This window comes from Tyto alba, unplaced genomic scaffold, assembly GCF_018691265.1.
Source record: "Tyto alba isolate M040663 unplaced genomic scaffold, T.alba_DEE_v4.0 Super-Scaffold_9, whole genome shotgun sequence".
NCBI lineage: Eukaryota > Metazoa > Chordata > Aves > Strigiformes > Tytonidae > Tyto > Tyto alba.
This window is the reverse complement of record NW_024881330.1, coordinates 1,784,617-2,071,108: the sequence shown is the minus strand read 5'-3', so window position 1 is coordinate 2,071,108 and position 286,492 is coordinate 1,784,617. Positions and strand designations below refer to the sequence as shown.

The 286,492-nt window shown below is 50.9% G+C and overlaps 2 protein-coding genes and 2 long non-coding RNA genes across 5 annotated transcripts; all 4 read right to left on the bottom strand.

The window, feature by feature from the left end:
• Positions 1–10,520: 10,520 nt before the first annotated feature.
• LOC122152635 lies at positions 10,521–23,778 on the bottom strand. Its single transcript, XR_006164701.1, has 3 exons — positions 23,327–23,778; positions 20,107–20,156; positions 10,521–14,914 (listed from the first exon to the last, which is right to left on the bottom strand). It is a non-coding gene; the product is annotated as an uncharacterized LOC122152635 (long non-coding RNA).
• Positions 23,779–57,716: 33,938 nt separating this feature from the next.
• LOC116961705 lies at positions 57,717–59,524 on the bottom strand. Its single transcript, XR_004407107.2, has 3 exons — positions 59,293–59,524; positions 59,109–59,178; positions 57,717–58,814 (listed from the first exon to the last, which is right to left on the bottom strand). It is a non-coding gene; the product is annotated as an uncharacterized LOC116961705 (long non-coding RNA).
• A 17,937-nt stretch (positions 59,525–77,461) lies between these two features.
• Positions 77,462–80,291, bottom strand: MAFA (MAF bZIP transcription factor A). Of its 2 annotated transcripts, XM_042786259.1 has the most exons (3): positions 79,984–80,067; positions 78,832–79,848; positions 77,462–78,389 (listed from the first exon to the last, which is right to left on the bottom strand). In XM_042786259.1, exons 2-3 carry the CDS (start codon positions 79,692–79,694, stop codon positions 78,299–78,301), a joined length of 954 nt encoding a protein of 317 aa, XP_042642193.1. In that variant the 5' UTR covers positions 79,695–79,848; positions 79,984–80,067; the 3' UTR covers positions 77,462–78,298. The 2 variants fall into 2 exon arrangements, with proteins under 2 accessions (XP_042642193.1, XP_042642191.1); XM_042786257.1 differs by having other exon boundaries at positions 78,832–80,291.
• Positions 80,292–84,322: 4,031 nt separating this feature from the next.
• On the bottom strand, positions 84,323–278,632 carry ZC3H3 (zinc finger CCCH-type containing 3). Its single transcript, XM_042785719.1, has 13 exons — positions 278,558–278,632; positions 275,067–276,477; positions 272,600–272,796; positions 195,482–195,632; positions 143,888–144,081; positions 131,817–131,898; positions 127,929–128,084; positions 125,344–125,413; positions 119,484–119,615; positions 101,418–101,593; positions 99,551–99,759; positions 85,681–85,761; positions 84,323–85,499 (listed from the first exon to the last, which is right to left on the bottom strand). The coding sequence occupies exons 1-13, from the start codon at positions 278,601–278,603 to the stop codon at positions 85,468–85,470; spliced, it is 2,937 nt and encodes a 978-aa protein (XP_042641653.1). The 5' UTR covers positions 278,604–278,632; the 3' UTR covers positions 84,323–85,467.
• Between the last annotated feature and the right edge of the window lie 7,860 nt (positions 278,633–286,492).

Here is a 286,492-nt window from a genome sequence, read left to right as displayed (position 1 = left end):
GAGGGTGGGATGTGGAAGCAGCACCCCAGCTTTCCACCACAAAGTCATCAGTGATGCTCTGCCAATGTCTTTCTTCACATAATCTGTCAAGTGGCCTCATCCTGCCCCTTTCACTGGTGGTCATAACATAGAAACATAGAATAATAGAATCACTTAAGTTGGAAAAGACCTCTAAGATCATCGAGTCCAACCATTAACCTAACACTGCCAAGTCCACCACTAAACCATGTCCCTAAGTGTCACATCTACACACCTTTTAAATACCTCCCAGCATGGTGACTCCACCACACGCTTCGGCAGCCTGTTCCTTTGTTTGATAACCCTTTTGGTGAAGAATTTTTTCCTAATATCCAATATAAGCTTCCCCTGGTGCAACTTGAGGAGATTTCCTCTTGTCCTGTTGCTTCTTATTTAGGACAATGCCCACCATAACATTCCTCACACTGCCCTAGAGGGATCTCTGCCATGTTGTACAGGAGAACTTGAGATCCTGAGAGACAACAGCTGTAAAACAAAGCAGATATTTGAAGAAAAAATTAATTGCAAGAACTTTGAGTTTCAGAAATAATGAGTTTCAGGCAGTTCAGAAATTTTCAAATGTGTTCATGTGAATGTTCTTTTTAAGGGCAAAATTTCCAGGGTGGTTTGCTATTCTTTCTAAAATCCAAGGGGCAGGGGTGGAGATGAAGTGGCTGGGTTTTCTCCTCAAGCTTTTCCAGCATATAGATGTGAAGGTCAACATGCAAAGGAGCTCTGGTTCACTCTATCTCAGGCAGATTGGGAGGCAGGACTTCCTAAATGGTCTTCAAAACTGCATGAAAAATGGGGTTCGTTCCCCTAATGTCACAAATCTCAGCACAGCCCTCCTTAAAGCCCTCACAAATGAACAGCTACCCATGTGAGCACTTTAGGAAGCCAAGCCCTGATCCTGGCAGCAAATCTGACAACCTTTAGTTTTAATGAGGGAATAATCCAGATGAAAGAATCGCTCTTCACATGCAAAACATCACAGAGGAAAATAACCCATGTGTTGGCTGTACACAACTCCAATGAACGTCCTATTTTCCCAGGCTCAAAGCTTATTGATTTAAGTCTTCTCCTGTAAGGCTCATCCCATGTCATGTTTTGATGTCCCAGAACAGCAGCTTCCAACACCCAGTATTACACTACAGCTTCTCAGAGGAAAAAATCACTATTTTTTACATGAATTTGGGAAGTAGGTGGAAACATATTTGGGGGTTTTGTTATTGTATTGAAAATACCATTTTGTTTTGAACTGCCTGGAGTATTTGTATTGGACTAAGAACAGGGTTGGAAATTTCAGCTGAGGAGGTGAAAGATATTAATTATGAGCAGGGCTGGTCAAGAAAGGGGTTTGGCTTTTTTTCTTTAATTTTTTTTTTTTTTTCTTTTTTGGCCAGAAAATTGCAGATAGTGAAGACAAAAATTACCTCTGATCAACCTGGTGCTTAGAGTAACCCCTCTTGATCCTGGAGACCCTTGCTGAAGTCCTTGATCTAAATCAAGGTGAGCAAGGACTTAATGTTTGCAGGATCAGCATCAGCACTAAGTGGTCCATAGGTGAAGGACAGGGAGCAACCAAACTGGTAGAGTGTTGTGTTTTGTTGTGTTGTGCTTTGACAACGATCCTATATTTACTGTAAAATAAATGTATGCACAAGTCAGAGTTGTTTAACCCACCATAGAATTATCCTGCTCCTTCTCCCTTTCCTTTCTCCATGGGTGTACACGAATGTGTGTGTGAGCTCAAGTCTTACACTCGTTTCACATAATTTATGTCCCCATTGTGGAGTGCATGAATGACAAGGCAAGCAAATCCCATAGCAGCCTCTTAAACAACTCAATAAAGGGGACAACATTTTCATTTTATTGTTGTTCATAAAATTTTATGGGTTGGAACTTGTTATTTTTGTTCCATAGAATGAAAGGAAGTGGTCTTTTTTTATTATTATTATTTTTGCAAATCTGCAGTCACTAATGGAACAGCTCATAAATGCAAGATGCCTGGTTCCCTTTCTCTGCAGGGAGCTGGGCATCAGGGCAGGAAAGGCCAGAAGGGAAAGGAAGAGAAGAAATCCTCCTTTAAACGTCTGCAAGGGAGATGCTCTGTTATGCCAAGCTCCCAAAGAAGATGTAGGACCAAATTTAACTTTGTGGGTTGGTATGTCCATGCATGCAGGTGTCCCTGAGACCTAGCAAGGGACGATATTGTTATACAATGAATAAAGACCATCTCGAGAGGTTGAAGCAGCTCCCCAACCTGCCGTGCTCTTTCCCACGAGCTGCCCGATCCACCCAGACCTGCCAGTTCACACGCAGCAGACAGGGAACCCTCTGCCTGCGACCAAGGCTGGACTTGCTAGTTAGACTTGCTCGTTGGCTCAGGGGCATGGGAGATGCCCATGTGGGTTTGGGGGATAGAGTAGGGCTGGTTGTGCCTGCAGGACTTTGCACATGGAGACAGCATCGATGCATACTTAGAAAATGTGGGTCCGTCAGTGTGAGGTGACACATGACATCTGTGAGGGCAAAGTGTGTGTATGACAGTGCTTAGGGAGTGGGAGGGAAGTCAAGAGCTGGCATCCCCTGGCAGGCACTGGCTTTATATTCTTGGCTTGCAAATCATCCCCATCCCTCTTCCCCTCTAGCAGCTCAGCAGTTGCATATGACTCACTCCCGTTGCGTTTTTAGCGCCACAAGTGCTGCTTGCTCAGAGCCACACACACACTTTCTCTGGCAACCCATGTGTTGAAATCTAGAGCCCGTGGACAGATAACCCCAGCACGCAGTTCACATGCGCAGGGTGTCACAGGCAGAGCAGTCATCTCCTGTGACAGTGGGACTAGCAGGATCCCACCACAAACCCAAGTACTGGACATCCCCTTCTTGGGATTTGGTCTCTACAGTCACCTAGAGATATGTGCCCCTGATTGGAAAAGAGAGAGGCCACAGCTTCTGGTGTTGCCCAGGGAAAGATGCCAGAACCAGGGCTGACATCCATCACCAGCCAAGGCTGGTTCTTACACCAGAAATTGGGCCAGGCTCTGGCCCCACTGCCTTGCTCCCCTGACGGGCACAGCGTCACCATCCTCAAGAGAGAAAACCTAAGTTGAAATGAAAGATGGTCCAGTTTGATATAAGGAGAAGTGATTTCATGAGCAGGGGGGTCCCAAGTTAGTACAGGTTGCCCAGAGAAGTTGTGATGAAGCTTGTTGGAGCAAGAAGTTGGAGTAGAAGACCTCTTGCTCTCTTCCAACTTGAATAAGCATTGGGATAATTAGGATTCAGGAAGTGCATAACCCTTAGGCAGGGATCAAAATCACCAGCTGAACTGGATGCACCATCCCCATTTCAATTCATATTCATAGTTACGGTGGCATATCCTTTTACCTCCACTCCTTCTCTAGAGGGGCTGCACAGAGGGAATGAAGGCCACTCCATCTCTCCATCACTGTGATCTCTGCTAGCCCATGCTTTGTGCTTCCCCAGTCTTAAATCACCTGAAGGAGCAATCCCCTGGTTCCAAGAGATGGTGCAGGAACCAGGGGAGAAATTCACCTCTGGGCACTATGAAAGGTCACCCCAATGGCAGCAGAAAAAGGACCTGTGATAACCTTCAACTTCTAAACACCAAAAACCCAGGCATCTCTCATCACCTAACCTCCATCAGAGAGAGCTGCCACAAAAGAAAGCTCAAGCAATGGAATGAAATTAAACCCAAATTGACTATGTGGCAACACAGGCTATAAATTGTGGTTATTGTGACCAGTGCCTGGGCATTATCCAACTGCCTATTCATCTTCTCCTTTGATTAAAACATCCCGTGCTAATTCCATTTCCAAAGCCCAAGTTTATTTATGCATAATCAAATTAATTACATTGTCTCACTCAGTAACCCGTTCACATCTCTCGGATGAAAATGCAGCCCCAAGATTTGACACAGAGATATTCCTGACAGGAACTTGGGATCTCAGGGAAAATCCTGTGGAGTGGGGAAAATGGAATAAATTGCATCCTTCGCTTCATCCTGACTCCCCATGCCTTGGGGGTAGGTTTTCACTGATGGTTTAGCTAAGATGAGTGTTACCTCCTCACATTACTGCCACCTCCACTGATCTTCTCACCCTGGTTTGAGGGTGCTTTAGTCCCTGCCCTGCTAACACGGCTGAGGGCATCAGTGCAAATTTGAATATCATCCCAGCTCCAGATTTGGATGGCTGCTCATCCTCCCATGTCTTCCCGTGGTCCCAGAAGCTCTGGCCTCTCTTGGCCAGCCTGGCTCAGCAGCAGAGGACCCTTCACCTGCTTCTTCAGGGAGGGCAGATCTTATGCATCCTTAAACCACTGCTCATTGTTCTTGTTTCTTTGTATCACCGTCAAGAAACCTCAGTCCCTCCGTCTGAATATGTTTTCAGAATCCTAGGGCAATTAACATAAGCCCATTTGCAAAGATGTTTTCAGTGCCTGAATGTAGGCACAGGAATACTTCTTTTCTCCTGGAAAACAAGCAAAGGGACAATCCTGGAGGACCTGTGAGTTCCACCAGAGTGCAAAACTTTCCTTGTCCTCCCTCCATCTCTTTCTCCTCCTCTTGGGCTGCCAGAAGGCAACAAGTTTTTTCCTGGGAAGGGATGAATGCGGCTGCACACGTTTTCCATGTTCACCCACAAGGTCTCACCGTGCCACCACCTCCACCAGGACCCTGCACAGTCGCTACGAGCGGGAGCCCTCCCACGCCTGCCCCCACAGCCATCCCTCCCAAGCACGCAAACATGCACAGCTGCAAAATGTTTCCCGCTGCAATACGTGACTGGGTTCGCCACTAATCCCCCCACCCTCCTCAATACCTGTGCTTGTCCGGGCGCCTGAGAGGATTTGGAAAGGCAGGGGAAATATAATTAGACGCAATGTTGCCCTCGGAGTCAGAGACAGGGCCGGCTCGTTGAAGGGCAGCGGTCAGCAGAAGGAGCGAAGAGGAGTCAATTTAGCACGGCTTACAGTGCCGTTCCGGCTGATTAGGGATTTGATGAGGGAAGGGGTTTGATTTTGGTAGCCAGAGTGACAGAAGCCTTACGGTCAGTTGAGATCTTGTTTAAGGAGGGCAAGTGGATCTGGACTGGGGATGACAGATAGGGAGATGGGGCCAAGCGAGCCAAATTGGTATGGTCCCCCCTCCTTCTTGTTGTCTCTGCAGCCCCCTGACCTAATCCAACCAGGGCTGGCCACCAGCAAGGAAAGGCAGCCAGGAGAGCTGCAAGGAGCTCAACAGAGGGAGAGAGGGTGGAAGCAGCAGCGATAAAGAACAAGAGGAGGCAAGAAAGACAGGGAGAAAGTGAGTCTAAGTGACATCTTCCCTTGGAGCGTGTCTCAGCTTCAGTTATGCCAGTGTGTTCTGCCTGTGGGCTCGCTGCCCATCACCTCTGCCTTCATCCTGCAGCCCTCCATGCACCAAGAGCAGGTAGGAGATCAGAGGCGGAAAAGGAGACTCAACCTCTTTTGAGGCCTGGCCAACCTTGCCCTTCCTGGCTATTGGTTTGGGGACTTGACTTCTGGGAATGGAGGGGCTGTTGCACGCCCATACTGCTCCCGTATCCTCTGGGGCCAAAGCACAAGAGCATGGAAGGCTGTCCCAAGGACCACATCAACCTTGTGGACTTCCACTTGGTCCTTCCAGTGGTTTGCAAATAGCTTAGACCTATTAATCCAGCAGTTCCCTATTTATACCCCTTTTGGGTGCATGTAATTGCTGACATAGTCATGTCCACATTAGCCCCATGCTCATATAGTTAGATCCTCCACTTGGGGGAAGTCTTAAGAAGCCCTGAAGCATAGTGAAGAAACAACCACAAAGAGGCGAGTGTTAACATAAATTATCATAACAATGAGCCAGTGGGGGGTGAGGAGGGGAACAATGGCCTAGCAAGCTTTCCCAGATGGATATTAAAACCATTGCAGAAAAGGGCAATAGAATCTCCCTCATCTCTGCCCCTATCCCAAATACAGGCCACGAAGGGATGGAGTTTCAGGAATATGTCAACATGCCTGCCCTCTTCTTACACAGGTCCCCTGCATCTGCTCTTCATTGCTCTTGGAGATGGTCAGGAGGAGGTAAAATGTCCCATGAACAGATATGTCACTGGCCACGCTCTAAGACAAATTTTCACCTTGAGGTGTTGAACCTCCTCATAAAATGTGATTCCACCCTAAAATATCTCACCCTCCATCCCCCTCTGCAGGCTGACCTACAGCCAGGGACATGAAAGTTAATCTGATACCATGTTTTCACTTCAGGGATGGAGGCTGATGGAGAGGTTTACAAATCACTTAGAAATTTATGTGAGCCACGCGACTTTGTTTGGGGGCTCATGATGAGAGTGTCATGAACACAGTCACACCTTTCTTGCAGATAAAGAAGCAGAATTATTAATCGCAGTTGTTGTAGAGAGGGAGAGATTCTTACCCTCCCTTGATCACACAGGTAAGACTCACCAAGGAAACTCTGCTACAAAGAGTACCTATCAGGCAGAGCTGCTGAAAGCAGCCCCAACTCCATTTTCCATTGTCACATGGAGATTAAGCAACTTTCCCAGCTGCCCAGCCAGGACTCCAGGTGTCATACCCAATCTAAACCCCACACTGATGCCCTGATCATGGGAAAAACCCTCCTCCGTTAGCAAGTTACTCATCAGGTTCTGGAAAGTTAAACTATTAGGAGAAAACCCACGCAGTGTGGCCAGGCTTGCAACCCCTCCTGACTTGTCAGAGAGGGGATACTGTCCTAAATGTGTTTTCAGTATTATTAAATGTCAGGGGATTTCATCATGCCTGAGCAGGGAGCTTTGACCCATAACACCCTGTAAATCACTCGCATGAGGAAGAGGATGCTCAGGGATGGAGGCCAGATGGGGTACATCACCAGGGGAAAAACACAGCCTTCAGTGCCCCAAAAAAGCAAAATCCTCACAGTTCCTGGTGCCATAATCCTCACTCCCCAGCACCCAACGGTGCTAAAATGAGGCTAGAAAAGGTTCAGCGTGGAAGTCAGCAGGAGTGCAGTGGCAGCACAGCTGAGCCTTTAAGAAAGAAAGAAACTGCAATCTCCAGCCAGAAACCAAAGTAGGGAAATATTCTGTGCTAATAAACAAAATGAAAGAGAAAGTTAAAACCATCCTTCTCCCTGTTGTACTTGTGATGTGTTTGGCTTTCAGTTCTCTTTGACAATCCATAAGAAATTAACACCACAAGATATACAATTATTGTCAAATGTGAGCAGGGCAATCAAAGCATTTCAAATCAATGTTTTGTCAACAAAAATAAATGAATGTATTTGCCATGAAAATTCCCACAAAATATTGGCCCTTTTTCCCCTGCAAAGCTAGGAATCTCATTTTATATCATCTCTGAAGTTCCTTTTCATCTGTCATCATATCTTGAAACGATAAGAATTACTCTCAGTAGGGAGTTACTTCTTTGCTTCCCTTTCAGCTCAAAATAGAAAACACTTTCTTTATTTTTTTTTAAATAATTTGAAATAAGCTTAATATCATCAGTGAAAATTCATCATCAGAACAGAGAGATCAAATCTTTCCACAATTCATAATAAAGCAGGGAGCTCTCACCTGGTAACTGGTGCCTACCAGCTTCCAAATGCAGCTTCAATATAATTAAATAATAATAATCCAGAAGATACAAAGCCAAGAATCCTGGAGCAGTACTTAAAACTGTGCCACCACCATTTCAGATGACTGAATGTGAATGTGAGTGATTTATTTGATTAATTAGTTAGGTAGGTTTCTAGCAACCCTCCACTGCATTTTCTAGAGGCTCCATCCAAAGCCCACTTAAGCCAGTGTAATAAAATCTTTTGCCTACAAAGGGCCTTCAGATAAATCCGTGGGCATGTGCCAAGGGTTAAATTCTGTTTCAACTTATGCTGGGTCTACTCCGCTGCAGTCCTCGGTGATTTCACTGGAGTTATTCCAGATTATCCAAAATGAAGGCTAACATGAGCCAGCCCTGCGAACACACACCTGACTGTGCAGAGGAGATATTTCCAAAGATAACCACCCTCAGGGACAATATTTTTTCCTGCAGTAGCATTCCCCTGCTCCCTGCTCCTCCCAGGGTGGGAGAGAGCCCTGGAAAATACTTTGGGGGGCAAATAATGGGGAGGGAGGTGAGCTCTAAGCAGCACAGTTCCCCCCAAAGATGTTACACTATTTACATCAACTGGAACAGAGTGGTTTGGCTGACATGGAATGCCATCTCCCTATCCTGGGTGGGCTAGCATCCCTCCAGAGCTGTGATCTCATTTCTCCCACCTTCGCAGAAGTACCCCCATCTGATACCCTCATGATGACTGTTTGCTGCTTCCACCTTTTCCCCAGGCTCCATGTGGGCAGGCATCTCTCTCCCCGTGATCCAACCCTCTTCCCTGAAATGAAAAGCTGAAGGGGGTTGGTGGTTGCAACCAACCATCCCATTGTGCTGGGGTGGCATGTGTGGCACACCCATCCCCGTTGCATCCCCATCTCCCCACTCCGTCACCCTGCGAGGTCCCCAGCCCTCCTAAGCACCATGGGGGAACCAGGGACAGCTGGAGAAGGAGGATGGCAAACGTTGGTGGTCCCTTTTGGGGACAGATCCTTCAGGTCGGGGCAGGTCCTGGGGTCTGGCCACAGGCAGCACTGCAGCCAGGGACAGCCACTACGGCTGGATGCAGGTGGCCACGATGCCAAAACGCAGGCAGCTGTCTTCCCCAACAAGCCAGCTTGCCATCGTTTTACATTTCCACTCACAGCACATGGCTGTTTGGGGAGGAAGGAGAGGGTCTTTATCTTATTTTCATTTATTGGCAGCAAAGGAAGAGAAACCCCCCTCAGCCCTCCTGCACTATGCAACAGGGATGGGAGCTGCGCTCCCTCGTTTCTGAGCCCAGGAAGGTAATTGCCTCTCTTGCTCCAATCCCTGAGAAACCTTTAATATATGTCTCCGCCAACTTTGAGGCCTTGTCCAATCTTGACAAATTGTAGTGGAACAAATCCTGTTTGGTTGTAATACAGCGATTCGAGGGAAGATGAATTCGAGAGAGATGGCAGGTCCCGCGCAGCCGTTTAATGTATTTTGGCTGGGGGTGCTCGGCAGCAGCAGAAGAGGTGAAGCACGATGCTCAAGAAATGTCCCCCTGCATGGGGAGGGACAGGTCAAGACCCCAGCCCGGATGCTGGCAGGGACGGAAGGAAATTCCTCGGGGACATTCTTCTCCATCAGCCAGTGCATGCAGGGAACTTCAGCTATGTTCCCAAAAAAATGCCTTTGTAAACGAGGCGGGTAGTTGTCCCCATCTCACCAGGGAGGAACGTGGCGATAGTTATTCCTTCCTCGACATGTCTCTTGAGGACTTCATATCATCCTCCCTCCACCCCAGGATCCCCTGGCCGTCCTGGGATTTATTTTTAAACTGAGCCATCCAGAGGAGATGCCCGGGGTGGGGAGAGGCATTGCCATCAGCTGTTGATCATATGTTTGTCCAGGAGAAAAAGCATCTATCAGATGGCCAAGTTATCCCCCAAATGGACCAGGGACTTGGGACCAAGACCTAATCCCACCAGCTGACATGGAAACTGAAGGACATCAGAAATCTCCTGCCAGATTCAGTCTTATTACTTATACCAAAAAAAAAAAAAAAAAAAAAAAAAAAAGGCATGAATCTGGGGAGAAGGGGAAAGAATTTTCACATTATCATATACATAGTCATATGCATATAAAGCTGGAATTTGATTTTTGACAATTAAAGCAGCCTATAGGATTGCAGGAAGAGGATATTTCAGTTTTAAGACAGTAACAGAATTGTGCTTCTAACAGCCTTCTGCATACAGGTATAACCTATTTGTCAGGAGATGAGTGTTAGTCCCCATTGCAGAGCAAATAAAAGAAAATCCAAAAATGTACCACATCAGGAAATTGACAGGGAATAAGCTGTTTTACTAAATCTATGACGGAAAATATATGGAGCGATACTGCCAGTATTAGATTGGGTCACAGTTTCAAATTCCCTATCCTGCTTCACCCCAAATCAAGATATATGTATTTATTTATAAAAATAAGAGATATGCATAGGCACACATGTATGTATTTATAATTGTATGTGTGTGCATGTGTATACATATATATACATAAGAATTTTTATGAAAGGAACAATCTTAAAATATTTCTTAATCCATCTATGCTTTGATTTTTCTGCACATTGAAATGTACTGTAAATCATAAAATCATAAAGAACCTCTCTGACTTGATTGAAATGCCACCCCAGTGCCATACAAATACAGGGATGAAATCTATGTGTCCTTCCAAAAGCTGTTTTCTCCCAATTTCTGTTGAGTTGGCCTCTCCCAACTGAAATCTCCCATCTGAACATGTTCAACAAGCTCTGTTCACTTAATGCAAATTATATAAAAATTTGATATTTCTTTTAGATGTTTAATGCTGTTTTGTTTTTGTTTGTTTGTTTGTTTTTTTTTAACAAGGGAAAACTAGAAGAGGACACACATTCAGATGGTTTTCAGACAGAGCCTTTTATTCCACAAACCTGTCTCAGAATCATTTGGCCAAGTTTTGTCATCATTAGACCCAAACAGCAAATATCATAAATATGTCTGAGACCAGGATTTACATCCTCACTTTGCCTAACCTATTATCAAGAAGGAACATTAACAGAAAAACTTTCTAACTACTAGTTTACACAATTAATTCTTCCTCAATTTTTGGTTTGCATTCGTACTGATAAAGATCAAGATTTACCTAAGTATTTTTGATCTACAAATCTTCATTTGTTAATTACTGAAGAGAATTTTCTGTTGCAATGAAATTATTAAGAACATGCTTTTTCTGATTCTGATTAAATAGCAAGGTTGGATGACTATATTGGCAGAATACACAAATCTGATTTTATGTTTCCTCCTCAAAAGTGTTAGTTGTGGATATTTGGGGAAAGATTATATGAAATAGAGCAAGTGCAGCACAAGCCTTCCCCGAAGAAATCATCCCAGCTCCCTGCAATGAGCGGGTTACAGATCACCAAAGTTGTGGGTTGCTCTGATCTCTCTGTTTTCAGGGACATCAAGACAAATTTCTTACTGAAAAGTGAGAATTTTGACTATTCAGAATGCGATTCCTTTTTTTTTCAAGGAATATTCTGCAAATTATGGATAATCGCATGTTGAAAGGCTCAGCCTTGCACAGGCATCTCTACCTGGAGATTCTCAGACGAGAAACAGCTAGAAATGAGGCATGCACAGAAAGTTTGTTTGCAGGGTTTTTGACGCTGCTTGCTCTCCCCGTGGGGGAGGCAGACTCTGCTGCAGAAACCACCTTGTCCTTTAGGGTTTTAGAGGCCCTGGCACAGGAGGACCCTTTTGCCAAGGCTACAAAATGCAGCTGATCATTGGGTTGTTTCACAGATGTAAACGAGCAGAATTTGAGTACCTGACTGCAGAGCAGTTTTACTTATTAGCTTGTGGTCAAATTCAGCGCAATTATGTGGTGAGATATTGGAATGTGGTCTGAGCTTTACCCACAGTGGCACTATTTGTTTGAAACCGAAAGCAATCGGAAGGAAAACAAGCTATCTGGCCACAGACCATTGAAAGCAATAGGCAGTTGCAAGGTCAAAAGCTTTGGCTGCCTGAAGTGAATTTAGGAGAGAGGGGAAACTGCTACAGCATTTATGAAATTCAGGCAGTAAAATAAATACTGGAGGGCAGAGCTGGTGGATGCTGCCCACAACATCAAGGCACTGTTTATAGCCATTGGGGTGGATGCAATTTTTTTAGCGACACAATTAATTCTGGTCAAAATAGGGAGAGTGTCAACAGCTTGCGTAGAAATGTGATATAAAACATTTTTTAGATTGTGCATGTTCGGTGTCTGTAAGCACACAAGGGATGGGAGGAGGGATAGGGGATGAGGGCCTTTTTACTGTACATCCCTCCTGATCTTGAGCTGAGAAATTTGGGGAAATATCTGAGCAGTCCTCCCAAGGGAATGCCAGACTCCATCTCCATCATGTGGGAGGCTCTAATCCTGAGGCACACTGCATCCTCAATGACATAGGGCACTAAGATTATTTCTAAATTACCACCTCCTGTTCAAACAGCCCACATTTGCTCTCCACAGGCACCAGGTCCACTGGTAGCTCCCTGGTCTCCAAGACATCCAAACAGAAGCAAAGTTGAAATAAAGACTCATCTCTCCCTACCCAGATACTGGGCTTGGTTTGGGTCTGCTTTGTTGTGTCCAACACTTGAATTCCCCTGGGCATGTTCAGATCCTCATGTTGCAAAAATGGAATTGCAAATCCAGATTAAATATTCCTTAATTTCCTAGGTGCCATGCCTCTTTTCCCAATCCTGCCACTATAATGCACATATAAACTAACTTGAGAGGTCCTGAAGGATCTCTTGGACATTAGCTGGTTGAGGAACTGAGATACAACACCCAACTTCCCTAAATCCAGCTTCCCTAACACCATCCAGAGAGCCAGGACTAGAGTCCAGATCTCAGCTGAAGACCCTCCTTCAGCTGCACAATCTCTATTCTTTTCTTGATGCCTTATGAAAGACTCCTAAAAACAGAAAGGTAAAAATCTTTTCTTCGTGGGTCATGAGGATAGACCAATAAGTCCTTAGGCTTAAACCATGGCAGGAGGCTTCGGGTTAGGCGAATGCTTTCTAAAAATGAGGATTTGAGCATTGGGAATTAGACACCCCGTCACCAGAGGACTGAAAAAGAAGTTGGGCAGGAAAAGCCGATAAACTGCCACTCTCAGGAAACTTATTGCATAAGTATGACCCATCACATGTCCCATATATCAATTGGCAGTCCAGAAGGGAAATATGGCAGCCCTGCTGTCCCTAGACAGAGCAGGGAATGCGGCAGGCAGCGTCAGATGAGGACTGAGGAGACAGCCGAGTTAGGCTGCAGTGATGGACGAGCTAGAGGAATGGGTGAAAAATGGGAGCAAAGGCTAAGGAACCTTAGCCACGGCGAAAAGAACTCAGCAAGACCAGCACGACCCTGTTCATCCCCATCTCTGGGTGTTGCTCAGAGTCCATAAATCTACATAGCCACGGATTTTTTCTGGCTGTCAGGGGAGAGGGAAGGGAGACGTACTTTATTTCTAGTCCCAGTGCTTTTGATGAGCTGCAGTATTGCCCTTCATACTCCTCCAGTCTCAATAAACCTGGCTAATTAGCATCCTGACCACTCAATTAATTAGGCAGTACACTTAATTATGACAAACTACATTATTCGCTATAGCCCAGAGTCCAATGGACATTAGCGTCAGGTTATGTTCAGTAACAATTTGATTTGAGAGGGAGTTTATTGACCAGAAAAGACATATGATGAGATTAAAATAATCAGTAGAACTAGCTCAGTGCTATTGGCTTGTCGTAGCTGTGGGCTTGGGTTATAAAGACATCGAGGATGGCCAAATTAGTTGCTTCATTCTCATTAAGAGCCACTGCATAAATGGAAAGATATTGGCAGAGTGGGAAGGGAGAGGCAGCCAAGCTACACGAGGGTCTCAAATAAGATGCAGGACAGTGGGTTTGGTTTGGCTGCTTCTTTCTCTTGGTCATGACCCTGCTCTTTGCCAAAGATAAAGGAGAAGCCCAGAGACTTTACTGCTCCTATAGCACAGAAGAATAAGACTTGCCCATATACAAACCTCTTTTGGGAAGGCAACAGCCATTTTCCCCCGCAAAATATCTGTCACTCTTTCTGAATAGATGGCATTGACCTGCCAGTGTCCCAGTGGGAGTCACATACATAGTCAAAGGGCTGACCTAACCCAACAAGGGTGCATCTGCAGAGCTGCGCTGGAGCAAGCCAGGCTGATCTTTACTGCCCCTCCACCCTGCTCATCTTCTAGCAGGAGTGCCCAGCACTGCTGATCATCACAGCATGCACAGGAGTGCATGGACCAGAAAGGGGATGGGGCCCAGGTTTTGGTCCATCCCATCTGTCTTGAGAGCATCCCATGCAAGAAGATGGAAGGTGACATGCAAAAGGCTTTTGTTGTAAGGGTAAATAGGATTGATGGGCAGCGTGAACTAAGGAATTCAAGTCAACATGAGCACAAAATATTGGGGGTGGTTCAGGGTCCTTCAGTAATGCTGCTAAACCTCCCCTTTTCTCCCCAACTCAGCTAAGCAGCAAAACTACTATTCTGCCTTTTTTTTTTTGATACTGCCTGTTGCTTCAAGAGTGATCACAGACAATTCAGGCAGACGTAGGAATGAACTCTTCATTGCAGGTTTAATTCCAATGCAGATGATGGGCTCTGTGGGTTTTTAAAGGTAGTTCCTGACCTAAAAACCTGGCTTGCAAGCACAACCTTGCACTTCTCAGTCAGCCTTGATGTTTTCCCCAGAAAGGGTCTATGGCAGCCTCCAGGTCATGTCAGTCATCTGTGGTTACTCTTCCCCAGTTCACCAGCCAAGGATAAGCCCAGCAGAAAGGCTGATGTTGCCATCAAGACTTCGTGCAGAATGTGGGATCTGCCAGCATCCCCAAAGGCTGTGCGCTTCACCACCAAAAACACTGACCTGCTGCAAGTCTTGACTGGCACCAAGACAACAAAAGTACTTTTATTGAGGTGAAGAGTTTTGAGAATCCCTGTAGATGTGGACGAGGGGTGAAAGAACCACAGCTGGCCCCTTGGAAAAGGAGCATATACATTACAGTATCAAAGACAGAGAGTGGGTTCTTCTTGGATTTTCTTTTCCTCAGAATCAAGAAACAGGGAGAATAAGGCCCTTCTCTTTGAATTCAGAAATGTATTTTCTCCACCAGTATTAGCCCGGAGTCAGTTTCCTGATTCAAGGCTCTTCTGTGGAAAGAAATCAGTGAAATGGTCAGAACAGGGAGAGCTGGAACACACCTAAGCTGAGTGATATGCACATCATCAAGTCAAGGGATAATCCCCATGAAAAACAAAACAAAACAAAACAAAGCAAAGCAAACCAAAACCAAACCAAAAAAAAAAAAAAAAAAAAAAAAAACAAAAAAACAAAACAAAACAAAACAAAAACAAAACAAAACAAAACAAAAAAAAAAAAAAAAGAGAAAGATTATTCCTCAGTGAGGGGAAGGAAAAAGAAGAGATTCACTGGGAAATCAGATTCGGCTCTTGGCATTTCCATCACAGCTTTGTTCTCCCAATATCTCCTGGTTACAGTGGCCAAAAAGGTGGGAGCAGCCTACAGTTGTGGACTTTTTCCATCATCCTCAAACTCTGCAGATTGAAGTTTTCACAGAAGTGTTCCTTCCCAGCTGGAAAAGACACACCAAAATGCCATTTTCATGGCAGTTTGGATGGGACCATCCTGCTCCAGGAGACAAGAAGTTCAGCCACAGAGATATGGGTTGCCCTCAGGACCAAGGAAGGGGGTCAGCTTTAGTTTATTCATCATTAGGGATGTTGTCCATCCCAGGTCACACCTGAGTATCTCACCACAGTACAAAGCTGTCCCCAGTCACTCTTAGTCCTTTCCCTCCCATTCCCATTTCCTTCCCAGGTTCACCAGGAGATGTTCATCATCCAGATCTCTTAGCTTGGCACATGCAAAGTGGAAACTTTCCACAGGACAATGAATCAGCCATATCTGAAGAGAGTTTCCCAAAAGATTGTACCTGCTGCACAGTTTCCCCCCAGCTAGTTTTTCCTCCTAAATTGTGCAGAAGTTTAAAATACTTGATTATATTTGATTTGATGAAGGAGGAGGTATTATTATTTTAAATTTCTTCATACATTTTTTTGACTTTATTTGACATAAACATTTTCCTGTCCTGTAGAAACATACTTGTCCCTCATCAGAAACTTAGGAATCAGAGAAGAAAATAAACTTAGTTATTTTTAAAAGGCTTTCCTGTGTGAAAGAATATAGGGGGGGAAATATTCATATTCATCCTCAAAAAACAAATATAGATTCTATATCAATTTTCAATGACTTGAAATGTGATTGGAAGTCTAGGAGTCTGGTCAAAGGCAGAGTTAAGGCTCTTTGGATACTGGGAAACTTTACACCTTAACATATTGGATTTCTTTTAAGTTTAACATTAACTCTGCATGTCTAGGTTTATAGCCCTTGGCTCCAGGATAATTCTAATATCCCTGTAATTTATTTTGCCATAATTACTGATATGCACTGCCAACTTTAACTGTGTTTTAGGACTGGTGCCACAGTCCCATGAGAGAAGGTGGTGATCCCTTATGTTGTGAATGGCCTGGTCCCATTCAGAAAAAATAATAGGCACACATAATTTTCTCAAAATGACTCCAGTCTAAGGACAGGGCCAGCTTCAGTCCTATCGGGAACAACAAGGGGACCAACACTTTAGAGAGAGGGAGGTCTTCGTCCTAGTGAATGATTGAAGGGGAATATTTCAGTTATAAGGAGTAATGGAGAAGAGGAGGAATAGCCATTAGTCTTAAAGAAAGCCTATTCGAATACAGTGCATGCCCAGTTCTGAATGGAGCCTCAGCAATACACGGGGTCCAGGTCTACCTTATTCTGCTATCAAGATCACTGAGGGCAAAGAAAAAAAATAATTGGCACCTGACACCAGTCTAAATTACTATTACATTCCTGGGCTAATGAACAGGTTTCCTGTTAATTCTCATAAAACATCACCAGTTCCCACAGAGCAAGGACTGTGATTTGGGAAGGACTGGACATATTCTGTGCATGGGGTAGGGAAGCTTTAGATCTCTGTTTCTTAGAAACAAATGTCAGCTGCTGCCTCTCCTGTGAGATGTGTATGCATAGGCTCTACATACGTGGGCTGCACTGACTTTATGTTTGCCTGGCTCGTGGTCTCCAACTGGTGTTGACCCCTGGGGTTTGGGACAGCCTGGCCCCAGGGCTGACACCTCACACACCCGGACTGTTCTTCCCACAACAACATCTCATGCAGGCAGGAATTTAGCACAGCGTCCAGGTAGGACTGCATCCAGAGGTAGATCCATAGATCCACACCCTCGAGTAGCATCACATCCAGGTGCACGAGAACCTGTCCTGTGCTCTGCCAGAGAGAAACTCCATGCCTTTCCCTAGATGTGACCTTCCTAAGCTGCTCTCTAACTCCATCTCCTCTAACACACTTTGCTACAGCGTGGTCTCAAGCATGAGGAAAGCAAGCACTTGACATGAGAGTGCAACCCTCCTCTGGGCTACTAAATTAGCAAAGTGTTTGACACATACAACCTCCAGCGTGGCTTCCATGTAGTGTCCCAACCAGAATTCACATGATGGCTACGCTTATCACAGCTCGCTGTGAAGAGTTGAGGCCACCTCAAGCTATCCAGGCTTGGCAGAAGCAGCGTTGTAAATGCTTGTCCCAGATGGAGAGGACATTTGCTCAGGCTAACCTGCGCTCAGTAGTTCCAGGAGCTGTCTGAACCATGAATACCTCACAACATGTCTCAGAATCCCTGGTTCCATCCCCAGAAAACAGATGCAAAACTCAACTACATGGGCCCAAGAGCAACACATTTCATTTTCTCATGAATGATTTCCCATGGGTAAGGAAATCTGGACCAAACAGAGAACTGCTTTAGCTCTGTGAAATGGAGGGAGATGGATGGGTTGATAGACAGAGACACTCACATGAGAAAATCTAAGACCTTCATTTCTCTTAACAGCTAATTTGCAGAAATGAAGCCCAGGAGAAAATGCTGAACTCAGAGGTAATCCCTCAGTGAGGATGAGACACAAATCAGGAGATAGGAAGAGGATTGCTCTTCTCCCCAGATCTCTGCTTCAAATGGTACAAAGACACCAGTTGGACTACACGTAGCTATAGAGTTTATCACTCACTAATCTCCCAGAGAGCAGAGCTTGGGGAGAAGTTTTCTTACTGAAAATCTCTTATAGCCAAAAAATGGAGTTTTAATGATATTGAAGCATTTCTCAGATACATTTCAATTTCACTGAATTTTTGGTGCTTAAGTTCCCTTCTTAATTCCAAGAAATTAAAAATAGAATGAAATGCATTAAAAGAGACATTTTCATTTTGCAGCTGGGAACAACTATTCAAATTCATTTTGAAAAAAAGGCAAAACTTACAGCCAACTTGGAGTGTTCCTAATTGAAACAAAATATTGCAGCCTGCTCACAACCAAACATCTCAATTGACCAAAGACAATTTTTTCCAAATAGTCAATCTGCTGAAGTACATAAAGAAATATTCATTTCCATTCCAATCCAATTTCAAGAATACTGATGTTTTTATATCTGCCCTGCTTTAAGAACAGACCCAGAATATCTGCCTCTCCAAATTTCCCTTCTGGGTTTCTGCTGCTCTCCCTGCAGCCCCATCTCCCACTGGATGAACCCACCGATTTGGCCAGGCTGGTTGCATCGCTACCAAGGGCACTGCACACCAGCAGCCATGTTCATCCCCCCACGACTTCAGTCCATCCCCAGCTTCAGCTGATCAGCTTCAACCCCCCTCCAGTCCCTTATACTCACATGGTGCTGGCTCGGGCACCAATTCCAAAGAGACTTGGGCCAACAGCTTCAAATCTGGGATGGACTGTTTCCCAGTTCCCTTCTCCCAAGCAAGGATTGCTGGCTGCACCTTACTCACAGATAATCAGATCATGCTATGGCTTATTTTTCGCTCGAGCACAGCTCCTCATTCTGGCATTGAATTCAGCCACAGAGAAAGCTTTGCCATGGACTTTAAGACAGGACAACGGCAGGGGAACATTTTTTTTTTTTTTCAGAGATGCTCTGAACATGGAGCCTTTCAAAGGTTCATCCCTTGAGGTCCCTCTTGCCTGCAGAGAAGGACCCAGAGGGAAGGGCCATCATCTGGCCAAGACTGGGCTGTCTCGTTGTCAAGTGCAGCACACTCAGGATTTATCTGCTGGATGGTTTGCGTGGCAAGGTGTGGGCAGGAGAATAACAGGAGTCAAGGACTTCTCCCCAGCCACATCTACCCAGCACCTTGGTATGAGCAGCTTTTCCCTCCAAGCCCATCCTCCTGCCCTACCCAAAGTGTTCAACAGAAGTGCTACTGACTGCCTAGAAACTGGAGAGACTCGGGCAGCCTGGGACATTAAAAGGGAAGAGATTTCATTTGTTTTATGGTTTTTAATGACAGCATTTCACCCACACCATCTCTTCAACCACTTCTCATCTGAAAAAGTCACTCCACCTCACCAGCTCCAAATATTATCCTGTGTATGAAGCAGGAAAATTGGGAAGGCAATCATGGGTGGATTCCTAGAGCACCTCTTGAAGCAGCACCGCATCCAGACCAGCTATGGGCAGGGGAGGAAAATACGTCAGTGAGGTAACACGAGTCCGGTCCACAATCCCACCACCCTCATGATCACAGACTGTAGCCTGTGGTAGCTGATCCGTGGCCATTCTCCTCTCCCAGCGGCTTGCTGTCTGCGGCATCTCCACACTCTGCACCCAAAGGTGTTAACGGCTGAGCATAGCTGTGCCGTAACACCCTGGCTACCACAGAAACCATCACAGAGGTACCACTGCCCACTACTCCCAGGGCTGATTCAGCTTACAAAATGCAGCCTGGAAGGGAGCTCAGACCCCTCACAGCACCACGCCACCCTTACTAGGGTGCCCATGCCCCACAAGTCCCTGAAGCAACCAGAGGGACCACGCACAGAGAGCTGGCGTTGAGCCATGGTCCTTGCTGTCAGTCAGAGAGGGCTGAAAGCCACTTTGGAGGTCTGCTTTTTGCTCCCCGCAGAGTGCACCCATGCCAAAGAGGAGGAGGGAATGGTGCAGAGTCCGTGCGTGGGCCTATCCCAAGTCTGGGAAGGCTAATAGTCACTTTTTAAAGGAATACACAAAACCAGAACTGACCGGAGTAAATTCAACATAGCAATAACTGATGGAAGCCACCCCATGCTGCTGTAGTCAGGAAGACGAGCAGTAGGAGCACAGAATCTCTTTCTCCTTTGACTTTACAAGGTTCAGAGCATGAAAGAGCCTCTCTTCTAGGTGTTACTATTACCCACATCATTAAATGCAGCAATCCCCCCACCTGGGATTCCTGGAGAGCAGCTCCCATGAAGGACATAGGCCACGGTCCTGCTAGAAACAAGATATATAATGCAAAGTGAGTGCAAAAAGGTGCCTGCAGGAGAGGCAATCTTCACCGTCGGCTTCATCCAAGTGGAGAGCCTGATGGTGGTCAACAACAAAAAGCATCCAACAGGCAAAGTAGAAACTCATGATAAAGGGTGAAAATGGGGGAAGTGAGTTTGCAAAGGAGACAATATAACAAAGAAGGCAAATTTGGTAACTGGTAGAAAAGGGAAGAAAGGGATAAGGGACATATCGCCTTACAGAGCAGGAGGCACTGAAGAACATTCTTCAGAGCTCTGTGGGCTGCAGAGGCACAAGAAGCAATAATTTGCTCTACTGACCATTTGGGAGGGGGGAGAGGCCCGTGACACGGTCCTCTCTCTGTCTCATTCCTTCTCTCCCTCCCTCCCTCTCAGACAATCAAGTGAATTAAGTTTGCAGAGTTACGTAGGAGGCATTGGGCGTCAGATACAATTACTCACCCGCTGCATCATAATTACTGCAAATGGTCCATTAAAGGAAAATTATCATCAATATGATATTATCAGACAGCGGGTAAATGAATAAAGGAAAGTGCTTATTCTTCCATTGTCCTGTTAATAGAGACGTCTTTGAAATTGATAATGTGAAGGATGCCACCTCACTGGGGACTGTGGGCCAGAAGGGTGCCGTGGGGAACTGTGGGTGTTGACACACAAACAGGACCCACCTTTTGGGATGGAGGTACAAATGCAGATGTTCACCTTCCTCTGATTGTCCAAGCAGTGGAGGAGGAGAATAGACTAGGACTATTGGGCAAGGCGTTATCTCTGTTCAGGACACCACTGTCCCTTTGGCCCAAGGGATCCAGGATCATATTCTGCAAATGGTCCTTCAAACTCAGTGCCAACAAACTTCAAGGGACACAAATCCAATCCAACATGCAAACCCAGACCTGGGCCAGATCATTAACACAACCTTGCTCTTAGGAGACCTTTTCCTCGATGGCTGCACCTGGAGATGAGGGGATCAGAGTTTCTCATCATGAAAGCACTTTTGCACTCATCATGATGAAATCAGGCCACAACTGCAGAAAAGCATCAACTAATTGCAGCTCTGGATCAGCAAAAGCGATGGTTTTGTGCACTGTTGGGCTCTGAGTGTTGGATATCTGTAAAAAGCTCAACCTTTACCTTCACAACTGGGAACTGGTATTTTAGAGTTAGAGGGTTGGGGACAACTGTGCTGGAACAATGAGTGACACATGCCCAGGACAATATGAGGTGTCCTGCTGAATGATAAAAATAAGGAGAAAAGTAGATGAGATCTGGCTCCTGTGGATCACCAAGAGGTGTCCTGGATGCTCAGACCACCCTAATAAAGTCTGTCGGCATGACACAGCCCAATTATCTGGCTGGGAATTCCCAAGGTTTAAGGCAGGTTTGGGGCTGTAGCACCCAGTATTATGGTTGCAACAGTCTCTTCAGCCCTTCAAAATGGTGATCAAAACACACAGAGCACTGCAGGGAAAGAGAGCAGGGTCCTTCCAGAGCAGACAACATGGGCCTTGCAGCTAGCATATCTGGATTTTGAATAGTTACTGCTGCAGAGGAATAATGCAAGAAAGGTCAAATCTCTTGTTTCATGCATTAAGACAGTGGTTTTCCACCTGAGGCCCCCAGGCCACAAAAGCTAAGTCTACCCTAGGAAATTCTATGAGTGCAGAACTATTTTCTAGCAGTAAGGCCCAAACCTTTCAGCCTTACCAATGTAGGCAGTGGAATTCCAGCAGTCTGTGAAGTTCTGCTAATTAACACTGGCTAGTTAATTACAGTAGACATAGCCAAATGTTAGTTCTGAGTGATTTTTGAAGAGTAAATAAGTAAAGAACCTGCTAACTAGCAGTTTACATTTACTAGATTAGAGGTCTGAACTTCCACGAGAATAATTTAAGGGCCACAAATTTAAATACATAAACAAATCCTGCTGCAGCAAACTTTTTCCTGGCAGGAGTCAGAATGAAGGTCCATGGGATGCATTATACCATCTCGGTTCCTTGTGGGCTCTCTTGAGCTATTTCCAGCTGAACTATTTCTGAATCTGCATATACAGAATTTGGGGGAAAACACACCAAACTTTTTCCAGCTTCCTTGCTTCCACATCTGGGAGACCTCTTGTGCAATCAGATGCCTCCAATCCTATAGTAGCTGTGTTTCACACATCATGTCATGGAGATCTGGATAAAAGGTGTTTTGATGGGAACCATCCGGCTAAAAGGTGTTTTGATGGGATCCATCCGGCTAAACAGGGTGTCTGCACTGGAGACACCGCCGTGTCAGACCCCCTTTCCCATTGATGGAGAATGAGTTGTACAGTTAGTGGAGCTGAGAGAAGTTTTCCACTCTTCCTAAAGCAGAAAACTACATCTGAGGAAACAACCTACTTTCTCAGCTCTGTGGATGGCACAGATCTAAACTTCTGGTTGTAACAGGACCATAAACACCCTACTCAGGTGGAGACACCTATGTGAAGACTCTCAAAACAGAAGGGATGGATCCCAGCCTTTAAGTGACTGGTAGGACACCCATGAGCTCCCCCACTCCAGTGAAGTAATATCCAGTTGTTGTGACTCCTGGTCTCACTGTGATAACAATGTGATAACCCATTTGAGTGCCAGGAGCAGCTCAACAGACCCAGAGTCTGGTTGCAACCCCTTGCTCCAAGCTCTAGCATGCAGCGTTTTCACCTGGCTATTTACAGTGTCCTTCTCTCATCTTCCTCCAGAAATCTTTCTTAGCATGAAGGGAGATGGGACATTGTGGCCCTAAATTATCACAAGGTCTACACTGCAACATGCACATCCTCATGTGAAAGCACGGTCTGAACCATAATGAGACCCGCTTGAAAGAGAAGGAAGTGCACTAGGACACTCTTGACCCTTGGAGGCTGCTGTATGCCCCATGGTCTGCCCATTAGCAAGCTGGTGGGTCCACCTCTAGCACTGGGAGACATTATCCACATCCCTAGAACTGTGATCAGGCGCAGACTGGGATGTCCACGAACAAGCAAGAGATGTCACTTGCAAGAGGTGGAGCGGTAGCAAAGCCAGCCAGAGCCAGCCCCAGCTGCAGGACCAAGGAGCATCCTCAGTTTAGTTGCCTAACAGACGCCCGGCGAGAAGCACTAGAAACACTCACCGCTTACACGCTGCTGAGGTGACCTGCTATAACAGGGCTGCCTTTTCCCTCCTCCAGCACATCGGTGACCAGACACTGGGGTGACAAGGACCCTTGTAAGGCCATGGTGAGGTAGATGGACTCTGCCTGGGGCAACCAGTCCCACTCTCTGGTTCTTCATGCTCTGCCAAGAGTCCTCTGTCCCAAGAGGGCCTGAGATAGGTAGCCTTCACAGAAGAGTGAGCATCTGGCCAGAGCAGGAATACGCCTGCGGGGCCAGGTTTGGTAAAGCGGCACGGAGCTGCATCGGTCTCAAGTGTAGAAAATAGTCAGTGAAGGGAGTAAAGCGGATCTGCTGCTATTCATTTCACAGCTGTAGTGGGATTAGTGGAACGAGGGCGATGGGGTAAGCTGCCCCTTTTATCTCATTCAAACATGTTGCTAATTCAGCAGAGCACCGCAGCCAGGAGCAGCTCCCAGCCTAATCCACTGTATCATTCTCACCCAGCGTGAAGAAACGAGAATTTTAATCCGCTCCCCACCCCCTCCACCCCATCAGCTGCTCCAGCGGGCTCTGCCTGGCCTAACCAGGCATGGGGACCCACTCCATGCCTGGCACTGCTTCCCCCGGCCCTGTTGACTGGCTCTCTGGGAGCTGGGAGAGGTAGATTCTCAGCTACAGCTCCCACTCTCCGCTTCATGGGCTGAACTGGGCTGTTGGTGGTCCCACGCAACCCCAAGCTCCTGGATGGCCACAGGAACAGAACACCAAGAGCATCAAGGGTAAACGCATCTTGAGAGACTTCAAGTGGCATCTTTGATGTGTGAGTTGGGTTGTTCTAAGAATTTTCTTTCATGTCCAGAAAGATGGCGGTGGAGAGGTGGTGTTTCTGTGTCAATGAGCAAAGCACTATGCAAGGTGCCACAAGGACAAACATTGGCCCAGACAGACCTCCAAACCTGGGAAGTTAGGAAGAGGACAAACCAGCAGATGACAGAGGATGTGGTGTCCAGGGCTCATCATCCTGCAGCTCTCCTTTGAATTCTGCAGGGGAGGTCAGAGCTTCCCTTTTCAGGCAACATCAGCCTCTCAAAGAACATGCAACAAACTGTAAGATGTCTGCCTTCTGCTGGAACCACAGTCCCTGAACCATTTTCCACCACAAGAAATGCCACTTGAGATTCCTCCCTTCTGAAACTCTTCTGCACTCCCAAACCTTTCAGCCATGCCTTTGTTCCCAAGGAAATACTGATCCACAACCCTGTCCCAGGTTTTCACCTGTGAATCTCAAAGCACTGTAAGAACTGAGGGGTCATGGCCTGATGTGGCAGATGGCAAAAGTGAGATGGAAGGGAAGTCTCTGAGCTTCCATAGGTCACACAACTGACAGACTCTGGAACCCCAGCAGAAATACAGAGTCTGAGCACAAAGAAGAACACAGATTTTTTGGCTCTGAACCTTCAAGGCCAGGCCCGAGTATAAATTTTAATTAACAGTCATGATTTTCAAAACCTGGTGTAGAGCTTACACAGATATTTGTCTGGATAGCGGGCACTTATGCCTTGTCCTCACCACTGATATGCTGACATGCATCTAGACATGTCTGAGCACATCAGAACGGACCAACAGCACCTTCCCCAGGTCCCACTGTGTCTCTGATTGTAATGCCTCCAAATTCAGTCTTAAGCACAACTTAGTAAAATTCTTCCAGGCTTGTGTACAACAGGTTAGAGCCAGGAGGGTACCACCACGCCTCTGATTCCTTCTTTGCAACAAGCAGCATCTGCAAACAAGGCGGTGACAGCAGAGCCTCCAAAAGCATCAACATTTATGAACATTGAAGTCAGCTTCAGCCTACTCTGGTTCTGTGGGACATCCCTTGATATCATTGATGTCTAAGTTCCACATATTGTTTCTCTGGCAAAGAGCTAGGATATGCCCCCAGGTTGCCTTGCACTACCTCAAGTGGAGCCCTGCTAGGTCTTTCCTCGCAATGTAGAAGCTCTCCAGAGCTGCCCTGGTTCGAGCCAAGTATGGAGCTGTCAGTGCTGGGATTAGGGGCCACCTGAAACCCTATACAATGTTAAACCAATGTATAAATTGTACTTATTATCCCACCAAACCCCATAGGCACAGGAAAACCTGATGGCTCAGCAAGAGATCATACCACTGATTGAAGAGAGGACGAGAAACAAACGCACAACATAACGTGATAAGTTTTCCTAAATTTCTGTAGCAGTAGTACTGTAGAGAGGATCATGTCTTCAATGTGGGGACTGTATCTAAGAGCTTTTAGATAGGAAGCACTCCTTAACAAAACTGGTGGAAGAATCTCTCCCCCAGGGACATATTTGCCCACTTTCTCCTCTAGAGGAAACAGTAAAAGTGTTTTCTGGTGGAATCTAAAAAAAATAGAGTGGCAAAAATCAGCATCAGCTCAAATCTGGCACGCAGCTCGGGAAATATCAACCAGTTTGGTGAAAGTCTGTCTTCAGGAAAACAGGGCTTCCCTGGGGGGCCTAAAGCAGAGTTGTCCCCACATGTGATGGGAGGCAGAAAGGATGCATAACAGGCTGCTGTACAAGAAAACAGAAGTCCTTGTCCTGAGTTCAGGCATGCCTGACTGTGCAAGGTGAATGCCCTCCTTGCTCTCTTGCGGAGAGAAGATGCACAACCCACAGCAGAGCAAAGCAAGAATGAGAAGCCAACGCCTCTGCCCCACACCAGACCTGGTGCATTGTAGCTACACACAGTCCTAAAACACCTGGAAAATATCCAAGGACAGGTAGATGGATCACAGAGAAGGACTGGGCTGGATGCTCCTTTGCACAGCACCAGGGCAGGCTGAGTCCCTAAATCCCTTGGGGACTGACCCAAAGACGTGGTGCTCACATGGGATAAGTGCCTCAGGGACACTCCACCTGATTTACCATGGGACACCCCCCATCCCTCTCAGGACCTTTGGGATTGAAGCTAAAAAACTCCAGATTCACCCTCCCTGATCCCAACCCCCCTGCCTGGTCCAAGGATCCTCCCCAAATGCTTCCTTCCCCACAAATCCCCTGAACCTCTTCCAATTGCACACCAATAAAAAGTACATTATTAACACCCCTCTGTCTCTGCTCCCTCACGCTCTCTGATGAGCAATGAAACCTCCCTGAATTATGCTGCTCGGCATGCTTACAATTTAATTACATTTAAAGTCAATCAAGAGCTTCTGGATCTGAGTGGCTGTTTAAAGGGTTGGAGGGGAGGGGTGGGAGGAAAGGATGGGACAAAGACCCCCAGAGCTGGTGTGCACACACACACACATACACACAGACACAGAGGCACCTTCTGCAAAATAATTAGCATCAATCTATTTTCTGTCCCTCCTCCCATTCCCCCTCCCCCCTGCCCATTTTGCTGAGCTTTCTGGGGCTTTCTGGGGAGCAGCCCCATAGCAAAGTCCCACAGGGAACCTGGGGGAGGCCAGGGAGGGAGGTGGAGGAGGTCTGGAAAGAGGGGGGATAAGGCAGGCAGCAACAGCCTTCCCTGGTCCCTGCCACCTCCACCCCTGTGTCATTGAGGGATGGCACGCGCCTTGGTTTTAATTAGAAGGCGGTAATTGCCTTGGTGCAGAAAAACATCGTTCGCCCTGGTAGGAAGGGAGAGGGGCTTCAGGCTTGGTTGCCCCCAGGAGCTGGGGGAGGGAGGGTTTCATTGGGTGCTGCTCCAGGAGATGAGGACCTGGATTGAGTGATGAGACTAATCCGTTGCTCCAAGAGGACAAGGGCAACTGGGGTGTCTTAACCCTTGCACCCCCATGCCATGAATAAGACTGCTTGTGTCCAAAATCAGGAGGGGAGACGGTCCAACCTTGGGGCACGGGTAGGTCTGGTGGCTTCCCAGGGTCCCCTGGGGCTCTGCTGTGACTCCCCATTGTGTGTCCCTTTGAGGAGGCTTAGAGCACCCCAAGGAGTGAAACAGGGGGAGGAGAGTCTGTCCACTAGCAGAAATCAAAGCGATATTCTCCCAGAGTTTCAACAGAGGAGAGTGGGAAGATTGTCTGGTGCCCCTGCACGTTGCAAGGCACAGCCCGGGTGCCGCACCACGCAGCAGGGTCCCCTGGGACAGTGCAGGGCATAGCCACGGAGCCCAGCATGTTCACACACTGTGCCAAAAAAGTCTGTAACACGGGAGGAAATTAGGTCTTTGGAGCCCAAACCTACCCCATGCTCCCTGGCCTCCCAGTCCTGGTGGGAAAACCCTTCATGATCTCTGGAGAGACACAGGTTGAGCTCTGGAGTGTGACATTTGATTGTCTCCACCGGCAGATCGGTATGGTGGCATCACCCATAGCGCCTGCTGGAGAAACCACCCTGGCATCTGTTAGCCCCTGACCATGTCTACATGCCACCCAGGTCCACGGCAGCCAGCCTGGGTGGAAAAAGTGCTAAGCCCTGTGCTGACAATTAGGGATGGTGACTGAAGGTCTGTGGTCCTGGTTAGTATGCAAATCCAGATGACAGTGACTGCACGCCAACGTGTTCCCGGGTGTGTTTCCTCCCCGGAGACTTCCGTGGCAGCAGATCGGAGCTGACTCAGGAGCTGCACTTTGCCCTGAGCACACCAGGGCATGGGGTCTCTTTGAAACAAGTGCTCTGAAAACTCCCACAAAGGCTGTAGATAGTCAAACATCTCCTCCGCGGCTCCAGCAGCTGGGATAAATATTTATGAGGGATGTCAGTGTTGTGTTTCAGGACACACGCCAAACACTAACCACTTGAGGTTAGCAAGAAACTGCCCCCATTGGCATATTATTGGATAAGTGTCCATTACAGGGGCTGACTCCTTCCTCCGAAGCAGATGGGAGGGGATGCTCTCAGAGACAGGATATTGGATGAGATAGTGGCATCCCCGCGTTCCTTGATGATTGCTCATAAAATTAGCCATCCCTTAAAAACAGTCCTCCCTTGTCGATATTTAACTGCAGGCTGCCGGAGGGGGAGAGGCCATGCCCAGCTTCCTGCTGCTTCAAACGGGCACTGAGCAGGTTGCCTGTTGGTTTGCACAGCCCTGTTCTAGTCTTGGTTTTCCAGCCTGGTCAGGATTTCTCCCACCAGCCATGAAGCCATCCACGGTGTGACTGCCAGCTTGTGCCAGATGCTGGAGCGCCGTCCAACATGTAGCAAAACCCCCCTTGGTCATCTTCCCCCTCTGCAAAACTTGATGTTTCCGGGTCCCATGAGCCTGGTGGGTACCACCCACATCACGCAGACCACTGTATTGGGTGCCCCACTGGGACAGAGCAGTTCCAGGCTCAGCGATTTAAAGATCATTTGGGAACATCTTCCACGCAGTTGAGTCGCTATGAGGGTTCCTGGAACGGTGTTAGCCCAAGTACAGAGTCTGCAACGCCTGGGGTGGGTGTGCAGCCAGGGTGGTACCCACGGGCAGTGTGGATGGGATGTCCCAGTTGGGGATGGGGAGGGAGCATAGCTGGATAGCGTGACCTGTTCAACGCCACTGTGGCTCAGGGCCATCAAATAACACCAGGTCCCCAGGCAAGGGGGCAGCTGTCTGGGTGGGATGCCCTGGGAGGGTGCTTCTCACACTCCAGAGCCTGTTTTACATCTTGCAGTGTAGACACAGCCTGGGTCTCCTCACCGGCAACACAGGGAAACCAGCAGCCATCTGGTTTGGGGCCAGGAGATGGGTGTCCATCAGCTGATCACCAGCAAGGAGGAGGAGAAGGGAAGGTGTTAAAGTTTAGTCAGTCTTGCTGAGGGATGGAAACTCTTGCAGGCACCTCTGAGATGAGATACAGTCTCTGCCAACACTAAGGCTGTGATTCTTGCAGGGACAAGGACGTAACCCATCAACCATAACAGGGAAACTGAGGTACAACAAGGCAGTTTAGCCAAAGCAAGGAAGAGAAGCACCTCTGCAAGACTAATCTTTTATGAACCGACTGCCTGTGCTCTGTGTGCAGAGCCAGATTCAGGAGGACAGGAGAAGCCAGGACCAAATCAACAACGAGGAGGGGAAACAGCTGCTGTGTTTAGGAGAAGGACCCAGGCTCGGAAAACCATGAGCAGGGGTGGAAGGGGGCCTTAGGGAGACACATGGAGGAACAGACCCAGTCCAACCCGCCCAACCCCAGCAGAAGGAGAGGGAGAAGTGGGGAGGGAGCATTTCACTGGCAAAACATCCCCCTGGAATCATATCCAGGAACGACAGGGCTGACACCAGACCACCGCAACTCTTTTACAGCAGCATCTGCAACAGCCTGGGAGATGCAAAGCTGGCAGCCTTGGTCAGAGGAGCTAAATGGCTCAGGTGTCCTATCAGGGTCTCATCAGGGCAAAGGGGGCAAGGAGGCATGTTCTCAGTTGTGGCCCACGCATGCTTTTGAAACTTAGCCTCTGCCATGAGGAATCTGCGTGGAAATGCCTCCAAAGTCACTACACGGTGGCCGTGAAAGGGGACAGACGCTGAACAGGACTCTGGGCTTGAAGAGCTGCTCTGTTCTGTATTACCTTTTCTGTTTGATAAGATCTTGGCCCCAGTGATACCTCCTATGGATTTAAATGTCTTTCTTTAGTAAATAGCAGTGGGTCATATATACGTATCTAAATATACATGCATAAAATTCATTTGCAACAATAATAGAAGTGATGAGCTGGCACTTTCCCTCTCCGCCTGTCAAACCTTCCTCTGCAGCACTGAGAGGATGGATTAGAAATGGTTTGATGTATGGATGGGTGAACGGATAAACTAACCAGAAATGGATGGAGGTGAGATGGATGGGTTCCCCATGCATCCTGACTATTGTCAGTGCATTTCAGTTCTCAATTTATACAGACCTAAAACATTTAGGCTGCCTAAAGCTTTTCTGCTTTGAAAGGCGGCTGCATGTGCAGTTGCTCTGCAAGTCTCAGCTACCTTAAACTACACTCACCCATTTTCATTGCTTTGTTAAATGCACCCAACCTTGCTCGTCCCCACAGCCCCATCTTAATGCTGATTGTCATCGGGGAGCAACGGGACTGGTGCAGGCTCACCCCAGAGTAAAACCCCACTGAGAACTGATCCCTCCTGCAATGGAGAACAATCTCTCTTTCAGAAGGATGCTTCTATAAAATGCATCTCTTGCAAACTCTAACAGTACCCCCAAGAGACTAAATATCCCTGGAGAAGCTCTCTGCTTCTCCAGTTCCTCCACTCCTACCCCAGTGTTACACCCACAGCCACCACCACAGGAAACCAGTAAGAGAGATGAGTACTGGATGGCAGAACATACCCAGGGACGGGTGGCAGTCACAAGATCCACTGCTTGTCTATTCCATGGACTCCTACACCAACTTTATGATGCTACGTCTTACTTTTGGGATCCCAAAGCATCACTTTTTGGCTCCCAAGCCAAGCTGGGCCAGGCAATGGAAGGCTAAGGCTGAACTCTGTTTCAGAATGGTCTAAGCAGGGCACCCATGAACATGGTGGAGAGGGTGATCCAACTCTCACTCTCCATGCAGAGCAGCTACCTCTGAGCACTTAGAAATCACCTGCACTGCGCTCCTGAGCACAACTCCATCACAATAGCTATGGAGGGGCCAGAGATGGAGACAAGAAAGGGAGAGGGAGGCCAAAGGATCAGATGATGAAGCTCTCTTCCCACTCAGTAAACACCACACATCCCTAACAAGCCACAGACCAACTGCACTGCACCACGGAAAGGATCACACGAGAATAAAAAGATAGCTGTCAGAAGATGTACCACCTCCATCACATCCCCACATTTTCCTTTCTAACCCATACATTGCCCAAAGTAAATTTTGATCCATCCTTGGAGAATTATTAGCTAGCTTAGAGTATTTCCATAGCTTTCCTGTTGACGCTTATCTAACAGCTTGTCCCAAAGCACTTTGCAGGGGCTGAAGGTAGGTGTTTATCCCTGGAAATCCCAGCTGAGGGGGGACCATAGCTCTTCTAGCAGCCCACAGCAACATGACAGAGCCAAACAGTCACTAAAGACTATATACCATACAAGAACCTGCCGAAGAAAGTTTTTGGAGCAGAATAATGTTAAATCTGTAAGTATCTATATGATGCTTTCCTTGCCTTACCCATGGGCTTGGGATGAAGTCAATGACTCCCGGGTGTCCTTGCAGCTAAGGTTTTCACTGTGTAAAACAGGGATGTACCTGCAAGCAAGGGAAAGATGGGCGGAGGGAAGGGTTATGCAGCAGCAGGGATGTTCTCCCTTACCCCCAGAGAGGTCGTGCATGAATCCTGCCACCGCTCCTGAAGCTCTGCCAAGCATCTGGCACGGAGATCTGGCCCCTCCGTCCGCCTGCAGCAGTAATATAGTAAGTGCTCTTTCACGTCGTGTTGCTCTGGCTTTCCAGGATCCGAGGGGGACTCTGACACACAGCATTTATCTCAAGCGGCTATTGATCCCCAGCTCTATAAAAATGATTACACTTCACCCAAGGCTGCACTCGCTTCAGTGTCTGAGCTGGAGAGCAGGGAGAGGCTGCCCAGCCAGGCACGAGCTGTGGAGGGAGGGAGAGACCACAGCGGAGGAGACGATGCTGGGAGATTTATTCAAAGATGAGCAGATAAAAGCTGCAGGGCTCTTTCCTTTGGAAGAGGATGTATGTGGGAAAAGGCTCACCTGATGGAGCCACTCAGTTGCTGTGGGACCATGGGGATCTGAGCTGAGGGTTAAAAGGCAGTTTTGGCCAAAGGCAGCATTTTTTAAGTAGCTCAGACAAACTCACTGCAGTTAGGGATCAGAAAAATTCAGGATGCTCCTGTGCACGTGGGATGATCAACACAGGGCTGGTGGTACTCCTGGAGAAGATAGTGGGTTGTAACAATTGCTTTCCACCAGCACTAAACCTCTGCAGACCTGGGCAGAACGAGGGAGATGAAACAGGAATCACCGTGGAAATCAGTGTTAAAACCAGAAAAGCAGCCAGACAGCCCAGCCCAAGGGTCCCTCCTCGCGAGGACTCCTTGGGATTAGGAACTCTTGAGTTCATTGGGGCAATGTGGGAAGGAGCAGAGGAGCTGGGAGAAGACAGCAAGAAATCTGGGCAAGAACAAGCAGGGCAGATACTCACCATGGAGTCCCTCAGCATGTTGTGAGAGGTGCTGCCCCTGGCATGGGAGTGGGTTTGCTTGGACTCAGCATCATGGTCTCCATCAGAGCCACCAGCCCTGGGGTCCCTCTGCAGTCATGGTCTGCAGAGCCAGTGGTGTTTGGGGAGCTTTTGGTCAGATTGCTACACCCTAGTGAAGGTGCAAGCCCTGCTTGCCGTGGCAGGACAGTTGCTGAAAAGATAGAGCCTCCTCCATCTGCCCAACCCACTGGAGCACAAATGCACCCATGAGTTGGTACCCAAACTGATGTGTCACAGCGTTTACCTGCCTCTCTCCTCCTACTTCTCCAGGTTCGGGCTGACGCTCTTGCCTTGCTCCTGGTCCCCATCAGACCCTGCATGACTTTCCATTAGATAGCTTGAACAGGCCATGCACTAAACGTCAGAGCCCAGATGAAGAAACATCTGGAAGAATATGGAAGTGGACTTTCTGACGGCCAACAGGCTTTGAAGATATCCTTGGAAATGCAGTCCTTTATCCTAAACTAGTGCAAGGGCTTGATGCAGGGCTTCAAGCCAGGAACCTACACCAGAAGCCAGCAACCAGGCAAACAAGCCATGGAACAAGTTATGGAATTGCTACTGGATTCAAGCGTGTTGATGGTGATCAATGGAGAAGCTCATGATATAGTAGGAGGGAGACCATGCGACCTGCCCAAGAGCGTGGGTCTCTTCCTGAGCTTCATCAAGAACTGCTGGAAGAAGTAAAAAGCTTGGCTTGCAAAGCATGGGAGGATGCTTGGAGAGCTGGGACTATGAAAAAAATCACCAGCACCATCGCTGAAGGGAGGCATGGATGGGGCTGTTCCCAAGAAGCAGTTTCGAGCTGTCCCAAGAGGCCACATGGATGGAGCCACTGGCATTTAGGATGCAAAACAAAGAGTTTGGCAGTACCAAAATGAGCTGTACCATGCACTTGCCTCCAGGGCCAGAGAACAGCTGCTGGGGGCTGGAAGTAGAAAAACAACAATGGGGATAGATATCCCTCAGCCAGGCAAAGATGAAGGGTGAGAGGAGATGAAGGGGTCTGAGAGGCACAGCCGCACCTGTGGATGAGGTGCAGAGATGGTCGCTCCTCAAGTGCCTCCAGGCCTCCTCCAAACCAACCCTCAGACAAGGACAAGTAGAGAGAAGAGACCTCCGTGCAGCATGATGTTTGTCATGAGCTGTACCGGCAGTAGCTCAAGCACCCGGTATGACAAATGACTTAAAGTGTTCCCATACAGAGCTGGACTTAGGCTGTGCCTTACCCAACAGTGACTCTGGGGCTATCAAGCTCACTAGATCTGGTCCAACACCCGCCTGATCCCACTGACACCATCACAGGCTGCCAGTTTAACTGGATACGGGAAGGGACCCTGCAAGGCTCTTCTCTCCCTCAGCCTGTTTCTGCCTAGATATTACCCTGGAGCACGGAAAAAACCTTCAAACAGAAGGTAATCCCTTTGTAAAATGCCCTGAATTAGGACCCAAAAAAAGAGACTGGCTCAGAAGTATGGCACTTGCCTGGAGCTCCCAACCAGGGAGGGGTATCACTGAAGCTGATGTTCTGCAGAGCTGGCTGTGCACACTTATTGGTGCTCTGAGTTGGGGAGGGCTTTGCTTCCAGCACAGGAGGGTTATCAAGGGATTTGCTGCTGTTGCAAAACTTCTGCATGGATTGGGAGGGAGAGGGAGAGGTTTTTCCAGCAGTCAGCAGAGCACGATTTAGCATCTGCAGAGTTGAAAATGACCCTTGCGATTACACTTACTTTCGGGGACCTGGATTTTAGATTTCCACGTGTGCTGGATAGAGATGCATGCACTTGCTGCTTTGGGGGAGGGTTCTGTGGGAGCACAGAGGACTGGCGAGGGGACAGGCCATTCCTGCAAAAGTCGTTACTCCAGAGGGAAAAGGCTGTGCTGCTCACAGCTGTAATTAACGGATGATGGAGGCACTCATCCCTCCCTTGACTGTAGAAGGAACCAAGAGTGATTCATTTGGTGCTCAGTCTAACTCTGATGAAACCCCTGAATGTGAGGATCTGGACAACCCATACGTCCCTAAGACATTTCTTTAATCAGGCAGCAGGAGGGCCAAGGTGCCAAGAGGTTTCATGAAGCACATTTCTATAGTCCCTGTGCACAGACAGGGTCCTGCTCATGGCTGACCCAAGGAAACCTTCTTGGGCTGCTAATTGTAAACACAACCCCAAAAGGGGAGCAGAGCCAGGCCGCAGGTTATATGTAACCAAGAAAGCATCTTTTCCCCACAAAGGTGCAGAAATATATTCATCTGCTGGAATAAGACAAAGTTCTATTGCTTTTGGGGTAAATTCCAGGAAAAGCCATAGAGACACCACATGGGCACAGGAGTGATCCCAAAATGGTCACATTATATCCCTCCTAGTAATCTGTGTGTAGATTTCCTGGAGATGAACATAAGAAAGATGGAGTCTTAAGAAGAGTTTTTCTTTAAAGAACAATTTAGCTAAAATTTTAGTTATCTCAGGGTGAAGCGTCCTCTTCTGGAACGTAGATAAGGAATTGCAAAGGGGAAAAGCAAAATTATGAGATGAGGACAAAACCCTTCTTAGTGACAAGAAAGATCTTTGCAGAGAAACATCACCATCTCAGCTAGATGATGTTGAACACAAACAAGTCAGGGATGCAATGAACAAGAAAAGAGAGAAAGAAGGAAACCTCTGGTCTTATTTCCAGTACAGAGACAGCTTTAGGGCAGCCAGGATTTTCTGAGCTGACTTAAATGTTGCTACAGTCAGGGGGAAATATCTGCTTTTTAAAACAAAGAAGCCACTGAGGTCCGTACCCAAGATTAGGACATGGTTTGAAATGGGATTGTGTCTGTCTGCGCACAAGAAAATTGAAAAAGCAAGTGACCTGAGTGAATGCTGCAAAGATGTGTCAGACACCAGCCTGGGTAGCATGGCTTGGAGATGCTCCGGGAAGAATTTGCTCACTCCCATGGAAATTGAACCCAAAACCAGCTGGGCATGCACCCAGGCATTGCACGGGGCAGCAGCTTGTCCTGCACAGCACAGACCCAAAGCGTGCACGGCCACAAGCTGTGCACAGGGACTCACGTGCAAACGGATGCTTGCACACTCCACGTGTCCTGTAAGGACTTCACAACCTGCAGCTTCTCAGGCACCCTCGCACCAGGGAGCCAGGATTGTCACAGAGAGAAGGGCAGGACCCCTGGAAAGGACAGTGTTTGTGAGAGCCTGTGGTGTCCAGCAACAAGAGGAGGGGGTGTTTACAGGGAAAGCCGGGTTCCAAACCTGTCATGTGGCTGACCCGAGGGGGAAAGCTGCTCCAGAGCCCAGCTGACCATGCATCCAAACCCTCTTGGCCTTTTCCCAGTGCTGGGGAAGGGAGATGTGCATTCTTTCTGGCCTGCGTGTTAGGTACATCTCAGCCAGGCGTTCCCCCCAGGGCTGCCCTCCACTGCTGGGGTACAGGGAGTTGGGTGCAAGCCGTGCCTGGTTCTCAAATATCCATTCCCCCCCCCCCCTCCCCGATCTGCCCCCCAGCCCTCCCCTCCTTCAGGGCACCTGCCACGGGGCCCCCTTGGCTTCCTCGCCCCGAGAGCAGCGCCAGGTCCCCGGTTGCTGTTAGAAGACACCCTGGCTGGCACCCAGGGCTGACACCCGATGCATCGCCACCCCCCCCCCCCCGCCGAGAAGACACGGAGCTCAGCCCCCACCCACGGGCTTCCCCCAGGGTTTGCCACCAGCCCCGCAGCAGGAGACTCACCGGGGCACGGAGCTATCCCCACAAGCAGAACCTTAACCATGAGGCAACCACGTTCGCATCAGCCCCACCATTCCTGCACAGCCCACCGTAACGGAGTCGTGCATCCCCAGGAGGTCCCGGGTGGAGAAGAATTAAGGCTGCATGGTGCAACCAGCTTTACAGTAGGGGTATGTGCCGGGGCAAGCCCTTTGCAGAGCAGCCGGGCAGGGAGAGATTTGGCTCGGCAAGGGCTTACGTCATGGAGAGAAGATGCCATCTCTTACCCAGGGGCCTCCCTGTTGGAAGGAGCACCTCCAAATTCCTGGAGGTGCATGCTAACCGGCACAGACTGTGCTGGGAAATGTAACAAGCCACGAGCTGCAGGGATCCTCTTACACCATCGGGGCTGGGGACCTGGCAGCAGGATGCGTGAGGCTCCAGCAGCAGATATCTTCACATGCTGGGGGACAAAATATATCAGACCCCAAACCGGCAGAGCCAGAGGTCCCAGCGCCAGGCTAAGGTTTCACCCTTGAGGGACAGGTCAGTCAGGGAGCACAGCTAGACCATTAGGCACTGCAGGCAGGGCTGGAGCAACACAGCAGGGCTGCAGGTTCAGGGCAACCACCCATGCAGAGGAGATGCTCAATCTACTCACAACATGAGAGCAAGCAAGCCAGCCTTGACCACATCCCCCTTCCTATCCCTCTGTCTGTCTTTGCACGCAGCCTGTCCCCATCTCCCTTTCTCAAGCTGTTAGACCTCCTGCCCCGTCTCGCCGTCCCTACACACACACTACTTCGGGGGTTGCACCACCCTGTAGCACATCCCCAGCACATCAAGGTAGCACGGCCAGCCCTTGGGTCTACCCTGGGGGCAACCCACAAGACTCCTCCTTCCTGCCAGACCCTTCGCATCCCAATGCTCTTATGTCAGTCCTGGAGCTCAACCAGGAGCCATTGCCTCACTGCCAGGGCATGGGACAGCCCAAAATGTCCTTGGCAAACAGGTACCAGCACCAGCTCTCCTGGCCATCCCTCGTTCCACAGCCACTTCTCTGTGAGCAAGCAGGGGCTCTGAGCCAAGGCCCTTAATGCACTCAGGCTGGCTGCTGGCTCAGTCACTTAATAGAGTCCAATTGTCTATTTTTCATTATTGAACAATTCCCTTTATTGGGCTTTTTGGCTTGTCCAGGAAACTCAATCAATAGGGTTCCCGAGGCAAACGCTGGCTTTGCATCCTCTTCCTCTCACCAAAGGGACCTGCCATCCCGTCTGTGCCTGACCACCCCACTGACACTGCTGGGGCCAAAGGTTTGGGAGCTGGAGGTGATCTCTGACTGCCTGATCACCGCTGCGTGCCGTGCCAGTGAGGATGTTGCCTTCCCAGGGTGGGAAGGCAATGCTGACTGCTTCCCCAGGGGTGATAACCATCCCCTGAGGGATTTGGGGGGCTGCTGATTCAGAGGGGAAGGGGGACCTGCAGGGATGGGGGATATTGGTGCTGACTGGAGCATGAGAGCTCTGGTGAAACAGTCCCAGCTAGAGCTTCCAGCTCCAATCCTCTGAGTAGCACAGCCTGGTTGTCACGCCAAATCCCTGCTCACCTGCTTTTGGAGGTGACCTGGGGGCTTTCCAACCCAAGCACATGACAATATGCATTAATTTGTTGTGTAGAGGGACTGCCATACCTCCTAGAGAGGAAACCACGTGTGGCAGCGCATCTACACAGCCCCAAACGTCCTTGGTGATGCTGATCTGGGCACTGTTGTGTGTGCCCAAGGGTCACATCCACACTTCCCAGTTAAACAGACCTAGGACTGTGCCTCACAGAGCATCCTGTAGCCACACTGCAGCTCTCTTACCTTCCAGCAAAATGTGGTTATCTCCATGCTGCACACTGCAAATAGTCCTCAGCCCACTCTAATACCCGAACCACACTCACAAATTGCTGGAGACAACATCCTCTGGCCTGGGCCCAATGGAGCAGAGCAGATGATGGAGTTCCACTGCCCAGGAATGTCCTCTCGTGCTGTTTAAATGATCACTATGAATGCAGCCGATGGCAACCACCAAAGGGAGAGGGCAAGGGAGGTGAATCCCTGCCCTCACGGCACATGGGGAAAGGCATAAGGGTTAGCAGTGCACGATCCATGCTGTTATTCCCCTTCTCAACCAGTGCACCTCATTTTACCGGGCCTGTCCTAAGCTGAACAAGCAGCAGAGAGCAGAGGCAGGGAGAGCTCTTCTCAGAGAGGAACTGCAAGGGTTTTCAGCCCAAATCGATAGCTGCACTGCATGCCCTGGCTCGTTCATCTTTCAGACCCAGCTTCTGGAGTCAGGGGAAGATGCAGTTTCCAGCACGGCACCGTCTGCCACCTTCCTCACCGCATCTGCTGCTATGGCATTCCCATCCGTGTGAAGAAAGCATGTCATCGTGTCAGGGGGGAGAGACCCAGTGCCAAAGAGAAGGGAAGGATCGTGCCCAGGTAAAGCCACCATCAGATATCACCAGCCCTATTAGCAACTGGGAACACTCGGCATGAAACGCGCTGGGAAACCAGGCATCCTGACCGAACAGCCAGCTCTTCCAGGACATTTCCACCTTGTGAGGCTGCAGGGAAATGATGGAAATCTTGCTAGGAGTGACCCCTAAAGGCTGCGAAGCTGAAGAAACACAAAGAGAGGGATTTTCTTAAGAAAAGGAGAGGGTGTCTGAGCAGAACAGGGAGAGAGGTGAAGCCTCCCAGTTGGGATATTTGACAGTCACCGTAGCGAGATAGTGCATTTCTGTGCGTGTATGTGCCTGCACGGGATGCACAGTGATGCCTGTGAGTGTGTCTTCTGGATAAGGATGAAGTTTGCTGGAACAGGGTCAGCTCAGATGCAATTTTAGAGGGTGCTGCTCCTCGTGTGTCAGAAGCCCTTTTCTTACCCTGAACGGCAAGTTCAGAGCCATCAGTGGTGGCAAACGGGGCAGCATTCAGCCAGCTGCAACCTTTAAGGCACCTGCAAGGCTGCTGCTGTGCTTGTGATGCACAAGCGGGTGCTCACCCCCCTTCTCAACACCACCTCGTGCCTTCCTGATGAAATGCATGGCTTTGCACACGTGGCCTCGTGTGCATGGTGCCATGCACATGCACACACACTCACAGACATCCGCCCAGGGCCGGATCCAGGCACCCCGTGACCGCACCACAAAGCCCAATTTGGGTTGGAGTGGAGTGGCCGTGGGTCAGAACCTTGCATGTCTCAGTGAAGGGCTTAGGGCCATCACGGTGCTGGTTTCCCTGCAAGATGCCGATGTTTGGGAGTCATCTGGGCTCTCTCTGGTGCTGTTATCACAGCTGCAGAGTGAAGGAACAGGATTCGGCCCTTGGAGACTTCAATCCTAGAATGGGAAAGTCAAAATGCCCCATCCCAGGGATGTTTTTAAATGTCCCCGTGGCTCAGGGTAACCCGAGAACCAGTAAAATTAAAATCACTCATCGCAGGATGTTGGCGGGGGGAGATTAATGCACTTGAACCATGACAGCTCGCAGGCCAGAGGGACATGTGCTCCCAGAACTGTGAAGTGAGAAACTCATCACCTGGAGGCCACAGCCAGGAGAGTCCCAGGAACGGGCAAAGCCAAGTAGCCTGGGCAGCGAGGGGGTGTTTTGCATTCCTGCTTTGGGGTGTGATTGCTCTTCTTCTTTTTCTCCTCTAATCACTCATCAAAACATCCTGTTCCTTTCTGGGCAGGACTCTTCATCTGCAGTTGATTTTGGCACTGCTCTGTTGCACAAAGCCCCCCTTCTGCCTCCAATTCATTTGGCTTCCCGGTGCACAGGGGATTGTTTCTTTTCCCTGGTGGAAGGAACCAGATTTGGGGGAAAAAAAGTGCCTCTGAGTCTCCCAGAACACAGACTGCAAAAATTCTCTACACTGCATATGATACAAGACACTGCAAGCGGTTTAGGAGAAATGGGGAAAGTAGACCAGAAAAAGAAACGAAAGATCGATTGGGAGAGGTCCCTGCTCTGCAGAGTGCAAGGCAGCACATAGAAGGTGCTCTGGGGGACAGGAGGCCACAATGATGGGTAAATTAAAACCCCAAGCATAGCCAGATGCAGTTCCCACACTACACTCCACCCAAACTCACTAGGATTAATCCTCCTGAAAAATCAAATCCCATTTAAAAAACACCCCTGGGCCAGAGCTCGGTTCTGCCTGCGGGACCACTCTCCTAGGCTCTGCGTCTGCCAGGGACCATGTCTGGGGGTGTTTGCAGACCTCTGGAGCCACCACGGTCATGTCGCAGGGTCCCTGCACTTCTGCAGGACCCTGGCACATGGGGAGAGACCCTCACTGGGATGGGGCAGCAGCCAGGCAGGAGGGTAGATCCTGTGGATGGACAGGCTTACACCGTGAGGCACAGGTCCAGACACTGAGCTATTCTGGGATTCTCTTTTTCTCTCCCGTGCTCCGTTGATCAGTTTTCCTTTGGCTCTTCCCCAGTAGGCACAGCCTTCCTCTTGACGGGGTGGAGGTGTTCTTCTTCCCTTCCAAAGGTCATCTCCCCCTCCAAGCCATCTGTGACACGGGTCACCTTGAGGACATGTGCAGGGAGGTCTGAGCAGCCACCACCGCTCACGTCAACATCCCCTGGAGCCACAGGTGTCTTCAGCCCTGAACAACTGAAGGGAAAAGGGGGCCACCAGAATGAGAAGCTGTCATTGAAGCATGAAAGTTTCTGCTATGCAGAAGCAGCTGAGGCACACCTCAGACCTTAGCAGACTCATGTTAATGTGAAGTATCTTCTGCTCTGCCCACCTCCCACCAGCCCAGATTAAACAAATGAAAACAGTGCCACCAAAGTTAATCATTATATTGATTTTGTTTATGGGACCTCCATGCACCAGGTGCGTGCCCACAAAACCCTCTGGAAGCTGCTTTGCAGAGATATCTTCTCCTTATCAGACCCATCAGGCTCCCTCTTGAATCCGTTTGTCAAACTCTCCTCCGAGGAGAGGCAGGAGCTCTGAGAGAGACAAGGAGACACGTGTCGGCATCGCCACCGCTCATCACTTTGCTGCCTTTCATCACACCATTCACTGCTCATGCAAAGCCCATTGCCTGACACCACCCTTTTCACCGGGTGGCTTGGATGAGTGGTGTCAGGAGCACCATCCACTTTGCCAAATGCCCAAGGGCCAGATCAGCATGATCTTGCTGCCCGGACAGGCCGTAAGCAAAACCAAGGTCCCAGGTTTGGGCAAAAATATATTCCAGGTGTTTGCCTGCTCTTGGAAATCCAGAAAAGACTCTGTGCACCTGAAGGACCAGTGGGAGGGATGGGTGGACCCTGGGGAACTGTCTGCTCTTTTAGAGCCTCCGAGAAAACTGTCTGGGCCAGGAGACTTATGCAGACCTCAGGGCATCCAGCTAACCAGCCAGCCTGCCTGGAGCCCACAGGCCATTAGGAATGGGCACAAATTGTGGTTTCTTCTCCAAAATAGGAATTTCAGCTCTCAGGTCCAGATAAATGTGACCGAAGGGGTGCATCCAGGCAAGTTGGGCACTGAGATGTGTGCACAGAGCACCACCTTTTCCTTAGCGCACAGCCAAGCGCTTGAGCCGTCTGTCAGAAGGGACTTGGTCAAAGACATGCGGAGGGGACACCAGCTGCCCCATCCTGCCATCCCACCCCTTCCAGCTGCTTCAGCAAGCCCCTCAGACCTGCACCTATCTTCCCCGCCATAGCCTCTTCCCCATACTTGTGCTGCCTCTTGATTTGTGTGGCCATTGAAGAGCTGTTTAGGGTTGATGCACGTCTTGTGTTAGAGCCAGAGGCTGGCAAGAGGGAGGCTCAGGCAATTTGAGGATTACACACACTTGGGTTTATTGGTGGAAAGCAGATCCAGAGTTGGTATTTTGATGGGGGTTACCTGCTGAGACATCTCTGCCATATGTCCAGGGAGCTTGGGGTGAGCCTGGCTTTGAAAAGTCTCAATGGGATTGTCCCGTTTCTGCTGGTCTTGGAGCAGGACAGCAACCTTGGCAGCATGGTCCTGGCCGCTAGTTTCCTCTCTGGTGGGGACAACTGGTGCCCAGATGCTTCAGGCTTTGGAGAGGCTGGGAAGTTAACAGCCTTGCCAAAACTGAGTGTTAGGAAATAACCCCGTGGAGGAGGTCAATGAAGATTGAATGTCACAGGCACCACAACCCAACGAGTCTTGACTTGATCAGCTAAGTGCTCTCCAGTATAAGTCCAGGATAATGTCGGGGTATTTGGAGGGCTTTTTATTCATCCTCTGGTTTCTGAACTGCCACCTATGCTTCTTCATCTCTTTTTCCTGCAGGCAAAGAGATGTGGCCATGGGCTTCGTGTCGAGATGATCCTCTCCCTTGAATCTCAGTACTCCAGTATCAAGGCAGAAGAATAAAACCCTTCAAGCTAGAGTTGAAAGGCTGCTCATACCCCAACTACAACCCCCCATTACTGGGGCTGAATTGTCCATAAGTGGTCTTGGAGTCAATCCTGTGAGATCCCTGCAGATCCTAGACCAAAGGAAGTGGCAACCTTCTCCCTCTCCAACAAAGGTTGGCTGGGATGCCAGGGCCTGTGTCGAAGAGAATAGATGAGTAGATGACTCACAGGGACTGGCCAGGGACTTTTCCTTGGGCCAACATTGCCCCTCACCCCTCAGCACCAGGATGATGGGGAGAGTGGGGGGAGAGGTTGCACTGGTGGTAAGTTGTAAAAAAAAAAAAAGTGTGTTTTTGTCAGCGTAAATGCTGAAGTCACTATTTTTATGGGGTGGAATCACACTTGGAAAGATGCAAAGTGTGATAGTAGCAGCACTGCACAGGTGGTGTTGGTCTAAGGATGCAGACACACAGCAGGGAGGGGAAATGTCTTTCATTAAAGCAAATGACATTACCAAAACCAACCCAGCCCAGTGTTCAGGTGCAGCAGCCCTTCCCTCTCCTTCCCACGTGTATGAAAATCCCTTCCAGTGTAGGATTAATTTAATAGCACCAAATCCCTGGATCATCCCCAGAGGAGTGGTCCAGCTGGATGAAAACAGTTCAAGGCTCTTCTTCACTTCCAGTCCCAAACCACTGAGCATGGAGCCAGGCGGTTGCCCTGTGTCTTTCTCCTCTGAGCTGGCCTAGGTGACATTTCAAGGTGCTTCACGGAGACAGAGGGATGTTGTCAGGGAAACAACCCTCTCCTCACCCTAATGCACATGAGTGTCAGAGTGATATTATTTGGGAGAACCCATGTCCTCCCAGGTAAGGACAGCCACGGTGGGTTGGCATCCATGTGACATGGAAAGAGGGCTTGGCTCCATCGCACCATGAATCACCTACTTTTGCCTTGTTCAGATCCCACTTTTCCTGTTTTTCAGAGGGGCTGCATTGACTCTAGCACATGCAAAACACCTAAGCAGCAGTTTTTCACACCAGCTCTCCAACGAGCATCTCACAAGTGGCCAACAGGACCTCAGAAGGGCTTTGAGGATGGACCGCTTGACAGCAACCCTCCCAGCACTGCCTGCTGGCTTGGAGGAGTCCAGAACCATGGAGGGAATTGGGGAGGGGGTAAGGAGATAAGCTCAGCAAAGAGAGAGATCAAAGGATGGACCAGAGAGACCCCACAGCCAGATGATGGATAGCCAGAGAGGTACAGTTGGCAAATGGATGCAATCCTGAAATACCGTACAGTAAAAGAAATGTGTCAGGGAGATGAACAAGCAAATCGAAGATGTTTGGTGTAGGTGGATGGATGAGTGATAGATCCATGGCACTGCTAGATGGGTGATGAATATCAGGGTGGAGGGATACGGTAGACAGGCGGAGGGCACGTATGTGCCACGGGAGCCGTGTGTAATCTCTTTTCCTGTGTGTGAGTCACTTGCCTGCAGTCCCCTTGGGTCCCCTTTAAAAGAGCATTTCCAGAACCTGCTTCATAAACATTACTGGGGGGGGGGGGGGGGGGGGCGCTCAGGAGGAGGGGTGGGGATAGAGGAGTTTGTTTCCAACTCGCCAGGTTGTCTTCGACAAAAAATGATCCTTAAACAAATCAGGCTCGGTTTATCGGGGCTTCAAACACCCGTATGCGCTCACACACGCACATGAAGAAAATCTCAAAACCAAAACAAAAACTAGGGGAAAAAAATCAAAAGTAAAAAGAAGAATTAAAAAAAAAAAAAAAAAGCCCCATATTTTAGAGTCAGCTGAGAAGTGACAAAGTAATTTGCTCCTGGCAGTCTATCACGGCAGTCTAATTCCCAGTGACACCATTCAGCTGCTGACTACACTAACTGTCAGAGTCAATTAGCCGGGAGCCAGCAGCGCAAAGTGTTTACGGGTGCTAAAATTCACTCCACACGCTGTGCGGAAGTGAGAAAAAATTACTTTGAGGGAAGGGGGGAAATTCAAGCGGCTGGTTGAATGCTAACAATTGCCTCTGCCGCACCCCGAGACGGCAGCAGGGCCTGGAGGACGCCAGGAGAAGAGGGAAGGTAACGTGGCCAGGACCGAGGGCATCCAGGGATGTCACGGGCGCCTGGGCACATTCACCCGTGGAGCTCATTGCCACGGGAGGTGGGACAGATCCTGCAGTGGAGCTGGGATGCAAGCCAGCTGGAGGAGGCAATAGAGCTGCGGGCTTTCCCCATCCCTGCAGAAGTGGTTTGGAAAGCCAAGGAAGGGGGAGGCACCCCTCCACGGATGGCGTGAGCTCACTGCAGGATGCTCAGCAGAGAAATAACCCGTTTTTCCTGCCATCAAGTCCACGTGCCTGGCACAGAGCTGCACGGACACCATCCCCTCCCTACCCTTCACATCTCACGAGGGGAGCAAGGAGAAGAAATCTGGCCAGATGGGTGACAGCAATGCAATCCCCCAAAGTCAGGATCTCTCCAGAAGCAGCGAGGAAGAGGAATATTGATGCCGGAGCACATGCCTGGATGAGGAAAGCATTGCTGTGACTGCACAGAAACAACCCAGAAGCACCAGGGCACAGATGGGCACCAAGAAGTTATCTCCTTTTGCTGATATTGCTCAGTGATAGACAAAGGTCTTCACAGCCCTGCCTGAGAAAAAATGCTGCGTGGAGGTGAATCGCAAAGTCTGAGGGCCATTAGGCTTCCCTGCACCCTTCAAACCTTGACATTTTTGCTGTTATTGCCTCTGGATGGGGATGTGGGATAGACACATCCAGGGCTTTTGCAGCGTGATGCAAGCATGTAAAAATCATCACGCAGGAGCTGGATGATTTTCTTGTTTTGGGAAGTTTCAAGATTTCTTTCTTTTTTTTTCTTTTTTTTTTTTTTAACTCTTATTTTCTTTTCCCCCAGTCAGTAAACAGGAAGAAAAGTTGTAAAGAAATTGCAGATCACCCTCCTCTCCCCAGTCACAACTCACCTGGGGCCAAACTAAAAATGTTCTCTCTCCTCCTTTTGCAAACGCATTGCAATTATTACTTTTTCATAGATATTTCAACAGCAGCGCTTTCACCTTCCCTGAGATGAAGACAAAGGGCTGAAAGTAAAGTTTGTGTGAACAAGGGCCATCTTGACAGTTAGCAAAGCTTTCCATGAAAATTTGATCAAGAAGTATCTGGGACTTCACTTTACTGGGAAAACAATCAGTTCTAGCCAATTATCTGTTGTTTCTCTAGAGCAAGAAGGTGCTGGCCAGATGTTGCGTGTACCCCAGAATGCCCAAGGCAGTGTGGCTAACTTGGGCTCTACCCTAGGAAGGATCTCAAGCCCATCTCCTCAAGCCAATGGTAACACTGAAGCCAAGCCCAGAAGAGATCACTTCTTCACCACCCTTCCTCCTTGTCATATGAAATGTGCTCAGACTTCTGTGGGTTTTTCATGTTTTTTTCTTGAATCAGGCATGAAACCAGAAAAAAAAAAACGACCCCAGGGGCGAGTTGCCCCCACAACTGCTGAGATGTGGGGTGTCCCACAGGTGCTGCTGTGTTCATCACTGCTCAAAGCAGGATCCGAGGCTCGTGGAGTCAGATCTCTCCCTACTTGTTTCGCTACAATCTCTTTTGCTCTGGTCTGAGGCTGGATGAGAACCAGGGAGGCAGGTAGACAACTTTCTGGTGTCTTTATGTCCTTCTAGCAAGAGTGCATTGTTGAGGAAAAGAATATTGAGCTGGATTCAGCCCAGAGCCCTGCCCTTTAAAGCTGCCCCTTTCCAGGGTTGCCTGGCCTCCCTCCATAGAGGGGAATTCTCCTTCCCACCAGAACGGGGTGATTTCAAAAGACAACTTGACACTGGTATTTACGGATGTAGCTCTGCTATTGCTCTCGAAGCACCAGCTCTCTAACAGGATTTACCAGCCCTTATGAAATCGGGCAACGCTTCCCTCTCTCCTTTTAGAGATGGAGAAACTGAGGCAGGAGGTAAGTGAGCTCCCCTGACATAGGCAGCTCCAGCTGGGTTTTTCTCACGGAAGAAAAACAGGCTTTGTATGCATCACATCGCCCTCAAGGTTTGGAAATGGGTCCGACCCTAAAGCCGATGATATCGCACCGTAGCAGGATTTGGGGCTGGTCAGGTCATCCCACACAAATCCCACTGTAATAGTCCAGCAGGAAAGATCTGAGAGTCCCAGACTCACACCCTCTGCTCTCCCACCTTCTTCAGGGCATGCTTGAATGTTGGCATCTCATGTTGAGCCTGGCTGCACTCGTATCTCCACTGCAGAGAGCAACCAGCAGCAGGCAAACACAAGTGGACAGACCAGAGTGCTTTGAGCAAAACCCTGTGCTTTGTAGCTCAGACCTAAACTTGTTCCTCTGCCCATTTCCCACGCGCACACACACCCACTTTCAATGCCATGTGAAATTAAAAGTGGCAAAATCCCTCCTGAAAGAGGTAGGCAGTGTCCCAACTAACCCACAACAGGAGGAAGGGGCTGCTGCTCCCAGGCTGGCTCTTGGGGAGAGATCGTAAAATCACAGCGGACACAAAACACCAGGTCATGGTCTGTGGCTGTGACCTCAACCTTCTGGCTCCAAATCACTAAATGCAACTTAATAGCAGCTATTTCTGCCCCTAAGCAGCAGTAACATTAAACGTTGGACCCCTGGTTTGCTCACGCACTGCTCTCTGCCTACTCCTTTTCCCAACCTTCAACAGATTGTGCTCAATGAGCGCTCCCAGGAAAAGGATTCGAGTCCCAGACTTGTTAATGTTGATTACACTGGAGTCATCTCATCTACCTTCAAGTTGCGTGCTCTGCTGTGAATTTTTTGCAGTTTTAGCTGTACCAGCTCTAGGCTGTGGTCCGTAGCCTCTGTGAGCAGTTCTGTAAAGCAGCTAGCAATAGTGGCTGGTGCTCAGGACAAGATACATCACTCAACCAAGGAAGAGAAGCACCTACCACAGCGCAGGCAAGAGCTCCCACCCCCTCAAGAAAGGCCTGGGCAGCTCAACACTTCATTTTGGGGGGTTTAACATCCCAACAGCACAAACCAACAGGGTTTCCTTTGCATCAGTAAAGTTCCTGGTGAATGGGATTATGCTGGCCAAGCTGTCTTTTCTGTCCAAGGGCAGTTGCATTGGCAGGATCCTTATTGTTTTCGTTACAATAGGTCCCAGCATGATCCCCTGGCAAAGTGCTTCACCCAAACAGGCCACTAGTGTACAAACTGAGCCCACAAACCTTGAACCTCCTACCCAGGACAGCGATGATGACACCAGCAGGTCAGCATCTTACCATGGAGCTTGTTAAACCTCTGGAGTTTGTAAAGGTTTCATAATAGAAATGTCTAGAAACCTCAGTGGGAGGAACAGAAGGGAGTTGTTTATTTACCAGGTTTTCATTTCATGAAATATTTTCTGCAGTACGATCCTTTTGAAGAAATCTCACTGGCAGCCTAAGGTGATGACACTCACCATCCACTCCCCACCTCCAAGCGGGAGCAAAGCCTTTGCTGGCTGATGGGGGTTCCCCATGGGAACCGTTTCCCATCATCATGGAGGGTTAGGCTGGGCTGTATGTTCAGTGAATGTCTCACATCCAGAAACACCCACACTGGAGTCCTGGGCCCTGCCTCTGCCAACACAGCCAGATCTGCTAGGGAGCAGGAGAGAGCTTCATGAGCAGATAGACCATGCTGAGTCCTTGTACCATCCCAAGTACCGGGAGCAAATTTTCTCCCTGAGGACAACTAGAACAAAACCCACCCATCTTGAAGGGGGATGGATCCAAATCCATCTGTTCTGAGCAATTACTGATGAGCTATCAGGAGGCTACTTGGCACACTGTCCTTCAGCAAAGTGGAAGAGGACACCCCAGAAGAAGCTCTAGGTCCTGAGCACACTTGAGATCACCTCATAGCAATATGAGAGGGCTGGCCAACAGTAGATCTCACCTCCCGACCATAGAAGTGGTATTGAGGCAACGGGGATGCAAGCAACAAAAATGAGTCTTCTCAACTACTGGGCAAATGTTGCTCCTCCCTTTTCTCAGCGTCACACTGCATACCTTGTTTTATATACCGAGTGCATGCGGAGGGTCCCACATGCTCCACAGGTAGCTGGACACCCCCTTGCCTGTCCCCAAGGCTACTAGTTTTAGTTGGGCATTAACCAAAGACAGATATATCCTGGTGCTCAACTTCTGCCTGTCCTACACACCGAGTGGTGCAGCTTGGTAGGACACTCCAAGGAAAGGGTTTTCCGAGAGGCAGGGCTCCCTGGAGCTCAGCAAGTAAAACAGGCTTACATTTCTCAGGTGTTTAGCGAAAACACAGTAGTTCAGAGAGGGGACTTGGGCTCCACTGATCTGGAGATATCTCTAGAGCATCCTTCTGTAGGTACCAACACGCTCTGGGGAATGGCATGGCTGAATTACCAAATATCCTTTGAGTTAAAGGATGCAGCTGGTCCTGGAAGACAAGTAGAAAAACTTAGCTCTGACTAGGACCATCCATGTTGGAAGCAGGTCCTAAACCAATGACTGTTTTACAACCAGAGGTTGAGCTCTATGCTGAGTCCATCTCTTCCACCTCGGGTCTCTACATCCTGGGTGGGAGCACACAGTGCTGAGAAACCTCTGCAGTGAGTCTACAGGACATTGGCAGCATGATGTTCATGACAGAAGAAATGGGGCTCTATCAAACATTGCAGAGAATCCCCATGGGATGTTTCCATCATCCTCCAGAGCTCACCCATCAGCTCCTTCCTGGAAGCCTCCATGCCAAGGTCTGAAACCTGGACCTACAACATCTCTAACGTGAGAGATCTCCAGGATATATTCCCCCACCAGATCCTCACAGTGTAGGATCATGACACAGGGCAGTTGCTGGCAGCAGGGCATTGTCATCCTCCTGCGACATCTCTGGGACAACTTCTGGCCAAATGGGCCTGAATGTCAGATTGATAGACCCTGTTTGAGACTTGATAATCAAAAGGCTGTTCACTCTGATGCATTTTTAAAATGAGAAATGGAGTACAGAACAATACAAAAATGTCTGTGTCAATCAAATTTCTTTTATTCCGCATCAAAGCAAAGTAGGGGATTTTTGGAGATTTCATTTTCGACACAAAAAAAAATACGGGGAGCATTTTTCTATTGCAGAGATCTTTTTTCTCCTTTTGTAATAATTACTTTTCCTCCCTTTCCTCCTCCTTTGCTAGTGGAGAAAAAAGAGAGAGACTGCTTTCGCTTTTTTTTAGGGAGGAAAAGAAGAAAGAAAAAAAAGGAACCAAAGGACAAATATAAAGGCAATTTCCAGCAGGAAATGTGTTCAAAAAACACAGTTGCTTTTTTTCTGTGGAGATTTTGATCAGAAATGCTTCCTTTTCTGAAGCAGACCCCAAACGCAGGAGTATCTTTGGCTGCTGCTAACACTGTCTCCAAAAACAGGGTGCTGACTGACATGCTCTGGACTGCACTCATCCTTTATTTTTGCACAATAATCTGTTTTCCCCTCTGAGTAGCAACTCAGGGGCTTCAACCCTCCAAGGAGTTTAGCAGAGGGCTCCCCAGAGGTCCCGCGGGAGAAAGGAGGGCTCTGGCAGGGCGAGCACATCTCTCTCACTGTTGCAGAGCAGTTTTTGTCTCCTCCACCGGCATCTCATGCTCTGTCACTGAAATCACCGGAGGTCACCAGTGCCTGTGGGACCTGCAGAGATTCAGTTTCCTGCTGCTCTGTCACCAGCCATGTGTCTCCTCACAGTGTCACTTCAGGTAATCAACCAGGGAGAGCATCCCTTGGACACCGCCAGTGCAGTAGAAGTTTGGCAAAAGTTTTGTAATTATAGGCAATAAACTTCCCCCCTGGGGAAGCTGTGGTGATTAGAAAATTTCACCCTTTTTTTCTTTCTTAAAAATGTGTATATCTAGCCTGAGAAATTCAAAGCCAGAACCCAGATCAGTGTGAAACTGCAACTGAGTCATCACGGAGCTGCGGGAACCTGGCTACGTGTTGTCATCTGGTTTTTTATACAACTTATCTTAGAGCAGACAGAGTCTGCAGGATCCAACAGCCAAAGGTGAAGCTCGACCAATGCATACTGGAGATGCACAGCAAGTTGTTAATAAAGGGGGTAATTAACCAAGGCAAGAAGGAAGCAACACTTTCATTACCGTCCCTTCAGCCTTTGAGGATACTGCTGTAGGTGAGATGGTCCTGTCCAGCCAGTAGTTATGGATTCAAAGGAGAGCTCATGGCAAGGGAAGATGACCAAAAAAGTTGAGTTAGAGCAGCTAATGAGCTCCCCACCATCAACTGGGCTGTGTGTACTTTTCACCTACCACTGTGTGGTTTCACTTGAGCACTAACCGACATCATTCACACTAAAGCATTTTGCTGGCTGAGATCCCCAAGGACAGGGGGTTACCACAGCCCAACTGATGAATGAGAAGAGGTTAAATTGTAGTAACTCCATCACGTGCTTAATGCAGTGATGACTGCTTTGAGGTGTCCTACCAACTCCGTGTAGAAGATGCTGGTATCAACGTGTCTCACTCCCAGTGAAACGCGTGAGAGTTTGGCACCTAAAGCCTAGAGAAGATCTACCCTCCACGACTCTATGTCCTAACCTCAGGGCTACTTCTCCGTGCAGGAGCACTCCAGCATGTCCAGATGTTCATCAAAAGCCACCTTTTGACTGTAGGATGATGGAATGAAACACATGAAAAAAACCTCACAGGCTGTTTGCAGGTGATTTATCAGCGAGCACAACAGGGACTTATTCGTTTCATAAATCCACTCCAGTGAAGAAATTGATCCACTCCATCTACACAAAATCCTACAAGCAGACCCAAAGGACTCTTGATAACAGTGACCTCTTTGTGCTACTTGGTGACAGGATGTCCAGGTGTCACCCAGAGGCAGCTGAGCCCACACGGGCTGATGGTTCCCAAAACAGAGATGACATTGGGTGTGTTGCCTTCAGGCAAAGCTTAAACCAGTCAGTCCTATGCACCTGGTTATCTGGGGCAACAGGGTACAAACACTTCTGGGACTCCAGTCTCTGGCCTTTTGGGCATTGTGGCAGTTTAAACACATCTTGGACTATCACCCAGAATTGACCTTTCTGTACTGCTGACACTCTGATACTCATCAGCAACAGAAAGGAGTGATTAGGAAATATTCATGAAGCTTTTTGTTATGGCCCTGCAGTACAAAGGGCCTCAGATTGTCGTTTCCAAATGCTTTAACCACTTCAGATAAAGAGCAGTCCTGTACTGCCCTGCCGGGTTCAGGAGACACAACAGGCTGGGTGAACCTAACTGGGAGGGACAACACACCTCCCAGCCAGCTTGAGGCATGGAGGGGAAAGAAAATTTGACGCCAAGTTACTTAAATTACAGCCTTGGAAGAGGATGGATGGGTGGGTGGGTGGGTGGATGGATGGATGGATGGATGGATGGATGGATGGATGGATGGATGGATGGATGGATGGATGGATGGATGGATGGATGGATGGATGGATGGATGGATGGATGGATGGATGGATGGATGGATGGATGGATGGACACAAGGATAAATGGACTGACAGAAAGGTGGATGAACAGTCAGATGTGTAGGTTTTATATTTTGCAAAGTCTTAGTGGCATGAATAGTTCCACTTAGGGTCCTAGATCCCACCAGACAATGCATAGCTCATTAAAAGGGGTTGTGTCCCATGTCCTTCGTGCATGTAAAGTGATGACCAGGTCATCTGACAGGTTGCAAACTGTCCCCACATTGTGCCTAGCAGCTCCCATGCCCACAAACCAGCCCTAGTGAGCGCTGTCACTGCCCCTACTCCTGAGTTAAGGCTATGCCTGAGAAGCAATTAGTTATTAAATAAGATGTGACAGCTGCCAGCCAGCAGCATCCCACCTTGAGCAAAGGACCGTTTGGAGCTGCATGATTTCCAAAACTCTCTGCTCCCACCACTCTGGGGCTGGATGCAAGCTCAGCCTGGAAGTGCTCGAGGATGTAGAGATCTTGGGCAAAATTTAGTCCCAGGTCCAGGCGTGGGGCTGGAATGAGCACCTGGCAACACACACCTAAATATAAGTGGGGAGGGTCCACACCACCTCCCCAAGGATATCTGTGGAGCAGGAGGACACCTCTGGGAGTCACACCAGGTTCTCTTGGAGTCGTTAGGGAGAAGCAGGCATTTTCAGGTGTGAGTCATCAGGCTTTCTGCAGACATCAAAGTTCAGATCAGATGAATTGCCCCTCCAGCAGGGCCTATTTTTCTCTTTGGCAGCAGAAGCAGCCACGATGAGCACAAATAGCAGCTTTTGGAGACATGAGTCCCTCCTGCCATTTCTTGTTTTTTTAAACGAGACTCAGGTAGCACATGCACTTCCTCACTGAAAACACCCATCACTTTCAAAATCCCCCATGGGAAGAAGCCATCAAAGTTCACTGTCACCTTTGTCTGCACACAGGTTTCCTCCATTCTTCGAAAAGCTCAGCTCCAGAGGAGGACCACCTCCCCTCTCTCCCACTGGGTTTTCACCTGGGGAAGAAAAGTGTTCCAGCCGCATGGCAGAGGGATTACAGCCCAAAACTATGCTAGCACCTACCATTTATTGAAGCACCTACATCCCTTCCTGGATTTGGATCAAAATTGCTGGCTTGAGGGGAGGCCAGGAACCTGCAGCAGAGGCGGCACTTGAGTTGCTCCTATCATCTCTTGGGTCCCAAGCCGACAGCATCAGCAAAAGCCCACCTTTCTCCTTCCCATGTACCTGCCACTCCAGGACCTGTGCTTGCCCCAAAAGGAGACAGGAGACAACACTCCCCAAATTATTCACAACACAACCCGTGGCAGGAGCTGGTGAAATGAGGTGGGAGGGAGAGAGGGAAGGAGGGAGAGAAGAAAAAAAAAAACGCATACGACAAGCTTGTCAGTTGACTTCTTAAGCAAAAGCCAGCAAACCATGCAGTCAGGCACCGAGTTGAGTTTCTCCCAATTAAATTTAACAAGTGACGCCCCTGAATCTTTCATGAGCATTCGGAAATTTTAGCCCATCTGTCTTCACGCGCACACACAAGTCTCGCTCCTGCTCGCGCTTTTAAACGCCACGATACCCCAGCGATCAAGCCCTGCCTTTTTTGTACTGCATCAGCAGCACCCGGGGGACTTCAAACCCTTCTACGCCGGGTGGTGAGGGGGGAGAGGGTGGCCACACAGCCAGGTTGGGGGGTGGCCAAAAGGGGTTTCGTCTGAGCCATCTGCTCGGCATGGCTTGATGATATTTCCGCGACTTCCTCGGGGGAGGCATTGTTGCCTCTGTCGCCCCTGCGTCCCTTCCCCCCCCACCACCTTTCCCTTCCTCCCGCGTGATCGATTGTCACTTTAATTATCTGTCGGCCCCGCGATGTGCCGGCAGGTTCCCCAACCTGAGTCAGGCTTCAGAGTGGCTCCTGGGTCTCGGCGTGTTTGTGTGCCGCCTGTGCGCAGCGTCGGGCTGCTTTCAATTAAAGCTCAGAGGTAACCTGAAAGGGGCTCGCTGGCTGCCGGCGGGGGCGAACGCCGAAACGGGGAGGGTGAGGAGAGGAGGGAGGAGGTTGCCACCGGGCTAACTGCAGAGGGCTGCAAGGCTACAAATACCGGGGTGGAATGGCAGAAGACGGAGGGACCTAGCCCCGTGAGCTGGGGAGAAACACCAGCATCCCAAAGATGCTTTGATATAAGATGTTTTTGATTCGAGCCCCTGTGTTGTCCCTCCCACAGGCTGCCTCATCCCGCTGCTTCATCAGCAACACGATGCCAACAGCACGAGGCTGGCAGATACGGCCCAAGAACTCCTTGGTCCTGGGATCGGGGGGGTTTGAGACATGAGGGAGTCCTCTGCGATTGCAACTGCGTGGTCCTTGCCTCACCTGGCCCCCCATTGCGTGCAACAGGTCTGCACAGTGATGGGGAGGGATGAAGGCGATGCCGGCAAGCAGTGGGAGCGAAGCAGAACCCAAACAAGGCAGGTGGAAGATGCCTCTAGGGCTTTGGGACCACAGCAGTTTATACCTGCAGCTTCCTGCAGCTTTGGAGGCTGAAGGTGCAGCAACGGCAAAGGAGAGGCTCAAGTATGGCCATGACGATGAGCTCAGATAGATAAGCCAGCACAAGGGTGTGGGGGAGTTAGCAAGGTGGTCGTGACCTCATCTTGGTGGCACGGTGGGTTTTGCAGGCCCCTGTCTCACCCACCCAGGCCCACCAGAGCTGGGTGTGGAGCATTGCAGAAAGCCCACACCATGCCAGACCCACCTCTGCCCTCCCTGCCCTCAGAAGATCGTCTTCCCAGGAGGTTCTTCAGCTGCTTCGGCAGCAAACCGCACTGAAAAACAATTCAGCTAATTTTACTCCATTTTGATCTGGGAATGATAAATCCTCATGGGTCTGACTGATGCATTGGTGTCCTCGTGTTGGATTCATGTCCTTCTCCAGGACACAGGCAGCCTCCGGAGCCCTCAGGGCTACTGTTCAAAGATCTTCATGAGTGCTTTGGTTGGTTACTGCTGTCCTTGTCCCCATGCCACTGGAGCCCAGGCCCTCACCATGCTCTGTGCAGCATATGGACAGAAAAAGTCAGGTCCTTGTTGCCAGCAGCCAGCTTTCTAAACATTTTACAATTTAAATTGGATTGCACACATTCACAGTCTAAATACACCTTGGTTATTTCTGGAGTTTGTTGGGGTTTTTTTATTTTTTTTTTTTTTTCCCAGGCTCTAATGACTCGGCGCTCCAATAATGAAGATTTCGCTGCTTCATCTGGGTGTGTTTGGCATAGGAGCTGCTGGAGCAGCAGGGGACAATCTCTATGTCTAAGCAAAACAATGCTCATGCGAACGTGGGTCATTTGGTCAGGGGAGCCTAGGTGGAAGGAGGTGTGATGGGAACAGCTTTCACTTCAGTGGGAAGATCTCTACGAGCTCTGATGGGCACTGGATTCAACTAGCCATAAATTCCTTCCCAGCCTGGGCAGAGCCAGGCATAGGCTGGCTACTGAATGATCTCCAACAAGGGAAAAAACAGACATTGTGTGGTGAGCCCATGTGCAGAGGTGTTGCACCAACCCCCCCGTCCCCATTCCTCTGGCTCCATACAACTGTCCAAACCTTCCGGCAGACACAGCACCCACTGTAAACCTGAGAGTGTCTCAGCTGGGGCCTCAAAGTTTGTTTCCCTCCCCTCTTGCAGAGAGCTCAACTCCCCTGTTTGGCCAGGGGAGCCACAGCCTTTCTCATCCCAATCTCCCCCCAGCTCTCAACCCGTCGGGCTGCTGGGTTGAACCATCCCCACCCTGACCCAGTCCCCGTTCTCAGCCCTCCAGCTTCGACACACACGCTGCATCCTGATCCCTTAGTGGCACGGGTTGTCCATTTGGTAGCAGATTTCCCCAGGGAAAGGGACAGTGGTGGCTTTCAGCTCCTGGGAAACGTGGTGCCAGCCTCAGGAGGATGCAGACTCAGAGGAATGGAGAAATGAAATTGCTTGATGTCTTTCAGAGGGGGAGTTTCTAAGGGAAAACAATCCTCCTTGGACACCCTTTCTCTTTGTTTGCATCCTACCCAATCGCTCGACTGTCATTGCTGCCCCTTGTCCTGCCCTAGGGACTGGAAGGACCCAAAGGCCCAGCAATGTCCCTTGCAGGTAGACACCAATGCTGCAGGGACCTCAGTAGACAGACAGATGGGTAGACAGATGGAAGAAGGGTGTCTTGTACCTGGAAGGCAGAAGTCCCCTGGGAAAAGGGGGATGCTTAGGCTGCACTAACTAGAAGCAAAAGGTAGAAAATTCACCGAGTTTCATACATTGGCAGGGAAATGTGCTGGGTTTTGCTGTTGTTCCCAGAAGACCACCATGAAAACCCCTCAACAGCAGGCATTTCCATCCCAGCCACCTCCGGGGGACAATCCTGCTGGCCCTCCTGGGGATGGAGCAGATGATCTAATGGGTCTTTAGCATTTTCCAGCTCTCAGCTTCTCCCCCGCGAGGCTGAGCTTTGCATTCAGAGACCAGGCTTTGGCTCCAAGTCCCATCCCAGCAGTCAGGGCTCCTTTCTCCTGAGTGATGGAGAGGGCAAAATCCAGCCTTTGAGTGAGGAGGGGGATTGAGAAATTTCCCCAAGCTCAACTGGTTTCATAATGTCCCATGGAGTTTCTTGCAACTTCCTTTGGGCTGCCTGCTGCCACCAGCAGTTTCTGCGCTAAATGCTCCCCAAGCCTGTGCGGACACAGCTGTTTCTGAGGATATAGCTTGATTCAAAGCCATCATCATTCTTGGAGCCCCTTATTTGGGGACAAATAAGATTCTGGACCCTCCCTTTTCTGCTGTGCTGGGTTGAGAAACCAGCTCCGGCAATTCAGGGCAAGGGCATGGGCTCTTCAAATCCAGACAGCTCTTTAACCCAAAGCTCCCTGATGGATAGAAATCCATCTCCCCAGTTCAGTTACACCATATACCCTCCAGCCCTCTACAAGCACTTCTGGTGAGCCTCATCAAGGAACAAATCAAAGTTGAAGTGACACAGGGGGGAAAATTCCAAGGGACTTTTCAGCCAGAAAAACACAGAGGAGTTAATTCACACCTTTGGAGCAGCACAGCCTCCTCTGAGAAAAGCTGGACGTCTCGGACAACAACTACCAAGAAGTAAAATACCCCTTCTGACATGCCTAGTGGTTACCCTCGTTGGCTTCCCTTGGATCCACAGCAACAGAGTTTCCTTACCTACATCTTGTAAGAGACTGTATCTAACAGTTTAATTCACATTCCCTTAAACCAGTCATTCAGGCCATCTCCAGTGAGCTGACCTCCAGCCTTTGCTATGCCAAGAGCATCCCCAGAGAAGTCTCAGGCCCTTTTCTGGAGAGACAAGCTTCAGAGAAACCCTCCCTGGTCAACATTCAACCTTGACAGAAGTGAAAAGGAGGAGATAATTATAAGCTCGTTAGTTGGACAACAGGTCAGAGGCAGGAGGTCAGAGATACAGAGCAACACAGAGAAACAAAACAAATCAATCATAATGTGAAAAAAAAAAAGGGTTTTAAGGACAGGTTAGAGGCAGGAAAAAGAGAGGCTGGGACGTTATAAAAGACATCCCATCAGCCTGCTGTATGCCTAGAGATGTAGGAGGTAAGGTGGCTCCACTTCTGAACCATGCTTCTGGCACTCTCCTGTGCACCCAGGATGACGGTTTGGAGCCAGCACTGTTGGTCCAGCCATGCTCTGCTGCCCTCAGGGCTGGCATATGTCTCCACCTTATCAAAAACATTAGGCACTTTCTAACTCAGACTCTGGGAATGGGGGTAGGAAGATCCCTTCCACCTTCCAGAAAGTTTGGAAGTTAGATTTTTAGCTCAAATGGCCCCAGTGACAGGCTCTGGGCAGGTCCTAAGGACAACTTCATTAACACAAGGTGGTAGCATGGCCTCAGGGCAGAGGCAGAACATCCTTGGTTGACTTCTCCACCTGGGAACATGATTTATCCAGCTGTAGGTGCTCTGGGGAGGTGTTTCCATGTCCTCGGAGGGATCCAGCTCATGAGAGCTGATGGCAGAGAAGGAGCCAAGAGTATCCCCGTTCCTGAAATCAGCTTTGCAAAAGACAGGAGCCAGACAAATAGCTAGTTGCCGCTCAGAGGGGCAGTCCTACCCTCTACCCAAACCCACCCATGTGGCCTGGTACCAGAGTTCATCCAGCCCCACTGAAGGAGCTAAACCAAGGGAAAACCATCTTACAACAAAAGTGATGGACTTCGTGTTGGGGAGCATCCCTGAACCAGCTCTCCATGGGCTCAGAGGGTGGTCAGTGTTGGTCCAAGGGACAGGGCAGGACTACATAGCTGGGGTAGAAGTGGTGTGAGATGGCTTCTTTTAGACACTATCATCACAATTTAGGTGGAGCACGAAACCCTATACTCACCAGCATGCCCCCATGATGTGCTGGGGCAAGTCACGAACACCAGCCCCTGTTGGCAACCTCATCTTGGTGGTCAAGGGAGGAGGAGAAAGCAAACAATGCCCTAACTGCTGGAGGTGTTTCTTCCACGTGAACAACACAAGGCCTCCAGGGACTTGTCCAGCACGTCAGTCTCCTTGGCACTCAGATGACCTCATCTCCTCCTTGGCTGTGGTTACAAACCCACTGCTGGCCTGAAAGAAAATAATAAAGAATTAATCAAGACAAAGCTCTCATCAGTGTTAATGCTTCACAGCTTCTTAGCCACTGTACTTGAGCATTGAGCAAACACCTGGCAGTTTGCTTTGCCTTATGAAATAATCAGGATGGAGAGGCAGCCAGCACAAACCTACTTCTGGGAGTCACAGCATTTCCACTCTACCCACAGCAGCCATCAGAGGGCAAAAATACTGCAAACAGACCCCACACATCACTAGTCTTGGCCCAAGAGAAGATACTCATGTTTCGTCAGATGAAACCTATGGTACCTGACCACGAACCAGGCAGCATCATCCGAATGTAACGCATCCACCCCACAAACCTGGGCCTCCTTCAGTTCTGGAAGTGGGAAAGAAAGGAGGAACTTTAGGTTGAGGCTTAATTGTTCTTGATTTTCTTCACCTCAAGCACATTTCTTGTTATTCCACTGATAGCACAGTCAATATTTTTTACCTTCATCACTGGCTCACAGTAGCTCACAGTAGCAGGGGTGTGCAGCTTAGCCTCTGCCAAACTGCCCAGGAATACTGTGTCTTTCCCACCAAGCAGACACAAACAAATGAGAGGTAGCACACAGCCTCCCGGGCATGATTGCACGCAAAAGGGAGGAAGGACAGGCTGTCCTTCACCCTCATCATCTCCCATAACTTGCCACCCACGGCACCAGCCAGCAGTTGGCACACATTGCAACTGGACCTCCAGCAAATCCACCTCCAACATCTCGACCCTAAATCGTCCTGCCAGGAAAAGCAAGGTCAGTTTGGAAGAGTGAGAAATTTGGGATCTGCGGGCTCCTCCTTTTCATTTCTGTGTGGCTTGTTTGCCACTGCAAAGTCAACCTCCACGTGAGTGTCGCCAGCAGTGAGCAGAAGCTCTGAGGACCTCTGCAAAGGCTGATGCAGAATGTTTTCAAGTCTTTCTCACCTGTCATAGGAGACATTGCCTATTGCACTGGCTTCCTGAAATCACCTGTATTAAGATGTGTCCCTGGTACCTTAAGCAGCTTCCAGTGGATTTTAATGGAGTGCACAGACTTGGAGGCTTTCATTTCTAAATCCCTCACTCAGAGCAACTGTTGAGAGCCCTGACAGCGTTTCATATAGGCTGAGAAATGGGAAAGAAGAGGGCTTGGAAGCAACACAAAAAGCAGTGTTAATTATTTCACAGAGGAAAAGACACGATGGAATGAACCTGCAGTGAGCACACCCCAAAAACCAGCCCTGGAAATTCAACGGTCAAGAGGCACCAAGATCTGGATCCTTGCTCCAGGGTGCTGAGCACCTCCATCTCAGCCCTGCTGACACAGCATTAGATGAGCCCTTGGGGGATGAGCAGAAGATGTTTTGGCCCACACAGGATTGGATCTCCCCACTGGGGATCTCTGGGCTTTGCCACTCGCCAAAGCCACCATTCACAGCTTGCGCAGGACCTGGGTCGAGATGCAAACTGCAACGGCAGTAGAAAGCAACATGGATTTTGCTGATAAGCTCGTTTTAAACCCCAGCTCACCCTTCCTCTGCCCAAGACCTCCCTGTGCTTCCCCCAGGCCCATCACCGTAATGGGAAGAGTTATCGGAGACATGCTGAAGCCTGGCCACCTCCTCCTGCAGGCTTAGAGAGCTGCACATGCAAAAACTAGTAAATGAGCCCATGTCAGGGACAATTCCTGGGTACAAGGACTAAAAGGCACATTGGACAAGGCCCACCCCACGCTACAGCTAAATTTGGCTGGTTGGACACAAGCCCTGCCATGCCAGCCACCATCAGAACCAGAGGTCTGTGACCCTCTTGAGCTTAGCGACAGAGATGTAGCCAAAAACCCAAGTATTTGGGGAAGTTTTAGGTGCCTTTAGGAGCTACGTGGCTCCGTTTCGAGATGGAGATTGTTTTCGTCACTGCGCTGCTTCTCTCTCTGGCACGTCAGTGCAGAGCAAAATGTTGAACCCACAGTCCCGTGCTCCCAGCCCTTGCTCCCACACCGCCAGGAAAGATCACCCCGACTGCAAACCCAGCGCAATCAAACCCGAATCGAAACACGACCGGGAAAGACAGCAGGAGAGGAGCGGCCTCGAGTCGGTGCTGAATGCTCAGCGTGTTGTAAAATCGGCCTCGGCTGCGTATGCAAAACTCGCCCCACGGAAACGATGCGCATTAGGAAACCAGAGCTGCCCCTGGATACCACACATGTTACGGGGAGATGATTTACATCAAGTCCTTTCTAGAGGAAACTGCCAGCCTTGACAGGCAACAGATTTGACCTCCCTTGACAATTGCCCCAATTTGCTCAGCTCTTTGCTTTATGGATCCCGGCCAGGTTTTGTTTTGGTTGCTTAAATTTTTCTTCTTTGTGGGTATTTTTTTATCTTTTTTTCTCCAAAGTGAATTTAGCACCATTAGAAGATGCCTGACAGACGACCCTGGCCACCAGGGACTCTTTAGCCACACGATGCATGTGTCACCATGAGGTGCAGAGGAGTCTTCTGCGTAAACAGTGGCTGCTTTTAAAACCATCAGCAAATATTCAGTCATGAGAACTGTCCCCATACCTCTGCTTACTTCACGACCTGAGCTAGAGAAGCCTGAAAATTGGATATCTTAGTTGTGGTGACTAAAGAGGCCTTGGGGTTCATCTCACATCATTTTATCCCAATTTCCCATCACATCAGTGATTCTGCCTTGTTCGAGACTTTTGGAGTTTGGTTTGTTTTTTGGTTTTGGTTTTTGGTTTTTTTTTTATTTCCTAGAAGCACCAGTGATTAACTAGGAACCAAGCAAAAGGGAAAGACAATGCCAAGGAGCACAGAACAAGGGCCAGTGATCTCTGTTCACACAGCTACCAGCTCCATGTTGGTTTTAGTCAGCATCTATTTAACTCAAACATCCCACTCACCATCAGAAGAAAAAAAAATAATAAAAAAAAAAAAAAAACCTGAAATCTGTTTAAACTGCAACTTTCTTGCTGCAGCGCTTAGGAGCTGATCCATTTTTTTGCATCCTCTGATGAGTTTTGGGGAAAAGATCAAAAAGGTTGAGATTGAGCATTCCTGATAGCCTTGGGTGACAAACAAGTAGGGAGAGAAGCGCACACCTCCCCAAGTACTGGAAGAACAGTCAGCCTGTCTTTACCCATGATGATTTTTTTTTTGCATTTACAAAGTCACCTTCATGTCTTCATGGTGTTATTTCTCCTAAGCCAACCCTCGCTTCGGGGAGTGGAGGTGAACCTCTGAGGGCAAGTGCTTTTCTCTGAGGGCTGAGGGAGATGTTAGGACTGTGGGACAAGAGCAGCTCGGTGGGGACAGGCGGTGGATGGGGTGGCCAACAGCCCCCCACCACGCTGGTGTGAGCATAGCTACAAGGAACCCAGCCCACTGTTGTCCAACAGCAGCTGAACTTGCATGCCGTAGGATCCTGCTGCTCTCTCTGTGCTGGACACAATTTCTCACCCTCGTATTTGACCCATAGATCAGCCAGATCAGACAAGACCAAAGCAACGCCCAAGAGCCAGAGAGCATGCTCCTACATGGGCTCTGCCAAAAACCTGCTCTGTGCAGCAGGGACAGCCCTCAGCATGATGCATGGGCTCCAAAAAGGTCTAAGGGACGTGGTGGGGGTGTTCAGACTCTCCCAACGAGATCGTCTCTGAAGAAAATGTAGGAACAGGAGAGCAAAGCCAGCAATCCCGATGAGAGAACCCAAGCTGCCATGCAGAAATTGGGCTCTCATGCTCAGGTGAAAGGAGCAAACAGATCTGCCTCGTCTCTCCCTACCAGCACATGAACAAAGCCAGGAATCAGAGAAATGCTTTGTTCTCCCATAACAGTACTCAGGCAGAGTGAAGCTGGGAGAAGAAGAGCCTCCCAGTGCTGCCCAGGCCACATCTGAGCATACATCAGGCATGGTGCGGTCCCTTCTGCAGGGTCTGGCATGGAAGAGTCCTTCAGCCTCTGCCCTGCGCTGAAAAAGTCAAATATGGTCCTTTTCTGGGACTTGCCATCAAAGAAACAAGACTGTATTTCCTTTGCCTTGCTTTCCTTTCTTTTTTTTTTCCAGTATTCTGTAGTTCGTTTTCATTTGGTCCAGCTGGAAAAGAATGTAGAGCTTTTTCCTAGCCCTTCACCTCCATTATCTGATAACAACAGAGCACCTATTATCCCATCCTTTACCCCAGATTGCCTTGGTGCCCCTAATCTCACCCGCTGTCCCTCTATCGCCATGAGCCAACGGGTCTAATCCTGCTATCCCCAAACACCTCCCTGCCCACGGTGCCGCCCAGCTGCTCGCACCTCCACCCCTCTCCCTGAAAAGACTTCTGCCCCAAATTCTGCTCCAATTTCCACCACCACCACCCCCCCCGCCCCAATCCTTTGGTGTCCGTGAGTCTGTCGCCAGCATCCCAGGAGATTCTGCTGCTCACAGCACCACCATGCCTCTATAGGACACCTCCACAGGACAGTCCCACCCCGTTACCATGAACACCCCAGTTCCCCCCAGTATCTCAGAGTACCTCTGTGTGTTAAAATCCAGCCCAAAGCCCCAGAATACCTTGCCACTCTGTTGCTCTGGCTTTGCCCATAGCGCTGGGCTGCCTGCAAACCTACCTTATCATCTTCCAGTGTCCCGTCCTACCCCTCGTTCCCCCCACGGCTACTGCAGCCGGGTCACCCCAAATCCCTAAAAGGGCAATAAATCCCCTGGCCACCTCCCAGTAGAACATCCAGCATCCTCAGTCTGACCACTCAAAGGCTACAAAGCTGTTTTCTCCAGCCCAAAGTCCCCCGAACTAGTCTCTCCTGGCCCTTCTGCTTGCTGGGGATTTTTGCATGAGGATCTGCACAGGGGCAAGGGGGAATGTGTGGAGCATTGCTCTCGCATCTTGGGTAGGGTTAACAGCTTGGAATTGGTGGCGGGAAGATGCCACAGCAGGAGACCAGTGACCCACTAACAGTCTTTTGCAACCCGAATGATTCCTGGTCTCAGGTTTCTGGTGTATCAGAGGGGAAGGGGGGAGCCGGGGGAGGCGGGGCGGGCAGGAAGAAAACTGCCGACATGGTGGAAACATGAAAAATAGCAACAACAAAAAGAACAGGGGAAAAAAAAAAATAAATATCAAAGAGAATAAGTGAGTGCTGATAACACCACAACACAAAGAAATCGCGAGTGAACGGCAGCCTGCACCGAGCCCCCCCTCCCTCGCACCCCTCCTGCTTCCAACCCCCAGGGAGAGCCAATGCCCACGGGGAAGGAGCACAGCACAAAAAAAAAACCCACCAAAACATATTGGTCCATCAAGGGTTGAATAAACCCACTCTGTCCTCACCGGCTGCCACTGAAGAAGTGTCTCGGTGCCTGTGGGGTGGCAGTTCCCCAGCTCCCACATCCCGTTTCCCACATCTTTCCCAGCTGTGCTGCCTCCCCCCCTAACCACGACTGCTGCGATGAAGGTGTGGGAAAGGAGGCTGGAAACCCAGGTGATGGAAAACCAGGCTCGAAAGCACATGCACACAGCAGTCCCTGCCCCAAAAGTCCCTTGGATGACATAATATAACCCTCGGCGAGATGGGCCAAGCCACAGCCCTCCCCCATGCTGGCATTTGCAACCAGGGAAACTGAGGCACCGGGAAAGGTTAATCTCCAAGCACAGGTCTGGCGGTCCTTACTGGGAGAAGATCCTCCTTCACCTGTCCCGCCAAGGTTAAATTCATTAGGGCCCGTAAAGAGCTCAGCGCTGCCTCGGCGGGGAAGTGCTGCGTTAGTACAGTGCCTCATCTTAATTATCCACGTGGCCTCATCCAGCTTCTGCATGATTACAGCGCGACGGCGCAGGAGCACAGCTGAGCACCACGTGCTGGGTGAGACCCCCCCCTCCTCCATGCTGTACCCCATTCCAGTGAAGCCCCCCTCCCCGGCCCTGAAACACCTTATTCCCCTTCTCCGAGCATCGTGGGGAAGTTTGGGGACCTTGAAAGTGCTGCTTGGGCCAGCCCCCCGGGCTGCGCAGGATGCTCTCCTTGGCAGGCATAATGTCTGAAGATGCTCCAAGGAGCATCGACGTGTCCGAGAAGGGATGGGGCATAAGTTTCTTTATGATTAGGGAGGGGTGTCAGCACAGCACCCCCCATCACCAGGGCATTAGCAGCATCAACCCTTCCTCCGGCTCGCCCGCCCCAGCGGCACACATCTGGCCCCACGGCCCCAAAAACACCCGGGGACGGGGTGCAGACCCCAGCAGGCATCGAGGGCCCCATCGGAGCTTTATCTCCCAGGGCGCAGGCACAGCTGCGAGCGCAGGGAGGCTGCCAAAGTCCGGGAGAAAAACCACTGATTAATATCGTCCTCCGGTGCATCCCGCGCTGCAGATGTGCAGGCTGCTGACTCGGCAGCTCCTCGCAAGGAGACCCGGAGCCAGCAAAGCCGGCGGGAGCGAGCGTGTGTGTGCACGGGCCCGCACGCCACGTAGCTCCTGGGGGACTGGGACGGGAGGGATGGCATGGGGAGGGGGGAGAGGCTGGCACTGGGGATGCCTAGCATGAATGCTGCCTTTCCAACCCATCAGGTATCCATAGCAAAGAGTCGCTCTGTCCCCTAATACCTGGTCGCATTCACCATCTCAGGAACAGTGCCCCAACGAGATGCCTGCGACGGGCAGCTGGCTGTGGAGAGGGCTGGGGCAGGCTGCCTGCGGGCTCAGGCAGGTGGCAATGAAACCCCTTACATCAGCTCCCATGCCGGACACTGCCCTTGCAAGCACAAAGACCAGAGACCTTTTATTTCAAGTTGTTTTGTTTTGGTTTTTTTTTTTTTTTTTTAATTTTATTTTAAGAAATGCTGAAACTCCCAGCACGCTTCCGCAATAACCCACTGCTGGACAGCTGCATGATAATACGCACTCATATTACCCGTTTCTAATTAAACCGGAGAGCCTCCTTCTCTGATGAACTAACCCATTGGAAATTAATCAGCGGATGACCAATACCACAGCAAAAAAAGCAGGGAGAAAGACGCTGCCATCACCTGGGCCCTGCCTGATTAGACGGAGAAGTAAAGTCTACCAGAAAACGGGAATCGACTGCCGTGCGTTGGCCCAGCACCGCATCGATCCGCGCCGTCGTGTTTAGGAATGCTAATGAGCTTGCACGGAAAAAAAAAAAAAAAAAAAGGAAATCATTTGTGTAAGAAAATACAGCTCTTGATGGGCTGTTATTTCTAGGAGGAGTTGATTCAACACCAGCTCAGGAATTTCATCTTTGGGGCTGCTCAGGGGGCTTCCTGGAGGAGATGTGGAAGCAGGGAATGAAGGTTCTTGGGCAGGGGGGCTGGTTTCTCTGCTGGACACGGTGATGGATTTGGGAAGGATACTTGGTGCAGACCCCACAGGCAGCAGCTCTGCCTCTGAGCTGCTCATGCAGAGAGGGCATGGAGGGGCCAAAGGGGATACACAACTGTCCCAAAAAGAGACATGCATTCTTCACCTGGAGACAGGCCTTCACCTGAAGGCTCCATCCCTTGCATCCAACCATCTCCATCCCATTGCCCATTCTTCTCATAGTTCATCTGCCTCCTATTGCCCACCCCTCCAACCGAAATATTTCAGTTCCATTGCCTATCCCTACCAGCACGACCACTTCCATCCCTCCTGTCACGATCAACTCCATCCCGTTGCCCATCCCTCCAACTCAACCACCTCCATCCCTCCCACTCAATCACCTCCATCCCATTGCCCCTCACTCCTGGTAAACCACCCCCATTCCATTGCTCGTGCTTCCCACCAACCACCTCCATCCCATTGTCCATCTCTCCCACCCAACCACCTCCAGCCTCTCGCCCATCTTTCCCACACAGCCACCTCCATCCCATTGTCCATCTCTCCCACCCAACCACCTCCAGCCTCCTGCCCATCCTCTCTGGACAACCACTTCCATCCCATCACCCATCCCTCTCACCCAACCGACCCACCACCAGAACCACACCCAGTGCTTCCCACAGGGTCCAGCCACACTGGGGCCACCACGTCTCTCCTCCCAGTCCCACCACCTACCTTTTACAGAGCGCAGGAGGGGAGCACCAGGGCGACGTGGTGCCAGATGAGTCCTGCTCTTGCAAAACTAGGCTCATACATCTTTAACCACCGCCCAAAATCTTTGCCGGGTCTGCATTTGTGATGGGCGAGAAGGAAGCCAGACCTGCCTCACCAGGACCTTCACACCTCCCTTCCAGCACAGCACAGCCCCATCAATATTTCATACCTGACCTTGCGGCTTCGGCAGCATTTTGCTTGGTTTTCACTGAAGTTTTCTTCATTCTTCCTCTGCTGTCTGTCCGGTGCTTCCTCAGCCTGCACTAATGCTCCATCCCAGAAGACCCTCGGGACCACCACGCTGGCTCCTGAAATATTCACAGGGCAGGAACCTCTGTCCAGGGAGGCTGCACAGGGTGACCTTGCTGCGATGGCAGTGTGAGCATGGCCCCCTGCACATGGGGATGGTGGAGCATCCTTCCTTCCTCTCCTTCCCCAGCCTGTCCCAGAACAGGGCAGGGGAAGGGCAGCACCCAGCAAAAACCCTTTTGGGGAGAGCATTAGCTGAGCGCTTAATTGCAATTAAAAATGAGCTCCTGAGTGTCTCCTGTCTGCCCTTGCAAGGAGACAAGAAGAGGAGAGGGAAGAAATAAGCAGCAGAGCCCTGGTTTTAGGGACTGTGGACAACCACAGAGGAAAATTATTTTAATTTTGGTTTATTCCTTCTTTTTCCTAATGGCAATGCTGTCCTGGGAAGGCTCCGCTGTTGAAAGGAGACACTACCTCTGCAGCCACCAGGCTCTCCAGGGATGGAAGACCTCATTCAGGTCACCTGAGGCCTTTTTCTCCTTTGTGGTCACAGCGGCAACGTTTGTGTCTCCTCGCCTGAATTCAGCTCTTTCTGGTGTGTTCTGGAGGTGCTGGCCTTCGCTGTGCATCAAGTCACCTCCCCAAACGGGACCTGAGCCCAGCCTGGTCCTCCCCCTCCAACTACCCCACAAGGATTTCTTACAGGGACCCCAGCCAAGAGCAGGGAAGGAGCAAAACTCTCCTCATCCCCCTGCCAGAACAATCCAAGGGGACAAACCCCGCTCCTACAGCTTTCCACCCCGATCCTGCTGCCTCTGGGCAGCTGGAGCACGACAACCCACCTGGGCAACATGTCCCTTCCTTAAAACTTAAACAGCAACTGATGAATACTTCATAAAGACAAACAGGCCAGGTAGATAGGGTCAATTTTTTATTCATGAGCCTCGGGGAAGGGAATGCTGTGGGCAGAGAGATCCAGGCTCAGCCAGGTCACGGGCATCTCTCAGTGAAGACCTTCTGGCCGAGATCTGTTGCGTGGCTGATGCACATCCTTGTCCTGTGGCCATCTCAGCAGCATCCACACCGGGAGGTGGAGACGTCCCACCAGGCCCTGCCGTGGGGACGTACAACCACGTTCCCCCGCTGATTTTCCCCGTGGCACCAGCTCAAGGGATGAGGCAGCATGAAAGCACCAGGAAAGCAATGTGGGGTGAGATGACCTCGGGGATGGGGCACACCAGAGAACCTTCCACCAGCCCAGGAAGAAACCCAACCGAAACCCTCACCCTTTGGCTCAAGATGAGCCTAAGATTTGCCTGCACTTCCGCGGTGATAATTTTTGGAGTTGCAGCCAAGGCCAGGCTTGCTAGGGGACTGTGGTCACAGCTGCTGGCCAGTACCTTGCCCACCTCACTGTGCCCATGTCCGCGTCAGGAAGCCCACGGTTTTGGCCACTTTTTTGGAAGCCCAATTTTTAAACCCAAACCCTGCTCTGAATCAAGCAGCGATGGACCGACATTGAGCTGGGCAGTATCCTGACGCTCCTGCAAGGCAAAAAAATGCCACCTCCTGCATCCTGGCTTGTGACCAGTCCCCAAATCCCGTTTCCAAACCATTCCCAAACCCATTTTACATCCGCAGCCCAGGCAGAGTGGGAGCCACACACTGCTCAGACCTGGTTCTATTCACATGTAACAGACATGACTCCCTCTGTAATAACATGTTTAATTAAACACAGCCTGGCCACAAAGGCTGGCCTGACATTTAACTGGCATCTGAAAAGATGCTAACGAGAAAGACGTTAATTATCCAGCTTATTAGATGTCCGCATTATTAACATAGCCCTGACGGAATTAACTTGATACAAACTATCCCACAAATATTAATTGCCTAAAACTTCCTCGTAACTTGAAGGTATTAATAAGACAGTAATTATGTATGGATTGTATAGCTGCAAGTTAATGACATGGCAATTTGATTTGTCTCTGAGAAACGCGATAAACCCAAGGAAGTGTTCTCCGAACAATCAATTGATATTTAATTAACGGACAGAACCTGTCGGCGTAAATCTAAATTAAACGCCCGCAACGTCTTGTTCAAAGTGTTATGACAAAGGCTCCCGGGATGTGCCAGAATGACAGGGGCCTCCCGTGCCACGTGGTGGGGATGCTGCTGGAGACAGTGAGCACCAGCATCTCCAGTCTTCACCCCCTCCAATTCACAAGACCATGGATGTGGTCCTCTTCCTCCTCCTCTTCCTCTCTGGCCCAAGGAGTCCTTGGGCCATCCCAAGTTGATGAGGGAGGAGCATTCACAACCCCCTCTGCTATTTAGTGCCACGCTCACCTCCATCACAAGACCAGATCCAGCAGACACATCCCTACCACGTGCCCTTCCGCAGCTCTGGCTTGAGAAAATTGCTAAAAGTCTCAAAGACAGGAAGACCTTCAAGACTGTTGGAAGTCACGAAGGTCTTCCTGTAGGAAGACCTTCAGGATGGCCCCTCCAGCCACCCCATCAGTTGAGCAATAAGAACAAGGGCTAGCGACTCACTGCTGGTGTCCAAATGAGAGACTGGCCAACTGAGCAGGAGTGGGAGCAATAAATTCCTGGGGTGAAAGGTGCTTGGGCATGAAAAAGCCCCCCAAAAGGCTTCAGAAAGCAAAGGACCTGCACTACGAAGAGGGATGGTGAAATGTGGGGTGTCCCCTCAGCTTGAGTTCCCGCTTTGTCTCTTGTGGTTGTCACTGACCAGGCCCTTCTTTTTGATCCACGTATGCCACGGCCAAAGCGAAGACCCCGAATAAACCTACCTCAGCCCCCCCAAAAAGTGGCTTGACACCAGCAGGTCTTGCCTTTGAGCCAGCTGATGAAAGCAGTTGTCCTCTCCCTTTGGGTTCTGTCCGTGTTCACACCTCACATCTGGGCCAGCAGCCCTGTCCCCGTGGCGAGGAAGATGATGGCCCAACCCCTCCATCTCTGTAGCCGTCAACTCCTCCAGCTACCAACATCATCCCCCAGACAGGCAGGATGAGACCCACAGGAGCAGGGGAAGAGCTGGTCCTACAGCGAGGTTGGCAGAGCGAGGCTCCCCCTTCGCCCTCCCCCGCCTCTCTTCCCTTCCCTTTATGCAAATTGAAAATAACAATTAGTTTATTTTTGCTTGTGCAAATTACAGCTCGCGCTCCCAGGGAGCAGACAGCTGCCAGGGCTGCGCTGAGCTGCGCCCCAGCCTCGGCCTGTCACATGAATAAATAACCTGGTGTTGGGGGGTGGGGAGGATGCTCTACCTGCCCCAACCCCCTTCTTCCTCCTGCTCTTATCCACGGAAAGGGAGGAAGTGAGGGGCGGGGAAAACCCGAGGATAATTAGGCACTAAGCTGATGACTTAATTGGGGAGCTCGGGCAGGCAGGGAGGAGGAGTTGGGGGGGCCAGCGCGGGGACGAAGGGATGCCTGGGTGTTGGGGATGATGGCACCGAGGAGAGCTGCACTGCATGGGCCAGCAAAAGGCCGTGGCTCATGGGACCTCGTCACCACCAGACCAGAGGACCGCCACTGTCCTTGCCTCTTCCACACTTGGCAATGCAGCGGGTTTGCCTATGCACACACGTGGATACGCATCCTGCACCCCATATCCAACCTCCTGCACCCCATGTCCCACCTCCTGTATCCCATATCCCATCTCTTGAACCCCATATCCCACCTCTTGTAGACCATATCCCACCTCCTGCACCCCCTATCCCATCTCCTACACCCCCTATCCCACTTCCTGCACCCCATATCCCACCTCTTGTACCTCATATCCCACCTCCTTCACCCCATATCCCACCTCCTTCACCCCATATCCCACCTCTTGTATCTCACATCCCACCTCCTTCATCGAATATCCCACCTCCTGCACCCCATATCCCACCTCCTGCACCCCATATCTCACCTCCTGCACCCCATATCCCACTTTCTGCACCCCATATCCCACCTCTTGTATCCCATATCCCACCTCTTGCACCCCCTATCCCACTTCCTGCACCCCATATCCCACCTCTTGAATCCCATATCCCACCTCTTGAATCCCATATCCCACCTCCTTCACCCCATATCCCACCTCCTGTATCCCATATCCCCTATCTCACCTCCTTCATCCCACATCCCACCTCCTGCACCCCACTACCTGCAGACACCTGCACAGTCACACATAGGTTTACGCACACGTGGATACCCGTGCACACACATGCAGGCAGTGATGGGTAGGGAGGAGCGAGAGCATCCAATAAATTGTTATCAAACAAGCCTGGAATGAGTTGACGCTGCTGGTTACTGTCAGTGTTGCATCCTCGCTGGAGTTTTTCCCGTTGGGGAAGGGTGGGCTGGGCAGTGCCGGGCTCCTTCTCACTCCTCACGCGTGATCCAGCGCTTCCGCTTCCTCCTGGAACAGCAACAGCCACTCCACGGTGCCCTGGCATAGCTCACACAGCCGCAGGGGAGCATCCCATAGCCCATAGCCCATAGCCCGTAGCCCATAGCCCATAGCCCATAGCCCGTAGCCTGTAGCCCGTAGCCCATAGCCCATAGCCCATAGCCTGTAGCCCGTAGCCCATAGCCCATAGCCCGCAACCCATAGCCCATAGCCAGTGGCCCACAGCCCATAGCCCATAGCCCATAGCCCATAGCCCATAGCTTGTAGCCTGTAGCTTGTAGCCCGTAGCCCATAGCCCATAACCCATAGCCCATAACACGTAGCCCATAGCCCGTAGCCCATAGCCCGTAGCCCATAGCCCGTAGCCCATAGCCCATAGCCCATAGCCCGTAGCCCATAGCCCATAACACGTAGCCCATAGCCCGTAGCCCATAGCCCGTAGCCCATAGCCCATAGCCCATAGCCCATGGACCATAGCCCATGGACCGTAGCCCATAGCCCGTAGCCCATAGCCCATAGCTTGTAGCTTGTAGCCTGTAGCTTGTAGCCCGTAGCCCATAGCCCATAGCCCACAGCCCGTAGCCCATAGCCCATAGCTTGTAGCCCATAGCTTGTAGCCCATAGCCCATAGCCCACAGCCCATAGCCCGTAGCCCATAGCCCATAGCCAATATCCCATAGCCCATAGCTTGTAGCCTATAGCCCATAGCCTGTAGCCCATAGCCCATACCCTGTATCCCATATCCCCTATACCCTATCCCATATCCCTTATTCCCTCTCCCACACCCCATATCCTATAACTCATATCCCCTATCCCCTCTCTCATATCCCCCTATCCCCTATTCCATATCCCATACCCCATATCCCACTTCCCATTTCCTATCCCCATCTCCTATTTGTCACATCCCTTATCCTGCATCCCACATCCCGCATCCCACATGCCATATCCCACTACCTGCATCCCACATCCAGTATTCTGCATCCTTGCATCCTGCATCCCACCTCCTGTACCTGCTCTCCCATATCCTGCACCTCCTGCATCCCATATCCCACCTCCTGAACCCGACCCCCATCTCCTGCATCCCACATCCAAAGTCCTGTATCGGTTCATCCTGAATCCCACCTCCTGCGCCCCATCTCCTGCATCCCATATCCCTCATCCCACCTCCTACATCTCACCCCCTATCCTTCATCCCACTACCAGCATCCCACCTCCAATGTCCTGTATCCATGCATCCTGCATCCTATAATAACCCACCTCCTGCATCCCATATCCCACCTCCTGCATCCCACATCCTTCATCCCACCTCCTGCATCCCACAACCTTCATCCAACACCCTGCATCCCATATCCCACCTCCTGCATCCCACATCCTGCATCCTACATCCTTCATCCCATATCCCACCTCCTGCATCCCATACCCCACCTCCTGCATCCCACATCCTTCATGCCACCTCCTGCATCCCATATCCCACCTCCTGCATCCCACATCCTTCATCCCATATCCCACCTCCTGCATCCCACCCCCCTACCCTGCATCCCACCACCTGCACCCCAACATCTGATCTCCTGTATCCCTGTATCCCGCAGCGCCATCATCCCTGGGCGAGGCCGACCCACCCGAAATCGAGGGGTTTGGGATCCAAACCCAGCGGTGCTCCCGGTCACGGGGTGCGTGGGGGTTTCCCTGTCGGGAAGGACCTCAGCTCCCGCCGGATCGGGGAGAGATCGGGGCAACAGGGATGCGCCGGCTGAGGGGAGGCAGAGGGCTCTGCATTTCTCCCAGCCGCAGGGACGAGCCGTGCAAGAGCCAAAGCAAGCGAGCCCACGAGCAAATGAGCTCTGTTTTGCTGAGATGCTGTGCGTGTATATATATATATATATATATATATATATGCATTTTTATATCTATATGTTTTTATATATGGTGAGCGAGGCAGTGTTTGGCTCCCAGGGATGTCGAGGAAGCAGCCAGGCCCGGATCACGGGAGGGAGGGAACGCGGAAAAAAACAAACTTTGGCCGAGCCAGAATATCAAGATCCTCTTGAGCCAAAAAATATCAGCTCCAACCCGAGCCCGGGCACGGCTCACAGCGTCATCCCCGAGGACGGTTCGTCAGAGCCAGCACCGAGGGCTTTTGATTTGTCGGGGAGGATTTATTTTGCCGGGAATCTTAATGAATTTACGCTTTTCGAGTGAACGGAGCCCCAACTTCATGCGTGCCCAGCAGCCCACCCCGCTTTCCTAACCATGATTTAATATCCCCGGGCTGGAGTTATCACGTTACCAAGATGTCGGGATTTGTAGGGAACAGGCTGCAGCGGTTCGGCGGCAAACCTGCCGGGTAGGAGCATCAATAATTGAGGAGGAATGAGCGAGGGGGTTACTTTGGTGATGCCGCATTGATCGGCCCGTTGCAGGTTTTCTGCCTGTTTGCAGAAACCCGGTTATCCGCAACGATCCAGCTAATCGTTATTTGGGGGTGGCGGTGGGTTGGGGGGGGGGGGGGTGTTTGTAACCGGTTCCCGGCACCCACGTGTGCTCGGGACAAGGTGCTCCGGGGTGCTGCTGGTTTTGGGACGGTGCATCCCCCCAAAATCATCCTTTTTACCTGCTGGAAAAGGGGGTGTAAAAATCCATCAGCGGCGAATGCTGGAGGAGTTTTGGCTGTTTCCCAGCCCAGCCATGTCCACGGCGCCGCCGAGCGCAGGCCGAGGCGCGAGTAAAGCTTGAAAATGGTTTTTAAAAAGCTTCGGCGGGAGGTTTGTCCCCACACCCCCCGCCCCAAGAACCAGCCACCCCTCGGGGGCTGCTGCTTTCACCCCCCAAAAGGCTGCCGGAGCTGGGGGGCAGAAGGTGCCCAGGGTGGGTGGAGGGGCTGCAGAGCCTCACAGGAGGGAACATGAGGTGGCTTAAGGTGCCACAACCCGCCCCCCCAAAGAGCAGCAACTGCCTGGGGAAGGGGCCTCCAACCCCCTCAGAGATCAGGAGGAAGGGAAAAAAAAAAAAAAAAAGAAAAAAAAAAAAAAAAAAAAGAATAAAAAAAGGTTTAAGAAGAGGTCAAAGCGACCCCAAAAACCCACGCACCCTCCTGGAAGGCGCAGCTGGGGCACGCCACGAACATCCGCAGCCCTGCAGCACGCTACACGGGTGGCACATGCTGACATGTCACCCTGCCCCATAACACACCACCCCCCCCGCCCCAAAAATAGGTGCCAACATGCTCTGACACATGCCGCTTCCCCCCCCCCCCCCCCCCCAACACGGCACAAACCCCGGGTCCTGCCGCGAAGGTCACCATAACGTGGCCACCCCAAAAGATGCTGCAAAAGCAAGCAGGGAGCACCCAAACACCCCCTCCCCAGCCCAAAGAGGGGGGGGGGACACTCACCTCTCCAAGCCCCAACAAGGAGACAAGTCATAAACCAGCCCCAGTGGGACATAAACAGCTTCAGTTTTTATTATTTATTCACCAAACAGGAGCACGGCCGGATCCAGGATAGCCACCCCTAGGCAGAGCTGGGAGCAGGTTGGGGTGATGGGGATTGTTGGGGGGGGAGGGGGGGGGGCCCCCACTGCACCCCAACAAGGGTAGAAGGGTGTGGGCTGTGCCCCCAAATCTCCCCAGGGAGCTGCTGTGAAATGGGGGTCCCCCGCGGAGGATCCACGGGTGGCAGGAACGCCCCGTGCCCTGCTCTGGCTATTCCCCTTTTTAGGGGATTTCCAGGAGGTGCTGGAAAATAAAAAATAAATCAGTGGGGAACAACAACAACAACAAAAAAATAATCACAGCCCTGCTCCCCCCCAAGCTGCCCTTGGAGGATTGGGGATGAAGGGGAAGGCATAACACCACAATCACCAAGATAATCTGTTCCTGGAGCAGCAACACAGCGAGACCCAGGTTGTATCCCACCCCCCCAAAAAAAATTATAAATCAAAGAGGAGGGGGACAGAGGGGCCAAGTGGTGCTGGGCACCGAGGAACGGGGGAAAAATCAGGGAAAACCCACTGCCTTTGCTCTGGGGGGAGGAAAAACGCAGCATGGGGCAGGAGGTGATTGCAGCTACCCCACGAGCATCGCAGAGAATCGCGCTGGACCCCGGGGTGAGACACCCCCCCCCCCCCCCCCCCCCGCCAAAAAAAATCCCTGCACAGCCCCAAATCCAGCTCTACTGCACTCAGGAAAGGGGGCACCAGCCTCCAGGGACACTGGGGACATGCCCACGGGGAGCACAGATCACAGCAGGAGGAAATAGATTGGGGGGGGAACCAAGGTCCTCGGGATAATTTGGGGAACGCCCCGGCCCCAACCCCCCCCTTTTTTCCCCTCCCCAAACTCTCCTTGTTTAGTCCAGTGCAGGCAGCTGGAAGTGCCCTCCCCCCCCAAAAAAAAATGTGCCAAGGAAGGGGCTGTTGGGAGGAAAAGTTGTGGATTAACCCACGGGGGAGCTGTGATTCACCCACCACCCACCCCCCCCCCCCCCAAAAAAAAGCCAAACAAACAAAAAAAACACCAAAAAACAACAGGCAGAGGGGGCAATGTCCTGCGAGAGGCTGCGCAGGCAGCAGGACAGGGTATGTTTATTTAGAGCCGGGTTTGCAAAGCTTCCCCAGCCCTAAATAAAAACAGGAATAAGGGGTAAACCCCCCCTTTCTGCCCAGCCCTGGCGCATCAGGAATGGGGGGGGGTCCTCTCCGTGCACCCCAGCTCCCATCCCCAAAACCGAGCCTGATACCAAGCCGAGCTCAGGCTGCTCGAAAACCCTCTGGACACAAAAACCAAGACACCCACAAGCCCAAAGCGGCTGAAGAAAACGGGAGTGAGGTCGGGGGGGTGCAAGGGGAAGCAGAACCAGAGGGCCCCCGGGGCCACCTGCACCCCCAAAAAACCCGGGGAGAGCTGGTCTTAGGTGGGGGGGGGTTGCAAAAGCACAGCAGCAATTTATGGAGGGCGGCAGGAGAAAACACACTGCAGCCAGCGTGGCGGGGCAGCTCCCGGCTTGGGCAAAAATAATATAGATTAAAAAAAAAAAAAATATATATATATATATATATGTGTAAAATGCCCAGAAATATGTTGGACCAAGGGCTGTATTGCAAATTGCCCCACTGAGAGCCCGGCCGGGGAAAGCTGCGAGCCATGCTCAGGCTTCCCAGCAGCGTGGAACAAACACTGGGGGATCTACCTCCCTGCAAATGGTCCCCCAAAACCCCCCAAAATTTGCAAAAATACCAACCCTAAAGCTTTCCTTTAGGGAAGGTGGGTGTTTGGTTTGTTTTTCCCCCCCCACTCTTCCTCCCTTAATTAAGAAGTCAAAAGGAAGAAGCCAAAAGGGGAAAGAAAAATTATTTATTACCGTTTAAAATCAAGCCAGCAGCTCACTGGGATGGTGTTGGAGAAGCTGGGACCAAACTGGATCCGGGCTGGGGAGGGGGGAAAAGGTGACTTTTTAGCAGCCACGGGGACGAAGGTCTCCACGGCGCCTTGGGACCCTCCGGCCGGGGAAAAAAACAAACACATAAAAAAAAAAAAAAGAAAAAAAAAAACACAACCACAAAAAAAACCCACAACACAATACCCAGCTGGAAAAAAGTAAAAATAATAATTAAAAAAAAAGGCAGGAAAAGTGAAAAGTCAGAGTTCAGTGGGGCTGAGTTGATGGTGGTCCCTGGCTCGCAAGTGATGGTCACCACTGGATTTATCCCGAGCCCCCCCCGAGCCCCCCCACGCCGCGACCCCTCGCCTGGCGGGAGCTCGGGGAAGGTTTCGCATCCGTCCCGGGACTCAAAGGGAAGAAGCAGCAAACCCCCCAAACGAAACGGCGATTCTGTGGGACCCCCCCCCCAACCCCCCCAGTTGAGAGAAAACCCGACCCAGGCTCTAGTTGAATATAAGTTTTTATCTTGATGCAACATCGTTAAAACCGTCACAAATCGAAACAACAGGTCGTTAAAAACGCTTCGCACGATCAGTACCTAAAATGCACCAGGCTCCCGAGCTCGCTTTATCCGCAAGACCCTTGTGTTTCCCCCATGATTTTTTTTTTCTTTTTATGGTTTTTCTTTTTTAAATAAGCAACTTGTTAAAAAAACAAAACAAAACAAAACAAACCCGCTCCTCCACGCAGGATCAGCCCCACTTTTGCTCCAAGCACAATTGCACGATTTCTTATTATTTTTTTTACTTTTTTTTTTTTTTTTTGCGCAAGAAATAATGTGCATTTTCTTTCCTTCTTTCGACATCGAGGTTAAAATAATATTCCGTTTCCCGAGGGTTAATAAATAAATCTGGTGCATAGTGAGATAGCAGCCAACCGTTTGCAGTCCATATATTACTATATTGCCTTTCAGGTCACCCTAGAATTGTTACCTCTCCCCCCCACTATTTTTAAGAGCATAGATAATTTTAAATCTCTATAAAACAGTATTATTTAACCCAATTGATTCCTGTATATAGTGCATTCGGCTTCTTCCCAACATCGTTAAATTAACTCGGATATTATTTGCATGCTATTACATACAAACTTTTAAGACTCGTGTATTTTTTTTTCTTTTCTAAAGGATTTTGGTTGTTTTTTTGTTGTTTTTTTGTCTTTTTTTTTTTTTTTTCGTAAATCACCAAGCAAAATATAGGCTCAAGGGAAAAAAAAAAAAAAAAAAAGGCAGAAAACTAACTAATTTCTACATATTTACAAGGGTGAATAAGTTAAATGTGGCTCAGGTTTGCCGGCCGGGAGGGGTTGCGGGCGGCGGGGCCGGGCAGGGCGCAGCGCTGCCGGGGCCCCCCCCGGATGATCCGTGGAGACCCCTTGGAAAAAAAAAAAAATAATAATAATAAAATCGGGGGAAAAACACGCAGGATAAGAGGTGGGGGGGGGGGGGGGGAAGCCACCTGGATGGCGCTGATGCTCTGGGAGGGGAGGGGGGCTGCGCGCCGTACACGTCCCGCATGCAGGCTGGCTCCAGGTGTCCGTGTGTCCCCCCCCCAGTACCCCGGGACCCCCCACTCCGAGTCCCGATGGATTTGAGGAGGGGAGGGGGGATGGTGAGGGTTCAACTTCCCTCCTCCCCAAAAATTTCAGTGGTGGGGGGGGGGGGAAAAAAATATTATTATTATTATTTTTTTTTTTATATACAAGCCGAGGATTTGCTCTCTCTACGTGGAGGGGTGGGGAGAGGAAAAAGGGGAACCCCTCCACCACCAACCCCCCCCCCCCCCCCCCAAATCCCTCCCTGGGTTTACGGCTCACATGAAGAAGTCGGCGGCGGGTTTGGGGGCGGCGGATGGGGAGGGCTCCCTTGGGAAACCCCGGCCGGCTAACTTTTCGTATTTTTCTTTGTACAGATCCCTTTCCTTGGCCAAGCGGGTCACCTCCTGCTTGAGCTGCTCCACCTGGCTCTGGAGTTGACATTTCTCGTTCTCCAAGATGTGCCGTTGCTGGACCCGCTTGTAACGGCAGGATTGAGCGTAGCCCCGGTTCTTCAAGGTCCTCCTCTTCTGCTTGAGGCGGATCACCTCCTCCTTGCTGAAGCCCCTCAGCTGCCGGTTCAGCTCCCGTACCGACATACTCACCAACTGATCGTCGGAGAAGCGGTCCTCCAAGCGCAGGTGGTGATGGTGATGATGGTGATGGCCGGGATGGTGATGGGCGGCCGGCGGGAGCTCCTCACCACCGAAAGGTTGAGGTCGGAAAGGCTCGTAACCTTGATGGTGATGGTGATGATGGTGAGGGGCACCGATCAACGCTTCCACCGCGTCCTCCGGCGTCAGGTTGAGAGCTTCGGGATTGAGGTGATGCTGGTAACCCGACATCCAGTACAGCTCCTCCAGCTGCGGTTTGGAGCCCAGCGAGGCGGCGGTGGTAGTTGGGGGGCCGGGGGCCGGTTGCCCACCGGGACTCGGGGCGCAGAAACTGGGCGAGGAAGGCACGGAGGAGCAGGGCGTGCTGAGCGGGGTGGAGGAGAGGGAACCGGCGGGCAACCGGTGGCACAGCCTCTCCGCTTCCGCCGGTTCCTTCTTCACCTCGAACTTCATCAGGTCGAAATCGTTCACGTACTCGATGGCGAGGGGGCTGGTGGGCAGCTCCGCGCTCATGGCCAGCTCCGAGGCCATCTCAGTCCATGGAGGGACCGGGGGGCGATCCCCCGGGCACCGCCGCTCACCGAGGGCTGGGGGGGGGGTGGTCCCCGACGGGGCTCCGGGAGCTTCCGACGGGGCTTCGTCCGCGCTGCAACCGGTTGCCCCCGACGGGGCTTCGCTCCCGGGGGTCAGCCGGGCTCCGGGAGCCTCCGACGGGGCTTCGCTCCCGGGGGTCAGCCGGGCTCCGGGAGCCTCCGACGGGGCTTCGCTCCCGGGGGTCAGCCGGGCTCCGGGAGCCTCCGACGGGGCTTCGCTCCCGGGGGTCAGCCGGGCTCCGGGAGCCTCCGACGGGGCTTCGCTCTCCGGTTCAGCCGGGCTCCGGGAGCCTCCGACGGGGCTTCGCTCTCCGGTTCAGCCGGGCTCCGGGAGCCTCCGACGGGGCTTCGCTCTCCGGTTCAGCCGGGCTCCGGGAGCCTCCGACGGGGCTTCGCTCTCCGGTTCAGCCGGGCTCCGGGAGCCTCCGACGGGGCTTCGCTCTCGGGGTTCAACCAGGCTCCGGGAGCCTCCGACGGGGCTTCGCTCCCGGGGTTCAGCCGGGCTCCGGGAGCCTCCGACGGGGCTTCGCTCTCCGGTTCAGCCGGGCTCCGGGAGCCTCCGACGGGGCTTCGCTCCCGGGGTTCAGCCGGGCTCCGGTAGCCTCCGACGGGGCTTCGCTCTCCGGTTCAGCCGGGCTCCGGGAGCCTCCGACGGGGCTCCGCAGCGGGCTCCGGGGCCGGTCGTTCTCCCCACGCCGCCAGCGGGAAGCGGAGCCCCGTGGGTGCGGGACCGGGCGCTCTCCAGCCCGGCTCGGTGAGACGCGGAGTGGGGCGGGGAGGGGTTGTTGGAGGAGGTGGGGGGGGGGGGGGGGGGAAGGAAAAGAAGCTCCGCCGCTGCCCGCGGCCGGTTCCCCAATGGCGAGGAGCAGGCAGCGCCCTGCCCGCCCCTTCCTGCCCGCCCTGGCACCTGCCCCAGCCCCACCTCCCCGGGCTGCGAGCCTTCTCCTGCCCTCCTCTTCCTCCTCCCCTCGGACACAGCGCCCTGGGGACCGCGGGGGGGGGGGGGGGGGGGGATCCCGCACCCCCAGCCCGTGCTCGGCGCTGCCGCTGCCGGGCGGCTGAATGGAGCCCGGCGCTTTATATACGGGGGAAACGCGGCCCGGCCACGCCTTTTAAGGCGGGTTCAGTCCCTTTCCGCCTATCAGAGAAACATTTTCCCGTCTCGATTTGCATATCCCCATGGCAACGCCCCGGGGCGGCTGTCAATCTTCGGCGGGGAGAGGGTTCGGCAGCCCCTTTGGGGGGGGTGGAGTGGGGGGGTGTGTGTTGTCCCCCATGTGCCTTCACCCCCGCAGCTCCCACCAGCCACCCCGGCCCCAAGCCGGGCTGAGGAAAGAGTGAGGAAAAATCGACCAAAAAAAAAAAAAAAAAACCAAACCCAAACAGAAAAACTCTTAATTTTCTCCCAAAGAAACGGGAAAGAGCCAAAACGGGGATTATTGAGCCCAAATCGGCTGAGACCCCCCACGGCTTCCCACTCCCCTGAGGATGCCAAGCAAGACTTTTGGGGGTGCAGCCCCTTCCCCACCTCGCTTTTCCCAGGCGGGAGCAGCCCAACATCCTTCCCAGGGCACGGCGAGCGCCCACCACCCTTGCAGAAAGAAAAATATATATGTGTGTTTTGGGGGACTTTGGTTTGTTTTTGTTTTTGGTTTTTTTTTTGGGGGGGGGGGGATGTTCCCACAAGCCTCCACCGGGCCTGGATGGGTTTCGCCGCTGCTTTTTTTTGGCTTCGTGCGACAAGGAGGTGACATCCCCCCCGCCTGGCACGTGGCGGGGAGCGTCCCCAGCTCGAGGACGAGGTCCTGGGGTGTGGAAAAGAAACGCGGGGGGGTGTGGGGGGGTGCTCAGCCCGGCGCAGGATGAAGCCCTTGGTCTGGATGCGGCCGCGCTGGCTCCGAGCCCTGCCACCTCGTGGTTGCTGCAGCTGCAGCACAAGAGGGAGGAGGATTTTTGGGGTGCTCGGGCCGGATTTGGGATTAACACCGGCGCGAGTGTTGGAAGGGAGGGAGACGGGACACACAGGACAGGGACAGGGACAGAGCTCGGGGGGGTCAGGGGTAGCGTGGGGACACACACAGAGGTGGGGGGTGGCGCACAACAGCACCCTGGTACAGCTGTTCCCCACGCCAAGGTGGGAAACTGAGGCACGGGGCAGTCGCCGTCGAGTTGTCCCATGGAACCTCGAGGGATGACCGGCTTCACCCCCCCCCCCCCCCCCCCCCGGGGCTGTCGGATCCCATCCACCATGTAGCAACCCCCCCCCCTCGTGTTCCATTACATCCCAGTCCGGCTGCATCTTGGCCAAATGGGATGGGGGGGCGTGGGGTGGTGAGGGGTGAAGGGGGGGGGTGAGGGGTGAAGGGGGGGGGGTGACAGTCCCCTCACCCACCTGATGGCCAACCCCTCTTGGGGGACGCCTGCCCTCCACAGGTGCTAACCCGCTGTTCAAAACCTGAGATTAATCAGGAGAAATTAATGCAAAAATGCTTTGAAGGGGGGGGGGGGACACAACCCCCCATCCCGCTGCATCCCCAGCAATTAAAACCCCACATCGTTTCTTTTGCTGGCTCTGGAGGACTTGAGGTGCTTGTTGTCCCCCTTTTTCCGTCCTTCTCAAGGTAAAACTGAGACTGGGCAGATGGGGGGGGTTGTGTGTGTGTGTGTCCCCCCCCTCAGGGAGGGTCACGGATGCAGGCAAAGCCCCACGTGTGTCCCCCGGGATCCCGGTGATGCTGGAAATTATCCCACATTGGATAACCTGGGACACGCATATCCCATATTAGAGACCCCAAACTTGGGCAGGCGATAATGGGGACACCCCCCACCCCCCCCCACGCTGCAACCTGAGGGAGGGGGACAAAAAAAAAAGGCTAAACCGGGCATCTTGATGCTTTTGCGAGAAAACCCTTTTACACCGGGTGTTTTTAACCCTTATTTGCGTAACCGCGGTGACCCCCGAGTGTGGGGGAATCAGCGGGATGTTGGGGGGGCCCGCCCTGGGAACCACCTCCCCGCCCCCAGTTCCGAGCTGTTCGCACCTTGGGGGGGGGGGTGGGTGGGTGGAAACCCGGCCCCCCCCCTCAGCAGCTGCCACCCACGATGGGACAGGAGCCACGGAGGGATTAGGAGCGGGCTGGGCTCCAACGGGGCTGTCGCTCCCCTGAGACAACACCCCCCCACCCCCCCCCCACCCCCCACCCCCCAAATTTGTGGTATTTTTAGCGGGGTGGCTGGGGGAGCGCGGCCGGGCCCCGTGGCATGTCCCCAGCCCTCCCCGCCACACCGAACCGGTCATCTAAGTTTACTCGCAGGCGGGTCGGGTGACATAACCAGGTTGGTGGCCGCGGGATGGCAGCGGGATGGCGTCACTTTTTTGTTTTTAGAGCTCCTGCGCCCCACCTTTAACCCTTGGAGCGGGGCCGGGCGCTGCCTCAGTTTCCCCGGTTGGTCGATACCGACGTCCAGCGCCCAGGCTGGCGGGTGCTTGGTGGCTTCGGGGAGCCCCTCGTGAAAAACGTCACCCCCGCGCCGCGGCCCCCTCCGGCAACCGGTGGGTCCCAGCTTGGTGACGTCCCGCCAGCAGCCGCCGCACGAAGCCGGGATGATTTGAGGAGGGGCGGGGGGGGGGAAAAAAAAAAAAAAAAAAAAAAAAAAAGAAAAAAAATCACGCAAAGAGGGTGCTGGGACCACTTAGGGGCACCGAGGAGGAGGAGGGCAGGGGACAGCCACCACCTTGGTGACAGAAAAATGTTGCTAGCCCGGCAGGCGACCAAGAGCTGTGCCAGCAGCACCCACGGCAGAGGATTTTCCAGGAAATGTTGACGCTGCCATCCAGAAATGCCATCCCCCCCCCCCCCCCCCCCCCCCCGCCACCCAAGGCACGTCCTTGCTGGGGCCGCGGGCCAGCCCAGCCACGCACCCACCGCCCCCCCCCCAGCATCCCCAGTTTCACTGGGAGGTTGGATCAAACCCCCCCCCCGCCCCCCGCAGAGGGGCCCATCACCGAGGCGTCGTGGCTGTTGGCAGCAGCACCGAGGTTGGCGTTCGGGGGGGGGGGAACCCACCGGGGGCTCGGCGACACCTCTCCAGGGGCCGCGTTTATCCCTGCTCAGAAATTAATCACCCCCAAGCAGCGCTTTAACGACAGCCGGCAATAAATTACAATCCATCCCCGGGAAGGGAGCAGCGGTGCCGGTGGGCGGTGGAGCCGCGGGTCTGGGCGAGCTGCTCGTTGCCTCGTTTAATTAGCGCAGCGCGGAGCCTTAAACCCCGTTAGCTCGCTAATTAGGGCCCCGCGGCCACGGGAAGCGCGGAAACTCCCGGCCACCATCACCCCGCACGAGGACTCGCAGCATCGTCATCACCTCCAAGGTGATTTTTAGTGATTTTTTTTTTTAAGGAAACCACCATGCGAAGAAACATCCTTTCTGGGTAAAGAGGAGAGGAGGGGGGAAAAGTTTTAATAATTCGAGACTCGAAAAGATTTGGGGAGCAGAGCGGCCCGTCAGCTGGCTCCTCGAGGGAATGTCCGTGCTGAAAAAAAAAAACAGCAAAGCCACGCTCTGACCGGGCATCCCGGGGGGAGAAATGCTTTATTTACATATCAAAACGTACAGGTTAATAAAAGACATTTAATATCAAGGGAGACGGCGAAGTTTTTATTAAAAAAAAACAGCTCGCTGGCCACACACTGGGATCTGAGGGGTAGCGGTGGGGTGGGACCTCGCGATGGTTGGGGGGGGGGGGGGGGGGGGGGATACTGGGGACACAGCCGCCCCCCCCAACTGGTGCCCCCCGACCCCTCGGGGACAAGAGGGGACAAGACCCCTCTGTGGGGGGGGGGGGGCGGGAGGAGAGTCACCTGGCTTTGCTCCTGTTTGGATTTGGAGTGACACCCCCGCCTCCCCCAACCTCTAAAAACCCCCCGAAGAATTGATTTGGGTCCCGTCCCCCCCCCCCAAAAAAAGGAGGGAGCAAGAGGGGAGAGGTGGGGGGTTCAGGGCGCAACGGGCCACGCCGGTGTGCCGCAGGAGCGTTTGGTGGGAGCTCAAAGCTGCTCCCAACCGCCGTTTCCACTCTCTGCACGTGGCTCCACTCTGAGAAATCCTCCCCAAACCAAGGGGATGGAGCTGGGGGGGGGGGGATGCAGGTGGCCTCTTGGCCCCGGGGCGACGGGGGCTGAGGCACGCTTTCCACCCCCCGACACGGTGCCTTGCCCCCAATATAGCGGCTGACTTGGCTGCGAGCACGTCGGGCGACGGCATGAAGCTCCTCAAGGGTCCCCGTGTCACCTCGTGTCCAGGACAGCAGAGCGGCGATGCGCGGGAGGATTGATGGGGATGGGACCCCCCCCCACCCCCCCCACCCCAACCCCCCAGCCCCACCACGAGCCGGGCGGCCGGGCTTGCCTTCGATAAACTGGCTGAAAAGAGAATTCATCGGCCAGTTAAAATATTTCAAACGAAGCTGCTTCCCTGCAGGAACAGGGGGGGCGCGTTTCCCCCACCCGGCTTCCTTGCCAAAATGATGTTCTGGAAAAGCAAGATGAGGAGCTGGGGTGGGGGGTGGGGGGGGGGCGGGTGGAGGCGGGGGGGACCACGTTTGGCCACGGGGGCCGCGTTTGGCCGCGGCGTCCTGAGGTAGGGGCCAGGTCGCGCCCGGCTCTGCGGTTCCTGAGCTGGTCGGCTGTCACGGATTGGGGGTCTCGCTCACAGCCGGGGTTTGATTTGCAGCTTTTTTCCTGGAGGGAGGAAAAGAAAAAGCGACGGCGGCGGGAGGTGGGCGACTCACACCTGGACAACCCCCCCCCCCCCCCCCCGGGGGCTTCTGCTCGCCCGGCTGCGGTGGGTTAACGCACCGGAGACGGACACGGGCACCGGGGGTGGGCCCCCCCGCGCCCTGGCAGCGCCCACCGCCCTCACCTCTGCCACCCTCCTCCAGGCGGGTGTTTTCGGAGTCCCGCGAGGACGCCGGCAGCAAATTCCTCTTCCATTTGGGGCCGCCTGGGAGCGGAGAGGAAGAAAAGTGGCGAAAAGTCATCGAGGTTGGCTCGGGGCGCTTGGGAAAACCCGCAGGGCGCAAGCGCAGGAGCACCCTGACCTCCGCCTGCACCCGCGGCCCCGGCCCTTTGTGCTTCAAGGGTGGGAAAAAGGAATAAAAGCGGCCCCAGAGGGCACGGTGCTGGAGATGAGAAGGGTTAATTAGTGAGCAAACGCGAGAAAAAATAAACGAGCCCACCTAATTAGAAGCCGGGCCTTCCGCCCTGAAGCCCGCGGGGATGGTTGTGGCTCCCCCAGTGCCCTGCCAGCTCGCCGGTGGGGACACACGTGTCCCCAACGTGGTGCTTAGCCTGGTTTTGCTGCCCCCGTGGCTCTTTCCGCAGGCTTTTGGGGGAGAGTTGGTCCCTTTTGGGGTGTGGACGTGTCTCCCCGCGAGCCCGGAGCTGATTGTCCCCGCCTCGGCTCTGGCTGGATGGTTCCTCGAATCCCTGAGCACCCTCAGCGCCCCGCGAGGCGCTCACAGGTCCCTTCCCACCGCAGAGCAGCGAGTCTCCTGCAAAATCCCTGAGTTAAGGGTGTAAAAAGGGAAACAAAAAGTCGCCAAACCTTCAAATTGCAGCAGGTGGTGAGCATCACGACCTGCCCTGGGGCCGAGTTGGAGCAGGGATGAGCGGAGCACCGGCAAGCGAGAGGTTAACTCATCCTCAATGCTCTGGCCATGCCTGATGGCCATCCAACCACCCCCGAGATGCTCCGGGCGATGAGTTCTGCTTGCTGGAACACCGTGTCTGCCCCAAAACGAGGGTCCCAGGCACTTGTACAAAGCTGAGACGCCGCGAAGCGCCTCCGGGAGTTGACGTCTTTGCGGGACGAGCCCGGGCACATCCCAGGGTCCAGGATGGACGTCGTGAAGCCCTCCTCCATTTCACCCGCGACGCCGGTGTCTTGGGGTTGAGTGAGTGGTGGGGTTTTTTGTTGGGTGGCAGGGGAGGGGGGCTGCAGGGACAACCCCCTGTGAGAAGCTTCTCGGAGCTCCCCCAGCTCCACGTCAGCTCCACTTGTGTTTGGGAAATTGAGCCAATCGGCTGCGCCTCTGTGATAACGTATTTAAGAAGGGACGTGGTGACGGGCAGGGGGACTGGTGAGGAGGAGTTGCTGCAGCTGTGTGAACACCAAGGTCAGTGGAGGAACAGAGGAAGAAAGGAGGGGGGAGGTGTGCCGGAGCAGAGACCCCGCTGTATCCTGTGGGGAGATGGCAGGGTGGCCCCCCTGCTGCCGCCCATGGAGATCTATGGTTGAGCAGACACCGATTTATGGTCTGTGGCTTCCGCCTGGATGATCAAGGTGCTATGACTGAAGAAGGCCGGGGTCTTGTGGGAAAAAGTAGCCCCCGCTGCCGCAACTCAGTGCTGGGAGGATTGCAGCATGTGGGGGTGTCCCACGCCGGAGCAGCTCGGGAAGGGCTGCAGCCCGTGGGAGAGAGAGACTCCTGCGGAGGACTGTCTGCTGGGAGAGGGGGACCACGCTGCAGCAGGGGGAACAAATTCCAGAAAGCTCCCCCCCCCTCCGAAGATGGAAGAAGCAGCAGCACTGCCTGCACCCCCCATTCCCTGCCCCTGCACCACTGGGGGAGGAGGTAGAGATATCGGGAGCAGAGCTGAGCCCGGGAAGAAGGGAGGGGTGGGGGGGAAGGTGTTCTCAAGACGTGGCCATGCTTCTCACTGCCCTACTCTGCTACGTGTTGTTAGTGTCTGTAATAAATGTGTGGTTTCTGTCCTTCCCCTAACGAGTCTGCCTTTTGCTCGTGACCACCTGTGGTGGTTGGCCGCTAACCCGGATTGTGAGAAACATCGGTGTGATTCGTGTCAGGATGGAATACGGTGTGATAAGTGTAATTGTTGTATTCTGTGCGGATCTGAACCGAATTGGGATGGCTATTAACCTATATAATAACTGCGATGAACGTTGGAATCAAATCGAGAACGGGTGGGAATATAAAATGTGCCTTTTGCTTGGGGCAATGTAACCACCGCCCTAAAACCCGCCGCCCCCCCCCCCCAACTCAGAGCTGATGCAACAGCTGCTTAGAAAAAGCCCCCCGAAAGCTGAGACCCCGAGACTTTCGAAGGATCCAATAAGAGGAAAGCGCGCCGAGAGGTGGACACCTTCAGACTTTCAAAGGATCCAACGGGAGGAGGACGCGACTCCAACAATTCAAGTAACCCGACAGAAGAGGAGCAGGACGACTATCTGATGGGAAGAGATTGGTCGAGATGCTTGTGAAAGAGTGAAAAAGACCCCGCTTTTAGAACTCGTGCGTGCGTTGCGGGCAGAGTTGCGGCTCTCCGCGCACCCAGCGCTGCTTTGCCTATTGCTTCTCACCCTGAATTCATTAAACCCTAAGAAAACGATCCGCTTTTTTCATAAAGGTTGGCTTCGATCATTTATGTCAGGATCAAACCACTACAGCCCGACGCACCTTTCCGTGGTTTCTCCTCTTTTCCCCAACCCTGAAGGATGCGGAGAGGGGGTTCTGGGGTTTTTACCTACCAGACTAATGCGTGGGCAGGAGAGCGGCGGCCACTTGGCCAAGAAGACATCGACAGGAACGCGGACGGGAAAAGGAGGAGGTTTCCCAGAATAAAGGACCCACAGCTTGTCGAGCGATGAGGTTCAACGGGAAAAGTCCCCTCTTACTCGGGATTACAGGAGGTGGGAGATGTTCAGGAAGAAGGTGGGAGGGAATCCAGCCCCAAGCCCCTCCGGGCGCACATGTTCCGCGCGAGCTGAACCCAACGTGCTCAGGTTCCTGCAAAAACCCGGCCGCCGGCTCCCAAACGCCCGCCGCCCAGCGCGGAGCCGGGACCACGGGCACCTTCGTGCAGCCCCGAAAGCCCGAAGGAGAAGGTTTTGGGGCAGGGGAGGCAGGAGGGGTGAGGACCCCAAGCAGCACCCGACGCCGGGGAGTCACCGAGAGTTTGTCTTTGCTTTTAAACTTGGCGTAAACAAACTTGCGCGGCGTCTACGCCGTCGTGGCAGTGATACATAGCTTTTGAGCTAATTTATGTAAAATAAAGAGGGCTCATTTAGCACCTTTCCACCCTTAATATAACACCCATATATCAGAGGGCTGCACGGCAGCCACGATGGACTCGGCTATTAGTCACCGGCGACGCAGCCGAATCCGGCTCTGGGGAATGGCAACACCGAGCAGACGCCCATCGCACCGCGCTCGGCCTCTGACCACCCTCCGAATTTTCCAGCTGGCCCCACGTATCCCTTTTGCATCGAGCCAGATGTTTGTTTGGTTGTTTTTTTTTTTTTTCCCAGCCTGGAATTTCCAAATCCTGCCCCGGAGTTGCTGTAATTCGGGTCCAGCAGAGCTGCTGCCCATCAAGCCCAAGGGGTCAAAATCAGCATCTCCTCGTTCCTGCCCCACCGGCAACCGCGGCCCCGATCCAACGGGGACGGTGAAAACGCCTCAATTCCCCCCAGATGAGCTGGGGAAAATCTCATGAGCTAATATCCACGCAGTGGCACGAACCCCGTGCTTTGCAATTCAAAGCAAATATGATTACAGAAGTAGAAATATAGATTTCTTTCTTTTGGGGAGAGAAAAAAAACCCAAGGTGATATTTAAATCGACCGTAATTAGCTTCCCGACTTCGGGACAGGGTTGCGTGGGGCCAAGATGCTTTCAGAGCGTCCCTGCCTTATTTCAAGCATATTCCTCCAAAAACTGAGGAGGGGAATAATGAAAGAAGCCGGAAATAGGTTGTAAAAGGACTAAACGAGTCCAGTTTCTCACCCCGGACGGAGGAGGTGCTGCTTCTGGAAAGGATGGAGCAATGGGTGCGGCAAGCACCGCATCGCAAAACGCCCCCCCCCCCCCCCCCCCCCCGCAGTGAAAGCTGGGTGGGGCCGTGGGGGGGGACCTGGAAAAAACAGGGGTGTCACTTAACCCACTCCAGCAAACGAAAATATATTTTCCGCTTTTGTGCATGGGAGATCCTGCAAATGGCGTGATCAATCTTGGGCCGCATCTCGCGCGCCTTCACTCTCTCCAACCCCCTCCCCCCCCCCGCCCCTTTCTCCTCTGCATTTCGGCAGCTGCACAATCCATCTTCCAGGAACCAGGTATATAATTTCTAGTTAGCGAAAGCCGGGCTCAGAAACCCCTTTTTCATTACGATGATTGAACTGCTTCCAAAGAGAAGAACCGGGGCTGGATCACGAGCTCTCCGACGAAAGCCGGGCGGCTTTTGCTGAGCTTGTCAGCCTCGCTGGAGAATGAGGACTTCCAGCGCTCTTCCTCCTGATGAAAATCAACATTTATTTTGCCTAAGCCTAAGAAGGTGTCAGGCAGACAAGAGAAACTTGCCGCTCTTCACGAGGAGAAGGAAAGGAAAAGAAGGAAATCTAATAGAAATATATTATCAAGTCCGAGGAGTGGACAGTGCAGTAAATCACGCTTCAGGTGGCACCATTATATTTTTCAATAAAACCTGGCCTTCCCCCAGACGCTGCCGAGCCGAGCGGCTCCAGCTGCACCCGACGGGCAAGTGAAAACAAAATTTGTTTCATCCAGATGCTGATACACGGGGATTTAAAGGTGGGGAATCCCCTCGGCTGGCGGGGGGGATAAAAGGAGGTGGGTCTGGTCCTTCTCCCCAAATCATCTCCCTGCCCACCGCTCCTGACAGGTTTAAAAAACGGCTTTTCTTCCCCCGCTGGGAGGCAGCTGGGGAGAGGGAAAGTGGCTGGAGACGCCCCACGTCACCGGGGGAAGATGCTCGAGCCCCGAAGCCAAAGGGATGCCGGGGCAGTCGGCTCGCTTGCAGCTTTCCCAACTCCACCATCCAGCTGTAAAAAGCGTTTCCGGAGGGAATTCCGCTTATATTGATGATTTCCCTTCCCGACCAACCTCCAGCCCGATGGGATGTTTGGTCTCCGTCGCTCTCCCGATGCTGCCAAGGGGTTTCGTCCTCTCCTGCCTCCAACCAGGCTCCAGGAAGGGGCTTCACGTGGGGCGCGCTACCCCCCCCAGCCGCCCCGCTCCACCCCGAGAGCCGACCCCCCGTGAACTGGCCCCGAATCAAAAAATATAACCCTGCTCCCCAAGACGAGCGGGCAAACGAGGCGGCTGCAATTAACGGCTGTTTTGACGGCCAGCCAGCTAACGCTCCCGTTATTAATACGGCAAAGGGGATGCAACAGTTTCCACCCGACAGCTTGGAGCACCCAGACGCATCCCAGCACCTCCCCGATGCTCAAGGTTTCACACCCCGAGGAGAAATCCCCCAAACCTCACAAACGCTTTTTTTTTTTTTTTTTTCTGTTCCCAAAGGAAAAAAAAAATATCCCTTAACCCCTTCCTGGCTGCTTCGGGGGAGCGCAGAGGCTGAATCTGCCTTGGAAACTGCTTTTCCTTTCGCGGCGAAAGCGCTCAGCTGAGTCAGCTCCCAGAGCAACTTAGGCTGGGAGATGTCTTTTTTTTTTTAATAAATTACAATTATTATTGTTTTTTAATAAAGCCCAAGAACAAAAGGTGAGATGGAAAGGCCAATGGCCAGGGCTAAGCCCCAGACTTTTCCGCAAATGATACGGAGGAACGCAGCTGGGGGAGGGCTGGATCTCCTCGCCTCGTTCCTGCACTAAACCCGCCAGCCCGGTGAGACGACCCTGCACCAAAACCTCACCCTGCTGCCGTTCCACCCAGACCTTCTGCCCCTCCAGTCGGGGGAAACATCAAGGCTGGGATGTCGCCAGAAGCTTTGCCCAGAAGGAAAAAACGCTCAGATGGTTTCTCGCTCCCTAACCAGGATGTTCGAAGCGGGGACGTGCTGGGGGAGATGTCCCACCGCCGCCCGGCAGCGCCCCATCTCCTGCCATGCTCGCAGAGCAGGACATCTGCGCCGCGCCGGCATGTCCTTTCCCTGTCTTTTCTCCTTAATTCCTTCTTTTAGGAGGTAAAAAGCAACCAGAAAACCAGCTATGAGCTGCGGAGGTGGGAGAGGAGCTTCGTCGGGTTGTGGGCGTGGCAGAGGGGCTTTGTGGTCTGGTGGTCCGCGTTGACATGGCCACGACGACGTACGACCAACACCACGTTTGTCCTTTACTGGTAAGCTGAAGAAGATGGGGTTTCACCAGCTCAGAGGCCTCTTCCATCTCTAGTTTTTAGGTCACTAAATAACTCGGGGGGGGAAGAACAGGGCTGCCAGGTGGCAGCAGGCTGAATGAGGGGGTTCTTCGGAAATCCTGAGCCAAATCCCAAAGCTCTGGTCTCCAGAGCCTCTGCCACAGGTGGACGAGATGATAAAACATGGGGAAAAAAATTAATATGGAAGAAGTAAGTTTCAGTCCTGGCAAAGGAGTGAGACTTGGCAGATCTGAAAGTTGAGGGAAGAGGATTGGAAACGTGCAGGTGGCTCGGTCCAGGAGGAGAGTAAATCAGAGAAGAGTGGTTTTGACAGCCTTTTGTGGGCTGAGAAACGATGATTCCGATTCAGAGCAAGAGCCCAGTTAGAAAAAAACCACAGCCCTCATCAGGTTTAACTGGAAGCTTCAACTAAATTGGCCGCTTTGCAAACAGGAAATTAAACAGCAGCGAAGTTTCTGACTTTTGGACCTTCCCAGAGCCACCAAGACGTGAGGAGATCCAACCGCAGCCTTCAACAGCACCCGAGCCTGATGGTCCCCCCAAACCTGAGGGTGTCCTGCACCGGGGTCAGGGCTTTAGTAGGGGATGGAGATGGAAGGATGGAGGGGTGGAGGCAAGGGCTGAAGCGGGAGGGAGTCCTCTTAGTGAGGTTCACCACCCTGAGTACCAGCCCACCTGTATCTCCAGGCTGGGAGGGAAGCACCCATGACCAAGATGCCTGCAACCAGTATCCAGGGGGTATGAAAGCAACCTAAACCCTCCCCCCCCAATGGCAGAGACCACCGCCAAACACCCCCAAACCCGTAAGAACCCGCTGACTCAGGAGAAGATGCAACTGCTAACGGCTCGTTAACAGGAAGCCAATTAGGCTGATCCCTGCTGTCCCGCTCAAGGGACGGGTGCAGCCCGCTACCTGCAGCTCGATAGATTTTTGCATTAGACCAAGCAATTCTATTAGAGAGGTCTGTTAATTCAGTTATGAAAGAGTCTTGATGCTCTCTAATTAAATCCTCCCTTGCATGCCCGGCGGAGCGTGCGTTGGCCGGGGGGCTGGCGAGGGGAGCAGCCGCCTGCAGCAGGAGAACGGAGCGAAGGCAAGATCAGGGCATCCATGGGAGCATCCCACCACCGGCCGGCAGGTGCATGGATCACCCTCTTCTCCATCAGAAGCCAGATCTGCCAAATACCAGGAGAAGAGCTGGAAAGGTACCATCAACGTCCACGCTGCCCCAGAGCCCTCCTGGCTGATGGGCCAAGACGGGGAAGGTTCACGGGCACCATCAGGAAGGAAGATGGAGATTTCCTGCTCCCCGTCTGGACCCCGCTAATTTACCCTACAAGAGCAGATCTCAGGGGAAGGGCAGTGATGGGAAGGCTGATTTAAAGACAAGGTACATCAAGCACGCTCCAAACTCCTTTTTCCCATCCTTGCAGACTTCAGGGTTTGGCGTCCCGCTGTCCTTCCTCTCCTTGGTTTGTTCACGTCCCTTTGGTATCGCCTGCTGAGGATCTGGGAGGTCCTGTAACTCCCACCAGTTCTCACCAGGACCACCAAAATGCCTCCACCTCCTCCTGCTACCTCCTGAGAGGTTCTGCCAAGGGGCACGCCCCCAGCCACGTCCCCTTGACTTCTCAGTCATCCCAGGCAGACACGAGGAGCTGGACCTTACTGTTGAGGTTGGACTCGATGCCCTCCCGAGGTCCTTCCCACCCTACGATACCAAGAGCTGGACTTGGAGCTGAAGGTGGCCCAGGGCTGCAGAGGAAGGAAGACGACGGCAGCACGGTCATCCCATACACACAGGTGGCACCTCCACGGGGACTGAGGAGAAAGGCCCACGTGGATCCCGAGTTGATCGACTGCCGGAGCGAAGGGTCAGCGGAGGAACCTGCGGAGAGGGAGAAGCTCTGGCGGCAGAAGCCTCCGTGGCATCTGCTCCGGGAGACTTCTCCCACGGGGTCCTGTGGGGTGCCACCCCACCCCACCGCCACACCTCCGCCCCGTCAGCGAGCGGGGGGGGCACGTGACGTGCGGCGCCCCGGCAGCCACGCGCCCGCGCGGAGGTCACGGAGCTGGCCCCGAAACACAAAGGAGATGGTTCGTCTGCTCCTCTCACGCCCAAACTCATCCCCCGGTCTCTCCCAGCTCGCCCAGATGCTTCCGCCCTGCAGCTCCCCGAGCCACCCACAAACCACCAATGAAGCTTCAGAGCTCTTGCTAATTAGGAGAATACGGCAAACGGGGAAACTGAGGCACGCGAAGGTCAAACACCATCACCCTGCTAGACCCCCTGTTCCTGCATAAAGATTTCAGTTGCCGCTCTTGCCTGCAGAGGCTAAAATTACTGTCACCAAAGATCTGAGATGATCTACGACCACCTCCCATCAGTCTGATCTGCCCCAAGGACCCATATGAGGTTCCTCAAAATTTGGGAGGCTTAGGAAAGAGTTTTTTCAGCACCTAGGCCGGTCTCTGGGGAAGAGAGGTCCTTTCCTGGTGATCAACCCTCCAAGGGAAGCCTGACAGATGTTGGCCACGACACCCCCACCAGCAATGGGGGGAGACTCACCCGGAGTCCGCTCAGAAAAGGGGTGCTGTCAGTGACAAGGCAATGGAGGCAACCTGGAGGAGGAACGTATAGAGGAGGAGCAGAAAGTCTGGGAAGACTCTGGGGGACAAAACAGCTCCCCTCGGCCAAGTCATGGGAGATCCAGAGGTCGTGGAGGTGGCCGCAGCTGAAGAGGAGGCCATGGATGTGGTCCCACCCGAAGAAGAAGGAGCCACGGAGGCGGACCAGCTGCAGGTGCAGCCGCTGGCCCATGGCCAAGGTCTTTCCCAAAAAGAGGCAGCGAGCCCCACCAGGAAGGCCGAGACCTCTGCTCCCCACCAGCCAGGACTCGAGATCCTCAGAGAAGCCCAAGGCGGCCCAGATGCCTCCTGAAGGTAACTTGGATGGAAGGGACAGAAGTGGGGGGGTTCTGTCTGAAGAAGAGAAGGCTAATGGGGAATTCCTGTCTTCAACTACCCGTTTTCAACTGTGCTCAAATAATCGTTGCCTTCAGCTACCTAAGGGTGGTTGAAGATGGAGCCAGAGCCAGACTCTCCATGGAGGTGCACAAGGGATAACGGATCAATAAAAGCAAACTACGCGAAAAAAACGTTCCCCTCAAAAACAAAAGGCCTCAGATTTGTCCCGAAGAAGCCGGAGTTCAGCACTGAACGTTTCACTTCTCCCGATGGGGCTGATTTGGCAGCGCTGTGAAAACATCCAACACTGGCGAGACCACAGCTGGAGCTCTGCGGGCTCCCCAGCACAGAAGAACGTGGCCACACTGGAGCAAATTCAGCGGACACCACCAAAACGGGTTAGGGTTGGTAACACAGGATGCCTGAGGAGGTGTTTGTGACCAGACGGAGAAAACGGTTCCCTGTCTTTTATCCACAAAAACCATTCCCTCCATGACCTTACCAAGAGGAGCAAACTACACCGAGTCCCGCCGGGGTCAAAGCCGACGTGGGTGACGGCCCCTGTTATCCCAGGACAACCCCCTCGTGTCCTAGACCTCCATCCCCAACCACGCAGACGCTCTCTGGAAGGCTCCAGGGTATCTTCTGCCGACGGCTAAGAGTTGGTTGCCTCACCTGGCTGCTGAAATAAGTTTTGGGTCAAAGAGCTGGTTTCAGAATCAGCGTTGAAGGAGCTGCTGCAGGCCACGGAGACCCCAGGGGAGCCTCGGCACAGCCACGGGGGATCGGCCGCATCCACGCAGAGGGCTGGCAGCACCGGGTTTCTCTGAAATTCCAGGAGCTGGGGACGGTTGGGCCAGGATCTGGCACCAACGGGTTGCCCATCCCCACAGCCCCGTGCCCTGTTGTTGAGGGGGTGGCTCTCAAGCACGGGTCCAGCCCCGTGGAGAAGAGGGATGGAGTTGCATTTCCAAAGTTATTCCTGCAGAAGTGAAAGCTGTAAACAAACCCGGAAAGCGCTGCCCCTCCACGAATTCCTCCCAAGCCAAAGCGTTTGAGCGTGCTCAGCGGAGCCGTTAAAAAAGACTGTAGCGAGCATCTTCCATTAACGTTACGACCGTGAAATATGACAATAAAATGATAGCCGTATGGTCGCAAATTTGCAGCCCGCCGAGTTGCTAGGGGTTTATCGTCACTCAAACGTGCAGAGAGCTGTAAAATGTTTACAGAAAGGGTCGTTTGCAGCTATAAAATCCTCTTTTCTCTCCTAAACAAGGCTGAGTGGAGCCATTTACAAACCCCTGAATGTTCATCGGGGGAGAGGGGAACATCTGTTCTCTCCAGGAGTTTTCAGTGATCTTCTCGAACAAATTAACTAAAATGGGTGCTTTCTAATTAAATTAGCACTCTATTGGAATGGTTTGCATTGGTGCGCTTGCTTACAATTAGCGTGGGGAGGCCAGTTAGGCTCCGGCGTAGGCTATTTAACTGGAAGGTGAAATATGGAAAAGCCCATTACCTGGAAACGGGTGTCGGGAGGGGTAGGGGAGCCCGGGCTCCCTCCGGCTCTGCCCTCTCAGATGGAGAACGCAACGAGGTGAAGGATGGGATGCCACCAAGCCCACCCTTCCCGCCATGGGACGCTTGGCTGGAAGCACTTTGCTCTCCCCATGCCGCACGGACGGGCCTTTTTTGGAGGACGCTCGGGATCAGCACCCTCAGAGGACTCCTCCGCCCCCCAAAATTACAAGGTCCCTCTTGCAGCTTGAAGACCCTCCCCGTGAGAGGACAGCAGCGGGCTCACGCGTGCAGACCACACCACTTCCTTCTCTTCTAGCTCAAGGCCAGAGGCTGCAGACCCCCACCGAGCCCCCACAAGCCGCTCGCGTTGCCCACGCCGGTCCTTAAAGGTCATCTCCAAACCCCCCACTCCATCCCTCCCGCGCACGGAGCCGGCGTTTTTTCCTCACCCCTCCTGCATTTACCAGTATTAAAAAGGGCATTTTCTCAAATTGTGAGCGTTTAACCAAGCCATCCAGATCACTCCGTAATAACCACCTGTCCTCCTCCTTATTTACGACCCCGCCAATTTGTGTGTCACCTTCAGGCTTTACGAGCAGAAACCAAATATTATCCTCGGTACGAAGGCTGCAGCGGGGAAGGCGCAGACATCCCCCCCCCCGGTCGCCACCGCAGACGCCACCCACTACCCAGAGCTACGCAAGGACTCATCCTGACCTGCCCAGCTCAGCACAGCACCCCAAGCTCACAAGCACCAGTCCTGGTGATCTGCCCACCGTGAAGCATTTGGTCCTTCAGCAGCATCAGCGGCCTCATCCTGCACCCTCTGGGGAATGACGGATTGGTAGCGGCCAGGGCTTCTTGCTCTCCCGGTTCCTCCGAGCCCCTTCGTTTGGGTGCTGAGATGAGATTTGAATTACCGAGCGCACCCCAGAGCCCAGCAGCCCCCAACAGCACCCTCGCACCCGGCTTCACCGCGCGCCGCCGCCGCCTCCGTTTGGCGTGGAAACTGCTTCATCATCAGACGATTTTTACAGCCATCTGCAATTCCTGCCTGGTTTTCCTTTCCTACGGATCCTCCAGCACCTCCTTTCCCGATGCCACGGGCTCCCCGGAGGGATGCGTGCCCCGACCCCCTACCCGCTACCTCCCCATAGCCTTCCTCTCGACAGCCTTGAACTGAAACAGCTCCTACTCATCCTCCCACCCAAAACGCCTGGAAATCATCCTCCCCTGAATGTGCCGACCAGAGTTTAAGAGTAAAAAAAAAAAAAGGTGCCTTGGCTGCCGGGATGACGCCTCTGCCCTCTCCATCGAGTTACTCCAGGCTGCCAAGTACAATCCGGAGCGTTTCAGCAGCTTTCTTGCCGGCGGATTAATTGCTCTGTCTTCATCCCAGAGACAAAAAACCCCGATTAAGCCGCTGCTTTTAGGAGCGCTTCCCTGGCCCCGCCGCCGAGATCAAAAGGGAGTTGAACCATGGCCAAGGAGAGGGAAGAAGGGAGGCACGCGGGGGGGGAAGAAATCCCTGGAAAGGGAAGCCGAGCGCTTCACCCCGCGTCGCAGAGAGGGGCTTTCCCACCCGTAAGGGTCCCTCGGTGCCTCCACCACGCCGCGGCTCGCCAGCGCGCGCGCGCTCGCCCGCGACTTCAGGAATACGTTACTAAATCCCGGGAATTTTCTTTCCGACAGCGTTAAGGGCATCTCAGCCCTCCCCGGCTGGAAGCGCTTTGTGGTTGAGCCAGGCAAAGCCTTGCGGATCCTCGGGACCCGCTTGCAGACGACGGAATACAAATGCTCCAGCCTGGTTTTCGGCGCCGAGTTCATCCCTTTCTCCCAGCAGGACCGTGCTCCGGCTGCACGCTCGGTCGGGGGGTGGCATGGGATTGAAGATGGGGAGGGATGCTCCAGCCCTTCGGTTCATACTGAGCCCCATCTCGTGCCAGCCGAGCTGGTGGGGGGGGATTTCATCATTACCGCCACGAAATATTTGGATTTCTGAGCCCTGATGCTGTCTCCCTTTCTGCGATGGTGCTCAGGAGACGCAGCTGCTGCACATCCCTCCGGCGAAGGATGGGAGATGAAGAGGAAAGAGTGAAACATCATCCAGTCAAAAACCTCCCACCCAGTGCTGGGCAGGACGAGCCACAATCTCTGCCTCCCCGTCTCCATCAGCTCTGCTCCCGCCGACGTATCCCCCGAGAGCCCCAAAGTCCTCTCCCTTCCCGCAGAGCTGCTGGTGATTAAGGGATTTTCCAGTGTAGGAGCTGAATTAGGAGAGGAGGAACGAAGGAAAATTTTGGAGAAGCAGAAACGCGGCTAACCTCCACCACCAGCCTCTTGGCAGACAAACAAAGACGTTTCTTCTCATGGATTCATCAACTTTTTCTTTTTTTTTTTTTTTTTTTTTTTTATCCCCCCCACTGTCAGTTCAGTTGCAAACAGTTGAAACATTTCCCCGAACTTTTTCAAAATTCAAAAAATGCCGAGCCAGAAGCCGTTCGCTCCTGTACGTCAGAGCTCACCAGAAGTTTTGCTCGCCCTAAAACTGCCTTTTCCAAAAATTTTACCAAAGCTTCCTCCCCACCTTTTAGCAAAAGAACAAAGCAGATAATCTCAGACTAAGGTGGCTCTTCCTTCAAGCTTGCAATCTGCGAACACCCCGTCCCACCTCAGCCAGGGATGTTTTGATTTCAAAGCTTTGAAGCTATTTTATGCCAGGAAATACGTGCAATGGATGGTCCAGAGGTCCTCCTGCGGGTCTAGTGGTAAGGCAGAGCATCACTGCACCCCTCTGAAACACCCTCCTGCCGGGGACCGCTGCCGTTCCATCACAGGGACGAGACTGGATTCATCAGTGGATAATTTATAGGATAAGGAGGAAGGAGCCGATGACAAAAGATGGGGACAAAATCCTACCGTGCAGTTTCGGGGAGCAGAGCCTGAAACTCGTGCCCCTGCCCGCACGGAGTCTCGATTGCCATCCCAGTTTGGGTTCCCAGCGTTAACTGGTTTGGTGATTTACAAGGAGCACCGATCCCACCAAAACCCACGGAGAGCAGCGGGGGGGAATAACTCTCCCGCTCGGTGAATCGGAGCAGCACGGACCACGCGGGAGCAAAAGCAGAGCAAGTGTTTCCTACCTGGCTCGTCCTCCGGCTCGTCCTCGTCCTTCTCCACTTTGCAGCCCGGGTCGCCGGGGGATGCTGAGGACTGGAGGGAGATGAAGGACGGCAGCTTTTGCAGATAGCTGGTTGGCGAGGTGCCCGCCTCTTTCCAAAACTTCACCTCTTGCTCCGCACCGGAGGGTCCGGGCGTTTCCCTATCATCGTGGAGCTGAGCTGGATCATTCCTGTAGGAGGCACGTGGGAAAAATAATACGGAAAAATAAAATTATTCCACTCGGCCACGCCAAGCATGGCATCGCATGGATGGGGTGAACCACCAGAGCTGCACATGGAGGCTCCCCGGGCTGCTCCGTATCTCCAGTTTCCCGGGATCCAGATCAGATTCAACCAGAGTTTCTCATTCCCCACTTGGATTCCCTGCCCTGCGCTTCCTTGCAAGCTCTCCGATGGCTCTTGGAGGTGCTGGGCTCCTGCTGGGGTGTCAGCTGGGCTGAGCGAGCGGTGGAGAGGGGAGACGGAGGACGTGGGGAGCAGGGATGGCTCCGAGACGCCCCACTGGGTTTGGCTCAGCCCCAGCCCCGCCGCCTCCCCCTCCCAGCCCAGCTAACGTGACACTTCAGCTCGTCCGACATCTCCGATGACGGTGCCAATAAAGGAAAAAAAAAAAAAAACAACCTCCCGAGCTGCTTCCAAGCTGGGGCGTGCTCCCTTCCCAGCGGAGGATTGCCAGGAGCTGGCCCCAGGAGGGCAGGAGGGTGCCTCCCCGCTGCCCAGCCCTGCTCTCATGCCTCCTTCCCTAAAAAGAGCAAGGAGCTATTTTACACTTCGTTCACACCGGGGACGTGAGCTGGGTGTCATTCCAAGGCTCTTCTGTCACCCGGGATAAGTTCGGCGAGCCCGCTGAGCGCTCGTCCCCCTCTGCTACCTTACAAGGCAGGGCCAGGATGAGGCCCAGGAACATGGACCAGACCAGCACAGCTCCCAGTTCCCTCCTGTTTCCATCCCGCCTTCACCCCCACATCCCGCTGCAAAGAACCGTGGAGGAGCTGAGCATCCAAGCCGGTATTTTTTCCTCCCGTTAAGCAGGACTTTTCGATTTTGGCTTTTAAAGCCAAATTTCAATTTGGTTTTCATTTTAAGTACACTGGGATTGCAGTCGTCGTGCAGGCAGGGCTCAGGGGTGAGGGCAGAGGAAGGCGAGGATGTGCCAGCCTCAAGAAAATCTGTCTCCCTGTGAGGATGAGGACTAACATGTCCATCACCAACCTGTGGCTCCATCCCGGCCCCCAAAGGCATCAGTGAGAGCTCAGAGAGCTTCCAAGGATTATCCAAGGACCCAGCCCGGCATCAAATGGTTTTACAAAGGCCTGTTGTAGCTCCGTGCCCATCCCCATCTCGGCTCCTTCAGGCAGTGAGTCCATCCCCGATGGTGAGCCCCTCCACGCCACGCTCAGCTCTGCCCTCCGCCGCGGAGGTGAGGAAAGAGGGAGGACGGTTTTCCGTTTCCCACCGAGCTAAGGATAAGCTGTGCCTGCTTTTGGCAGCGGTGTCCCCATCAGGGCTTCTCCATTTCCCGGGAGGAAGGTCTACAAAAGCTCTGGAGATACCTGGAGGTGCTGAAGCCGTCCAACGGCCCGCATCAGGCACCCAGATGTGACCTATCCTCTCTTTCCTCTCCACCAGCTCTGCCGGGAGAGCCCTCCCTTGAACACAAACCCTACTGCCCGTGGTGGTTCTATCAAGAAGGCGCCACAGTGACCCGACAACTTCAAATAAACCAGCAGACAGACAAGATACACAACCGGAGAAGGAAACATCCAGAGCAGGCTGGGAAGAAAACCGTGTAAGAGCAGCGAAGCAAGCTGCTTCTGCTTTTTCCTACCTGCCCGTCTCCTCCCAGACCCGTCTCCACTTGGAGGGGAGGTCGCCGCGGTCCCCGTCTTCTGCCTCTCTTGGGTGGCGCTTCTTCTGCGGGTGGAGCAGCTTGCACCGGGCGCCCCTGGGGCAAACGCCTTTCTTGGCAAAGTCGGGGCAAACCAGCGTGTGCTTCTTCTTGCACTGCCGGGGAAAAGGAGAGCGAGGTTGGGAAAGGCAGCGAAAGCCCTGCGGGGAGCACAAGGTTCCCAGGGCTGGGCTCCTTCAGGCGGCACAAACACGTTGCTAAAGGAAGAGAAGGGTGAGCTGGTGCTTCCTTCTCTGTACCAAAATACTAGCCCGTGCCAAAATACTGTTAAAAAAAAATATTACTCTTCTCTGGGAGATGCTGCACACTCGCCCACAGCTTCCGAGTGCCCCATTTTACGGACCCAAACCACCGAAGTCTTAACAGCAATGATCTACCCCCCCCAAGGTGATGATGCTGGGAGGTCCCAAAGAGGTTATCTGGGCTGGAGGAGCTGTTTGCGGAGAGGACGCTGGGTTTTCCTGTCCCAGACATGCTTGGGACCAGGGGAGGAGCAGGGCAGAGCAGGAATGAAGCGCCTTCCGTTTCAGTCTTATTTTGGGATTGCTGCCTGGACCACCCCGTTGCTGAAGGTGGCCAAGGGCCGGAGCTCAACGTGGTCTGCTTAGGGCTCGGGAACGAGCTTGGCCAATGCTCTCCTGCCCAGGAAAGCTTAGAGTGGCCACGGCACAGCGCTGGCAAAACGACAGCGTCGTGATGTTCACCCCTAAAAGCGTTTCTGCACTCTCAGCCCGGCGTTTCGGTGGCTGCCAGCAGCAACGCTCACGGCCGTCGGCTGTGCTGGTGGGAAGGAGGCAGGGGCAGCCGCTCCACAGCTTTGCCCAGGCAAGGCTGTCTGCTGAGAAACGGCACTTTTCGGCGGTGGGAAAGGCAGGAAGAGATGCAGACAGGACATTCAGGTGTGATTCCCGGGTGGGTGGCTGAGAACGTTGGCCGGGAGGAGGGAGAAAGAACCTCCCGTTAACAGAGAGCTCGTCCCAGTGTATCCCGAGGGATTGAGGGGGGGGAGCGGGTCCCGGAGCTCTGATCAGCCCCACAGTGTCCAGGGGAACCCGCACCCACCAAGGATGCTCTGTCCCACCCCACGTGAGGAGCCCACCTTGGCTCTTGCAGGGCGACCGGCAGCGCGCCGCGACACCCACGGCGCGGCACAACCCGACGCCCGCGGCGCAACAGAGGGTCCACAAACACCACGGTCCATTCGGCGGTTCACCTTCTCCGCGAGCCAAAACCCACCCTGCTTTTTTCCCCCGCGTGGGTTCCTTCCGCACTCGGATGCCCGTGATGCAAACTTCAGAGTAGCAAGGACGCTCAAATTTTGAGCAGGTTTGGGGGAAAACAAGACAAATCCACAGGGAGAGAAACACAGCGAGGGTTTGAGCGCCATCGCTCTCGCCGGTTTACAAAAACGCATCTTCCTGACACTGCAGGATGGAGGAGAGCTCCTGCCCTTTTAATGCAACTTGACTTTGGGGGCACGGGAGCAGCTCCCCGTGTCGACCTTTGGGATTAAGCGGCAGCCCTGCTGAGCTGTGGGAGCTCTGTCCTCGAAAAAGCAGAAGGGTTTTGGCAGCTCTGCCGCCTGGGGCCGATCGCTGAAGTCGGCAGCGGAGCAAGGAGCTCGTCTGCTGGGGGTTGGGGACGGCGTGGAGCAGCAGGAGGGCTGAGGAGCCAGGTGGACACACGGACACACTGGCTCAATGGGGGGGAGGACAGCGCAGTGACAGCGCCGCTTTTCCACTAAAAAATAATTTTAAAACCCCAGTTCTTATGACTTGCCCCCTGTATTTGAAGGAGCTTCAATGGCAAGGAAGTCTACAAGCCAATGAGCAACCTGAGAGTAGAGTCATCTCTAAACAGTGCCCAGGCTCTGCTGTTACTCCCAAATCTTATGCTTCATAGCATCCTAAAATGCCTTGGGTTCCAAACCACCTTTCAAGATCACCTAGTCCAACTCCCCTGCCATGGGCAGGGACATCTTTTACTACATCAGGTTACTCAAAGCTCCATCCAGGGTTTCCAGGGAGGGGGCAGCCACAGCTGCTCTGGGCACCCTGGGCCAGTGTCTCACCACCCTCATCATTAAGAATTTCTTCTTATGTCCAATCTAAACCTAACTTCTTTCAGTTTAGAACCTTTGCCCCTTGTCCTGTCACTACAGGACGTTTTACAAAGTCTCTCCCCACCTTCCCTGTCCCCCCTTTAAGCCCCGGGAGGCCTCTCGAAGGGCTCCCCGGAGCCTTCTCTTCCCCAGGCTGAACCCCCCCAGCTCTCTCAGCCTTTCTCCACAGCAGAGCTGCTCCAGCCCTCGGACCATTTCCGTGTCCCTCCTCTGGCCCCGCTCCAACAGGTCCGTGTCTGGCCCGTGCTGGGGACCCCCGAGCTGGCCGCGGGGCTCCGGGGGGGCTCCCCAGAGCGGAGCAGAGGGGGAGAATCCCCCCCCCTGGACCCGCCGGCCACGCTGCTCGGGGTGCAGCCCAGGAGATGGTTTGCTCTTCTCCACCCGTGGACCAGCACTGGAAAAGCATCACTAGAGACCAGAGCATCCCAGTCAGAGACCAGAGCATCCCAGTCAGAGACCAAAGCATCCCAGTCAGAGACCAGAGCATCCCAGAGACCAAAGCATCCCAGTCAGAGACCAGAGCATCCCAGTCAGAGACCAGAGCATCCCAGAGACCAAAGCATCCCAGTCAGAGACCAGAGCATCCCAGTCAGAGGCCAGAGCATCCCAGTCGTGCAGGCAAGGCCGGCTCCTGCCTGTTCCCAGCTAGTAGGAACAGTGATGCTTATTTTTTCGTATGCCATTCAAGAGCAGGTATGGGAAAACCATCTCTTCCAGCACAGCTCTGTTTAAGCAGCCATTCTCTCGCAAAGCATCTAGAAAAAAGCCACGTTTGAATCAAGCAGAGGTTTGGGACAACAGCTTTCACTTTTTTCCTACTTTTTTCCCAACTCATGCCGTTCTGGACACCTCTACCTGCAGATGGGATACGGCCCTGACCAAGAATAAAGGCTTGGAAAAAGCAGCAGCAAGACAGCTTTCAAGGACAGTAAGTTTTCTCAAAACACTAGCAAGCAGAAAAGCAAACCCCTCAACCTGATAATGCCTTTAAAAAGAAGGGAAACAAAATTAGGGGAGAGGAAAAATAAAAGGCATGGCCCGTTAGGGACCGAAGGCTGGGATGAATGTGGGGGGGGGCTGCTGGGTGATGGGGAGCTGGGGAGGTTGAACGCTGAGAGGACGCGGGGCCAGCTGAGATCATCTGCATGGACCAGACCTGCAATCCCCTCTGGTTTTATCTTATTCCCTTTTTCCTCACAGAATGGCCCAAAGCCATTCTTTATTTGGAAGGGAAGTGTGATAGACGATGATGCCTCCCTAGAAATTACACGACTTCGGTGGCGCGGGATGAGCAGAGCTGCTGAGCCTGCTTTGCCAGGGCAAGTAGATCCCCAGGGGAGCACGAGCAAAGCCTCAGGATTTCAGATTTCATGTTTCACACAATATCAGGCAGCAAAACAAGGAGGGACGGGCTTTTGGGTTGTGTGACCACCTTACTGACCGGCGTCAATACAAAATAATTCCCGTATTGTCCTTATAGCTGGGGCCAGCTCTGGTTCAGTGGCGCTGATCTCACGTGAGGGCAAGTTGGCCTGATGGTACGTCAGATCTACTGCACGCTGGAAGGTTTCTAGTCTGCCACCACCTCCAGCTCTCCATCCTTGCGACGCCGGTGACACCCGGAAAACCTCCTATTAATTACGAACACTCCTGATGTCGATCGTTGCTATTTATCTCCAGGTCGGCAGCTCTTCAGAGCTTCTACCCAAGCATGTGAGATCTGCTCCTGTATAGTGGTCTCCAGCACAAACCGGGCTTGGAAAGGAAAAGAACAGGCAAAAAAGAGCCCTTGCTTCAAAAAGCCACGTGGATGCATCAACCCTGCAGCCGGCGGTGATGCTGCTACGCCAAGGAAGGCTGTTGTTTTGGGGAAAACGTGAGAAACGTGGCTGTTTCTTCCCAGAGGGGCACCCGAGGGACCGGTTACAAATCCCCGAGGTGGGGGACGGCGTCGTGGTCCCGGCTGGGTTCTGGGATCGGGATGGGCCACCTCCCCCAGTGCTCTCACTGGCACCGACCTCCAAGTCACGTCATCGTACCAGACCACGTTTATTGGCTCCACGGCAAAAAGATACTTAAGAAAGAAAACAAACCATGTGTGACTAATCCCAGGGCCGTGTCCCCAGCTCAGGTTTCTAATGGCTTTTCCATGTCGCTCCCAGCGCTCAGCCCTTCTTCCGTAACGCCCCGTCCATCGCCGCTGGTTCAGGGTTGGGATGGGGAGACTGGGATTGCCACCCCCGCCGGGCTCGGTGGCTGGAAAAGCCCTTTCTGTTTATTTACAGCACCTCCACCGCTCTTGCCCTGCATGCCAGGGCAGACACGCTGGGGCTGGGTTGCTCTAAGGTGGTTTGCTGCTCGCCGCGTGTCAACCGGGGTGAAGCCGAGCGGGGCGGCAGGCACGACCTCGCGCTGGGGGCCATCCGATCCCTTCCACCTGTCAGGGTGGCTAATTATACCCCCCCCTCCCCGCGGGACCCCCGCCAGCCCGCAGGTTGGAGCAGAAAAAGAGAAAAAAAAGCTGCTGGCCCCTTCCAACAGAAAAGCCACAGCATCTCTTCAAAAGCCCTGGGGAGAAACCCTCCGGGTCCAGCGGGTGCTGATGGGGACGCCAGCATCCCGCCGATGCTGTCGCCACCCCGGGCTCCCCGCTCCGGGGTTTCCCCCCGCAGCCCAGACTGGCAGCAGTGCCCCGTGCTGGGACGGTGCCCGGCTGGCAGCCCCCCATGGCCGGGACTCCTCCCTGGCTGCCAAGGCAGCTCCGGGTGAAATTCAAGGTGCCTTAAGTGGCCTAACGGATCCCGACGTGCACGGGGAGCGGGACGGGGGCGAGGGGTTTTGTAGCGTAGGGCGCAGCCTTCTTTAGCACAGACCTGGCAAAGAAGGAAGAAGCAACTGGTGAAAGGTCCCGGCTCGTCCCCAGGAATGACATTAACTAACATTTTCCATGAAGGAGTTTGGCAGGAGGTGGTGGAGGGCGGGAGGAAGGCGAAGCTGGGTTACTGGGCCAACCAACAACCGCCCACTGACCTTAGCGGGTGGGGATGAGAGGTCCCGTCCAGCCCGGCATTCCCGGCTTCCACTCCACCAGCAGTTCGCCCAAGTTGAACTTCTCAAGCCTCTCCGGGCTTGTCTCACTCCCTGCTCGATCGCTCGAGGGACGGCAGGTGACAAGGGGATCACCAGATGGACGAGAGCTGGCAAAGCACTGGAGCATCTCCCCAGCTCCTTGGACCCGTGTCCATCACTCTGTCCACCGCGATGGACACGAGTCCAGCTCCTGCTTGGCAACCCGGAGAGCTGCAGTGCTAAAAGCCCCAAGCAGACCCTCCGGGGAAGGGGAGCATGACAAACACGAGTTAATCCCCAAAATCCGAGCGCCTTGACTCAAGCGCTTTCTATTTTTTCAAGCACATCCGCGCAGCTTCGCCGGAGCTATTACAGGTAGCCCCATCACCGAGCAGCAGGGTTAACTGGCTGGATTGATGTCAGGCTGTTTTAATGTTCCTCTTACCCGCCACATCTCAGCATTAAGTGGCTGTTGGGAAGCTATAGCTGGAGGTGGCGGAGCTGTTTTCTGACGCCGCTCCGAACTGACAGCCAGTAAATAGGGGGTTTTTTTGATGGCTTTTTTATAATTGGGTGCAGATGGAAGCAGGCTTCAAAAAAAAAAAAAAAAAAAAAAAAATTCCCGCTCCCTGTCGTTAAAACCTGGAGGACAATACATACGAACATCACCCAGGCCGTGGAATAATGCTGGAGGAATTTAGCTGACGCTATCATCCTAAGAAATTTGCTCCAAAAAGAGCTTCTGCCCTCAAAATAGTTCGGTGCCCTAGCAAAATGCTTGCAGGGAAGCAATGACTTCTGATGGCCTTCTCCAAACGCTTGCCAGGATTTGGGATCTACCAAATGCTCTCCAGGATCTATCGCCAAGCCACGAACCCTCTCCCTTGGTGTCTGCAGGCAATAAACCAGCATTTGAGCTAAAATACCACTGGAGCTGGGGCAAGAACGGGGCGGTGTTTCTAAAATCAGCGGGAACATCATATTGAAGAGGCAGCAAAAGAGCTGGGAGGGCTTGAAGCGGGCAAGGAAAAGCCTTGTCCCTGCAGCATCCGTTCCCTCAGCACCATCCAGCCCAAACAGAAACGACCTAAGGAAGGGATGGGGCTCTCCTTTGCGTCCCTCCTCCACCACCTCAGAGCTTCTTTTAAATCCCCATCAACTGTTTACTCTCACGTTGCTACCCCTTGGTTTGGGTGTGTTATTCCTCTGTAACTGGAATTTCCCACGTAGCAAAATGATGTTGAAGAGCATTTCACCTCCGCAGCGCACGTGCACGTGACACCTCCGAGCTCCAGCTCCGAGCAGAAGTACCATAATTGAACATTTCCAATGTTGTTTTTTTATTTTTTTTTTTTTTTTCCCCTTTAAATATATCTTCTTTGGGAATTACTTCCTGCCTCATCTTGCTGCTCGCCCTCAGCTCCCTGCAGACTGGTGAGAGCTTTGCTCGGAGTCGCAACAGCCGGAGGTTGGATTTCTCAGACTTGGTTTCTGTCTGTGTCCTGCAACACCCTGGACAAACCTCGCAGCTCTGACAACACGTGCAGACAGTGTAAGCCAAAATATAAATAAAAGAAACAAGGCAAGTCAAGAGGATGGAGGGAGACCAGCCAGAGACACTGAGCAGCTCAAAGCACTCCAACCCCAAAGCACCCAGGACCAGCTGAGCCACCACAAAAGCAAAGCCACAGACATAACGAGGAATCATCGAATCATAGAAGGGTTTGGGTTGGAAGGGACCTTCAAAGATCATCTAGTCCAACCCCCCTGCCATGGGCAGGGACGTCTCCCATTAGATCGGGTTGCTCAAAGCCCTGTCTAACATGACCTTAAACATTTCCAGGGATGGGGCAGCCACAGCTTCTCTGGGCAACCTGGGCCGGTGTTTCATCACCATTATCGGAAAAAAAATTCTTCCTTATGTCCAATCTAAACCTATCCTCAGTCAGTTTAAAATCATCCCTTGTTCTAGTAAAAAGCTCTCTCTCCCTTTCTTATCAGCCCTCTTTCTATATTGAAAGGCCACATGAAGGTCTCCCCAGGCTGAACCCCCCCAGCTCTCTCAGCCTTTCTCCACAGCAGAGCTGCTCCAGCCCTCGGACCATTTCCGTGTCCCTCCTCTGGCCCCGCTCCAACAGGTCCGTGTCTGGCCCGTGCTGGGGACCCCCGAGCTGGCTGCAGGGCTCCGGGGGGGCTCCCCAGAGCGGAGCAGAGGGGGAGAATCCCCCCCTCCCTGGACCCTCTGGCCACGCTGCTCGGGGTGCAGCCCAAGAGACGGTCGGCTTTCTGGGCTGCAGGAGTTCATGCTCAGTTTTTCATCCACCGACACCCCCAGGTCCTTCCCCGCTGGGCTGCTCCCCATCCACTTCATCCCCCAGCCTGGATTGATACTGGGGATTGCCCCGACCCGGGTGCAAAACCTTGCACTTGGCCTCGTGGAGCTTCATGAGGTTGACATGGGCTCACTCCTCCAGCCTATCCAAGTCCCTCTGGATGCTGTCCCGTCCCTCGAGGGAATCAACCGCACCACTCAGCTTGGTGTTACCTGCAAACCTGCCGAGGGTGCACTCAATCCCACTATAACATTAAGGAAGACATGAAACAGTATTGGTCCCAGTACGGAGCCTTGAGGGACACCTCTTGTTATGGGTTTCCACTTGGACATTGAGCCACTGACCCTTTGGACTCGGCCACCTAGAAGGTGAACCCCCAACCCAGCATTCACAGCTGCCTGGCAATGTCTACAGCATTCAGTCACTCCCTGCCCTGCTTTGTCGAGGAACCCCTTTTCTATCAGAGACCCTCACAATCCCATCCATCACACCCCAAAGCCACGACGGAGCCAGTTTCACGTGGGGAACCCATCGATGGTAATTGCCAACCCCAAATCATCATTGTCAGGGATGGAGCAAGGCAGACATCCACCAGACACGGCCCACAGCACCAACTGCATCGGGGAGGACAGGAGCCCCACCACGTGCATGATTCCAGGTGTCTCAGGGAAGGTCTCCCCCACAGCTCAGGGGACACAGAGATCGTCCGACCACAGAGAACAGACGGAAACGAAGGGAGATTCCAGCACAGGAAGCAAAGACGAAATCTGCTCTTCTTTGCGTTCATCTGTACAGAAGTTCAGGTCGAAATCAAGAACTCTCTGCCCCATCAGTCTATTCCTACTTTAGAGCTGTGATTCAGCACCTGCTTTTCCCCTGAACTTCCTACTTTTCATGGTTTGCAATGCACCTTCTTCTACAAAGATATTGAAGTGCGAGAGAGAAAATCACAAACCGGTATTTATCTATGCACTATTATCAACTAGCCCAGGCTATTAAGCAGTTCGAGTTTGCCCTGATAAGCAACATCTTTAATGTAAGCATCTGAATGCTGTTGAAGATACTACAGTTAAATTAAAGTAGCAATAAGAACCCTCATTATGCCATTACAGAAGACGGTAAATAAGATGCAACTGGAAACCCACAAAGATTTCCACAGCGATACACAGGTAGGGTTGGGCACGGAAGAAACCTGATTAGTTTTAAACCTCCTCTGATGGTTACAAAGGGTTTTCTCCCATCACCAGCACTGTGATTTAGCACTTACTATCAGCGGCGTGGCCACTGTCACCCGGAGGAGATGCACAAGGACTCCACGTCCCCAGCAAGTCAACGGGAGGCACCCGGACAGATTTCAGCCTGCTCAAATCCAGCCTGGCCACCGTTCGTCATCTTACCAGGCAGATCCATTACCAAGCCTACCCACCTTTTCTTTTTTTTTTTTTTTTTTTAAATACAGATTTTACTTACTGATCAGTTTGTTGACTGAAGACTTCTGCTACACGTTATAGGAAAAAAAACCCAAATCAATCAGGCAATTGTAGCACCCAGAAAACATCTGTCCACCGGAGCCAAAATTAAAGATAAATGAAACGAAGTCGCTTTAGTAGTTGGGTTTCATACAGCTGCAGTGGACTATAAAAGAGCTATCAAAGGCAGTGCTCTCCACCAGCTATTTCTGAATGACGGGAGAAGATAACTCACAAATCCCCTATCCCAGAGAAGGGGCTGCCTCACTACCCAGGAGTTCTCTTCAGTGCCCCCCAGACGTGCCTGCGAGCACCAAAAATCAGCAGGAAAGCTGAGGTCCACTCAGCACGCCATGACCCCGCAGCTGGAACGGGTGGATATGTAACTGCCGTCTACAGACGTGCCTAAAATATCACTAAAAACTCCTGGCAAACCGACCCGAGACAATTTGGGTCGAAATGAAGGCGAGGGAGCCGTGCCCAGGCAGCTCTCCATCCCGCGCCTGCTTCGGCACTAGGAAAAAGGAAGCCGATGCCTCCACCTGGCAAACTCCTCTCCTCTTTTCCCCTGCACGCACGTTGACATAAATTTAAATCTTAAATGGCTCTTTCCCTCGCACGAGGGAGAGAAGGGGGGAGGAGAAGCTGCCGAGATGCTTTAATGCAACACCTCCTCATCACACTCTCCCGCTGGAGGTGTATAAAATGGATCATCTCTTAAGAAGAAGCAATTTGCTGATGTCCAGCCTCTACTTGCCAAACTTTCTCGGACACAGGCGGTTGAATCTGTTTGAGGTTTGACTCTTCTAATAGGAGCAGGAGTGAGTTTTATTCTCAGCGCTGGATGTTTTTGGTGAGAAGGAGGTAGGGAGCAGGGAGTCGGGGCTCAGCAAGCCCATCCCCACACGGGTCACCTTTAAAGATTTCCCTGAGAAAGACGAGTGATACGTCTCTGAGCAGCAAAATCCCGCAAGGCTTCCCCCTCTTTCTCTTCTCCACCCTTTGACCAGCTCCTTCGTTTCACTGATTTACAGCTTTAATGAACGTTCCCCTCCCCAGCTGCCTCCTGGGGAGCCCCTCATCACGTTCAGAGGTCCAGCGATGGCATCGCTGTTTCCCCCCCCGCCACGGCCCCTCCGCTCAGGTCTGGCCAGATGCTGAACACCTACAAGATCCCGTCCTTCCCCATCCAACGCCGCAAACGTGTCCCGCTGCCGCCAGCTCTCTCTGAATCAAAGGGGGAAGAAATTGGAAGTGGTTGTGATAGGATCATGAAAGGAACACGATGGAGGGACGGCCAAGATATAGAAAAATTGGGATGGCTCAAAGCTTGGCCTTCCCCGTGCTAAGCCCAAGTGGAGAGGGTTTATATTAAGACTTCCCGCACTTCAATCAGCCCCCCTGGTAGCTGGGCACGGAGGAGCTTCTCAGCTTTGGTCTAATTCAGCATCACAATGTCGTGGAGCTTGGAGATGAGAGCTTCGAGCCAAGAAATCTGCTCCTGCTGCGGCTGGTCCTCTCCAGGAACCAGCCCTAGGGCAACTTGAAAGAAAAACCATCTGTATTTGAAACCTCTTAGCCAGTCCCAAACTAAAAGAGTGGGCCAAATGATCTGCAGGTGAAGGAGCGGCTTAAGGTCTCAGACAGTATCTGAAGGGCCTCCAGGAGAGGAGCAAACCTTTGCTGACCCCACTGATGTGACGCTGAAGACCCACAGGTACAAGGCTGCCACCCAGAAAAACTGATCTGGAAGAAACTCAGCCCCAAAACACGGGCCTCTCTCGATGCTAGCACGCCTGGAGGGAAAGGGGGGAGGGCTGTTTGCAAAGCTGGGGCGCTTCACACCCCCCAACACATCCAAAACCTCTCACAGATCCTCTCTGCCCACGGCCAGTACCAGTTTTAGGTGTACAAGATCAAGGAGCAACTTTGGCCTTCAGGATTTCCACAGCCAGAAGATGTTTAACAATCCTCGATGGACATTTCACCCCGAGATTTGTCCACGTGCTTCTCCTCTAAGGGAGAGGTTGGAGATCCGAAATGGCAGCAGTGAGCACAGAGCAGCTCCTGCCCCACCACTAGCCCAACCACGGCAGTGGGGGGCCTTGGGGAGAAGGAGCACAACCGATCAGAAGAGCAGGACGGAGAAGCAAGAAATTATTCTTACAGGATTTATCCGCAGCTTAATAATTCACTGCGATTCTTAGACTTGCTAGACCCAAGAAGCAATCCAGGGTCCTTTACCTCCGCACCGTATGCGTGACGGGTGCTGTGGTGGCCACCATGACCACCTGGGACAGAATTCCAGGTTGATCAGCAGGCTGGAACGCTTCTCTTAGGAAGAAAGGCTGAAAGAGCTGGGGGTGGGGAAGCCTGGAGAAGAGGAGGCTCTGGGAGGACCTTATTGCGGTCCTTCAATATCGAAAGGGGGTTTATAAGAAGGGTGGAGAGAGACTTTTCACCAGGGCCTGGAGTGACAGGATGAGCAGCAACGGCTTTAAACCAAAAAAGAGGGTAGGTTTAGATTGGACAGGAGGAACAAATTTGTTACGGTGAGGATGGTGAGACCCTGAACCAGGCTGCCCAGAGAGGCTGTGGATGCCCCACGTGGAAATGTTCAAGGCCAGGCTGGATGAGGCTTTGAGCAACCTGGTCTAATGGGAAATGGGCCCCGTCCACGGCAGGGGGATTGGACTAGGTGATCTTGAAAGGTCCCTTCCAATCCAAGCAATTCTATGATTCGATGAAAGATGGGGAGGTAGAGCTTAATTACAGAGATGGGAATCGGCCAGCAACTGCGCGGGTGAACGTGCACAGGTTCCTCAACGGCTGCAGGCGTTCAAGAAAAAGCCAAGCGAGCTGGGGGTCAACCCAGGACCAGAGGAGGGGGAAGAAAGACCCCAAAAGACCAACATCTGATGGCTGCTGGCTGCGAGAAAAGGAAAATGCTGTTTTACCCAGCAGACAACAAAAAAAAAACAGCTGAGGAACAGCGGTGATCTTCACCTTTCTGTGATAACAGATTAAGGGGAACGAGGACCGCAGGCTGCTGTTCTTTATCATGAACTGAGCACTGGATAATTAAGAGAAAACCCCAAAGACATTTAACTGTTAGCTGCTGCTAACACAGTTCACGTGGCTTTTCCTAAAGCAATGTGTTAAATTTAACGTATCAGACACTGGAAATAAGTTTGTGGTGGGAACCTGTTAAAACTTCCACCAGTAAAGGAGAAAATAATCAACCTAACGCGTCATCAGAGAGAAATGCAAACGAGAACAAGGCGCCAGCTGAGAAAGCCCCCACATTTGAAATTTCTGCAGCAAAAAGCAAGCAGCTGCCGCTGTGAAAAACACCACGCTCCACCCGGGGGAGGAAAATGAGTTTTCCCAAGGAAGCGCCGCTAACCAGACCGGCCCCTGCTCCCATGAGCGTTGCTGGTATTTTACGTGGATTCAAGGTGCAAATCGGAGCTCTGGTGGCCGAGCGACGTGGCAGGAGCAAAAAAGATGGGTTTTAGGAGACCCAACGCAGGTCAACCACGAGCATCCCCGCTGCGGCGGCAGGTCCCCTGGTCAAGCTTCCCCATCAGACGGGGCTGGCCGTGCCCGTTGGGTTGCCAGCAAACACAGAGTCCCCGCTTACTCATGATTTATTCCAGTACAACTCCCCGTGCCTTTCCACGGTAGCCTCGTTGCTTAATCTCACTGTGTCTTACTGCTTAACAGTTCCCACGGGGGAACAATTTACCCACAGGCTTACGAGGCAGCTGATGGAAACAATATGAAGATAGGTATTTAATGCGGCACGCTCGCTAATGTACACCGTGGGGGGAAAAGCTTATTTAATACAAAACAATTTTACAGATGCAGCAGTTAGAGGGGACTGGGCTGACTCACTTGCCTTTGCTCTGACATGCTGCAAGGGCTAGAGGATGCCGGCACCAAAACCTGCTCTAGCCACGATTCTTCCAAATACAGTTTATTCCCCAATAAATCATATTTTGTGCCTGTAAAGCAAAACTCAAGGCAGCTGCTCCGTGGGGTCATTTATGGATGTCACGTAAGTAATTCCCAGGTCCAAGCTCTCAGCCCCACAGATCTCAGCCCACGGCTAGCCATCAAATATTACAACAGGAGCCGGACGTGCAATGCACGTTCTCCCTCAACAAGCTCCTTTGGGGCCAAGTATTATTTCGTATTACTTGGATATTATTTCAAGAGCCGAGCGTGGGCGCAGCGAGGAGCGCAGCTTGGCAGAAAAATCACCCCTGGGATAAGCTGTGCGTCTCTCTTTCGGGCTTGCTGGCCGCACAGCCCACTCATGACCCCATCTCCTCCCGCTTCTCCCTACGTCCCGGGGGACAGCCCACCGTGCCTTTGCTCGCTGGTGCTACCTCATCCCTTGCATCCGCCAGCCTCACCCCATCCCCTCCGAGGGAACCCGTGCCCCGAGCTGAGATGCAGGCATGATGACCCATAGGGGAGGAGGGACGGGGAACCAGAGAGGAGCTTTTACCAAAGAGCAACTCATTAAAACGTCTTCGGAAAACCCTGGGGGAGCACCTGCGAGAGGCCCCATTTCTCCCTCCCTTCCCACTTCCCCCTCTGGGCTTCCTCCCGGTGCAGGTGACCAGCCCAGAGGGACCAGCCTCACCCAGTGTGACCATTTCATGGTGCCAGAGGCGGTCAGGGAGCTCCAAGCAAGGCATCAAGGAGATTTCCTCGGCGGGCATCGCTTTGTGGCTTTAGCAAAGACAGATACTGATGTTGTGCTTAGAGATGATTCAGGCAGCAGAGCGACTTGGAGCTGTGTTTCCCCAACGGCTTCACCAAGTTGAACTTGAAGGTTCCTCCGCTCCCTTTGTGAAGCTGTAGGTCCACGTGAGTGCATCGGAGTTGGAGAAACTTCCCAACCCACAACTGAGGAACCGGTGAGAATGCTGGAACTCAAGGTCGCAGCTCTGCTACCAGCTCCCTCCTGGAAATGATTAATACTGGGGGTAACACCCCCTTAATGAAGGACGTGGTCAGGTTCTCGTGCAGGACCTGTCCCCCCCCTCCCCAAGGGTGGAGAGACCTTTACCCTCTACAGTCTGTGTTCCTGAAAAAGGGACTTGGGAAAGCAAAATTAAAGCTTTCTCACTTGATTTTAAGTTCCTGATGAAGCCGGAGCGGTCCGGTCCCGGCGTCGTTTGTACGAAGAGCTCGCACAGTCGCAATTACAGCCCACGGGACGGGTCAAAAGCCAATCAGCTTGGCCTGAGCAACCTGCGAGACATTCTAGAAAGTACTTAAGAGGCGACGCTGCCAACGACGCGTCACAAAGTGCGGGTAACAACGGGACACGTTTTATGAAAGGCTGATAAAACTCAGAAACCGTGCTTCTTTGGGGGAATCACGGAGGGGAAAACGTGACTGGGAGAAGAGGCCGGTGTGCCAAAGCCCAGCAGAAAGGAACCTGAATTCTTAATTACCGGCCGTCCCCGTTGGGAGTTTGTCCACCAACGGCGCGACGGCAGCGCCGCGGAGCTTTGTCGTCCGCGCCCTTTGCGGTTCCAAGCGCAGGCAGGCGTGGACAGGGGGGAGGCAGAACGGGAGAAGATTTACTCCCACCCTAAATTATTCAAAAGGAAAGGGACCGCGCATCTTTAACAAGCCGTCGTTTTATGAAGCAAGGTTAACATTTTTACTTGATTCAGTAGAATATTATAAACTCTCCGGGGTCCATTTGAGGACTTTCTACTTTGAGCAAAGGCACGGACTCAGCACTTTTTATATTATTTAGAGAATAAAGTTAACCCTTAATGGCCCAAGCTGGTGTTCCTCCTCCCCAGTTAAATATGGCCCGCTCAGCAATTTCTCCCCATATATAATTACAGGCTGCTATCCATCATCTGTAGGAGAATGCTTTTCTGACACTCTAAAAGTGACACGGTAAGCACTTTTACTAATAGAATAAATATTCTAAATATCTCTTTTATATTTTCATTTAAATTGGAATATTTTAGAAATAATTGTAGGGACCCTGCCTGCGTGGCTAGCACGGTGCTGGCGGGAGGCGGCAGGATGCCTGTGTTTTCCTTCGGAGGAAACGTTCACCCTGCACGCAGTCCCCTCCACGGGCTGCCACAAAAAGTTAATTAGGCACGGGCGAATTTATTAGCGTTTCCCTCCACCGCTGCTGAGGTCCCGCTTTCCTGAAAGCTCTCCCTTTTAGCTTTTTTCCCCCCTTTCCTTTGGCCCGTTTTTTGCTGCGCAGCGGTTTCTCCTGGGGAAGGATGGGTTTGCCTGGCAGGAGGCGCCGTCCGCTGTTGCGTTTGGGTTCTGGGACGGGCTGGTGGCTTTGCACGATGATGCCACGGTGATGGGCGCTGAGCACCTACAGCTTCGCTTGCTGGGTTGTATCTCCGCCAACAAGAGCTACTGGGATAGAGAAAAGGAGGAGAAGAACCCTTCGGGGCTCCAGCCCAGACCAGCACAGGGATCCCAGCATCCAGCTGGTCATCCCAGTAACTCCCCCGGTGAAATACAGCCAAAATCAAAAGGGAGTTAAGAAATCTCCAGGAGCAGCAAATCTGAGCAAAACCGTGCTTAGGCGGACATTTATTCATGCGTTATCCGTTAAATGCAATAAAATAATATCGTTCCAGACGCCCGCTGGGGCGTCTCTGGGATGGTGCCCTACGATCTGGCAGACTCAAGGCAAACAAAATGATTGTTTCATTAGCAGCTCATTTTTTTTTTTTTTTTTTCAGCCAAAGAGCTGATTTAAAGCAGTGCTTGCAAAGTTCCCGCCGTGTTTTCAGCGTGGTACCTGGAGTCTCCAGCTCAAGGAGGAGGTTTGTCACTGCCTCCTCCCGTTCGTTTGCTGTCGGGTTGTGGAACTGGCTGAACCAAGCCAGGACACGGACGTGATGTTTTCTTCCCTGTCAAACGTGTCCTAGAGGCAACTAGCAAACACCCCAGAGAGAAGCAGACCAAGAGAAGAGGGTGGCTCCTTCCTCCAGCCGGGTTCATAGAGATGGGCCAACGTCGAACAGCAAATCATGGAATGGTTTGGGTTGGGAGGGACCTTTGAAGGTCATCTAGTCCAACCTCCCTGCCGTGGGCAGGGACATCTTCAACTAGATCAGGTTGCTCAGAGCCCCGTCCAACCTGGCCTTGAACCCTTCCAGGGAGGGGGCATCCACAACCTCTCTGGGCACCCTGGGCCAGCGTCTCACCGCCCTCATCATAAAGAATTTCTTCCTTATGTCCAAGGGAAATTTCCCCTCTTTCAGCTTAAAACTGTTACCCCTTGTCCTGTTGCAAGAGGACCTGCTAAAAAGTCTCTCCCCACCTTTCCTGTCCCCCCTTTAAGCCCCGGGAGGCTGCTCGAAGGGCTCCCCGGAGCCTTCCCTTCCCCAGGCTGAACCCCCCCAGCTCTCTCAGCCTTTCTCCACAGCAGAGCTGCTCCAGCCCTCGGACCATTTCCGTGTCCCTCCTCTGGCCCCGCTCCAACAGGTCCGTGTCTGGCCCGTGCTGGGGACCCCCGAGCTGGCTGCAGGGCTCCGGGGGGGCTCCCCAGAGCGGAGCAGAGGGGGAGAATCCCCCCCCCCTGGACCCGCTGGTCACAATGGTCAAAGGATGAGCATGGTCAAAGGATGAGCTGAAATCCCATCAAGTCACCACCCCCAGAAGAAAAAACCCTAGCAGCTCTCAGCTACAGCAGAAAAGCATCAACTCTAGAAATCTGAGAGTCCACCTTTGCTTTCTTCAAACCTGGTGGCAGAGTGAGTGGCTGCCCCTTCTGAACTACGACTGCCTGGGGCCTCCGCTGTGTCGGCATCGCTGCTCTCGCAAGTCTGAGATGGCAGCTGGAGAAACCGAGCCGAGGCGGCCCTTCCCGTGTTCACGGGACCAAAAGGAAAATCACGTGCCCTACTAACCAAAGACTGGTTCACACAAAGGGGCAAAAATATTATTAAAGTAATGGAAAACTGCAAAGAGGAGTCGGATGGGATGGTCGCTTTGAGTCCCAGGGAAACACCAGCATGGCCAACCCTCTCCCTTAGCCACGAAGCGAGGAAAGGTGAGATCCCGCAGCACGAGTCCGTGCCACTGAGCAACTGAGCTTGCTGCCACCCCGCTTCTCCTGTTGCTTACAAAGAAATCAGAAGCCGCAAGATGCCGGATAAACCCCCAAATTTAATTTTTTCGCACGTAACAGCCTTAAAATTCCTTTGGGAATCAGCAAGTGCAGCCAGCTCCAAGCCCCGCTCCAGGAAAGCCGCTCTCTCACAAGCTCTGTGTGTTACGTAGGGTGCCTTAAGCTCATGGACAAGGTTGGAAGTCTACTCAGGGTGCACCTAAAGTCCACGCAGGACTTTACCATGTTGATCTAAACCAGAGAACCCCCCAGGACATGGAAGTGAGCTCCAGAAAGCCCCCAGGTACACACCTGGGCACAGCTTGAGGCTCAGTTGCTGCAGGCTTGGTGAGGAAGGGTGGTCTCGCTGCTAAGACTGAGCCACGAGATCTAAGGCTCCACTTTTAACCCGTCACGGAGCCAGTGTGCAAAATAAACATTAATGTCCGTGGGTTTTCTACGTAAAACAGGAACTCGTGAGCCTTTTGCTTCGCTTCCCATCTATTTAACCAAGCAGTTTTCATGGTAGATGCTATCGGCTTGGGCACTGGACTCCGGTGACACGGACACCCTGGGGAGGCTCTTCCCAGGTCAGCACCAACACAATATTTGCGAGCTGCAACAAATTAATTTGTTTCCGTTGTTTTTTTTTTTTTTTTTTTTTTTTTTTTCTCCTGCCTGTAAGGCAACCAAGCCACTTTGCCCCTAACCCCGTGGAAAGGCACAGGGCTGCTGTTCATCACACCCAGGTGTTTAGCAGCTGCCAGCTCTACGGCTCCCTTCGGTGCCGTAGCTCGGGTGAAAACCAGCTCGACAAAAGGCACATCCACCCCGAGACCCCAAGGGCCGGTCCCCTTTTTTTACCTTTTCTCCCATGGGGCAATAGCCTTTGAGGAAATCTTGGCACACTTCTGCCTTCCTGGACACGTAGACGTGGCTGTAGGGGCAGTTGCTGTTGCTGCAGATCCCCTTCAAGAAGTAGGAGCACACCGGCATCTGCAAGGGCAGAGGATGAGAAACCTGTTAGTGCTCCCCCCCGACTCGTGATTAGGAACCGTTCCAACACCCAGAACGGAAATAAAACCGTGACATGAGTAAAATAAATATACGCCTTTCGCCAGCCACTGATCCCAGAGGTATTTTTAGCTCTTCTATTGGTCTCCTGTACCGCAGCTCCCTGGCATTACATGGTCCCAGTGTATATATGCACGGGGGGGGGGGGACACACGTTTGCCTCAGCATCCTTCAGGATGCTGGAGAGAGGGTGGAAAGCAGGAAACTGCCGCCAGAAAGAACACTTGCCCCTGTACGGCACGGGGAAAGGATGGGGGGGATTGTAATCAACTCCGCTGTCACGAGGGCTTGGCTGGCACCACGACGCACGTGGAGGGTTCGCCCTTCTGCCGACGCTCTCCCCGTTAACCTTGAAGAGGAAAGAAGGGGCGAGTGCTCCCCAGGCTCTTCGCTCGCCAAAGGCACCAAGCCGAGCGCGCCGTCGCGCGGCCGAGGACCGAGGAAACCTTTCCCAAGGGGTGACGCAGCGGCTGCGCTCTCCCGCGGGGGGTCCCGGCCATCGGAAAGGCCAAAACAGCATCCTGGGGCGGGGGGGGGGGCCCCCTCTATTTGGCTCTTCTGGGGATCCCGAGCTGGCTGGAGGGTGCAGAGCACGTGCTTAGATAAAAGCTCCAAAAGGTGAGTCCGAGCAAGGGGGAAAAACAAGCGCTTGCAGCTTCGCAAGCTTTTTTTTTTTTGGGGGGGTGTGGGGGGGTGTGGGGGTGTGGGTGGGCTACGTCACGCAAAGGCCTGGCATCCCCCAGGGCTGCGAGCAAGGTGACGATGATGCCTGTGCCTGCGCGTTGGCAGAGGGATGCTCCAGGAGGGAGGGGAAGGAGGAGGAGAGCCCCGGCTCCCGCCGCGAGCGGTCGAGGGCGAGAGCGCTCGGCCAGACGGAGCAGAGCCCCGCTGCCGCGCCCCCAGCGCCACAGCCGCCCGGGGAAAAGCCCAACGAGCAAGGATCCCCCAACGGCCTCAAACCACCAGCTTCACCTTCTGCCGGCTGTCGTAATTAAAAACAAATTACCAGCCTGCTGCGACCTTTCAGCGGCCCCGGCTACCGCCGGCAACTTCCCGGGACCCGGCTAGGCAGCTGCTGCTGGGAACGCGCACTTCCCGAAGCCGTCCCGACGAGCCGGCCCCTCCTGCTCCATCCCTTGCTGCTCGCCTCCCCGCCGAATTCCCTTCCTCCTCGGCGCAGTCTCCAGCCCCCCCTTCACCGGTAGCGTCTCGGTCCCGGCGGTTCGAGCATCCCCAAACTAATATTTACAATCCTGCAATAACCGCAGCTGAGGCTATCTGGAAAAATCCCCCTCCCTGAAGGGCACATTAGGGTTTTAACTAAATTGACTCACTTGAGGCAAAGAGAGGAAGAGAAGGAGGGGGAAGTAGAGAGGAAAGAAAACAAAGGGTGCTTTAAAAGAGAAGAGTTTATTTTTAATTGTCTTTTAACTGCAGACATTAACATAAAGGACAGGGCTCTGGGGCTATCTTTTTTGGTGGTGGTGGTGTGACCGTAAATGATTCCCTTAATGTAGTTTTTGATATAGAGCCCAAATTAGCTCTAATAAAAAGGGATAATAAAGGCAGCTCTTCGACAAAAAATAAACTCCTCCTTGCTGTCAAGCCTGAGCCATTATCAAGAGGAAGCAGCACTCTCATTTCAATTAACCTTGTTTGCACCCCACTACGTCCACACAAATAACAATAACATTAATTCAAGGCACTGGTGCGGTGCGTCTGTATTAGACAGCTTTGACTATGTACACGCTTTGGAGCCAGCAGCTAATGAACCCGAAACTCAACGTGAATTTCCAAATTGCTCACAACAGAGTTTTGAAGCTCTATTAGGGAGAAAAATGCTGATTCTTTTCGAGTTCCTCAAGGGGAAAAGCTGTTGTAGCAGCAGCGGGCGGTTGCCCGAGTCCTAGCCTCTCGCTAACCTTCACTCACAAACCCATTCGTTCGGATTTACCGGTTTCTCTCTCCAGCACCGGGATGCGCCGGCAGCTCTGCCCCGTCGCGGAGAAATTCCCTGCGCATCGCTTCTCCGGCTCCTCCTCAAGCCTGAGGGCTCTGCCCTGCGTCCCCTGCAGAATAAAATTCCCCAACCGCCAGCTCTCCCTTTCCTCCAGGCTCCTTTTTCCACTGCCAGAGGGATAGTTTGGTTTTTTTGAAAGCATCTGCAAAGCACCGTGCCCATCTGGAGCAGCCCTCCGCCCCAGAGAGCACCCTCTGCTTGGAGCAAGGGTTTTGCTGCGTGGGATGGGGAGAAGCTCCCTGCTGCTGTGACGGTTTCACCCATGCAGCTTTCCCACCCAAAACAGAGGGGTCGTCCCCGTTTTTCAGTGGGGAAACTGAGGCACGAGATAGCCCCGAGGTTGAGCAAGAGTTTTGTCCTCAAACCAATAGTTAAGCCCCGCAAACCCTTGGTCCTTCACCTCCTGGATTGGGTGCGGGGCCGCATCCTCAGTGTTTTCTCACTCTGAGGTGAGATACTCACCAATAACCTGAAGTTTCTCTAATGACAAGGTTGGGGGGGGGGGGTGGGGTGTGTGGGGGGGTGTCCCTCCAAAACCACAGAGCGAAATCGAGAGTCAACCAAGGGGGGCATCAGCCAAACCGGGACCCCTCAAACCGCAGCCGACACCTCATCATCATCATTAACCACCCGCAGAAAATCATAAAAACCTCAACTCGCCCAAAACCGAGCCGCCCCCGCTCAATCCCTCATCCGCGGGGCAGGTGGGATCCGCTCCGAAAAACCCCCGAGCGCGGGGGAAACGGCGGCCCGCCCTTCCTCCGCCGCTGATAAACGAGCCCAACGCCACCTTGGCTGATCATCACCCGGGTTAACAGCGAGCTCCGGGAGCTGAAAAGCAAAGTCGCCTCTCGCTTTGGGTAGCGGCCTCCCCGCAGTTATAAATCACCCCGGAACGGGCTTGAACTCCGCGGAGGAGGCTGTTTCTCTTCCAGCCCGCCCTGACGACAAGGTGGAGAGCGGAGACCTCTGAACCGCCCCCTCCCCGGGGCGCCTAATCCCAGGAAAAATTATCCATCCTCCTTCCCCACGGAGCAGGGCCCGACACGCGCGCTCCGAAAAGCATTTGTAAGGCACGTGAGAGAGCTGGCACCTGCCTGCTTCGTTTGTAGGCTTATTAATTTAACAACTCGCCTTGGGTCGAGGTGATGCTTTGGTAGCGGGAAATTAAGGGAGAAGGTGAGATGGGCACAGGTGACCCCTTCCCAGGGATTCCGTCCCCAAAATGCCACCGGCAAACCAGCTCTTCTGCATGAGACCTCAGCATGGCCACTCTTTTTTAATTCAGTTTTATTGCCACGATGATACTGTCGTTATTCTTCCCCGCATCCTGACCGGCGAGGCGCTGCTAAGGGGGGGGAAAAGGTTGAGTTTTCCACGCCGCGCTGCAGCCGTCGTTCTCCATCTATCCACCCAAAACGGAGCCGGGAAGCCAAAAATTTGAGGTCCTCCTTGTAGGCACCGAGACACACCGGTGTTTCTGGAAGGGAAACTGAGGCCACAACTCCGCCAGCAAATTAAACACGCTGGGAATATGGGGATATTGGGTACTGGGACCAGCCGGCACAAGCTCATCTGCATCCAGATGATCTGCAGCCTTCGGGGGACACGGCTGCGGCCAAACGGCCGGCCACACCGGCTCCTTGGCCATCTCCAGTTCCCGAGTCTCCCCCGGGTTTTTACCCTGGAAGCAAAACCAAGCTCTGGCACCATGCTGAAATACCATTTAACTCGCCTGTAGAGATGTAAGCTAACGGTCCTGTGCAGTCTGGATGAGTAGCAATCCTTGGGCTCAGAGGTGCTGGCAGTGGGTTGCGTGCTGCCGTTTGCGCTCGCACAGCACCCGCTCAAGCGAAAAGAAGTCACCGGCCCCATATCCACTCCAAATCTTCATTAATTATAACAAATCTGGATACACCAACAGCCAGTCCCTTTGCAAAGCTTTCTTCTCGGCTTCTTTATTTCTGAAGTCTAACTATACGTTATAGGAAGAAAAAAAAAAAAAAAAAAACAAAAAACCAAAAAACCAAGCCAGCCCTTTTTCCTTCTATCAATTCTCATCCTCATCCCTCCCTTTGACACGCCACGAGTCAGGGAGTACAGCTGTCCCCAGTCTATCTTCTCTATTTTATATACTCGTGATTAAGTGACTCCGAAGAGAGATACATGTCAAAAACATATGGTGCTTTGTGCCTCGCTCAGAGCGACTCCGCTCACCGCCAGGATAACTTATGAGCTCCCCACTGACAACAAACGTGCCTTAGGCAAATGGAGGGAAAGGGAGACAAGAAAACTGCGTGCCCAAAGGCAAAGGCCGTTGGAAAAGGTCCTGTCCCAGACGCTGATGAGACCTGACATCCCGCGGGTTAAATCCTTTACAGGTCAGTAGTTGCACTGTAATTACCTACATGATGCTGCGGACGGGGAACGGAGGACGGTGACGCTTGAAGGGAGTGAGAAGAGGGTGGTATAAGGAAGATTCACAAGGCACGGGCTAAAAAAAACCCGAAGTTTGAGTAATTAAAAGCAGCGTTTCCAGATCTGACACGGCTGAGGCGAGCTCTGGTCCCCACCGTGCTCCAGGCACAGCGGTGAAAGGTTTGACAAAGCTCCTTTCGATAAGTGACATGCCAGAAATAGAGCCCGGGGAGGGGGTGGGGGGGCTGTGGGCTCATCGAGGGACACGACAAAGGCCTGAGCCTTACGGGTTTCTCCAGGAAAACCCCTCCTCGTTGGCATCCCGCTTTCTGGCATCTCCACCCCAACAGCGGAGCCTTGGCACCCGACAGGCCCCGCTCCCCACGCGGCGACGCTGCTCCGGTTGGAGTTTCAATAACCCGGTGGGATTAACCTTACTGCTGTTGGTCTGTACCAGGGAAACGGTTCTGCAAATCCCTCCAACAAAGCCGAAACGTAAACAGGTGCTTTCAGCACATCCCAGCTCAGCGAAGGACCCGCAGCTACACTTAACCTTCAACACCTACTTCACCTCGGCTTCGACGCTTGAGGTCTCCAACGCTACGTCCGACTGGAGATCCTAGCCACCCAGCGGAGGTTAAGCTGCTAAAATCATCAGCTGATAATCACTAAAAGAAAACCTAATTATTTTTCCACCTCGCTCTTTGTAATAAAACCCCGGAGCCCCAGATATATCAAGAAGGTTGAAAATGCTGAACTCAAAAGCCGTTCTGCCAGCTGGTTTCACCGCCTGGCTTTTTAGAAAGGTTAATTCATACTTCCAAGCTCTTCTGTGTTAAGACATCCTCCTCCGACCTCAGCACAGGGTGATTTAGAGGGGAGGGCTAAGGACTAGATGCAACTAAACACTGCTCCCGTGCTCCTTCTCTCCGATCCCTGGCGTTTAAGCACCCCTTAACCCGACACACGTTACCCAGCAAAGCCCCAGTTGTTCCGGTTTCCCACCCGCCGCTTAAATGCATCCCTCCCACCGATTCACCACGCCACTCGAAGAGGCAGGCTTTCCTCTCACAACCCCATCAGGAGCCTGAAAGGCTGGGCAAGCAAACTACAAATGACCCCCCGACGGAAGCACTCGGCGAGGGAAACTGCTCTGCGACCGCCAGCGCTGCTCGTCGGGCCGCACCGCGCTCGTCGGGAAGCCGTACAGACCTTGTCTTTGGACACCTTGTGGGAAAACGAACAGGTCCCATCCGTCTTCTTGCACGTGCCCCGGAGAAACCTGGAGATAGACCAGAAGGAGAGGGCTGAGCACGAGGCGGGTGGCGAAACACGCCGTTTTAAACACCGACCATCTGTCTCGCCCCGTTATCGAGGCCACAAAATACGCAACGGCTGCTGCTGAGCTCACTGTTAAAGCCCACTTCACGCCCGAAATTGGTACAGGTCCTTCTCGTTGGAAGAGCAGCTGATGCTTCCTGATAGATTGTGCTCTTTCGTCATATTCGGTCGCTCGTTAGTAGGCAGAGCAAGGCCTGGACCGTGAAGTTCAGAGGTGATGCTCCCCGAAGGGGAAAGGCCCTTCCCAGAGCCCCGATTTCACCAGATGCTGGATGAAGCACCAGGAGGACTTCCAGGTGTGAGTGGCCAACACCCAGGAGGAGCAGAGACAGCCACACAACAGAAACCAACATCCCAAAGCACGTGAGGACGTTTGGGGTTTTCCAAGGAGCTGCCAGTGTGACAGCAAATTAACAAAATACACCTTCTTGGAGGAAGAGCACTGGTCTGAGCTCCCCAAAAGGAGACTCCAGGGGTACGTGCTCGCAGCTGCACAGCCTTGCAGGGAGGTTCTGGAGCACGGAATATGCCCCCAGCTTTATTTATAAAATCTGGGTAAATTCAGAGCTGAGCACGGAGAGGTTCGTTAAAAATAAAACAGAATTCAGATTGGTTTGAACCAAGTATAAATGGGAACATAGAGATCTGAAAACCAGCTGGCTGATGGCAACTAGGTTTGCGGATGATTGTGATCGTGGCATAGCTACGTGCACCTCCTCGGAACGCTCAGACCTGGAAAATAAAGGACAACCTAAACCAAAAGCAGACTGAGAAAATTAAAGAGATGGTAACACGAAGCTAAAGAACGGGACCGGAGCTAGAAGGCACCAGGGTGAGAAGACACAAGACCCGGAGAAAATCAGTGCTGTCCTCTAGTGATACATGGAAATGGGACAGGATGGAGACCTGAAAGACCTGAAGGACCAGCGATTCCTAAAGTATGCCAGGAGCACAGCCCAAACCCAGACTTGGTCGCCAACATAAGAACAACCAAGGATTCAAAGTGAAGAATCAGCAGCTGGCATCCCTTGTCCTCTACGTCACCAGAAGTAATTCTGACCGGACACCTTGGACACATCCACTGTGGTGCTCGTGACGGCGTCTTATGGGAGAATGAGCGAAAGCGAGTGAAATCGGTTAAAAAACCAATAAATCACCTGTCCCTCCTATATGCTCTCCCATCGAGCTATGTGCAACCTTCACATGATTTCTAGCACAGCAGCAATTTCACAGCGAAATTACTCAAGGAGTTCATCAGTGGAGGTGGCTTTTCTACACTTTTTAAACGACTAATAATATCGCTTAATCAACTGTTGGGCAGGTATAATGAGATGGCAAAATGAATCAGTTCTCCCGTAATAAATTACCCAGTCTCGTAGCTGCACGGCATCACAGGCTGAAGGATTCAAACCTGTTGCACGGATCCGAGTGGATCTGAGAAATGCTGCTGGAAGAAATCACGCGGTGCGTGGCCACAGCAGGCTCTCAAGTCATGTTTTAGCCTCTAAATTCCACCCGGCAAACCCTGATGGCACCTTCAACCTGACAGCAGTAAGTAAATCACTAAAGATTCTTATTCTGATAATATTTAAGGAATGTTGATTCGATCTTACAAATTCTCAAAACACTACTCTGATTTTAATTTTTTTTTTTAGAGCTTCTGTACTACGATATGGAAGGTTACTTATTAGATGTAAAAGCAGTGGTGGCGATATCCACCTCCAAAATGTGATGTAACTATTTCTGTAATCCCTACAGGATGCACAGTACAACCAAAATGTGTGTATTTAACTTGGGAGGCTGGTTGTGTGATGCTTTGTTAGCATTAATAGGTGTGAAATGCTGTGTAGATTTAGAGATAAATTACCAGCAGAGATTAAATAGACTCCAGTGATTCTCCAGTCTGGGAAGTCTGGACAGAAAGGGGAGGATTCTATAAGTTATAAGGGGTGCCTAGAAGGCGATCAGGGAATGATTTTTCCATCCTTCTCAAAAACCATGAGTGGGGAGACACCCAGCCCAACAGCCGAGCAGCCAGTTGAGGAAGCACTTTTCACACAGTCCCCAATTCAGTTGTGCATCCCGCTGCCGTAAATACCACGTGTTAAAGAAAGGATTCAATAAATTCACAAAGGAAAAAAAGAACTGCTGACATGATGATGGTTCGGGGGTACCCTCTAGCAACTGAAAAACAAACCCTACCAGGCTGCAGGACTTCACTGCCAGAAGCTGAGAGGTCCCAGTGAGGAGAAAGAGCCCTTCTCCGCGTTCCTCGATTTTCCCTCCTCATGTAGGTACCTCCCAACCCCAACAGTGTTGGGTAGGTGACCCAAAACAGTTGTCCTCGTGGCCTTACATCTCTGTTCTCAGGTTGTTTCCCTGAGGAATATCACACGAGCAAGCACCAAAGCCAACCAACGGCCCAGCCTACTGTGACGGGCCAAAGCATGAGATACCTGGTACAGACAGCCACCTTCTCTGGATCATGGATGTAGGGACAGCTCTCCCCGCGATTACACTTCCCGAAGCGGTTGTAGTACATACAGTATTCCTTCTTCTTTTTCTTCTGCTTGGCTTGACGAATGATGGCCAAACTCCGCTGAACAGCGCGGCTAAACGGAGAAAGACAGACAGGGTCAGGTACCATCTCCAACCTCTACACAACAACGACGTAGAGAGAACAGGTCTTGAAATCACAGAGAAGCCCGAGTTCCACTCTGATGAAAGAGTGAGATATTCAGGAAATTCATGACAGGCCATAAGCTCTTAGGTCTTTGTGATTTTTTTGGTCAACTTTACCCTGAATTTTTTAAAATTTGCAAGCTCTTAGGTCTTTGTGATTTTTTTGGTCAACTTTACCCTGAATTTTTTAAAATTTGCAAGCTCTTAGGTCTTTGTGATTTTTTTGGTCAACTTTACCCTGAATTTTTTAAAATTTGCAAGCTCTTAGGTCTTTGTGATTTTTTTGGTCAACTTTACCCTGAATTTTTTTAAATTTGCAAGCTCTTAGGTCTTTGTGATTTTTTTGGTCAACTTTACCCTGAATTTTTTTAAATTTGCAAGCTCTTAGGTCTTTGTGATTTTTTTGGTCAACTTTACCCTGAATTTTTTAAAATTTGCAAGCTCTTAGGTCTTTGTGATTTTTTTGGTCAACTTTACCCTGAATTTTTTAAAATTTGCAAGCTCTTAGGTCTTTGTGATTTTTTTGGTCAACTTTACCCTGAATTTTTTAAAATTTGCAAGCTCTTAGGTCTTTGTGATTTTTTTGGTCAACTTTACCCTGAATTTTTTAAAATTTGCAAGCTCTTAGGTCTTTGTGATTTTTTTGGTCAACTTTACCCTGAATTTTTTAAAATTTGCAAGCTCTTAGGTCTTTGTGATTTTTTTGGTCAACTTTACCCTGAATTTTTTAAAATTTGCAAGCTCTTAGGTCTTTGTGATTTTTTTGGTCAACTTTACCCTGAATTTTTTTAAATTTGCAAGCTCTTAGGTCTTTGTGATTTTTTTGGTCAACTTTACCCTGAATTTTTTAAAATTTGCAAGCTCTTAGGTCTTTGTGATTTTTTTGGTCAACTTTACCCTGAATTTTTTAAAATTTGCAAGCTCTTAGGTCTTTGTGATTTTTTTGGTCAACTTTACCCTGAATTTTTTAAAATTTGCAAGCTCTTAGGTCTTTGTGATTTTTTTGGTCAACTTTACCCTGAATTTTTTTAAATTTGCAAGCTCTTAGGTCTTTGTGATTTTTTTGGTCAACTTTACCCTGAATTTTTTAAAATTTGCAAGCTCTTAGGTCTTTGTGATTTTTTTGGTCAACTTTACCCTGAATTTTTTAAAATTTGCAAGCTCTTAGGTCTTTGTGATTTTTTTGGTCAACTTTACCCTGAATTTTTCTAAATTTGCAAGATGAGGCCCATCTCCCGGGAAACACCTGCGTTTGGTACAGAATTAACCCCACGTAGCAGGACGGGTTGTGGCCAACTTCCAGAGGAGGACCTCTGCAGAAGACAACCCTGGGGAACAACAAGTCACCCAGGAGTCAGCCCTTGGCAGCGGTGACACCAAACACATCCTGGGCTGTATGAGCAGGAATGGGGCTGGGAGGATGCGGTAGGGGAACTATCCCCCCCTCCATTTGTCACTTGGAAAACCACAGCTGGGCACTGGGTCCAGTTTGGGGCTCCCAGTACAACAAGAAGGCTGGATGGAAGCATCCAGTGGGGGCCATCAAGATGGTTGGGGCCGGAGCACAGGGCACCTGAGCAGAGGCCACGGGCCGATTTGCTCAGCAAGGAGAAGGCCAAGAGGGATCTTATTGCCCTCTGCGACTTAATGGCGTAGAGAAGGTGGAACCAGACCTTCTCAGAGAGATGTATTGGAAGGGCAGGAGGGCGCAGGAGGAAGGACAGCTCTCCAGAGATTCCCCTTCCCACCTCCACAACCACGATTCTCTCTACGATTTTACGAGCACGTTTCCGGCGGTTTTGGGGAACGTGGTGGGGCAGAAAACATCCTCCCCCCCCCCCCCCCCCCCCCCCCCGCCGGGCTCATGCAGCAGAGGATGCTAACGCCGAACGACTCAGAGGGCACTTCAGCACTTCAGTGTCCTCGTCAGCTGGCCTGCTGCTACCCAAGGCCCTTCAAGCGGACACCCGCTTACGGACCTCAACGAACGAGAGCCTACGCGATGGCCACAGAAACACCAGGTAACACCAAACATCAGAAAAACTTGACATTAATTGCCTGGTACCACTACAAGTCACTCAAGGACATCCAAAGTTGCTCAACGCGTGTTTTCCATAAACTTCCAGCTCAAGGGGGTCACTACCCAGCGGCTACGGAGATGTACGGGACCCGGAGGAAGAGGGGAAGCGTTGAGCTCGGGGTGAGTGCAACACCCCGGTGGGCATTTTTGATTTCTCCAAGCAAATAATTAGACGGCACAGCACGGTCAACTCAAGTTTGCGCGGGACACGGTGCCCTGGATGAGGGCAAACAAAGCCACTCGCCTTAGGTTCTCTGAGTCGCTGTATGCATTGCTTCCTTAGCCTCTGAGGATGAGTATTTACATATAAAAATTTGTCAATATATGGATAATATATGAATATGACAGAATATTTATGTATTTCCACAGCCTTGGTCCTCCTGGTACAAGAACCACAGGTCTAAGGGTCACAAGAGCATTCCCCACAATAAATACTTGCTCCAGGAAACTATTTTAGGGGGGGAATGCGCATTTTTACCTCGATAATTATGGCTTGTCTGCGGCTCTCAAGTTAAAATGCAACAAGAAAAAGGCAACTTCATACAGCCAAACCGCTGAATGCAAAAGCACCGTTTTATCATCAGAAATGCCACCTCCTCTTTCATCACAAATGGCTCGGGGGGACACCAAGCCCCACCACAAACTGTTTCTTGGTACCTGACGTGCTTCCAAGGTTGCTAACGTAAGGCGAGCCATGATATGGCATGAAAAGCATTTCAAAAAAGAAGATTTTTCTTCCGAAATTATAATATTGAAAGAAGGTTCTCTCATAATTGGCTACTTGTGATACCTGGCCAGGTCACCAGCATGCTGACCTGTACAGAAAGCATTTGCAAGCTGGACTCTAGCATCAGTTAACTCCAGTGCTAGATTTTAAATTAGTTGGTATTAGTGGTAGGATATCATAAAATATAGCTAGAATCTGTCATTACGACTGTATACACACATCTGGAACAGACAAACTTTGGGAATTTTAATCTGCTACAATTAAAAAGGGCTTGTCTGCAAATGCTCATGCTTAAGGACACGATGATATGTGGTACACCTAGCACAATAAAAAAAAAAAAAAAAAACAGGCAAGGAGAAAGCTGGCAGTGTGTTGAACACCAGCAACATGCCGTCCTTCTCTCATCCACGGTGTTTTCCAGTTGCCACGTGGCAGGTTCCCAGTTTGTGGGTGGGAGAGTGAGCGGGAAAACCTCCAGGTTTGCTGGACTGAATTGGGATGGGCTTCTCAGAGTTGGGGGGCGGGGGGAAAAAAAAAAAAAAAAAAAAAATCAAATGTACCCCTTGAGAACAATACGGTTGATTTAAAAAGGGACTTTCCAGGCAGGATTTGCTCGCAGAAAGGTGTTGTTGCCCATTAATAACCTTTCAAACACTTTCCAAGCAGAAAGCGTGGCTTTCTGCTGAGCTTACAACCACCTTGTAGCGGAGGCTAGGAGAAATGCAGCAGCCGGAGCTTCTCCGACTTCATATCCAGTTAAATGGCTGCGTCTCAAGCTTCTGACACCCTCCCGAGCATAAATCACGCGCAGCACCCGGCGGGGGAGCACACTGTTCCTCCCCTGCAAGTACAGACCTGGCGATGTATCGGCTCGTAGCTGATCTGTTCAGGCAGCCGGACGGAGAGAAGCCGGGACTGGGCGTACAGTGCAACCTCACTGTTGGAAACAGAGAAGAAAACATTGATAATTGGCTCAGAATCCAGAAGTTTTGCTGGAATTCATGCAGCCTCCCGTGTCTTAGGTCCACCGAAACGATCCGAGGGCTGGAGCAGCTCTGCTGTGGAGAGAGGCTGAGAGAGCTGGGGGGGGTTCAGCCTGGGGAAGGCTCCAGGGAGACCTTGCGGCATTTCAATATTTAAAGGGGGTTGATGAGAAAGATGGGGACAAACTTTTTAGTAGGGCCTGTAGCGACAGGAAAAGGGGCAGCGGTTTTAAACTAAAAGAGGAGAGTTTAGACTAGATCTAAGGAAGGATTGTTTTTCCTTTGAGGGCGCTGAGATGCTGGACCAGGTTGCCCAGAGAGGTGGTGGATGCCCCATCCCTGGAAGGGTTCAAGGTCAGGTTGGACGGGGCTCTGAGCAACCTGGTTTAGTTGAAGTTGTCCCTGCCCGTGGCAGGGGGGTTGGACTAAATGACCTCTAAATGTCCCTTCCAATCCAACCCCCTTCGATGTTTTTGTGATCTTACTGCTTAACCCAAAGCAAGAAGCTCCCAGAGCCCCAGTGGGCGAGGGTGCTCTTTACGGACCTCCACGTTGCCGGCGCTTCCAGAGCAGCCACAGCAAAAAAGCTCCTTGTCAGCTCCAAACGCAGCGGGGACCCTTCCCCTCGGCACCCAAATGTGCCCAAAAACACCCCCCCCCCCCCCCTCGGGGCAACTCGCACGCCCGCACGATCGCTCGGGCAGATTTCCACGCTTGGCTTGGCGGTTCCCCGCAGCCGGCCGGGGAAGCCCAGCGCCCGCTTCCGATACGCCCACGCGCCTAATTAAATCGTCCCTTGACCGGCGTAGGGAAAAATGAATTAAAAATAAAGCCCGGGTCTCAACTTTCCAGGTGGGACGAGAGCGGCTCAGTCGCTCGCCTGCCAGCCCGGGCGTGTTGGGGAGCGAGCGAGTGGCATTCGATAGCGCGGCAGCGCGCTCTCCCCGCGCGCGAGCTGTCACTCGGGCTGCCGGCGTTGGCGAAGCCCCATCTGTTCCCTCCACAAAAAAAAAAAACAAAACAAAACGCCGGCGCGGGCGCGACGTCGGCACACGCCTGTCGCTCAGAGGCAGCGAGCTCGCTCCGCTCAACTCACCGGCGAGCCCGTTCCAGCTCACTCGAGCTTGCCGCAAGCGCGCCGAGTACCAGCCGGGCGTTTGAGCCACCGCTGAGGATTTATTTCCCTTTTTTTTTTTTTTTTTTTTTTGGGGGGGGGGGGGGGGGGGGCACGGTTTGGGGGGGGGAGGGCGTGCGTGTTGCCGTGCTTCCACCTCGTCGCAGGGCTGCCTCGCTGTCGGAGCATCTTTTCGACCGGTTTCCAAGCGCTGAAGTCGACGCCCGGCACCCGCGGGGACGCGGCGAGGATGCCGCCGAGCTTCTCTTAGCGAGGCCGTGGGTTAAGAGCCCGGCGCGCTCAAGCGAGGTTGACCTCCCAACTGATGCAGGGAGAAAGACCCAAATTAAAGTCCCGACCATTAGGGTAAGGATAGAGCATCCCTCAGCCCTCCGCAATTACGTTTAATGCTCCTTAAAGCAAGCTCAGCAGGACAGGCTATACCAGGAGCTGGCTCCCCAGGGCAGCAGACGATCTCTCTAAATATTTAATACCCAGGCATAAAAGCGGACTCTCGGGGACGAACACGCTCCCGTGCTTGTGCGCCATCCTTTTAGTTAAAGCAGCCTGACAACCCCATCTTGGCCAGAAAGGAGGAATAACTAAAGAGATAAATAAATAAGTAAATAAATTAAGGGTGCGACAGCCTCGTTTTTAATTTATAGAGAGCAAAAGCACATCCCTGGCATAACGGCTGGGGGATTTTTTCCCCGGTTTTTATCTTCCGGCAAGAAGTCATGCTATTATACATGGACAGGGGACGCACAGCTCCCGCTACGGGCTCTTGCTGTGAATTAACTCACAGCCTGGAGGCAGTTTAACCCCCCCCCGCCCCCCCCCCCCCAAGAGCCAATCCCACCCACGGCAAAATCCAGGTGAGATGCCTCCGTCCAGCGTGCCGACCAGGTCTGGCAAAGCATCAGACTGGCAGCTGGCAAAGAAACCCTTCCTCCACGCCTTCCCACCGCCTAATTATTCACCCCGCATGAAAATCCTCCCCAAACTATTAGAAAACCACCTAAATATTTACCCAGGAGGAGACAGCCCAGCGGCTGCGTAACGCTGCTGGTTAAGAAGCTCCGTAATTACACATTTCGCCGTCGATTGGGATTTATGGAGCAAACTCAGGCTCCGGCGCAATGGTATTTTTAGAAGCTTTTGCATCGTGCACAAAAAGAAGTTTCAATACAAGCAAGGCTCTGTGAGCATCAAAGCAGCGAGGGAGGAGATGCAGGAAGAGCGTGTTCGATGTCTCAGGACCTTTCAGGAGGTCCAAGGAGCCCAAGTTTTGATTTTTAGAGTGGTTATCAACTCGGGCTGCTCAGCAAGAGCCACTACCGAGAGATTTGAGTTAATAAATACAGAGCGTCTGGTATTTTGCAGGCAGTGGAGATTCAGGGTGTATCTATAGTATCGAAGTCACCCACGCGGTGTGAAACCAGGGCTGAGCAAAACACAACAGAGAACTGGGTAAGGGTTAAATATAAAAAAAAAACAAACCAAGAGCTGAAATTTGCTGCAGTCTGGACTAAATTAAAAGCTGAAATGACGCCCCCCCCCCCCCCCCCAGGGCTTGACTCTGATCTCTGGGAGTTTGATCCAGACGTAACACACTTTCATTTTGCAGGACAGGTGCCAGTCCCAAATCTGTCCCGTTTTTTTCCCCGGTTGCTCTCCAACCGGAGCGAGCATCAGCGTCGGGACGCAGCGGTGCTGTCGGATCAGGAGAGCAACTCGCACATCCCGTATCACGCTCCCCTCGACGCGGCCAAAAGTCCCTCGCTGCAGAGATTTCAATACGTGGCATGGCAGGTTCCGCCCCCGTGCACGCTCAACGGCAGCGGGAACGACAGGGGGGGGAGAGAAGAAAAAGGAAGGAAAAAAAAAAATAAAAGCTGCTGGGGAGAGCATCGGGAACTGCACATTAAGGGCTTTTTAACTGATTACACGCAGCACGGCGGCGTCAGGCTTGATATTTTATACCCCACGTAAGGGACAGGTGGTTTTCTCCCTTTGCTTTTTCATTTTTTTGTGTTTTTTTTTTTTTTTTTTTTTTCCCTTCCCTTCTTCATGATTTAGTCGGTTTGAAGCGCATCATCTGTAAGGAAATACACGGCCCGTGCAAACGGGGTTGTTTCTCTTAATGCATCATCCCGACCTGACACTGCCTGCTCCGGCGGCTCTCGGCGTTATCAAGCGCGAGCACTGAGAAGTGATTGTTGTACCTCACCCAGCCGTGAGCCTCGACGCGTCTCTCCAGAGGGAGCAGGAGCTGTCATGTTCATTAAATGCATGATTACAGCTATGATTAATAGCGGGGGCTACAGCCTAACTCTTTTTTTTTTTTTTTTTTTTTTTTTTTTTTCCCCCTGCTCCTCTAAAGAAATCCGCAGCCGAGCAGTCCCAGGGTGTTTTCCACAGCGTTCGCCTCCGCTCAGCCCATCCCGCTCGAAATTCTAGCTTTTGATGGAAAAAGCCAGCAAAAGTCACAATTTATCCCCGCCAAACGCTCCACAACCACAAAATATGTTTAAAAAGAGCGGGCTGCCTGCTGCACCCCTCCACCCACACTCATCCATGAATTAGGATCTTTTTTTTTAGCGTAAGCCCAAGACGTATCTCAGGGCTTGGGGGGTCCCTCACCTGCAACCTGGTCCCTCTCCTTCGGGAAAAGATTTGGCAGAGATTCGCTTTGGCAGCCCAGGAACCGCGCTCGGAAGCAACAGCCGGTGCGTTCCAGGATGTCAGGGGGGGAGTGCAGGACGTTTCCATCCAGCTCCAACACCCCTGCTCAGCTCCCCCCCCCCCCGGCCCAAGGGCTTGGCGATGCAACGACTGCACGCCCAAAAGGACGCTTCAAATTTTCCTCTGCATTAAAAACCGGCTGCAAACATTGCACGGCGGGAGCGCGGTTCATTAGGACCTGCTTAATTATTTTTGCATTAAAAATCGGCTGCAAATATTGCACGGCGGGAGCGCGGTTAATTATGAGCTGCTTAATTATTTTTGCATTAAAAATCGGCTGCAAATATTGCACGGAGGGAGCACGGTTAATTATTACCTGCTTAATTATTTAGGAACGACTTTATTGCGCTTAGGGCCCAGCACAAGGACCAGGACCTCATCATGTGGAAGGGTCTGTGCATCTTATCTAGTAATTTTTTTTTGTTAAACAGTGGAAAAGCTGTGAATGACTGAAATAGCCTAAAAAAAAAAAAAGGGAGAAGCTGCAGAGTTGGGATGCACCGGGGCCAAGGGACGTGCGGGAGGGCGAGAGCATCGCGTTAGGGTGACGGGCCGGTGCCAGCCGTGCGGGTCGCCCTTCTTGGGAGCAGAGGAAACCGCCGAGCTCATTGCTGCTCCCCTCCTTCAAGTGCCCCGAATCGAGGATAATTCATGGAAATCTTAAGACATTGGAGGGAAACAACCAGGGAAGCGACCGCCGTCGGCGGACGCTCTGACTCGGGGACGACCGTAACGGGGTCACCCCAGCTTCGCGTTACTCAGCCTCGCTCATCAAGGGAAGGGGCTTTGCCGTCAGCCACGCTCGCTTCTACTCGGCCTCTTTCAACATGACCTTGACACCCAGGAAAAAGCTTCCTTTCGCCACGCCGGCTCCTTTAACAGGTCCCATTATAACCCCCCGTTTCGCCCGCCGCGGCGCAGGCAGCCTACTTCGGGAACAGCCAAGCGATTCATTTTGCGAGGCTCTCCTTCGCTTTATTGCTGAACAAAAAGTTTTGAGGCTGGCACTCGGGGAAATTTATTCCTTTAATTATTATTCATTTAAGTGGGTTCCACTGTTTCAGATGATCAGCACTAGCAGCTGCTGGGGGTAATTTATTTTACTCACCGGGCAGCGGAAGCCCTCACTCTCTAGAAGGTAACAGCAAAAGAAGGGATGAGCTGCCGCTGCAGGAGTGGAATTTTTCACGCTTTCCTTCCTGATCACACCCCAGCTCCTAACAGGAACATGCACGTCCCTGGGTCAGGCGGTCACGAGTGGTTTATGAGTGAAACAACCTCAATTAATGAAGCACGCTCCAGGTTCGATGACGATGTCTAAGTAGTTGCTTGCAAGCCTGAAGCATCTCCCAAACTCTGCAAGATCTGGTCTACACTAGTGCTGGATCGAGTGGTGCTCCTCAAGGAGACCAGGTCCCTGCCCACCAGCACCTGTAATCCCAGAGTTGAGGGACTGAGCGATCCCAAAATCAAGGGATTGAGCTCAAAAGGGGTAAGGGATCGAGTAATTGCAAAGACAAGGGATTGAGCTCCAAGGGGCCAAAGGATTGAGCTCAAGAGGGGTAAGAGATTGAGCAATCCCCAAACCAACGGATTGAGATTGAAGGAGCCAAGGGATTGAGCAATCCCCAAAACAAGGGACTGAGACCAAAAAAACCAAGGGATTGAGCTCAAAAGGGGCAAGAGATCGAGCAATCCCCAAACCAAGGGAATGAGATTGAAGGGGCCGAGGGATTGAGCTCAGGAGGAGTCAGGAATTGAGCAATCCCCAAAACAAGGGATTGAGCTCAAAGGGGCCAAAAAATTGTGCTCAAAATGGGTAAGGGATTGAGCAATCCTAAACCCAAGGGATTGAGATTGAAAGGTCTGAGGGATTGAGCAATCCCAAAACCAAGGGACTGAGTTTAAAAGGGGTCAAAGGATTAAACTCAAAAGGGGTAAAGGATTGGGCAAAACCAAAAATAAGACATTGAGATTGAAGGGGCCATGGGATTGAGCAATCCCAAAACCAAGGGATTGAGACTGAAGGGGCTAAAGGATTAATCTTAAAAGGGGTAAGGGATCGAGCAATCCCAAAACCAATGGATTCAGACTGAAGGAGCCGAGTGACAGCAATCCTAAAACCAAGGGATTGAGATTGCAAGGGCCATGGAATTGAGCTCAAAAGGGGTCATGGATTGAGCAATCTCAAAGCCAAGGGATTGAGCTCAAAAGGGGGTAAGGGATCGAGTAATCGCAAAGTCAAAGGACTGATCGCAAAGTGGCCAAAGGATTGTGCTCAAGAGGGGTAAGGGATTGAGCAAAACCAGTCCCAACAGATAGAGACTGAAGGGGCCAAGGGACAGAAATCCTAAACCCAAGGGATAGAGACTGAAGGGTCTGAGGGGTTGAGCAAGCCCCAAAACAAGGGACTGAGTTTAAAAGGGGTCAAAGGATTAAACTCAAAAGGGGTAAGGGACTGGGCAATCCCAAAGACCCAGAATTCAGCTCAAAGGGGCTGAGCACAAGTGAGCCTCGGCACGAGCGACACCAAAACCAGCCGAAACCCCAGGAGCGCAACACTCCGGTCGTCGCTGTCCTCACGCCTCGGTGCATTGGGTCGGCCTCTCCTCCACCAACCTCTCCCTTACCCCTCCACCACTCGGTCTTAACACATTCAAGGTGGCCAGCCTTCAAATTTTCCCCTTCTTTCCTCCTTTCGGAGGAGAGAGCGCCTCGTTCACGCAAGCCCTTGGCCAGCCCGACGGCGCTGCTGAGCACTTTATCATCCCTGCGAACCCGGGGGGGGGCGCGCTTCCGCAGCCCGCAGCGCTTCTAAAATTGGTTGGTAAACAAGGAGCCGAGAGCTCCCTTTCCTCCGACGCCCGGCTCCCTGCGCCGTGGTTATCTCCCTCCTCCTCCTTTCGCCGAGCGGGGCGTTCTCCCACCCCATCTGAAAGCGTGAAGCATCAGCCACCCATCCTCGGCGGAGGAGCTCGCAGCTGCGGCCCTCCCAGCCGGGCAGTGATGTCGCAGCAGGGTGGGGAAGCTGAGGCGGGAGGGGATGTAACGCCGCGGGAGGGAGGGCGTTGAGGTGCAGGGAAAAAACCTCAGCTTTGGCGGGTTGACCCCCACCACGTCTTTAAAAATCATTTGCGGTCAGTGGCGCAGCCGTGCCGCTGTCACAGCGGGACTGGGAGACACGTGGCAGCTGCTTGGGAGAACTTAAAAGCTCCTCTTAGACCTCTACTTTTGGGAGCTCAGCAATCAGGGGAAAGTATGAGTATCTCCAAGGCTCCGGGGTCCTACGGCCGGGGAGAAATATGGAAAACCACCAATAAATAAAACCCCGGTGCTCAAAGAGGCTGGCTGCCACCCATGAGCACCCCTCTGCCAGGGGAAGCCCAGCCGCGTTAGTGTCCCCCCAAAGCCACCAGCCTTTCATCCCACCGGGGCTCCCGCGCGCTTCCCGGGAGGCAAAACCTCAGCCGAGGATGAGGAAGTCACGCAGGTGAGGATTTGCCCACGGAAAAAAAAACAGCAAAACCCCACCAGAGGCAGCCCCGGCTCCCGGTGTGCAATACCTCTCCCCGCAGCGGCGGCGGCTCGTGCCTAGATTGGGGTCAGGGTTGTTTTCCGGACAATGTCAAACCTTAATTTGGTTTCTGCTGCTTTCAATCTTGTACAGGGCTGCAATTTTTTTTTTTTTTTTTTATTATTTTTTTTTTTAGTTATTTTCCCTTTTGAATTTCTTTGTGAAACGCTATGTTGCCAGGACCTTTCGCTTCTTTCCCTGATTTCATGGAAATTCCTCAAGTGTCTGAACAGCATCTTAGCAGCTGTAGAAAGAAATGAAGGAAAGGTTCGTTGTGAGAGGAGAAACCCCATTATTACACGTGCTTAATTAATTGCAACGTATCGAATGTTTTCCACACCATCCTGCTGCCTATTTTCTAATACTTCTGCAAAGTAAAAAATACATCGTTGCGGAAATACTAGTTGTCCCAAGAGGAAAGAGGTTTTCCATGTTTGACACTGCATCTTCGTCCTGCACAGGGACGAGGAGCCCGTGTTCGAGCTCTGCGTTTGCAGCTAAATGTTTTCTTCTCTGCTTTTTCCATCCTTTCCGTGGCAAAACCTCTGCTCGTCCCCTTGCTCCGGGAGATGGACGAGTTGCTTTATCACTCCTGGTTGTCCCAGGATTGACCCCAATAGGGCACAGGGCTGCAGGAGGTGCATCTCCAGGACCAAATTTTAACTTACCATTCCCTCCCCCCCCCCCATCAAAACGACTGCTCATCCCACTTGCCTGGCAGGGACGGTACAGCAGCACTGATGGATCAGCTGCAGAAACCAGCATCGCATTTCTTATTGTAGTCAGGCCACGAAGAGACAAAATACCAACCCAATAAATTCAGGCAAACAGCAGAATTATAACCCACCGTAAGTAAACTTCAAGCTATTAAACTGTCAGGAGCGTTTCCCTTCTCTCTGCTACCCCAAACACACAGCGTCTGGCACTGGAAGGGAAAGGAAAAGCTGGGGTTTTTTTTTTTTTGTCTTTTAAATAAACTTTGTCAAGTGTTGCAAACACAGAGCACTGAGTAAACGTGTGAAGGCTCGTACCCGACGAGCACACACAAATCTTCCGCCCTGCCAGCCCCAGTTATCGTAAAGCAAGAGACGCCGGTATCTGTTGAAGCCATCCTTGGGAAGGAGAATGAATTATGGCAAGAGCTGAAAGATGACATGAAAATACTGACACACACCAGTTACTAGGGCTTTCTGGTTACAAACCCAATGTGCTGCGTGCCAGGGGGAAGGAGAGGGCAGCAAAAGAAGAGATAGCTTTAAAAAAATAACTGGATGGGTTTGTAATTTATAGAAAAGAACCCTGGAAGGGAAACTTCTGTCCCAAAGAGAGATTAATTAAACCCGTTTCTCTAAATGAGACCTCACTAAAGGACGTGGTACCGGGGAGGAAGGAAAGATATTGGGGGGGGGGGGAGGAAGAATTGCATCTCCTCCACACCTCACCACCCCCAAATAAAGCCACAATGGGGAGCAGTTCCCTCCCCATCACCAGCCAGCAGGCCTGACCTGCTAACCCCGAGACAGTTGCACACCTCCATGAAAGTCTCGTTATTTTAAAACCGAGATCAAAAAGGGGGGAGAAGTATCCACAAAAGGAGCCCGTGCTTGCTGGTGCACGCTCACCCCGTGCCCTTTACCAAGCCTTATGCTTTTTAAAGCTTCTTTAGGTCACCTCTGCAAACTAAATCCCTTGAAAACCATTGCTGTTTCCGTCCCCATACCCCAAATCCCCCCTCAGCAAAGCTCCAAGAGCAAAGACGACGCCTGAATTTGCAAAAAAATCCTCCCGTCATACCTTTGGCTCAATCCCTCTTCCAGAAATTGCACTCTAAGCTGGTGTTTCTCCGCTTGGTCCCAGCCCAGCGGTGGATATTCATGGACAGGATGAATCCATCAGCCTTTGCTGAGTTGCCTACGCATGACTTTGCTGTTTCCCGGTGGCTACAGAACCGTAGAGACTTTTTTGGACTTAGATAAATGGAAAAAAAAAAAAAAAAACAAAAACAAACCAAACCAAAACAAAATAGTCTGGACCAAGCATTTTAAATATGGCCCATGCCAGATGCGGGCTTGCGAGAGGCTGCCTCGGAAAGGCTGGTGCTCCAAATAGCAGCAGAAATAGTGATTTCAGCACGGTGTTGGACAGTCAAGTCCTCCCAGCACCTAAATTAAAGCTACCGACGCATCGACTGGAAATTAGGCAGCAGCTTGAGTCAAGTCCAGCTCCGTGCTGCAAGGCAGGACCTCGCCCAACTGCGGCCTCCCCAAACAGAAGATTGTGTAAGCTGTTCTCTAAAAAAATCCCAATAATGGAGATTTCAGAGTCAGCTTACTCCAACGCTTCATCAGCTTCATCCTTTGAACAAAGCTCTCCCTGAACCCTTCTGGCAACACTTTAAGCTCTTTGGGTTTTGGCTGCTCCACCTAGCCACGGAGAAGACAGCCTTCTTTTGCTCGGCAGCTCTTCATGAACTTGGGGACCTGCAGCCCCTCCATCTGCTCCTCTTCAGATCGCAAAGGCCCAGGTCCTCCACTTTTCCAGTCCTTCCAGCCATCACTTCCCCCCTGGGCCCTACCCCGTGGTTCAATCCTCTCCTGAAACGTGGCCCCAAAACCGGACCCGCTCCAGCCAACATCTTCCCTGCCCGTGTCTCAGGGGTTTCATCCCTTTTCTAGCATTCCAGCAAGATGTTTGCTGCTTTCAACACCCAGGAACGGTGCTTATGGCAGAACCACCCTCGAGTTGGTTTCGTGCAGCTGATAACACTTCGGAAAATCCCGGTGCCGTTAGCAAAGCTCTTGGAAAAAATCCGACATCGCTGACACCAGGCTTTGCTTGGCCTACAGATGCCTCAGCTTGCTTTCTGGCCTTTTTTTTTTCCACGCCTCTGAAGACTGATCCTTGCCCATCCTCCGCCAGATGCAGCACCAAAGCCAGGGACTGAAGAGCACGCAGGTAGGATGGCCGACTTCAAAACAAGCCACACGGACGCGCGCTCACGCGCGTGCACGTGCCTATTTGCAGAGCCAGCAGCGAGGAGGATGTCGCAGGCTGGTCAGCCGCTGAAAATCTGGCCTGAGCAGGGCTGAGTTGCAAAAAAAAAAAACCAGCAAACCGTCCCCAAACCGCTACCGAGCATCCCTTTAATGCTCTCAGAAGGGAGATTACCTGAAAAAGCGATGCTCCGTTGGCTCCGTGCCCCCTCGGCCACCGCAGCATCCTCATCTCTGCCAGCAGCCGCAGGCCTCTTCATTTCCCACCCTCCCATGCCCAGGCAGTTAATCTGTGGTTCCAGCTAAATCTCTGCCCTCCTCCCCGCCAGCGAAGATGTGCAGTAAGGATTTATCATCGCTGGCTGTCCCTCTCCCGCCAGCCCCGCATTTCCCTCTCTCCATTTTCCCTCCAACGCCACTTACCAGCCGCGTGTGAGCATCGGGGAGGGGGGGGGGGGGAGAGGTATTTACTCTTTATTGAGATGTTGCTGTTTGTTCCTAATTTTCCAGACGCTTTTCAAACTCCCCGGAGCTGCTCAGCTCTCCTGTTGATGGGATTTTTGTGCCTGCGCCAAGCTCCTTCCCTCCCTAATCCCTGTTCTTTGTGGGTTGAAAACTACCCGGGACGCTCCACCACGCTCACACGAATCGGGGTGCAGGCAGCTTCAGAGGCTGCACATCTCGACGACACTGTGCTCTTTATTGTCTCTCTTCATCCACCTTCCCACCCTAAATAAAATGACTTTGGCATTAAATTGTCTCATTTATAGCATCATCCATGAATATACTCGTCTATGCACCTTTTATCCTTCCACCAAGGGAAAACAACAGCACAAAGCCATTGGCTTTGCCTTTCTCAGGTTAACTGTCCCCCACATTTGTCAATATAGCAGTTACAGAGCAAAAATATTTGACCCCAAGTAGAAATTCAAAAAAATGCTTTAAGCACAGTTAGAAACCTGGTCTGGCCTACGAGCCACACTAGAGGCATCAAGCACAAGAGGAGCTGAAACACAAATTTAATTGAAGCTAAATGTAAAACCCGTAACTGTGTCAAAATGCCTGTTTCACAGTTATCTGCAGAATGATCCTCCCAGCTTTCCTCAGGTCAATATTGAATGTTATTTGATGAGCATCTCAAATACATTTAATCTTGCGGTCGCGTTTGAAGTTGCCCAAGACTTTGCTCGGGTTCAAAAAAAAAGAAAACAAGTTTAACGGCGCATCTCTCCAAGCTTGAAGTAAGCCGGAGTTAAGAACAACCTCACTTTTCTCAAACCTTTCATTTCTTCTCCATTATTTTCCCTTCGGCGCTTTCTGTAAAGCAAGAGCAGCTGGGGGGATGCGCTTTGGCAGTGATGGGATGCCCATCACCTTTGCGTCTGGGCTCCTGTGAGACCAGAGGATGAGTTGCAAACAGGCGGGGTGGGAATAAGCAACTGAAAGCCAACCTCAACTCTCAAGTTGGAACGTCAACGGATTTTAGCCGCAGACCGGGACAAATTCTTGCCGCTCACCTGCTCTGCCGGGGCTTTTGGTGCTCAGGTCTTTGCCCCGGCCAAGGGTGTTGGACGTCTTGGAGAGTTTATTCGCCGACACTCGGTACATCACCCCGCCGATGCAGCGATAGCCCTTGTTCCTCCATCTCTGTTGCACGTGCTGGGACTTGCCGCCTTGAGGCGACGGGCGCGTTTGGTTTAAGAGCGGGGATCTGCAAGGAAACAAGAAGATCGAGGCAAACCCAAATTAGGGATGAGGTCACAAGGAGCTGCTGGCTCGTGAGGAGGCCCTCAGCCGCCCTGAGGATGATGCCGCTCTTGCTGTAGACAGAGGAAAAGCTCTGATCCCCTGTGATTTACCCCCCAAAAAAAAAAAAAAAAACCAACCTTCAAGGATTCTCCCCGGGGCACCGCTTCCCCCACGGAACAAAACGCCGTCTCGTTCCCCCAGCGCGCCCACGGCAGTGCCGCAGGGGAAGAGACCACGCGCTGAAGGTCAAGCCCCCACCCAGCCGTAGCCTCCTAGGACCCAACAAAGGTGTTTGTCCCTAAATTCTGCAAATAGATTTGCCGTCGCCCCCAACGCCCCGCGCCAGGCACGGCTTCGCTCCGCACTACCCCACCTCACACCCTGGGCTCGTGGCTCCAGTCCCAGCAAAAAACCCAGAAAGAAATGTGGATGCAACCCCACGAGCCACGTGAGACCCGAGCTTGGCCAAGTTTTACAGAGCTCTGCGAGCTTCGGTATTTTTGGTATCATAACAACCATTATTAGGCACTCTAACTTGGCTATTGTTATTCTTCCACCCCAAATCTGGCTCTTCCAAGAGTTTTCCTACATCCCTGCACGGCACGAGTCGCCCAAGGCCGCTGCCATCCCCCCCAACTATCTCCTGGCGTGGATGTTGGGACCCAAGTGGGGTCCCCGGAAAGAAATGTGGATGCAACCCCACGAGCCACGTGAGACCCGAGCTTGGCCAAGTTTTACAGAGCTCTGCGAGCTTCGGTATTTTTGGTGTCATAACAATCATTATTAGGCACTCTAACTTGGCTATTGTTAATCTTCCACCCCAAATCTGGCTCTTCCAAGAGTTTTCCTACGTCCCTGCACGGCACGAGTCGCCCAAGACCGCTGCCATCCCCCCCAACTATCTCCTGGCGTGGATGTTGGGACCCAAGTGGGGTCCCCGGAAAGAAATGTGGATGCAACCCCACGAGCCACGTGAGACCCAAGCTTGGCCAAGTTTTACAGAGCTCTGCGAGCTTCGGTATTTTTGGTGTCATAACAATCATTATTAGGCACTCTAACTTGGCTATTGTTAATCTTCCACCCCAAATCTGGCTCTTCCAAGAGTTTTCCTACGTCCCTGCACGGCACGAGTCGCCCAAGGCCGCTGCCATCCCCCCCAACTATCTCCTGGCGTGGATGTTGGGACCCAAGTGGGGTCCCCAGAAAGAAATGTGGATGCAACCCCACGAGCCACGTGAGACCCGAGCTTGGCCAAGTTTTACAGAGCTCTGCGAGCTTCGGTATTTTTGGTATCATAACAACCATTATTAGGCACTCTAACTTGGCTATTGTTAATCTTCCACCCCAAATCTGGCTCTTCCAAGAGTTTTCCTACGTCCCTGCACGGCACGAGTCGCCCAAGGCCGCTGCCATCCCCCCCAACTATCTCCTGGCGTGGATGTTGGGACCCAAGTGGGGTCAAGTGGGCAGCGTTGGGGACCCCCCTCCACCTCCCTCCGTCCACAAACCCGGCGGCGAGGCAGCGGGACAGCGATGCGGGGGGGAGCTGCGAGCCCACAAGGTTATTCTGCAAGAGCTTAAGTGACACCCTGGGGAATAAATATGTCCCAGAAGAGATCAGCTGCCACCAAAAATCCCCTCTGGTTCACGACCTGGTATCTCCTGCACCAGCCTCCCTCCCAGCCCGCGCGGAGCCACCCAGCTCATTTTCCTACATACGCCGTTATACAAACAGAGCCCGTGCAGTCAACTCAAATCTCCTCAAATATCAGACGCCTTCCCCATTTAGCGCTAATCCAAACAGTAATTTGTTTATGCAAATCAGAGCTCTAATTTTGTATTAGCCCAAACTACGCTCATAATGCTATTAGCAGAACGTATATAAACCGCGCATTACTGGAGAATATCTGTAAATTAAGATCCCGCTATCCTATCAGCAGAATGCAAACCCCGGAGAGCATTACCTTTAAATGAACATGTGCTGCCAAGAAAAAGAGAATTGTAAAATGTAATAGTTACATTTCTTAGCGCTTAGCGTGACAGCCTATTCATTTCATCAGGCTGTTGCCACTGGCTACCGAGCTTGGAGAATTGCTGCCTGGTTTTTGCGGAGGGGATTGGGATTGCACGAAGAAGCTGCTGCCCCGCTTCCCGTTTCCCCAAGGGCTTGGTCCTCCTGAAACTGCCCCAGGGAGGAGCATCGAGTCTTAGTTTTTACAAAACCCGGTTACTTGAAAAGAGTCACAGCGGTGGCACCGTTGTCTGAAGTCACCGACGGCAGGAGGGGACACCAGGGCCATCCACGGACACCCAGCAGCTTCGCCACAAAACCTCTGCAAGTCCAAGGTTGCCGCCAGCGTTGGCTGCAGGACCTGGAGGTAGATTTTGTTGCCGTATCAGTGGCTTAATGCAGCCCATAAAAATTATATCGAGTACCTAACGGCCGGCGGGTCCGGGGGGGGGGGGGGGATTCTCCCCCTCTGCTCCGCTCTGGGGAGCCCCCCCGGAGCCCTGCAGCCAGCTCGGGGGTCCCCAGCACGGGCCAGACACGGACCTGTTGGAGCGGGGCCAGAGGAGGGACACGGAAATGGTCCGAGGGCTGGAGCAGCTCTGCTGTGGAGAAAGGCTGAGAGAGCTGGGGGGGTTCAGCCTGGGGAAGAGAAGGCTCCGGGGAGCCCTTCGAGCGGCCTCCCGGGGCTTAAAGGGGGGACAGGGAAGGTGGGGAGGGACTTTTAAAAAGTCCTGTAGTGATAAGACAAAGGGTGGTGGTTTTAAACTAGAAGAGGGGAAATTTACACTAGACACAAGGTAGAGATGTTTTACGATGAGGGTGGTGAGACACTGGACCAGGTTGCCCAGAGAGGTGGTGGATGCCCCATCCCTGGAAGGGTTCAAGGTCAGGTTGGACGGGGCTCTGAGCAACCTGGTGTAGTGGAAGCTGTCCCTGCCCAGGGCAGTGGGGTTGGACTAGATGACCTTTAAAATCACCTAGTCACCTTCCAACCCAAACCATTCCATGATTCAATGATTCTCCCCAAGCACGGGACCATGCCCTAAACGCAGCAGGGCAGAGAAAAGACAGGGTACGGTCTCCACTCCATTAAAAAACCCCAATTCTTAGGGTGCCCAACGATCATCCTATGATTAAAAATGAGGCGTAAAATCTACTAGACGCCTACCGGTGTAGCCCAGCAGCTCAGCAGGGATCAGGGAGGTTGGACTAGGGGACCTTTAAAGGTTTCTTCCAACCCAAACCATTCATGGACTCTAAGGAAGGCATCGTAATCCAGCCAAGCACCACCGCGGCTCTGCCGAGACGACCCATCCCAGCTCCAGCTCTCCTCCTCCTCCTCTTCCTCCCGGCGAAGCAGCTCCGGGAGGCCACCAGGACTCTCCACGCCACCATCCCGGGGCTGTGCGGTGCCGGCGGCTCCCGGTTTGCCCGGCGCTGTGCCGTGATTATCAATCCCTTCAAGGAGGCTCCGTACACTTTCTTCAGACCCAGCTGGCAAAACGCCTCCCGAAAGCTCCGAACTTGGCAGCCGGCGACAGCCAGAGCTGCTGATCGTGGTGGAAATGGTCAGAGTAAGAGGCACAGACCGAGCATTGGCTTCTCGCAGCCGAAATCCCCGGCTACAGCCAGCATCAGGGCGATGGCTGGGGCCTGGGGATGTATCTCCTTTGGTTTCGACACAGAAAACACGGAAGGACACCTACAAAATGGTACCGGTCGAGGTACGAGGCCTGGATATCATTTCCTATATACCCGTGCATATGCAGAACACACTTATTTCATATATTTATTCATATATACCAATTGCATGTAGCTAAAATATATTCATCTATGTCTTGTGCATATATATTATATACACATACATAGACACATATATAAATATATATGTTATATATGCATATAAGTTTCATATATACATGTATTATATTTTTAATATATGTCTAAAAATATAGAGATATCATTGAATTTATATAATGACATCTATTCCATAATCTGTGGATAATATATGTGTATATATGTACCTACTATATATATGTATATATACTATATATAAGTATATATGTATATACACATTATTGGACATATACTAAATACCTATATTGACATATATTATCTGACAGATATATATTATTATATATCAGATATATTATATATATTATATATAATCTGTCAATATATATATTATATATAATATGACAGATTATATATAATAATATAGAGATTCTTAGATATAAAAATCTCTATATTATTACCTATCTATCAATTACGTTTAGATAGTATTGAATATATATACTAAATACATATTTTGTGTTACATGTGTCTTCAGTAATATCAAGAGATATTCAATATATATACTCAATAATATCTAGAGATAATTGATAGATATACAAGGCCTGAACAGTACTGTTATTTTCGGCATTTTGTATTATTCAGATATTATTGAATATATATATTGAATGTACCGATTTATCTATATTCATTAAGCTCGACAGATAATGGATATAATATACCGATATTAAATACAGCTGCCGATATAGATATAATATGATTAGATCTGCTACATATTTAATATTTTCTTTTAGTCTGTCAGAGGGGAGGGAAGAAGCCCCATGGCCCCGCACGGGTTGCGGGGAGAGGCCGGGATGTTGCGCGGCGGCGGCTGCGCCCGGGCGCGGGGGTTTTGCTGGGTGGGAGGGTCATTTTTCTACGTATTACATATATAATAGCTACAGTTATATAGAGATACACATTCAATATACAGAGAAACATCTATAGATAATATCTATATAGACAGAGATCTGTCTCTACTTCTAGATATCTCCATACCTAAACCTATGTACATATACCTACCTGTAGTTAAAATGTAGCAATATATTAAATATCAATTTTTATGAATTCTATATAGTACATTATCACATATATAGAATCATCAAATGGTTTGGGTTGGAAGGGACCTTGAAGACCATCTAGATCTAGTTCCAGCCCCTGCCATGGGCAGGGACACCTTCCACTAGATCAGGTTCCTCAAAGCCCTGTCCAACCTGGCCATGACATATATATATATATATATATATATATATATATATATATATATATATATATATATAAAAATATGTGCGTATATATCTATGAAATAATACCCAGGCCTCACACCTTGAGCCATCCCAGCCCTAAAAACCACGGCACACCAAAGCGACGCCGACACCACGCTCCGAACGAGCAGCTTTCCGCGTTATTGTGGGGGTTTCGGTTCTCCTTGTGCATAAATAAATATAAAATAAAATAAAATAAATAAATAAATAAGTAAATAAATAAATAAAAAACAATCAGCGGGGTGCGAAATAAAAAATATAGGGGAAAACACACCCCCTCTTGTGGCTTTAATATCAAAAATCCAACCCAAGTCAAGTCCTGCGCAGCCCCAGGGGCTGCTCATGCTGCCTGAGCCTAAACGGCGCTGGTTTAAGCACCAGTTTAAAAGCCTGGCTGGTTGAACCTTCCAAATCCTCCGGATATTTATTTCCTCGCTTTGCTGCGCTCACTCAACCCGCTGAAGTGGTTGCACACTCCGACGCTCCTTGTTCGAAAGTCACCATTTATCAAGAGTTATTACCCGGTGGCATCTTGACCCCTGCTATGTGAGCAGAGAGCAAGCAGGTAGCAGCTGCCGAGCAAACAGCAACAGCTGCAGATTATAAAACATTTTACACTTTTATAAAGCAGTAAATAAAAAGAAAAAGCCGGCGTTAAGAGGAGCAGAGCAGCGATGTGAAAGGTGGCACCGCTCTCCTCTCTGGAAATCCTTCGGGATGGTCAAGCCCCAAACGCAACGGACCGTGGCCGTCGTATTAGGGAGGTTCCCGCCGGGATTTTTCAAGGATTTTGGCAGAGAGCATCGAAAAGCATCTCCCCCCACAAAGGGAGTGGGGCCGAACCTCCTCCAATTTGTCGTCGTGGCGTTTCTGAGGTAGAAAAATCACCATCTAGGTGACCTCCAAGCAAAGCTTCTGCAGAACATCTGCTCGGGCTGCCAAAGCCCCGAAGTCTCAACCAGGGGCTCAGTTTGAGCTCGCTGGAGGTTGGACCGTCTCTATTTCCACCTTCTGGGTGGTAGAAGTGTCCAAGCAGGGATGTCCCCAGCCCCCATGGAGGCTCTGCACCAGCCCAGCTCCTCACCTGGAGACCCTCCTATCTAAAAAGTCAATATTAATGGGATTTATCCCCGCCGTAGGGTGTGCTGTTGTGGTTTGAGCTCAGAGGGCGACTGAGCACCACACAGCCGCTCTCCTCCTCCCTTACCCCCCAGCAATAAGAAGGGGAAAGTAAGTCAGGCTTGGGATTCGAGATAGGACAGGCAAGGGTACATCACCCATCATGGTCACGGGCAAAGGACAGACTCATTAGGGGAAAAAAAAAAAGAACATACATTTATTACAGGCACTAACAACAACACTTAACAGAGTAGGACAGCGAGAAGCATTGCCACATCTTGAGAACACCTTCCCCCCACCCCTCCCTTCTCCCCGGGCTCAGCTCTGCTCCCGATATCTCTACCTCCTCCCCCAGTGGCGCAGGGGCAGGGAATGGGGGGTGCAGTCAGTGCTGCCGCTTCTTCCACCCGCGGTGGTGGGAGCATCTGGAACTTCTTCCCCCTGCTCCAGTGTGGTCCCCCTCTCCCAGGAGACAGTCCTCCACAAACTCTCCCCGACGTGAGTCCCTCTCATGGGCCACGGTGTTTCCCTCGCTGCTCCGGCGTGGGTCACCAACTTTCTCCAAGTGGAGTCCCTCCCACGGGCTGCAGCCCTTCCCGAGCTGCTCCGGCATGAGACACCCCCGCATGCTGCAATCCTCCCAGCGCTGAACTACAACAGCGGGGCTGCTTTCTCCCACAAGATCCCGGCCTCCTTCAGGCACAGTCACCTTAGTCGTCCATAAGAGGCCCCTCACAGGCCATAAATCAGCGTCTGCTCCACCACAGACCCTCATGGGGGGCGGGGGGGGGCCACCTTGCCATCTCACAATGGGATACAGGGTGATGTCTGCTCCGGCACACCTCCCCCCTCCTTTCTTCCTCCGTTCCTCCACTGACCTCGGTGTTCACGCAGCTGCCACAACTCCTTCTCACAAGTCTGACTCCTCTTCACCAGGACCCTTCTTAAATACGTTATTGCAGAAGCGCAGCTGATTGGCTCAGCCTTGGTGCAGAGGTGGGTCCGACTTGGAGACGGGGGAGCTTTGAGAAGCTTCTCCCAGGGGACTAGAGCTGTAGCCCCCTCCCTTGCTACCAAAAAAAAAACCCCGCACCACTCACTCAAACACAGGACAGGTGCAATGGGCCCCAACAACCCACCTTAAACACCTCCCCAGGGGGCTTTGCTATTTGTATTTCTATTTATTCCTCTTTAAACTCTGAGGTTGCCTCCTCCGCCCTTCGCTCCCCAGAAACTGGAGGTGCAATTTTGTAGAGGGGTAACCCCAGGGGATGCTGCCTGGGGCTGATGGGACCCCCCTGCCCATAGATGTTCACACCGTCATGGGGTGGGAGGTTATCAGTGCAAACCCAAGGGGAGAAGAGATGCCACTCGCTACGAAATACTGGCGATGCTTCACGGGGGGATTTCCGCAGCTGAATGCATGCACCGGGTTCAGCCTCGGCCACATCTGTTATTTATAGAGTATTAGTTATTAGGATATTTATGATATTTATTATTTATTCTATTAATTAGATTATATTTGTATTATAGGACTCGCACAAGATTTAAAATTGAAGGTAAAATATGTTTTCTAGCAAAAAAATCATAGTGGAACCTGAGCCCATATAGAAGAGCAGAGGAAGAACTTAATTGCCCAACCTTCACCCGTAGGAAACCTCTATTTTCCTCCGATGCTCCCAAGCGGGTGCGTAGCCCCCAACCAACCGCCGGTGTGTGTGTGTCCCCCCCTCCCCGTTAGCGACATCCCACCCGGCGGTCGCCGGGAAAAGCCGGGAAAAGGTGAGGAGGGCGAGGGAAAGGACAGCTGCAACGGGGGGCAAGGAGCCGCACCGAACGCCCCGCCGCTTTTCACCGGCGGCGGTGTCACAGCTCTCCGCTGAATTGTTACCCTAATGGAAAGGACGGCCTTTGGAAATGAACTGTATTGAGAAAAGAGGATAAAATTAATGAGATAATAGCCAGGCCAAGGACCTGAAGAATACGCCGGCCCCTCGACACGAGGGGCTTGTAATTCCCTTTCTGCCGCACAAGCCCGCAGATCTAAAGAGTCCTCCCGTCCATCCAGAAGGCCCGCTCCGGCAGGAAATTTCATTAACGCTGGAAAATAGGAAAGGTATTAAGTGTGGATAATGAAGGCCAGAGTGTGAACAGTGCCTTAAGATAGTCTTCTTTCTAGCCTTTGTAATGGGAGGCATGAACTTTCCCTTTAAATCCATTTCTAATCCATTTGAAATACTACAGCAAATTATCTTCCCTTCAGCCCAAAAGCGGCCAGCCAATTTACTCCGAATAGAAGTGACAATGCTACAGAATTTATCGCCATAACCTTGACTACACAAGGTTGAGGGTTGGCTTTCCCCCACCCCCAGGGTGGACAGGGGAAGAAAAATTTTTAATGAAAAGGGGGTAGAGGGACTCTATAAAAATGTTTAAAAACAGAGTCGTAGCTGTCGGAGGTCCAACGCCAAGGCCAGGGCTGAGCACGATGGGAAAATCACAGTATCCTGCACTGAAAATGTTACACGTGGAGGTCCTGGGCTGATGAAACCCTCTGTAGGCTGAGATCTGGGCTCTTCTTTGCCTCCCTCGAAGCAGCGGTAACTTTGCCTGAGTTCAGTGAGTTCAGGTTGGTGCCTCATAGATGTTCACGTTGAAGAAATCTGATTTTTCTTCTTCTCTTTCCCATGGTCAAACACCGAGCTGCTGTGTCCTTCCTCCGGCGTTCCCTGCTTGACCGACTTCACGCCTCTTGTGAAGTGGAAATGCCGAGTCCCTCCCTCCATCCTCTTCTGCAAGGCCAACTTCACATTGCTTGGGAAATGGAAATGTTTGCTCCAGCAGCCGGTTCAACCCAAAGCAAAAACTGGACCAAGAGGTAGAAAAGGGCTCAGAAAGACAACGCGGAGTCGACGGTCAGTTGCTGCCCAGCTCAACGCACCTTCCCTGCCTCCAAACAAAGCAAAGCTGCTCAGAACAGAAGAAAACCACGAAAATTTCAGCCAGAAACCAGCAAGCACTGCTACAAAAATATGACACCCCTCTTAAATAGATTAAAAAAAAAAAAAAAAAAAAAAAAGAAAGGAAATTTCCAAGCCAACAGCACAAGTGAGGGTTAGCAACAAGGAAGACTTGCTCCAACATGCAGCAAGATCTGTAGGACGTGCTCAGACTTAACACCCTGTCCTGGGTTGAGTGAGTGGTGGAGTTTTTTGGTGGCAGGGGAGGGGGCTATCGGGGCGGCCCCCTGTGAGAAGCTTCTCGAAGCTCCCCCAGCTCCACGTCAGCTCCACTTCTGTTTGGGAAACTGAGCCAATCGGCTGCACCTCTGTGATAACGTATTTAAGAAGGGACGTGGTGACGGGCAGGGGGACTGGTGAGGAGGAGTTGCTGCAGCTGCGTGAACACCAAGGTCAGTGGAGGAACGGAGGAAGAAAGGAGGGGGGAGGTGTGCCGGAGCAGAGACCCCCCTGTATCCTGTGGGGAGACGGCAGGGCGGCCCCCCCCTGCCACCCATGAAGATCTACGGTGGAACAGACATTGATTTATGGCCTGTGGCTCCTGCTCGCCTGATCAAGGTTCTGTGCCCGAAGAAGGCCGGGGTCTCATGGGAAAAGGCAGCCCCGCTGCTGTAATTCAGCGCTGGGAGGATTGCAGCATGCGGGGGAGTCCCACGCCGGAGCAGCTCGGGAAGGGCTGCAGCTGTGGGAGGGAATCCAGTCAGGGGAAGTTAGTGACCCATGACGGAGCAGTGTGGGGAACGCTGCGGCCCATGGGAGGAACTCATGTCGGAGAAAGTTTGTGGAGGACTGTCTCCTGTGAGAGGGGGACCACGATGGAGCAGGGGGGAACAAGTTCCGGACACTCCCCTCACCGAAGATGAAGGAAGTGGCAGCACTGACTGCACCCCCCATTGCCTGCCCCTGCGCCACTGGGGGAGGAGGTAGAGATATCGGGAGCAGAGCTGAGCCCGGGAAGAAGGGAGGGGTGGGGGGAAGGTGTTCTCAAGATGTGGCAATGCTTCTCACTGTCCTACTCTGTTATGTGTTGTTAGTATCTGTAATGTATGTTCTTTTTTTTTCTTCCCCTAACGAGTCTGCCTTTTGCTCGTGATCATAAAAGGGGAATTTCCCCCATCCCAGTCCTATCTTGAACCCCAAGCCTGGCTCTCTGTCCCTTCTCATTGCCGGAGAGGAAGGGAGACAGAGGTGCTGCATTGTGGTTGGCTGCCAATCAGGCCTAAACCACGACACAGCCTCAAGCTACAAACACGAGTGTGCACTCAACGCATATGAACATCTGATCCAAAACACCCACACGAACACCCACATAAATGCAACAATATTTGAAATATTGGAGTACCAGAGGTATATAAATTAAACAGACAACCAAGAGCAGAGCAGGAGCATCCCAACGGCGTTTCAGCCAGCTGAAACGGAGAGGATTTCTTGGCGCTGACGGCAATACAAGTGGCTCTTAAAGGATGGTTTTCTTTTACTACTGGATATCTTCTTTAGGCTTAGCTTATTTTTTTTAAGTAATCCTTACATAGTAAGAAATCACATTTGCATGCTGGCATTCAATTCCCAAGGAAAAAGCGGATCATAACTGGGGCACCAGTTATGGACAGGGAGCGGCGAGGCAGGAGGGACCTTGTCTACCCCGAGCCTCCCAGGTGTCAATGAAAAAACCCTGATTTGGGAGAAATTATAAAAAAAAATACATCACAGGATCCTTGTTCCTTCGCACGCAGCAGAACAAAACACAGGATTTAGGCTTAAAAGTGCTCCTCAAACATGCCAGCAGTCCTCTGAGCTCCTGCTCACTCGGATCTCCCATAACGTCTCTATCCCCATCCACCAGCTGCTTGAGGACTCCAAATCCACAGAAAAAAAAAGCAAGTAATTCCATTAAAATGCTTGATTAACGGAATTGATATCAACATTATTGCTTTCTTCTTAAAAGTAAAAAGGTCAGATCCCAAATAAACACTTCCTACTTTAAGACCTAATTTATTTAAGGAACCTGATTTGGATTATTCAAATAATTCAGTTCACTGACTGTGGTATTAGAGGTTGAAAAAGTGATTGGAAATCGGAAAATTGAAAAGCACGTGTCTTCTTCCAATATACAAACATGAACACAGGAGATCCAATAGTTTTAAATATAAAGTGACTAGCAATAGCCTGTTAATTTATTCATAAACAATTCCCTACTTTCAATAATTAGTTCTAATTATGAAACAAACACTTCAAAAAACTATTTTAATTTGGTTCAGTTAAATCTGAATTTCCATTCAAATGCAGCTTAACGTTAGGCAAAAAAATAATCCAGCATAGATCTCATTTACCATTTTCAAAACCTGAGAAAAATTATGGACCTCAGTGAGTACCTATTAAGCTACCTAATTGCCTAAATAAAGATGCACCTACCTAACAAATCCTCCTGACTTGTGAAAGAAAAACAGTTGCAAGTATCTTATAATGGTTATCAACCAACGAGAATAAAGATTCCACCAGAAAAAACAGGTGGTGAGTAAAGACGGGGAACAAGACGTGATGATTGAAACCAAGGGTTTCCACCTTGCGGATTTAAATCCTAATTAACCTCAGCAATTAAATCCGAGCGGGCTGCCACAGCGCCACGAGGCCACGTGCAAAGGGCTGAAACAACGGGGAGGGGATCGCTCGTTCGGTGGGTAGCGCTGATGCCCGACGGCGACACGGCGGGGGGAGCAGATGACCGGTGGCCGCGACACGGCGGATTTGTGCCGGTTTTGGCAAGCCCCAGCCCCTTACCTCCCTCAGCAGCCCAGGCCCCTCTCCTCCCCTGGCCCCAAACATCCCCCCCACGTGCCACCCTTGGCACCGCGGAAGCTGTAACACCAACAGCAAAGCCACCAGGACCGTCAACAAACAATACAAACTGCCTTTGAAACGTTTAATATTTTCTCCATCTATTTAAAAGCTTTCGGGTTCTCCTGGACGCTGTTGCCAGTACTATTATCAAAGCTATCTAAATGGATTTTATCCTTCGCAGTTCAACCCATTACTTCATCCTGCAATCAAAACCATCGCGGTCGCTTTTATGGCTGCATGTTGTATAAGAAACATTTGATTATACCTGCAATGCAGGGCTGTTGAGGGGTTTGTTATGGTTTCCCCCAACGTCCACGTCCCATAGGCATGACACCTCTTCCTAGTCCTCACACAGGCTGGAGGAGTTCTCTCCTCCAATAATTACACTCAGAAAGAATCAAGTACAAAAATAATATCCCCATCTTCTTTGCAGTGCCTTCTCAAAAGGCGGTAAGACTTACAGCCAAGCTTGTACTAAACTGATGGAGAATATTTCATAGAATCGTTGAATGGTTCAGGTTAGAAGGGACCTTTAAAGATCATCTAGACCAACCCTTCTGCCCTGGGCAGGGGCATTTTCCACTAGATCAGGTCACTCAAAGCCCCATCCAACCTGATCTTGAACACTCCCAATGACGGGGCACCCACAACTTCTCTGGGCAATCTGTTCCAGTGTCTTTGTAGGACTTAAATCTTTTTCACGTGTTCCCCCAAAATGAAGTTCAGACCAGAGCACCAGCGTCGACCTTCGCCGCAAAGGTCCAGACCAGGCCATGGGAAGACAATGATGTTTCTGAGTCAGCTGCAGGACCGTGGGCACTGCACCAGCAACACCAGTATCCAACGCTTCCAACATTACTGTTGTGGTTTAGGCCTGATTGACAGCCAACCTCCGGCAATGAGAAGGGACAGAGAGCCAGGCTTGGGGTTCGAGATAGGACTGGGATGGGGGAAAATCCCCCTTTTATGATCACGAGCAAAAGGCAGACTCGTTAGGGGAAGAAAAAAAAGAACATACATTTTTTACAGACACTAACAACACATAACAGAGTAAGACAGTGAGAAGCATTGCCACATCTTGAGAACACCTTCCCCCCACCCCTCCCTGCTTCCCGGGCTCAGCTCTGCTCCCGATATCTCTACCTCCTCCCCCAGTGGCGCAGGGGCAGGGAATGGGGGGTGCAGTCAGTGCTGCCACTTCCCTTCATCTTCGGTGAGGGGAGTGTCCGGAACTTGTTCCCCCTGCTCCATCGTGGTGCCCCTCTCACAGCAGACAGTCCTCCAAAAACTTTCTCCGACATGAGTCCCTCCCACGGGCCGCAGCGTTCCCCACACTGCTCCGTCATGGGTCACCAACTTCCTCCGACTGGATTCCCTCCCACGGCTGCAGCCCTTCCCGAGCTGCTCCGGCGTGGGACTCCCCCGCATGCTGCAATCCTCCCAACGCTGAATTACAGCAGCGGGGCTGCCTTTTCCCATGAGACCCCGGCCTTCTTCGGGCACAGAACCTTGATCATCTGAGCAGGAACAACAGGCTGTAAATCAATGTCTGCTCCACCGTAGATCTCCATGGGTGGCGGGGGGGCCGCCCTGCCGTCTCCCCACAGGATACAGGGGGGTCTCTGCTCCGGCACACCTCCCCCCTCCTTTCTTCCTCCGTTCCTCCACTGACCTCGGTGTTCACGCAGCTGCCACAACTCCTCCTCACAAGTCCCACTGCCCGTCACCACGTCCCTTCTTAAATACGTTATCGCAGAGGCGCAGCCGATTGGCTCAATTTCCCAAACAGAAGTGGAGCTGACGTGGAGCTGGGGGAGCTTCGAGAAGCTTCTCACAGGGGGCCGCCCCGATAGCCCCCTCCCCTGCCACCAAAAAACTCCACCACTCACTCAACCCAGGACAATTACAAAGTTTGAGAAAGGAGATGGGACACCTCTGGGAAAGGCCCAGGCTTGGCAGCTCAGCAAGGGAGGTGGTGAACGCCAGAATTAGCTAGGGTAAGCTTGACACCCCCAGACTATGGCCATGGGGCACCTCTGCACCCAGCTTTGCCAGGGCAGCTCTCGAAGTGTTTGGAGGCAAAGCCAAGCCCTGAAGTCCCAATCCCCAGGAGCCAGCCTGGGGGATAGATGAGAGCAGCTCCAGGTAGAGTTGATGGTGTGAACCAAGGAAGCCTTTGCTGAGGGCTGGTAACAGCTGAGAGCAGGGAAGAACCAGCATAAATTATTTGGGGTTCCTGACCTGTTTCTATGATCAGCCTCTGCTCTGCTTTTGCCCAGTTTTTCTCATCCTTTTCTCTAGACCATTTTCCTCCCTTGAAGCTGAAGAACCAGGGAAGGGGACAAGACCCACACAGAGTCCACGTGTCCAAGATGCAGAAGGATGCATCTCCATAAACCACACCTTTGGGTTTTGACAGGTGAGACTGGACAGGTCTCCCGAGTTCTCCAGCTCTTCAGCCCGTTGTTGCTGTCAACCCTCTAAGGTGGGGTCACGCTGCGGTGCATGCTGAGAAGCTGGTGCACAGCCAAGTCCATAAGCCCACTCCACAGCTGGTCTGGGGGCAGCCCTGGACCCTGAAGGGTAGCCTACACCTGCCCCAAAACAACCCGCAGCAGCTCTCACTGGGCTGCAAGACTCATTCAACACCCCCCCCCCCCCCCCCCCCCCCCCATTTTGACCACATTTTTAAATGAGTGATGTTTCTGCCCCACGCAAGAGCCACTTTAGTCAATCCTCACCACCCACACAGGTTGGGAGAAGAAGCAGAGGCAGAAACAGCCCCAGTGTCATAAATCCTGCTCTGAGCTGCGGATTAAAAATGGGAGCATTAGGCCTGGAAAAAGGCCTCATTAAGCCTGCAAAGATACAGTTTGGGCTACACATGGTTCGTAAGAAATCCGGGACCCAGCTCGTGTCTTCTCTTCCCCAAGAACCCCAACCAGGAGCGCGAGTCGGGGGAAGGACTGTGCTGCCCACACACGAGGGGCTTCACTGGCCAAACGCCACAACTGCGTGGCCTTCCCAGAATCATCGAATGATTTGGGTTGGAAGGGACCTTCAAAGATCAACCAGTCCAACCGGGGACATCTCCCACTAGACCAGGGGGCTCCCAGCCCCGTCCAACCTGGCCTTGAACCCTTCCAGGGAGGGGGCAGCCACAGATTCTCTGGGCACCCTGGGCCAGTGTCTCACCACCCTCATCATAAAGAATTTCTTCCTTATGTCCAAGGGAAATTTCCCCTCTTTCAGCTTAAAACTGTTACCCCTTGTCCTGTTGCAACAGGACTTTGTAAAAAGTCTCTCCCCATCTTCCTTGTCCCCCCCTTTAAGCCCCGGGAGGCCGCTCAAAGGGCTCCCCGGAGCCTTCCCTTCCCCAGGCTGAACCCCCCCAGCTCTCTCAGCCTTTCTCCACAGCAGAGCTGCTCCAGCCCTCGGACCATTTCCGTGTCCCTCCTCTGGCCCCGCTCCAACAGGTCCGTGTCTGGCCCGTGCTGGGGACCCCCGAGCTGGCTGCAGGGCTCCGGGGGGGCTCCCCAGAGCGGAGCAGAGGGGGAGAATCCCCCCCCCCCGGACCCCCCGGCCACGCTGCTCGGGGTGCAGCCCAGGAGACACTTGGCTTTCTGGGCTGCGAGCGCACGTTGCCGGCTCCTGTCCAGCTTTTCATCCTCCAGTACCCTCAAGTCCTTCTCCGAAAGGGCTGCTCTCTGTCCCTTCAATCCCCAGTGTGTACTGATACTGGGGATTGCCCCGACCTGGGTGCAGGACCTTGCACTTGGCCTTGTTGAACTTCATGAGGTTCACATGCGCCCACTCCTCCAGCCTCCCCTCTAGTGGATCACTATTTCTGGCATCCCTCCCCTCCCGTGTATCATTATTTCCTCCCACCGGATTTATTGCCATTTCTCTCTTGAAGGCATTCCAGCCCCACGCTGGCGTTCCCTTTCGTTTCTCACTTGCCTCCAAGAAAAGCCACAGCAAAGGCTTCACACTGCACTTGGCAGCCCCCCACGGTCTCAGTCACTCGGCGAGGGTGAACCCATGTGCCAGAGAAAGCACTTAAATCACGCCAAGACCTTACAAAACACAGAGAGGAGATACAGTTATCGCTTCAAGGAGCTTACAGCAGTGTTACAGAGGAGAGCTCTTCTCCCTGCCCCAAATCACTCCTGTTTGCTAAATCACTGCTATTGTTTGCCACCCCGTTCGTTCCTGAGAGATGAAGAGCCTGGCTGCAAAACCAGCCCGCTGCACCACGCGCAGAGAAGGGAGGAAAGCATCTGCCTCGTGACCTGCTGCGCTGAAGGCCCAGCGTGGCCAGGGAGGGAGGGCAGGGATGGATCAGGCCCTTTCCGAGCAGCTCACCGGTTGGAACTCGACTGCCCAGAGGGCATTCTTGGAAAGCACTGACAGTGGTGTAACCACGCAGCCTCTTTCACCAACAGGAGACTTCAAAAGCCTCTTTGTTGTCCCAGTGAACCGAGTCCTCCCTCCCTTTTCCTCCATCTTAGTTATCCAAACTATTCGCTGTTCCCCCGCCCTCCTAGGCAAGCAGCGTGGTGGGATGCTCATTCAGAGGAGGGTGAAAGTCGGGGGTCACAGCACCAAGAAGGGCAACAAAAGTTCTTGTGAGGAAGTTTGCTCCTGTAGCTTGGCTCAAGCTATGTGCCAGACAGCAGAGAGCAACCAAAAAGATGAGAGCCCTGGACCAGGAGCAGGGAACGGGCATGTCCATCTTCCTTTGCAAACATCTTGTAAGAGCAAGCTATGAAATTGTCTATAAACTAGATGAAACCCAGGGGAGAGGGATTTTAATAAACATAGGACAAACGTTTGCTACCTAATTAACCAAGAAAGCCAAATGGGAGCATCCTGCACCCCTGCCATCAACCCTAGATTGCTTTGAGACACCGCAAGGGAGCACGCAAGACGACAATAAAACCCAAGGCAGCCAGATTTGTGCTTTCAGGGTTTTAACCCCTACACCCTGAAGGCGACGCGTTCACTCAGTGCCTATTCAAGCTGCAGGCTGGAAAAAAAAAAAAAACAACTTTAGATTCCCAAAGCCAAAGCACCGAGAGCCTTCCTGAACAACGCACTACGCCACGTGAACTACCACAGATACCCCAAAACCGTTGGTATGGGTACGCTCACACCAATTTCCTTAAGCCAGGTGAAATCATTTGCATAGATATTACACACAAATCGAACACGGGCTGGGTTTCAAGTCACGTAGGATGTCCCCCTCTCCATTTGGGAGCTCCCAGCTTCGTTTGAATTGGCCCAATTGCCCGCGTAGCCCAACCTCAGAGGGGTGATTTGGCAGTGAGTCGCAGCCAAGCACAGGCTAAGCCTCACCTGATGTCTCAACCCCTTTTTTCTCGGCAGGATTAAAGAAAGGAGCTGGTACACTGAGCAACAACATCTGCCCTGGGGCTGGATCTGCTAAAGGTATTGCTTGTTGGTCAATGATAGCCAAAGAGCGCAGGAGAGGTTAACGGCTTGAGCAGCAACAACAAATTGAAAAGAGCAAATAACCTTTAATGTCCCATGACATGTTCAGCCTCCTGACTGTGTTTCCTCTCCAGCCCCTTCATTTTCAACGATTATGCAAGACAGCAGCATGTCAACAGGCCTTCTACCACCTCTGCAATCTTCCTGCTGTTATTTCCACTCCCGGCAGTGAGGCACACAGCCTGAATATGCAAGCAATTTATGGTAATGGTATAAAACTACCTTCAGGACTGGTCCCTTCTCATCTGTAAATGCTTTAAAATTCTTGGAAGACACTTTTACCCAGCAGCACTCCCCATCCCAAAGCTGGCAGGCTGGGGGAGAGGTTTACAGACCAGGAGAGACTCTGGGTTAGTTAATTAATACCATTTTTCACGTTTACCCCATGCAAAAGAGCCCTATGATGCTATATCAAGGTTCACAGCACTGTGTCTGCTCCCACCTCTGTGCCCACCTTGTTCCTCAGATCTGGAGTTCTGCAGTCTTCAGTGGTTTTATTTCTGCTCTTTGCAAGCGAGAAGAGCCATATTCCTGCCCAAATGAGCCCACAACTGAATGACTTGATGGGATAACAAGATGAGAAGAAGAAAAACCCATCAACACCAGTACGAATGATGATGGAAGGTGGCCCAAGCATGACAGCTTCCTACCATCCTCAGCAAATGCAGGAGAGCAAAAGGCAAGGGGATCTTCAAAGAGGCTCAGCTAACGATGCCAGAAAGGGGCCACAGGTGGGATATTTAAGAAGCTAATGCGGGACATGGTGGCCAGTGGGTCCGGGGGGGGGGGATTCTCCCCCTCTGCTCCGCTCTGGGGAGCCCCCCCGGAGCCCTGCAGCCAGCTCGGGGGTCCCCAGCACGGGCCAGACACGGACCTGTTGGAGCGGGGCCAGAGGAGGGACACGGAAATGGTCCGAGGGCTGGAGCAGCTCTGCTGTGGAGAAAGGCTGAGAGAGCTGGGGGGGTTCAGCCTGGGGAAGGGAAGGCTCCGGGGAGCCCTTCGAGCGGCCTCCCGGGGCTTAAAGGGGGGACAGGAAAGGGGGGGAGAGACTTTTTAACAGGTCCTGTTGCAATAGGACAAGGGGTGATGGCTGTAAACTGAAAGAGGGGAGATTTAGACTAGATCTAAGGAAGAAATTTTTTACCATGAGGATGGTGAGACACTGGCCCAGGGTGCCCAGAGCAGCTGTGGGTGCCCCCTCCCTGGAAGGGTTCAAGGCCAGGTTGGACGGGGCTGGGAGCCCCCTGGGCTGGGGGAAGGGGGCCTTGCCCATGGCAGGGGGGTTGGGACTAGATGTCCTTCAAAGGTCTCTTCCAACCCAAACCGTTCTACAATTCTATGATTCTACGACGTGACCCAAGTGGAAGAGCTCCGAAGCGATCTCGTGGAGGAAACACCGCTCTCCGTGGGCAGTTTCCCAACTCACAGAACCCCTCGGTACAGCCGGAAAGGATTACTGTAGACAAATATTGCCTGAGGACTTAATTACCTGGGAATAACAACAGGGTTTTCCTGTTAAATTTGAAAGTTTTGCTAATGCCGTGAGTTTAATTGGCATCTCCTTTTCTAACATAACTGGAATTGAGTAACCAGATGCTGGTGACAGAGGGACAAACAAAAAGCCATCGGCTGATACAGACACAAAACTAAGACCATAGTTGTTATTGGATGCATTGAAACCTCTGTCTCTAAATTAAGGTTAAATAAAATCTCCCTGGTGCACCGGGGTTGTCCTGGCCTTAGCACAAGGGCGAATTTCATCCATATTGTGCAAACACAAGTGTCTCCGCTCCGTGATCATTTTTACCTCCACGCGTGCCGCCGCATCAGCAGATTTCCTGAGCGCTATGGCTCTTCTCGTCCTGACGGCAAGGACAGGGAAAAGGGAGAGAGGATTGCCCACGCCTTCCCTTGGGGTTTTTTGGATGGAGGATGCACCCTGTTAAGATCATCGCCCCGAAGGCGGGGGGGGGATCTCCATCCGCCAGCACTACAGGGAAGCAGACATACCTCCAAATTCAGCAGTCTTTTAAAATCACTTCTGACCTCTCCTCCGAGTCTTATGATTTGTGAGACCCCTGAAGCACCAGAAACCAGCCAAGGTGCAGGTGGTACCTCCATATTACACCTACACTGTGAGAGATATTATGTCACCCATCTCATTTCTTGCCACAAACCTTCTAGACCCACGACCAGGCTCCAGCGTGGCTTTTCCTTCTGCACTTTTCACACCCCCAGCACGTCGGGCTCACCCGTGTGAAGGTGCCCGGCTCCGCCGCTTAAATGCATCTTTGCTGAGCTGCCAGTAGGACAATATTACTCTCGGCAGGATGCCGCTTCTGCCTGTAATTAATGTTTCATCATCATTCCTGAAAGCAAACAGCTGCCGTGGTCTCAATCACTCATCTTCTTGTGGCTCTCGCTTTCTTAAAAGGGTGGCTGGCACTACGCTGGCCTCTTATTTTCTGTCTTCATCCACAACCTTCTCCCGTGGTCAACAACAGCTCGGTTTATTTTGCCACCTTATGACCAGAGGGTCTTGGCCAACACAACTGTATTTAGACTATTTGCCCGGACTTTAGTGTCACAGGGATCTTTACACAGTGCTTCTGGCCAAGACCACGTCTACTCCAATGACTCAATGGACTCTTCTGCTCAGGTAAGGGCTAAGCAGGTTTTTGCAAAGGTCTCCTGCTCTGCTGGCTACTCTCTCTCATTTAATTGCTCCCCCTGTCCCTGCACATCCCTTTCTTCACAATTTCTGAAATGCTGCCTAAATAATCCATAGGTTCAGTTACCCCTTCACCCTACATCTCCCTGGCTGTTGAAGTTCCTTGTGCTTCAGCTCTTGCATGCCTCTTCTCCAGGGCTTCCCCGGGGTTAGATACCTTCTCCCCGTCTTTCAGAAGGCCAACCCCAGCCCAAAGCAGCTCTGCTCACTCACGGCTTATCTCAAAACCTGACTTGAAACCACCTTGCTTGGCTTCTCTCCGACAAGGGGTCTGATCCCACCCTTGGAGAGCCACGGAAGGATCTTCTGAAACATTTCAAAGTCACTCAAGTCCTCCAGCAAAGCTTGCACTACAAAAACATCTCCACTGCAACACTGACCTGGAGAAAAGACAAAAGACCTCTTCTAGAAGACGTGATTGCCCACATGAAGCTGTTTTCAAGGTAGGTCAACTTTCAGCCTAAAACCCATGACAGCGTCTCGTTAAAGTGCTTAAGCTGAGATCGAGAATGGAAATGCTGACAACCCCTAACACACAGCTTTCCAACCCGCCGCTCTAATGCTCCAGCAGATCAGTAATTATACCAGGAAGACCAGGGACCATTGTCCCATTAATTAGATTCCTTTTACCCCCATTAGCTGAGACGATCGGACAGAGTTCATTACGGTTTAATTCTGATTAGCTGAAATGGATCTCTTTCAGCATACGAGACGGGCAGGTGTTACCGGCTTTAGCACCTAAGTCACGCTTCAGCCAGACACACACTGGGCAGCACCAGGTCCTAAATCCACGTGGAACAGGACAGTAGTGCTTAATCCCTCCGAGGCAGCATCCTACCATCCTCACCCAGGGGCAACAGGGCTCTCTAAAACAAGGAGGAAAGCAAGAACAAGTCACAGACCTTCCCCCATCCTGGCACAGAAGTGATACCCCTTCACCTGCTCATACCAGAGCTCAGTAAATGGTATTTCAGATCTCTGGTACGTGCCCCGGGGGCAGCAATACTGCACCTTCCCGCTTGCTTTTCTAACGCACAACCCCGTACGAGGCCTCGTGCGCAAGCCAAGCGCCGTCACGGCTGGGACCGAAGCACCGCGTTTCCTACGCTTGGCGCCCCCGAGCCCGATGGAGCTCCACTCCCTCCGCGCTGGGCGAAGCATAAGCTCATTTCGGAAATCCTGAAGAGCAGGCTCAACCCCACCAGCCCAACTGCTGAGGTCCGAAGCCGTTTCGACGCCGTGTCCGCACCCACAACGCGGCCCTGCCTGCTGATTCAAAAGCGGCCAGAGCCGCCGGCATCAACCTTCAAACCCCAAACAGCCTCGGCTTCGAATATTTTCCAAAATACATCACCTTCAAGCCCCAAACAGCCTCAGCTTTGAATATCTTCCAAAATGATCAGCCAGACATATAGCCAAATCCCACTCAAGGCTTTCCCTCCCGCGTGCTTTCCAAAAATACCTAGCCTAATTGCTTTTTCCAGAGACGGCTACTTTTTAAATGCTTTTTTTTTCTCACGCAGGAAACATACTACTAAGGAGAGCAGGAGCAGCTGATATATTTTAATTAAAGCAAACTAATGTCTTGGTCAGGCAGTAGGGCTCCATAGGAAACTGCATCAGGCACTGACCCAGCACGGAAGAGGTTAAAGAAGTTCAGCGGGGCTGCGCTTCGGGGAATTATCCGCTGAGAAAACACCAGCTCCTGCCCGGCTCCAGAAAGCCGCGTGCCCACGGCTACGGGGGCTTTGGCTAGGGACAGACACATCTGCATGGTAATTCAATATTTAAAATTAAATTATATTTACCTACGAAGGCACAGAAAACAGTATATAAATGCTTCGTCTGATTTTTTTTTTATTTTTTTATTTTTTTCCCCCCGAGAGTTGGGTTCACTGCCTTTATATTAGCCTAAAGAACAAATAACAAACTCATGTTTCTACTGCAGGCTTATTCCTCTAAATTTAAAGCAGGCAGCTGTTACAGATCCGTGTATATACCCCATACGGTGGCTTTTAAGCATCTTTTACAAGCTAACCCACAAAACAACTGGAGCAGCTCTGATTCCTAAGCACGAACTCTTGGCATCCCTGTAATCAAACGATCCAGGCAGTAAATATATTAATACAAGTGTTGCATATGCCTGGGTAAGTATATATACTTATAGATAGATACATATATATTTTATAAATGTATACATGTATATTTTATAAACACATGTATAGATTATTTTATAAATACATTATATAAAGAATTTAGATCTCCTTCCAAGTGAAAAGAAAAAAGCTCCGACACTTCTGAGAGCGTCGGTATATAGAATACTCACCAGGCAGACACTTAAATGAAGTCTGCTCGGACTCAGTATATACTGTAATGTATAAAAATGATTCAAAAGCACCCATCAAGGGGCAGTGTATTGGTTAGCAATACTAATTGCATTGCCTACATTACAAATGATATTGCTCCATTATTAAAGGGTCGGGACTATTTTATGCGCTCGCATCTATTCAATTGGTATTTCGATCAATGGGTGCATTACAAGCTTTCCCTTTAAGAGCCTAATAAACAACAAGATGGAAAGGAAAATTCGCCGTAAGATGACGCTTTTAAAAATCCATTTCGAGGGGAGCTATCGGGACTTTGTAAAGCAGGTTGCAACGGAACCAAAAGGCTGGAAATTAAGAAGTTGAGAAGGTCGTGCAGCCCAGCGGAGAAGGACTTGGGGATACTGGTGGATGGAAAACGTGAGCTGGCAATTTGCGCTCGTAGCACAGAAAATCAAACGTGTCCTGGGCTGCACCCCGAGCAGCCTGGCCGGCGGGTCCAGGGGGGGGGATTCTCCCCCTCTGCTCCGCTCTGGGGAGCCCCCCCGGAGCCCTGCAGCCAGCTCGGGGGTCCCCAGCACGGGCCAGACACGGACCTGTTGGAGCGGGGCCAGAGGAGGGACACGGAAATGGTCCGAGGGCTGGAGCAGCTCTGCTGTGGAGAAAGGCTGAGAGAGCTGGGGGGGTTCAGCCTGGGGAAGGGAAGGCTCCGGGGAGCCCTTCGAGCGGCCTCCTGGGGCTTAAAGGGGGGACAGGGAAGGTGGGGAGGGACTTTTTACAAAGTCCTGTAGTGACAGGACAAGGGGCAAAGGTTCTAAACTGAAAGAAGTTAGGTTTAGATTGGACATAAGAAGAAATTCTTTATGATGAGGGTGGTGAGACACTGGCTCAGGGTGCCCAGAGCAGCTGTGGCTGCCCCCTCCCTGGAAGGGTTCAAGGCCAGGTTGGATGGGGCTGGGAGCCCCCTGGGCTGGGGGAAGGGGGCCCTGCCCATGGCAGGGGGGTTGGGACTAGATGTCCTTCAAAGGTCTCTTCCAACCCAAACCATTCTACAATTCTATGATTCTACGACGTGACCCAAGTGGAAGAGCTCCGAAGCGATCTCGTGGAGGAAACACCGCTCTCCGTGGGCAGTTTCCCAACTCACAGAACCCCTCGGTACAGCCGGAAAGGATTACTGTAGACAAATATTGCCTGAGGACTTAATTACCTGGGAATAACAAGGAAGACGGGGAGGGACTTTTTACAAAGTCCTGTTGCAATAGGACAGGGGGTAACAGTTTTAAGCTGAAAGAGGGGAAATTTCCCTTGGACATAAGGAAGAAATTCTTTATGATGAGGGTGGTGAGACACTGGCCCAGGGTGCCCAGAGCAGCTGTGGCTGCCCCCTCCCTGGAAGGGTTCAAGGCCAGGTTGGACGGGGCTGGGAGCCCCCTGGTCTAGTTGAAGATGTCCCTGCCTGTGGCAGGGGGTTGGAACTGGATGATCTTTGAAGTTCCCTTCCAACCCAAACCATTCTGGGGTTTTACGATTCTCCCCGAGCATGGGACCATGCTCCAAATGCAGCAGGGCAGAGGAAAGACAGACACCCCATTAAAAAAAAAAAAATTCTTGGGGTTCCTAACTACTGTCCCATGATAAGAAAGGAGGCATAAATCTAATTATCTACTAGATGCCTATCAGTATGGACCAGCAGCTCATTGACATGCATCAGGCAAAGCCCCACGCAGGCGAAAGGCTTTGCCAGCACCAAAAATCCCAGTGCGGGGTGAGCAAATCATGGCAAATGCCGGGATGCACTCCCACACCGGCTGCCTCATGCACCAGAGCGACAATAAACCTGCGTCCAGCCTGTGCCTAAATTAACGTGGATGTTTCCTAGAGCTTCCCCTACCTCGGGAAGTGCCGTTCCAGCTTTCACAAAAGGAAGAAGGAAAAAAGCATCTGCACGTAATCGCGTAACAGCATCTTGCTGACAACGCTCAACATCTCTGTGTGCAGGCTCACCACTTACAAACACACAGTTCCCTCAGCTCGGGCCAGAGAAAATAGCAAAACTGATAGCAATCAGTACGAAAATCACCCCTTTGGGTTCAGGAGCTGGCCTCTGAAATCAACTGCTGGGTGGGACCATCCCACGCAAGCCTTATTGTTCGGCTCGGTGGAGTTTCTGAGCATTTCCACTGAGGTGGCTCTGCCGGTTAAAGCACTTAAAAGAGACCTCCTGAATTAAAAAAAAACCGTGCCACGTGGCACGTTTCAGCCACGCTGGTCATCTACCAGCCTGCTGAGGAACCTCGACCTCACCGAGCTGACAGCACGCCGGAACCTCAGCGCGGTGACAACTCCAGAGGCGCCGAGGCAGCCGTATCATTTCTGTGTGCCTCTCGGGCTCGTTTATCAGTTCCCTAAGGCAAAAAAAAAAAAAAAAGCACATGCGTTGGTCATCTAGGCAGGGCAGATGTTCAGTGCGTTTCCGAGGTGTTTGGATGATCACCCACCAAAGCCGTCGCTCATGCAATTCTAGATAAAACGAGAGATTCATTTGCAGGCTCCCAAGCAGCACAGGGATTCCCTTAATCAGGGACTGCGCGGTCAAATTAGGAAAAAAGCAAAACGATGTGCAAAAACGGGGGGGGGGGGGGTGGATTTGTTGGCTGTGAACCTTCGTGGCGCATCGGTTCCTGATGCAGGCTGCAGAGACACCTCTAAGAAGGTCGCTGTTGTACAGGATTTTGATGGCTCTGTGGTGTAAAATCCAGCGGTTCCCGATTTCCAGCCCGTCAGTGCCGCAAAGGAACGGGCGCCTGCTCAAGGTGTACGCAAAGACCAAAACAATGAATCCGCTGTTGCTCTCTCATTAAAACTAAATTAGCTGTCAGCCTTTCCCACGCAGGACTCGTACAGAGCTGTCTCCCTCTGCTGGCACCAGACCCAGAGCAACTCAAGGCTCCAGAACATTAAAAAAAAAAAAAAAAAAAAAAAAAAAGAAAAAAAAATGCAGAGAAAACTTCTTAAATGAACCCCAAACTGGCATCCAGCTCACAGCACTGACATGACCCTCCACAGATGTGTTAAGGCGGGAGGTAACTCGCACTTACGGTGACTTCCATGGCATCATCATCCCCCTCCCGCCATCACCCCCCCCTCTGGGCAGAGGTGGATGAAAAAGGTTTTTAATGATGCTCTAAGGCACAAGCAGGCAGGTAACAAATTCAGCACATTTTCCTTCTCAAGGCTTGGTCCTTGCGAAGATGCTCGGCCACCACCCACATCCCAGAACCGCCGAGGATCTCCGCTATGTTTACAGCAAACCCTAAAAACGGCATCTTTCGAACCAAAGGTGGGCCGAACCTGACTGAAAGGAAAAAAGAAACAACACACCAGATGTGCTTTCCACTTGATAAAGCGCTGACACCAGAGCAAATGGAAACTGCAACAGCTGGAAGAGCTGAGATTTTTTTTTTTGCACCCCATGGCATGCAAAAGCTGGAGTGACATCTTCTCTGGGTCTCACCAGGATTTCCCGAAGAGCAGGAGAGGTTGGTGAAGGCCACCTTCTCCCACAGCGACAGCGTCGGGGAAAACAAGTCCTCACGGCAATTATCCGAGTTGCTTTCCCTTGTTTTCACAGATGGGGAATGAAGGCACAGCTTTCTCCAGAACAGCCTGGGGACAACAGCACGGAGACCCAAAAGCAAAGAGCTGAGGGATCTGCCGCGGCTTCCCCAGGGCCTGAGGGGATGGCCACTTCACCACGTGCAGACGCGCGAAGCCAAAACCCTAAGAAATTTCCCTCCGCATCACTAGAAAGTGTCTTGACATCCCTTGCCCAGCCTAAAATAATCACATTAAAAAGCTCTGTAATCAGAGGATCATAAAAGACCACACGGCCAGGGCCAAGGAGGGAAGAAACAGAAATGGCGTGACTGCAACAGCACAGCGATTCCCTCCCATTCCGGATCCTTTCAAAATCAATATTAAGCCACTAAAACTGATTAGGCCAAGTCTGGTGGTGCCCCTGAAGAGGTGACAGGAATTGGGAAAGGTTGGGGGGGGGGGGGGGGGCATTGCTCCTCTCCCTGTCCCCAAGGGAGACAACCACGACCTGTCCCCAACGTGAGCCAACATCGACACGACTGCGTGCCACCGGCTGGGCGAGGGTCCGGGGGAGGAAGGGAAGCAGAGTGTGGAGAAGAAGACAGCGAGATGGCTGTAATTTATACTCTCCTGCCTATACTTTATGGCTTTCTTAATTCGGCTCCTGCTACTATTAATGTAGTTAATGTTGAGATTATATCTATTTTCTGGCGTCAGGCAGTGATTTATTCAAGCCATTTTTCCGGTGCCGGCTCCCACGCTGTTAAATCAAGCGACTTGCCAATTAAGTGCTGACTGGGGAAGTGGATGCAATCTTAACAGATATCTAACCGCAAATTAAACCGGGTGTTTCTTACGTGTTACGGTGTGGAAGGCCAAACTGCTGAACCTTGCTGAGCTGGGAAAAGAGAAAATAAAAGCAACCCGCAAAACAAAGTGGGGGGAAAAAAAAAAAAATAAAAACAAAACACACCACAAATTTGCAGAAGAAACAAGTCGCCTTTCCCAGGGGCATGGTGTTCATCACTCAAGCATTGGACTTTCTGGACTTGAGAAGACAACCACCACCCAGCAGTGAAACCCAGGAAGAAGAGAGGAGCACAGGGTGGAGAATTCAAGGGTGGGTTCGGAAACACCTATTCTGTAGAGCAAAGATGGGAACTGGAACTCTCTGACCCACCAGCAACCGCAGGTCTCGCAGGGTTCACGTGAGACCAAGCCATCTCAAGATTGCAGCGGGTGAGTCCAACCAGCTGCCCAGGGTTAATCTTCGATGTGAAATCTCAGATATGCCTGGATGTCCCGGTGCACCACGTTACGATGCGCCACAGTCGGCAAGAGCAAGGCCCCAGAGGTCCTGAGGAGAGGTCACAGAACCACAGAATGGTTGAGGTTGGAAGGAACGTTTGGAAGCCATCTGATCCAACTCCCTCCTCCAGCAGGGCCACCCGGAGCCAGTTGTCATTCCTGAGAACAAAAGTGACCGCTACTTCTGTCGACAACATCTACAACTACCTTCGTAGTTAACATCTACTTTTTGTAGATTTTTTTTTTTTTTTTTAATACCTCTAAGGAGGGAGATCACGCCCCAAAGTCTTGGGAGGTCCTGGGGTTCCCCCAGCATCTCGGTGGGACTGGTCAAGCTACACCACCTGCCCAGGGTTTGGCTGCACCAGGACACACCATCACCTGCTCACAGTTACCCCGTTCTTTCCCCAAACACAGCTCCCCATGGAAGGTGGGTACCAACATGCCCATTGCAGATCCTACAGCATCTTCATCAGGGTCCAAAGGTGGTCACAGGCCGTAAGGAGGACGCAGCACGGCGCAGAGGAGCACGTCCAAGTGGTTCCCCTTCGGTAGGGGACCACCAAGAACCTTAGAAATGGCTCAAAACCTGCTTTCCTGCTCTCACAAAGAGGCAGCGACGGCTCTGCTGCTTCTCAGCCTGCGACTCGACCACGAGCAATACTTCCCTGCATCTAGGATTTGCCTCGAGAGCTATAATGAAAAGCAATACATGAAACTAAGCGCTATTATTAATAATTGTGAAGTTGTTGTGATAACAGCTCATGATAAGTGGCGAACGTTTTTTTATGTTCCGTGAATACTGAGCAGGCGTTAAAAAAAATGACAAAATAAAAAGGAGAGGAGGAAGTCAATACATAGATATAGGGCAGGATAGAAATTCCAAAGATCCCCATGCTCGGGCCGTACCTATGGCCAGGTATTAAATCAAAGGACAAGAATAAACAGGTAAGAGGCTGCAATGTGTCCTGACAGGCGAAAAGCGACCTACGGGGAGGACTGGAGTAATTCCTGCCAGCTGCTGAAATTCAATCTAAGGGAAACACCATCCAGAGCTCCCATCATAAATACTCAATCAACAAGGACAAATGACTTCGCAAGCCTCCATCGCAATAAAAGGATCGTGTTCCTGGGTGGCACAGACAAGAGTGACTTGCAATATTAAAGGAAAATCTCCAGCTTGCTCCCTCGCTTTGGGAAACTTAAATTGCTTCCTTGGCATACAAGATAAACCACACCAGGAGAACACAAAGTGGCTGGTGCATTATTTGCCATTGTTGCAAGAGACCAAAATATTTGGCAACGTGCGCTCGCAGCCCAGAAAGCCAAGTGTCTCCTGGGCTGCACCCCGAGCAGCGTGGCCGGCGGGTCCAGGGGGGGGGATTCTCCCCCTCTGCTCCGCTCTGGGGAGCCCCCCCGGAGCCCTGCAGCCAGCTCGGGGGTCCCCAGCACGGGCCAGACACGGACCTGTTGGAGCGGGGCCAGAGGAGGGACACGGAAATGGTCCGAGGGCTGGAGCAGCTCTGCTGTGGAGAAAGGCTGAGAGAGCTGGGGGGGTTCAGCCTGGGGAAGAGAAGGCTCCGGGGGGCCCTTCGAGCGGCCTCCCGGGGCTTAAAGGGGGGGACAGGAAAGGTGGGGAGGGACTTTTACAAAGTCCTGTAGTGACAGGACAAGGGGCAAAGGTTCTAAACTGAAAGAAGTTGGGTTTAGATTGGACATAAGAAGAAATTCTTTATGATGAGGGTGGTGAGACACTGGCCCAGGGTGCCCAGAGCAGCTGTGGCTGCCCCCTCCCTGGAAGGGTTCAAGGCCAGGTTGGACGGGGCTGGGAGCCCCCTGGTCTAGTTGAAGATGTCCCCGCCCGGGGCAGGGGGGTTGGAATTAGATGTCCTTCAAAGGTCTCTTCCAACCCAAACCATTTGATGATTCGATGATTTTACAAAGCCATTACAAATCCTAAAGTGGTTGAAGTGAGCAGTGGGGATTTCAAGGGAATTTGGGGAAGCTGGTCCCCAACTTCTGTCAGTCTCTGGTAGAAGCTCCAAAACTCCCAGCGTGTGCCATGCGGCTGCGATGCCACACGATCGTCCTATTGTTACACACAAATTAAGTCCTCAAATATCAGCAAGGAATACTTCAGGCAGGACTTCAGAAACTCCTTTTCAATTTTGGTATTAAAATAATACGCATTCATCTAGAGCAATAGGTAAGCTAACAACCTGATGAGCTTATTAGTCTCAGGGTTTGCATAAAAAAGGATAAATTCTTTGAATTTAGCAGACAAAAACCCACTCACACAAAGGGATTCTGGCAAAGCCATTCACGGTCACCTTCACTGCAACGGTCTCGATCACGCTGCTACAAATTGGTAAGATTAGCTATTAAACACTCAGGGAGATTGGGCTGGCAAGTTTGAAATATGTAAGCAGTCTAAAAACCTATTGATTATTGTAAAGGTAGTTTACTACCACCCTTAAAACTGGCCTAAAAGTGGTATTTAAAACAGTGTTTAATTATCTAAGTTGGCTATATGGAAGTGTGCACAGCAGTGGAGTTTTAGCTCTTTCTTTTCCGATTTGAAGTCTCATCCAGGTTCTTTTTGGCCGCATCCTCTCTTATTTCCAGAGGAGTCCACCAAGGGTTAAGCGCTGCGCAAAGCACAACGCGAGGAAAGTCTCTGCCCCAAGAGATACAACATCGTAACTCACCCGTCACACCAGGTTCTCAGCCAAATACTCTGCTCCACTGACAATGTATTTTAAATCACATATTAGCATTGATCCAATTAATGCAGCTCTTGCTAAACCAGATGATTTCTGAGTCTCCTCCTGCCCGTTGCGTACTCTTGGTTGCATTTAAAAGGAGCAGAAAACTTGAGGCCAAGCTCAGCTTTCCCCTCTTCTCATATTGAAGGCACTTTGCAAGAAGCAGTTGGTTTCCTCCCCACCAATTAGCACTTTTCATCTTTTCTTCCCAACGGCTTAACCCCAAAATTTGGCAACACTCAAGTGTCGCAGGGGGGGATGCTTCCCTAAATCTGAATTTTTTAGTTTCTTTCAAATCCCATCAGGGCATCCATCCCACACCCACCCTTATCCCGTTCTCTGCAGCCTCAGGACAGGCGAGCTGGAGAAAAAGTTTGCCCTGATTTTTCAGGGCCAGTAGCATTTCCTAGAATCATAGAATCATTTAAGTTGGAACAGACCCGTAAGATTATCGAGTCCTGTTGTTAACCTCACGCTACCAAGTCCGCCACCAAACCATGTCCCTAAGCACCACATCTACACATCTTTTAAATACCTCCAGGGCTGGTGACTCCACCACTTCCCTGAGCACCCCGTTCCGATACGGACATCACGGTCTCATCTTTTTCGAGCGAGGAGGTGCCAGGAGAAGCACGGTAACACCCTGCACTCCAAAGGGCTCAGCGGGAAGCTGTGGGGATGGAAAGGTCTAAGAAGGGGAAGGGAAAGCCCCTGAAAAATCAAACAGGCTCATATATAGACGGGCAACATCTCCAGTCCACAGCCCAACCACCACCAGCTCCCAGCCGAGCCCCCGGGGGGCACCTGAGAAATTTTCCGAAGGCTTATTTAACGCCGTCCTTAGCGGGACACATTTCAAGACCTCCACGCAATGCCAAGGCAGCACTTGGCAGGTTGACCGAGCCGGTTTCACGCGGTGCTTTGCCATGAGACCACCCGTTGTCTACAGGAGACCCCAAGTGACCAGTTAACGAGACCCTTCCACCATTTCTAATTACGCTGGTCAGGCTTCGTGTCCCCTCTCCCTCTTCCCACACCTCTTTTTCTCGTTCCTCACGACATGTGTAAATGGGTCCTTTGGAGTTCCGGCGATACCCAAGGACCCAACGGTGGGAGAAGCCCGGGAGACTTCACTTTGACCTGGGCGGGGATGAACCAGCTCCATTTCTCCCGGCTGTCATCCCCCAGCTCCGCCATGGCTGAAGAATCAGAGGAAGAGACCTTCAGGTCTCAAAATAATAATTAAAAAAAAAAAAAAAAATACAAAATCCTTTGAAAGCGGCTCCAAATTAAGAGCTGCATCGAGGCTGTCAAGCCCCTGCTAGCTGAGTCTACACCACCTTCCGTGCGAAAAGGGAGCTTAGCCCATTTATTAGAATGATGAAAGCAAAGGGATCTAAAAATTGCACTCCTTCGTTAATGAGCAGCCGAAGGGATCGGTAAGCATAATTTCAGAGGCTAGTAATATTTTATATAATCGCCGAGTGGTTTAAATTGAAAACCCCCAACTGAATCAATATTTACTGCATTGAAACGAAATGAATAGTAATAAGTCACTAAGCTCCCTGTCCTGTTTCATAAAATAAAAAATTATAAAAATGAGCACAGGCGCAGAGCGACTATCACATTAACTTTTACGGCACTTGGGGAGTCATAACCGACTGTTCTCATAAAATAAAATTTTAAAAAACCTGCCGGAGGAAGCCTTGCTTCAGCATCGCCAACAGAAAAAAAAAAAAAAAAAAAAAAAAAAAAGGCAAAATAGGAGCCGAGAGTTTCACAAACGCAGGCAAAAAGTCTCCCAGCAGCCCGAAGCCCCGCTCCCCGGGCGGGCAGCGTGCTCTCAGCCGCTCGCCGAAGCGCTTCCCACCCCAATTTCACGCAGGGGCTCTGCTGAGAAACCCTCCCAGCCAGACCCCAGTCCCCGGAGCGTTTGGGGCAGTGCGATGCCCCAGCTCGGGGGACGGCCAACGTAAACCCCGTCTCCCTTCGCATTCGCCAGCTGGTTCGTGTGACCTGTGCAGAGGTGGGAGGGATGCAGATCCGCGGCCAGGCGCCCGCGGTGACGCCTCCGGAGCGGAGAGCAGGTCCAGGGTAAAGGTGGCACCGCCTAACACACACCCTACCCACACACGAACCCGTCGATAACAAAGGATTAATCTTTGTGATTACAAGCAGAGGCAGCACGCCTCGTTAGTCCTAATCACACCTTCATGCACTGCCCAAAGAGGTTTTTTTTTTTTCCCCTCCCCTTTACTCATCGGGTTTTTTATTCCTAAAGCCATGGGCGTTCAGAGCAGCCTCATGGCCAAAAGCGTAATTAAAACACATTTCTATAGCACCTTCAACACAGGACACTCAGATCCGCGTACAAATGCTACGTTTCAATATTTTCACCAAGGAGAAAACCATCCGCCCATCATCTTATGTTGTGGAGAACCGAGGTCAGGCTGGACGGAGCTTGGAGCAACCTCACCTAGCAGAAGCTGTCCCCGCTCACGGCAGGGAGGTTGGACTAGATGATCTTCAAAGGTCCCTTTCAACCCAAACCTTTCTACGATTTGATGATTCTAAGCTGAAGAGCGTTTACGTGGGAGATCCCCCCGATCACAGAACACGAGCGCCCTGGCTTCCCTCCATCACCACAGCCCTCCCCGTTCAGAGCAATGCAAATTCTCTGTTCACATGCAGAAAAGAAATAATCCTGCTGCAAAAATACTCCCTCCTGGAGAAACGTCCAAGACAGGAGTGGTTAAGCGCTCAGAAGCAACCTGGATACACATTTTTCTCATTTTTTATTTTCTCAAGCACCTTTTTCGCTTTTGAAGCACCTTCAGCTGGTTGCCTGAATTCCCAGCGCTCTTGTTCACACTGAAAGGAAATTTCAGGCTTGCTAATATTAATAAAAAGAGCAGAAGGATATTCTTACCCAATATAAATTATAAAAATAGAAACTTTTTAGCTCACTTTGCCAAAGCCGCTGCCCTGTCCCACGCATAGTTTTACATGGAGGGGGGAAAAAAAAAAAATTCACTCTCTGCTTTGGACTTCCACGCTGGAGCTTCCCAGCACCTTCCCGTATCTCCTGCCCAAGCCAGGGCACGTGCCTGCACCCCTGCAGCGGTGCTGAGCCCTGGTTCAGGTTGAAACACGGTTATTTTAGTAGCAGAAGAGACCAGGAACTTGTCAGTGGGAGCAAATGGGAAAACGTTCCCGTCGTCTCACTCATGACCACAACTCCCACAGAGAAAGTTCCTTCCTGCGCCAAAGATAACACTTCCCCTTTGCCCCCTTTTATTCTGGCATTTCAAAAAGAATTTAAAGCCAGCAGAGATGCTGTCTTCTGCACTCCCTGCTCCTCCTTACCGAGTCATGAAACCTTTCTCCATATAAAATACCCTGAACCAGCACAGCTTTGGGGTTTCCCCGGGGATCAGTCCCTCGTCTCCTCCATTTACACGCTCTTTTCCACGTCAGAGGATGGCAGGAACGCCCGCGGCGGCACCGCTCTCAATTCCCTCCCAATAACTTGAGAAGCAATTATCAAATCTCGATTCGTTTGGGGGAGATGAAGGGAAATGATTTGCAATCAAAACGTATTTCAGCCTGGAAAACCGTTGATGCTCGCGGACAGGTGGCTGCAGCGCTCCTGCCAAGTTTGGGAACACTTCTGCCTTTTTTTTTTTTTCTCCCCGCCCCCCCCCCCCCCTCACTTTCCCAGCTTTAACAGCTGTGACCTCTCAGACCTCCCCGTATCCTCCTGCAAATCCTCCTTCCAGGCCAGCCCGGTGGGCAGCGTGAGCTGCAGATGCTCCAGTGCCCGGCTGGCTCCCAGGGATGGACGGACGGACGGACGGGGAGCGGGGAAGCTGACGGGTACAGATGGCCGGCTTCGCCGCGCGTCCCGCCGAAGGGGCTGCCGTGCCAAGGGCGGGTGCAAATACGGCCTGGTGTAAAAATCCAGCTCTGCCACACCGCACCGGGGTGCCAGGATCCGGCCCGCGGGAGAGCCAAGGGGAGGATGCTCCTGCCTGGTAGCGGGCAAGAGGCTTTTTGCAAAGCTGTCAGCGGCGCTTTTGGCTTCGCCTAGAAGCAAGGCGCTAACCACGGGCAGAGGATAAATCCCCAAATTATTTTCCCCCACCTTGACGTTACGGCAGCTAGGCAGGGTGAAAGAAAGGAATTTAAAAGCTCCTCGCAGAGCTGAGAGACACCCAAGGCGCCTCTTCCAAGTCCTCGCGTTACTTTTGCTCAGTAAAGATCATCCGATATGAAAACCACACGCACCCTAACAAAAAAAAAAAAAAACCAAGGTTTGGAGGAAACAACATGGGTTTATCCCAGAGAAACCTCCATCAGACAGAGAATTTGGGGGTAGAAAGAGGAAACCACAGTGCTCTACTGGGGAGAGATTAAATCTGGCCGGAGCGGTATTATTAAGTACTAAATGAGCTAATTTTTGATTATTTCGAAGGCAGCAGAGTGAAATAAATGCCCAGGAATCGAGAAAGCTGATTCTGTAGGTTTTGTGTATACAGTAAGGTAGGAATATAACATTATGTCTCCATTTCAAGTATAACATACACTTAAACTCCACTGGAAATATTCATTATCTCAGCCCGAGGGCAAAACACCCTCGATCTGCAGGGGGGAAGATGCGCCAGCCCGCTGCCGCGGGTACCACAGCACCTCCCGCCTCCGTTCCCCCCCCCACTGCATGAAGCACAAAGCTCTCGGAGAGCTGATTTACGAAGGGCTGGCGAGCCGGCCCCACATCACCCTCCAAACGTGACTTTCCCATCCTGTTAAACCATTTTACCCAGAAGGAACGAGATACCCGCTCGGTCTTGGCTTTCTGGAGCCCGAGTGCTGCCAGCAAAGGGTTTGCTCCCAGCAGGAGCAGCACCCACGACGCGCGCATCCCTCCGCGTTCGTTAATCCAGGAGTTTCTTCCAGCCTTTTTAGAGTTTGGGGGTGTTTTTTTTTTTATTTTGGCTTTTTTTTTTGTGTATGCGTTTTTGTTTGGGTTTTGGTTTTTTGTTTTTTTTTGTTTTTTTTTTTTTTTTCTCACGCCAGGAAGAAACAGATGGATCCATCCTTCAGCCCGCAAGAAGACTAAATGTTTACTTAGCCTGGAAAAAATTAAGCAGTTGAAAACGATGCTCCAGCACTTGCCAAGCGACCTCTTTGCCCCCGCAAACCAGTTTGCTCTTTCCCGAGCCCCGAGACCTGCCCGGGCACAGCCCGGCGCACGCAGCCCAGCTGCCGGCAGCAGTTGGACTCGGCTCAGCGCAGCAGCTCGCAGCGAGGTTTAAACAAAGGTATCACAATTTTACCATCGCCGGGAGCTGATAAGAAGTGATTCGGGTTACTTCTGCGGCACGGAGCTGCCATTCATCCGCGCTGAGCCTCCCCCCTCCTTTCTTTTTTCATGGTTTGTTTGGGGTTTTTTTGTTTTGTTTTGTTTTTTTTAAAAATACTAACTTTCACACTGGAATCATCACAGGAAAACTTCTTGAATCGATCTGCTAAAAGGCTGGAGAAGGTACAACCCTTCGTAGCAAAAACCATTTGGGGAAAGGGGTGGAAAAAAAAAAAAAGAAGCTCTGCCGTTACTAATCTCTTAGTAGGGTAGAAATTTAGAAATTAAATACATCACTCATTCCCACAGCTGTCACTGTCAGGTGAAAAATTGGTGACTGTGTAAATACCGAGCACTGGAAAAAATATTTTCAAAATGGGATGCTGTTAAGAAGGATTATTAGCCTTAGAAGAACCACTTCCAAAGGTTTAAAACCACTTCAAAATGAGTTTTAAATATGGCATGTGTGCAATCGGGAAAACTATATCCCCAAACAGATTTCATCTGGCCAGACTGCTCAGTTGCTGCTGCTGCCACCTGGGTTAGAAAGGGTGAATGCTGTCATATAAAATATATATTTTTGCTGAAGACTGGGTTAGAAAGGATGAATATTGCAATATAAAATATATATTTTTGCTGAAGACTGGGTTAGAAAGGATGAATATTGTAATATAAAATATATATTTTTGCTGAAGCCTGGGTTAGAAAGGGTGAATACTGTCATATAAAATATATATTTTTGCTGAAGCCCGGGTTAGGAAGGGTGAATACTATCATATACATTATGTGATTTTTTTAAAGCTACAGCTGGCATCTGGGGAATCTGGATGGAGAAAAGGAACAGCAGTACCTGAAACCTTGTGGTCCCGTGAGATATTTTATCCCGCAGCATCTGGGCAGGAACAAATAAACGCCCTGGGACAGAGTAAGCAGCACCCAGAGGGGTTAAAGAGCTTTGGAGACCCGCTTCGATTCGCGGCATCGCCACGCTTAGTCCCCACGTCACCCCCGAGCAAGATGTGTCCCCAAGATTGGATGAGGAGGGCATCAACCCCCCATTTTCTTCCCCTGCCCTGGTTGCCCGGGGTCCAGCCCAGAACCTGGGCACTAATCCATCAATAACATTAAGTACATCCATAAATAACATTTTTCCCCTAAAGCTCTGCTCTTCTTGGAGTAAATGATTCGAGTTGAAAGCGCTTCTTCCACCTCTGCACTGCACTTCAAGAGCCTCAACGTGGACTCTAAGTAAATGAAGAGCAAGGGCAAGCACTGGTCAGGTACATGCCATCATGTTTAGGGTATTTTGGATATAACCTAGAGGAAGGGAGCGATTGCAAAGACCCCCTGCCACCCCAAAGCATCGTTGCAAGAGCTGCTTGGGTTGAGGCTCCGGATGACGCCCCAACCGTGCGGAGGGGCAGCAAACCCACGGCGGGCGGAGGACCATCTCAAATCTGGTGTCCCAGCACCCGAAGATGAGCTCCCCCCAACCACTGGAGATGACCTCTCAGGCGGTTCTCTGGGCACAAACTTTCACATCTCCCACCTGAGTTCCTGCCCGAGGTGCTCCAGCCCCGACTCAAAACCGCTGATCTGCAGCTGAAAACCCCTGACTTTTTGATCTGTATAAACCTCCTCGCTAAGGATGCTCTGCTTTTCTTTGATAGCTGCTGTACTCTGAAAGCAAGGAGAGGCGGTCACAAAAGAAGGGGAAAAAAAAAAAAAAAAAAAAAAAATCCCAGCTAATGAATTACCGCTCATCAGCAAATCCTCTACTAGCCAACTGTGCGTGTGCTCTCTGCCTATTATAAACACTAAGTAAAACATATTAGCTTAATCTGCCATGGGGTGGGAGCAGCCAGTCAGCAAGGCGTTGGGGAGAAGGGACAAGCAACACAAGAAGGGAGAAGCAACACAACCACTTGGCGAGCACGTCTGCGCCGTTACACAACCTAGGCGATGCCCTACATGCCGGTTTTAGTCTCTAAGGGATCTTTCCACTCGGCTTCTCCAGCCCTTGGAGGTGGTTTGTGCAGCACCATGATGCAACTGGGAGATGGTGGCCTTGGTGTGAAAAGCCCCAAGTACCCCATTACTCCCCTGCACCTCCCAAAACCAGTATTTCTTGCAGCCTTACTGAAACACCGAGTCTCTATTTTTTTTTTTTTTTTTTAGCTTGGTTATAGTTTTGGTTTATCCTTTTCTACAGGACCCTTTGGTGGAATGAGCAGCACGGACGTCACACAGCTCTCCATATTTGTGCAGAATGATACCACACTCCCAAGCCCGCTCAGCTCTCTAGGAATTGGCATTTGAATGAACATCTACAGTTGACATCACTCGGCCCAGGAAAACTCCTCTCCACCCTGCAGTAGACAAAGCATGAAGGATTCATTCTCAAGGGGAGACAGAGGAAAGGTGGCAGGCTGAAAACAGAAAGAGGTTGCATCAACCAAGCGTTCACAGAGTCCGTCACGGATCCAAAATCTCCGTGTCCCAGGCTGGTGCCCACACTGCTGACCTACACCAGCCATATCTCTTCTAGCAAGTAATGTGGACCCTTCAGAGTAGATCTACAGAGGCAACCTGGTGCTGAGGACCCAACATCTACATTACAAATTAAACTAATTTCAGCAAAAACATGTCCTTTGCCTTGCTCCTGCCTGGCCTTAATGACCCAGTGCCCACCAGCAGCTAGAGAACATCCTCAAGAATGGTTTCACCTACAAGGGGTTGAGATTGAGCCTCCAAAACCGGTCTGAGGAGCCACCTGAAGCCCAACAATTGGAGATGTTCTGCTCAGGAGATCAACTTCAAAACTTCAGAATTTTGACCCAGACAAAAATCCTGCTCAGGATCCAGCTGATGTCTGCCACGAGGGACAGCACCGTGCTTTTCTACTGTGGTTTTGCACCGTCACACTTTGTTTTCAGGGATAAAAAAAAATGAGAGAGAAGGAAGAGCCTCCATTTATATATTATCCAAGTGTCCTGGGTTGAGTGAGTGGTGGGGTTTTTTGGTGGCAGGGGAGGGGGCTATCGGGGCGGCCCCCTGTGAGAAGTTTCTCGAAGCTCCCCCAGCTCCACGTCAGCTCCACTTCTGTTTGGGAAACTGAGCCCATCGGCTGCGCCTCTGCGATAACGTATTTAAGAAGGGACGTGGTGACGGGCAGTGGGACTGGTGAGAAGGAGTCGCTGCAGCTGCGTGAACACCAAGGTCAGTGGAGGAACGGAGGAAGAAAGGAGGGGGGAGGTGTGCCGGAGCAGAGACCCCCCTGTATCCTGTGGGGAGACAGCAGGGCGGCCCCCCCCTGCCACCCATGGAGATCTACGGTGGAGCAGACATTGATTTACGGCCTGTGGCTCCTGCTTGCCTGATCAAGGTGCTGTGTCCGAAGAAGGCCGGGGTCTCATGGGAAAAGGTAGCCCCGCTGCTGTAATTCAGCGCTGGGAGGATTGCAGCATGTGGGGGAGTCCCACGCTGGAGCAGCTCGGGAAGGGCTGCAGCCGTGGGAGGGAATCCAGTCGGAGGAAGTTGGTGACCCATGACGGAGCAGTGTGGGGAACGCTGCGGCCCGTGGGAGGGACTCATGTCGGAGAAAGTTTGTGGAGGACTGTCTCCTGTGAGAGGGGGACCACGATGGAGCAGGGGGGAACAAGTTTTGGACACTCCCCTCACTGAACATGAAGGAAGTGGCAGCACTGACTGCACCCCCCATTCCCTGTCCCTGTGCCACGGGGGGAGGAGGTAGAGATATCGGGAGCAGAGCTGAGCCCGGGAAGAAGGGAGGGGTGGGGGGAAGGTGTTCTCAAGATGTGGCAATGCTTCTCACTGTCCTACTCTGTTATGTGTTGTCAGTGTCTGTAATAAATGTATCGTTTTTTTTCCTTCCCCTAACGAGTCTGCCTTTTGCTCGTGATCATAAAAGGGGGATTTTTCCCCATCCCAGTCCTATCTCGAACCCCAAGCCTGGCTCTCTGTCCCTTCTCATTGCTGGAGGGGAAGGGAGAGAGAGCTGCTGCATTGTGGTTGGCTGCCAACCAGGCCTAAACCACGACACCAAGCTACAGCCTGCTTGACTTCCAGCTCATTTCCATCCAACGTGAGCATTTCAGGCCAAGAGGGTGCAGCAAATTCAACGCCTGACGTGGCAGAAAGCCAGCGCCAATCTGGGAGTTCGCTGGGAGGATGATGGCTCTTGGTGGACACTGGGAAAGAGCCTGGTGGGGGTAACCACCTCTTACATATCTTTAATTTATGGGAGACATCTATGTTTGGCTGGGTGTAAGCATTACAAAAGCAAAAATATGCCCCGATGACGCTGCACGAGACGACGACGCTTTTATTCTCAACTACCCTCACCATTTCCACGTCCATGTGATCTTCCCACGGCCAAAAGCCAGCTTTTCTTCCCCTCCAGAGAGCAAGACGTTTTCCGGGCTACAGATCTAAAGCCATGTTTCAGAAGCCACATCAGAAGTCAGATAATCCAAAGGTGCCTTGCACCCACAAGAAAAAAAGGCTATTTGCCATACCTCTGCAGAAAATGCAAGGCGCTTCCCCCAGATAACATAAGGCTATCAACTATACCACCCTAGATCAGAAAGGGAGGGAAAAAAAGCAGAAATTCTCCATTTTTTTCAGCCAAATTAGTCAAGCATCTCCTTTTTCTGCTCACAACCAACACAGATCCAGTACGTGATGAAGCTGCAAGATCTCCCAGTAAGAAAAGATCTGGGTTTAGGGAATGGTGGGCTCCCCAAAGAAGGATGCTCCGGGCTCTAGGGAAGAGCTGATCCAAGATCAACGCAACACCCCGCTGAGTAAATAACCCATCATTGCCTCCCCAGGTTTGGATGTGACAGTTTTATTTTTAATAGAATCCATTCAAAACTCCACTACTCCATTAACCAAAATTAAAAAAAGAAAATCCCATTATTCTTAAGTATTTTCATATGCATTTAAAGCTGGTAGTTAACCTCTGAGTCCCGCTTTTATTTTGTTTTCATTAGTTCCTCTGAAGTAGAGCTCGATTACTGCGGCCGACCCTTTGAGGAGGAAACTAGAGCGCTCCCCCCCGATGCCGGCAGCCCCGAATTCATGCAAAAGCACCTCAAAATACAACCTCATGGCCCAAGGTTCTGGCACAGGACAGGACTGGGGGGACAGGGAGGATGGGGGGGACAGCCCGGGCAGGGAGTGGGCTGGTGCAGCCCCCGGCTGCCCATCTTGGATCCGCTGCTCAGTCTGTGGGCTGGGAAAGCAATAGGGGGGAAAGAAAGGAAATAAGGGAGAAAGGAAGAGGAAGGAAGGGGGGAAGAAAGAGGGAAGAAAGGGGGAGGAAAGGGGAAAGAAGGGGAAAAGAAGGAGGAAATAAGGGGGGAAGGAGGAGGAAACAAGAGGGGAAGAAGGGGGAAAGAAGGGGGGAAGAAGGGGGGAACAAAGGAAAAAAATGGAAAAAAGGGGAAAAATGGGGATAAAAAGGAAAAATAAAAAGAGGAAAAATTAAAAAGAAAAAGGATAAAAGGGGATAAAGGGGGAAGACAGAAAAGGGGGAAAAAGGGGAAAGAGGGAAAAGGGGAAAAAGGGGAAAAAGGGAAAAGGATAAAAAGGGAAAAAAGGAAAAAGAGTAAAAGGGGGAAAAGGGGGAAAGGGGAGAAAAGGGGAAGAAGGGGATAAAATGAAAAAAGGAAAAAAAGAGAAGGAAAAGAAAAAATAGGGAAAAAAAGAAAAAGGAAAAGGGAAAGAGGAAGAAGGAAAAAGAAGAGGGGGAAAGGGGGGAAGAGTGGGAGGAGAGAAAAGAGAAGGGGAAAGAGAAGAAGGGGGGAAGAGGAAACAGAAAAGAAAAAAAAATGGGAAAAAAAGCAAAAAGTAAAATGGGAAGACTGAGTGTTATAAAGCGTCTGTCTTTATGCAAGGGGGGAGCGCTGAGCATATGAAAAATTAATCCCGAGCTTTGCCCAAAAGAGGCGACATTGTTTTTTAAAGCCTCTAAACTAGTCCCTAACAGAAACTGGATTATGCTAGGCCAGATGTCAGGGCTTCTCAGAAACAATACGGGGTTGTGTATCTCATACCATCCTCATTAAAAAGATTAAAAGTACTTCCTATAGAAAAAAAAAAAAAAAAGTATTTTCAAATGGGAGCCACAGTTTCCTCCTGCCTATAATGTCTCCAATCCCAGCAGATGAATTTCACTTTAATGAGATGTCATTTTGGAGAATGGTTTAACATCCCTTCAAAAAAAATCTTAGCCCTAAACCTCGTAAAACCACGTCGAGATTATTAAAAGAAAATTTACCACACAGACAAAATAAAATAAAACAAAATAGAACCCGCCAATTCGCAGAATCCATGACACGGCCGTTTTTAAATGTGATGGAAAAGGCTTTCCAAGTTATCTGCTTAAACACAGGCTTTCTGTTTACTTCTCACTTTCATGTCAAATGAATTTGGGAAGAAAAAAATTGACAGGAACTTTAAGGACATTAGTCACATTTCGACTCCTTTTTCAGATTAACGCATCAAAAGCCAGGGAGGCAGAGGGGTATTTTATCATCTTGATAAAATAAAATTAACTCCTGGTGCCCCAACCTCTGCCCGGAGGGTTATGATGCTCATGATCCTTTGCCTACGTGCGGGGAGATCCAGGAGCAGTCGGCACCAGGAGCAGAAGACACAAAATCCCACCGAAGCATCACCTGAATTAGATAAATAATTTACAAAGCTGTGCTTGAAACACCCCAAAAAATTGGAGATTGCAGGCTGGTCCTTGCAGGTCCCCCCCCCAGCTTAAAAAGCAGCATCTCCACCACAGCACCAGTCCAGTTTGTGCTCTAAACTGGTCCGCGGGAGGTCAGGATCCCACCTCTTGGACCCCTTCTCCCCATTAAAGCGAAGGTACTGACTGGTGGAAAAAATAAATGGACCGAGGAGAGAAGACAGCCTTTGCTGAGATCTTTTTAAAAGGAAAAAAAAAAAAAAAAAAAAAAAAAAAAAATCCCTGTCTGCTCACAATATATGATAACTTCGATTAAAGCCTCCCCCCGTCAGAGCACTCAGCAATTATCAACGGTAGAAGCCTACGTTAACAGTTTTCTGCGTCTTCTCTGCAACTTTCAAGATGATGCCCCAGCACTGGAGAAATACGGATTTGCTCCGTCCATCGTACATTACAGTCCCAAACTCCACTCTCAGCTCTCAACCCCAATCACTGACACCCCCCCACACCCCCCCTCCCCGGGATCAGGAACGTGCCACGATTTAATGCGTCTTCCTCTTGCAGGACTGCACAAACGTCTCCAGACCCTGCGTCATCTCGAAGACGCGTGGAGAGCAAGCGCCTTCGCTCTCCAAAACTGCCTGATGACTTCTCCTGGAGGCGGGTCGAGTAAATAGGGGAGAGCAGGGTCTGCTCAGCAACACGGAGAAATAATCAAGTGTCGTTTATTTGCCACTGGTTTTTTTCACCTTGAGATTTTTGAGACAGTGGTTAGGGACGGAGAGGGAAGGATCCCGCCGGCACGGAGCACACCACGTCTGCAATCAGCGCTGAAAACCGCTTTGCCAACTCAATTCTACCCACTTCCACCACCCGTCGCTAAACCAATGCACCTTTTGGTCTCCAGCCCGTAGAGTCGCCCCTGGATTTTGTATTTTCACAGCTCTATCAGGAATAAATAAAAAAAGCCCTCTCCAGATCAAACTAGTGGCTCGTGGACTAATCTGGTTTCTCCAGTCACCGACTCCAGATGTTTTTGGAGAAGACGGGTGAATCCCTCAAATAGAAACTGCAGAATGACAGTCGAGGAGATGTCTCTTATGCATGTACGCATTCAACATAATTCTAAGTCAATTTTGCTCTTAAAGCCTCCTATCTTAAAAGCCTGCAAACTCAGCGCCTTGTGGGGGTGACTCACCAAGGAGGTTTTGGCATGGGATGCTTCAGGATTGTCCTTCTAATGATCACTGGGTCTTGTTTATGGCAATTAGATTTTTAGGACATTTGCTGCTGCCCTCACACCCCTTTTCAGAAGAAGCAGTCAACATATAGATAATTTATGAGATCATCCTCCTTATAGCCCCAAAGCACAGCAGGCACAACTGCCTTTTCCCCTGCTCTCTCCAATTTTTAGCCAATAGCTAATTTTGAAAGGGCATCTTCATCTCCTCCCCAAAGTTGGGGGTTTTAAGCAGAAGAAGGACATCCTCCACCATTTGAGCCTCCAGAAATACGCCCCGTGGTGTTTCAGCCCCTATACAGCAGTATCTTCCTCAAGGGCTGGAAATAATTCCCCAGCGAGCCCCAAGCCATGCTGGTGACTGTAACTCCATGCCGGCAAAGCAGACCGAGTGGAGAAGGGATTTCCCCTAACGCTGTCAAGGGAGATGAGGGCTAAACCATGCCCAACTGGACCCAAATAAACTCCCCACAAGGGCCACTCTGGCTCTGTAATTGCCAGCGCGGGCAAAGCTACTCAACGTCGGGCTGCAGGACAAGCAACGCGCACCAACGTATCTCAAACGCTTCTCAACTGTTTCCAGAGCCGTCATAAAAGTTGGGTGAATCCACCCCACTTCCAGAATGGATGGTCTTCCCGGGGAGCCTCAGAGTGCCACCAAAAAAGCTCAGGAGCGATTGAATTACTGTGGCTTAACGCGTCACTGCCCCTCAGCCTGGCTTGCGGTGAATGACTTGGTGCTGAGTGGAACACTTGGGTTTGAGGTGCTGTGCCACGGGGGCTCGGGTGCTCTGCATCGCCCCGGTCTACAACGCAACGGGAGGCGAGCAGAGAGGAGACAGCTCCCCCAGAAAGTCATAAGGATACGTTCTCCTCCCGTAAAGAAGAGAGGATATATGGAGTTTTCAGGTTCATGCCGTGCAACTGTAGTATTCACAGCAAGCCGACCAGACGGTTCTGCAATCTGCAGGAATTAGATACAGCAATTTATGTGGGGAAGCCGTGCTGGTAACGCCGGGTTACGCGCGCCTCTGGCAACCCAAGACTTCAGTTCAACCACGTCTCTCTTCCCCGAGGGTTTAGGCAGAAAGAGTTAACTTATACGCTGACCAAGACTGGCACCTGCGGCTCCACTCGTCCCGGGCAGCCATGGAAAATACTCAACTGCAGAGAGGGAAGGCAAGCGCCCTTCCCAACTACACGATATCGTTGGCTCAAGGAGGTGAAACTACTGTTTCACTTCTGCAAGGAAATGTGTACCAGGACTCGAGGCGTGTCAGCAAAATGGGATCACGTAGCAAGGAAAGGCTTCCCCAAACGGGGATGGCAGGGGATGCCTGAAATTAGCTCAGTACCCCTGAGTGTGGGAGTTGAGGCGGGGGGGGAAGTCGATGATGATGCTGCACGAAAGAGGAGAGCAAGAGTGAGGACAGCACTGGAGAACGGTGGCCTCCGCGCAACCTCAGCAGATACCTTCACTGGTCGTCAGAAGATAGTCAGCACTGGATGGCCCCATCATCGGAAGCGCTCGAGGCCAGGTTGGACGGGGCTTTGAGCCAACTGATCTAGCTGAAGACACCCCTGTCCGTGGTAGGGGGGTTAAGACTAGATGCTCTTCAAAGGTCCTCTCCAAGCCAAACCATTCTGTGGTTTTATGAGCTGGGCGATGAGTTGGGCTGACCATATCCCAGAAACCACTGAACACAAAGAAATCGGAAACCAAAAACTCAGCCAGGGTGAAGGAAAGGATGAGAAAGGGGAAGCTGGTGTGTCCCAAGTCACCCAGCACGCAGCAGCTCAACCTCCTGAAAACACAGCGACTGGCAGAGACGGTGGTTTCTCCTCCTCTCGGGCCATCAGCCATATGTCCCTTTGCCCTGGGGAAGTGGCACTTGCACCCCCCCACTGTCCATTTCACAGCCTGTACTGCCCACTTTACCTTTCAGTGCTAAACCCGAAAGGCTTGGCAGGGGAACGGGAGGTGAGGACACAAGTCAAGCCCAGAAGGCTCTCATTTCCACCTCCGTTCATTCAACGCGCCCCAGGCCAGGAAACAGAAAGGAAAGAAGAAAACAAAACGCAACCACAGAAGCATATCCTCTGCTGACAAGTTTTTCTACTGAGCAGGCATTTCTCTGACAAATGTTGTATTATCTTGTTCTTTACTTATTTATATCGCTGGAGGGGCAGGACTGTCCCTCACGAGACGCTGCTAAGTTTTCTGAAGGAAATATCTGAGCTTCTCCATCAGTGCCAAACTATTATTTGCAGACAGGTTACTTTTCTTTTAAGCACATGCATCAGTATTTTAGAAGAAAACTCTTCAAAGTGGGTCAGTGTTTAACTCGCCCACCGGGGGTCTATAAACACAACATCAGCTGCTACACGTAGGTCTCTCCGCTCCCCAAAATGGGTCTTAAAGTGGCTCTGTCTCTCCATGGCAGGGTGAGCTGGGGTCTCCTGCAGGCGTTGGTGCACACTCCTTTTTCTGGACAATGCTCTCTGTTGCTCTTGGCACAGTTCCTGCCTGAGCCCATCGTGGGCACGTCATCCCCCCCGGCCGGGGGCACGGATATTTCCCGCCGCTGCCTTGGGATGGGCGCTCAATGACATTGGGGTTTGTCCCTCTTGCAAGAAGACTGTCCCTTTGGTAGAGCAGGTGGTTTTGCAAGGGGAGGGACCTGCAATGCCCAGGAGCACCCTCATCTGCTCCTCCCACCCAAGGCGCGTGGGGGTAGAGGATCCAAGACACAACAAGAGATGCCCTATCTATTTTTCTAGCAGTTTCCACAATCCTACAGCACGCTCAACCCCGCCCCCCCCCCGAAGGGCTTCTGCTGCCCCTGGGCAAGATCTGTGCGCAACTTGGAGATTCCGCCGTGGCAACTCGCTCAGCCCTCGCCCGGCGGCACGAGGCTGCGTGGGGAGAGGGCATCACCACCCCCCCACCCCCCCCCCCCCAAAGTGATGGCCAACCCCAACGTCAACAGGAGCGACTGGAATTTAAGGCAAGCAAATCACAGCCCGTCTGAGCTGCGCTCCTGCAAAGCAGGGAGAGATAAGGGGGAGGAGTGAAAAGGAGAATCCATAAATCTTAACCTCATTCACAATGATCTGGAGCTCTTATTAAGTAAATTAATTTAAGTTAATTTAACTCGATCATGACTCCCGATCACAGTGATTTAGTGAGGGGGAAATTGCATTAGGAAAGGCCACACTCGCTAGATAGAAGAACGGAAGAAAATTAGATCCACTTAGCAATGTGAATTAATATGGAAATAGCAGGTGTAAATTTAACCTTATCAAGAGAGTGAAAATTATCTTCATAAATTTGGAGAAATAGCCCCCAAGTTGCTTATAAATCTATTTAAAACAAAAATATTACAAAAAGTGTGGTAAAATTAATTTAAAATATACTCCCATCTATCGCCTCTAAGAAAAGTCAGCAGCAGGGCGAAGTTTAATGCAACCCAGCAGTAAGGGGAGAACGCAACTCATCACCGAGGGATTAGCACTGGGTACCTCCAGACCTGCACTGACTCTCCCCATCGCTCCTTTCCCAAAGACACATCCCTCTTCACCTCAGCCTGGCCATTTGGGGGGGAATTTGTTGGCAACGAGGGCAACGTCCCGGATGCCCCAGCAAGGTTTCTTGCTGCAAATTGCAGCACACGTACCCGAAAAGAGAGGGGGCGGATCTCAGAACCACCTTTAACAACAGCAAGTTCACAAGATGGACAAGAACACAGCTCCTGCCTGAACTTTATTACAGCAGCGTATTAAATCTGAAAAGATTGGTGCCTGGGTAAAATCCTCCCACATCATTTCTGGACACCCCAAAACCTGGATTTTATAGTAAGAACCTCCCCTTAGCGTCACCTAGAAGCCAATTTGGGAGTAGCGCTTGGCTGCAGCCCCACCAGCCTTTTTAACATCACACTCCTGGCTTAAGGTGAAAAGGATATTAAAAAGAACCAGCTGACCAGTCAGCACGACGCACACCGAAAGGCAAAAATGAAGAGGTGACTAAACCAGTGCTGCAGGCAGGCACAGCGTGTCCCGCGGCCACCGAAGCTGCTCGTTGTTTTGGTAAAAGCAAAGCAAGAAAGCAGCTGCCGGCTCATTGCTTGTTCCAGGTCTAGGAGGATGCTGTGAACGATGGAGAAAAAAAAAGAAAAAAAAACATAAAAACTACAGGAGAAGCATTTGCCACGTGCCTCCTCCAGACAGTCCAGATGATTGATCACACACAACTAAGGTAATAGGGAGACTGAGTAGGAGATTTATTGCTTCTTTAAAATATAATTGTTTTAATTTGCTGATGGCATTTTATCAAGATTTGTCTGAAACAGCTGTAAGATCTAAACTACATTATTTAATGAAGTCAGAGATTAATACGAATAAAATTATTCTGCAAGTGGGAGCTCTCAGCCAATCACAGCACCATGAAGAGGTCACTCCTCCGCAAAATCGCTGCTTGGCTGAGCAAGACCCATCGCCCAGCAGCCAGAGCCTCTTGTTCTAACCCCGCCTGAAGTTCCTGCCCTCCTCAGTTCCCACCGCGGATCTCCCATCCATCAACCATCCAGACCTGGAGTAACAAGCTGCGAGGGAAGAACCCGAGCCAAACAGTCAGAGCACCAGTTGTTTTCTATGAACTAAAGCTGAAGTTCATAGAATTATCGAAGGGTTGGGCTTGGAAGGGACTTTTAACGTCACCCAGTCCAACCTCCCTGCAACGAGCAGGGGCATCTCCATCTAGACCAGGTTGCTCCAAGTCCCATCCAATTTGGCCTTGAATGTTCCCAGGGATGGGGCATCCACCACCTCTCTGGGCAACCAAGTTAGGAATTTATTACGGCATCAGATTAAACGCACTCATCTGCACTTCATCAAGGGGCGGCAGATTAAATCTGATCCAAGAAGCCTCTCTCCCCCTCCCTCATGCCTGAAAGAGTTTTGTGAATCAGGCTCGTACATCAATGTGATAACAGTTTTGGGCAGTGTCACGTCACAGCACGACACGGGAAGTCTCGCTATAAAGAGCATCGAGTGGCAAAAAACATCATCACGTTTCCCCGGCTGCGAAAGCGCTTGCGGAACCAAATCCAGCAACAGAGAGCAGGTACAAGATGCAGATTCCCCTCCCGGGGATAAACCGGGGATGATTACAGAGTAGGGCGAGCCTTGCCTGGCTCACATTTTATTTTTCAAGTTCCCAGCTGAGGCGCATTAACGGTGGAGAGACACTAAAGCAGCAATTTTGCCCAGATTCCTCGCAGAATATTAAAAAAAAAAAAAAAAAAAAGCTAGAAACAAAAATCAATCTTTTCTCCGCTAAATGGGCAGGATTTGCAGCCAGGGCAGTGACAGAGGGAGAAGGGTTGTTTGAACAGGACTGCCTGCGCTAGGAACAGAAAGCAGCAGCTGTTTCCACCTAAAGAAAAGGAGGAAGATTTGCTCAAAACAGCTGGTTCAGGACCAAAAAAAGCAGCAAACTGAGCTGGTGATGGGAAAGGGCGAGATGTATGTCGACGAGGATGTAAATGCTTTCATTAGGGGCAATCTGAGCTGCACATCAGCGACTGTAGCTACAGGAGTGACCAGAACCAGTCAGCGTTACACCAACACTACAGGAGAAAACAGGAGATTAAAAGCCACGAGAAACAAATCCTCATTTGCACGCAAAATACCAGGCGCCGTAATTACCAGCAGCAAATTATGAACCTCTAAGAAGCAACACAATTTAAATTTTACTGTTCCATACTTGTGCACTCGCAATGCAAAAGCCACACTTTGAAAAATTAATAATAATATTTTTTAAAAGCTGCCTTTGGGGCCAAAGAAGAAATACAACAATTATTTATTTGACGGTCTGGCTTTCTATCATAGCCTGAGAGCGGTGAGCAAGGAAGAGCTGTCAGTGGCAGGTAAGATGCACGCACATGCTGCCTTGATTCAACAAATATGCAGGATGAGGGAGCAAGAAAAAGAAAATGTGGTTTGTCTGTGGCAAGGGAAATGCAAGAAGTTGGCCCCAAGGACGTGCAGATGGAGGTGGCACCTAGAAACGGAGCAGTAATTACACTGGAGGAGGCAAACCAGCCGCTTTTGAGGGACAACAAAAGGAGACGTGTGGATCTCAAAATGACATGATGTGTAGGTGGGAAAATATCGAAGGCAAAAGTAGAAGGTGAAGAAAAAGGAGGTGGCGGCCCAGGTGAGACCGACCGCAAAAAATCTGGGTGGAAATCAGCCACTAGCCCAAAAGGATCCCAGAGTTTCCATATGAGAAACACTTTGAAACTGAGGCCCATACTGCATGTGAGACGAGGAGTTTCTCAACTAAGAGCTTGAAACAACAAGATAAAATAATAGACATAGTTTTATATTTAAAAAAAAAAAAAAAAGTTTGCAAATAAACACCTTTTTTTAAAATCTGTTTACCTGGTAATTTGCCTCATCACCCTGAAGTTTTCCAAAACCAACTCTCCCTTCAGATACCAAAATTTGTGAAGCCAAATTCACTGAGTACAGAGAAAAATCAGGTGAAGTTAAGCTTCAAAAACAATCCCTGCAATCTCTGTCTCTCTGCAGCACCCACCATAAAAGCCGTCAACCCCTGGCGCATTGCTGCGGGGGGGGGGAAATAACTTTTGGAAGAAACCACCTGGAGCAGGACCTTGATGCCGACCCACGGTGGGGGCCATGGGGGACCAGCTCCTCAGGTTTGCTCTCCCAGAATGAATAATCAAAGGAGCAAGCCCAGAGCAGAGCGGGCTGTCTTTGCCCAAAATATTGCCTGTAACAGTGGCAAGCCGGCATTTCAGGGGGGAGGAGAAGCCATTCTCAACCTAAGAATGACCAGAATTTGGGTTATAACCAAAACCATCCATTCTAACGGCACCTTTTTTTAGAGCATCGATTGCTGTAACGGCCTTTCTGCTTCTACACAAATTTCTGGCTTTGTCTCGGCCTCCGAGATGCAACCTGGTGACATCCCCCCACCCGCTAACGTGGCGGCAGCTCACTCGTAACTGAAACACGGACGTCGGCACAGCTGATTTAGGAAGATCCAGACTCAAGGGTACAGCACCATGCTTTAGTGACACCATTTTTCCTCAAGGCGGGTGCTGGCACGTCGAATTATTTGCTCCAGGGCCGGGCTGATGTTCCACCCGCCCCGATAACCTGGGAAGAAGCGAGCTGGTGCCTGCACCTACCTCCCGGTGTAGGTTTGGGCCGTCGGCCTCCAACACGCTTTCAATAAGCTCCTCCGAGGCACCAACGTGCACAAGAATGTTATAAAGCAGAGGGAAGATCTGGCCTCGTTAACAGGCTTGACCACGCCTAATTAACGGGCCACGCCCAGCTCTAAAACAAGCAATGAGTTTACTTATGTCTGATGTAGACCTGCGTGGGTTTATTCATCTTCCTCACAGCTTATTTAACTGCTCCGCGGAAACAATTAATTCAAACAGGGAATAAATATGAAGCCATAGATTGTGGTAAGCTGTTGGCCGCCAACTCGGGCTAACGTGATTACTAACACGATTTTACACTTTAAGTCAATAAACTGCATAGAAGGAGCTAAACAAAGAGAGGAATTAAGCGATGAACATGCAGCGGTAATAACACGGAGCCAAGGCGGGAGATCCCTCGGTTCCCACAGCCCGACCAGCTGCACGCAAGGGATGGAAGGAAGAATTACCTGGATGTCACGGGGCGCCTCGTCTTCCAGTTGGGACTGGGGCTGCTGAAGGATGATAAGGCTGGAGACGCCACGTTCTTCTTCACTATCCTGTAGCGCGTCTTTATCACCTTGTTGGCCGGGGGGCTCCTTAGGAAGTGCAAGTTGGCTCCTGTGAGAAAGCAAACGGAAAAAAAAGGGCTTGATATTCAAGTGCGCGTGCGACAGAAGGGAGCTCATCAACGTAGGTCCTACACTCAACTCTTTAGTAAAACAAAAAAAAAAAAAAAAAGGGGGCAAAAGACCCCTGGGGTGCGTCAGGCACGGGACCACCATGGTTGATGGCAACAGAAAGGCCCTGATGGGCTTGGAAGTGTTTGGCTTCACCAGCCCAGCAGCAAAACTCCACCAGGTGAATCGTGCGTTCACCAACAATACCCTGAGCCCCAACACCTACACTGGAAACAGATTTACGCCTTTAATCGCTCGTGTTTTCGTCATATTTTACAGGATGATCTACAGGCTGGTTTATTCTGCTGAATGTTTCATGCAATTAACAGTTATATGGTTGATTCTGGTTTTCCTCCACTTGATAGCTAGCAATTTTTTTCGCGGCTTTAAGGAATGCATCTAATTGCCCGACTTTTATAACATACAGCTATAACTGCCCAGATAATTAAAGCTGACACTACATGCTGAGACTAAGTCTTCTGGTTTTATAACTGATTTAAAGGGCCGGCTGTTTTTCTTGGAGATACTCTAATTAAAATTATTGCAAGGTTGAGAGGGGAAAAGCAGAATCATTATTTCCCCTGAAAATGTTGTACCCATCCCCATGTTTGTGTCTGCGAGAGAAGGAAGAAGAAGCGTGCTTCCCAGGTAAACCGGCAATCTCAGGATGCTGAATCTGTGTCAAAACAGGAAAAATAGGGAAATGCATTTTAGAGCTGATCTTATTCCCCCAGAAAAGAGGGTGCAGCTTCCCCGTCTCCCAGCAGCAGTGGTAACGGAGAACCGTGGCTTTACAGTTTGATATGGAGAATATTTTCCTTCTCGCGCATTCCCAAGCAAGCCGACACCTCATGTTGGGCTCAGGAGGGATCAGGCAGCCCGTGGCATGGATTTCCACTCCCAAACTCAGCCCGAGAGTTACAACTTCTGACAAGGGGGGGGGGAGGAGAAAAGCAGGCTCTGCCACGACAGATAAATCACCGAAACTCTTCATAATAAAGATGACAATCGCAACGCTCCTCAATGCTATACTGTGAGATAAATGATCGCCGAGCAAGGAGCGTATGGAGGGATTCACGGCCTTCAAGGCCACCTATAAAGCCCTGAGCACGCTCACGACACCACGCAAATAATCTCTTTCATGTGGCTGCAATCAAATTTGGAAGGCATTTCGTATAAATAGCCCAGCCAGCTCTAACTTGGCATTACGGGTCCCCGTGCCTCAGTGTATGGAACTTCCAACCCCTGTTTGCAGCCAGACCCACGCACCAAAGTATTTGAAGAGACTCTTTTACAGTCCTCTGACTCACATGCGGGACCCCTGCTTAATGAATCCATCAAAATAATGCCTGCATGCAAATTATTTTTCTGCGGCGGCGCAGTAAGCAGCGGACTTGTGATGATGCTCTCAAGTCCAGCATGCTGCTATTAAGGGGCGAGCACCTATAAAACCAGCAGTGCTACAAAGTACGCTCCGACTACGGGTGCGTTAAGTCAACTGGTAAATGTCAAACAAACTGAAAAGCTGGGAAGTCAACGCTGCTAATTTAAAGAGCTTCTGGTGTTTGGGAATACAAATTACAATCAAAGCGGATGTTTGGTTCGGCCCATGTTAACGTCAGGAAGCTCCACGAGGCCAAGTGCAAGGTCTTGCACCCGGGTCGGGGCAATCCCCAGTATGAATCCAGGCTGGGGGATGAAGGGATGGGGAGCAGCCCAGCGGGGAAGGACCTGGGGGTGTCGGTGGATGAAAAACTGAGCATGAACTCCTGCAGCTCAGAAAGCCGACCGTCTCCTGGGCTGCACCCCGAGCAGTGTGGCCGGCGGGTCCAGGGGGGGGGGATTCTCCCCCTCTGCTCCGCTCTGGGGAGCCCCCCCGGAGCCCTGCAGCCAGCTCGGGGGTCCCCAGCACGGGCCAGACACGGACCTGTTGGAGCGGGGCCAGAGGAGGGACACGGAAATGGTCCGAGGGCTGGAGCAGCTCTGCTGTGGAGAAAGGCTGAGAGAGCTGGGGGGGTTCAGCCTGGGGAAGGGAAGGCTCCGGGGAGCCCTTCGAGCGGCCTCCCGGGGCTTAAAGGGGGGGACAGGAAAGGTGGGGAGGGACTTTTTACAAAGTCCTGTAGTGACAGGACAAGGGGCAAAGGTTCTAAACTGAAAGAAGTTAGGTTTAGATTGGACATAAGAAGAAATTCTTAATGATGAGGGGGGTGAGACACTGGCCCAGGGTGCCCAGAGCAGCTGTGGCTGCCCCCTCCCTGGAAGGGTTCAAGGCCAGGTTGGACGGGGCTGGGAGCCCCCTGGGCTGGGGGAAGGGGGCCCTGCCCGGGGCGGGGGAGTTGGGATTTGATGATCTTTAAGGTCCCTTCCAACCCAAACCATCTGATGATTCAATGACCAGAGGAACTGCAGACACTCGTTGCTTTAGAGGTGAGGGAAGAAGAGAGAGAGGAAAGAAGACAGAAAGCAAACGGAGTTTCATCGCTGTTTCCTGGTCTGGGGACTTTTTGTATCAGACTAAATTCTTCAGGGTGGCGACTGCACCGTCACGTGGGTTTTTCGAGGCCTTTGCAAGGTTTAAGCTCTAATTGCAAATGCTCACAAGCACCCGCAAAGCTGGAGCGTTTTGCTTCGGAGAAAACTGTATTTAGGATTGCAAAACGGGAACAAACAAATGGGCAGACATGCAAACCCCTGCACGGCCCAACGCTGCACACACGTGATGAAATCCCAGTTATGGTGAGGGCTGGTGCCTACAAGACCTTTTTGTCACCCAGGAGGCATGGATGTATCCAGCCTCTCATGGATATAGCATCAACCACGTACCCAAAGCAGCTCTTTCACACCGGGAAAGGGATGAGAGCCACAACCCCTCATCCTCCCCAGACAGCAACAGCACAAGTTGACCCTTTCCCTCTGCTGCTCCCACCTTATAAAATTATTAAGCTGGGAATTCGTTGAATATATTATTAAGGTTTTTGTTTGTTTGTTTGTTTGTTTTTTCCCCTTACACAAGCTCTAGCTGCCACTAATCAACCCAGAACCTCATCAAACTCCTGCCTGACATCATCCCCCCCGCCTCACGCTCGCACAAGAAATAAAGGTCCCAAATTGTTGCGGCTTGCAGGCATCGTGTGTGTGTGTGTGTCCCCCCCCTCCTTGCACAAACAGGCTGGCACCTGGTAAACTCTATTCCCCGGTGGTAATTGGATGGTGTATTCATGCCGAAGCTGCTCTTCTGAAAGTGCCTGCGTGCACGGCTCCAGCATTAACCACATCCTGAAAGAGACTCTCCGAAGAGCTCAGTTTTCTATTATTACTTGCTAGCTGAGGGGTTTTGTGTAGATAATCATGTTATTTAGATAGGATGTTGGTTTAATTCCCTTCATTACAGGCTCCCAGGGTTGTAATTTTTTTTCTCCGCATGATGTATTCCCCGTGGCACATTTCACTCAAATCAAACACTTTACGCTTTTATTACAAACAATACCCCAGCGTCCCCCGTTATCAGCCCAGCGCACACATGCACACTCCTCGCAGAGATCCAGAGGTCAGTTCTAATGACTAATCGATCTCATTAGCTTTCCTAATTAAAAACTTTACTACCGCAATGGAAGACAAACTACAAAAAAAAAACTGCTTGCATCATATTTGAATGGGATATGAGCATCATTTATCAGCCAGGGCTCGCAGCCCGCGCCCACCTGCAACGGGCCGCGCGCTGCTGAGGTTGGTGCTTTATTCGGAGCCGCGCATCCCCCGGGGCACCGCTCGCACCCACCAAGCCCACGGCAGAAAATCCTGGTGCAAACGCCAATGCTGACCTTGAGATGGGCAATTTGCTGCCCAAACCTTTTGTCACGAGGCTCCGAGCAGACAGGATCCGGCACCCACCAGCACACGCATCCCTTAAGAAAGGGGTTGAAGGCAACACGGTGATGAGGATCCTTATTTCTGCTCTTATTCTGTTGGAGAAGTACCAGGAATCGACCCGCTGGGGAAGCTGAAGCGGGGAGGGCAAAACCAGGGCTGGCTCCTGAGACGTTTGCGGGAGAGCTGGAAACAACATGAGGCCTGACTTGCTTTCTGACACCCTTAAAACACGCAAGCACCGCCGCACCTTAAACAGTTATATTCCCCAACCGTTCCAAATTGCTGCTTATTTCTGTTCTGCGTCTGCCCAAAATGAGTGAAGTTTTAACCTTTAAAAAGGACAGCTTTTTTCCAAGCCCAGTACAAAGCGGAGAATTAAGTGCACTCGCAAGGAAGTTTCAACAAAAGTAAAACCTTTCGTAAAAACATGTGTTTACCCCCATGGCAAGAAAAATGGGGAGGGGGAACACTGCCCTGCTGTTACTCACTCCAAATCCTTCATCCCCATAAGTTCTTGTTAAATCTGAATCCTCCACTTCTGCCAAAAAATGAGTGGAGAGGAGGCAGGTATTAGCTAACTTTGTCTGCTTCTCAGTCGAGCCAGGTCCCAACAGTCTCAGCTGGCAGAGCAGGCAGAGGGGAACGCCGCACCCTGAGCCATTTATTTCTGCGTGACTGTGCTGTTACAGCAGCTCTCCAGGGCTGGGCCAGCACCGTCAACCAGCCGAGCCCTAACGAGCAAGGGTGCAAGTCCATGCAGCAAGAGCAAGATGCCTCTGCTCGGGAAAAAGAAAGTTAAATAAGCAAGGGTAATTTCAGGAGCACAGATTCCCAAATTTAAGAGACGATTGCTGCTTTTGGGAAAGGACATGAGATGGAAAAAGCTTCCCGTGTGGGCACAGGAATGGCACGAGAATGGAAAAAAAAAAAAAAAAAAAAAAAAAAAAAAAAAAAGAAGTAATTGGTGCTGTGGGCCAGGAGATGACCTGGGTCCTACCAGGTCTTCAGCATCGGCCCCCACGAACCTCCTCAGGCGTGAGTCTCTGCTGGGGCACACTGGAGCACCGGCAGCTCGACGCCGAGCCGCTGCCACGGCTGCTGGGAAACCCCAACCCGAGGCGAGCCGAGGAAGCGGTGAGTGACGGGGACGTTGCTCTTCCAGCACTTGGAAGGGAGATGAGAACGGGAACGAATGCAAATTGGGGTGGTGAAGCTGCACCTTCGGTACGATGCCGGTATCGCCCCCAGCTCCAGAGGAAACCGTGGGGATGCAAAGCAATGGAGCAGGGCCACCCTAAGGGGCCCTTTTAACTCAGTCGCAAGGAGTCCACAAAGAAAAAAAGCAAAGCAGAGGGCAAAAACCTCTGATAAAACTGAATTGCTTTTTCAAAGACAGCCATTAGGAAGAAAAATCAAGGGCTAAGGACTATTAGTACATGCGCAAAGGCTGCCACTAGCATGCTGTAACTCCTAATACAAGCTCTGATGCTAGCAGAGATTTAAAAAACATGCACTTGGAATCAAAAGCCGCTCCAAAAAGAACTGAGAATCTCTGCCGAAGGGTATTCCAAAAGCAAACACTTTCTAACATGAAGATGAATCCCACAAACACCCTCGCCACGGGATTTGCTCCAGGCCTGGAAGTAAAGACTCAGCAAAAAACCACCGTTCTCTCTTCCTCAGCTCCCAGAAGGAAGCCGCCGCTCACCTGCTACCCAAAGCAAACCCACGCCGCAGCAGCGGGCGTTTGCAGCAGCAGGAAAATCACCCATGTGTGGCGATGCTCCGGGACGGCACGGGACCAAACCTCCCTCTTTTCCACGGGGAAAACCATCTCTAACCCGAGATCGCTTGGCTGCTAGCTCACCTTGCTCTCTCGGCATCCCTGTTTGCGAGCACACCTGCGAAACAGGTCGGGAAGCTGCCCTGTACCACCCAGCGTTAACCAAAATGTTAACAGCGAGGAAGCAAAGGATTCAGCAGGACGTTGAGGGGTTTGGAAGCAGCAGGAGCACACGGAGGTTGGGGTGGCTGGTGTAGAGGCGTGGAGTGAGCCCCTCGCATCTGCTTTTTGTAAAGTCCCAGCTAAGACTGCGTCCTAACTGATTTGATATCCTTCTACGACAAGGTCAGCCGCCTCGTGGATGAAGGGGAGGCTGTGGATGTAGTTTTTTCTGGAGTTTAGGTAAGGCTGTCGATCCTGTTCATTCACAGCATCCTCCTGGAAAAGCTGTCCCAACTGGGAGAGGAGCAGCTACGCGCCGGGCTCAGTGTTCTGGTGAATGGGGCTACATCTGGCTGGTGACTGGTCACCAGTGGTGTGCCTCAGGGCTCCATTCTCGGGACAAGAGCATTACCAACGCTCTGGAGGCAGGAGTTGAACGTGCCATTAGCAAATCTGCTGATGATACTGTCGTGGCTTGAGCCTGGTCAAACCCTCGGAGTCGGGTTGCTTGGGAATGCAGCCCAAAGCGGGTGGTAAACTCCATCTAAGGCTAAATACTGGCACGAGACCGATAGCCAACAAGTACCGTAAGGGAAAATTCTGACCAATCCCCAGCCCGTTCCCGGCCAGCGATCCCAAAATACCAATATCCCACAATCACAATCCCAGAAGCGAGAGAGAGTGCTCCTTCCTGACCACCCCTCCCCTATACAGTGAGCATGACGTGCCATGATATGGAATATTTCCTTGGCCCAGTTTGGGTCAGGTGCTCTGGCCGTGCTCCCTCCCTGCTTCCTTGCGCACGGGCAGGACACGGCGAGTCGGAGAGTCCTTAAAGTCTCAGTAGCTGAAAACATCAGCGTGTTATCAGTATTCTTCTCACGCCAAACCCAAAGCTACGTCCAAAACAGAGCGCTCTTCTAGTTCCCAAAAAGGAGTATTAACTCTATTTCAGCCCAAACCAGGACAGATACCAAACTGGGAGGTGCTGTGGATTCTTTTAAGGTCAACGGGCCTAGAGGAGGGATCTAGATAGATTGGAGCACTGGGCAACCATCAGTGGCATGAAATTTAAGAACAAATGTCGGGTTCTGCACCTAGGACGGAGTAACACCAGGCACAGGTATAAACTGGGAGAGGAGTGGCTGGAGAGCAGCCCTGCAGAAAGGGATCTGGGGGTGCTGGCTGACAGCAGGCTCCCGACGAGTCAGCAGCATAGCCTGGCAGCCAAGGGGGCAAACCGCATCCTGGGGTGCAGCCAACACAGTACAACCAGCCGGTCAAAAAAAGGCTATTATCCTGCTGTGTTGACAGGAAAGCAGGAGGAGGAAAGAAGGAGGAAGAGTTCCAGTTGGAAGGGATCTACAGCGACCATCTAGTGCAACTGCTGACTAGCTTTCTTCTAGTTCTAGTGTTGGAGCGGCCTCACCTTGAAGACTGTGTGCAGTTCTAGGCCCCGCAATTTAAGAAGGACGTGAAGGTACCTGAAAGCATCCAGAGGAGGGCAACGAAGCTGGTGAAAGGGCTGCAAGGCACGTCCTGTGAGGAGCAGCTGAGGACTTTGGGCTGGTTTAGTTTGGAGAGAAGGGGGCTGAGGGGCAACCTCATTGCTCCCCTGCGGCTTCCTGCGAAGAGGACGGGGAGAGGAAGGTGTTGAGCTCTCCTCCCTGGGATCCAGTGATAGAACACATGGGAATGGTTCAAAGCTGCACCAGGGGAGGTTTAGACTGGACATTAGGAAACATTACTGAGAGCGCAGGCAAACACTGGAACAGGCTTCCCAGAGAGGTGGTTGATGCCCCAAGCCTACCAGTGTTTATGAGTAATTTGGACAACGCCCTTAATACCACACTGTAACTTTTTGGTCAGTCCTGAGGTGATCAGGCACTTGGACTTAGATGATCAGTTGTAGGTCCCTTCCAATTGGACTGCTCTATACTAAAACGCCACGTGCAGCTTCAGAACAACTCGATATCAAGATGACAAATATAAGCCAAAAAGAATCCAGACAACAGCAGCAATAACACAAATCCACAGCAAGCTCCTTGGCTCTTTATATCTGAAATATATGGGAAATGGAAATGTGCAGCTTAAGTTATCAAGGACTATTAGGAGAAAAGGAAATTTTACAACCGCGACACCGGCAGGGAACTTCTCCAGCGTGCAAGGAGCTGCTTGCAGCAGTCCTGGTCCCAAACCTGCCGGTAAACTGGAGGCACAGGCAGTGCTATCAAAGAGAAGTTTAACAAGATCACCCCAAGGAAGACACATTTTCTCATCCGCACTGCAAGCCAATGACTCACTAAGCCTTGTCAAGGTTGTCACTGCCTGTGATACCCACCAGCCCTCCTGCTTCCCAGCAAAGCAGCGTGCAGAGACAGAGGGAAAATCCAGGGAAAATCCAAAGCATCATCCTTGTCGTCCCCCCCCCCCACGGTGAGCTCCCACCAGCAGACAAAGGGCAAATTTGTTGGCAAAAAGGGGGTTTGCAGCCAGGAACCACCTCAACAGCAAACCCACGGCGGGAAGCTCTGACGACAAGGACGCGCCAGCTCCCCTCCCCGCTGTGACAGCAGATCACAGGGATTAGGGGTCCTAACCATCACCCCTGTGACCAACCCAGAGCCTTGTGTTACCTGCTTTCCTACAGCAGCAGAAACAATGCTATCTTTGTGATTCTTCGTTAGTGAAGGACTCGAGACCTTAAATACTGCTATAAAATTCCTCTCTAAAGAGAAGCGATGTCACGCTATCGGAACAGGGAGGAAAACTAAAAATCCCAGAATTTAAACCCCTACGTTCTACCTTCTTCTCCCATTCCTTTTTTTACCCAACTGTAAAACAGGTGGTTCGGTTGAGGCCTACCTTAAGCTCGATTTCTTGACGGGAAAACAAAACAACATACAAAGACACGGTTTTGCTGTAGGGTCTGCGACAAAACTTTGCGAGGCACTTGGAAGACGGGAGGTGCCACGCGTTCTCTTTTTCCTTAAACACAGTGAATTTTAAAACGGTGTGCCATCCAAGCGCACGAGGGATTCCAGTATTTTTTTCCTAAGTGTATTTATTTCCAGTATATTTATTCCTAAGTATCGTCGCACTTATGACTGAGGTGGAGAGCAGCGTCGAGTTGAGGAACGATGGGGTTTGAAGGGACACAAGTGGCTGGAGTCTATCAAGGAGGTCCGAGACAGCTCTGCCAGCGCATCTCCATGGCAAGAGGCTCTGCAGCAACCTAGCAGAGGTTAGATCTGCTTTTAGGGTGAGTTTTGTTTTCTTCTGTCGAGACGGGCAGCGGCTTCGCCTGGTTCCAGCGTTGGGCTTGCGCGTAGCCGCAGGTATTTCGCAAACAGCACTCGGAGGGTAACGCGGTGATCCGGCTGCCGCGAGCTGCGCTGTGCTTGCACAGCCCTCACGTCGGGGGCTGCTGAGGATGCACGGGGAGCCTGACGAAAAAAGAAAGCTGATCCCAGCTGCCGATAAAACAGCCCGGCCCACAGCATCCTCGCTGAAACCAGGAGAGCGAACTACCCTCGTAGACAGGCAGATGTAAAGAAGCACACCCCACCCTTTCACCAAGCGTTGCTTTCTCAGAGAGACTTCTGCTCGTGGTTGGGTGCACAGGTGGGAGGGGAACGGCGGCACGCAGCGGCCCTGAGGATATCCCCATCCCCAACACCGTGTTTCCCTGGGTGAGAAGGATGCAGCAAATGGAGGGAAAAAAAACGAGAAAGACAGAGAGAAGATGGGCTGAAACAAGAGGGCAGCAGCTGGTTTGGGGACCAGATGCGGGAGCAGAGAGCATATAATAGCAATTACACTGAATAATTTGCGAGAAAAAGGAAGGGTCCCAGAACCTAAAGGCTAAGAGTCACTAAAAGCCAGCGTAGCTCAGCCTCCAATGGCCTTAAAAAAGCTTCTTGCAGCTCAAGAAGAAGTTGTGGACCTACCCAAATCACGCATGGATCTTTCAAGAGTGAAATTAATGGATCGTGCATTGAAAGACCTTGCAACGAGGATAAATCTGTGGGTGAACCTGAACAAAGTTTCATCACCGCTCCCATACCCAAAAGCAAAATAATTTTGGAGTTTCCCATTACGCTGGAAGCACCTGCAAGACATCAGCCCTGAGCCGCGCGGCTCCGGTGCCTTTTGTTCTGGCTACTAACTTGGCCAAGTCCCTGGAGTTAACAAAAGGATTTGGGATTACTGTAATACTGTTACGAATTCAGTGTGAAAGCAGACACCAGTATTACGGGATGATTATCACAGAGCGTGTTCAATATGTTCACACAGAATGGCACAGCAAGAGGTTAATTATATTGCTACTGGAATCAGCTTCCAAAAGGACCATCCTTCGGTTTAAGAGGGGAATTTAATTTTCACACTCATTCAGTTCTGAGCTCTTTCAAGAGAGACGGCTATTTATGCCAGAATGTAAACGATGGTTTATGATCATGAACTGCTGCTTAATAGGAAATAAATCCAATTGATCAAAAGTGCTTTACCTGTGACCCCGAGCAAGACTGCTGTTCAGGCTGTAATATTTGCAGAGGACGAGAGAAGCACGGGCTTTGCAGCTGAAACGTTTTAGCGGGCTCCAAACCCATTGCAATATTTGCTTAGCACGGCAGCCACTTTCAGCTGGGAACATTTGGGGAATTAATACCAAATCTGCTTCGCTAATTCCTTTACGCTGAACGGACCGCGGGCAAAGATGAAGTTAACGTAACCCATCAGGCACAACACTGCATTGGTACGGTGGCCCTGGCTAGAGATCAGCTGTAAGGGAATACTGATTTTAGCAGGCAAGGTATTAAAACCCACGTGGACTCTTCAAATGAATTGCATGTGTCTGGGTATGCACCCAAAATTCCTGTTAATAAACAAAAAGAAACAGGACTTTTGTTTCCTGGAAAGATGGAGTGGGAGCAACAGAGGAAACACCACCCAGGTTCAAGGGAAAAAGCAAGTGATTTGACCAGCAGGTCAAGGGAGGGGATTGTCCCCCTCTGCTCCGCTCTGGGGGGACCCCCCTGCAGTGCTGGGGCCAGCTCGGGGGCCCCCAACAGCAGAAGGACCCGGAGCTGCTCAAGCGGGGCCAGAGGAGGCCACGGAGATGCTGGGGGGGCTGGAGCAGCTCCCCTGGGGGGCCGGGCTGAGAGAGTTGGGGGGGTTCAACCTGGAGAAGAGAAGGCTCCAGGGGGACCTTTGAGCGGCCTCCCGGGGCTTAAAGGGGGGGACAAGGAAGATGGGGAGAGACTTTGTAGTAGGGCCTGTTGCTATAGGACAAGGGGTGATGGTTTTAAACTAAAAGAGGGGAGATTTACACTAGATACAAGGTAGAGATGTTTTACGATGAGGGTGGTGAGACACTGGACCAGGTTGCCCAGAGAGGTGGTTGATGCCCCATCCCTCAAAATGTTCAAGGTCAGGTCGGAAGAAGCTTTGAGCAACCTGATCTCGTTGAAGCTGTCCCTGCTCATGGCAGGGGGGTCGGACTAGATGACCTTCAAAGGTCCCTTCAACCCAACCCATTCTATGGTTTATCAAAACCTCACCAAGCCAAAGGTCATTAGCACCTGAGAAATCTAGAGAGCTGCAAGGAAAACTGTTTCTAAAAACAGAAACATTTCGGTATGGAAATATGACCGGATGTGGTTAAAGGAGAACTTATTAAAAGTTATGTCCCAGCTTGCCTCAGGCACGATGAGGACTCAAAACCTTGCTGCTCTGTTCTCATCACACACACGCTCAGAGTCTCAGGACACCCACTCACATCCTCTTGCTTTGGAAATGGCAAATAAAAAGAAATCCTAGCAAACTTTCACAAAAAGCTTGTTTTCATATTAGAATAACTTTATTCTCCCCATCCATCAGACTTCCTGCTTTTTCCTCCTAGAGTCATGCTTGTGACCATGTCCATCTTCCCAAGAAAGGCTGCACTGCTCAATCACAAGTATTCATTATGAAGTTTAAACGAACCTGAGAACAATCTCATTTTCCCAGCTGCAGGGCACAAACCAAACAATCAGCCTTCCCAAAACCAACCTCACTTAGGAGCTTTTCCTCCCAACTTTTTGGCAACAGACTGGCTCGGAGCATGGCGCAGGCACATACCAGTAATAAAGTAAAATCTTCGCACGATGGGAATCGGAATAACATTTGATTGCAGGGCTTTTTCCAGATGTCAAAGCAAGCCTCATCATCACTGGTGAAACACAGCTCGTTGTCAGCGTCAGGTAGGGTTGGGGAGCGTTGCCCCAAAGGAACTCCAGCGCTGGAGATCAAGCTTCATTTTAATCACAGCACCTGGACCCTTCAGTAGGTTGTTCCCACCTTCCCACTTGGTTCATTTTTTTTTTTTTTGGTTTGTTTTATTGCTTACTTTCTCAAAATGCGGTTGAGTTGTGATTACTGAATCCAAAAAATGATTTGAAAAGAGATCACAGAATGGTGGAGGTTGGAAGGGACCTCTGGAGATCATCTGGTCCAATTCCCTGTTCCAGCAGGGCCACCTAGAGCCAGCTCCCCGGGATCATGTCCAGATGGCTTCTGAATATCTCCAAGGATGGAGACTCAACAGCCTCCCTGGGCAACTGTCCTGGGTTGAGTGAGTGGTGGAGTTTTTTGGTGGCAGGGGAGGGGGCTATCAGGGGCGGCCCCCTGTGAGAAGCTTCTCGAAGCTCCCCCAGCTCCACGTCAGCTCCACGTCTGTTTGGGAAATTGAGCCAATCGGCTGCGCCTCTGCGATAACGTATTTAAGAAGGGACGTGGTGACGGGCAGGGGGACTTGTGAGGAGGAGTTGCTGCAGCTGCGTGAACACCAAGGTCAGTGGAGGAACGGAGGAAGAAAGAGGGGGGAGGTGTGCCGGAGCAGAGACCCCCCTGTATCCTGTGGGGAGATGGCAGGGCGGCCCCCCCCTGCCACCCATGGAGATCTATGGTGGAGCAGACACTGATTTGTGGCCTGTGGCTCCTGCTTGCCTGATCAAGGTGCTGTGCCAGAAGAAGGCCGGGGTCTCATGGGAAAAGGCAGCCCCGCTGCTGTAATTCAGTGCTGGGAGGATTGCAGCATGCGGGGGAGTCCTACGCCGGAGCAGCTCGGGAAGGGCTGCAGCCGTGGGAGGGAACCCAGTCGGAGGAAGTTAGTGACCCATGACGGAGCAGTGTGGGGAACGCTGCGGCCCGTGGGAGGAATTCAAGTCAGAGAAAGTTTGTGGAGGACTGTCTCCTGTGAGAGGGGGACCACGATGGAGCAGGAGGAACAAGTTTGGACACTCCCCTCACCGAACATGAAGGAAGTGGCAGCACTGCCTGCACCCCCCATTGCCTGCCCCTGCGCCACTGGGGGAGGAGGTAGAGATATCGGGAGCAGAGCTGAGCCCGGGAAGAAGGGAGGGGTGGGGGGAAGGTGTTCTCAAGATGTGGCAATGCTTCTCACTGTCTTACTCTGTTATGTGTTGTTAGTGTCTGTAATAAATGTATGGGTTTTTTTCCTTCCCCTAACGAGTCTGCCTTTTGCTCGTGATCATAAAAGGGGGATTTTTCCCCATCCCAGTCCTATCTTGAACCCCAAGCCTGGCTCTCTGTCCCTTCTCATTGCCGGAGGGGAAGGGAGAGAGAGCTGCTGCATTGTGGTTGGCTGCCAATCAGGCCTAAACCACGACAGCAACCTGTGCCAACACTCCATCACCCTGACAGTGAAGAAGCGTTCCCTGATGTTCAGACGAAGCCTCCTCTGGTCCTGTCACCGGGCACCACTGAGAAGAGCCCGGCTCCATCCTCCTCTCACCCTACCTTCAGGTATTTATCCACATCGCTATGATCCTCTCTGCGCCTTCTCTTCAGATGTAAGACACATCACCACATCAAGAACCATCAAGCAGCACCGTGCGTGCAGCATCTCATACCCCCCACGGGACCCGGCCATGGTTAAAGCTCCTAAAGCTGCAGGTGAGGACTCATCACGCTAACCCAAGCGATCATCCGGACGCTCTGAAGCAAAACACAGATGACGTTTACATTGGAATTACTTTAAAGGCTGTTAGACAGCAACGAAGCTTAGAGCACAACACAAAAGGAAGGAAGAGCATCTCTCACTCCTGATTTAGAAATAATCCAAAGCTTTAGGTAAGCCTCACCATGCATGGAGATGCCATGAGGGAATGAGACAAGTCCTTGAGAAGAACGGAGAGAAGGGGAGCGAGGAGGAGAGCATCTGGAGAAACTGGGGATGGGGTAGCAAGGAGAATACTACCAGCGAGGAAACATCGTCAGCACACATGACAGGAGAGGAGAGGCAGCCGAAAGAAAAGAAGCAGATGGGAAAGTCAACGAGCTCCAAGAAACTCCCTGGAAAAATGCTGCTGCAAGACACTCGGGACCAGCCTCCCGAAAAGCTGAGGACCTGCACTCCCCCTTTCAGCCCACTGCTGTGGCTGATGCGGAACAAATTCAAGTGAAGGAAACCACACGGCACGGCGCAAGGTTGGCGATTCCTTCTTGAGGTTAGGGAGCGGGATGGCGATACCTCCTCTGCGTAAAAGTTCGGGGAAAGGTAGCACCGTGCAGCCCTGGATGCTGGGGCTCCTGCCTCCGCGGTATACATCTGTACGCACATTTGCACTGAGAAAAGTAGCTCCTCTGCCTCTCCGATCAACCCATCCACCCTTCCGACCAACCCGCCCATCTGCTTCATCTCTCCCAACTCCTCTGCGGTCTCCTCCACCCCTCCCTTCCGTGCCCCATCTCCTGGCACGGCCCAATACAGGCATCTCCCAAGTGCAGTTGCCAATTTGTTTCCCGCCTGAGGGCGACGTTTCTGGTGGTTCACCAGGTTCAGAGGGTTTTTTTTTTTTTTTTTTTATGAGGAAGGGGGAAAACTGCAAACTTTTAGTGCTGCGTGCTGGGAATCTTCTTGCAAGCAGCACAGCAAGTATCTGCTCCTGCCCACTCCAGGCAGGAGCTGCACCCTCCCACCCCCGTTTCCATCGCTGGCTGAGATGCTGAATATAAAGGAGGTTTATTGGATCTGGATTCTTTGGTTTTGCATTTTTTTTGGCCAGCACCAGACTAAGGATGCTCAGGACCAGCATTTCCATTTAGGGAAAGTAATTGCTAATGACTCGCCGGGGCTGCAGAGCAGAAGGTGCCACACGGCGCTTCACGGCAAGAGCCGGCAAGCGGAGCGGCACGGACCGAGTCCTCGGTGCTGCTTTCGGGAGCTGCCACGAGCCCTACGCCAGCTGAACCAGCATGCCACAAAAACCCAGCAAGAAAGAGACTTTCTGCTTGTGACTGTGAGTGCCATGCCCCTGGACCACACCGCTGGGGAATTTCTTATGGTCTTTTTTTTTGTTTGTTTTTTTATCATACTAAATTAGGCATTTAAATCTTGCACATAGTGCTGGAGATTCATGACGTATGTCTCCCGGTCCTGGAAAGGCTAACGCTGATTTAATACACATAGATCTTTACTGATGATTGGTAGCCCATTACACACCGATGGCACGTTATACATCACAGGCTGCGCTCTTCTTCCTCCAGCTAGCAGGAAACCGTCCGGTTGCTCGCAGGGTTTTGCATCCCTTATAGTCGTGGTAATAAGGATTAACTTTTCCAGTTGAACTACAGCGGGGAAGGACTGGGACACAGCCGCGTGCCGTGGCATCTCCATTCCTCTGCCCATAAAGATAAAGGCAGCTCCACGAGGACCATCACCACGCTTGAAGCCTTCATTAAAAGTGCAACGGGCTGGAAATCACTTCCCGGAGTCCGGCCGTGCTTCCGGACCCACCAAGTGCTTCCTCCACAGCTCCCTGCCTCCTTGGGATGCTCAGTGATTTTCAAATGGATTTTGGCTGCAGACAGATTTGCCAACGCTGCATGAGCCGTAGCAAATAGGCGATGGCATTGTCAGACACACACGATAAGAACATATATAACCGGGACGGCCGCCTGCGTGGTCCCAAGTGGCTGTCACAAGCCAACTCGACTACCCACGCAAGACTCGGCGACATCGCTTTCCAAAGAGATCCGGGTCGGCACGTTTCGGAGCAACGCCCGCACCTGCAGCCAGGTGATTTGGGAAGCCACAGAGAATAAAGGGCAGAACAGAGCGTCGCTGACTCAGCTCCACAGTTTCCAATAGTACTATTTAAACTGCAACGGAAACGCTGGCAAATACCTAGGTTTATTCTCTCCAATCACAACATACGGGGAGGTAGAGATGGATGGACTCCAACAAGGTCTTGCTGCGAACGGGAGAACACATCACTTGTCACCTAGCTCCCAGTAACCCAAGAAGGTGCGTGGTCCCAAAGCCACACTCCCACTCTCAGCAGCTGAGGGGTGGGCAACACATCCCCGACCCTGGGGTCCGCCCACTGGTACCCAGCTCTGCCACATCCCCATCTCCGCCGCTGAGAATTCCCGTCCAAATGCCACAGGAGCAGACGAGCTCGCTAAAGACGAGGAGACACCACGTTATCCACCCGGAACCGGCGAGAGGTGGTCACACTTAATACACTAACCACAGTTTTCCTGGCTACAGCCCACGTTGAAGAGCCTGAATGGGTCTCTGGAGCGTTGGACCTTGTTCAAACACAACCCTTATTATTATAACAAAAGAGGGTGGTGGGGATTTTTTTCCCCCCTTCCTTCAGTGAATGATTATTAATGTGTTTCCAGGAGCTGGGTCCATTTCTCTAAATGAGAGCGGGATGGCAGGAGGAAGGCTGATAAATGCCCTCCTCCCCCCGGCCTCGCGGCGGGAGCTGCCAGGGGTTCTCGTTCTAACAAGCTGCAGATGGAAGACGACTGGAATAACAAAGTATGAATTTTTATGAGTCTAATAAATCACTCCACTTTTCCTGCTCTTGATCGTTTTCAGCACTTCAGACACTAGAAAAACCCCGGCTATAATCAAATGAGTTCATGGATCTCGTGTTAACGCCTCGCCGTGGCACAGAGAAAGGTGGCTGTGCCTCGGGAAACAACAGGGAGCACTTGTCGGGCTGGAAATCCATTTGCATTTGTGCTTTAGAATTGACTTAATTTTTTTTTTTTTTTTTTTATTATTTAACAAGGAGAAATTTGAATCCATTAGATATTCCCCCACCCTCAAAGCAACTTATCAAACTGAAGGCCACCCAGCTTTTACCTTTCCTAACTATCCGTTTAAAAAGACCCTGACCTGACACCGGCCATCAGCAGAGAAACTTGTATGAACTCTGTGAGAACAGAGGAAAACTTTGCAGGCAACGGATTTATTAAGATCCTTTTAATTCTCCTTTCTCAACTCCTGTATAAAGCAAACAATGGATAGGCTCCAAATCCATCCAGACGAGAAACAAAAGGTTTCAACCTTAAGTTACAACTATGAGTATGTGCACACGTGTTTGCCAAGGGAAGTATCTGCCAAAAGCCCTGAGGAGTACCATGTCGATGGAAAGAAAGAACCAAGACTTTGCTCTCCTTACCAGAAATCTACTCCTGAAACCTCCAGGACAGTGACCAACAGAGGAGAATGGAGCCAAAGTCAGAGACACCACGATGCGATTAAGCAAAGGAGAACACAACCATCGCTCCCCGCTGGTCTGCAATCTCTTGAGATCAAGCACAGGAATGCAGCTTGAAGCTCCAGGAACTTTAAAACCTGTAAAAAAAAAAAAAAAAAAAACCAAAAAAAAAAAAAAAACCCACCCTTGTCGTGGGTGCAGCTCTCCCAGTGCTGATGGCAAGCCTCCATCCCACCACGCAGCAGCAGCATCCCGAGCCTCGACGCTTCACCCGAAGGGAGGAGGCCAGGTTAGCTGGGAAACCTGTTGTTTCCATCATCCTCATCCTGCCCCAGCCTTTCATCCATTCAATACGTTTTTTTTTTTCCCCCCCAGCTTTTCATTTGCTTTTCCAGCACAGCACTGAATCAGGGAGGGAATTCATCTTTGACAAACATTTACCGATTATCAAATCACAACTGCAGCCGCAGACAGGGGCAATAAGTCACTTTAAGCAGCCGTCCGTATTGCAGGCTGAGGAGTTTGGGCAGCTCCTCGATGACAAATAACTCCTGTCAAAGCCGCGTGTTCCCTGGCGCTCCAAACCCGTGTTCTCCGTTGTTCCACGCTACCTGGTGTTTAATGACAACACTGTCAGACTAAGACGAAGCCTCTGCGCTGCGGACTGTCAAAGCCCTATTAGAGGAAAGATTGAGACCCTACTCTTCTTAAACTCACTCAAGCAACACAACCCGCTAGTTTTTATAATTATTGTACGAGAGCCATCGATCGCAGGCTGACACCTAACCTATCCGTATGAAATGGGAGTAGTTTGCTGGGTGACAGTTGCTATAGATTATTGTGGGTGGGTTGGTGGGGTGGTTTTTTTTTCCCCCGTTTCCCCCCCCCCCCCTTTTATCCATCGCTCTATAAAGCCTAGAATGGATTGGAAGGAAGAAGAGGCAAACGTGCGCCTTGACTTAGGTGCCTTTTCTATGCCAGCTCTTTACCTTCAAAGCGACTTTTGGAAGTTTGCCTCTTGCAGGATGCTTCCCCGGTTGGGAAAACCAATCTGCCTCCTCCGACTCGCACATCTCCTAGCACACGAGCCGTGCTCAGATCATCCCCCAAGCGTCAGGAGGCGCATCCTGGCATTGGAAATGTTCACAGAGACCGATCCGGGAATTACGTCGGAAATAAATCTTCGAACGCTGACCCTGGAGGCAGGCAGCAGCCCGAGGCTCCCTGTGAACTCCTTCCCTTCCTCCCCAGGGTCAAAGCTCTGCATTTAGGGAGAGAAGCAGAAAACCCAGCATCTCCAACTTCAGTGTTGTAATGGAGGAAGAATTCACGCCCACCTGATGCTACTGAGATCGTATTGCATTTCAGCATTCCCCTCTCAAAAAAAAAAAAAAAAAAAAAAAAAACATAAGTGCTGCTAGTATCTCGGTCCGCGCAGATGTCTGCTGCTGCAGGCAGCCAACAAACTGCACTGGGGCTCGTTTCCATCTACCACAGCATCCGTCACGTCATTTTGGTTTGCTCCCAGAGAAGGACCGGATGAAACTTTGGGTTGACACCCAAAAAAAAAAAAAAGTCTTCTCCCAGAATACAAACGCACAGTCCGGAGTGAATTCGGCACTTTGGGGGATGTTGTACTGAATTCCCAATGCATAAAAGAAGGGAACCGTATTCCGAAGGTGACTTCTGAGCCATAAAAAGAGGCATGAAGGGAAGGAGATAAGAGACAAGGAGGCACTCAGCTGTACCAAAGGAAACTTGGGTTGAAGAGGAGGAGTTATCTCCCAAGGCACAAAGCCTAGCTTCTTGTTGTGGCTGCGCACCAATCTCAGCACCTCTACTTTGATGTCCACCAAAGAGACCACAATAACATGGCCTCTCCGATTTTTGCAACCTCTCTCCAACACAGTTTTCATTTCGTTGGGGAAAAATCCTTTTATCTGAGCTGCTTCCAACAAAGTTAGGGACAGAGGCTGCTCCCAAATCCAGATTACAGGGCAAGCGATGATTTTGCTCCTCGGAAGCTCCGCTCTCAAAACCAACGTTGGGGCAGCTTTACTGTAAGTTATTTTGGAAATAATACACGTGTGGCTTGACACCAGGGACTCAGGGCTGCCACTGCATGTGCACAGCCAGCAGTAACTGCATGTGCTAACTCATATGCTGAGACTTCAAGAGATTTTGGAGGGGTGAGGGGAGGAAGAAGAACACTTCTGTCGCTTTAAAGAAACGTCCTCATTTGCTTAAAGCAGCTACAGGATCCGTTAAGTTACTATAAATAAGTATTTTCACAGCCTAAGCTATGCACAAGCATCAGTGCATGTGGTTTATTTGCTCGTATTGCCCATTTGGGTGATACAGCTGGGTGAGTTTGGCATGCATCCGCTTCTTCCACCTCCCCAAAGACCACGGCTTCATCTGCGCTGGAGGAGAAAGGACCCTCGGCACTCCACCGAGAGGCAGCTCTGGATGCTCAGTGTGTGGCTAGATGGCACCAAGAGGCACCCAAACCCCACCCCGCCATCCCATCCCATGGTCAAAGCTCCATGAACCGACACCACCAGGCCTTAAGGTGGGACCCAACAAACCAAAACCACTGCTCGTGCACCAGAGGTGAAGCCTTCTCATGGGTCTGATCTAAATAAAGGGCCCTCTTTGGAAAACAGGCAGCGAGAGGGAGCTTAAACCATGGAAACATGACAATCAGACCTTCGCTTGGTTGAAGTCTATGTAAGGCTTATCGCCATCTAAATTTACGGTGTTGAAAACATAAGAGAGGATTGCAAGAAGGAAATTTCCATTGGCTAGCTGGATGGCTCAAGTGAGCCATTCCTCGTTAGGAAAGCTGAAATAAGCACCACACCGCGTGAGATCGTGCAGGAATTGTGATTCAAGGTCCTTCCAGCTGTAGTTTCTTAGCATGAAAGCACAAAGACAACCCCACGCCATCTTTCTTAGGATAAGGGAGCAAAGAGGAAAGCTTTGGCTTTGGGGGCTTCTTAGCTCCTGAAGTAAACGATAAAGTTAGAGACGGAGCAATAAGGGAAGCTCAGACCTCCAAGTCACCTGGCCCCAATTAACTCTGCTATACCCGAGGCTGCTAATGAAGAAGGAGCAAAACGGAGAAGAAAAGTTTCCATTTGTGACTGAAAACAAATGCTGTTTTACCCGACATGTCAATAATCCTATTTCTACCCTCCAACCTAGAGAGTTTTAAGTTCAGCTTTGCATCCTTGCAGCCCAGAGCAGCCGTCCCAGCCCCTCCAACAGCACATGTTGAAGGAAACAGCATCGTCTTCTGCGACCACAAACCTCTGGTAGTGCCTAGATTCTGCCTCCGATAAACACCTCATTTTCTAAACCCTGAGTGACAGGCGAGCAGAGCGCTCCCCTTGTATCGTCCTCGGGATCACCCAGGGATGTCAGCGTGGCAGAGGAAAAGGAGAACAAGAAATCTCGCTTCTCCTGCCTCCAAGTTTGACAAGCCATCCTAGACAGGGGTTGTAATATTTGATAAATTTTCATTTCCCTTCCGAGGCTGTCAGGTAATCTTTTTATTGACAGCGCTACAGGGGTTTTTCTGTAGTCGCGGGGAAAAGGGCACGTGCTCTTGCTTGTTATTAAACCAAATACATATTTCGGATGGAGAAACAGCTACTACCCACCTCCGCCTACAAATAAATCCTCTGGGTGTGAGTCCTGCATAACTCCATACATCACGCAAGCCGTATGGAAGCCCGGTTCACCACACGGTGCCCTTGGAAACTCCCCAGCACAAATCCGGAGCCGAAACCACCGCTGGGTCTCCTTTTACCACCCAAGCGACCGTGCTTCCCCCTCTCTCTTAGGGGAGGGGGGATAATTTTACAGTGAATAGTCCTCAAATGCCAAGAGACGTTTCTGTGGCTTAAGTGTGACCACATCATTTCTAATAATACCCACCGGAGTCACAGCTCGGTGGTGGTTCCCAAACTGCCATGTGAGGCCATTGGATCGAGCTCCCAGCCATGCAAGGAGTCGCACCAACCCTCATCCGCGAGCACAGCGCTTGCCAGCAAGGGATGAGGGCCCATATCCCGACCCAGGACAGGCTCTACCATCAGAGCTTGATGATGGAGGGAAGAAGAACCTGGGATGAAGGCCAACCAGCTCTCCCCTCCTGCCTCTCCATTAAAGGAAGAGGTAGAAGGAGGGAAGGAGTAGGGACAGACATGGATAACACTGAATTTTCCCCAGAAGCGAGACAGCAGAAGGAACAAACCCACGAGCATTTATAAAGAACGGGCACAACTTCTGCTTCTCAGAAGGGATGTTACGTCTTTGCATCCCGCACCAGGCAAAAAGCCAATGTGCCACAGAGCAAAGCCTCTGCTCAAGCCCAAGAAGATGGGTGAAGGCAAGTCCTGCTAAAACCAACAGCCATCCCCCCCATAATTTCTAGAGGTTTGAGTCGGACCCCATCCCGGTACGAAGCCCCTCGGCCTTCCCCACACGCTCTTTAAGCGCACGACAGCCCCATCGACTGCCAAGTCCCAAAGTACCCAGCCCCACCGTGCCTTGCAGAGGAACAGCATCGGCAATTTCAAAAGGAAGAACTCTCAAAAAGGAAAAATAAAAAAGGATCTCCAATGGGAAGTGATGGTATCCTCTGTTCTCACTGCACTGTTAGCGCTTCCCTGCAGAGGGGAAGCAGGTCAAGAAATATTGACCCATTTTAGAGGGAGAGGGCAAATAGCTTCTCTTTGTGTTGATTTAACCAATAAACGAAAATCATTTCAGTTAGAGGAGTCTTCCCTTAAAGCCCTTCTTTCCTTGTTATTTCATTACTGCACTTGGGGAAAGGTCACACAGAGAGAAGCCCAAGGTGTCGACTTCCCAGAACGATGAACATTCGATCCAGGAAAAGAAATTAAAGCAGGGCCAGAAATACAACCGATAACAGCGCCAATGAGAAAAAACTGCAACAATCCTAGGTAAAACCGCCAGATCTCCATTTCTTCCTTAAATGTTGCTTTCCAACCTCTGACTCTGACAAATGTTTAGAAGAGGAGGGTAATTCCTAAGCCAGGGAGGACCTTGCATCACCCACTCTCCATACCAAAGGTAGCAGAACCAGCGTTTCTACAGCCTTTTAGCAGAAAACTACCTCCACAGTGCCGTTTGGAGCAGCAGTGTCTCTTTGGTCTCCAGGCCCACAGAAGCAGCCGGACTCTGCTCAGTGACAAGGACAGCAGCACGGGATGTGCTCTGGCTGCATCTCACCAGCATTAGGACCCTGCCATGACCAACCTGTTTGTGTTTGCAGTCTGCTGCCTGCCTTGTGTAAGACAATCCAGTTCAGCTCCGGCGTTTTTCGCCAGTTTGGGGAGCTTTTTTTTCTGAGCGTTCGGAGAGAAGCAGGTTGGGGAATGACAGCCTGGAAGGAGAAACTGGTGGAGTCACTCCCATTAGCAGCACCTCAAAGCAGCAGATCCAAGAAAGCACTCTGCTCCCCAGCACGGGCTCAGCTGAAGCCCTGCTGCATTTTTTTTTTTTTTTTTTTTGCATTTTGCAACTGTTAACTGCATTTTTTCAAATTCTTAAATCCAATAGGAGACTAAAAACAGAAGCTGGGATGATTTACATTCAGTGACAACCCACCAGTGAGTACAACCATGGTTTTCTAAAGACCTTGTGAGAGTCAGGTGAGCAAACAACCCCCCCACCCCACCCCCGAGATGTGCTTTTGAAAATCCCACCCTCCAACTTCTAACACCAAGTTCATCCAAAAAGTCAGAAGAGAAACTTGGCTGCCAAGGCAAATACTAACAAACTACAACCTGACACCGTGGCAGGAATGACGCTCTCCACATTCCCAGACCAGCCTCCTACTATTACCGAGCTGTTCCCAGCAACAACAACTGTCCCAGTTCACAGCACAGTTATTTCGGGTCTCCCCCTTCTCCAGACCTTTCGATGAACACCGGCTCCTTTCTCCTTCGTATGTATCGGTCCAACAGTTTCACTTGCATCCTCGGCCTCTTGACATTCACCAAGCTCATGGCGGGTGGTTTCAGCTCTTTGGGCCAGGAGGTCCCTCTCACAGCCTGCCCGGGTGATGCAGAGGGACGTCGTGGAAGATGTGCTGCTGCGGTGCCGACGGGTGCTCCCCAGGGTGTCCCCGGGCAGCACACGCACACAACGATGGCCAAGATGACCATGACAACCCGTTCCGGTCTCCCCTCCGCTTTAGCCAAGACACTCACAGCATCTCTTCAAATCCCACCCGAGGCCTTTTGGCCCCGTCACACTTGCTGGTAAGCCCAGGAGAACGGATACATGCGTGAGATTTAAACCCCAGCTTTAAGACTTGATTGCAGTATCAATGACTTCCCCCTACATCTTCCATTTCCAGAGGGATTTAACGGGAACATCGCACGGACAAACGCGTGCGCGTTTCCAGCATGAGATCTCCCAAAAGCTTCAAACCCTTTCTTTATTCCACCTCTCTCTCAAGGAAGCTTCCAACTCCTTACCTTATCTCCCACCTATCGACGGATGGAGAGACGACACTGTAAGGAGGAGGACAGTTCTCTTGACAACGCTTCGGGGCGAGTATATGGGAAAAACCAAACCGCTTGCCTGCCATTCTTTTCCGTAGCATCCTCCTCCTGCAAAGAGCCACTACAAACAGTTGACCTGCAATTTCTTATCTGTTGGCCACGCAGCCCCAAGGGTCCTGAACAAGTCCTCCTTTATTTTCTCTTCATCTAATTCCTCTACAAATCACCCTGCGCCTGAGGCTTTGATTCAGCTCAGACAATATTCTGATTCCCACCCCAGTGAAGCCAGGGCAGCCTTTCCTTTGCTGTTCACAGATATATCTTCTGAAGAAGAGGATGATACAACTCCTTGGCACTCCCGGTGGGGTTGCAAAGCTGTCATGCCAGCATCCCATTCCGGTACAAAGTCCGGATGCTTATCACCGAAAAGAAAACTATACAATTTGTGGGCTTGTCTTCAAAAATTGACTTTCGAATAGTTCGGAAATATCCAACTACACCAGCAGTCCAACTTCTGGTTAAAAACCAGAAGGCGACACATCTCATGGGGCACCTCGGGCAGATGTTGGCAAAGAGCCCAACCAAAATCTGTGGGACTCCCCAGCGCCCAGCAACAGGCACAGGTTTTAGTATCCTGCACAAGCACAGCCTCATCGGCTCTCCTGTGCATAAAAGCGAGTATTCCTCCTCACCTACCTCACAGGTGGTAGCAGCTTAATTAATGTTTGCACAGTCTCTTAAAGACAATTAGTGCTGAGTATTATTAGTTAATAAAATACTCCATTGCTTAGGTTACTTTTTATTGCATAAACCTCTCCATGATTTTTTTTTTTTCTTTCCTGCCTCATCTTCTATCACCTCTTTTAAACTTATCACCAGCCCCGTTGCATCAATAACCAAGTCCATGCTGCCAAATCCCTGGCCTGTAGCACAAGCCTGTTCTGCAAAGGGCTTTTATTAATTTAAGTTCTCCTGAAGGCATTTCCTTCGGCAAGCTCCAGGTGAACAACCTCCTAAGGGTGTCAGTGCTCTTGCATCCTCTCTGACTATGCCAAGATGCAAGGCAAGCGCACAAAGAGGCCACCCCACCAAAACAGATCTTTCAGCACAGCTCCAGCATACGGCAACAACTAATCACCCCAACAAGCAGTGCCCTAGACCAGGAAACGGCTGAATTTTAACAAGAACCACCGAGGAAAGGCACTTTGGATTTTCTGCGCCGCTCCGTGACTCGATGGCTTCTCGTTCAAAGGTCAGAAATCCCCTCGCCAAAACGCCCCCCCCCCCCAAGTTGCCTCTCTATAAAAAGAACCAGGAGCTCACGGCAAATCCCACGTGCAAACCATAAAACCGTAATCCCCGGCGCTATAGGGATTCCGCACATACCACCAGGCAGCTCACCAGAGGCGTGTGAATAGCTGGACTCCGAGCTCAACTCTCCACTTAATGCCTCCCAAAGTTTTCACGTTAGCTCCCAGAAGAACCGTGTGCTGGTTATTGCTCGGGCACGGGGCCAGAGTATATGGCCTTACGATCTGATCCGGCATGACAAACCCCGTGCTGCTATGCAAGGGTTTAGAATCAATGGATGAAACATTTCAGGTGGGGTTCAAGAGTCTCACACAACTCAGTACAAGTTTTTAAAAAGCAGCCTTACCCTTTCTTTTACAATAACCCAGTGTGATCCACAGTCTTGGGAGAACTAAACGCTACACTTTGACGTCCAATGTGCAGGAAAACACAATCTTACCCAAAGCGAGATACGTAAGTACATAAAATAACCAGAAAATTCAAAAGGAGGAATACAGGAGATCTTGCACAACACCATTTAAACATGATGGGGCAGAGGGCTCCCAGCAAACAGAAGCCACCCTTTGAAACGAGGTCGAGTCCTCCCCTTGCAGGCTGACTAAATTAATTGGGAGTTGCACGCCAAGAGAGGGGTTGGAGGAATGACGGCTCAAGCTTAGGGAAAACTCCAAGTGCTGCCAACGCCACCAAGATGAACGGCACAGGAAAGGGACCTCTGTAGACCTGCAAAGCAGCTGAGCAACGACACCAAGGAGCCAGGGTTGAGTTGGGAGGTGGAGCACCCTCGGAAGCATGCCCGGGGGGTGGGGGGGGGGACACCTGCAGGGCACTGACGTTACTCCCGCTCTAAAATAAAGCACCTGAAATTAGAAACTACACTGACTATCCAGGCAGCTTTAATATTCCCAAGTCCTCAAGTACCAGCAGAGAGTGGTCTTCAGACGCGGATCGTGGGAGCTTCTGCACACAACCTTGCTTTGCCTTTTAAGAAATTAGAAACTACACTGACCATCCAGGCAGCTTTAATATTCCTAAGTCCTCAAGTACCAGCAGAGAGTGGTCTTCAGACACGGATCGTGGGAGCTTCTGCACACAACCTTGCTTTGCCTTTTAAGAAATTAGAAACTACACTGACCATCCAGGCAGCTTTAATATTCCTAAGTCCTCAAGTACCAGCAGAGAGTGGTCTTCAGACGCGGATCGTGGGAGCTTCTGCACACAACCTTGCTTTGCCTTTTAAGAAATTAGAAACTACACTGACTATCCAGGCAGCTTTAATATTCCTAAGTCCTCAAGTACCAGCAGAGAGTGGTCTTCAGACGCGGATCGTGGGAGCTTCTGCACACAACCTTGCTTTGCCTTTTAAGACGGGTCAAAACCGCCCGCTGGTATGTGATGCGAGAGATCGGAGGATGGGAAGGACCAACAGGCAGGTCTGCGGCGGGAACAGGGTCCCGGCCCCTCCCGGGACGGCAGCCGAGCCCTGCCAAAATGCAAGTGCACGTGCTGAAATACCTCTTCAGACGCGACACGCGACGGTCAGCCTCCGAGCGGCCGCCGAGGAGCAGCCTGGCGTCGACACCGCGGGCACGAGGCGTTGAGGCTGCGGGCTAAAACCAGCTCAGCTTTCGAGCACGCGGCTGTTTTGGCCCTGCCCTCACGCGGATAGGCAGAGAACCAAGCTCAACAGCAAACGCAAGGTCTTTCCCGTGGGCCGTTTACAGACGCCGAGCCGAGCCGAAGCAGCAACTCCCCAAGCTGCCCCCCACCGCACGCACGAGGCAAATGGAAAAGGCAGCAGGTTTTTTTTTGTGTGTGTGGGGGGGGAAACCTGATGAACCTTTTTCATTAGACGCCCAGGTTTCACCATCTATCAGTGTCTAAGCCCAGAAGCAGGCGGGCTGTCGCCGCTCGCAGCCTGTTGTTTGGACAAAAGCAAACCATTTCCAAGCAAATGGTTTGGGAAACTCTGCCCCGCTCTCCCCATGCCCCCCCCCCCCCCCCCAACACACACCCCCCCCTACTCTTCGGGGCGCAGAGCTTGCACACACAGCGGCACGGAACGCCTTGACTAATGTTTCACACTCCGAGAGCTCCTCCAGCATGCGCTCGCTGTGTAATCCCCACAAAGTGCTTCCAAAACCAGCTGCAGCTCTCCTTAATTAGTCTCTGCGGGCAACGGGCATTAATGATTTCAGTCTGATGCGTAACTATTTTTGTGTCCGCCCCCCGCACCCCCAAATCCCCTGAAGCCTCTCTGGAAATCCTTCGGGGACGGCTCTGTTGAGCAGCAGAACCTTTTGGCCAAAGTCAAGTTACGAGCAGCTAACCACCGGCTCCAAGGTGGTGGCATCTCCAGGAGGAAAGCGCTGACCAGCTCTAAGATCAGTGGAGAAAGTCAAACCACTCGCAGGTCTTGGTGGACCCCAAGGAATGGTCAACACGGGCAACCAACCCTCGGCAGCATCACACCACCCCCGGCTTCGGGGTACGTCGTGCATGGATCTGGGGTAACCCCCCCCCCCCCCAAACCGTAGACACGCACGGTGTCTCCTCCAGCAAGAGCTCGGCGGGTTTGCTTGAGGGCTCCTTTAACACAAGCTGCCTTCCAAGAAACACAACGTCTTTAACCCAGGCAAATGGGGCTCAAGGGTCTGAACAGAAGGTAGCGGAGAAGACGTTATCCCATCAAGCTGTTGCCTTGACTCAGCAGTTTGATGGAAGCCTTCAGCAAAAATCCCTTCTTTAGCAAGAGCAGGTTCTGTAATAAAACGTAGCCAGCGTGTCTACCTAGTCCCCTTATCAGCGGCCAGGTTTTAAAAGTAATTATAACAATTAACAGGGAAAAAAAGAAAAAAAAAAAAAAAGCTGAGAATTACAACTTGGGGGGCTGCAAAAGGAGCTGCTGTTGCGCTCAGGAACCAGATGCACAGCAGCCTAGCTTACTGGAAAGATTGGGTTAAGACAAATTAGCCAAGCGCATGGTAACTTTACCACCAGCGTTATTGTAGTCAAGGCAGAAAGTCGCACGATCTCCCGTGAAAACCTTCCTTGGGCACTCGTGCCTAAGGGTAGATAGACAAAAAGGGTCAAACTGATTTATCTGCCAGCCCAAACACCCCACCGTGGGCTTTGCTCGCTGTCTCTCTACTGGGGGAAAAAGCTGCCAGACACTTTTGACCTTCGACAGAAGCAAAATTGCTCAGTTAGGCCAGACCCAGGGGCAGCCCAGAAACTGCAGACCGCACCTTAGATGGGAGGCAAGACCAACACCGTTGTGCTTCCAGCGTTGGGATGACGTGTTCCACCTGGCTGTTTTTCTCCTGGAGTTAAATGTGTGCTGGCCCCGGTGTCCGCCCAACTCCTCGTTCAGTCAGCTCCAACCCAACAAACTCATCTGCCAGAGGGGGCTAAACATACTGGAGAGTAACAAAAGAATCAATTAAGCAAAAACCTTCCTACAAGCTCAGCGAAACCTTGCAAAGATGCTTCTCGGGGATGATTTTCTCCTCTTGATGTACCTGTGCACGTCCCAGATGTGGCAGAGAGGTCCCCAGACATGGGCTGGCTCTTCGGGGAAGCAACGCGCTTCCTTCGGGGTGGTGGCTCCCAGGAACAGCCGGTGCCAGGTCTTCAAGCAATTAGAGGCTGGGGAGAGCGAGCAGAGGAGCACAAGGCAGATTCCTCCTCTTATCCTCTGCCTCTTGATTTCCTTCTCTTCCTGCTAGGTGCAGATATCAGAAGGGAGGACGCCCGGGTGCCTGCGGGATCACCAGCTGCTTCAGCAAGAAGCCCCGAGGCACAGGGGGAGAGGTACCCGGGGAGCAGCACCTTCCGTGCAGAGCTTCATTTGCACCCCGAGGATCCGCCAGCCCCTCCAGCAACTCCTCCAGATTCAAGGCGAGGACGACCCGAAACAGCAGTCAGGAGCCCGCAGGCACCGCGGAGTTGCCAAAGCTGCTCTCAGGTGAGCAAAACACAGACAGGGCCCACCCCCACACACCCCCCCCCGTTCAGAGCCCGAGAACTTCTTCATTAAGTTGCGACGCCGCTTCCCAGCATCTCTCTGCATCCCCCCCACCCCACAGATAACGCCGTCCGTTATCTCCACTGCGCGAGCTTGCCGCCTTCCTTCGCTATCGCAAGGCCACACAGCGAGCGAAAGCTCTTGGTTGACAGAGTAATAAACCCCAAAGCTCCCCCCTTGATTAATGCGAGTGGTTTCAGACGTAAGACAATACAACCCAGCTCAAAGCTATTTAAAATAATAAACCGCCTTTGATTTTTCATATTCATAAAACCTGGAACAATATGGCAGCCCAGGAGGACGCCTATCAATAAAAGTGGAGTGGAATATCAATATTTAGCTACGTGGAAATTTATAACAACCTGGGAAGCAATTGTTAATACAGGGTTGAGTAATTTGCACCACATTTGATGCAAAGCAACGGCAACACTCACCGCTGACAAAATATACCTCCGGCGTATTTATTCCTATAAAGAGGAGCGAGGCACGAGGCAGTACAAAGCCAGAAGCCAAAAAACCAGCAGAGCTCGGCCCCCCTCCGGCTGCCACGTTTGTCGGGGGAAACAGGCGCGACGCGATTCCCACAGAGCACTTTGCAGGCGAGCCCTCACCGGCCGGCTCTCCCGATGCAATCCCCCGCACGGGCTCCACGCCCTTCCGTCCTCTTCCCACGGAAGGGAAACCCGCACGCGTGAAGTTACCGTCACGGCTTTCGCGAGCAGGTTGACAGCCGCTCTTACCGTCATCGTGGGCGAGCGATAAGCTTCCGCCCGGCTCCGAAACGACTCTCGTTTCCCCTGCCCTCCAGCGATGCCGTGCGGGTTAAGGATTGCTCGCCGCGTCCCCCCAAGCCGACGAGCAAGGGGCGAAACCCTTCACTCCGGCCAAGGCAGCAGAAACAGGATCCCTCCAACTCCATTGTTTTGGCAACAGCATTTACGAGATGATATGTTCTCTCTGAAATCACCCTAAAACACACGCCGTTTCTTGACGGTGTCTAATTATTATCGGAGGGGTTGCGACCACACACTAGTTAAAGCAGCAAAGCTTATAGACAGTTTAGCGTTAACTGTACAGCAGCAAAGGCATAAAAGGTGAGGTAGGTCTGAGTTCTTGGTCTCAGAGTATTCACACGGCAAATTGCAGAGCCAGCTGAGGGGAAAAAACGGGGCGAATGAGCAGGAATTTGCAGTGATAATGTCTGGGGAGAACCTCTCGAGGCAAAGAAACCCCTAGTTTGCGTGCGAGGGTGTCTTTGCCTGGAGATCAATAAATGACAATTATCCAAGATGCAGGCTGAGATCTCCTTTTAAATGTCGGGACCAAACGGCCACCAAGGTACGTGACTACGGCAGCATCTCAGGAACACCACAGGAGAAGCCACGGAGCCCCAGCACCGAGCACTGGAGAACCCCACGGACTTTACAGCTTGGAGCAACCAGAACAGCTTGGAAAAAAAAAAAAACAAAACCAGCACGGGACAGTTGTGTTCCAGGAACCCACCCAGGAAAGGAGCACCCAGCAAAGGGGCTGCAGGGGGGGTGTCAACCCACCCATCTGCTACCTTGAAGGAGCATTTTGGCCACCTGATCTCCATCTCCAAAGTAGACTTGCTCCTCAGGGCTCCAGCTCCCTGCAGAAAGCTGCTTTTCCTGGAAGGAAGGGGAAACGTCTTTATTTGTGCAGCCTAGGGCAGCCTGGGAGCAATTAAGAGGGGTGATGAAGAAGAAGGGCTTGCTGCTTCCTCGCCTCCGGGAACAGAAGCCTACCCAGAGCGAGGGATGAAGAGCAGAGCACCTGCTTGGGGAAAAAAGAGCCTGCGAAGGGGAAGCGCTGCTTCCATCGCAGGGAGGAGACAACAGAGCTGCAAGGGCTGGAAGAAACCTCCCGGCTGCAGCGAGGGCTCAGCCTCAACGTAGCACGCAGCTCTGCAACGGGCACAGCTGCTTTTTCACCCCGACCCACTCTTTTGCCTTCAAAATCAGAGCAACCGAGCAGCTTGCAGCGGGTTACTGGTTGTAGCCTCAGCAGGATTAAGGTGATAACCTCCTAGATGAGGTGGGGAAACTGAGGCAGCAAGGAGCCAGGACAACTTGCTGGGACCCAGGGTAGAAAACATGACATCCCTGATGCCCTCATCTCCAGGACTCCCTTTGCTTCAATTTAATATCCGTTCCCCTGATCACGCATCGGTCTGAAAGAGAGGAGAGAGGATTAAAGCGGGATGTAAACAAAAGAGCTGCAGTTTTCACTCCCCAGCGGGACGGCCGGCGCTGGAAAAGGCAGCGTTTGGGTTTTCAAGCTCGCAGCGACCCGCCGAAGTAATCCTGTCCATCTGCAGGGGGACATGTGGGAAAGCGGCCGGCGTCGGGTTTCGGTACAGCCGTGTAAATTCACAAACTGTACGGCTATTAATATTGCGAGGCATCCTCGCCTGCTGCGGGGCGGGGGGGTTAAACGCTAGGACATTACCATGGCATGCCAGTTGTGCCTCCGGATTTGTAACAACTGTGTGCAGGAAGCCCAGACCAACGACTGTGCTGCCCTTTTTTTAATACCAGTACCAGTCCCAGCCCAGGTCCCAGACTCTAGGGACTGCTCTGCCCTCCGCCACCCAAAATTCACCCATAAAATGGCTAATCTGGATCCTCACTCAGTGTTTGGGTTTAATTCTGCTGCAAACCCACGCAGAAAAACCTCTAGCTGAGGTTTAAAGGTGCTTTAGCCCCTGCCACAACCCAGGTCTCAGGCTCTACAGACCACTCTGCCCTCCTCTGCTCAATCTGTGCCCTTAAAACGTGGTTAATCTGGATCCTCACTCAGTGTTTGGGTTTAATTCTGCTGCAAATCCACGCAGAAAAACCTCTAGCTGAGGTTTAAAGGTGCTTTAGCCCCTGCCACAGCCCAGGTCTCAGGCTCTACAGACCACTCTGCCCTCCTCTGCTCAATTTGTGCCCTTAAAACGTGGTTAATCTGGATCCTCACTCAGTGTTTGGGTTTAATTCGGCTGCAAATCCACGCAGAAAAACCTCTAGCTGAGGTTTAAAGGTGCTTTAGCCCCTGCCACATCCCAGGTCTCAGGCTCTACAGACCACTCTGCCCTCCTCTGCTCAATCTGTGCCCTAAAAATGTGGTTAATCTGGACCCTCACTCAGTGTTTGGGTTTAATTCGGCTGCTAACTCACACAGAAAAACCTCTAGCTGAGGTTTAAAGGTGCTTTAGCCCTTACCACAGCCCAGGTCTCAGGCTCTACAGACCACTCTGCCCTCCTCTGCTCAATCTGTGCCCTTAAAATGTGGTTAATCTGGATCCTCACTCAGTGTTTGGGTTTAATTCTGCTGCAAATCCACGCAGAAAAACCTCTAGCTGAGGTTTAAAGGTGCTTTAGCCCTTACCACAGCCCAGGTCTCAGGCTCTACAGACCACTCTGCCCTCCTCTGCTCAATCTGTGCCCTTAAAACGTGGTTAATCTGGATCCTCACTCAGTGTTTGGGTTTAATTCGGCTGCAAATCCACGCAGAAAAACCTCTAGCTGAGGTTTAAAGGTGCTTTAGCCCCTGCCACAACCCAGGTCTCAGGCTCTACAGACCACTCTGCCCTCCTCTGCTCAATCTGTGCCCTTAAAACGTGGTTAATCTGGATCCTCACTCAGTGTTTGGGTTTAATTCTGCTTCAAATCCACGCAGAAAAACCTCTAGCTGAGGTTTAAAGGTGCTTTAGCCCTTACCACAGCCCAGGTCTCAGGCTCTACAGACCACTCTGCCCTCCTCTGCTCAACTTGTGCCCTTAAAACGTGGTTAATCTGGATCCCCACATAGTGTTTGGGTTTAATTCTGCTTCAAATACTCACAGAAAAACCTCTAGCTGAGGTTTAAAGGTGCTTTAGCCCCTGCCACAACCCAGGTCTCAGGCTCTACAGACCACTCTGCCCTCCTCTGCTCAATCTGTGCCCTTAAAACGTGGTTAATCTGGATCCCCACATAGTGTTTGGATTTATTTCTGCTGCAAATCCACGCAGAAAAACCTCTAGCTGAGGTTTAAAGGTGCTTTAGCCCTTACCACATCCCAGGTCTCAGGCTCTACAGACCACTCTGCCCTCCTCTGCTCAATCTGTGCCCTTAAAACGTGGTTAATCTGGATCCTCACTCAGTGTTTGGGTTTAATTCGGCTGCAAATCCACGCAGAAAAACCTCTAGCTGAGGTTTAAAGGTGCTTTAGCCCCTGCCACAGCCCAGGTCTCAGGCTCTACAGACCACTCTGCCCTCCTCTGCTCAACTTGTGCCCTTAAAACGTGGTTAATCTGGATCCCCACATAGTGTTTGGATTTATTTCTGCTGCAAATCCACACAGAAAAACCTCTAGCTGAGGTTTAAAGGTGCTTTAGCCCCTGCCACAGCCCAGGTCTCAGGCTCTACAGACCACTCTGCCCTCCTCTGCTCAATCTGTGCCCTTAAAACGTGGTTAATCTGGATCCTCACTCAGTGTTTGGGTTTAATTCGGCTGCAAATCCACGCAGAAAAACCTCTAGCTGAGGTTTAAAGGTGCTTTAGCCCCTGCCACAGCCCAGGTCTCAGGCTCTACAGACCACTCTGCCCTCCTCTGCTCAACTTGTGCCCTTAAAACGTGGTTAATCTGGATCCCCACATAGTGTTTGGATTTATTTCTGCTGCAAATCCACGCAGAAAAACCTCTAGCTGAGGTTTAAAGGTGCTTTAGCCCCTGCCACAGCCCAGGTCTCAGGCTCTACAGACCACTCTGCCCTCCTCTGCTCAATCTGTGCCCTTAAAACGTGGTTAATCTGGATCCTCACTCAGTGTTTGGGTTTAATTCGGCTGCAAATCCACACAGAAAAACTTCTAGCTGAGGTTTAAAGGTGCTTTAGCCCCTGCCACAGCCCAGGTCTCAGGCTCTACAGACCACTCTGCCCTCCTCTGCTCAATCTGTGCCCTTAAAACGTGGTTAATCTGGATCCTCACTCAGTGTTTGGGTTTAATTCTGCTGCAAATCCACGCAGAAAAACCTCTAGCTGAGGTTTAAAGGTGCTTCAGCCCCTGCCACAGCCCAGGTCTCAGGCTCTACAGACCACTCTGCCCTCCTCTGCTCAATCTGTGCCCTTAAAACGTGGTTAATCTGGATCCTCACTCAGTGTTGGGGTTTAATTCTGCTGCAAATCCATGCAGAAAAACCTCTAGCTGAGGTTTAAAGGTGCTTTAGCCCCTGCCACAGCCCAGGTCTCAGGCTCTACAGACCACTCTGCCCTCCTCTGCTCAACTTGTGCCCTTAAAACGTGGTTAATCTGGATCCCCACATAGTGTTTGGATTTATTTCTGCTGCAAATCCACGCAGAAAAACCTCTAGCTGAGGTTTAAAGGTGCTTTAGCCCTTACCACAGCCCAGGTCTCAGGCTCTACAGACCACTCTGCCCTCCTCTGCTCAACTTGTGCCCTTAAAACGTGGTTAATCTGGATCCTCACTCAGTGTTTGGGTTTAATTCTGCTTCAAATCCACGCAGAAAAACCTCTAGCTGAGGTTTAAAGGTGCTTTAGCCCCTGCCAAGCCAAGATGTCGATTCAAAGGCAGGGCCAATTTCACTCCGGACCAAAAACCACGTATCAAATCAATCCCACATCAATAATCCTCCACCGCCTCCCGAAAGCAAACTAATTTTGCCCAATTGCTCCCCCCCCCCAAAATTAAGAAAAGCTCCTCCAGCAGCGCGGTATTAAAAAAAAAAAAAAAAAAAAACCAAAACCACAGGATCCATCTCAGCAAACAAAGACAAAGTCACGGGCAGCGTTTCTGCACGGCCGCAAAACCCAGGCAGACCCAGCCAGCGAGGACCTGGAGCACCCGTCTCGGTGCAGGCAGCTGCCTGCTTGCCCCTGGCAACTACCAAACGGTCAGGGCAATGCCTCAGCTTTGAGCTCAGGGCAATGCCTCACCTTAGAGCCATCAACACATTACCTGCCGTTAAATCCACTCACGGTCAGTAAACCCCTGGCCTCCGAAAGCCGCATGCGCTCGGGCAGCGCCTGCGCACTGACCCGGCGCCGCCAGTTTTAAAAGCGATGCTTGAAGTTCAGGGCCGGCTTTTTTTCTGTCATTTTTTTCCCCTCCTTAATTATTTCTCGTGTTTTCAGCAATCTTTCCCCACCTGCACATTGTTTTCGAAGCTTTTACCACCCCAAGGCGCCTTCTCTCGCTGTATCTTGAGTGCAACGGAGAATACTTTGTCCTTCCCTTTGGATACCTCAGAGGAATTTTTTAACGTGAGTCCCCAACCTCCCAGAAGTGTTTTCCCCACTTAAGAGACAAGAAAACTGGGATGCAAAAAGACAAACAGACTCTTCCTACACCAGACAAAGGGAGCGACAGCAGAAGCAAGGATAAAACTCAAAAAAAAAAAAATCTCCCCCAAACTAACCTTTTTTCTTCTTTCCAAAGCTGCTTTGACATTTCTTCGGCTGTCTTAAGTGGAGCAGCAGCGGGCTGGGTGCTTTTAAATCACGGCCCGCTGCTCTCACCAGCACAGCGGATTAATGCATTAGCTATTCACCCTGCAGACCGGCCTGGTACCGGGAGCACAGTTGAGCCATCACTTTTGCAGTCACCAACCTTCCTGCCTTCCGATTAAATGCATATTTTTAAATCAATGCCTGGAAAAATGCCCTGCAAAGGGCCGCAGCAAGCGCAGAGGGGAAAGAGAGATGTCAAGCAGGGCGTGCAGTTGCAAGGAACACGTCTCCACAGATGAGGAGCTGCCTGGGTTTGGGTTTAGGTTTAGGGGGGGGTATCTGGCACTGTAATGTTCCATCCCATCATTTCAACCTGCTGTCTGTAGCTCTTCAAGGGTTCACGAAACGTTTTGGGGAAGGCAGAGAATGACTGTATTACCCCCCTGCAGCTACCTCAAAAGGAACAAGGTCAACAGTAAAAAGGTGGAGGTGATACATCTCCTTACCCATTCTCCACTGTGGCCCCACACTTTAGGGGGGAGAGAGAAAAAAAAAAAAAAAAAGTCAAAAAAGCAGCAGTAAACCAAATTTTTTAAAGCTATCAAGCCGTTCCCATACGTGCAGATTCGTCCAAGCACTCGAGCACGTTTTGACTCATGTGCGTCACTGAATTATCGTGCTCAGAGACGTGGGGTCCCACGAAAAAGCTCTGTGCCCTGAACCTGCCCCAGCGAAGCAGCGCTAGAAGATGCCTTTGCATCTCGCCTCAACTCTTGCTCCGCAGGGGCGAAGGAGAGAGAGGGGAGGGAGCGGCCAGCCAAAAAGCGCAACGGGGAAGCTCTTTTCAAACTCTCCTAACAAATTTCCCAGCTCTTAGGGAGCGGGAGAGGATGACAGATCACCGAACCTTTAGATTAATTGCTCACCAAAGTGAGATGGTCGTGTTGGGTACCCGACGTCAGCACATCCCATCAATCTCCGCAGCCGAGTGCCGCTGTCGGGAGCTAATTCCTCCCCCCCCCCCCCCCCCCCCTGCCTCTCCTTGCCAGGCAGGGAGTTCATTTCCACTTCATTACTCCGCAATGGAGTGAGCTGGTGAGTGTCTTACTTACCGGCTACTCTACTCGTACCACGTTACCGACGCCGCAACCGGCTGTGCCGCGCTTTGCCGAGCCCGGCGAAGGCACCGGGGAGATGAAGCTCTGCTCCCAGAGCAGCATCTTCCCGGCTGACAGCCTCTTAAAAAAAAAAAAAAGGGGCACAGGGCAGGAGGAAGGGCAAGAGTCATCAAATGGCAACACTCCGGTTTCCACCTCTCTCCCTTTTGGGTGCTAAAATCGTGGGAGAAATGTGATTCGGAGAGTCCTGCGCTGGCCAGAGGGTTTTCCTCGGAGATCCCGCACCGAATACCCGGTGCCTGAAGCCACAAGAGCAGCCAGTTTTGCCCTGTGGAAACACGCACTGCTTTGCAGCACGTCGCTAAAAAAAACATTTTAAATCACTAACACAGCAGTCTGAAATCACCACTCTAGCTTTTTCCCCCCCAAGAAACCTTCCTGCTGGTCAACAGAGTCCCGGGAAAGAGCCCGGAGAGCTTTTCCCACCCCTTTCCCCAACTCCACGTCCTCTTCGGACGAACCAACTAATGCCAAAAACTGACTTTCGGTGCTTTGTGATGGATAAAGGCACCGTCGCTCTCAGCTTACGGGTAATTTCCTGGTCAGCATCACTTTATCCCACCATCTGCTAAAACAATTACTAGCTGGAGAAAAACTGAACCAGCAGAAAAAGTCGAGAAGGATGCGTCGGGGAGGAGGCAGATGCAGCAGTGTCAGGCTTGAGGAGAGTTACAAGCACAGGGCTTGTGCTTCGCCATCCGCCTCTCCAGAACAAAATCCTCATGGGCAAGTATAAAAGAGAGAGGGAAAAAAAAAAAAAATAAAAGAGAGGGGAAGAAGAGGGAAAAAAAAAAAAAAAACAAAAAAAAAAACAGCCAAAGGATGCTCCGTGGAAAAATGAGGGTCTGGAGGAATTTTGGGGGTTGCTTTTTTTTTGTTTTTGTAGCTGAAGAAATTTTATGCTATAAAAATTGAATGCTCCCACTTAACTATAATTATACTTCTAAGATGGTTTGGGGTTTTTTTTTTTAATCCCCTATTTTTGCCCTTGAAAAGAAGGGGCTGCATATCCTCCCCTCCCCTTGTTGTCCTTTACATGCATCTCATTACTCGTGCAGCAACGCTTCGTCAAAAAGGTTCGCAGGGATAACAAAGACCCGGGCTGTTGCCAGCAGCATCGTTACCCGCTGTGTAATTACAGACCCAGAAAGCAAGAGGTCCAGGCACCCAGGTTTATATACAGCATCCTGCCCCTCATTTACCTGTGGGAATTACACCACACACAACTGTATCTGTTGGGCTATTGCAGGCGGCGTCAGACGAGCAGGAACAATTGCCAGCCCTCTGCTAGCCCATTAACTTGGTCAGAGTCACTAAATATCTCTGGCACGAAGGCAGCTATTTGCCATCTTAATCCGAGGCAATCCAGGTCGGCAGGGACCGATTGACAAAAATGCATTTAATTAAATGGCAGAGCCTCCCCCTCCGCTGTTCTGCTCTCGTGTTCAAGTCCTGATCCTGTGCAGACGGGTCCGGAGGTGATGCCACACCATCTCCTTTCTGCCTGGTAGAGCAATTAATGCAGCAAACAATTAATCGTGCTCTAGCAGAGAGGACAGCGCGACAAGTTTAAGTGACGCTCCCAAACACAAGGGAAGGCAAGGTGCTGGCTTTATTGAAATAATGCGATCAAATAAAAATGACCGGTCACCTCGCTGGTATTAGGAATCAATTAACGGGGCAGAAATCAGCACCGCGTAGGAAACATCACGCAGGCAGCACAAAAGCAGTGCAAGCTCTGTCTCTAACGCAGTAATCAGACACGGCGAGGCAAGAGGTAATTACAGGAGCACTGGAAAACAGGATTTACTCAGAAAGGTTTTTTTACTGCACACGGAGTCATTTTCTCTGCAGATTAGCGCTCCCAGCTCTCGTGCCTAGCAGCTCAATAAAATAATGCAGGCTATGTAATAGTTAAAAAAAACAAACAAACAAACAAAACACAAAAAATAAAACCAAACCAAACAGCACACTGTTTAAATTAAATTCTTGCCCTTTAACAGCGACCCCGAGTTATCCTGGGTGCACGGTGACAGTCACGGGTGTTTAACCAAAGAGGAGCTCACAAGCTGGTTTAACACTCACTTTATTGGGGCTAGAAGGGTTGAATTAGGTTTGCCTTAAAAAGCAAGATGCAAAGTCCCAGCAAGCCAGCTCAGAAATCACACGGGTGCTGCCCGTCTGAAAAAATTAAAATAGTCAGAGCCTTTCGAGGCCCCCCGTGCAAGCGCTGGAGCTAAAGCTCTGACGGGGGCACGAGCGCTTTTGCACAACCCCATCTTTTATTTGGCAGCGTTTGGCTTTTTTAAAAGTTGCCCTTTGCACTTCTGCTGGTTTAAAACGACCGTGCTTCAAAACGCAGCTGCCTTCTGGGTGATTTTTAAACCTCCAGGACTGATTAAAACCAAACGCAGGAGCGTTTGCAAGCCCTACGTCTTAAATCACTGCAAAAATTAAAGCAGAGCAACACTGACGGGTAAAAGCCCACCAGCTCTGGCCAGGCTGTTATTCCTGCTGAACACACGGATATTTTGCTGCTTCTTGTAACTCTCAGTTCATTTCCCTACCGTCGTTTCCTACAGGAAAAAAAAAAAAAAAAAAAAAAAAAAAAAAAAAAAGCCCTTCTCTGCAAAATCGGCGCAGGTCTCGCCGAACGCGGGTGCATCGTGCCCTCTAGAGGGTACCACCGCGGGCCCTGGCGCGCCTGCCCGCCTTCAGATCTGCTTTTCTAAATCTAAAAGGTGGGGGGGGGGGGGGGGGGAAGAAGAAAACAAAAAAAAAAGCCATCTCCTTCCACAGTTTGCAGGCCTGTACCTGAGTATGCTTTATAAAATACATTCTATATAAAGAATTTGAAAAGGCCATACATGAATATAAAACTTTACAGAACAGGCTGGGGGTAACTATGTATTGCTCAGATTTTTCCTTTCCAATTAGGGGATGTGTAATTAAACCCCAGCTTGATCCCAAACCAAGGAACACACCGAAAGGATCCCTTCTTGCTTTCGCTGGAGGAAGGGCGTTAAGCTCATGATTCCAGAGTGGTCGGGGAAGCTGGTGATGCTGGGCTGAGCTCAGGTGCTTCTAAAAATCATCCAAAAAATGATATATCCTCGCTGTCCCGTGGGCTGAACCCCTCCGGGGCAGCCGAGCCCATCTCCCAGCAAGCAAAAGTGACCACCCTCCTCTTTGCAATCCTCTTTTCTTGCCGCTCCGCATTTCAGCGCTGGAAACGTGCTGAGTTAAACAACGCGGCTACAATTAAAACGAAAACTGGAAAGGGAAAAAGAGGCAAAAGCCAAAAGGAAAAGGTACGTTTGTGACTGAAAACAGATGGGGAGCCAATGAGGCAGAGAAATAAAACGCAGAGAGGCTGAAGGAGCTGCCAAGGTGAAGGCTGCCGTCCCGGGGAGGGGATGGCAGCAGCACGGAGAGGATTTACAGCAAGCAGGGAGGGTAACCGAATATCCCAACACGAGAGCGAGCCAGGGGGGCATGCGAGGATGGGGAGGGGGATGTTTGCTTCTCTTTAAATGCATCGTCTGGCAGGGGGCACAGTGTTTTCCTGGAGCAATTTAAGGAGTCGAAAAAAAAAAAAAAAAAATCACTGTATTTGCACAGGCAGCAACCCTGGTTTATATCCCAAATCACAAACGGGGGCACGGCCAACACGGCCACGTTTGCCGGCAACAACTTGTGCTTTGCCACTTCCCCGGCTTCTCGTGATACCTTTCCCCACTGCTTATTCCCAAAGGAACATCAAATTGGGAAGATGGGGGGACAGAGCCCTCCGTGGACCTGCCGTGCCCGCGAGGGATGAGCTGAGCCTTTCCTCCAGGCTTCCTTCTGCTGAGACTGCACGGAGTCCATCAGGCTCACTCCAGAATACCGGGCTCTTAATTAAGCGTGGCTAATCAGACACCTGGATTTGTCCAGCCCTGTTGCATTCCCTGGGGTAAAAGGAGAGGGAAAAAAAAGAAAGAAAGAAAAAAAAAAAAAAAAACAACCAACAAACCAACAAAACCACACCACTTGTTTGCCTTCTGCAAGCTGCAGCTCATCACAAGCTGCAGGGCTTAGCACGCAGACAGCTGTGGATGCTGACCGAGAGCTTCCCATTTGTTTCAGAGTTCTAGATTAGGCCCCCCTCCGCCCAAAAACAAAACAAAAAAAAAACAAAAAAAAAAAAAGGAAAGATTTACAGGTATAGGTGGTATTGAGAGAGCTGCCTCCTGGGGTTCGGTAACCTAAGTTTGGGAGAGAGTATGTGGGCAGCCCCTAGTTACTACGGGGAGCAAGGGGGATCAGCTTTGAGCAGGAGGTAGCCCACCCAGATCGGCACATCCAGCCTCCAAACGGGTCACTGACATGTCAAGGGTGAAGAAAGGAAAAAGGAATCTCCCCAGAGGGTCCTTTCTGATGGTGAGGAGGATCTCATGCTGGACCGTATCTAGGTGGTGGGATGAGAGCTGAGACGCCGCCCGGCCCTGCCCGTAACTCTCAGCCCACGTGCATCCCAAAGTGCCGAGAGCCTTGAAAAAATTATTGGTGAAAGAAGGCACAACGGGATGGAAACAGCCCGTTCCTAACTCAAAGGAAGGGTTTAAGAGCTGATCTTCAGGGGTTGCTTGAGAGAAAGCAGAAGCAGCCACCCAGAAGGGAGCAGAGACCCTCAGGCTGCTCCTGGAGACGTCCACCATGGAGCAGATAAAGGTGGAGCAGATAAAAGTGGAGCAGATAAAGGTGGAGCAGATAAAGGTGGAGCAGATAAAGGTGGAGCAGATAAAGGCTCCAACCCAAGGAGAAACTCCTCCACCTCCAGGCACGGAGCAGACTCACGTGCAAGCTCAGCAGCAAAAGAGGAGCTCTGAGCACCACAGGGACTCGTCTGCACCCAAACCAGCCCTCACGGCAGGACCTCATGAGATTTTCCCCAACCCTAGCTCTGATTTTCGAAGGAGACTTGCAGGAAGGCAAGTGCCACCATCCCAATAGCGAGCGGGGATTTTATCTAGGGAAAGGGAGAAGGGAGCACGGCCGTAGCAATAACGCCATGCCCTCCATCGGCTCCTGCAACTAATGACCCTCCACAGCCCACGCAAACTAACAGACAAGGGGATGGAGGGGGTCAAGGCACAAGGAATCAAATGAGCTAAGTGACAAATCAACAAGAGGATTGGGGTGAGATCACCACAGCAAAAATTACCAAGGGAGGTGTCAGGCATCGAATCCCTTTTTAATACCATGCGATGCCCCGTTGGCCTCAAGAGCCCCGATCTCCAGGCCCCCGACACCAACAGCTCTCAGTGACAACCCTGGATGCTTTTTTTAATTTACGGTAACCGCATCTGACTGTAGCTTTCCATTACAAATTCCATCAATTCTACGCATTCGAAGCAAATCTTAAAATTGGAAAAGGCACCTGTGAAGGGAGCGAGAAGCTTCCTGAACCTGCGGCAAGGAGGCCAAGCCAGGGCCGACGACATGCCTGTCATGAGTCGGATGCCAAGCTGGATGCTTCTGTAGGGACTTTACAAATGGAAGTGCCATCCTGAGCCAAGATGGGTAAAGATAGCTCTTGCGCACCAGAATAAACCTTCGCTTGAAGTTTCTCTTGTTCCCTGTCTCCCTTCTTACTCGTGTGCCGTCTTCCCGTTCCCCTCCAGAAGCGATACCCCCACCTGGGTTGGGTAGATCCTCCAGGGCATTGGGAGGCAAGTTGGGAAGGGGATAGGGTTACTTGTGAGCCTGGGGAGGGAGAAGTGGCTTGCTCACAGCTGGTGTTCCCTTGCTTTCTCACAGGCAGTTAATTGGTAATTTTCATCACTCTTGCTGTTAACAGCATTTGCTGTTATATATGGACACACGAGAAAAGGGAAAAGACGACGGCTGGAGCAGGTGCTTTCACTAAGGATTTCAGCTGAAACATTTCCACAGCCTGCAGAAACCACCTTCCAGGAGTCAAACCCAAGACACAGCCCTGGCAAAGGAGCACTTCGGGACATCCCTCGTTCATTTTTCCACAGGCTGATTCAACACGAGAGTTGGGTGATCGGCGGCGAGAGACCCGCGCGCAGAACAGTGGCACTGCCAGCCACATTCCCAGGCCAGTGCCAAAGATGTGCAAGTGTCACCTCGAAAGAGTAAGAACCACAAAGGGACACCTCAAAAAACGTCTGTGTGATGCTCTTGAAATGTTTGCGGCATCTAAACTACAGCAAAGACCATCCACTAATGTAGGACAACTTCACAGGGGAAAAAAAAAAAAAATAGAATTGTACAGCAGGGCGGGAAATAAGTCTTAATCAGCAAGAGTTGTAACCACTTTAAGTACTGCTAGAACAAAGAGAAAGGCCTCTTCTCTCCTACAAGGAGTTACAACACCCTCCCATACCTGCCACAATCATCTGTACTCTGTCATTTCACAGTTCCAACCTGCAAACACTCTGGAACGAGGATGCTCTGGGTTTTCTATTTGCCACACCGGCGCTGCTTCAGCAATACAAATAACAACGACGCAGTAATTCCCCTGAGCTGCGGCGTTCCCTTATCTTTTCCCAGTTCTCTTCCCCCCATGGATGCTCAAGCATCCTTGAAGAGAAAACAAATGCCCAAGTTCCGTTTTTGCCATCTCTGCTGAGCGCTACAGCGTTATTCAGGAAGACGTGATGGAAGAATATCCTGACAAACTGCTGGAGCGTCACGGCCACGCAGCTGCAGGCCTTCACCAACCCGTTTTTTTTTTTGTTCTAGAAGAAGCAAAGAGGAGGCAGCAGCCCTGGGCGGATCAAGGACCTGCAAGAATCATGAGAAGCAGGTCACCACCGGAGCTTTGGGAAGGGATCAGAGTTAGAACCAAAAGGCAAAGCACATATCAGGGGTCTGCCCACGGTGATTTAACCCCCGAGCAAGTAACAGCCCCGTGAGCCTCCTGCTTTCACGGGCCCTTGCAATCAGCCAGTGCCAAAGCAAGCCTCAGTTTGATTCGATTTGTTATGCACTAAAAATTCCTGATAAAAAGCTAATCTACTACTTGGTTGCACGTTACGAGGTAGAAAAGGCTCTTTACTCCAGGGTGGAGGATATACACCAACTTCACCGAAGCTGAAAGGGCAAGAACCACCCTGCCTACAAAAGCCGTGCAGCGAAACGCCCGTTGCCAATTGCACCCAGGTCTTCTCTGGATCATTCAAACCTCTGCCAAACTTGTAATTTCAAGGTCTCAAGCACCAAACCACAACCTCAAACTAAGGGCGATGCTGGAAGCAGGGAGAGGAGAGCTGTACGACCAGACTGAGAGGCAGAAATGCCCGTTGGAATCCTGGCTCCGTCCCCGGGCCGTGCGTGCCCCGGGGTAACCTCCCTGCCCGCACCCTCCGGCCATGCAGAGGCTGAACTCTTTCAGCAAGCAAACCTTTGGATTAAAAGCGTGACCAGCCAGCAGCAGCTCCTGGAAGAAATGCAGGTTTTGGATTGTTTCAGATGCTGATGTACAGCTTTTAAACACACCCCCCCTGTGAGGACAGCCCTCATCTGCTGCCTCCTGCAACCTCGCCTCAGCGGACTGAACGCACTTCAGGACACCGCCTTACTGCCTTAGTTAGGTAATCATCTAAATCTTTATTGCTGCCTCCTTTGATAGGCTCAAGCAGACCTCTGAAGTCCTCTAGTTTCACCTGGAGATACCAACATAACCTCGAAATCTGGTAGCGAGTGTCTCGTCCGAGATCACAGCAGAGTTTCGGAGGAGCTGATGCCCAAGCACGCGTTGCTCGCGCCTCCCCTCCTCCTGTTGCTGCCTCCTCTCTGCCCGTCCCGTGCGTAAGCAAGGGCTTTAGTTCCCTGGTTGGCCAAACAGACACTTGGAAATAAGTAATAAACAGGTAAAATCACAATATTTATTTACATGGTGTTTTGTTCGCAGGGCCAAATTCAGACACAGGTATTTACGCAAGTGCAGAACACTACAGATAGCTAAGCTCGGCTGCAACACAACCAGCAGCATCCAAAGGAGTCACAGCAAGCATCCAGAGCCAATGCTTCTTCCACCAAGCTGCACCTCCACTCCCCCTCTGCACAAAAATCCCCCAACAAGACCCAAGAAATCAGCCCTTCATGCTTTCCATTAGAGGTGCAAAATACTCGGAGCTTTCCAAGCGAGCGGCTGTTTCCCTACGATTCCCCCCCCCCCCCCCCCCCCAGTTAACGAACGACGTACGGTTTCATTTGTTCAGGGGGCAGAGTGCTCCCAGGGAGGTGTCTGGGAGGGAAGGGAGCAGTGACCCAGAGCAGAAAGCAACTGAGAGCAAATAAAAATAACGAACTACATTTAACAGGGGTGAAGCTCCTGCCACCGCACACGCAGCCCTGGCCCATCGCGCTGCTCGGCATCAAAACCCAGCACAGAAAGCTGCGGGGACAGTGCAGAGACCAGCACAAGCAAGAGCACATTTAGAGGAAGGAAAATAAGGGAGATGAAAGGTATTGAAAGGGAGATGCCCTATTAATATCGCTCCTGAAACAGCAACGGTCGTAATTCAGGCAGGGTAATGACGTGACACCGCTTTGCTACAGCACGGAAGGAGCTGGGGGTGCTCCAGGGAGCAACAGAAAAACTTCCTGGGACAGCCTTTAGAGCTTGAATTGAATCAGAGAACAGAGCTACGGATTTCCCGACTCGAAAAAGGCAGAAGAGCTTCACCGTAAGGCTTCGCAGGTTACGAACAAATCCTTCCATGAAACGCAAGCAGGGAAAGGCGAAAAAGAGGAGGCAGCATCCTCCAGACGGTTCTGTCTCCCCATGTGTCACCCTGGTTTCAAAAGGCCCTGCTAACACACGAAAAACTGAACACATACAAAAAAAAAAAAAAAAAAAAAAAAGAAACAAAAAACCACGCTGGCCCTGGCAGGAAGGTTTCTAGATCTACTTTTTGCTGGAATTACTTCCATTGGATCACTCGGGTCGCTGGCAGCCGCTCAGGAATCCCGCCCGCCACGCCAGCGCGCAGAGGAATTGCCGTCATTGTCCAGGATCCCATCACAGCAGGTGCCAAACAAACACAAAACAAAGAGCTTTTAATGAGTTGATTTCTCCTAACAATGCAACAACGGCTAGGACAACTAATTAATGCACACAGCCGAGCTCTAGCTGCACTAATTACGTAGTTTTTAATCCATTCCCTCTCCTTTCACCCGCGGAGGCAGCTTTCCAAGAGACAGCAAGAGAGGGAGTGTTAGCAGAGGTGCTGCTGCTTTCCACCTCCTGTTTTCTCTGCCAGCCCCAAGTGATCCCACTCCGGGAAGCATCCCGCCGGCAGCAATCCTGGGCAGGAAGCATGCTATGGGTGGATCTCTCACTTTATTCTTCTCCTCAACCTTCCTTTTCAGCTCTTTACTTCCCACGTGCATTTCCCGAGCAGCCTGCTGCTCTCCGGGCACAGAGCTGGGACCCACTGGCCAAGAGGTTTAGCGATAAACTTCAAAACCATTAGTTGAACCTTGTCCCTTCTCCTCTGGTGCTGTGGAAGAAGTAACCAAAAAAAAAAAAAAAACCAAAAAACAAACTCTCAAGAACGGGGAGATGAAGGACTGAGTGCACAGATTCTCAGGGCTTAAATGTGTATTTCCTTCCAGAGAGGGAAAATTCAGAGAAAATCCCATCTCTGGAACGAGACCGGCTGGCAGCAGGGACAGCTGAGAAAAGCAGCATTTCGACTACGTAAACCCAACTGTTCCCTCATTCCAAGTTAAAAAGGAAAAAGGCAGTGTTGCTCCCTGCAGCCCTTCTCCCTTCTTAATGCCGCGCCACACCGCTTCCTTTCAACCCAGCAGCTCGCCCTGGGACGCGCTTTGAGATCCTCCGCTAAAGTAATTAAACCTGATTTTTCAAAAGGAAAGCTCGACAGACAGGGGCGATGCTCACCCACGGGGGCACAGAGAACGGGACCAAGGACCCCTGGACCCACGCTCTAACAGGTGTGGTAGGAGCTTGTAGGCCAGCGGGTCAACTTGCAGACCAGCACCAAAATGTGTTGAACCCTACACACATCACTGCAGAGCACGCCGCACGTAGTCCCAGACCTCCACCTCTAAATGTTTTTAAACGCTTGCGACCCCGTTGTAATTCTAGCCGGGATCATCTCAAGCTCTTTTTCCTTCTTGTTTACCCCGATTCTCTCTTTCCTGAGAGGGCCAAGACGAGCCCTTGCAGACAGCTGATGGGACACAGGTAACGTCACGCTCCGGGACAGGGCTCTCCTGTTGCACTCCCGTCTCAAGTTTGAGCTGACATTAAGGGTGTGTTCGTAATGAATTCTGGAGGTCAACGCTATAATTCAGACAAACAGGGGAAGCCATGGCGAGGTGTTGAATGATTTAAAACATAATTCACCCCCCCCCCCCCGCCCATTCCCCGGTGAAGGGTGCCACCTGTTAGTGTTTGGAGCATGAGAAAATACCCAGGAATGAGCAGAATCCCAAGACGCGCAGCTCCGCTCCACCAACTGCGGTAAGGAAGAAGCTGCTAATGGCTCCTCACTTGCTCCAGGGATTATGTCATAGCTCAAATTGTATTCCCAAGGAATGGGGTTACCGCATTCCTGAGGAACGTACTGGATACACGCAGCAAGCTTCCCAGAGCTGAAAACAACCCAGGCAGCGCAACAGCACGGGGCCACATGGCACGGGCAAGAAAAGCTCCGGGGGACTCGTGAGAAGGAGCTCTGCTCCAAGGATTCCCCCCCCTCCCCGCCCTGCCCCTCGTTTTCAGCACCCCTTCGATCAGGAGAAGGGCCACGCGCTTGCCTGTTTTGCCAACTGACGGGGTTAACACAAAGGACACAGACACCAAGCTCAAGAAATAGGCTTATTTTACTTTAGATTAAAGCAGCAGAAAGAATAAGCAAGGTAACGCACCTAGTCATTGCTACGTAAAGCTGGCTATAGTGATTAAGAAAGATCCATCACTAATTGCCCTCCTACTTTACCATCATCCAGACCTGTGCATCAGCTGGGGAGCCCCGTCCCAGCGAAGGGTCGCAGAGCCTTTCCCAGCAATTGGGAAGTCCCACGCAGGGCGTCCGCTCGTAGGTGAGGTCTGCGTCTGTGCTGGGAGAGGGTCCGGCTTTTATGCATTTTAACAAACAAATCTATACAAAATGCATGGGATGATGCATGGTAGATTGATATGCCTCACTCAGGCACGTCCGGATCTGGCCAGGACCCGGGCATGTCTGAGGAGTTTCTCTTTTTCTTTACATTTGAGATTTATAGTTACTTCCTGTTGTTTGCTTATAGTTCCCAGGGATTGTTCCCAGGGTTGCATTTTCACGCTGATAAGATGCTGGTTGCTTCAGTCTGCTGATAAGATGCGGGTTGCTGGTCGGGGAATTCACTCAGAAGTCAACTTCAGTTTAAGGCCTATTGTTTGGGCCTTTTTTGTTTCATCGCCAGAGCTGCCCTCCTCCTCGGTGTCAGCCGGGCAGTGGCGCTGCCTCCTCACCCCCCCACCACAATCATCCTTCTCCAGTAAGTCCATTTTGTTGAGATTGCAGCACCCATAAAAATCAAGCTTTGAGCACCTCTCCACAAGGGGTTTGCCTGCTCTGAGCAGCCCCACAAACGTTGCAGCTGCGGGATCTCCATAAAATCCAACCCTGTGTTAGAACAATTAGGGTTACAGAGCCAGCTCCTCAGAAAATCAGGAATCTTTGGACTCCAGAGCAACAAAAAAAAAAAAAAAAAGCTCCACCTACAACTGAAAAGAAGATAAATCAAAGGACCACAGTTTCCTTCAACGCTCTTTTCTATGAGGTTTCCACGCCTTCAGGTGCAGGCTTGCCTGTCACATTTGTTTTAGAGTGTTCGGCCACGTGCGCGGTCCAGCACCTCTGGGGTCCCCAGTTGCCCTCTGGTACCTCTCAGCTGTTTGCAAGGGCTAGTACACATACCAAGCACATGCCAGCCCCTAAAAACACATCTCCTCCTCGTGCCGGGACAGAGAGAGCCTGCCTATCATCAGATCATACTTAACAGACTAAAATAATTTTTCCCTAAATTCTAAGAGAAGATTTTTAGCCCTTGTAAAGGGCTTGGATACACGATAGTGATTAATGTTGCCCAAGAGCTTGAAGTAAATCAAACCCATCTTTCATCTTTACCACCTAGGGAGGACATCTCTCCTCTCCTGCAAACGAGCGCGAAGTACCAGGAACTCACTGACATCACAGCCGGCAAAAAAGCTGGGAAATATTTTTTAACAGACTTTTACAGATATCAGAACACCTTGCATTGTATTTTAGATGAACTAACCTTAACAAGAAAACTTGCAAAGACCAAAAAAATACTAAATAGTTCACATGAAACATTTCCACAAAACCCAAAAGGAAACAGAAGAGCTGGACAAGATTTAGGCCCATACATAAACCTTTTTTATTTAAGTCAGCACTTCTAAAATACACCCGTGATTGCACTGCGGAGACTTTTAGCTGCTCGGGAATGTCACCTGTCAACGCCTGCTCCCCGGGCGCACTTAGAGGGAGAGCTGATCATCACTGATGTTCCCATCCAGTAAATATTTCAAACAAAAACCAATTAACACCACTACACACTGGCAGAATGCTGCTCCCCTGTTCTGCCGCAGAAGCAAACTTTCCAAACGCAAGAAAGCTAGAGGGGAGAAAACAAAACAAAACAAAAACAACCCACACTCTGATGTTTTTCCTTTCTGCTTGGGTCCCCCCACCGCACAGCTCCCTCCTGCATCCCTTGGAGAAGTGCGACACCTCCAAGTCTCCTCTCACGCCTTAAAAACCTGTTTATACAATATCCTCTTCTTTCGCACCGATACAACCCACCCCGAACTTACACCAGCACCGGTCCCGAGTCCCTGCTCATCCTCCAGCCCCAAAAAGCTGCTTCTCAGGGCCCCACCACCTGAGCAAGCTGCAGAACATCCCTCCAAACCGCTCTTCAGAAACGTATCTCAGAGCTCGTGCATGCTTCATCCCTTTCCTTCTCACCCAAGCACAACCTGCTGCCGAGGAAGCCCTTCCCACCAGGACTGGCGAGGAACCCATGGGCCAGCTTGGTCTCCAAGTCCACAAATACACTCCCTGCCTCCAGTTCCCCACTTCTTTGGCTCTCATCCGCTCCCCTTTGCCATCCCCCAAACCCTTCAGTTTTGCTATTTGCTCATGCTTTATTTCCCCAACACCCCTCTGACTGGACAGCGATAAAGATCTATAGGAACAACAGCCAGAAGTGGGCACCCAGGAAGGAGCAAGAGCACAGGGGAGCTCCCGAGCCTGATGATCATCAGCCATTTAGTAACCTCGATAGATGGGTCCCTCTCCAACCCATTCACCTCACCCCAACACCCCATGCCAGGCTGGCTGGACATGGGGGGGACCTGATGCTGCACCTAGATGGACCAAGCAGCCCACGGAGAAGGACAACAGCTCGTTGCTTTTCCAGGGTATTAATCAGTCCCATCAAGCTACTTATCCACACCCAGCAGCCTTCCAGGAAACCTTTAAAAAAACGTACCATCTCCACAACCTCTGTCCATCTGTTGATACTGTCTGAGATCAGCCAAGTACAAAAACCAGCGGGGAACATTAAGCTCTTTAGCAGAGCCGGAGCCTGGACGTACATCTGCAGCTTTGTGTTTATTCCAGGCTAACAGACGCGCTACGGCAGTGCCCGACACCGGGCAAAGCAACCCCGAGCTCTCCCCTGCAGTAGCATCTTCAAGAGAAGGACAGGAAAAACCTGAGCTCACCAAGCTCAGCACCTTTTCCAGACCTCACTTTGCCGCCTTGCAAGACGCTGCGGCTGTCAATCCGCCCCCAGCTATCCACCAGCCATCCTTCCTCCCGCACCAGAAATTACCTTCCTCTTCACGTGAGCTCCCCTTAATCAGCATCAGTCAATATAAGCCGTGTTAACCGAGACGGTTTAAATACCATGTCTTTGCTAAGCCAGCTCATTTTGACTGAAGCAGGTCAGCGAGTGCTCGCAGGCCCAATTCCTGTGAGCGCTGGCGCTTTCAGAGCCGGCGTGCATCCACATTTCACGCAGGTACACTTATAATCTCTTTATCCTCAGATTAAGGCTTTGGACCTCCCGTACAGCCCCGATCCAGGTTTAAATGAGAACCGGCGCACAGGTTTTATGCTGGTAGAGCTATTTCAGATTGCAATTTGATTATTTGGAGTTTAAAACAAAAGATTACTCATCCCAGTGCTCTCCTGCCGTCGAGGCAGGCAATGAAATACCATGGCCAATGAGTTACTGTGCATGAGCTGAGGCGCGGTACCCGGCTGCCGGCATATCACAGCCACGCTAAAACGTAGGGGGGGGGGGGGGAAACAAAAAAAAAAAACACATTAGTTGAATGTTTCTCACAGCTTTTTGCAAATAGTTTCCCTTATTTCTTCTGCGACTTAATAAAATTTGCATCATCAACAAAACTCTGCAACCTCCAGGGCAGGAACGCTCAGGGTAGACGGGGAAAAAAAGTCCCTGCTATGGACTGCTTGCTCTTGACAAGCCTATGAGAAAATAAAAGTCCCTTTCCAGGAACCTAAGTGGGACCCCTGACCAGCCTTAGAGAGAATTAAACTATTTAGGACCTGTGGACTGGCTTTGGATCTCACATCACCCTAACCTGGGGCACCCCCCGTGCTTCCAGCCTTCGGAAAAGGAAGGCACAGGCAAACCAGTTCCCAAGGCAGTACCTGGTTTCATTTAGATGCTGCAGGGTCAAAGACTAAACCTGAGGTTGCAAAAGTCTCAGCTTAGCTTGGCTCAACATCTCCTTTCAGCCTCGGCATTCCTTAGGAAGTCCTGCAAGCCCACTGTCACCTTCCTCCACAGGGACCAGCGTCTCAACCCTTTCCTCCACCACATAATATCACAGTCTTAGGAAGAGGAACTGCTCTACCTGCCAAGAACATCACCACAGCCTTCAACCCATCCATCGGCTCTAACCCAGCCTGGAGAACGGAGGGCAAAGGCAAAACTTGAGGCTCTTCCATCCACACCTGCCCGCTAAGCCGCAACCACAGCACACACGGCCGATGGGGAACCAACCGTGCTGGAATCGGGTCTCAAAAGCTCAAACCTCTCACTTTTGCAATACAGCAGTCACCCCTGGCATCGGGTTCACATTGGAGAACAAAGCCTCAAAAAGCCTCTGAGCGAATACAGAGCCTGCAGCAAACCCTCTCTGGCCATCTGAGATGCAAACAGCGACGTCTGTGGGGAAGAATACCAGCAACAGTTGTTTCACGGGCCATTTTTTTTTTTTTTGCCCAGATCTCACAGCCCTGGGGTCTCCTCTTCCCATCACACGGGCAGCAAAACCAAGGTACGCCATTAAAAGCATTTACCCCAAGGTCACAGCGGGAATCAGCAGCAGAAGTGCATATAAATAACAAAGTCTCCTGGCTCCTAGCCTGCTCTATCAGGCCCCTTTCTCCACACAAGTGTTTCCCCCCTCTCCCCACCAATTATTCAGGTAATTGAAATGCCTGCTTCTGTCCTTGAAAATTAGGTTGAAAGTAGCTTGAAAATTAGTTGCAACACCACCAGCCAGGAAGCGTTAGCCTCCGCTGATGCAGCCGGCAGGGTTGTCTATAAAACTCCGTCCAGCGGCGGCGAAGGCTGTTTGGTTTTAATCAACTCTAAATGTATTTGAAGGACACTCCCTGGGTCTTACAGGGATGTTTGGTATTCAAATTTCAGAGTATTACCAAATGGCAGAGGGGACCTCTTCAGGCCATCAGAAATTACAGAAATGAGAAAAGAAATCCCCCCTGCTCTTTTCTAGCCTCTTGTCTGAATCCTCATTTGACCCCAGCTAATTTTAAGATTAAAGTTTTGCTGGGAGGGGGAGGATGTTTTTGTTTTGTTCTCTTTTGTGGTTTGTTTCTGTTTTGTTGTTGGTTTTCTGTTTTGTTTTGTTTTTAACTAAAAACTTCATGCATCTGCATGCACTGAAAATAAAAATCGTATCCAGCGTTTTTCACTCAGCTGCCACGTCAAATTATGCTCTGCAGGCCATGTGTCAGGCACGATCTCCTAAATCTACGGGCTATTTTAATAGCAGAAGAGTCAGACTTCCAGCCCTCATCCTACCAGTGACCTGAATGCAGTGGGAGTAGACTGGTTGGCAGAGCTGTAAGAAACAAAAACAATCCCTGAAAAATTTCTAACATTCCTGCAGCATGCTATTTTGCTCTTAAATAATCCAAGTGATATTCTAGAGCACCTCAAAGCAAGCAGCAAATACTGAATAGAGCCTCGATTCTACTGTAAAGGTATTATTAATACCGCCCCCAAGAGCAGGGGAAAAAAAAAAAAAAAAAAAATAAAGCAGTCAAGATTACATGATTCACCCGAAGTTAGAGAGCCATGAGCAAACTGTGATCTTCCCTGATAGTCCTGTCTGACAAGAAGAGATGATTCTTCTTTTGGTATCCTTTTGTTGATAATTTTCAGTGTGGTTCCCCACAGCCTCCTCCTAAAGAAACTGGTGTGTTATGGTCTAGACAAGTGGTCTGTGTGGTGTGGGGGGGAACTGGTTGACAGGTCGCAACCAGAAGGTGGTGGGAAATAATTCCTTTTTCAAACCGGCAACGTGTCACAAGCAGGGTGTCGTGTGTCCCGTCCCCCCCCCCCCCAGGGACCTTCCAAAGTGATTTGGATGATGGGATTGAGCGTAACCCTGATGAATTTTGCTGATGAAACCAAACTGAGTGGGGAAGTGGGCACTTGGGAAGGGAGAGCCACCCTGCAGGGAGACCTGCCTAGGTGGGAAGAAGGGTTCGACAAGGACAAGTGTAAAGTCTTGCACCTGGGAAAACAGAATCCAGGAGTGCAGCTGGGGAACAGCTCTGGGGAAAGGGGCCTGGGGGTCCTGGGGGACAACAAGATCAATAGGAGTGACCAGCGGGCTTCAGCGGCAAAGCAAGCCAACGGGATGCTGGGCTGCATCAACAAGGGCAACACCAGCAGAGATAAAGAAGACATTATTCCACTCAGCGCTTGTCAGGCCACACCTGGAATACTGTGCTCAGTTTTGGTCACCGCTAAGCAAAAAAAAAAAAAAAAAAAACAAACCTGTGGCCAGGCTGCAGAGGGGTCCAGAGAAGGGCCACAAAGATGATCAAGGGACTGGGCAGCCTGCCATGTGAGGCAAAGCTGAGAGAACTGGGTTTGTTCAGCCTGAAGAAGGTTTAGGGGAGACCTTATCACCGTGTTCCAGTATTTAAAGGGTGGCTACAAAGAAGATGGAGACTCCCTTTTTACAAGGAGTCTCATGGAAAAGGTGAGGAGTAAAGGGTACAGGGTTACACCTGGGGAAATTCCAACTGGACACGAGAGGAAAGCTTTTCACAGTGAGAACAATCAGCCTGCTGGAATCATCTCCCCAGGGAAGTGGTGGATTCCCCAACATTGGACAGTTTTGGGGATTCAGCTGGGCAGGACGCTGGGCCAGCTTGTCTAGACCGTGCTTTTGCCAAGAAAGGTTGGACCAGGTGAGCCCTGAGGTCTCTTCCAACTTGGTACTCTCTGATCCTATGATCCTTTTGTCTAGGCTCATTAGGTCCTTGCAGTAGCTCACCTTTATCCTTTCTGAGAAGCAGGAGTTGATGACTTTAAAGAATAAAACCGATTTGGTCACTTAGTCCCCAAGTACATCATGCTCAGAGGAAGGAAACGTCACAGAAACATATTTCCTCACCAGCAGAGACATCTCTTGGGATGGGAAATTGCAGATTGAGAGGCCGTTCTGTCTTCCCAGAGCAGATCCGAGCGCTCCAGCCCAGAGCTAGTTTCCTCCTCGCATTACCTGACCAGCACGTGTAGGAGAAATCCTTTCCCGGGGCTGAAAAATCAATTTGGTCTTTGACATCCCAGGCACGACAGGTCACGTACACACTAATTGGTAGTGGCACCTGCAGCACTTCTGTAGCCCAGAGGTACAGGAGAAGGCCCCCATCAAACCAACGGATAAAAACCAGGCTAGAGCAGGTTAAAACAAGTAATCTAGAGAATAAGACGCCAAACACCTATTACCATTAATCCCTGTTAATCCCCCCTAACTTCATCTCTCCCCATCCTTTCTCCCGCTTTTTGGAAGCTGTCTCAGGATCTTAAACCTGGTCCTTCCTCAGCCTTTTGCACCACCACCAAGCCATTCCCAAAAGCTTTCCCTTGCCACGAGAGCCGCGTAGGAAGTGCTAACAACACAACAAAGCAAGTGAAAATCCTCTGTCACTATGTCGCTCAGCACTCTGACAAGGTCACGCGGCGGCACAAAGGGAAATTTCAGAGTGGGATGCATAAACAGGAAAGCTGGTTGTAATCCTTCACCTCCGCTCAGATTGAGCAGCACTGTGACAACCAAAGAAGAAAAGGAGTAAATTACCCAGAGAGGATGTGGAGCTTCCATCACTAGAAGTCTTTAAAATAGGGTTAGATGCCCACCGGGCAGGAGGGATGTAAGATGAGTGGCTGTGCCTTGAGCAGGGGAGACACTAGACAGTGCCCTAGGTCCAGCCCAGCCTTTTTTTACTATTCTACACCACAGTGTTATTATTCTCACTCACCAGCCAAATCCAGGAGAGTTAAATCCTTTATTTGTACAACAAAGGTGTGGATGACTGGTGAGCGAAGCCAATAAAACAAGCTGGAGAGAGGAACTCTTATAAGCCCTGAAGCTGCAGAAGAAAGGACAGCATTCAACCCCTTCGATCTTTAGTCAGTTCTCCAGTGACAGTGGGAAGAGATGAAGGCTTTTACCCTTAAAGAGGGAGCAAAGTAGAGAAGACCCTCAGCTGCCTGAAAGCGATGTGAGATATTGTAAATCTGAATGGAAACGAGAGCTGGACATGACTGCTGGTGCTACCCGGAGTGCTTAAAAGCCCCAAACAACACTGCACCTCGTTTGCGCTGCACAGAGACAGCACCAGAACGACAACCTGTCAGCACAGACATCATCTCGAGGCCCCACAGAGAGAAAAGATGGGAGAAAGCAAAGGGAAAAGCCTCGCCCAAGAAGGACAAGTTACTTTTCCCCAGGGAGATTAAGCAAGACAAAACAGCTCAGAGCTCGTTCCCCTCTTCAGTCAAGGGTTCGTTAAACCACACCGCTGCAGATACTCGCAGTACCCACTCAACTTTCTCTTCCTCTGAACTGCTTTCTTACTACCTTCCCTGCTTCCTTGTCCAGGGTTTACAGGTAAAGCCACCCACCAAAAATCCCTCAGGCATGTCAGCGATCCTCTCGATAGCAGAATATCCCCTCGCCTCGCGGGGGATCGGTAGTTTCTTCTCCTTTACAGAACCTGCCCTTCTCCCGGTGCCGCACATCGAGGCCACGTCTGTAAGCAGCAACTCTTCTTGCACCAGAATTCATGTAAACTTTAAAAGAGGGGGAATATGTCAACTTGACAGGCTATCAACCGGATTAGTGAAAAGTTTTTAAAAGCTATCGACGAGCCCACTTCTGCTTTGGATTCGAAAGACCAATGCTGCTCCATTAAGTAACCCTGCCACTCTGCTCACATGAATATTTAAAAGAGAAAAAGCAAAGCATTAGGCAGCCACGCTGCCAGGGATGTGCACTAATATCTTCGAGGAGAAAGGACAGGACAAAAGAAGTGTCAGCACACACAGAGTGGCCAGTGTGGTGTCCAGGTTTGGGTTTTTTTTTAGAGGATGGAGTGGAAAAGGCAAGGTCTTCTCCCGCACCACTTAGTAGGAAACCAGCTTTTCAGCACGTTCGGCGCACGCAGCTACTGACACTGGAACAGAAAGCAGATCCATATTGAATATCCATTAAGGGAAGCATAATAAAGAGAAAAATATCCCTTCAGTTTAAAGGTAAAACTGTCTGGGAATCATGAAGACGCGGCATGTATGAAAGAAAAACTATTTGAAACCATGTTTCCTACCACATATTACCGGAAAGCCTGAAAAATCTGGGACCACGTTAAGAAATGAAAAAAAAACAAAAATAATAATACTAATAAACCTGAACTAATCTGATGAAGAAATCAAGCTGCATGTTCACATTCCCTAACCACTGTTGCTTACCACAGGCCTCGTGATAAATGAAAGCAAAGGGTCACACAAAGCAAAGTAGATTTAATGCCGATCCCTGCTCCGAAAAGAAGCTTGCAGCTTAGCCTGCACCACGGAAAGCTCCCACGCACCGAAGCCTTTAAAATACGCAGGAGCCAAAGAGCAACTCTTCTGAAAGCCAGAAGTCTCCTAGAGGGAAATCGCTGAAGGAGGAGACCAAAGTTGCAAGGTACAGCGTAGAGGGAAGGGAACAGAAAAAGATCCGCTCGCCCAGCACTGAGCGCTGCTCCGCTTAAGAGCCCATGAGACAAGAAGACATAAAACAAGCTGCCCGCTTTAATATATATTAAAAAGCAAAGGGAAACGCCAGGCTGCAGATTTACTGCCTGTCACCGGCAGAGGTTTAACATCTTGATTTCATGCTGGTATTCTTCATTACGTTTTATTACCGGGCTTTATGTCGCTACCACAGCGTTCAGGTGGGAATTAAGAGGGTTTCATTCAGGAATGTCTTCAAGTCGAGAGGCAAAACAACCCGGCAGCGGGGCGCTGCTTTCTCACCGCCGGCTTGTCTCGGGGAACACAAGCAATGCTGAGAGCACCCGGGAGAGGTGCTGCGGCTTCAGGGATCCTCACGGGGCAGTGGAGAGAGGAAATAAAGGCAAATAATAAAAGCGCAGGATGATATTTTTTAAGTTACCAACGAGTTTAAGTGGCTGGGCTACACGTGCCTAGAAACAACCCATTTTGCAGCACTAATAGAGAGGAGTTTTCACTGTCCTCTAATACCCTTGGAGCTGTCAGTCAGAGCACCCTTTCTAGCCATATACGAGATCTTTTCAGCACAGCAGGGAGGTTTTATCCTTACGACAAAGCCAACAGGCCGCCTCCTCCAGCTTGGCCAGGCCTGACAGCTTGCCTGTGCAAGTCTAAAAGAAATATCCCATGAGTTTTCAAGCGTGGCAGCAGCCGTGGACACCTCCAGGACCAGCCTCCCCAGACCAACTCCAGGCCCTGGGGCTGTTTCCAGAGTTACGGCCCGTTTGCCAAAGGGATGCTCTGGCCCCAAAGAGAGGCAGGAATAACTCCCCACGTAGACACAGCTCGCTCTCAGCATTATTCAGGCAGCAAAACGGCTGTTGGGAATTGCTGGCACCTGTTTATCTAGAGAGGCCAAGCAGGGACTGCAAAGAGATAAACAAGGATATCAAGTTTCGAATGCTTTTCAACAAAGCTGCTTTCCCCACGCCATGTCCAGGCGATGGCATGTCACCCACGCCCGGCCCCAGGAGGAAAGTGGTGACAGTGGGAGAGTCTCCGGGGCTGGGCATCCCCCTGGTACGGAGGGGAGGAATTGCTTGGGAGCAGAGATTGCTTTACTGGCATTGTATGTCCTGGCTTTTTCTAACCCCTTCGGCTCAACAAGTGTTTGGTCACATACCGCTCCGCCTCGTCCTCACCTGTCCTCTGCAGCACGCATCCTCCCCAGCCCGAAAATTTGCTGGGGAGAGGATGGATGTGCTAGGGAGAGAAACTAAAACCCCATAAAGCAGATGTTTCCCGAGCTCCAGAAAAAAACTGCAAAACCCAATCTGCCTCCTTTGTTTTTTGTTTTTTTTTTTTTTTTTTCCATCGCTGATCTCAGCAATGCCCACAGGCAGCGGCAAGGGGCAGGATCCCCGCCGGCTCGTGACGAACCAGGGTTCAGTGAGAACCAGCCCTCATCCCAAAGAAGCACCTACAGCACCTCAGGGGTCAAAACTCCTGACAAACAACAGGCAACAGCAGGGGAGGACACTCGGGAAGCAAGGGATGGGGACGGATGTGCTGCAAGCCATCAGCTGGGGAAGGGAGAGCAGGGAACCACCTATTAAAGGGTATTTCCCCATCCTCGCTGAGGCTCAACTGTGATTCTCAATCTACTCTGGCAGCAGAAGTCAGGTTGCACACAGCCTTGCAAAATCCAGAAAAAAAGCAGGGCAGCTTTTTGGTGCCCCCCACATGGACCCAGGAATGAGAAAAAATCAGTTTCCAGGACACAGGCCGCATTTACTTAACAAAGTCTCAGTTCTGTTTCACTTTTTCCCCTTTGCCCCGTAAGCCGTGCACAAAGCTCCCCGAGGAATAACGCAGAACCCACCGCCCTTTCCTGCTTTTCCCAAGAGGATAAATGGAAAGACTCGGGGCGGTCAGCAGCGGGTTACTTCTCTCCGTGGTTAAAGGCTGCCCCGCGGTACGGCGGCATTACCAGCGCGTCGCGGAGCAGCTCCCAGCAGCGAAGCCACACGAAAAAGCATTCAGCCCTAATGCAATTTTGAATATTTGCGTCCTCCACGCCGGTAAGTACTTTTTAGAAACGAAGGTCAAGACGAGCTTGCACCAAGCTGTGCAATCCAGACGCAACTTCCAACTGCTTCACAAGGCTGTCTGATGGAGCACCAGCTCAAAGCTTGGAGGAGACACACAGATGCTCCTTTATTCTCTTTATAAGATCTTTTAGCTGAAGTACAATCTTTAGAAGCACGTCACAGCAAACCCTACCTGTTCACAAGCCAACCAAGTTGCTCGTTAGCTGGTAATTCTTCGGCATCATTCTTTTCCTAGACTCCTTCCATCACCAGCTCTTCGGGACATCGGTTATATTAATTGGTTGGCACATTCTCCTGACTGTAAAGGGTAATTTACAGCCTTGCTGCTGCATGAATAACGACATGGAAGAACAGCACAAGCAAAATAAAGCAAGCCCTAGCCACAGCAGGGCTACCGTGAGGCAATCGTGCTAAGTGGAACGCTCAGTTTTGTGAATATAAGATTAATTTGAGTCCATAAAAAAAGATCTTCATTTGCTGTGGTCTGGGAGCTCTGGGTTAACTCAGACCTACCGGCAAGATTAAAGGTCCTCTCAAGCAGTGAAATAAAATCATTGGATTTGCTCCTGCTTTGGTCCTTACCTTCACATCTGAGAACACGGCACCATCAGCACTTGCAAAGGCAATTTCCTTTTTTTTTTTTTACAATAGTGCTCCAGAATCAACTCCTAATTCTGAGAGTCTTACGACCACTTTCATTCTCTCCAGAAAAGATTAATAAAAGGGCTTTGGCACAGCATCCCTGGCATTTTTGTAGCTTCCTAAGTCCTTGAATACACGACTGCACGGCGAGTACACAGTGGCAGTTCTGCACCAGTCTTGTTGACGATAACCTCTTCACAGCCAGACAGAAATTGCACGGTTTTGTCAGCTGGGTTCGATATCATCAGTCACAAACGCTGCAAAACCGAGTCAGCTGCGTAGGGATTATGGTGCTTAAAGTGAAACCTTCAGCATCATAGCAGATAAGATAAGCAAACTCCCTTGGAATCACAGAAATCTTGGTGGGATCTCTGAAGGGCTCCAGCTCAACCCTCTACTCAAAGCACGAGCGTCACCATCCCCAAATCAGGGCGGCCACAGCTCCACCTACCCAGATCTGAAATACCTCCAACAGCAGAGACTCCACAGCCTCTCGAGATGAGCCCAGTGCCCTCAAGCTCTTGTTTTAAGTCGCGTGCCTGAGGTCATCCCAAGATGCTCTACCACTGGACCACCTCTTCGCATCCTCCTTGAACTGGGATTCCCCAAACCGGTCACTGTTTACCAGTATGGCCCCACTAGTGCCACAAAGAGTGTTCATATCATTTCTGAATCTGCTGGACATATTCCTCTCAGTATAGCCCAATCCAGTTTGCTCTATTTGTAAGGAGAGGACACTTTGGGTACTTCCACCTTAGGGTCCAACGCAGCTTTTTAGGAAAGCCACTACTGAACCAGTTGCTTCCCAGAGCACTGGGTCAGGAGCACACTATCGAAGGATGCCGGGACCGGGGTGTTTATAGGTGTCCTCAGCTTCGCTTGAGGGCACTGAGTTTATCAGGATCTCAAGTCCTTTGCAAACTACAAATCCAAACTCTCCAAAAAGAGATGAACACGCGGATGTGCAGCCCTCTGCAATTCCACCGTTCAGAGGAAAGAAATGTCTTTCTATCAAAGAGAATATTCAAAACTTAAGCACAAAGTTGATAACAACTTGCCAAGTCTAAAAACTAGGACCAGGACGAGCCGCAGGCTCAGCTGCTCCCTACATTGCAACACACAGCAAAATACTTTTATTTTTTTTTCAATATACCTTCCCAAAGCAAGCGTCCTGACTACTACTGGGCAAACATCAGACATGACTTAAATACTAAATATTTAATTACATCTCAGCGATAACGGTCCTGATCATCCTCTCCAATCTGCATTTTTCTTTTCCAGGCATCCCTCAGCTGTCTCCCTCCTGTTTCTGATAAAGAAGATGAGGCAGGGAAGTGCTCCAAGACAGTCAGCATCACCGTTCTGCAAGGTGGTCCCTCCTGAACGAAGCATGTGATACCAAAGCACCGCGATTTTATTTTAAGCGCGTGAAGAAAGCATGCTAAAAGGGCAAAACATCTTTTATGAGCTGGCAGAGACCTCTTCTTGTCTTGTGATTTTCTACTTACCCTTTACAAAGCATGACATTAAGAAAACAATCCAACTGCCTAGAAAATATTTACATGACAACAAGTCCCGCTGTTCCACTTCTGAAAGGTTTATAGTTCAATTTTCCACGAGTGGAATTTGTCTTTAGTTTGATCCCTAACTCCGAAATTGAATAAATGTCATGAATTCTGTCAGATTAACAGAATGTTAACATAGCAATGTTAATATAACACAGTTTACCAAATTCCCCTGCTCACTTCCCTGTATATATGTACATATCCATAGCTATCTATGTACCCAGAGAGAGATACAAACCTGTGATACCCCATTACTCTAGCCCCAGTATACGAGCCAGAGCAAATATTAGGGTTGAAAATGTATAATTGCAAAGCATAAGGGTAAAAGTTTAAGCCCAAACAATTTCAACGGGGCCAGAACGTCACAATCTATTTTAAAAAAATATCAACTTACTCGTTCCAGTTGCACAGATCTCCTCAGTGTGTTGACCATTTCATCTCAATTTGTAGACCATTTTAAAGCCTCTTAAATAATTTCTCTGCTTCTTTAAAGCACCTCATCCTTCAAATATTCATGGTGGACACTCAACTTTCCTTGAACGTCAAGAATGTCTCGCTCCAAAGCCAACGCTGTTAGACCCACAATTTGTGGAGTAATATTCCCCTGTTTGGCTATCATTTAGACTGTACATATTTAGGAAAGCTGGTGTATTAATATCATGGACGGGGGGGTAAAATTAAAGCATTGCCACATCGGAAAGGAAAAAAAAAAAAATACAGCTGCCATATTGAAAGTAAATACTGTAGTCCATTAAGACGGAAAAGGACCAAACTTTGGGTTTTCTAAACATCGATTATTCTGGAATAATTAATTAGCAGAGCTCTAACAATACATAAAATTGCTAGCCTCTGACTCTTCTGATAATTTATGCAAGATTAAAGTATCGCTGTGGTTGTCTTTTCCATTGCCTAATTCAGCATTTTCTTTTTCCTTATGAAAGCAAGACTCCAGATTTAACTGCTCTAATGCCCTTTTACAGTGTTTGGTGTAGTAAAATCTAACAGCCACTACAGCACGCTAGCAGGGAAATGATGGATCACAAAAGCTCACAGAAGGGGAGCACTGTAAAATGCCCCGGTTAACGTTGAGATAGTAGAGTAAATCTTATTTTAAAAACGCATATACACATATATAGAGTGGTATCTGGTGAACTTGTTTTACCCTATCAAAATAGCTTTAGATTTCTCTCGTGATAACGGATACTTCCACAATGAGCACCTTGCCTTCCTAATAACCAAGCAAACAACTGCCTTGCAAAGAAACCATTTCAAAGTCATCATCGCTAGATTGAGCTCACCAATCAACCCAATCACCACGACCCAGCCAAGAAAAATACACCGTTTGGGCGAGAGGTTGGTCTCTTCTTCAAACAGCTTCTTCAAAAGAAAAGAGTTGATCATCATCGTTTTGTTTGTTTGTTTCAAAAAGCAGCATTTGAAGCTGTTCTAGCTGGGCTCTTTGACTCAAGTGTGTCCTCGTCACCCCAAAAACCTCAGTTGGGGCTACCAGGAGATGGATCAGAGCATCCTGTGGCACACGGAGCTCTACAGCCCCTCCAGTGAAGACAGGCTGGACCTCCTCAGCGTGCTTTCTGAGCTGGACCTTCCCTTGCTTCTCCACAAAATGTGGGTGCTTCCCTCCTCCAACCAGACGCCATTCGTTACACAGCAGTGTTGCACATTTCAATAACCTCAGCAGTTAACTAATTTTTTTTTTTTTTTCCTCCAAGAGAGCTCTTTGCTTTTTACCCAGGCTACAAACGGGGTGCTGACACACACACACACACCAACTTGTTCTTTTTACTGAAGAGACCTCACAAGTTTGGGGGAGGTTCTTCAAGGAAAAAAAAAAAAAAAAATGAAGTTGCATGGCAGGTCCCACCCACGGACACACGCTTGCCCGGGCACCCTGTGGTCCACCCAAGGACAAGATGTCCCAGGACATTTGCCAGTGCAGTGAGCAATAGCACGTGCTTCACCATCGCGACCGACGCGGGAGCTAATAGCCCACGCTAAGGCTCCAAATATGCTCGTGCCCTTTTCCACTGGGGAGCCCCTGAGGGCAGGTTTAAGGACTAATAACACGTAGGATCAGTTTTGAGCACAGATCTGGACCCACGGTTCACCAGCCCTGTCTATACACCCACACAACACCCTTCCTTGACACTATTCAAAACAACCCGAAGCGCAATCAGAAATAGAAGTCTGCTGAAAACCACACACATGGCAATTATACAGAGGCATAAGGGAGGAAGAAACGTTCCTCGAACTCGAATTTCCCGAGGGCAATAGCAAAATTCCCGTTGACAACTGAGGCAAATGTGTTTCCCCATCCCTTAGACGAAAGCAGAAACTCAAAACCGCAAAAGCTGCTGCAACAGCAGAGTTTTGTAGGACTCGTGAGATGTTGTCGAGTCCACAAAGCACTTACCCCAGGTGCACTTAGGCATCTGCTACATATTCTGAGGGGTATTACTCATTTATATCGCTTTGCAGAGCACACAAAGTGAACAGGCAAGTCCTCGAATGAACGGCTTCTAACACAGCAGCAACGGAAAGGAATCGCTGTACGAAGCATGTGAGTTGGTACTAGGAAAAAAAAAAAAAAAAAAATCAAGCGGGATGCGTTTGCAAAAGAAAATTAAAAAAAAAATAAATAAATAAAGACTTGTAAATAGGGATTTGGAGAAGAATGGGAAGCAAAAAGCAGAACAGAGAAACCTACCCAGGTTTTACAGGGAGCCGAGCATCTGCTGGGGTGGGATTTGGGGAGTCCTGACAGCGCTGCGGAAGGTGCTCGGCTCATCCGCGCAGGCAGCGGTTCACAGCACGGGAAGCATCAGTAATTTCAACTGTGACTGTGCTGGGGATACCTTCAGTCAGTTTGTGTACTAGGTGGAAGAAAATAGCAAAAGAAGGAAATAAAAAGGGGAAGAGAGACTCACTGTCAAGCTTCAGGTTACAGAGGCATTCATATTTAAGTGCCTTAAATGCCCACTTTTATTTTTATTTTTACTTTAAGAGCCTAAGAAAAGACAACCAAGGGGATAAGAGACATCAGCACTGAAATCCAGCACAATTCAGAGCAGCAGGGAGAGCCAGACAGGTTGAAAATTCTTTCAAAAGCTTCGCTACGCAGCCTGAGCATCCACATGAAGACGAACCCGTTCGCGCGAGCGCTCGCTAGGGACAAGCGAGGGACTAACCCAGCTCAAAATTACAAGCAAGGTTTGCGGCGTCGAACCGCTCCGAACACCAAAAAATATCCTGAACAGCACAGAAATCACACGTTACACATTCGTAAAGTCAGCACAACAGCGTCCAGACACTATTCTTTAGTAGCACAAGCTATAAACATAGACTCTTTTTATCAACTCTCTGTCCTTCCAGCAATAAACACTAGCTTCGCCGTAAAAATAACAGCAAGGAGAGACACCCAGCACTCAACAAGAAAACACCGATGACCAAAATCACCCTTTGCCACCCTGATCTGAGGATGTGCTATTTGGAGTAACAGGTTACAGGCACTCGCCATGAAGTGGCACGACGCGAGCCCCCGGAGGACAAGCGAGAAGTGCATACCACTGTGCTAAGACCTACTGCTCTCTTTTCTATTTTTTTTTTTTTTCCTTTCTCCCTTTTCTATTTTTGTTCCGCACTGTGCCATCCCTGAAAGGTTTGAATTCTTAGAAAAGCCCCCCGTGGACTTGAAAATATCAAGGGTCATAGCCAATGAAAGGATGTCATGCATCCCCCCCCCCCCAAGCCAAATATTTTTCCTATTAGTATATAAATAGACTATTCCCCAAAGAGCTCCTTGCTACTAACAGAATTTCACAATCAGATGGCAGCTGGCACTGCACACGGGTACGGGGAAAGTCTCTGAAATAGGGGAGGCAGGTATTGGGAGGGGATTTTCAACATTAACTTGAGCACGCAGTTTGAATTCGGCGGGAAAAGGGAGAAAGAGCGGACACGGTAGCGAAGAATAATTGAAAGCAGCTCTACATCAAGAGAAGAGTGGTTTTATAAAGCCATCGCCTGCTGTTTCCCCAGGATCCTCATCGCTTGGTCCACACCTTTACCCTGGGCAGGAGTCCACCCACAGGTCTCACACCCGCGGGAGTTGTACCTCGCACTCATCTTTGTCTAGAAGCAGGCTATCACCTTCAGCTCACAGCTCTGATTTCGGTCTGGGTGTTTCCCCCCCGCTACCACGGTCACTGGTTTCCCTGACTCCAAACCCAAACGCTGGAGCGCTCGAGCTGAACGCTGGGGAGAAGGTTGTCTACATGGTGACGCCTCCTCGTTTAGCAAGGCTGGCTTCCCTCGCTCGAAGCGGCTTGTTATTTTTAAAAAAGAGGGCTCTGAAAACAGAATCCCCGCTTGCTGGCTGCCTGCAGCTCCTCTTGCAGCTTGGGACGAGTCACCTGTAAATGCCAAGTAAAGCCAGAAACTCAAAACCGTTACTTACGAACACTGACGTAACCGGTGCCGGCAAAAAGCCAAGTATGTGAACTTTTCTCAATTACCGCGAAGGAGCGAGCAGCCACTTCGCCAGCCACACTCCCCCCCTGGCTCCCAAGGACAAGCCAGCAAAACCGAGAAGAGAGACCTGACAACGTAATGATTTATGGGCAAGGTCAAACCTACGTTAGGACGGCGTAATGCCGTTAGCCTTGCTGGCCCCGAGCGGTGAACCTGCGAGGGGTTGGGATAAGCTAGGAAGGACCTGCTCAGAAAGACGAGACTAATGATGGGGCAGAGGAGAAAAGATGTGATGAACTCCAAAGGGTCCCGAGCTGTGCCGTGCGTGACACAAGGGCTTCCTTCAAGGGCAGGGATTGCCACCTCTGCCTCCTTCTACTAAGACGTAACAGAGGCATCGCGCCACCTTAATTCATCGGTAACGTGATCTGAGATGTCACCTCAAACAGCAGCAACACCTTGTGCAATTCACTGAAAAGAACGAAACAAACAAAAAAAAAAAAACAAAAAACAAAAAAAAAACAAAGAAATACAGCTTCGCAAAAATAAACAAACAAATAAACTACAGTGCCCCAACAGGAATCTCCCCATATTTACTGATTGGCCTTCAGAAGAAAAAAAAATTAAAAAAAAAAAAAATAGAGGGTATAAAATCCATCGCTGAGATTTTCAAAGCTGCCAGAGGGATACAAACACCCAGTGTCAATAAAATTAACAGCAGCTGAGCATTCGGATGCCAGCCATAACTTACTCCTCACCATTTACGCCCCGTTTACTTTCTGCACTCGCCTGGGCACGAGTAATGCAAACCAGCTCCTTCCACTTCTGCCGCCAGCCTTTTTCCGAGCGAGAGCCCCTTGCCCATCCCAACACCCTCGTGCCACACGGCTCGCCTTACTGAGCAAGCAGAAAGAGAAATTAGGGCTTAGGGAATTTTTTTTGGAAGGTGACCGTCACTCAGACTGCAATGAAAGTTGTAGAAAGTCTTCTGCAGGTGGCGGGGTGAAGCGGGTCTTATGAATCCTGACGGAATTTCTCTCTGGAAAGAAGCAAATACAAACAGGATTTCCTTCTATTCAGCACATTCGCAGAAGCCAGCTTCGATGCTGGTGGTGGCAACAGAGGACAAGCAGGAAGGCAGTAACACGACCCACTGGCTAATCTCAATCTGGAGCATGAGAAAGGCAAAGATAAGCAGGAAAGGAATATTTTAAAGGGGGAAACCACAAAAAAAAAAAAAAAAAAAAAAACTAGTCTCCTAGCTGTTCATGTAGCGGAGGCGACAACGGAAAAGGCTCAAAATTTACTCTTGCTCTAGCCACGGATTTGCACGGCCAAAAACAGGTTGCTGCTCCTCATCTATTTGGCTTCCTCCACCAAGGCACGTGTACAGCAGAGACGGCAACGCGGCCCCTCCCGTGCCACCGCGCCAAGCCACCACTGCGTTAGTTAACGCCTGCAACGAGCTCTGAACAGGCAAAGTGCTGAGTGACCGTATTGTTCCCACCCCGGCAACAAGACCGCTGGGCTCCCCGAAAGAACAAAAGAAATTAAAGGCTGAACCTCCACGGCACAGCCGGCGAGACCCTCCCTCGCGGCGCAGCTCCTCGCGTGGCAATCGCGCTGACCTGCAGCGGCAGAAGCGTCTCTCCCAGGCGTAATCCAAAAGCTACTACTACAAAAAAAAAAAAAAAAAAACCACTAGTTTCATACGCAGACCAGGAGAGATCGCTACAAGCAGGAGGAGGCAGTGAGGTTTTACAACTCGGGAGGTTCAGTTGGGCCACAGCGCAGTAAGTTCCGCTGAAGCAGACGACGACCTGCCCGGCTTCCGCGCAGCACGCTTACGTGAGGATCTCACACCGAACCATCAACCCCGGCGCAACCGCCAAATTATTTAAGAAAGAAATATACACAGCCATACGAGAAGGAAGGGTCCCTAGGGAAATCTGCCTCTCGCTTTCTCCATCTTCTCCTTTCAGCCAGCTGTGACTGTGCCTAAGCAAGCCCCGGCACACGGCTGAGAAGTCCTGCCTGGAAGGGGACGTTACAGAGGGGAAAAAAAGACACCGAGGAGCCTCTCGCCGGCATCTTTGTAATATCCTGTAATCCCCCCGGGCGAGGCGGGCAGCCCACACTGCTGCTGAACAATGCAGTTTTGAATTCAATTAAAGTGATTATCTGTTGTGCCAAATAAATTGTGTACAGCATATATCCTGCAGCATTTTACACCTTCAGGCTCATTATTTTCTAACTGTTTCCTCCTGTTTATGCGCTTTCAAATTAAATTGCTGATAATACGCGCCAAAATAAAAAATGAGCGCACCTTGTCCGAAGAAAATTGATTCTCCTTTTTCCTGAACCGGGCGATTGCCAGGTTTTATATACTCTGTTCCTGGCGATCATTAGTAATTCAATTTTCTTTTTATTAGCCCCCTTATCTGCTGAGCAATATAGTGGCAGAGCTGACCTCTTTCGCACGGGTAAATGTTTAAAATCTTTTCCCTGATTAATTTTGCCAGTTAAGAAAAAGAGGAGAAATGGCCCGGCTCTTAGCCATCACAATGAATAAAGCTTAATGTTGATTGTGATGGAATTTCTAATGCCAAGGAAATTGATTGAACGCAGCAATTACACTGCAATAGTAACTCAAGGGAAATGGGATAGTTTTCTCCTGGCCATAGCCTTTTGGTTATTTAAAACAATCCAATTTGCAAGGATAATTATATATTAGTGTTTTATCTGCCACTTGAAATGAACATGGGAGTTTTGATACTGGCCCAGCATTAGCAGGTTATTGCTGCAAATTACTTGATATCTGCTTTCTTTCACATAAAGACGAAATTAGGCCATCAATAACCAGAAAAAGGTGGACCGGGGAGATGCGAGGGGCACGAGTGCCCTCTGCAGGGCTGCGGGGAAGGAAGGGCAGCACGAGAGACTCCCCGAAATCCCCAATTCTCCTACTTGTCGGAGCGTACCGCACAGCCGTCGCTCTCGTGCCGGACACGCGGCGAACAGGCATGACCCGGCTTCCCCCGTCCATAAAGCTGCCACGTCTTTAACATCAAAAGAAATTCTTTTTAAAACAAAACACAAAAAAAAAAAAAAAAAAAAGCCTTAATTTTAAGGACTTGCAGTTTTTCCTAGAGAAAAAAAAAAGCCAGAGGGATAAGAAACGACAGAGCTGTCGCCCTGAATGCCAGAGCATTTTACCAGCACAGCGGTGTCGCACAAGAGCTGCGGCAGCCAAAGAGGGCAACAGCATTGATTTTTCTGCGAGGGTGAGGAAAGGTTCACGAGTGCAAGCGCTCACCTGTCTCTCGACTCTTGTTTTTGATGAAAAAGGGTCTCATCCTGCAAGACGGCAAACAGGCGACCAGCTAAATCTGGGAATAAAAGGCTGTTGGAAGAGAGGGGGGATTCCCACATCCGCACTGCTGGCGCGGGACGGGTAGTACAGGAGTGGGCACACACCTCTGCCATCACATCTGGCTCAGTCAAACCTCACTTAGAAGTTGATATTTTTCCCTTAAAACTGGTGATAAAGACATCAGAGCCCTGCACTTTTGGGAATAACCCCATGTCCAGTTTGGAGAAAGCAGATAAAGGCTGCCCAAGCTAATCGGACAGCACACGGCCAAAAGTGGTGTTGTCCCAACGTACACACCCCGATTTTATTATATTGGCTATTTGCTGTAACAAATAAACAACAGAAAGCCAATTCAGGACAGACATTTGCCATTTAGACAACATAATTACAACATGCCCTTATTGGCAGGGAAGTTACTCGGCAAATGACAGAACAGGAGCCCAGTATTTATTCTCCAAATCAAATCCTTTGGTTCAGATGCCAAAAAAAAAAAAAAAAAAAAATGGTTGGGGGAATTGTGATCCACAGAAACTTCACTCACATCTTAATTACCAGCTGGCCTCCCCTTGCTTCTTGCATCCAAAAAGGGTTTGCAGGATGAGGGCAGAGCCCAGCAACCTCCCCAGTGTGACTCCCACACAGCGTACAGGGGAATTTAAAGTTCAGGCTGTAAAAGCACTTCCAATTATGGCGAGTCATTTGAAAAAAAGTAAATATACGTATGTTTGAAGAAAAAAAGAAATAGAAATCACACAGTTAACTTCAGCTTACGTTCGAACAGGCTGTATTATTTCTATGCAACAGAGGGGCATCAGTGGCCTGAGGACCACATTCAGCTGCCTGATGATCCTTCTTGGTTCTCCAGCTTTTCCCTGGATAAGGAGAAAAGCAACTGCTGCCCTTTACTCCTCTTGTACCAGATCCCTGATTCAGATCCAAACCATCTTGTCAACACCAGAGGCAAGCGAGACAGCCTGATCTGCCACTCTATAGATAAACGTATATATGAAGGCTGACATTTAGACAGAAGTCTGAAATATGCAGGTGCCGAATGAAGCAGACCCCGTGCGGAAATCCTGAAGCCAGTTCCAAGAAGAGGAAGGCCAGTGGCTTCATCAGGCTCACAACCATCCCCAAAGCAGGGGCGTGTTACCTGAGCGGAGTCACAACTCCCAGCAAAGCTATTACCTCCAAATTCCCTCCAAAAAGAGCCTAAGTAGTTAAATGAGAAGAAAGGGGGAGGGAAAAAAAAAAAAAAAAAAAAAAGGAGCTCTTTAATATTAATGGCACATTAATAGTAAGGACTAAGCGATCGAGAAGTCCAACATCTAAAAGCTGTTTTATCAACATTATTTTGGCTCTGCAGAGTGACAGAACATTTTCTATCCCGCTGTGTTTTGGTCAAGCACTCGAGCTCCTCCTACGCACGTGTTCTGCCCCAGCACAAGCCCAGCGTTAAAATACCTGGAGGAACAGACCACTAACTGCACTAGAAATGCTTCGCCGCTCTACCGTCCCATCAGAGCAACTTCAGTTTAGGACACACCCCAATTTCTGAGCGGTTATTAAAACGTTCCTCTTAATCAAATGAGTGTTTTGGAGTTAACTGGTAACAGCTGCAGGTACAACACTCCTCACAAGAGCAGCCCAAATAATCCCAAGAGAACTGCTACCAGTTTACCACTTTCCATTTTCTCTCTAGTACAATCACTGAACCTTAAATGAAAACACGGTGATTCCCGCCGAAGCAAGCGCCTCTGAATGCAGGCCATCAGGAAACACCAGTCTGAAACCAATTCTCAGCAGTGGCTGGGAGAGCTGCCCCACTGCATGAGATCAAACAGGTCCATTTGGGTCCAAAAAGGGAATTGGAGAGCCAGGAGACGGACAGGCCTTTGCATTACACCCTTGGGAAAGGCAGGACCAATGCTGTCGGTATGCACCACGGAGCTCGTGCCACCTATCCCAAAAGCCTGTTTAACAGGACAAACAAGCAAACTGTGTCACAACAGGGGGAAGGAAGGGGCTGCCCCAGCTTTTTTGCACTGACGCTGCAGTGCACAAAGTAGGGCACGTTCCTCCCAGCCGCCCTTCCGTCCTCAGCCCTGACACGTACACTCTTTGTGTCCAACACGGGATCTCGGCACGCTGAACGCTCGCTCACCACACACGGCACGAGCGCCCATCAGATCCAGGCTCCAGCACATTCATCCAGCGGGATCACGAGCCCGGCATCAACCGTCCATCTTTTTAATCAGTTTGTTAGCTGGGCTGTGCCCGTCCGGACTCAAGACGACAAACTAATCAGAGGTAAATCACTCAGCTGGCCCAGGACTGTCACCGGTCTGCTCCCAGCAAGAGAAGCAACGGGTGCTGCTTCAGCATCAAGACAGAGACTTGACATCAGTCTCACCGCCCCGCTCTGCTCCCAGAAGCTCCCAGCAGCATCTCTGCACCCCATCGACTTCCCTCGCACTTGTCTTGCGACAAATGGCAAGACTCAGAACTCCACCAACGGATTGATAACCCCACTCTGCACGAGCAAGGAGAAATAAAAACAACGCTCCCAAAACCTCAGACAACCTGAGAGCCAGGAATTGAACTCACCAGCCTTCACTTATTCCCAGCTTGCTATAAGACTGCTGTGAAACCAGACACCTACTACTATATACATAATTATATGTTTAGAGGCACCAAACATGAGTGATATCCAAGCTGTACCAAGCCCTGTCACTCACTAGGCTCTCTCAACAGACCTTAGGATGTTGCCTTGAAAACATCCCTGCCCCATCCAGCATCTAAATCTTTTTGTACTAAACTACACATCTCCCATGCGGGGGGGAAAACAAAACAAAACAAACACATCCTAGCACACGTAGGAACAGTCCAGCAATAATTCAAAAGCTGTAGAAATCCAGCACAAATATTTCAACGCATTAGGCTGCAAATACATTGCCTAGGATTGAACCCTCTCAAAGAAAAGCCTTAAGGCATAAAGAATTCAAACCCATGAACTCAATTCTAATCAAAGGAACCAAATCCACAGGCTCCTTTTGAAGGTAAGCAGGAAGGGTCAAGATCTGCTGGACTTAAGTTGCTCAACCTTCATGCTTCAGGCAAGGCTGCTGCTGCCAAGAGGAAGGTAAAGGCAGGAACGTGGCAGGCAGGCGCCTTGCTAGTCCCCAGCCACAACCAGATGCCCAGCGAGCAGTGCTACCCCTGCCAAAATTCATTGGACAATTTTAAAGCGGTCAAGACTCTCGCTTGAATTTCTCTGCTAACTGGAGAAGCGAAGCAGCCGTGCATCGCTCAGCAAGTGCCTCACAAAGCTGCCAACGGCGCAGGAAGGAGCAACCCAAGTCCTTTGGGATCCCCTAAGGTGATGGTACAACAGAGGTTAGATTACCAGCAACCACCTACCCGTCCAGTATCAGCATTTAGCACTTGATGTCCCCGCAGCAGCGAGGGGAAAGCCTGTAGGTGCAGTAGAGAAAAGACAAGAACTGTCAAACTTACATCGTTGTGACGCATCTTAGAAAACCTCTCCGGGAAGAGGACACGCAGCCAAGCTCTCACAGTCACTACGTCAGCAGAAAACATACCCAGCAAGGGATCTCGACTACGCAAGGTCCTCCTGGCAGAAGGATGTATTTAATTCAGTTCTGCAGTGAGGCTGGACAAAGCAGCAGCAAAAACAACCTTGTACCCTCCTCCCTGGGGAGGAGAAAGGCAGCCTAAGGAGTCCCTCCAGAGCTCCAGGTGAATGGATCCCAGTGCCACTTGCCAGTCTGTTTTCCAATCCAAATAATGGCTCGTTTACCGGAGTATAATTCCTCTCCACTGCAGAAAGCAAGAAAGAAATTTAGAAGCTATTTCATAATTATGGTGTGGAAGCATTTTAAATTCTTTGAGGCATCGGTGTCCGTCCTCCTACCAGCACAGCGAGGCACAGGGAAAAGAAGGATTTGTGGCATTTATGAAGTGAGGGAGAGTAGTCTCACATGTGCACACACATATAAATATGGGAAAAGGCAGGCAGGCCATTTCCTTTTGCTTTTAGTCATTTTAAGAACCAAATCGAGACACATTTTTACAGCAGGTACTGCAGTTTTCAAAGAAAAGAAGCCACGAGGCACAGTCACCAGGTTTTATTAAAGCAGATACTAGCTTCCACACGTCTGAGCTAAGACTGAAAGGTGCACAGATGAAAGCTGGAAAATAATATAAGTTACTTCAACTCACAACTCTCATAAACCAGAGTTTTGTCTGTGCTAGGCTTGGCAAGGAACAGTTTGATAATTTGATCCACTTTCAGACAGGGGAATGAACTACATGCAATCCCAAAGTCACTTCCAAATCTATATTCCATTTTTTTCCTAATTCCTCTAAACTTATTTATTTGTGAACTTTACTTTGAACAAAGCCGGGAGCACAACCATATTTCTATCTATGTCTTTTCAGCCTCGCGTAGTTTAAGATCAAAAATCTTTTCAGTATGAGAACATTACCTTCAGTCACAGAACAAGGATTCAAAAGACGTTCCCAAAAGACATGGGCTTTTGGCAGCTGCCAGTCACGCTCCCAGAGGGAGCAGAATATGTTGATCCCTTTTGTATGTTCTTAACCTATGCGAATCTTCATTTGGTTGGGCACATGTTTTTACTGACATATTATAAAAAGATGTTTGCCAAGTCAAGCGAGCTCCCATGGGTGCTAGGAACCTTCCCAAGGCAGCAGCTTCAGTGCTGGGACCTCCTCAATGACACACACAGCTGAGCAAACTACAACAAGGTCTCTCAACCCAGGTGTAAACACGGAGCTAAATGGAGAACAAGGATCTGGTTTAACCTCGGGTCTGTTCCTGGATCACCCAAACAGTTTATAGCCCTGTAACCAGCAGCGTCTCAATTTCCTCATATGTAAAATGCTGTTGCAACCCCAAATCGCTTCGTATCTCCAGAGCCTACAGCACAGCTCTCATCTCAGGCTCTCAGCAAGCACAGCAAGTTCTTTAAAAAGGAGCTTCACAGCAATAAAGATTTATTCAGTGATGCATACTAGACATGCCACACAAGAGAAAGGTCCCCACCAAGCAGTTTGTGAGGTCCGAGTCCTAATTTCACCCCAGAATAAGCTGTGGGCAGTTCTGGGGAGGCCGAAGGGCTGCATTCCCTATCTCACACATCCCCATCACCCGAGGAAGAAAAACCTTCTCACCTCCCCACCACCACCACAGCTGGATCCAGTCAAGTGCTACATCCACCACCTCTGGTTTCAGAGATCACAGAAGAGCAACCACAGTGCAAGTCTGACCGAGACCTCCAACCGGTCACGCGCTGCACGGAAGCTTCCACCGCAGCGTCTGGAGGCGCAGCCTTCGCGCCTCTCCAGACTCCAAAGGGTTTGCTTAAATGGAGGAAGGCTCAGCCCCAAAGCCAGGCAACTGCTTGCAGGCTGGCCCATCAACGCAACTGCACAGATCTTATTCTCCCCTGCCTCTCCCACGAGTCACATCCTGCCTCCTAAAGCACCAGATCCAAAATTCTCCTCCCAGCGTCCCCTCCATCCCTCCAGGCCCCTCTTCAAACACACATATGAAGAGAAAAATCTTTTTCTTCTCCTCACACAAAAAAGCTTTTCCCTTTCCTGAGCTGCAAACGCCCTTCTCATCTTTTCAGCCATCTGCCATGTCCTGCTCAAAAGAGGGAAGCAAGCAAGTTAAATTTGTAAATCCCCAATGGATTAGACAACGCTGAGACAAGTCTCAAAGTCCACACATAAACATTTATTAATTTCCTACAATGTATGAACTGGATCCATGATAATTGGCTAAGTATATAACAAATTACAGCAAGCAGTATGGTATGCCTTTTGTTACTTAATGATAAGCAGGAAAGGGGGAAAAAGAGAGACAGAGATGGGGATAGAAACAGAGATCACCAGCCCGGGTTCCTGAGTTTGTCTTGCCAACGAGGGCTCGAGGATGCACCCGTCTTTTTCACTTCGCTTCCCTTCTGTTATCCTTGCCTCCCCTCAATTTATCCACACTTTCCTCGGGTCCCTCTCCTAAGTCAACCTACAAATCTACGTATCACATGTATGGGGAGGAGTAAGGCGCTTCCTGGGATGATGTAACTATCATGACCTTGTTAATCTTCATTAACAAGACACCAACTTCCACATGAATTTCGTGGATAATGAAGCAAAAATCATTCACCAGACAGATGGCCCTTGAAACTTTACAGGCTGCACCAGAGCAGAACTGTCCTGTCTCCACAGGGCCCCCTCCTCCAGCTGCATCCTGCGCTATCTGGGCAGCCTTATCAGCTCCAGCCTCCACGCTATCCACCCCATGATTTGAGTTTTGTTACTTGCAAGTGTTTGAGACATTCCTCAGCTCGGAGAGCCTCCGCTCCCGCGCCATCCCTTTTCTTTACCAAATCTCGTCTCTCGCCCTCATTTATGCTTCCTTCAAGGCTGCTTCTCTCAGTCCTTGTTTTGGGGGAGCCACAGGTCGCTTCTTACACCATCAAAACACCGCAACACCTCAACGCAGCTATTTGTCTGAATGCAAAATAACCATATTCACATGTGGAAACTCGCTAGTTTAAGAGCAGAGCAGGAAACCGCAGAATTGCCTTCCTGAAAAAAAAAAAAACAGCTCGACGGCTTTGCTTTTAGAGGGAGATCACAGCTACGTCGTGACCCAAACAGCCCCCCCAAACTCCAGCGATGCTTACCCGCAGCGTCGCTGGCCACCCTGCCAGCCGTGAACGAGCGCAGCGCAGGCACACGAGCAAAACGTGCTTCAAATACAGTTGAGAAAACTAAACCCCAGGGGAGCAACGCTACACGTCCACGATCACATCACCACTGAATAGCAGAGCCAGGTTTTGAGCCAGAAACGTCACACCACCGTTTCACACAGATGTAAGAGCGGCTCTCCAAGCCCCAAGAAGCCAATTTCTGCTCTGACAAGCACCAGGCCATGGAGGCAAACTCCCTGTCTACAAACACAATGGATCCGATATTCCTCTAATTATTGCTATTTTAAGCAAATTACATACAAAATCTAGACACCTGCTGACACAGCACTGGGATACAGGTGCATTAGGGAGGTCTGTAGTTGCTAGAGGAGTATCCCATGACATGCACAAGCTTTTGCCTGGTGCAAAAAGAGAGATTAGTCTTACAGATGTATTACTGCCTCTGCCATGCTCTTCCTTCCTCGATCACCTTCCTATTTGAGATGCCTGCAAGTCCAGCCAAACCACATGAAAAGCAAGAAGCAGCTTTAAAACGGCCCTGTCTGGAGACGACAGAGCACAAGACAGCTCTGGGGTAAGGCAGAAGTCTTACTCCAGCCAAACTGCTGCTCCTCAGTGTTTGCTCCGGGACCAACAACAGCAGATTCACCTCCTGGAGGACCTGGTAACCCATTTCCAAATCCAAGAGCCCCCCCTGGGCACAGCTTTGCCGGCACACAGTCAGAGAGCACTGTCGCCCCTTGGGATGGCTGTTCCTACCTTCTTTGGTGGAGACTTGCATCCTGGTGGCCGGCAGCCTGCAGAGCCGGTGCTTGGTGATCTGCACCAGACCCTTGGGCGAGGAACGTTTCAGCGGCGTGGAAGGCTTCCCCCGTGAAGAGTTTTTCTTCCTGAGATGGAAGTGGCTTTTCAGAAGGGTGGTGGGTGAGGAGCCGTTCTTCTTATCCGGCGGGGAACTGCGAGGGGGAACACCACACAGTTAGAAGAGAGAGGACCAAAACGTGCTTGGTGCCCTTGTCCAGAGCTGAGAAGCTGGGTCACCAAGCTCCACACTGCTCCCTTACCCAAGGGTGATATGAAGCACTGAACAGAAAATTAGAAGTAAATAAGCAAGTGTGATGAATTTCTGGTAAAGGACAGATGGAGAATGAGGTATTTGGCAGCGTAACGCAACTCATTCCCTTCTGCTTAACAGATGCAGGGGAGAAGATAGAGTCACAGGATCACAGAATCATTTTTAGATTGGAAAAAGACCTTGAAGATCATCGAGTCCAACCGTAAACCTAACACTACTAAGTCCACCACCAAACCATGTCCCTAAGCGCCACATCTACACATCTTTTAAATACCTCCAGGGATGGTGACTCAACCACTTCCCTGGACAACCCATTCTGATGCTTGATAACCCTTTCCGTGGAAGAATTTTTCCTACTCTCCAATCTAAACCTTCCCTGGTGCAATTTGAGACTGTTTCCTTTATTCTATCGCTTCTTACTCAGGAAAAGAGACCGACACTCACCTCACTACAACCCCTTTCAGGCAGTTGGAAAGAGCAACAAGGTCACCGCTCAGCCTCCGTTTCTCCAAACTAAACCACCCCAGTTCCCTCAGCTGCTCCTCAGAAGTCTTGCACTCTAGATCCTTCACCAGCTTTGTTGCCCTTCTTTGGAGATCCCTCCAGCACCTCAGTGTCTTTCTTGCAGTGAGGGGCCCAAAACTGAACACAGTATTTGAGGTGCAGCCTCACAAACACTTCACTAGTCCTGTTGGCCTTTAGCGAGATGGGGGGGGGGGGGGGTCTAATCTCCCCGACTGCTAAAAAATCCAAAACAAACCCAGCTTCCCCAAGCACCTTGCTCCAGAGTGATCCTCCCATCACGATCCACCCACAGACACATTCCCCAGCAAACCAGGAGGGCAAGACAAGGATGGAAACCTGCGGTGAAGCACTGAGCAGAGGATCTGAGAAACAGATCCGGGAATCAAGGCACCGGATTCTCAATCGGTGCTGTGTTACCTGCTCATCGTGTCACTTAGAATAGTTATTTAGGCCACAGCCCTCAATTTTCAAAAGCTCAGGCATGGTGTTACTGCAGCAAGAAAGGAGCCAAACCACGTGTCCACTACGCTGAGGATATCTCCGAGTTCAGTGGCAGAGGTGACACAGCTGTGCCACCAACCCTCACCCCATCCCCGCTTATCCCTTCCCTGCAGCACAGGCTGGGCTTGCATCCAGACCTGCCGAGAAGAGCAGCACAAAACAGCTTTCCCACCAGGAGCACAACATAACAAAGCCCTTGCAGCACTTCCACAACACACCAGATTTCAAAGAGTTTGGTCCCGACCTCTTATCTGTTTCCTCTCAACTCCCAGCTCAGTGCAAACTTCTTTTGCAGATAACTCAGCCCACGTGCCTTTTCCTTCCACCAAGCTTCGTTTATAACTTTCCCAGTGTACTCTGTCCTTATCAGACACAGCCAGGGGGGAAAACTTGTTCCACAAGACCCCAGGAGTATCTGCTAGTCAGGCACAACGCCTTCTCCCAAGGTAGCTACGACAGCCACACATCTGTCACGGACTTGACAAGGAGAAAGAAAAGTGAGAGCCTTCAAGGAGGACACTTTGGGTTACAGCGGTGGATGGCACGAGGGGATGGCACCCAAGGGAGGGAAGTACCAGCAGAGTATCAGGGACAGTGCTTCTTCCCAGCACGCAGAGCTCACCTCCCATCCCTGCTCCATCTGCACAATGCTGTGTGGAGACAGATCACACACAATACGGCGATTCCAGCCATTTCTTTTCCTTTTCCCAGCCCCCCAACACAACAAGGTGATGGGAGTTTGAAAATAAATTAAGACAGCTATTTCCTTCCCTTTGAATATTAGTCTGTTATTCAGGTCAGGGAGGAGTCTCCTGAGTGTTGCAGCAAAGTCTTCAGAGGACAGGGATGGGAGGTGAGAAGAAAACCATCATCTGTTTGAAAGGTTAAAATCAGGGTTACACAGACTGCTAAAACAATTAACACTTGAGGCCTTCCAACCCTGGAAAGCAGGATGCCTCCAAACAGAATAAAGTCACCACATTTGGAAAGAGAAAGGCAAATACACCTTCCAGTATAAAACAACCCTCGTTGGAATTTCACTTATAGCCACGATTTACCTGAACCCCATGAATACAAAACACGATGAGTGCAACAACACCGCTCTGACGACGACCAGAAACTTACCCCGAGCTTCCTTTTCTCTTGATGATTTTTGTCCTGCTCTTCACTTTATAACTGGACAGCGCAACATCGCCGAAGGAGGGCTTCACCCCGCCAAGACCAACAGACCCGGCGCTCAGAGGAGGTGGGGCTGCACCAGCTCGAGGGTGGTTGAAGGCTGTAGGTTTTTTCTGATCCTCAGATTGCCACCTGAACGCTGACTTGGAGGTGGAGGGTGAGGTCTGCAGGCTGGAGGCTTTCCACTTATACTTGCTGGGAGAAACACCCAGTTTGGATTGCAGTCCTGATTTCTTCAGCTTTGCTCCCAAGTCTGCTTTTGGTGATAGTTTAGGACCTCTCTCTGCTCCACCAGCGACCTTCTTAGCACTTTCAGAAGCTCTTGGGCTGACCCATCTCTTCACAGGACGAGAGCATTTACCAGGGTTTGCGACCCACGTGTAATTAGTTTTCCTGAATTTTGACACTTTGCTGGAGACGGATGTTGAGGCAGCTCTTTGGAGACCAGCAGCTTTGGGGACGACGGAAAACTTGCTCTTCCCTGGAGTCATCCCACCCACCAAAGTCGCAGCCTGAGCAGGTCTGGAGCGCATCTCACCATTTCCAAGTTGCTCTGGCTCTCTGAAAGCATCCCTGACTTGCTCACAACTAGACTGCCCCGGGGCGAGCGGTTCTGCCTTCCTCTGTACCAAGTGCTGAGCCAGCTCGCGATCTGGCAACACCGAAGGCTCCTGCGGCTCCGATTTCAGCGTCACGGCGCTTTCACTGGTGCTTCCGCAAGAGGCGGGGGAGCTGCCGGCCACGTCGCTGGCCAGATGCACCATTCTAGGCTTATCCGACACGTTCCCGTACACTGAACTCACAAACCGGTGAGATGAACTAAATGAAACCGAGAGAGAAGGTCTTCTCTCTTCATTTCGGCATGCGTATGGAGATTTCTGCGCGCCTTTACTGTCACCCGGCACAGTGACCACCGTTTTCAGCCCAGATAACTCACAGTAAGAACCCACATCAGCAAAACCTTTCGTATCCGCAAACGGGCCGGCCCTCTGTGGCAGCTGGATCCCTACAACTATATTACCATCTGTGGTCAAGTCCACATGTCTCTCTGGGGACGATTCCGATGGCTCGGGTGCCGGGCCGTCCCCATGACTTCCAAAAGCCTGAGATGTGCTGGCACTCCCACCGCTTCCAACGTCACACGCCCATCCCGGTGGCCGGTTGACAAGGGAATATTTTTTCCTCCAGGAGTGACCCTGGCGCAGCTGGAAATCCCTAGGAGCCTGCTGGGGGTACCTGGCTGAAAATGCCCCCCTCCTGCCGAAGGCAGGCTGGCGGGGGTTGTTCCACCTCGGTGGTGTGGATGGCAGAGGCCGTGGCATGTCCCCGTGCGTGTTTTTATGATCATTTATGAGACCTAAGGAGAAGAAGACAGCGTCTGTTAACCATTTGTTCCATGGGATTTTTGACTGCAACACAGCACTGGTTTTCCTCACACTGCAATAAGGATGATCCCTCTGCACAGGCCACGTTTCAGATAACCGGTGCTGGAAGGAAAAACTTAAATATCTCCCTCAATTCTCATGAAAGTCAGTAACAAAAGTGATTTCGCAGGACAAGTCAACGCAGGTCTGAACCACAGACTCACCAACAGACCCTTGACACACTGCACTAGCGCTGTCAGATGCGTTTTGCCCCTTTATGCTCTTTTTTATGTGCCAAAATGGGTGCTTGAATTATTGCTTTTGGAGCCTAATTTTTTTAAAATGTTAATTTTATTTTCAGATATCTTTCCAGAGAAGTCTCTGGGGGTCTGCGCATGCACGGAGCCCCGCACAGCCACCGCCAGCTCCAAACACAAAGCACAGAATCATTTAGGTTGGAAAAGACCTTGAAGATCATCGAGTCCAACCTTTAACCTCATACTACCAAGTCCACCACCAAACCATGTCCCCACGCGCCGCATCTACACATCTTTTAAATAACTCCAGGGATGGTGACTCAACTACTTCCCTGGTCAGCCCATTCCAGCGCTTGACAACCTTTTTGGTGAAGATGTTTTTTCTTAATATCCAATCTAAACCTCCCCTGGCACAACTGAAGGCCTTTTTCTCTTGTCCTATCACTTGTTACTTGGGAAAATAAACCAACCCCCAGCTTGCTACAACCTCCTTTCAGGTAGTTGTAGAAGGATAAAATCTCCTTTCAGCCTCCTTCTCTCCAGGCTAAACACCCCCGCTTCCCTCAGCCATTCCCCTCTCAAGACTTGTGCTTCAGACTCTTGACCAGCTTTGCATCTCTTTTTCTTCAAAGCAGCGACAAGGAAGCTCCGAGGTGGCCCCAGCTTCGCTACTGAGTCACTACAAAACCCTCTGCCGAGCCACGCCGGTGGCTTTGGTCTACTAACAAAGTCTTTTGGATGATACATGCGTGTCAATTAGGGCGGGTGCGCGCTTGTTAAGTCTCTGAGTTTAGAAAACCTTTCTAACAAAAGGGATTATCAAAGGATTTTTGAGCCTGATATTTTGGTGTCAGCGCAGAAGAGTTTTTCTTACGCGACAGGTCACAGACATGAGGCAACAGCAACCTCTGTAGATCCCTCCTCGAGGATGTGAGGAACCCGTTTTCCTCCCTCTCATCACACCCCCTGAAAGTAGGAGGTCCTGGACAGAGGCAAATCCCCCACAACTCCCTGAGCAGAGTTTGTAGCCTTACTAATGAGGAAAAATTACCTTGAGGTCTATAAATAGAGCGAGTTAGTGCTAAGAATAAGCGCTGGTGCTCACCAGAGCTAGGAAAGGGCACGCAAATATATCTTTCCCCCCCCCCCAGTGCTACCCCACCATGCTGAGGAGTCAAGGGGCTGAGAGCGAGGGGCACATCCCACCCCTGGGCCACCAGCCCTGGGGACTGTGGGGCTGGGGACACCCCATTACCCCAGCCAGAGGCCCTGCAAGGAACAGCAGCGTGGGGATCCCCCCCTCCATGGGGACCTCTCAACCCCCCCCTCCCCCCAGCGCTCTCGGGTCTCTGTTCCCTCCCTGCCTTGGCCCACCCGGGATTCCTGCGTCCTCTCCCCTTTCCCCTCCCCCGCAGCTTTGGGTCCCCTCCACCTCCCCCCCACCCCTTGGGCCCTTCCCAGGCCTCAGCCCTCTCCCCTCCCCCCCCCCCCCCCGCCTTCCTCAGTACTCTGGGGTCCTCTCCGCTCCCCTCCCCCCCCCCCCCCCCCCCAGACTCCCATATTCCCCCTTCGCAGCTCGCCCTTCCCTCCAGAACTCCCAGTTCCCCCCTAACAACCCCCCCCCACCTCAGTCCCCCGGGTTCCCCTCACAGCCCCCCGCGGGAGCCCCGCGCAACCCGCCCCTCCCCCTCCCACACGCTGGGGTCCCCTTACAGCCGCGCCCCCCCCCCAGTTCCCACTCCCACTCCCACTCCCGTTCCCGTTCCCACTCCCACTCCCGTTGCCGTTCCCGTTCCCGTTCCCGTCCCCGCCGTACCCTGCAGCAGCCGGATCTGCCGCCACAGCCGCTCCCTCTCCTCCATCCCCGCAGCGCTTCGCTCCCCGCCCTCCACCGTCCCACCTCGCCGCGTCATCGCCCCGCGCCGGCCGTTGACGGATCACGTGAGCGCGCGCCCTCACGGGACGCCCGCCGCCGCTGCCGTCGCTTAGCAACGGAGGCGGCAGCCGCGGCCTAGCGAGGCCCGGCGGGGCCTGAGGCGGGCCCTGTGCCGAGCCCCAGGCTCCGGCTCCCTCCGCCCCCGGTCCCCAGCCTGGGCTGGCCCCAACCTCTGTCCCGTGCCCAGCCTGGTCCAGCTGTCCCCATTCCCTGTCCCCAGCCGGAGCTATCCCAACTGTCCCCATCCCCTGTCCCCAGCCTGGGCTATCCCGTCTTTCCCCATCCCCTGTCACCAGCCTGAACTATCCCAACTGTCCCCATTCCCTGTCCCCAGCCTGGGATATCCCAGCTGTCCCCAGCCTGGACAATCCCAGCTTTCCCCATTCCTTGTCCCCAACCTGGACTATCCCAACTGTCCCCATCCCCTGTCCCCAGCATGCGCTATCCCAGCTGTGTCTTGTCCTCTGCCTCAACCTGGTCCGACTGTTCCCATTCCTTGTCCCCAGCCTGGACTATCCCAAATGCCCCCATTCTCTGTCCCAGCCTGGGATATCCCAACTGTCCCCACTCCCTGTCCCCAGCCTGGGCTACCCTGACTGTCCCCTGGCCCTGGCCCAGCTGTCCCAATCCCCTTTCCTCATCTCAGCCTGGTCCAGCTGTCCCTATAGACTAAGTATTAATCCCTAAGGTATAGTGACACTTTAATTTAGGATTGAATGTGCACTGATCTTCTAAGGAGGACCACTAAACATTGGCTCTGTTGTATCAGCCTAATACTTTATATAAGTGACGCAGACCTTGCTAACGACTGTGTCCTTGAAGAGGAGCTAAAAGATTGATAAGAGGCAAACATCCTGCTTCAGAAGACACCAAAGGCTGGATGATTGCCTGAGAAGCATGAAGTCAACAAAAATCAGTGGTAATTGTGGGAAAGGTAAAGGCAGCGGGGGAATATCGCCACCACCAACTCAATTCAAGACCAAAAAGACTTGCCCCCCATACCTGTAAGGAGCATGTGTGCTAATTTACATAGCAAGCAAGGCTAATTTAAATATAACTAACCAACGAGGGACAAAGTGATATGAAACTAACCAATGGTCATTACAGGAAATGTGTATTCGTGTAGTTTGAAGTGTATAAATACACTGAAGTTCTCTCATGCGTTGTGCTAGCTTTGTGGAATTACCGCCTAGCACCCATCTCTGCTCAAACATGGAATAAATAAATATCTCGGCTCAGTGTGTAAGATTGTCTTATTGCATAATGGGTACTGAACCCCATTTGAGGGACAACATCCCCATCCCCTGTCCCTAGACCGGGCTATCCTGGCTGTCCCTTGTCCCCATGCCAGCCTGGTCCAGCTCTTCCCATCTCCTGTCCCCATCTCACCATGGTCCAGCTGTCCCCACCCCCTGTCCCCTTCCCAGTCTTTTCCAGTCATCCAGTCCCCCCTCCTCATCCGTGCCCTCTCCCATCACCAGTGTCTGCCCACAGCCCACCACCACTCCAGCCTGTGCCTCCAGGCACAAGAAGAATTTCTCCTTGACCCCATAGGACCATCTCCAGCAAGGAGACTTATATTTCACACATCAGCCTTACAAGTCCTTATTTCTCATACTTTGGCTGTAATTGTTTAAAATGTTCTGCAGGAGAGCTAGTCCCGAAGCTGAGCTGCAAAGCTTGCTTGTGCTAGTGAAAAAAAACGGTAGTTATTTTCATCTTCCTGCAAGAACAGGCAAGTTTGGTTCCTAATTTAAAGTCTTTGTGGTGTGTTAGATGTGCCGGTAAGGTTGTAGCAGCAGCAGAGCAAAATAGCTGCTGCAGTCAGGGTAATTTTGAGACATCGTCTGGGCACAGGAGTTTGCACCTTCTAATTAAACAAAAAATGGGGGTAAGTGGCTCTTCAAGTCACGTTTTGTAACACATTTCATTGGAAGTTCTCAGGACAGTTCATGTTCCACCCCCATTTCTCAATTCCTCCCAGAAACCAGGGGCAAATCGAAAGCAGAAGGCAGTTTTCTTAGGTCTGGTCCCAGTCCCTATCCCCTAAAAAGACTTTCTTTGACTTGAACTGTACCCCCTGAGCATGCATCAAATCAGGAGTATCCAAGAAATATAACCATCCAATTGAGAGCACAATCAGAGAATGTAATTTATATGGACATTAGCCTTAAGCAATTTGATTTTTGAATAATGTCATTCTTCCCTAAGGGAATAAAAAACATAACTCAAAATAAATCTGTAACAGAAGTCTTCAAGTCTGCAAAGGAGATAAAAATCCAGCCTAAAATTCTTTTTTAAACAATTTGGAGAAAAAAAGCTAAGCACAATGCTAATACTTGCACGCTAGTAGAACGCTGTAAGAATACATACAACAATAATAGGAAACATAAACAGGTAGTGAACAGTGTGATTGCTCACCACACACTGACCGATGCCCAGCCCGTTCCCAGCCAGCAATCCCAGAGAAGAGAGAATCTCGAAACCACCATCCCAAAAACTTGAGTGGAGCTTCCCAATCAACCCCTATTTATATACCGAGCAAGACATTAGATGATATGGACTATTCCACTGGCCAATTTGGGTCTGTTGTTTTGGCTGTGCTCCCCCCCATCTTCTTGTCTACCTGCGCACTAGCAGGACATGTGAAGTTGAAAAGTCCTTGATTTCTTAGCAACAACTAAAAGTATCAGTACATTATCAACATTCTTCTCATACCAAACCCCATACTGAATCCGAAATACAGCTCTATTCCAGCTACTAAGAAGAAAGGAGAAAAAAAAAACAAACAAAAAAAAATCCCGCCCCCCCCCCCAAAAAACAACAAAACAAAACAAAACAAAGAAACACACAAACAAAAAAACAACAAAAAACCAACCAAAACCAAATAGCTTTATCCCAGTCAAAATCAGGACACGCTCTCATGATGGGAACTTTATAAAAGCAACCGATCATCAACCTCAAATCATTTAAATCAGAAGCTGTCCCTTGGGGAATCTTGCTTCCCGTCACAGTTACGGAGTTTTGCCTGTCCCAGCTCTGATCAAATAACGTCCCCGGGGCAAGCCCACGATTTGCTTGCCCGGAAAGGTAAAGTTAGTAAATTATTTACGGCGTGTTTAGTGGGCTCTGAAAGCAATTCAGCGGTGGAACATGGTGAAGAGCCAGCCCGTAGGAATAAACCACTTTGCACGGATGGTAGCAAAGCCTTCAAAATACAAAGCAGTTGAGGAGTTTGGCCCTTATTAGCCTGCCCCTGAAGCCCTAAGACTACAAAAAACCCCTCCAGCCTCTCTCCTTTCAAAGTCCTGCACATACGGGAATGGGCTGGGGACCAGGCGGGCAAAAATAACAGATCTCTTCCCTTTGAGTGGCCTCAGATCAGCTTTAATCGATCACGAAGCCCCACCTAGAGTTTTGTAACCACTTTAAACCAGCAGAAATTGGCACTTCTGCCAAAAGAAGCCTCCTCCGCTCCCAGCTGCTCGTTCCCTCCCTTGTGCTGGCACAAGGATTCGAGTGGCTTGCATAAACGAGCTAGAACGGGCTGCTCTGAATTGAAATTAATTCAGCACACACAGAGGGAAAGCTAATTTTTAACATAGGGAAGCCATGCATCCACCACTCCCACAAAAGGAAAGAGTGAGCTAAACGCAGTGGGCCCTGTTTTGCCAATCTATACCAAAATATGTAACTAGAAAAAGCAAAGTATGGGGCAAGGCAGTGCTGGAGGGTCTCGAGCCACTTGGGATCCTACTTTGATGCTCCTTAGATGCTCCCCACAGGGAGAGCTTTGGTGGGGTGGGGGCATCCAGAGGAGCAAGACCACTATTGTAAGCATGAACTGGATCTTCCCCAGGGAATGAAGAGGAGCATCGTGCCTCGGGACATGCAGTACTCGCACATATCTTGCCTGAGCAAAGGGCAAAGGAGAGATAAGGATGCTGCATCACTAAAATAAATGCTTTTTTTCTTTTCAGCCCACCACGAGGAAGCACTACCCATTGAGCCACCTCACCGCTCAAAGCCTGTTACAAGCAACACATCTGAAAGCTACAGGAATTCACCGCCCTTGTTCTTTGTTCCTAGCACTACGCTTGTATGACACTTGTTTGTAAGTCTAATTTAATTAAAAAAACAGTAAAAAGCAAGTGCGGATTTTTGACGCTGCGCTGGCAGGGTGTCTGCGTGTGAGAAAACGCCCTAGGGAGGGTAGCACATTTAAGAGAAATTAAATTGTCTCATTCAGCCCAGAATAAACATGGTGCTAATCCCTCTAATGGCCTTAAACATCACCCGTACTGCGGATCCAGTGACAAGCGTGCAATAGGACCCAATTAAGCTGCTCACACGTTTGAAATCATGGCCTCATCAGCTCTGGTTTAGTCTGGAGTCTCTCGATGGCTTTCTGTAAACTTGCTGAGACAAGCTAAAACACCAAACTTCGATAAGCGCTGCACCAGCAGATTGCAAAGACCTGATGACAGGGTGAGTGGGAGGCACTGGTGTTTCTGCTGCCTGCTCCCACGAGCGGGCTGACAAAGGCACAGGGATCTCCTAGGATCCCTGGATCCTCCTGCATTGCCTAAAACACCCAGCACTGCCTGGTGTCCATTTGCAGGAGCGTTGTCTATAGGGCAGCAGAGTGATTATTCCCTCTGGGGTCACCCAAGACTTACAGCTGGAGCATCGCATCAAGCTTTTGGGGAGACGCATTAATAAAAATGTAGAAAAATTCATGACAATCCAGAGGGAAGGGAAAAATCAAAAGAGTAAATGTATAAAAACATCACCTGTAAAGAAAAGCTGAAAGATTTTTCAAGTTTTGATAAAAAAAATAATTTAAAAAAAAAGGGAAATAATAGAAATAATATTAGAAATAGATCTCTAATGAAGTGTGCTTGATGTTCACTGGTGGTAGTAAAACAGGCATTAGCTTCATTTGCAGCAAAGGAGATTCAAGTTACAGCTCAGGAAAAATTTTCCAACTCTCCAGAGCAGAGGCTACCTGGGGAAGATGGAAAGCTCCTGGGGTGGTTGATATGTGCAGAACCCTGCTGGGACCTCTGATTTAGGTGTCCTCAGCTTGTTTTCAACTTCTGTTTCTACAGTCTTGTTGGCTCCATGGGAGCTTGCAAGTGTCGTCCCAACATCAGCGGTTGTGTCCTGCATCCTTTTGCTGAAGCATCGTGAAGAAAAGAGTCCTGAGCTGAGTTTCCAGTTCCCTCCTGCACCAGCACCAGCACTTGTACAGCCATGACATGGACTCATGGGATGTGATCTGGTTGCAGAACATCTCCTCCTTCTCCTTCTCCTTCTCCTTCTCCTTCTCCTTCTCCTTCTCCTTCTCCTTCTCCTTCTCCTTCTCCTTCTCCTTCTCCTTCTCCTTCTCCTTCTCCTCCTTCTTCAAATCCATCTCCTTCTTCTTCCTTCTGGTTTAGTTTTCAGCCTGATCTGGTCTCTAATGAGATTCACCATGCAGTCTCAGGAGTGCAAACGGTGGGATGAAGGTCCATGGGAGAAGAACAGCACAGGGAGCTCCTTTCTCACCAGTAGCATTGACCTGTATTGCTTTAACCCGAGCACAAACCCACACTGTTTCAGAACACCCATGGCTCTGAGCCCAGCTTATCTCAAGAGGAAAGCCCCTGATTTAGAAAGAAGACCTAAATTCAAGCTCCAGCTGCTGAGAAATCTCTGCCTCCCACCTGGACTGGTCTCATGATTGTCCAGATGCCTGTTTGTGGAAAATGCATTCCTCGGATAGCAGGGACTCACCCAGCCCCCAGGGGAACCAGTGGGAGCTGTGCAGGCACTTAGGAGGAAGATGGGACATCTGAATTTGCTGTGGAAGAAGACCAGAAGCTGATGCAAAGCTTCAGGAAGAAGCATGACACGGGCCAAGCAGCAGGCAGAAGAGATAATTTTAGTAGCAGAAGAAGCTTGCTGGCTAGACTTGAGCAATACAAAGGTGTTTTTTCTTAAAAACAAACAAACAAACAAACAAACCAAAACAAAACAAAACAAAAACAAAACAAAACACAAAACACAACAAAAAAGGGAGAAAATTGACTGCAGAGAAGACCGTAGGACAGATTTCCATTAGAGACGAGGAGCAAGTAACACCATTGTACAAGATAGTGGTGAAAACTAACATGCAATGGGGTGAGCAATGCCATGGCTGTGTTAGGTAAATAAATTCAGACTGGAAGAGGTGTAAGGAGTGGTTGCTGAGATGCTCTGGGGAATGGAGAGCCTCTCACTAGAGGTGCTGAGTTTTCTTAGCCTTGCGCACCAAGAGATGATACAGCTGCTCTCTGCAAACATGTGAGAGGAAGAAGGAACTATTGCAGGAAAAGGAAGACTTATTCAAGCAAGAATCAATGAATCATAGAATGGTTCAGGTCAGAAGGGATTTTTGAAGGTCATGTAGTCTAACCCCCTGCCCCGGGCAGGGCCCCCTTCCCCCAGCCCAGGGGGCTCCAAGCCCCGTCCAACCTGGCCTTGAACCCTTCCAGGGAGGGGGCAGCCACAGCTGCTCTGGGCACCCTGGGCCAGTGTCTCACCACCCTCATCGTAAAGAATTTCTTCTTACATCCAATCTAAACCTAACTTCTTTCAGTTTAGAACCTTTGCCCCTTGTCCTGTCACTTCAGGACTTTGTAAAAAGTCCCTCCCCACCTTTCCTGTCCCCCCTTTAAGCCCCAGGAGGCCTCTCGAAGGGCTCCCCGGAGCCTTCCCTTCCCCAGGCTGAACCCCCCCAGCTCTCTCAGCCTTTCTCCACAGCAGAGCTGCTCCAGCCCTCGGACCATTTCCGTGTCCCTCCTCTGGCCCCGCTCCAACAGGTCCGTGTCTGGCCCGTGCTGGGGACCCCCGAGCTGGCTGCAGGGCTCCGGGGGGGCTCCCCAGAGCGGAGCAGAGGGGGAAAATCCCCTCCCTGGATCCGCTGGCCACGCTGCTTGGGGTGCAGCCCAGGAGATGGTTGACTTTCTGGTCTGCAAGTGTTCATGTTCAGTTTTTCATCCACCAAGACCCTCAGGTCCTTCTCTGCAGGGCTGCTCTCAATCCACTTATCCCCCAGTCTGTGCTGGTGCTGGGGGTTGCCCCAACTCAAATGCAGGACTTTGCAAAACAAGAAGATGGTATTGCATTATTACATTTGGGCTTGAAACTAAATAGACACCTGTAATCATCCTAAGAACCAAGTGGTCTTATATGGAAGAGGTGAGAAGAGGACTGAGCTCAGGCTGCACCCTGCATCCCTGCGTCCCTACGGTACAGTGGAGACCTGACGTAGATGCAAACCAACTTGCCCATGGTCAAGCACTTGGGCAGTATTTCCTCCCAGGCTCACCATCCAGGAGCTTACTTTGCGTCTTTTTGTGTCCCACTTCTGTTTTTAACCCTTTTGGAGCACCAGCTTATCAGTCTCAACTCTTCCTGACATCGTCCTGGGCTCTGCGTGCTGCTGCAATTCAGAGAGTGAGCACCGCTCGTACAGCCACACATGGACATGCAAGAGATGCTCAGCAGCTATTTACCACTGAAGAAAGTTACTTCTTTTACAAAAAGTTTTTACTATTTTAAATTCAGGGGGAAAAAAAAGTGCTTCCCAAGGGCAAACAAACTCTAGAATTGCATTTTTTGCTGATAATAGCAAGACTCGGGAGCACAGACTCAAGGGAAGGAGATGTCTCCTGGGTTAGATGGAAAACAGAGAGGAAAATGTCAGTAACAGGAAAAGAAACTGCTGCATGATCCTAAAGGAAAAACCACTGTCATTTATCAAGTGAGCACTAGTTTTCTGCTGTGATA

Bases quoted from the DNA above. Each gene is read 5' to 3' on its own strand.
- ZC3H3 (XM_042785719.1), bottom strand. From the start codon at position 278,603: ATGGAGGAGAGGGAGCGGCTGTGGCGGCAGATCCGGCTGCTGCAGG. The intron at 272,797-275,066 runs GTAAGTTTCTGG...TCCCCCTCGCAG, and splicing joins AAGAGAAAAGGAAGCTCGGG to TTCCCCGCCGGATAAGAAGA. The intron at 131,899-143,887 runs GTGAGCGGCAAG...TGTTTCCAACAG, and splicing joins CAAAAGCCCCGGCAGAGCAG to TGAGGTTGCACTGTACGCCC.
- MAFA (XM_042786257.1), bottom strand. From the start codon at position 79,694: ATGGCCTCGGAGCTGGCCATGAGCGCGGAGCTGCCCACCAGCCCCCTC. The intron at 78,390-78,831 runs GTGAGCCGTAAA...TTTTTTTCCAAG, and splicing joins CCCGCCGCCGACTTCTTCAT to GGGTCTCCACGGATCATCCG.